The sequence below is a fragment of the Pelodiscus sinensis genome, chromosome 3 (assembly GCF_052426305.1).
Source record: "Pelodiscus sinensis isolate ZL-2025 chromosome 3, ASM5242630v1, whole genome shotgun sequence".
In the NCBI taxonomy this organism is placed as follows: Eukaryota; Metazoa; Chordata; order Testudines; family Trionychidae; genus Pelodiscus; species Pelodiscus sinensis.
The window spans coordinates 72,366,710-72,655,067 of NC_143054.1; the positions used below are offsets into that span (position 1 = coordinate 72,366,710).

General features: G+C 42.2%; 5 protein-coding genes across 8 annotated transcripts; 2 read left to right on the top strand and 3 right to left on the bottom strand.

Moving 5' to 3' along the window:
* Positions 1-5,694: 5,694 nt before the first annotated feature.
* Positions 5,695-43,694, bottom strand: PNISR (PNN interacting serine and arginine rich protein). The gene is made up of 12 exons (XM_006118432.3): positions 43,548-43,694; positions 34,483-34,587; positions 31,962-32,147; positions 28,106-28,329; positions 24,115-24,301; positions 23,755-23,945; positions 21,674-21,808; positions 18,929-19,028; positions 18,196-18,249; positions 16,648-16,818; positions 6,270-7,374; positions 5,695-6,029 (listed from the first exon to the last, which is right to left on the bottom strand). The coding sequence occupies exons 2-12, from the start codon at positions 34,568-34,570 to the stop codon at positions 5,999-6,001; spliced, it is 2,472 nt and encodes an 823-aa protein (XP_006118494.3). The 5' UTR covers positions 34,571-34,587; positions 43,548-43,694; the 3' UTR covers positions 5,695-5,998.
* Positions 43,695-61,872: 18,178 nt separating this feature from the next.
* Positions 61,873-169,316, bottom strand: USP45 (ubiquitin specific peptidase 45). Of its 3 annotated transcripts, none has more exons than XM_075923924.2 (19): positions 169,235-169,316; positions 143,680-143,789; positions 142,481-142,650; positions 137,298-137,401; positions 134,564-134,664; positions 116,122-116,270; positions 114,175-114,270; positions 111,993-112,123; positions 91,411-91,498; positions 89,644-89,718; positions 84,260-84,341; positions 83,118-83,209; positions 79,146-79,202; positions 77,803-77,949; positions 75,085-75,769; positions 69,911-70,008; positions 65,212-65,298; positions 64,204-64,357; positions 61,873-63,377 (listed from the first exon to the last, which is right to left on the bottom strand). In XM_075923924.2, the coding sequence occupies exons 2-19, from the start codon at positions 143,777-143,779 to the stop codon at positions 63,247-63,249; spliced, it is 2,547 nt and encodes an 848-aa protein (XP_075780039.1). In that variant the 5' UTR covers positions 143,780-143,789; positions 169,235-169,316; the 3' UTR covers positions 61,873-63,246. The 3 variants fall into 3 exon arrangements, with proteins under 3 accessions (XP_075780039.1, XP_075780038.1, XP_075780040.1); XM_075923923.2 differs by lacking the exon at positions 169,235-169,316 and adding an exon at positions 165,527-165,704; XM_075923925.2 differs by lacking the exons at positions 89,644-89,718; positions 169,235-169,316 and adding an exon at positions 165,527-165,699.
* A 115-nt stretch (positions 169,317-169,431) lies between these two features.
* Positions 169,432-179,252, top strand: LOC102449040 (thiosulfate sulfurtransferase like domain containing 3). The gene is made up of 4 exons (XM_006118435.5): positions 169,432-169,561; positions 172,991-173,161; positions 173,352-173,511; positions 178,828-179,252. Exons 1-4 carry the CDS (start codon positions 169,456-169,458, stop codon positions 178,892-178,894), a joined length of 504 nt encoding a protein of 167 aa, XP_006118497.3. The 5' UTR covers positions 169,432-169,455; the 3' UTR covers positions 178,895-179,252.
* Positions 179,253-181,703: 2,451 nt separating this feature from the next.
* CCNC (cyclin C) lies at positions 181,704-207,290 on the bottom strand. Of its 2 annotated transcripts, XM_006118436.5 has the most exons (12): positions 207,076-207,290; positions 204,538-204,644; positions 199,890-199,974; positions 199,588-199,657; positions 197,638-197,689; positions 193,870-193,925; positions 192,177-192,212; positions 188,690-188,781; positions 187,257-187,324; positions 186,767-186,846; positions 184,594-184,712; positions 181,704-183,376 (listed from the first exon to the last, which is right to left on the bottom strand). In XM_006118436.5, exons 1-12 carry the CDS (start codon positions 207,105-207,107, stop codon positions 183,322-183,324), a joined length of 852 nt encoding a protein of 283 aa, XP_006118498.1. In that variant the 5' UTR covers positions 207,108-207,290; the 3' UTR covers positions 181,704-183,321. The 2 variants fall into 2 exon arrangements, with proteins under 2 accessions (XP_006118498.1, XP_075780041.1); XM_075923926.2 differs by lacking the exons at positions 199,890-199,974; positions 207,076-207,290.
* A 36,880-nt stretch (positions 207,291-244,170) lies between these two features.
* On the top strand, positions 244,171-250,966 carry PRDM13 (PR/SET domain 13). Its single transcript, XM_006118437.5, has 3 exons — positions 244,171-244,296; positions 244,420-244,540; positions 248,579-250,966. The coding sequence occupies exons 1-3, from the start codon at positions 244,171-244,173 to the stop codon at positions 250,060-250,062; spliced, it is 1,731 nt and encodes a 576-aa protein (XP_006118499.3). The 3' UTR covers positions 250,063-250,966.
* The last annotated feature ends 37,392 nt before the right edge of the window (positions 250,967-288,358 follow it).

Here is a 288,358-nt window from a genome sequence, read left to right on the forward strand (position 1 = left end):
AGAACACGAGGATGATTGGATGTGGTAGTTGCGGTATGTACATGATTCTGGAGGGGGTACCTGAAAGGAGTTTTGTTTGCATCAGTGCTGCCTGATAGAGCTGATGGAAGAAAAGATCTGAGGACTGGAGATGCAGGTGGAAACTCTGGTCGAGTTTAGAAGGGGGTTTGAGCAGATGATGGGGCAAAGGCGTGACGTGGCTGAAGGGGAAAGCTTAGATATGCAGATGGAAGCAGGATCAAGGGCGTCAGAGGGGGGACTGCTGGGCGAAGAAAATGGACAGTGGAAGCATGTGACTCAGAGAACCAGGCAGAGGAAAAGATAGGTCAGTAAAGGAAAAATAGAGCTCAAGAACAGGAATGTGGAGCTGGAGAATGAAGAAGGGGTACAGGAGGTAGATAAGATGGAAGGGTAAGGAAGAAGAGAAGAGCGGCTAGTCCCATAGATAAAAGGGAAGACTTAATGGAGACAACACCAATAATGAGCATTAGGAGGATACAGGATGGGTTAAAGAGGATTACAAGGGAAAACAGGAATAGCAAGGACTTGCAGCCAGAGGAAGCTAGAGAGAGACCAGAGAATTGCACTGTCACTAGGAAAAGGCAGGTCTATGTTATTGGGGATTCCTTATTGAGAAGAATAGATAGGCCTGTAACCAGAGCTGATCCAGATAATAGAAGGGTGTGCTGTCTGCCAGGTGCTAAGATACAAGATGTGGAACTGAGGTTGAAGAAGATTATTAAGGGAGCAGGAAGAAATCCATTGATCATTCTTCATGTAGGAACAAATGATACGGCTAGTTTCTCGTTGGAACGAATTAAGGGAGACTATGCTAGGCTGGAGAGGATGCTCAAGGAAATTGAGGCTCAGGTGATTTTTAGTGGGATTCTGCCTGTTCCTAGAGAAGGGCAACTAAGATGTGACAGGATTATGATGATCAATAGATGGCTTAGGCAGTGGTGCTATAAGGAGGGCTTTGGGATGTATGGTCACTGGGAGGCATTTACGGACAGAGGACTGTTCTCTAGGGATGGACTTCACCTAAGTAGGGAGGGAAATAGACTTCTAGGATGGAGGCTGGCTCAACTGATTAAGAGAGCTTTAAACTAGGAATTTGGGGGAGACGGTTGGGAGATGTTCAGGTAATCTCTACGCCAGATTTTAACACTGAGAGGGAGGAAAACGAAGTAAGAAAGGATATAGCTGGGGGTAGGAGAATGCTTTTTCCGTTAAAGCATTGGTGGAAAAGAGCGTCTAGATTGGCATGGACGCTTTTGCGCAAAAGCACTTTTTGCAGAAAAGCATCTGTGCCAATCTAGACGCGGTTTTGCACAAAAAGCCCCAATCGCCATTTTCGCCACTGGGGCTTTTTTGCGCAAAATGGTTCTCAGCTGCCTACACTGGCCCTCTTGCGCAAAAGCATTTCCGCAAGAGAGCTTTTTCCCTAATGGGAGAGTTGTCGTATTTGCAGAAGAACACTGACAATCTTACATTAGATCATCAGTGTTCTTGCGCAAATACAAAGTGGCCAGTGTAGACAGCTGGCAAGTTTTTCTGCAAAAGCAGTCGCTTTTGTGGACAAACTTGCCAATCTAGATGCAGCTGATGACTTCTTGCGCTAGAAATATGCAAATGAGGAGAAACGGCATTGCGCAAGAGGGGTTTTCGTGCACAAGAGGCAGTGTAGACCGCTCCTTCTGGCGCAAGAGCCTCTTCTGTAAAAATGGCGGCTCATTAGGTATGCAAATGAGGCTCGGCGATTTTCCATGCTTAGCCTCGTTTGCATAGCCTTAGGATACATACTCTGTAATTACACCAGAAATTACAGGCACCTCCTTTGTGAAGTAATCACTAGTGCTTATGTTGTCATTTTTTAAAATTTTTATTTACAAAACTACAATGGTCTGCATTTTCACTTGTGTGTGTGCGCATGCACACGCGCATGTATATGTATATATAAATAAAATGGTCTATTCAGTATTTCTACTTCTGTATGCTATAATTTTAAACAAGACACAGCTGGTAAGTGGCAGCCTGGATCATAAAAGGCCCCTTAGAGATACAGAAGATTATAAAGTAGTATTATTCCAGATGAACAGGAAGTTACTAAAACAGACCAGAACACACTTGCAGACGCTCCATACCTATAAATGTGTAACATTACTAATGTGCTTTGTTTGACTAGATCTGAGGCTATGGCTACACGTGAGTTTTGCCGATGCAAATGAAGTGCGGATAGCATTTTCTCGCGCTTCATTTGCATACTCTTTCATTCCCTTTTTGTGCAAAAACAGGCAGCGTGGCCATGGCCATTTGGTGCAAAAATCCCTTTTTTCCGCAAAATGGCCACGGCCACACTGCCTGTTTTTGCACAAAAAGGGAACGAAAGAGTATGCAAATGAAATGTGAGAAAATGCTAATCTGTGCTTCATTTGAATTGGCTCTTGCAGCAAAACTCATAGGCTACGTCTACACTGGCGGCTTCTTGCACAAAAACTTGCCGGATGTCTACACTGCACATGCATTCTTGTACAAGTAAATTTACAGTCTAGCGTAGGAAAACAGGACTTCTTCCGGAAGAGTTATTCCTCTCCCCACGAGGAGTAAGCCCTCTTGTATAACAGCTCTTGCGCAAGAGGGCAGTGTGAACAGGCAACATTAATTTCTTGCGCAAGAAACCCTTATGGCTAAAATGGCCATCAGAGCTTTCTTGCGCAAGTGTGTCCACACTGTCATGGACGCTCTTGCACAAAAGCACATGCCAATGTAGATGCACTCTTGTGGAAGACTTTTTGCGCAAGAACTCTTCCGCAAAACAGTTCTTGCGCAAGAAACTGCCAGTGTAGACATAGTGTAGCTGTAGCCTCACTGATTCATCCCCCATATCCAGTTTGAGTTTTTAGACTATAGTTTGGATCCCAACTATCTTTCACCCTTCTTTGGTAGTTTGTAAACTGTACTTGTTATTGCACTTAACCTCACATATACACAACTTGGGAGTGTTAGTGATGTTACTATAGCATTCAGTCCTGTATACTTGCCTGAGAAATAATTTTGGGTTTTGTTTGCCCATTTGATTTCTGTATTTCTTACTAACATGCGAACAAAAATATTGTAAGTTGGATCTACCCACAACCAGATGGGGTTTATAGCACAATTAGAAAAGATAAGGATAAGAGTTAAATGTTGATAGTATTGGTGGAAGTTTAATATATGATTGCTTTGACTCCTCTTTCAAGGCAAGATCAAGCGACCACTCAAGAGTGGCAAAGGAGTGGGGGAGGGAGGGGGTGGGGGGGGAAGAGAGAAACACTAAAAAGGCAAAGAACGGATGACTGGCCAAAACACACCCTTACTCCCTATCCTTCCCACGAGATACAAAAGAGGTGGTACCAAAACCCTCAGATTCACAATCCTCCAAAATGGAACATTAACCATAAATTGTAAGGGATGGTGCAGAAGCATGTACTACAGGTATTATTGAGTCTGTCAAGGAAGAGGTGGGGGGAGACATGAAAAAACTAACAGTGTACAAAGCTATGGATATGCTTGCTTGGTTAACCTCAACAAACATCTCATTGCCTGCAGTTTGGACTCTGGTCCTCTGTTTTTTGCCTATAAGACAAGACTCAGGGGTGTCTTGGGAGGATAAGGGGAAGTCCTAACAGAGAGAATACTATTTTTATTAGTAGATAAACGAAGGCTGGGGTGGCATAAATGAACTTGGATTTTAACAAAGCCCCGTAACAAAACTGGTGTTTCCTTTTCCCTACTGCACAAATCTTATTTTAATCTGTGTCTGTTTAGAACAGGCAGAAGCCTGTACTTGTCAGTGAATAGAACAATATCTAAATTTAGAGTTCTCTTTATTTATACAACTCCTTCATTATATACTTACCAACAGAGTTAAGATCACATTTCCTAAATGTATGAAATTATACCTCACATTATACCTAAGTTAGTTACCTGTTCCATTCAAACATAAGAGAACTCTTATAAAACATGATGAAGTTTAACGTATGTGAATGTCAACGTAACAAAATTAACACCAGTGTACTTCTCGTAATAGATGTTCTGAATATGTTAGTTAGCAAATTCTATGGAATTGTTCAATACAGCAGTAGTACACTCTCTTTATTAGCATAGACACTACCGATATCACAGTTGTGTCAAATAATGTAATTTCTATCATAGGATGTGACAAAATTCCAATTGTTAAGAGTATATGAACCTGTCACTTTTTTTTTTAACTGAATAGATAAGATCTGAAAACCAAATTCAGTGCATAATGGAAGCTGTATTTTGCTGACAAACTTCACTGTAGTTCAATGAAGAAAATATATGCATTCCCAAATGTCTAAATTGAGCCACTAACCAACTCTTTATAAAATTTTCACTCAAGAAAACTGACGGTCTACTAATAGTAGATTGTCTATTATTTTATATTCCAACCAGTATTAGTAGTCTATTGCAAATTTTTCTCTTTTGCTTTGATCAATTATTAGTCTATTCTATATATACACACACACAATTTAATTCTTTTGGATTTGTTTTTTACTAGTTATTGATTTATAAAACAGTGACAAACATGCCTTTATTCACTGCTCATTTACTTTTAAGTATATAGTTTTGTGGGCTTTTGTTTTTAACCTTTGTGGACGCACAAGGCAGCATTTACTTCTGCCTCTAATTTATGAATAAAACTTTGGCAAAGATCTTCTGTAACTGAATCCTACTTTTCATTAAATAGGTTACTTCTTTCAGGGAGATGTCTTTGCAAGTCTAGGTTATAATAGTGTATTTTTTCCCTTACAAGAAATTACTCTTACCTATAACATTTTGAAGATTTCAGATTCACGATGAGTATCCCACCACAACTTGAGGGACAGATCTTAAGCCTTTTCCTTAAGACTGTTTCTTTGTAACAAACAGCATAATGGTGGATATTTCTTGTTTTGCTGTCTGGTCCATATCATCAAGTGATTTTTGGTTTTAAGTGAAGGAAATAAAGACACTGTCTTCTATAGATTATGATACTGCTAAAAACCAAGAAATAGGTTGTGATCTAACCTTATACTGAACTGAAGTAGTCACAACTATACTTACAAAATATCTATAGAGCTGGTGTGTATGCATCTGTGTGCACAATAAACTAGTTTGTCTATTCTGTCAGTTTTCTAGTGCATGACGTATGTTTTCAGTATGATGTCCTTATTCAGAAATTCAGTCTTGCTCTTGCAATAACCCAAATTGTCCAGAATATGCTTTTAAACACAAAACAGAAATCACCGATTGAGGAATATAGTTCCAAAGGTGAACATTTGTGACACATGATCAGTTACTTGCACATATTCCTAACTGGGGCTTGGTTGGGTTTAGCGCATCTCATATTACAGAGTGATCCATATTTTATACACACAGCATCTTACTTTATAGTCCAAGATAGAAGAAGCATAAAAATGTAGACATTTTTATCTGAAGATAAAAAAGTAACTAGAAGTCTACTCCTTTTTCTCCACAGCCAACTAATCTTGATGAATTCAGGGGCAACCCCCCCCCACCCCCATTTACATACTTAGACAAACGATACCCATTCAACTTTTTTCAGAGCACTTTTAAAATTTTATACAAAAGCCAGCTACCTTAAAAAAACCATTTTCTATGTTTTAAACACATAAAATTAAGGTTCAAGAATTTTAAACAAAAATGAACTAAAGAGCTTTATTGACATCACAGTACATTCAATAATTTTAAGTACAGCTGAAAGAGAATGGCATGTTTTATATTCTTATTAAGCACTACTATTTTTGAAAAAATGCAATACAAAGAAATCCTATTATGTATTTAACTGAGCAGCATTTGAAAAAAATACACCTATTTACAGTTTAAAAAAGGAATCTGGTTTCACCTACACAGCCACAATGTGCCTCTATAATGAGACAAGCCTTTAAAACTCATGGAATTTTTTAATGTCACATCACTGGTGCCACATCACTCCTCAGCGTTTACGACGAGGAGGGGTGGTGGACCTGAAAAATAAAGAGAAAAGGGAAAAAGTTAATGGGGCAAAGGCACCCCTAAACTAGACATGCTTTTTAGGCTTAACAATTAGCAATTTTAAAAGACTTTCCAAAATTACTTTTGCCCAAGACAATTATAACATACCAAATTTTATTTAAAAAATACTTTTATATGTTGTACACAGGAAGACGAATAGTAAAAATAAAATAAATAAATAAATCAGACAAAATACTTAAAAAGTATACTACCTTGATCGTGACTTAGACTTGTGTTTGCGGCTTGCCTTCTTACCAGACCTTTGAGATTTCTCCATGGATTGTGACCGACTATGCTTTGATTTCTTAGCCTTCTTCTCTTTGCTGCTTCCTGGTGATTCAGAACTGCTCCTTACACTAGAATCAGAGCCTGAATGTTTTTTACTATCTTTGGTAGAACTTTTCTTGCTTTCCTGTCTAGAATCCTGTCTTAAAATTTTAGCAGACATTGAATTGCTGCGAGACAGAGCTCTTTCACTATCTCTTTTTCTCTTTAACCTACTGTCATCATGATTGCCAGACTTACTGTCTTTTTCTTCTTTTCTTTGTTTCTCTTTTCTTTTTTCCTGGTCTCTCTCCCGTTCTCTGTTTTTCTTCCTATCTTTATCTATGCTCCTACTTCGTTCCTTTTTCCTCTCTTGATCTTTACCATCACCCTTATGCTTGTGCCTATTTCCACTAAGACTTCTATGCTGGTCTTCGCTTTTACGCCTATCTCGACTCCTGCTGCGACTAGCACGACTAGCTCGTCTGTCCCTTGAGTGACTACTGCTTCTACGCCTCTCCCAACTTCTTTCCTGGGAAGGACTATGATTTTTCCGTCTCTCCCCTCTTTCCATGCTATTTCTGCTAGATCTCCTCCTTTCTCTTATCTTTTCCCTACTTCTACTTCTCTCTCTCCTGTTTCTATGAGAATAACTTCTACTTCTACTGCGTCTAATTTTATGTGATGGCGATCTACTGTGACTACGTCTTTTCTTCCTTTTTGGAGAGGAAGACTGTGAAGAACTGCGGCTACTACCTGAGCTCGTACTGTATGATGTACTAGACACAGTACTGCTGCTACTACTGCTTCTACTATTGCTGCTATTGGTACTACTACTAGTACTTCTTGACCTACTCCTTCCTGTTCTCTCTTTTTCTTTAGCCTCTTTTTTGGATTCTATATCTAGTGCAGTTTCACCTGGAGATCTTTTCTTTTCATTAAACACATCATCCTCTGTTTCCTTTACTTCCTGTAGTGCTGAATTGCTATTTTGCTCTTTGTTCATGAATTCATTCATCTCTTTAGCAATTCTTTCATTTTGGAGTTTTTCTTCTGGAAAAGCATATGAAAGAAAAAAAACACAAGTAATGCCACATAATGTGATATAGTTACATGGCAAAAGAACAAATGTGCTATCTTTATTTGCTAAGGATCAAATTTCCAGACCATCTGAATTTTATACAACAATTAACTTGCCACACCTCAATACACCACCATCTTAAAGTTTCAAAATGTGTTTTTTTTTTCAGATGAGGCAAAAATCAATTCCCCCCTCCTTCCTTTCCTTGAGATGCTTAATATTATTTAAGATCTCATTTGACATACAGAATTTAGTTCATACACAGAGTTTTCACAATGATAAAAAGTTGCACCAAATGACCTAATTTTTCTCCTAATTTTATGACACGAGAAGAAGTTATTTCTAAAACCTGCTTTCTGATTTTTTTAAAAAGGCAAAACAGGAAATTTTTTTAACCTTTTCTGATCCTATTTTTATTTATATAACTCAAGCATAAATTTTGGCAAGCAATTAATTCATATTTTGTTTATCTTCTAAATGTATTTGAACTTTGTGCATGGGTAAAAAAAATCATAATTTCAAAGCAATATGTATTCCAGGGTGTATCAACTTTTCATTCCACCCTGAGAAATCACACCTCTAGAAAACACTAGAAGAGATTCTGTATCATTCGTTATTCAGTCATTGGGCTTCTTGTTGAGAGTAATTAGCACTGCTATGGAAAGAGAGGGGGCATGAGAGGTTCTAGTACAGTGTTTCTTAAACTTTTTAAGATTGAGGAACACCAAAAAAAAAAATTTTTTAAATGGGGAACACCAACGATATTTTTTGTTGAGCAAAAAACAAAAAAACACAAAACCAAAACAACCCCCAAACTACTGGGCCTGGGAGACGTGGGGTTCAAAATGCGCCATGATCCCCCCCAGGAAGACTGCCCTAATAACAGTCTGGTACATGGAGCTGAAAACTTAGACCCCAAAAAAGTAAGGATAATAATAAACCAACGTGAAATAAGGTCATGTGTCTAGACAAGAGGGAGGATAGAGGAGTGGATACTGGGGCAGGGTGTCAGAGCAAGCTGGGAATGCGGAGTCTTGGCAGGGGGAGGGGAGTGAGGGTGCGGGGTCTGAGCACGAGGGGGGACACTTACTTGGCTTCCTCAGGGAACGGGGAGGCGGGAGGAGAGATCAATCCCATTTCTCCCCCCTGCCCATGCAGCGGGGAACCCAGCACAGCTGCAGCACCAGGCCAGGGTTCCCACTGGCAGGGCAGAGGCAGGGGGAAAGAGTAGAAACCCCAACCATGCCAGCCTGCACACATGGAGGAGGAGGAGGCTGCGAAGCACCGGAGGCCCTGTGTGACAGGGGCCGTCCTGTGGGCTGGGGGGCAGCCACAGCGGGAGCTGTCTATGAGGTCTGCAGGGGATGGGGGAGCAGAATTTTTTCCACTGATGTACTGCGGAACACACTTTAAAAAACGCTGTTCTAGAGGATATATCTCCATTAGAAACAGAACCAAAGACTAATCTATGTAGAGCTGATCCTAAACAACATTTTTTGAAATAAGAGTGTTTACACATGAGGTTAAACAGGAATAACTCCATGTATAGACAAACCTTCCATGTACCATACTGCTGACAGATCACAGTGTGGACTAGAGATGTTAAATTGCATTTAATCCGCTAATCAAGTAATGATGGAAATTCCATCTAACTACTCAACTAGTCAATAAAGGAAGAAACTGAAGAGCCACAGCAGAGTTAGCTCCTGGCCCCAGAAGGTAACTCCACTGCAACTCTGCTTTTTAAATGTATTGAGAACTGCCAGGCTCTTAATACATTTAAAAAGCAAAGGTGCAGTGTCTGGGACTGGGTGCAAGCCGGGAATCAGCTGATTCTCAGCTTGCAACCCGTCCCCTGCTGCACCTCAGAGACAACCCAACCCGTGCCTCCCCACAGAGACACTGCTGGTGGCTCCTGCTCCCCCCCAGATGCTTCTCTGATAGAGGCAGCAGGGAGACGGGGAATGACTAGTAAAGTCACTACTTGATTACCCAATAAACATATGCTTATCAGGTAGTCAATTAGTCACTTACATCCCTAGTGTTGACCCAAATCAAACTGGTTACATGATAGAAAAAGGTTATATATATCCCATTTCTATTTTTCCCAAATTATTCAGGACTTCCATATGATTTATTTTAAAATTAACAGCAATTAAGCAAATACAATAAATAATTAACATGAATTTTAGAAGAGTTTGCAGTGCATTATACACATTTTAAATATATTAAAGGATTATCATACCATCGAAAATTAATTTTAGAGTATTTTTTTCCTCTTCAATATAATTTTTATAAAAATAACAGAACAAGGCACATGGTCGCATTAAATACATACTGTCAAAAATCTCAGCCCGCCCAATAATCTGTAAGTGCTCACCTTTTCAATTCAATTATAATCAACACTGATATACAGCAATTGAACAACAAGATATGTGTTTCAATTGCACGTTGAATGATTAATGGTTGTCTCAAAATTCTACATAAAACTGAATCTGTTCTACCTCACTGAACACAGATTACAGTTGTGATCCAAAAATGTTCTCAACCATGGTAAAGCACGTCTGTTGCAGTAAAGATTTTTTTGCCCATTTATGATAGGAAACATCCATTTACAGCTCTTTCTGGGGATAACAGTCTGGCTCAACAGTTATGCTCAACTCCATTGTTTGCTTGCTGTGACAACTTAAAAGGCAAAAGTGAATACCCTAGAAGAGAAGTGTATTTCTACACCTGAACGTCAATCTATATTTTTAAAGTCTTTGTATATACTTATTTTAAATTCTTTACTTCAAACCCAATTCAGGACATTTGAGGTAGATGGAAGGATGAAGGAAGCACAACTTAACTTCCACTTTGGTAGTCAGTAAATAATGGAATCATCCATTGAAGGGAAAGGAGTCTGAGGGGAACATGTTAAGGATGCAAAATATACTCCTTAAAATAACATAACAAGGGGTATGTCTCCACTGCCATCCTAGTGAACTAGGGTGGCTAACGTAGGCATTCGAACTTGCAAATGACGTCTGTGATTTAAATATACCGGGCTTCATTTGCATGTTCTCGGGCGGGCGCCATTTTTAAATGCCAGTAGTTCGAACTACCTGCCCGCAGCTACACGTGGCACAGACTAGGTAGTTTGAATTAAAGCTTCTATTTTGAACTACCGTTATTCCTCCTGCAAGTGTAGACATACCCAAGTATATTAAGACTAGTATGTCTGCTTAGACTTTCAGATATCTACAAAATCAAGGAATTCAAAAGTTAAATTATACCATAGAACCTTTTCCAAACATTTCCCATATAAGAAGAAATCCCATTTTATTATTTCAACGATGATCTTTGTTCCATCTTCTTAGGCTGCTTCCCCCCCCCCCACAAAAATAAAAATCAAACATCTCTGAAGTCAATAATCTTATTATATAGCTCAGAAATGTGTGTATCTGCCCATGAGTCCATTTCTTCAAGAACTCCTCCAGAATGGTAAGAGCTAGGACCACCAAAAATCATATGCAGCTTCCCCTTATAACATAAATCAAGGTAAGTGTTTGGTTGTGCCAATACAATGGTATATGCTTGGAATCTGATTGTTTCTCATAAAATGGAAAGGGAGAGGATTGGTAGGAGGGAGTTATAATGTAGTGTAGAATGACCACAGGGGAGCAACATGGAGCCAGAGATGGGGATTGAGACAGCTATAACCCCATTGGGCCAGCAGGGGGCAGCTTTGGAGAAAGGAACAGCTATCTACTATATATTTCAGAGAGTTTGTCTGACATGCACCCCTCCCAACTGGCCATGCCCACTGCAGCAGCAATGGACAGGCACTTCTCACTCGGCCCCATCAGGCTCCGGTGAAGATGGCGGAGGTGATCCTCTCTTCCCAGGCACCCTGTATACTGAATAGGGATGTGAAAGCGTAAACGTATACATTGTTAACCGATGAACCTGGGCTCATCAGTTAATATGCATGGGGCAAGTGGGAGCTGGTGTGCGCAGGGAGCTGGCTTTTACTGTTTCAGAGCATAAGGGAGGGGCGGAGGTAGCTCTGTAGAAGCCCCTCCCTGCTGCATGTAAATGTGTAACCGCTGAAAATTTCAGTAGGTACATGTTACCTAAATACACTCATTGTAACATCCCTAATATTGAACTCCTCCCTCATTCCCACTCCAGAACAATGATTTAAAGAAAAAGAAATCTTGTTTCAATTAAGGACCCAAGCAATTCCAGGTAAATCCTCTTGTTAATGTTATAAACATAGGATTTTTCTAGCTAAAGGCTTGAGTCCACAACTTCAGTATTGCCTTTAAGTGGGGAATATTATATGATGAGCAGAAGACTAAGCAAAAACAGTATTTTTTCCATTTAAATATCCTTAATATGAACACAAATAAAAGTAGGGGAAAATAAATTGAAAATCTAGAAAAATAACAGTTTCTAAATAGAATAAATTTAAAAGCCACATAAAACTGAATATGAGATACATAGATGCAATAACTGTTGTGTTCATGTAAGGTAGTGGTCACCAATCCACCGATCGATCAACTGATTGATCCTGGAGATTCTCCCAATTGATCAAAATCTCTGACAAGAAGGCAGACTTGCTGATCAACAGAACTGCACAGCCAACACTATGTATTTAGGTGCTCTTCCCCACCTGTTGCTCTCTCTTGCAGCTGCTCCTGGGTGGCTGGCTACGCACAGTTGAGAAGGAGCACTGTTGCCACAATGTCCACCTGCCCCAGTATCCCATCTCCACAGAGCAGGGAAGAGAAAGAGGTTGGCCTGACTGGCTCAACTCAGAGCACTCCCTGAGTGTGAGATTGTTCGCATTTTTTAAAAGAGACAGTGCCCTTTCTCTGAGATTTCCTCAGCAGCCAGCCATCTCTCTCCCCCTCCCTCCCGCCCCTGTACCTCACCTTTGCAAAGCAGGGGATAGGAGGACTAGAAGCAGCTGTAGTCTGAAGTCTACTCTGAATGGTGAGTGCGAGCTCATAGTGTCTCTCAAACACACACATACAAAATATCTGGATTACACAGTCTCTTTCGCACTCACCTCCCAACACATACTTGTATTGTTGTTACTGCTCTGTAGTTCCTGTGTTGCATATATATTCTCTGTAATTTTAGTCTTTCAAAGTATGTTATTTTAAGTGTGTTGACTGATGTATGCATTTCATTATAGTATTTATTTCTCTTACACTTAAATTTAATTATTTGAGTAGTAAATACTAGCCTAACCTGTCCTGGCTGGAGTAATTATCTATATGCTAACTTTAAATATAAATAAATAAATATATGTTTGTTTGTTTGTTTGTTTCTACTGGTGATGCCCATTAGCCAGGAATGGGGAACTGCCCTCTCCCAAAGCCAGCACCCTATACTCCCTCCTGCACCCTATCAGTTCCTCCTCTCAAAGCAACTATCCCACATCCCTCCCACACTCCTCCCCATACAAAGCCAGCACCCTGAACCCCCTACTGCACCCCAATACTCTGGGCAGCCCCAAACCCTTCCAAAACCCTGCACCCAAATTCCCTCCCAGATCTTGCACCTTCACCCCCTTACATCCAAACTCCTCAGCTCCAAGCCCGCATGCACTCCTGAACCCCAACTTCATGCCCTAGTACAGTAAAAGAAAGTGAGGACAGGAGACAGTGAGTGATGGGGTGGAGAGGAGGAGTGAAGCAGGGCTTAGAGTAAGGGGTGAGACCTTGGGAACGGGGCAGGCTATACCCTGGTTGCCCTTAAATAAGTGATCCTGGGCACAAAGTTTGGAGACCACTGATTGGGACTGCCTTATAAAGAGACCACCTTTTTTTTTGGACCCATAAAAACACAACTCACACACACCAGGAAAAAGGAAGTGCTCCGGAAGAGTTTTTGGATAATTTTAAATTTAAGCTTCACAAAACAACCCACCTTCTTGAATATTCGACAGTGACAAAGGTTCTATGCTTGCTTATGTTTAACTAGAAGTCAAGCAAGATCAACAATTAATACTATATGTCCTACCCTGACAATCAAATAATATTTCAACATTCCTTTGTTTCAAATTTTTTTTTCCCCTCAGGGAGACCTCTTCTCCCTCCTGTGACCACTATACAGAGAATTTTCCTCCTCTGAATGTATATGCACACATTTTAATGGACCTAGAGAAAGGAATGGAAACTAAATATTAGAATATCACGCCCCTGTAGGACTGGCTTATCCAGGAACAGGAGGAAATGGGCCCACTGACTGGGGTAGGGAGAGAAGTGGTACAAAGGAGGCAGTTGTCCTGGGCTCTTAAATTGCCATTGGAGCACTAAGCAGCACACTCCAGGCAGTGCCAAGGGTTGGCTAGGAGAGCAAGAGTGCTACGAGTTGCTGTCCCCAACCCTGGCTCTTCCATTGCACCCCTTCTGGAAGCACAGAGTGATTTCAATGCCACCTTGCCCAAAGGCCTGGCAAGGCTGTAAGCCCCCCCGGGAGGAAATAAATATGCCAGTGGTGACTTTGTTCATGTCATGCCCCCATCAGATCCCAACTGAAGTAATAAATTTACTACAACTAAATGATTGGTAAACATTATTTTTCCAGTAGATCGCACCCTGAAACTTAAGTGAGCCTCTGACCCATGCACATACTCATCACGATAGCTCTCCAATCAGGAAACAGAGATAACCAAAGCAGATTTTCTTGTGCTGTAGCCATCATGTATAAGAGGGGAATTAATATCCAAAGTGAAAAGAGAGGTAAGCCAGTGAGCGCACTACTCAAGGATATCATGTTCTCCGAAGCTAAAGTTGGAGTGACTGAATGTGAAAACAGGCACTGACATCAAGTTATGAAAACACACAAGTAAACATATCTAATTGAATAATCTGATGTCTTGAAATAAACGCCTTAGATACTCTAACTAGGAAATCAAGTATCAGAGGGGTAGCCGTGTTAGTCTGAATCTGCAAAAGCGGCGAGGAGTCCTGTGGCACCTTATAGACTAACTGAAGTGTAGGAGCATAAGCTTTCGTGGGCAAAGACCCACTTCGTCAGATGCATGGAAAATGTTTTCTGCAATGGGGCAAGGAACTTTTGGCTGGTATGAGAACCCAAAAATCCAAAGGAACGTCTTACTATTTGAGTGAACAAGTGTGTGAATGCAGGGGTCTTGCAGAATTCCTTTATTTTGACTTGCTGAATCATGGACAATTGAGTGTCCTAAGTTAGATTGAACTCTTATGTGTGTCACTTTATTCAGATTTAGAATAGAGTGGACCCCAACTGGCTCCTTAGACTACAAGAAACAGTGAATATAGCTCTACATCTGCTTTAAGAAACTGCATATCCTGGGTCTTATTTTATTCAAGGATTGAGCAGTCACAAATCAGTCCAACTTTCAACAGTTTGAAAAACAGTCCCTCTGGCTGGAGGACTGCCTACGGATATTAAATTTAGGTTATTTTAAATAATCAAGTAGTCGACATAATTTTTATCAACTACTCGATAGTGGAAGGCAGCCCCTTCTGAATGGTCCTGGCTCACTTCAGGACCAAACCCCACTATACCTCTGCAATTTAAAAATGCAGTAGAGGCAGGCTGCCTGACTCCTACTGCCTTTTAAATTGCAGAGTCACAGCATGGTTTGGTCCCGGAGTGAGCCAGAATTGAGTGGGGCTGCCAGACCAGCCAATGTCCACGTAGGGTCCCATCTTCCTGCTGGGACCCCTCACAGACAGGGATGCTGCTGGAGCAGCCTCCCCAGCCCCCTCCCACTGCTGCCTCTGATAAAAGGGGGAGAGGGGAGGGAAGAGAGAAGAGACACTGCTGAGGGAAACCAGCTTTTAAGCTGGCTCCTGTTTCCCTCCCTCCCTTGCTGCCTTTGATATTGAGGCGGGGGGGGGAGGGAAGGAAGAGAGAGAGAGAGGTAAAAAGCAAGTAGTCAACTTGACTACCAGATAAGTTTAAGTTTATCCGGTAGTCAACTAATCAACTACTCTCTTACATCCCTAGGACTGTTCAGCTTTTCTTTGGCCTGGTCTATGCTACAGCGGAAGGTCAAATTAAGATACAAATGAGGATAGCTGGAGTCGAAGTATCTTAAATCTCATTTCCTCGCTGTCCACACACAGCAGGAGGGCGACTGGAGTGTTCCCTTACTCCCTGCAAGGAGCAGGAGTACCGGTACTGATGGGAGCATCCTCCAAGTTCAATTTAGTGGGTCTATTTATACCCGCTAAATCAAGCCCCAGAAGATGGATTGCCACAGCATCAATCTTTCACTTAGTGTAGAAGTGCCCTTAGAGACCCAAGTTAAGTCTGTCTGTGGTGTCAAAAGCAGCAAGAACCAAAGGTAAACAAGCAACCTAAAAGTCTAAATATCCACAAAGAAGCATTCTATGGTAATCTAGCACTAATGAAATGAAAGAAAAATTCTGCTAAAATAAATCAGGGAAAGGGGCAAATCCCCCCAAAATCATAGCTTCTATAGCTACCAACTTTTCACCATTTAGAGACAGAACCAGACCGTCCCTTTGAAACAGTGAGTGACATCACAAGCATTTTTTTCCCATGTATTAAGGATCTATGTACAAAATTCTTCATCTGCACAAACTCTTTTCTTCACACACTAGTAAGCTGACATACACCCACTGGCAAAGAGGTTTGCAGAATGGTTCTCAACTTAAGAATACTTTGTAAATCTATACTATTTTAAAGCTCCTTGTGCAAAGCAGTGCTTGTCATTCCCACGTGACGAAAAACCATAAGGCTTCTCTTCTACTTTAAAGAACAGAGTAGAAAAGGTTTCACATAGGTGCTGTACATACGGGTGAATTTTACCCTCTCTCAGGATTAACCTATTAAAGGAATTTACTTTTGAAAATTATCTGTACAGCCCTGCACATACACAATATGTATCCACAGCCAATCTACAAAAATGGCTTGTGGATATCCATGATATGCAGGGTTCTATCCACTGTAATTTATTCTTTTAAAACTGAGAAAATAAACAGCCTATAAAGAATATAAATAATGGATTTTATAAGCATAAAAAAAACCCCAAACCAAACCAGTCTTCGGCAAAGTATTTCACATTTTTTATCAAACCTTTAGAATTGAGGAACATCACTTTTTACACATTTTAGTCTGAATATCTACATGTATATTTCGATATGTCTTCATCTATCTAACCACCCCAGACATATTCTACTAAGATGTAAAAAGTAAGCATGTGTATATTTCAGGAACATATTTAGGTGACTTACCTTCTAACTGTTTTTCTAGTAATAGTTGCTGTTCTCTCTCTTTTCTCCAAAATGCTTCCTGTTTTTGCCTGATTCTGTGTCGTAATTCCTCATCATCAGTATCAGATGATTCAGAGCCTCTATCACTCCTCTCATCTTCACTGTCTCCTGATCCATAACCACCCAGTCCACCTGCGTGCATAAAGCCCAGTCTATCACGAGGAAAGATTAAGCCTTGTTCTTAATATTTCTGTGGGGCAAAGAGGAGAGTACATTGCCCTTCTTTCACTTGCTCTTCTCTGAAGAAGCCACTTATTCTGAGGGAAGTGCCATTGCAGGTTGACTGGAGTATTCAAGGCCCTCATTTCTGTACTGAAGCTTAATATCTGGTTTTACTCCTGGAACAGCTTGTCTCTATTGCTCAGCAAGCAACCACTGTGACCATGGCACTTTTCTCATTGTATGGAAGGGCAAAAAATAAAAAAGCTCCATATGGAGCCAGTAACAATGCCTTCCCATGTAGTAGCAGGCGCACACACAGAACAGTGAAATGCCTGGGACACTTCCCCTGAAGTCATCTCTGCAATGACTTCAGCAGCCTTCCTTCAGTTTCCAGGGCTCAGAATTCATGAATGCCATATCAACTTTTCTACTGAGATTTAGAAAATACTGTACTTTAAAAGGTACAGAGATGGAATAAACATGGACTTCCCTCACTGCTAAAAGACAGATCTGAATATATCGTGGACTGATACAAAGAAACCTTAAACATCTGTCGCAAAGGCATTTTACTCCCCCCCCCATTTGAGGGTCTCAATCTTTATTACAATTAGTTTTAAATGATCTGAATAATTGGGACAGAACATTTCACTTCATGTAAAGGAGTTCAACAAAGTTCAAACGTGTGATAAAATGTCAGTGATCATGTGCTGTTCTATTGCTACTAGATTATGCAAAGATGACAACATTGGGAAAGAGCTTTTCCTATTGCAGGTCAGAGTGCAATTCTACATTTCACATTCTGTACATCTTCAAATTGACAATTGTGGATATGGGAGCTTACATAAGTGTGTAGTTTCTCAATGAAAGCATACATTCTAAACATTTTAATAGTGGTTTTTTTTGCAAACCAGAGCTTTACATTTTTATCAATTATATTGTCAACTGTTACCCAATGCTAACATTGGCTGGATCAAAACAGGAGCAATGCATAAAAATACTCATCTTCCTTCAAAAACATTGTAATTTGATCCTGTTAAAATTAGCTATCAAGTAAACTATCTAGCCAAAAAAATAAGTGTACTTCTGATGTGTTTATCTAGTTTACAAACTTAGATAAAATATTCCGATATGCTACTCATATGATTAGTTCCTTATTCCACAAATTATCCCACTGAGATCTAGGGGATGACTTGTAAAGTAAGGTCCTATCCAACATGAATAAAGGTAGCAGAAAGATCTTTCATTATTGCAGTAATTACAACCTAGATTCAAAACACAATTTCTGGAAATGCAAGACAAGAGTGATCTCCCCCTTAAGCCCCTCTCAAAAATAAGCAACATACTTACCGAGCCCAGTGAGGGAAGCCAGTGCACTGGACTGTGCCAGCTGTTTTGCAGGAGCTTTGTATCACATCAACAACAGGAACAACATGTTAACACAAATAGCCACGATTTCATAGTCATGAGAGTCTATGGTATTGTTAAATCTACTACTATTGCTGTTTTTTGGAGGGAGAGAAGAAACATTAAAAACGTATCATCCATTTAAAACCAGTCCTAGATTTTCTCACCATGTAAGAGTTTCACATTATAAATGTGAGTTAACAGTCACTTGCACACCACAAATCTGTATCATAGATCCGTCTCCAACTTACAAGCATCTGTATATATATTTCAGACACCAGTATTTACATATTCAATTTTATTCATATTATATCAATCACCTTCTGTTGTATATAGAGTAGCTTGTTAACAGTGAAAGAAAATGAGCTACATGAGGATTCATATTTCTCTTTTCATTTCTGATCAACTAAAAGTTTGAGATAAAATGACAGCATAAAGAGATATCTACACTGCAAAAACCATTAACACTAAATAAATGAATGATATGAAAGAAATGGAATAACTGAAGTAACTCACAATACAGTGCACAAGACAACAATATATGATACTGGATTTGAGCTCTAGTAAGTCAGATGCATTATATTTTGATTGATCTTGGGAACAGTTGCTATGGAATAAAATTTTCTAAAAACATGCAAATATTGAATATTCACTGAACAAACTGAAAAGAGCATACCTTTAGTTGCTTTACGATGTACATCTTTGGCTACATAATAAATTTCTTCATTTGTGACATCTAAAAGAATCTCTGTCAGCAGCAGTTTTGTTAAGAACATCTGAAGAAAATAATTTTAAACACTGGAGGTAAAGAATTTGCACCATATTCTACATGCTGTTACACATATGCAAGCCCACTGCTTTGTATGGGTATAAAAAAAATTTTTTGGTTCCTTTATTTTTTCTAGTTAAAAGCAGGACTAGAAATCATGTCCAACTGAAAAAAATCAGAATGGTCTGTACTCTCACACCAACCTATAATCATAAGCAGGGCTCGCCAAGCGTCAACGAGCCCTGCTCGCCAGCTGCACTGAAGCGCACACTTCGCATGCACAGACTGCGCTGCATGACCGCACCGGGCTAAAATCTACTCGCTATGGGTGAGTAGATTGCAGGGTATGAAATCCCATTAATACAAATTGCACAATGACTTTATTTTAATGAAATTAAGTGGATGCACAAGACTTCAAAGGTTTGAGGCATTAACACCAGCACTTCACTTGTATAGGGCTCAGAAAGAGACAGAAAAACCTATACAAGTCACCTGCAAAAGTTTCCTATAGGAGGGTATGTCTAGACTGCATCCCTCTGTCGGCAGAGGGATGCAGAATAAGCAGGTCAACATTGCAAATGAGGCAGGGATTTAAATATCCCACGCCTAATTTGCATAAAAAGGGCCGCCACATTTTGCCAACTCAGCAAAACGTGGCGGCCATTTTTATGCAAATTAGGTGCAGGATATTTAAAACCCTGCCTCATTTGCAATGTCGACCTGCCTAATCTGTATCCCTCTGCTGACAGAGGGATGCAGTCTCGACATACCTGGAGATAGAGACCTTCTAATGGGCATAATGGCCATACTGCATAATTTGCAATTAAAGGCATACGGGGAAACAAGCTCCCACTTCTCATTGTGCAAGGCCACAAGACACTAACTTCAAATAATTAAAACATTTTAATAGAAAAGTTGCTGCTGGTTCTAGGAGCAATCTTGCTATTCTTGCGCTTCAAGAAGCTATATTTTTAGCAAAATTTTCAGAGGGGTTGGAATGCTAGAATAACTTCTAAGTAGGGATGTTAAAATACATATATTTGTGTAAACATGTAACCCCCACCCCACCTAAGTTTCCTGTAAGCTGCACACCTGCTGGGCCTCACAGCTATTTTCTGAGCCCCACTCAGAGGTTCAAAGCTCTAGTAAAGGCAGGGAGCTCAGCTAACCGACAGGGGAAAGGGGTCCTAAAGAGCAGCTAAACAGAGCTAGCTAAGTGCTTGAACTGAAGATCCCAGAGCAGGTAAGCATGAGATAAAAAGAGATTAGGTGGTGGGGGTGGGGTGAGTAAATTATTTAATTGGCTTGGAGGGGTGGAGTCAGAGGGGAGGGGAGTTGGAGAGTCCCATGTGCAAGAAAGGGGAGAGAGAAAGAGGCAGAAGCCTAGCAGTCTCATCAACACTCTTGGGCTCGGAAGGGAGGTAAGAGGCTGACTTCATGGAGTAGGTGGGGGAGATAGTGGGTGGGTGTGTGCTGGCTTAGGGGTGAGGTGTGGATAATTTGTTTAGCTGGGAGTCAGAACAGGATCAGCACAGACTGCTGGTGCCTGCTAATCTGAGAAGCAGGATTTTATCCCAGCCCCCAGTGGGGCTGATGGGAGCATATTGCACAGAGGTAGGTGGGGGAAAGGGAGGGGAATGATGGCATTTGTGCAGTGAGGTGGAGGCTGAGGGCAGTTTGTTTGCGATGTCCTCCAGATTTGCTGCTGGGAAAGCAGGTTGTGTGGTGTGTGGGTGTGTGCCAGGACATTTGCATGATTACATTTCAAACAAAGTTTACATAGGTGTTAATAGCTTAACCGTCCTGCCTCCTGTGGGCCCCCCTCCTCCGATACAGAGGCAGCGGGGGGATATAACCGTGCTGGTTAACCAATAAGCCCAGGCTTATTGGTTGACCGCGTAGATGTGTGCATGTTCACGTCCCTACTTCCAAGAAAGAATGACAGAATTATTTGTGGACGAAGACCACTGAGTTGGACAAAAATACATGAGTATATTGTGTTGCTCTACTGCTTATCAGCTAGCTACCAACTTCACATATATGGTAAGTGCGGCAGCGGGGTGGAGGCAAAAGCCAGCTTCCCAGGAGCATCAGCTCCAATGGATTGCCTGCCCACTGTCCCCAGCCAGCTCTCCTTGAGCACCAGCTTTGCCTGTCCCCATTGCATTGCTACCTCTATTAGAGGCAGCAGTGCAAAGCTGGGAGGGGGGAAAAGGTTGTGTGGGGAGGGGGAAGGTGCTCCATGGGATATTGGCGCAAACTCTATCCATAGCAGGCCTGAGCTTCTGTCTGTGGGGAGCTCAAATCCCTCGCAAACAGGGGCTGCTGCCACCCTATTCTGCTGCCTCTGATACAGCATGGTTGACAGAGGCAGCAGTATTGGGTGGCAGGTGGGAAACGTTGTGTGTGCCAATTTTTAAACTGGCTCCCCTTACGAACTGACTCCACTGATACAGAGGCAGCAGAATAGGGTGGCAGCTCCCCAGGAGCACACTGGCTGCCAACCCCATCCCTGGGGAATATTGAATAGTCATGTAACAGCTAAAGTTTGATGTGGTTACATGAATAGTCCATTACACAATACCTAACATCCTTAATGTATAAACACACACACACACACACACACACACGAGAGAAATGTGGTTTTTGTACCATTTGATACTCCTTTTCTTCTTCTGTCATTTCAGGTTCACTTTGCTCCTCTTGAGGAGCAGGAGAGGGACTCCTACTGACTTTTCCAAGACTTGTAGCTTCTGGGTTTTCAATGTCTTCTTCCTCATCACTATCCTGTAAGAAGAACAATGCATACTGTAGGATAAATTCATAATTAAAACATGACAGTTTCTATTTATGATAATCAACAGAAATTGAAATACAGAATTTCAGAATGAAACAAAACAGCTCTCCAAACAAATAAGTGATACTTAGTCCCACTCTACAAGCCCCTAAAGCCAGCAAGTCAAGCATAAATCAGCAGCTGAAATCTGGTTTGATGATCCTCAGATGGACTATTAAGCAAGTATTTGCAGAGAACAAGCCATGATGGGTTTTTTTCAGTTAGGACATACAAAGTTGTTACTGGAGGCAGGGTGAGGAAATCATGTGAGAGGATGAATGGAGATGCTTTTCCCCCAAGGGAATGCGATTTATTCAGGGTGCATGGATTGGAGGAATCTGACTACAGTCCAGAGAGAGGATTTTTAGTCAACAACTTAAGATACTAGTCAGGCAAGGTAGATGCCCACGGAGAAAAATTTGCAGCTTTCAACTTCTCACCTGACCTCTCTTTGTCCAGAAAGACCACCTCTGCAGTGGTCTGGTCACTGTAGGATAGGTATCCAACATTGTAACTTGTTCAGTAAACATGATCACAAACATAAAGCTACAGCATAAGGTTCCCTAAATTAGTTCATAAGAACATAAGAATGGCCATACTGGGTCAGACCAAAGGTCCATCTAGCCCAGTAGCCTGTCTGCCGACAGCAGCCAATGCCAGGTGCCCCAGAGGGAGTGAACCGAACAAGTAACGATCAAGCTATCTCCACCCTCTGATAAATAGAGGCTAGGGACACACCATTCCCATCCTGGCTAATATCCATTAATGCACTTACCTCCATGAATTTATCTAGCTCTTTTTAAAACCCTGTTATAGTCCTAGCCTTTACAACCTCCTCAAGCAAAGAGTTCCACAGGTTGACTATGCGCTTAGGGTATGTCTCACTTGTACCCTCTTTCGATAGAGAGATGCAAATGAAGACATTGGAAATTGAAAATGAAGCCAGGATTTAAATATCCTGCACTTCATTTGCATATTCATATTATGGCGCTATTTCGAAATAGCGCTCTTCTGAAATAACACACACTGTTAAGACGCGGTTATTTTGAAAGAAAACCCTTCTCTCTAAATAACCGGTAAACCTCATTGAATGAGGAATAAGCGTTATTTCGAGAGAAGGGTTTTCTCTCGAAATAACCGTGTCTTAACAGCATCTGTTATTTCGAAATGGCACCATAACGCGAATATGCAAATGAAGCATGGGATATTTAAATACCGGCTTCATTTTCAATTTCGAATGTCTTCAGTTGCATTCCTCTATTGAAAGAGGGTACAGGTGTAGACACACAAATAAAAGGAAGTTCTTCTTCACAGAGGCTTTTAAACCTGCTGCCCATTAATTTCATTTGGTAGCCCCTAGATCTTATATTATGGTAACAAGTAAATAACTTTTCTTTATTCACTTTCTCCACACCACTCATGATTTTTTATACCTCTATCACATCCCGCCCCTTAGTCTCCTCTTTTCAAACTGAAAGTTCTAATCTCTTTAATCTCACTTCATATGGGACCCGTTCCAAACCCCTAAGCAGTTTGACAAGCATGGTACATTAGTACTCAAATGAGTCCATGTACAAACAGTTTAATTCTTCACCTCAGAGTCTATGCCAATTAACAATTTATGGAAATAGCTAATAAAAGCCAATTTTATCACTGCCTCTTTGCTATTACAAACCAAATAATATTTTTTCCAGGTACACTTATATTTTTTGCCCATTATCTACCAAGGATTTAGAAAGGTCAGGTAAGTGCCTCTGAAGTTTATACAAAACTTAATTTTTAACACAAGTAGCAACCATTGTAGAAAAAAAAACTTTCAGTTTACAAGAAAACAGAAAAATGTTAAGATCTTTCACAAAAATACATATTTTGGTAAAAAGTGAATGTTTCTACTTACAAATTTGCTTTTCTGGGGTAACCGTGGACCATCTCCTTCTTCAGTTTCCTCATTTGCTTTCTTTTCTTTTTTAGACATCTGAGAACGTTGCTGTTCCATTCTCTCTTTCTCCAACTTTTTCTGCTTCTCTCGTTCCATTTTTTCTAGGCCCTCACGAATCCAAGCAGGAAGAGTTCTACGCTTTACAGCATCTGCATGACAGATTTAGTTTTGTGGAAGGAAAAGAATAAAAAAAATGCATCTCTCAATAACAACAATCTTTCTCTAAAATCATAATTACAGATTTCAAGTTTTATAATGAAAATCATGTCTTAAAATATGTTTCGGGGTTTCTTTCATTAAAATTAGGTTAACATGTACCAATCTGTGGAGGCTCCTGCTTCACAGGCATTGCGATAGGTGAACGCTGACGGTCTCTGAACGAAGGTCTTTCCCTTCGATTCTGGGGAGGTGCTGATGGTGCTGGAGGACCTGGTGGCCCTGGTGGTCCTGGCTGCCAATAAGGTGGATGAAATCCACCTTGAGGTGGACCAAAAGCAGCCCCATGCTGAAAGAGTAATGCAGTTCATTTTTCTTCACATTTAATACAATATACTCTAAGCTTATTCCTGGGGTTCCATATAGCATGTATGCATGCACATGCGTGTATTTTGTAAGTGGAACAGAAATCTAAACTAAAATCATGGATTTTTCTCCCTAGCTATGGTCTTTCTATCTGTTTTCTAAATATTTTTATCTAAAATGTCTAAACTTTCATTTTTATTTAAAAAGTGACTTATTTAAGACCAGGTTTTGAAAATAGATTTTAGAATATAAGCCAATAATGAATCTGTGAATGGGCCGCAAACAACTCTCTCTCGGCCATTAAAACTGAAGTCTGATTCCTATCTAGCTGCGATCAATATTACACAAATCCCTACCAACTATCAGTAGAATGCTCAGTTAAAGCTGGGGGCACAAAGTGCAGCCTGATGGCTAAAGCAGCATAAAGAGCCCTCAAGCATGAGCCTGCAATCATCCTTTTCCTACAACTACAATTTGAGGACAAAGGCGAAAAGCTCCAAATTTTTGTTGCTCATTGTTGTACTTCACCTGCAGTCTTCACTCATTTATGAAGGATATTACAAATAAAAATATACATAATGGTTGATAAAAATGACACATACATTATTAGGCAAGTTTGGTACAGCCCTGGCATACAGACCAAGTTGCCATGCAATTCAGAGTTGCAAAGTTGTGGCTCAGATGAGTGAATATATAGTTGGAGCCTAAAAACAGCCATTAGATACATTTCCAAGGACTGTATATAGATATAAGGCTACAAGTATCAAATATTTTCGGATAGGTTAAGTTAAAATTAACTTAGTTCGGATAAGTTAAAATTATTTAAATTACCAATTTTGGCATGATTTAAATGAGCAAACAGGAAACCATGATTAAAATAGATTTTAATCGTGTATTGCATTTGTATTTCTTATTTTCTATTAAAAAGTTGGTTCTCATTGGTTATTAATTAATGTATCTTTACCTGCAAGTACATATATTCTTTATACTAAATTTGGTATTACTCATTGGTAACCACAGGACACACTATATCTCTATACATTTATATAGCTTAACATGGTTTTTAACTGTTTTAATGTTTTATTATGCTTTAAATGGTATATATTATATGAATGACATTTATTTATTAGGTTCATTTGTGTGTGTGATTTCTGTCAAACTATTTGCACGTAAACTAAAATTTAAAATGCACAAAAGCAGCATTTTAATTTTTTATTAGTTAACTTAAACTACTTCAAGTGTGCTAGACACACAAAAAAAGTTAAATGCAAAACATGTTTTGATTAAAACTGATTAAGAAAAGAACTTTATTCTGGCCATCACTAGTGTTAGTAGGCATAAAAACAATAAAAATAAATAAAAACAACAGTTATCTGTAGTTAATAAATTGAACTGATTGTTTCTGGTTATCATGGCCTTCAAGATTTTACAACTACTGGTTGAACCTCTCTAGTTCAGCAATCTCTAATCTGGCAATATCTGTGGTCCAACAGGATTTCAGTTAGCCAGATGTCCAATTATCATAGGTGTGGCAAAGTTTCCTGCGGTCCCATAAAGTTTGTTTACAGCCAACAGTCCTGGCTCTCAATGTTCTATGCTGTTATATAGTTCGAATGTACCCTTAAACGTCTTCCAAGAGCCCAGTAAACAGTGGAAGTGTTGGCAACGCTGCTGGACAATATCGACTTGTGATTTGGAAAATTTTCTGGTTCAGCACCAGTCAGGTCCCAAAGATGCTGACACTAGAGAGGTTCAACGTGTAGCAGGTCCCCATTATTTCACAAAGTTTTTATTCAGACTGGAAGAGGAAAACAAGCTTTTTTATTTTTCGACTGCAATCAAATTTTCAACTTTTGTTAAAACTAGTCATAGAATTATCTGAATAATCCAAAATGAAGAAAACTCTAGTATCTGCTACTGCTATTAAAAGCGGGCACAGTACTTCAATAAACTCTGGTTCCAGGTGCATAGTTAATGATTCCCACCATCTCACTAAATGTGACTTCCTTTAAGACTTTGGAAGAAAACATATACAGATTAATATTTATAAATTATAAACATTACAATAATTCAATTTAAATTAAGACAATTGTATGAAGTCTTAAAACTTGAAATTTAATGTTAAATGTGTTTTTTTTAAAACCAGAAAAATGTTTTAAGTTTAAAATAATGTTTTGTTTCTTTTTAAATCAGTTCTTAGCTACTGCGGTTTATGATATACTTTTGAGCTCATTATCTGATGAAGTGGATTTTACCCATGAAAGCTCATGATACTATATATTTTTTCTTAATCTCTGAAGTGCCAGAGGACTACCCATTTTTTAAGTTACAGACTAACAAGATACCCCTTTAAGATATTCTTTTGATTATTCAAATAACTAGGGGTGCTTCTACACTGTAGGGCTTAACTTGAAATAAGCTATGCAAACTGAGCTACGTCAAGTGTGTATTTTATTTCAAAAAAGCTTATATCGAAACAGGGAGCATCTACCCAGCACTTATTTCAAAACAGAGCACTCTTCTTCCGACTTCCTTTATTCCTTGTACAATGAGGGTTACAGGAGTTGGAGTAAGTCGTCCTCCAGCTTGACAGTACTTTGACACTATTTCGAAATAACTCCTGTATAGACGTGGACTAAATTTATTTCGCAATAGCGCTAGTTATTTTGAAATAGTGTTGCAGTGTAGACATACCCTAAGACATTTAGTATTTCCACTATAATTTTAAATACCATTTGCTGCATCATCTGCTGCAGTGAGGACTTTTAGTACCATTTTTACAGGATTTTGAGTTTTCTATAAAATTTTGAATAGTAACAGCAAACAGAAGACTTCTGTCTTTACCTCACATCTAACAATAGGCTTGCCAATTTTGGTTGGATGTATTCCTGGAGTACTTGGTTGGATTGTCATCATGAGACAATCTTTAACTCCTGGAATCTCCAGACCAATTCTGCAGAGCTGGAAACCCTATCTAACAATGTTGCCTGACATAACCACAATTTAAGAATAGAAAAAGTAGGACAGAAAATAGAAAGAAATTCTTATACCTTTTGTCAGTCTTCCCCACAGATTTCTACTGTCTCTGAATACAAGGTAGATGTTCCAAAAGGTAGTGTGTGCTTAAAATCTATTTTAACAGGTTTGAGCACAACACCATTGAAAATTGGAAAAATAATCTAAAATAAATTATTTGGATAGAGAGTTGGCTAATACAACTCATTATAATATATTTAAAAAATCTATTCTTTACATACACTGCACATATCTGGTCTGCAAGAGTAAAGAAAAAATAGATGTAATCTTAAAAAATATATATAACTGTTTATTCATAGACTCAAAGATGATAGAGATGGAAAATACCAGTTGGATCATCCAGTCTACCTCCCCGCAAATGCAGGACTATATTCTATAGTACATTTTCTAGTATATTTATATATATGATTTTCTGACCTTTATTTAATGCTCTTTTCCTTTACATAACTTTGTCATATTAATGATATACTGGAAAACACTGAATCATTTTAATCTTTCACATAACCGTTTATCATTATTTGTATGGAAAAAATCTTGTTAGCTCAGAACTGAAAATTCTAAAGTCTTCTTTTGTATGTGTACTATATTTTGCATGTTAAAATGTAGCTTAGCTGCTAAGATTTAACAGCTATAAACTTCTTGTTGTTCGTAGAAATGAAGAGTAAGCGTCACTGCTAGATATTCTTAGAGGAACACTTCCACAGAAGGGACTCTGCACGTCAACAATATTAAAGTAACAAATGTGTTTCACCTGATAGTCAAACTGGTTCACTGGCCCCATTGCAAAGTTATCGGGTGGTCCCCCAAAGTTGTGATTGTTCTGGTTAAATATATGCCTGTTGTCAGGGCCAAATTCCCCACTATCCTGACTGTTGCTGTCTTCAGATGGAGGAACAATTTCCATTGGGCCAGGAGCTGGAGGCATCCATTGCTGATCTGGAGGCGGATGTGGAGGTTGGTGAGGCATTCCCCATTCTGTTCAGAATTTAGAATAAAATTCAGTATGACATTAACAATTAGACTTTGGTAGGTTATAAACATTTGTCTCTCTCATAAAGTGCTAAAATGTAAGACTTTCAGCTTTTGTTCAATGAGGAGTCAGAGACGTATAAACTGACATTATAGATGTGATCAAGTTACCCCTCCACCTACTCCTTGATAATAAGCTAGACTCCTGGAGCTCCATCTGTTTTTCACTATTAAGCAGTGATTTCTAATCCTTTAATCATTTTCCTGGTTCTTATTTGAACCTTCTCTAATTCTTAATATCTTTAAAGGTATGAAAACCAGAAATGGTTATATTTCAATAGTGGTTAGAGCCAATACCAAACACAGAAGTAATAAGATTCTTATTTATGCATCCTAAGGAAAGCTGGCCACGGTATTGTACTGCAAGCTCACTTTCAGCTGATTATCCTCCATAACACAAGCCTTTTCAGAGTTTCTGCTTCTAAGGATAGAGTACCCCATCCTGTCACTATGGCCTATATTCTTTGTTCCTAGATGTATGACTTTACATTTGGCTATACAGGTTAAACTTCTAAAATCCTGGACTCTCTGGTCCGGCAACATCCATGGTCTGGTGGAACCACAGACATTGCTGGATCAAAGAGCCCTGGCTGGCCAGGCTCAGGGGTTGGTCTGGTGGTGGGGAGCCCAACCATCTCAGCAGTGGGCTGCTGTGGTGGAAAGCAGAGCTCCTGGCTGGGGCTGGTGGTGGGGACTGCATCCCCACTGGGGCCATAGGTAGCAGAACCAGTGCCAGGGAATGCAGCCCCAGCTGAGCCACCACAGCAAGGAACGCAGCCTGGGTGACCTGCAGCACCCAGGAATGCTGCCCTGGCTGGAGCAGTGCAGCAGGGAGCACAGCTGCGGCCAGGCTGCAGACAGCGGGGCTGGTGGATGAGCAGGGCCGACAGCCAGGATGGGAGCCTTGACCTCCCCTGGTCTGGCAAACTCTGTGGTTTGGGAATACAGGCAGTCCCCAGATTACGTACAAGATAGGAACCGTAGGTTTGTTCTTAAGTTGAATTTGTATGTAAGTCGGAATTGGTGTCCAGATTCAGCAGCAGTTGAAACTGACCAGCAGCGGCTGAATCGGACACGCCTGGGGCAGAGCAGCTGGAGTGCTGCTGGGTTGGTCTGGTAGCACCGACCCTTGGTCAGCCGCTGCTGAAACTGATCAGCGGCTGATTCCAGGAAGCCCGGGGCAGAGCAGCTCTGCCTCGGGCTTCCTGTAGTCAGCCGCTGGTCAGTTTCAGCAGCGGCTGATTTGGGGACGCCTCGGGCAGAGCAGCTGGGGTGCTGCTGGGTTGGTCCAGTAGCGCCGCACCTCGACGCTGTGCGACCAACCCGGCAGCCCCCCAGCTGCTCTACCCCAGGCGTCGGCGAGAAAAGTCTGGTCTGCTGCGGGGGGGGGGGGGGGGGGGGGGGCACACTAGCTGCGCCCCCCCCCCCCAGCAGACCAGGGAGACGCGAAGCGGCTTTTCTCGCTGCGGAGGACGCGGGCGGCAGGACCACGGCGCGTCTCGGCAGTCCCGCCGCCCGCGTCCTTCGCGGCGAGAAAAGCCGCTCCGCGTCTCCCTGGTCTGCTGGGGGAAAGCGTCTCCTACACCGCTGGAGGCGGCGACAGTGAGGGAGGCTCCCTGCACTAGATGCACCCCCCCTCCGGTCGTAACTAGAGGTCCGACTTAAGTCGGACTGACGTAACCCGGGGACTGCCTGTACTCAAGTCCTGAGGGTGCCAAACCAGGGAACTCCTACCTGTACTGAAATGTATATTGCTTGCTTGCATCCAGCTTACCCACTAAGTCAGATTAAGAAGTCAGGTTACTGACAGAACAATTATTTACCATTCCTCCAATCTCAAACCTGATCAGTAATGATTTTATTCCCAAGTCATGGACAAAAATATTAAATTATATAAAAATTCCCTAGTACCCCAATAGTAACATAGACACTCAACAATAATTCAACATTTCTATGTTAAGTTCTTTAAGTTTACTATACAAGAAAGCTATTCGGAACTAGAAAAAAATCCAAAATCTTGAAAACATTATGCGGATTAGTACTGTCCATCTTATAGATGGCAACGAAGAACTTGATACTTGGGATGGAAGAACTAAGATGCTCTTAAGATACCTTTGCACTCTGTGGCTGCTCCGGAGTAGTTTGGACAGCCCTGACAACTGCCCTACTTACTGCCGCTCCCCTGGCTGCCCTGTGAAAAGAACTACTCAGACTCTCTGTAGTCCTGTATACTGCAGCCATGACTCCCCTGGATCTTCTGTGTCCCAGTTCAGGGACTTAGAAAAAGAGGAACAGCTTTGTGGTTTTCACCTTACATACATAAATTCCACCTTTCAAACTACTTTCTATACAACTTTGTGGTACATATGCAAGCTTAACCAGTGATGGTCTATTTAAATAAAGAATTCCACTCAGTTCACATAGGCGCATTTGCCAGCATGCCAATGGAACTTGGGGAAATCACTGTTTTAATCTTTTAAAATAATTTAATGTACATTTGCAGATTTGGGAATTCCCTCCTCCTCTCTTGTAGCTATAAAATCAAATGCAATTGTCAATGGCCCAATAAAACTACCTACAGACTTATAAAATGCATTCTTGCCAAATTTCATATTGCCATGACATTTTACAGATGTGCTAGATCTCTTTTTTAAAAATTAAAAAAGACAATGTTTGTGAAATAATTCTTAGCAGTAAAACAGCAATAATTCTATTTCTGTGCTTAAACTCATGTATTTTTTTTTTTAAATGAAACTTTCAGGACAAAAATTCTCCTTGATAAGAATAAATGTATATGTTTCAACCAAAAATTAAATTTTTGAGCAAATTAAAATTAATTGAAAGTGACCCATTTTATTCTAAAAGTTTGGTTAATCTTAACTATGGGCACTCCATGAGTGGTGCTTATACATGGGTAGGGAAAGACCTTGGGAGAGAGGATAACCTCAAAAAACAATATAGATACAGTAAAAGTATATTTCACAAAGAGCCCTCTGCCCTTTCTGGTCTCCATCCAACCTGTTGTACCTTGAAGGAACATTACAGCAAGTATTCACCAGTCAAGTACTGGACAGAACTTTTTGACAGGTTATGCAACAACTTTGCCCAAAACAGCTATAAAAAAGTTGTAAGAGTGATAATAGATGGCTTCTTCCTCAGAAGCACACTGTGCCCTTAAATGCTCCAGCTCCTACCAACCTGGGAATAAGAAAGGAAACAAGTAATTGAATTCTAGGGAGGAGCTATTACCAAACATCCATTTACCATACTATATTAAAATTCAAAGACAAAACCCAACAAAGACTATTATATACACACACTCTGGCACCTTCGAAAATTTCAGATGATTATATATTGCTGTAAAATCTTAACGGTTGTACACCTTACCATCCTTGAACCAGCTCTGTGTTGAATGTAGACATGTTAGCAAAAGTAAGTGGATAATGTAGTAGGCAGGGTGACATCCACACAGAAAACAGAAACATGGCATAATATAAATAAATGTTCACACACATCAAATTGCCAGATAAAAAACTAAAACATGAGAGGGAGTGGGGAGGAAAAGCAAACAAACAAACCTGGCTGCCACATTCTGTTGAAGTTGGGATCCCCCTGAAAATTACTATGGTTGTTTGGGCCAGGTTCTATTCCAGAAATATCCTGTCCGTTTGGCATCATTCCCTGTTGTTCCACCACATTCTGCTGCCCCGAAGCTTCCCGTTGGGCAATCCATGCCTGAGCTAACGCAGCCCAATCAATCTGGCCTAAAACAAATTCAGAAAACTTCATTTCAGTATTTAAATTTGCAAAATACAGCTCTACTAGTGATAAATATTTTCTCTACATAAAAGAATCACTTGATTTATCTACAACAATTACCTTGAAGAAGACTCATGGCATATACTGGTAATTAAATTTTTATTCCAGATTGTAAATATGTCAATGTGTATATGAATACTGTTGCAATGGAGTGTCTTTACATATATATTATACTATATATCCCGTGTTAGTTTTTCTATCATTACCTGAATGAATGGTAGTTTTACTCTTGTTGAGAGTAAAGAATACAAATTCAGATTTAAGAAGATGTAAACTGCAAATTTTAAACTTCATGAAGTTGAGTTTAAGGAAAATATTGTAGTCTGTGTTAAAGTTATCTTTTATCTTCTTATAATGGTCTTTTGAGTTCCTACTCCTTCCCTCCCCCCCTTTTCTTTATAACTCACATTTTTACCTTGTCTACTCTCCCAATAATGTTTTCTTAATTATTGTTTGTTCTGCTTTGATACCGGACTTGCTTTTTTTTGTTCCACATTTGTTCTCCTACCACCACTCCTTGCATTAAAGGAAGAGACCAGAACAGGAACTAGAAATAACTGAAATCGTGCCACGAAACAGCAGACAATAGATATTAGGTACTTCAAAAAGTCTTCAAAGTTAAAAACTACATATTAATTACTCCTGATTTTTAAGTGATCTATGTTCAGATGCATACAAGTAAGAGCACAGAGCTCCATTTGCTAGTCATCTAGTTTAAAATGAACATTTTCCATTATTCATGTATTTGTTGCCATACACTGTTGTGTTATTCTTATTTCATATATTATTTATGGAGGACATAAGTTTAGCTGTAAGAACCTTTTGCAGCCACATATATTTTGAGCACTTCTGCTTTTCTACAATTCCTATCTGTACCAATTTTTGTCCTGTACAACACTAAAATGAGTTATTTTAATAATTATACAGTGCCTTAAATCTGAAAAGCACTTTATTTTATAGAAACACATGCACAGGAAGGTTCAGGACTTGTTTGTGGTAAAGATTTAAATAGATGCCAGTTCTCCTGGTCCATAGTCCTCCAACCCCACAAGGCTCACTGTGGGCAGGAGGCAGCAGTCCTGCAAGCTGGGGGCTGCTCCAGCTGGGTTGGAGTGGACATCCCCTCCTCCCCGCCAGGATCCTCATTAAGTGCTTAACCAGTTAAACCTAACCATTTAACCGATTAACTAATTAAACGGGATTTTACATCTCTATTTGAGCAGGGACTGTCTTATGTGTTTGAAAAGCATGCTGTATACCATTTGCATTATTGTAACCAAAATAAATATTTGTTTACACAAAACAGCTTTCACTGAAGTGATTTTTAAACACATCTGCATGCACACTTTACCACACAGGCATTTTCAAATGCTAGGTTTCTCATGACTGAGTTTGGCCAAAAGCCAAAGTTTCTGAAAAGAAAGACCAAGAGACTTCAAGAATCACTAAGGTGACAAAAATCAAGAATACAGCAGGCTAACTGTTGGGAATAGACTAGGGGTGGGCAATAAAGTGGCCTTGGGCTGCCCCAGAAGGGGCTGAGCCTCGGGCAGAAGGCATGGGGCCAGGAGACTTCTAGTGCTCCTTCCCGTCATAAATCCTGATTGGCCTGGAGTGGGGAAGCATGTTAACTTCTGCTCCCTCCCACCCACCCTGGTGCCTAGAGAGAATCGCCAGCTGTTTTAAAACAGCTGGCCGTTCCCTCTAGGCACCACAAGGGGAGGAGACCTTGTGCTTTCCCCGCCCCAGGCCAATCAGGGCCTGGGGAACGTGGCAGCTAAAGAGAGCTGCCAGCTAGCAGTTCCCATGGATGCTGCGCACCCATCAGGGGAGAGACTTTGTGTGTTCCCCTGTCCCCAGGTCTCGATTGGCTGGGGGAAGGGGGAGGAGAGAGAGAGAGGATGCGGGAATGGCAGGGTGGCCATAGACTGGATCCACCAGCTTGGTGGGCTGGATCCAGCCTGCAGAGGCCCCTTTGCCCACCTCTGGAACAGACTATAGTCTGTCAATACTATACCAATCCAAGACAAATCAATTCGCTTACTTGTACTGTGCATATTAAACATCAATAGATTAAAAATTAAAAAATAAAAATTCTTATAAGCATCGTTGTGTCTAAGAATCATTATGGTCTATTTGTTCAAAAGAGCATCAGAAATCCCATTTTGAAATAGCTGATATAAGAAAGGAGTAACCAAAATCCTGCTATAATCCAAGGACTAAATTTCAAAAATTAAACTAAACTGTATTTTGACAGCACAAATCTAGTTATTTACTTACTTGGATCTTGCTGATGTTGGAAGGACTGCATCCACTGTTGCTGGTTCAAAGGCCATTGCTGCCAAGGCTGTCCACCTTGATCCCACATCTTTAACTCTATATATTCTACAATTAATAAAAAATTATTTTAGTTTTGAAGTTATACTCATGAAGTTTTACAAACGTGAGCCCACTACACATTGCACAGAGACATTTAATTCTTGTAAAGCTATGCTGACAAAGCAATGCTGGTTTAAGGAGGTTAAGAAGCGAGTAATTGGTAACTGTACTGCCTACATGATTGGTCAATAAGGGAAGGCTCTCTGTGCCAGATTGCACCAGGTCTGGGAGCTACCCCTGCTGTGGCTCTGCAGTTTAAATGTAGTAGCAGCTGAGGGTGCAGGCAGCCCAGCTTCTATATTTGAACTGCAGAGCCACAGAGGGGTAACTCCCAGAGCTGGTGCAAGCCACGGTTCCAAGACTACTGCAGCTCTGTATTTTAAATGTAGTAAGAGCCACCAGGCAGAGCCATGGAGGGGCTAATGCCCAGGGCCAGAACGAGCCAGGAATGAGTAAGTCCTGGTTTGTGCTGGCTATAGGACCACTGAAGCTCTGCCTCCCTTGCCCCCTCCCTCTGTGCACTGCAGAGACGGCACTGGCTCCTGCTTCCCTGCCCCCTTGCTTCCTCTAATAGAGGCAGCAGTGGTGGGGTGGGGAGAAGGGGTGCCAGCTCCCCAGAGCTGGTGATCAGGTTATCAGGCTTTTAAGCCAGTTCCTCCCAGCACTGGCTTCTGCAGCAAGAGGGGGGCAGGTGAAGTCAGCATATGCAGAGAGCCAGCTTAAAAGCTGCCTCCCCATGTGCATGGCTCCTACTACCCCCCTCGCACCTGTGCTGCTGCCTCTCTATCAGAGGAGGCAGATCAGGTGCTTGTGGGGAGCTGGTTTAAAAGCTTGCTCCCCACAGGCACTGGCTCCTGCTTCCAGCCCCGCCTCACTGCCTGTGATACAGTGATAGCAAGATGGGGATGGTGGCAATGCATTTCGTCAACAGGATTAACCAATACGCCCAGGCTTATCAGTTAATCGTGTACACGCGGACATCCATAACAAGGAATGCTGTTATCAAGCGACAAAGAAAGGTTCTGATGCTGAAAGCTGATCTGCACGGACTTTACTGGGGCTCCAGACAGACAACAGATTTTACCCACATAAAGTAACTTGTAGAAGTAGGACCAAAATGCATTGTATTCATGTAATTACATGTAGTACAGGTAAGAGAAAATGCAATTTTGGAAGCTGTGAAACACTGTGCAGGCTTTGAACAAGACCAGATCAATTTTGAGATTATAAAAGGGATTACCAGCATGAATTTATTTTACTACTTAAACCACCTTTTTATTACAATAGGGCTACTCAACACACGGCCCGTGGGTAACATGCGGCCCACAGAATTTGTTTGCGGCCCGCAATGGTCTTCTGTTGATATGCATTTTAGTACAGCCAGTCCCCAAGTTGCAAACGGTCGACTTATGACCGTTTGCATTTATGACCAAAGCTGTCGTAAATGGCGGACCCTGAATTACAAATGCGATCTGCACTTACAAACAGCGTGGTCGCTTGTAACTCTATGGGGTCTCACATATGAACAAACCAAATTATGACTAATTGCTTGGTCCTTAACCAATTCTTAAGTCAGGGAGAGGCGGTAGTTCAATTCCTGGACTGTCATTGCTCATTAAAGTGCTGTCACATGGGTGGAAATTGGGTAAATATTGTATTTTACTAATATCAACAGACCTGACTTAAATGGGGCCTGTGTGTTGTGTAGTCTTGCCTTAATCTTTGTGTTCTTTCACACTGACAGGCACGAAGCTATTTGCATATATATTTGCATGTATATGCAACCACACTTAAGATGTGGCCCTCGGCATGAGCTGTGATTATCATTCTGGCCCCCCGAGCTTACAAAGCTGAGTAGCCTTGTATTACAGGAGTAAAAACAAAAATGTCATAGTTGCAGTAAGATACTGTACCATTCCATGGCACCACTTTAGGACATACTAGACTGCTAATAGCACAAAGACAGTGCACAAGTCAATAGCATCTTGATTAGGGATGTAATATCCCATTTAATTAGTTAACTGGCAAAACTTTACGTTTAACTGGTTAACCAATTAAACAGGGGCGAGCTGGATTGTCCCCCTTGCCAGCGGCAGGGGGCCCGCTCCAGCCCCGTGGAGCCCACTGCAGGCAGGGGGCTGGAGTGCCCCTGCCTGTGGCATGCTGAGCTGGCTGGCATGAGCTGCTCCAGGTGGGCTGGAGCAGCTCCCTGCCTGCAGCAGACCCTGCGGGGCTAGAGCAGCTCCCATAGGTTATCCATAACTTGTATGGTTGAGGGTTACTGGTTAACCATTCACATTCCTTGATCTGTAAATAAGAAGCCACTTCGTTTTTGTGATAACGGAAAGACAGAAAAAGTTACTTGAAGGGTGGATTGATTTAAATCATTGATTTAAATCACTAAAAAAATGATTTAATTCAAGTTTACCACTGATACTCATATTTCTTCAAACAATGGTGCAATTCTGATCACTAAAACATGTTAAACTTACAGCTCAATATAGCATTTTACCACAACTAAGAGGATATACTTCTGTGCGATATTTCTAGAAACTTGATTATTAATTTAGGAAATATTATATAATACTTATTACCTGTGTCAAGCTGCAGATGCAAAAGCAGTACATTAGGAATGGAAAGAACTAAATCATACAAACACTTATATTTAAGATTTAGTTCAATAAAATATTTCACATTTGCAATTGCAGCAGTCTCCTAAGTTGCCGGCTAACAGCTGTCCTTAAAATTTTTAATTTTCAAATTTTATTAACTCAACAAGAAGAGTCCTCAGAACACTAAATGTATGGTGAAACAAAATATAGGACTATGTAGCACTTTAAAGACTAACAAGAGTGCTACATAGTCCTGTATTTTGTTTCAGCTACACCAGACTAACACGGCTACTTTTCTATCACTATTCTAAATGTATGGCGTTCTTAAAACTTTTAATATTCTCTCTCCTATTCTGCACTCCCAGTGTCATTTTGATCAGATCTGAATCCAAGTTACCAAAAAATTAAGACTGACTTAGAGTGCACTTAATTTTGGAATAAGCCCCATAGAAAACAAGTATAGGATGGGGCTCCTTTTGAGAATGATGGGTTATGCTGAAGTGAAATAGAGAACAGATCCTCCACGTGATGTGGTGCTGTAGAAATATACCACTGGGAGACTATGGTCATCAAGCCAGTCTGGCTAGCTACGGGAGGATCACCTCAGTGTAGGAAAGTATTTTGTTACCAAAGATCCAGCATTTTGTAAGACCTGGTAATACTGTGAAGTGACAAGATTTTAAGATTATAGCTAGCAGTTAGTTAATCTGAAGCAAGTTATCTATTTTATCTGAAACAGACAATTAAAATAAACCCAATTCCAAAATTCCATGTGAAGAATATATCTAGAATGTGAAGTTGGGATGTAAAATCCCAATGAACCTAAAAGTAACATTTAACCTGTTAGCTGCTTAAGTTCAAGAATATATTTCCCTTCCAAAGAGAAACAGTGGAACCCCTTTGCGAAGGAAGTAAATAGCTGGAAAATACAGTTCAGTGTACAAAGAGATTCTGGGAGCTTGAAGCTGAACATCTCTCTTGCTGGCTACATTCAAATGTTAAGCAAGACACTTTCCCTCTAATAGAGTGGTACTTCAGTTTGGCATTTAGCAAAGGAGTAACTGGATATTAAAGGTTCAGGAAAGAATTTGAATTTCCTATGTGCCTACCTAGAAATCTGGTGCTGTAAGTAAGGATGCTAGATATAGAGTAATTGAATAGTCATGTAACCGCATGAATTCTCATGAGTTACACGACTATTTGGCTGCCGGTCCTGGGGACTATCAATGTGCTCTGGCCCCATTCCTGGGGAGACCCCTGCCACCATGTGCTGCCAGGGAGGAGCTGGTCTGTGAGGGGAGCCAGTTTAAAAACCAGCTGCCAGCACAGATCAGCTGCCTGTTGCTCCCCTGTCTGAGGGGCAGAGGGAGACTGAGCCTCCCAAAGACAGATCCTGCTGAGGGAGGGTTAGAGCAGTGTTTCTCAACCTTTTTTTATAAAGCACCCCCTTTTTTAAAAAAAAAAAAAAAAACCCCTGTAAGTACCCCCTTTTGAAAAAAATAACTAGTAGCTACAGTTTTCAGAGACACACAATTTTTTTCTACCATCGCAACACATATGTTTGAACAACTTAATTACAGCCAGGCAGATGATGAAAGTTTTGGATATAAAAAGTACAAAAATAATAAAGCGCTGTAAAACTTACAACAAAAATTCAGTTTTCTCCAAATTTCAGTTGTGTTGAAGAACCCCCCCCCCCTTCTCTCAAGTACCCGTAAGGGTACTTGTGCCACTGCTTGAGAAACACTGGGTTAGAGAGCGGAAGATGCTGCTGCAAAGCAGCCTGTTTGTGGCGACCCAGGCTGGCTGCGGACAGAAGCTGGTCTGGCAGCATCCCATACATGGGAAGTGGGAGCTCCCCGAGGACAGAGGCTGCTCCGCCTACCACAGAGCAGCCTCTGTCCACGGAGAACTCAGATCCCCCGTAGACAGGGGATGATGCCGCAAAGCAGCTTCTGCCCTTGGCAGGTCCAAGCTCACTGTGGACAGAGACTGTTCTGTGGGATACATAGCAGCCTCTATGGGAAGTCTGGGCACACGGCAGCCTCCTCCTCACAACTGCCTCTGATGGGGGGTGGAGGCGGGGGGGAGAAGGGCAGGCAGCAGATGCAGCAAGGGGGGAATGTGTCTAGTTGAAAAGATTAACCAATAAGCCAAATACATGTGTACAAGTTGACTATACATTGATACCCGTAGCTGTAAGTGTAATGGCATGTCTAGTGCTTTCCTATGGCTCAATTAACTCAACATCTATGGCAGATTATTGGAGCCAAGCACAACTGGCAAAATTACAGTGGGGACTTACCCACCATACAGCCAGCTCATTAGAGAGGGAAGCACAGAGATTACTTAAAAGACACCTATGTGCATCTCCCCCCAACATAGCAATGTGCTCTCTTCAGCCACAGCCAAAAACAATGGTCACAATATCCTATATAAAATAGTGATAGAAATGTAGCCATGTTAGTCTGGTGTAGCTGAAACAAAAAACAGGACTGTGTAGCACTTTAAAGACTAACAAGATGGTTTAATAGGTGATGAGCTTTCGTGGGCCAGACCCACTTCCTCAGATCAAATAGTGGAAGAAAATTGTCACAACCATATATACCAAAGGATACAATTTTAAAAAAATGATCACAACGAAAAGGATAAATCAAATTTCTGAACAGAAGGGGGATGGAAAGGGAGGGAAGAGGGGGAGGTAAATGTCTGTGAGCTAATGATATTACAGGTGATAATTGGGGAAGCTATCTTTGTAATGGGTAAGATAGAGTCTTTATTCAAATTTGCGTGTAAAGTGTCGAATTTAAGCATGAATGACAGTTCAGAGGATTCTCTTTCAAGTGTAGTCTTAAAAGGCCTTTGAAGCAGGATGCAGGTAATCAAGTAATTGAGACAATGTCCTTTCTGGTTGAAATGGCAAGAAACTGTTTTTTCTTTGTGATCCTGTCTGATATCTGTTTTGTGGGCATTGATCCTTTGGCAAAGTGTCTGAGATGTTTGTCCAATGTACATAGCAGACAGACATTTTCGGCACATGATTGCATAAATTATATTTCTGAATGCGCAGGAATGTGTGTTCTTGATCTTATAACTCACTTGGTTAGGTCCAATAATGGTATCAGCAGAGTGAATATGTGGACAAAGCTGGCAACAGGGTTTGTTGCAAGGGAAGGTACTAGTGTGGTATGTCCTGTGGTTGTTGGTAAGAATCATCTTGAGGTTAGGTAGTTGTCTATAGGAGACTATGGGTCTGTCTCCCAGAGACAGATTATACGGTTAACGATTACATGCAGGCTCCTGGCCGCACTCTGCATCAGCGGGGTGGCAGCTGGCTCCCCAGGAGCACGGCCAAGAGCCGTCATGTGCTTGGAACTGCCTTAAAAGCCAGCTGCTGCCTGGCACTGCTGCCTCTGTCTTAGAGGCAGCAGTGTAGAACAACAGCCTGCTCTACAGGAGCAGGGATGCAGGCGGGAGCCAGTGTGTGCTGGGAGCCAGCTTAAAAGCCGTTTCCTGGTGTGCATTGGCTCCCAGGAAGCCAGCTGCAGCCTCGCGAAGCTGCCTCTGTAACAGAGGGCAAAAAATGGACAACTGCACTGTCTTATATGCATTTTCTGATGTTTGGTGAGATAAAGATGAACACACTCAGGTAATTTCAAGTCACCATAACCTGCCATATTTCTTCACCTGTCTGTGGATTACATAACCTCACAAATCTGTGACTAATGTAACAAACATATCAAAACTCTTCTTAAATTCTTATATAGATGATTACATTGATATATAAACAGCTGCAGGACTGTAAGTTTACACAAGATTTTTTTTAAAAGTTGTGGTAAAAATTCTACTCAATTTAGAAAACATTCAGAAAAAAATTGATGGGTGCACAAAGAAGTGAAAACAAGACATCCCAATTGAGAGAACTGGCACTGGATTTTTCAAGAGATCATCTAACATACTGCATTTCTGAATAGTACGATCAGTCTATTTTTAGACTGTAATATGCTTCCTGAAGAATCTGTTTTCTACCGAAACCAAGCATACTGATGAGGTACACTGCTAGATACATAAGTAATATCTGTGCACCAAAGAAGGGAACTCTTACAATACTTGGCTAGCAAAATAAATGTAAAACCCATCCAAGGCCCAAGGCAAAATGTAACCTGTCAATAGTAACCTTATGAATTCATACCTGATTTGCCAACCCCGGAAGGAGAGAAAGAAACTGGAGGCACCTGCCCCTACAAAATCTTACTTTGCATATGGATGAACCAAATCAAAGGCCTAACCTGCTTGAAACTGGGGGTTTCATTTTAAAGCAAGAACATGTTACATTCCTCCCCATCCTGAGCGGAAGGCTTTTATTGTGTATTTCAGAGAAGACAATTACAAGCATGATAGTAACAGAAGAAATAATACATTAGACACTATGAGGTTACATTTCTCCAAATCAGACAGCTCCCAGTTTTCAGTGGAACAACGGCTACATAATTAAGGACCCAAACCCTCAGTCCTTATTCACAGCAAGCAGTACATCACTAAATCCTTACACATCAGGGTAATTATGTTCCTAGAAATCTGTGTGTATACGAAAATGCACAATATAAACTAAGAATAAACAGGAAAAACAGTATTACATTCCCATAAATGATAAAATTGTCAAGTTGGGGGCCTAAGGGCTGGGTGTGTGGGACTTGGGAGGGATCACGGGGTACCAGTTCTGGGGAGTGCTCACCTCAGGGGATTCCGTGTGTCTGCAGGAGGCAAAGATGTGACCAGGCGGCTCTGCATGTTGCCTCTGCTCATAGACAACACTCCGGGAGGGAGGGGGGCAGCGCATAGAGCCACCCTGGCCACATCTCTGCCAGGAACAGCAGGCATGAGGAGCACTTTCTAGTGCCCCATCTCCTTGCTCTGAGCTCCCTCTATACCCAAAGCCCTCTATCATGAGCATGCTACATAAAAATAGTACACACAACATAAAAGTAATAGGTCACTAAAACAAAACTATGATATGTAAAAAATGGGTGCTACATAAAGATTTACTGTATTCATACACGATGAGAAGTACTGTGGCACCTTATAGACTAACAGATTTATTGGAGCATAAGTTTTCGTGAGCAAACATCCACTTTGTCAGATGCATTTTGACCACGAAAGCTTATGCTCCAATAAAGCTGTTATTCTGTAAGGTGCCACAGGATTTCTCATTGTTTATGCAGATTCAGACTAACACGGCTACTCTTCTGATGCTTGTGTTCACACAAGCAGTCCCGCTCCATGGAACTGCAAGTGTAAGTATTACTCACTCAGCAGGAGTAAAGATTGAAAACTTGAGATCTGATTACAGCATTTAGAAAAGTTACATCTCTGCTGAGCTGTTCAACTAAGTATAGGCATTTTGCAAATTATAATATTGGTAATACTGCTCCTTAGGAGCCATGAATGGAATGATCATCAGAAGTGAAGATGCAACACAATATATATTTCATATTAAGCATTTAAAAGAGTTATCCTGTTAATTTACCAGTTATAGACTCCTAAGGCTGTTACTGAAAAAAACCTCACTCGTAAGTATTCATGCGTTGGTCATTAGCGCACCAAAATAACACTACATCACTGTATCAACAAGTATTACAGCTAGCAGCTGAAGCAGCTCTCTTTAAGCTAAAAAAAGAAGGGTTTGTGTTGTTCCATCAGGCAGACCATGAACCTAGCTCTACTGCTACTCACTGTCTTGCAAGTGAACAAGGCACAGCCCGAGGCAGAACCGTCTCTGCGACCTAAACACAGCACAGCCTGAGTGTATGCAAACCAGTAACCAGGATGGCTCAACTACGGTTCAGAAGCAGCCCTGGACACAAGGGGCAGGTCTCCCACGCCTACAGGCAGAGACATCAACAAAGGGTTTCCCTTCCCGCTTGCATAGCACCGTGTGCCACGCGCTCCAGCCCATTGGGTTCTGCCCAAGTTGACCACTCACGCATGCGCAATACGGGATTATGAGACCCGTCTCCATCAGTATCTTGTATATCCCCCCGCCCACCCTCAGGACAGCAGCGCATGCGCACCGCGAGAAACTGGGGACCACTTTCTCCAGTCACCTCGGTTGTACCCCAGCTCTCTCTCGCAGCGCATGCGCAAGTGCCAACCGCCACGGGGGTGCAAGATGCTTTTCCTCATCGGAACGTAAATCCCCCCCAAGGGCAGAGGGAGCCTCGCGCTAGCCACGAGCTACTCGAACAACCGCGCCGAGCGCCCTGCAGCCCCTCCCCCCTCGGCTCCGCGGGGCGGCGGTGCCGGTCGCTGCAGCCCCCGGTCTCTGCGAGAAGCGCCGCCCGCCCAGTTACTTACATGCGCCCTCTCCTCCCCCCGCCGGTCACAAGCGGAGCTGCGACGTCTCCTTCACCGCCACCACCGCTTCCTCCCCCCTTTACTCCTCGTCTTCACGAACAAGACAACATGGCGCCCGCTGGCTTTCACCCGGTAGTGAAAAGTGCGTCACTGAGCTGACCGCTTCCTGGGCAGGGTGAACGCTCTCGGCCGCCATCTTTAATGTGGGCAACAGACTGGTCGTCGGCAACGCCTTAGCAATCGCCCTCTTTACTAAGGGGAAGGAGGCTTGCAGCCATCTTTAGCAAGGGCAAGCCCCACGCCTAACCCGCCTACCGAGGGTGACTGCACCGCTGTCACGCCTACAACGTAGGGCGGAGAAACCCCTGTGGCTTCGGCAGCGACCGCAAAACGCTGCTGCTGGGCAACGGGAGGTATCTTGAACTGAGCTACAACAGCCGCCCGATCAACTCCTCAGCCTCTCTCCCCTCCCCACTCCATGCTGCTTTCCTACAGCCTCACCTGTGCCCCCTTCCATCTCTGCCACGTGCCGCCCCCTACTCCGTCGCTCCCCCAGCCTCATCACCACACCCCACCCGCTTCATCCAGTCTCCCTCACCGTGACCTGTCACGCTCCTACCTAGCCCCTACACCCCCACACAACGCCTGTCCTCCTCCCTGATCCTCCCACACTTTCTACCCCACTACATGCTGTACCCGCCCCACTCCCACAATCCTCATTCCTTACCCACCTCACCCCGACCTATAGCCGCCCTCGCAGCCATCTCACACCACCCCCTTTCTCATAGACACCCTATACCAGCCCCTATTCCTCACCCACACAACCTGTACCATACAGATCCCTCAACCCTCTCCCCAGGTACACCATCAACATTTACCTTCCTCTTTGTATACATTCCCACCCCAACCCATTTCCCTCCAGGCAGACACACTTTTGTCTCATTCCATACTCCTTGCTGCACACAGACCTCTTGCTACATCCTGTATCCTTCTCTTCACTAAAACACACCTCTGTTCACCATAACTCATCCTCTTACACACACATACATGCAACCTCTACACTTCCTACACCCAGACAACCACAACCTATAGCTTTCCTTACATAGATACTCTTGCCATAAGCCAAAGCTGGTGTCATCTCTGGCCTGTTGAATGATGACGTCGCGTGCTGAGAAAATGTGCACTGATGCCCAAATTGCAGATGTCCTGAATAGGGACCTGCACTGAGAAAGCAGCTGACAATGCCTGCGATCTCATAGAACAAATGATCAGGTTAATTGGAGGTGGAGCACCTGCCTGATCATAATACAAAGAATAAAATTCTCTAAGCAGAGAGAGGAAGGCCTCCAAGCCTATTAGTTAACAATATAAACAGCTGACTAGATCTATAGAATGTCTCAGTCCTTTTTCTGTAGAACACTAGGACCTGCCTCATATCTAATAAGTGAAGACATTGCTCCTCTATTTACATGCGGTTTCAGGCAGAAAACCAAACTGAAAATTGCTTGACTGCAATGGAACTGTGAATCATTTCCAGGAGGAAAGAGATTGCAGGTGTAAGTGCACCTTATCATTTAAAAAAAAAAATCAAGGTACAGTGGTTCTGATGTGAAACATGGAGCTCCAACAGCCTTCTGACTGACGTGATGACCACTGAGGCGGCCATCTTTTAGAAAGATGTGTTAATGAGCATGTTACTAGCAGCTCAAATGGGGAATACATAAGCTTTGATAAGATGAGGTTTAGGTTCCAGGAAGGAATGGGTTCTCTAATCTGAGGGTATAACTGCTAACTCCTTCAGGAAACAGACATCACACAGGAGAAGAGACACCTGGAGTGAAGAATGTGACAGCGAAATTGGGCTCTAGGAAGACCAGATGGAGAACTGCTTCTATTTTGCAAGGTAAGTAACCTTGATAGAGAGCTTCTTACTACCTAACAAAACCAGATCACCTCCTCTCCCAGACTGAGAGCTAAGGTTTGGATGGGGCAACCGACTGTGATCAAGTCTGGATGTAAAGGAAGCAGATGTGGGGCTGCCACCGAAAGAGCAGTGGTGAACTAGCATGGCCTTAGCCATGCTGGAGCTATGAAAATGATTCAGTCCCAGTTGCGCTTGATCTTCATCAGAACCTCATGGACTAGCAGAATAGGGGAAAAGCATAATACAGCTGATTTATCCATGGTAGCAGGAAAGCATCCAAGAGATACCCTGGGCAGTGACTTTGCCATGAACAACACGAGTGGCACTTCCTGTTGATCTGGATAGCAAAGGTGTCTATTAGGGGATTTCTTTAATTGACATGTTTTTGTTACACTATCCCAATTAAATAGTAAAAAAAGTATGGTCTAGAAGGAGTTTTCAGGAACACTTTGTGGACACGTCTTAGGGTCAACTACAGTACCTGAAAAACTGGCCAATTGTATGGCTGTCGTGGCGACAACTACCCGAAGTGTGGAAAACTACTCCAGACTTCAGTAATTATTGATTTCTGAGGTGTTTTACTAATCACTTGTGAACATCTGTTAGTACTCAATACTAAAAGTGCAGTTTTCGATGAGAGCATACTCAGGCTAGGTCTACACTGCAGGCTTCTTGCACAAGAACTTCTTGTGTAAAAAATCTTGCACAAGAGTGCATCCACACTGCCATGTGCTTTTGCACAAGAGCATCCATAGCAGTGTGGATGCTCTCTTCCTCAAGAAAGCTCTGATGGACATTTTAACCATAGGGGGTTCTTGTGCAAGAAATTCATGTTGCCTGTCTACACTGCCTTCTTGTGGAAGAGCTCTTACACAAGAGGGCTTATTCCTCGTGGGGAGAGGAATAACTCTTCCAGAAGAAGCCCTGTTTTCCGATGCTATACTGTAAATTTACTTGCTCAAGAAGATGCGTGCAGTGTAGATAGCCGGCAAGTTTTTGCGCAAGAACAGCTGTTCTTGTGCAAGAAGCATGCAATGTAGACACAGCCATATTGTTTGTTCTAGTCTGTCAGTTGGACAGCTGTGTGTGATTTATTTCCTGCCACCACCTTGACAAGAGTAATCGTTAACGAGAGTTTTGGGTTTAAGAACACCAGTAACAGGCCTGGAAAAGCGACTGTATGAGATGGATGCTGGACTCTACTCTGCCTTTAACTAATTAGTCACCAAGATATGGGCAGACATGTACTTCTCGTTTCCACAAAACCACCTCCACTACCATCATTAATTTGATGAAAACCCACAGAACAGTCTGTAGGCTGAATAGGAGTACCATGGACTGGTTGTGTGCGAAGCTCACAACAAATCTAAGTAACCTTTTGTAGTGCTGGAAAATCTATATGTAAAAATAGATATCCTTTAAATCAAGTGCAGTATACAATCCCCATGATCCAGAGAGGAAATTATGGAAGCCAAGGAAACCATGCAAAACTTTGGCAGGGCATCTAGCTGTGGAAGTGGGGCAGGTCTACAATAGGTTTGAGACTACCCTTGGCTTTTGGAATTAGGAAATAATGGGCGATAGAATCCCTTTCCTCTTAAGTTTTGTGGAACCTCTTCCATAGCTCTTTTGACATTTTGGACCAAAATTTGCTTGTGAATTGCATCTGCAGGATTCCTGATGAGTAATAGGAAGGAAGGGTGTGAAATCGGGATAGAAATATGGGTGTACTCCATTTCCACCATGCTCAGTACCCAACAGTTTGTGATGACACGGGACCAGGCATTGATGACATGGCATATGTATCTGAAAAAGGAAAGGTAACAGGATCTGATATACCTGGGACTGGTATGGTGAGCTCAAGGGGCTATCAAAAGGTCCCATTTGATTACTGAAAGGAAGGGAGAATGTGAGACAGTAAGATAAACTCACAAACATTTATTTAAATAACAAGAAAAACAGCTTGGTGATTTTGTGTCTGTTAGGCATTAAAGCCCAGGACTCCTTTCCCTCACAGATAATGATTAAAATCTCTCTCAGTATATTAGAGTGCATCTGTATCTGTGTCTCTGCAAGTCCATTTGTTCAGGAACTCTTCCTAAACAGTAAGAGGTAGGGCCACCAAATTTGGTATGCAGCTTCCTCTTTTAACTTAAGGCAAGGTCAGGGTTTGGTTGTGCTGGGAGAACCAGAATGTCACAGGAAAAGACTGTTTTCCAATCATGCAAAGGGAGAGGTTGCTGTTTCCAGGGACACAATATGAAAGTGGTGACTGGGGGCAGCACGCCTGTAGGGAAGAATTGTCCTGTTGAGTGGCAGCAGTCAAGGGACCAACAAGGGAGTTACTAGCAGGGCCTGCAAGCACACTGGTAAGTACCACCCCTTACACAAATTATACATGTGCAGTGCAGGACTGCCTTCTGGTTCGAGATTCAAAGCCCCGCCTCCCACGCCCGTCAGGTATACCTTTCAATCAAAGAGGCCCAGCTTCTTTGCCTCTGTTATTGGGAGCAGGTCCTGCACTCTTTGTGGTTGGCCAGATAAACCACCAATATCCTGGGCTGAGAGTGCATAAAAAGGTGCTTGTATCCTTCCTGTGGGACAAAGTACATCTTTCCATACTCTTGAAGGTTGGTAGTATAGTAGATGGGTTTTGCCAAAGCACCTCGGTGGTGTTTTGGATCATCTTAATGAGCGGCAAAGCAACTCTAGAGGAACTTTCCGAGGAAAGTATATCCACCATGGGGTTTTAGTCGACGGTAACCTCCTCTGTGACCATATTGTGGTTCTCGGCTGCTTTTTTGGGGAGGTCCTGGTGGGCTTTGGAGCTTATAGTCAACAGCAATAAGGTAGTGCTCATCACTGCCTAGTCCAGCAAGGAAGATGAGGAAGCCTTAAGAGGGATAGTATCCTTCTGATTCCCTGGTGGTAGAGAAGCTGCTGACACTAGTGTTTGTGGTGGTACACCTGGCGCTTGAGGTCCTGCAGCAATATGTTTAAGTGACTTGGGGTATTCCAGGACAACAGATGTTACAGATGGAGGGCACAGGCAGTAGAGACCACTAAGGCAGATCTGGAAACCTGATCCACCCCAGTTGGTAGGCTCACAGTGTCCACAGGGGCCATTTCACTGGGTCTTGCCATTGGGAAGACCAGGACACCATCGCTACCGAGGGTACTTCCCTTTTACAGTGCCGAGACAGGTTCCAGGCTCTCCAGTGGTATTCACTTCTACTGACATGGATGACTCAGACTCTGTAGAGTATTCAGAGCTGACCAAGGAGGGGGGGATATGGATGGTGCTGGGGAGCAGTACTGAGGCAATGGAGCTGTATCATAGTGGGTTTTGCCATGATGCTGGATGAGAGGCAGTGCCATCATTGGTGCTGGATGTGATGCAGTAGTGTGGTATGCCGTCTACTTTCTATTTTAAGACATTGTAGATTGTGTCTGGTGCCACCTCAATGAGCCAGTCTTCTGCACTTGGGAGTGAGGTCTGTGCTTCTTGTGGCAGTTAGCTCTTATGGCTGGGGTTAAAGCGCATACTATATTAGAAAGAGTTTGTCTTTGGTTTCTCTCATGCTTGAGTCTGGACTTAACACCCTTAAAAATTCTGCACTTCACTTGTGGCCCTCTCCTGTGCACTTTAGACAAGCAGCATAAGAATCCCCTCTAGGCATAGGCTTGCACCACAAGTCACACTGTTTAGTGCTCCAGCAATGGGAAAACTTTAATGGGGGGAACATCCTAAAGTAAATTTATTAACTACAATGAAACTAACTCAAGTGAGAACTATGTATACAGAAAGCTAAAAATGACTTGAAAACAAGAGATCAGTTGTTCTAACAACCATCACTGGCAGTAAGAAGGAACTGAGCAAGCAGTGGATTTGTAGGGACCTACTTGCACCATTATAAAGGCTCCACTCAAGGGGGCTTCACAACTGACCCAACGGGTATCGCTACAGAAAAATCTTCCAACGATCATGCATACGGTGAATGCACACACACCTATTGGAATGGACATGAGCAGTCATTTGAAGAACATTTAATTAGGGAATTAATGTTCCAATGCTGTAATGAGTTCCACACGTGCAATCAAACCCTGTGCCTATATAATTGGAGTGATTAGTTATACAGTTCAGAAACCAGAGTTTAATACAACCGTAAACAATGGGTTTATATATATATTATGAATTCATGTAAAACTCTCTATAAATAAATGTAATCAAAATAAATGCTTTCAAACAGAATGTGCAGTAGTTTTTTAATTTTCTTTTTAACAAATAATATTACTGCAGAACATTTTGTATTACAAACATAATGGAACAAAAATATGAAGCTGCAATAAATGGAAGAAACATTTTTAATTAGAATGTATTATTGTATTTCTGGTCTATTAAAAATACTTATTCCATTGACATTTTATATGTTTTCATCCCAACTGTAAAAATACAGTTATAAGTAGCCTCATTTATAGCATGTACAAAATAAATTCTGCTTAGCTTCTTTTTTGCACAATATTATGCAAAGAAAATAATTTGTCTTACAGACACTATCAATTTAAAAATTACACGGCTTTCTGAATATGGTCTTATCTGTTATTATAACAACTGCCTCTTAACAATACTATGACTGAGAAAAAAAACTAGAGAATTTTTGTTTACTTTGTGTACTTAACAGCACTTTTTGGATAATCAGTTTCCCATAGTCTGCTTGAGTCTTTTTACATAGCAACAGGAAAAAGAAAAAACATTTAAAATGAATGTCAAAATGTCACTACAAAAAAAAATCACAAAAATAGAGGCGGTCAGCTGTGCTAATAAACTACTTACTGATATCTTAGAAACTGTTTAGGTTGTAACTCGATGTTGTAAAACTTTGTACAAATACATGTGTAAGAAGCATGCCAGAAACCAACTACCAGTTGGTGAAAAATGTGTTTCACAGCTACTAGTATATCAACAAAAAGCTGCTTTATCAGGCCATTGCACAACTGTGTATGTTAAATTGTTAAATACCCAAACACCTGTTTTACAATCTATACATATGCAGTAAGTCTCCTCCATCTGCCCTCCCTATCTACCACGCTGGAATGGTGTGATTTCCTCTTCATAAAGAAGATTTTATAAATTCAACAGCTTAGTTTCTGTTGTTAAAACCTCTTTTCAATGTAGACAAAGACTCATTGACCTCTGAAGTATTTCAGTTTGTAGTATTATTTGAATGTAAAGTCTATAGGAGAAGAAAATGATGACTAAAATATACAAGACAACTCAAACTTATGATGACTTTGTTACCCTGAGTGTAATTTTTATGTGAATAAGGGTACACAAAATGGAGTCTGTGAAACTGCCATTTTGTATAAGGGACGTCTTTATCAAGTGTAGCTTTCCGCCAAAAGAGCAGCATTGCACACGATACTCTATGCACTCATCTCAACATCATGTGCACTCGTCATTATAGTACTGCACCCCTCACCAAAGCTGCACTCATCCCTCTAATTCTATGCACACAGCCCTAAATCTTACATTCTGCACGTCAATCCCTTTTCTCGCCTCACGGCCAATAAAAGGCCTGGGCTGAGGAGAGTTTGGGTTCCTTTGGTCCCTCTTGCTCTTTGGGTTCCTTAGGTTCCATACCCTTTTTGTTCCTGTCAGATTGAACATCGTTGGATTAATCGTTTGTGGTAAAGCCTTTTGGTTTTGACTTGTGTGCCACCACGTGTGGAATCATCTCACGTACGGGTTTTTGAGCTACAGTCATTACTTTTGGACTTAGACTTTATCAGCCATCACCACCACCCCACTTCCGTACCGGACAGATTTGTTGACAAGCCATCCATTCCTGTATCCTGGAAGAACCACTACCCAACGATCAAGGATCTTCCGGCAGCCCTCGGCCAGAAGGTGAGGATACTGCGTTGAGGGATCTCCCAGTTGGTCCTCCTTTGAGGCTTAAAATTAGCCAAGAAGCAGTAGGTCACGGGCGCCTATCGCCTGACATTTTGTAACATATCTTTTTGTATTGGGATCTTTTTTTATCTTCTTTATATCTTGGGATAAGGTGGGTTATATTCATTGCTCCTGTTTTTGCTGTTTATATTCTAAAATACATGGTTTGCCCCTAAACTTTGTATTGCCTGATTACTGGATCAGTAGTCCGCCAGTGATAGAGATACGGATTACCAGGCAAGCCTCGCTTTTGATTCAGTGATCAGTTATAACTAGTCAGAGCGATTCTAAATCTATTCTAAATTAACGTTATATCATTCCCTAGGTAACTACTTCCTAAATCATTTTCATACTTGCTAACATTTGAAATCCACAAACAGGGATATTTGAGGAAGAAAAATAGACTTACTCCATTGAAATTCTAGAGGTAACCACTTTTTGTAAAATATAGGGATGTACATTCTAAATTAAGAGTTACTCACCCTGTGCAGTAATGATGGTTCTTCAAGATGTGTCCCCCTGTAGGTGCTCCACTCAGGTCTCGGTGTGTCCTTGTGCTGCTGATCAGAGATTTTTGCCTAGCAGTGCCTTCCCACGCTGTGCATGCACAGTCACCATCTCGCACTGTTTTAGTTTATTAGGTGCACATGCGGCACAAGCCTCCCACTGTTCCTTTTCTACCTGAAGTCTGATGAAGGACTCCAAGTAGAGAGGAGGAAGGGAGGGTAGCGGAGCACCCACAGGAACACATATCTTGAAGAACCATCGTTACTGCACAGGGTAACAACTTCGCCTTTGAGAGGTGTCCCTGTGGGTTCTCCATTCAGGTGACTTAGTAGTAGTACCTGCCATACAGTGAACAGCATTGAAATCATATATGTGAAGAAGCAAGGACTGCATCTTCTAGAATGGTGAAAGATATGGGTCCTTTCTGTAGGGCATAATGTTGTGCAAAAGTATGATAGGAAGACCATGTTGCTGCTCTACAAATGTCCACTAGTGGCACATTATGTAGGAAAACAGTTGATTGGCCATCATGTGTGTAAAGTGTGCCCTAATAATCAGTGGTGGTTCTTTCCACAAAGCTGGTAAGACGTGTATATGCAGTTTTCAATCCACTTGGAAATCCATTGCACAGGGATGGCTGTTCTCTTGTGGGGATCAGACAAAGAGATGAAGAGTCTGTCTGATTTCCTGGTCTCCTTAATTCTAAGTAAAAAGCAAGAGCTAGTCTGGAATCTAGAGTGTGCAACATGAATTCTCTCGGAGAGATGGGAGGTTTAGGAAAGTAAATAGGTAATTATATGGGTTCATTCAGGTGAAAGTCCGATAAAACTTTGGGGAGAAACTTGGGATGAAGCCTGAGCATGACCTTATTCTTAGTAAATAGTAAAGGTAGTATATGGTGGGTGAGCCATGAGGGCTGTGGGTGAAATCATAGCTTTGTCATCAGATGTGCGAAGAGTGAGAGATCAACTGGTTCATTAAAAGCCGTGATAGCAGAGAAATGGATGCGAACTGAGCTGATGGAGAGGCCTGCGTTGCAGAGATCTATCAAGTACTCCAGTACAGTAGGTAGGGGAGTGGCATTTGGTTGTAATTAATGAATCCTACACCACTCCTGAAAGCATTTCCATTTGTGTTGGTAGGTGTATCTTGTGGAGGAACGTCGACTATTTAGTAGGATCTGCTTAACTTTCTCTGAGCAGGTAAATTCTTCATTTTGGAACCATGGAGAAGCCATGCTGTGAATTTCAGGGTTTTGATGTTCAGGTGGTGAGTCTTGTTGGGTTAGCAACTAGGGACTCCTGGGGAGAGGAATTGGTTGAGTTACTGACAGGTGATGTAAGGGAACCAAGCTTGTCTTAGCCTGTAGGGAGAGATCAGAATTACTACAGCACGGTCCAAGTGTATCTTGTTGATTACTCTGGAGTTGATTACTCTGAGTGGGAAAGCATAGAGTAGGGGAGCAGTCCAGTGAATAGTGAAGGCATCTCCCTCCGATCTCTTGCCCTGACTTGCTCGGGAACAGAATCAGTGGCATTTGTGGTTGGTTGCTGTCACAAATAGATAGATCTATGATTGGAAATCCCCATTGTCAGAAAATTGAGAGGAGAACATTGAGACAGAGTTCTCATTTGTGATGTTCAGAGAAGTGTCTACTCATTTTGTCGGCCATGGATTCTGTTGGCCTAGTATGTAGGTGGCAGGTGGGGTTCTTGTGGCACTGGTTCCAAAATATGATTGCCTCTGCACAAAGCTAATGTGATCGCCCCTCCCCCTGTCGATTGATGTAGAAGATAGGTTTGTTGTTCCTGAGTTCCAGAAATGATGCATCAGTTGTGATCACTCCTGATGGGTCTGGACAATGGAAAGGTACACTGACCAGCAGATTGCTTGGAGAGGTCCACTAGTTGAGATTGTAGGACTACTGGTGGGAGTGTACTTTGTGAGGCTGTGTTGGTTGGGAATGTAGATGCTCACAAACCAGGACTGTAGGCAGCTCTTGCGAATAAGATGACGAAGGCTGTGGTTGCCATGTGTCCCAACATTTGAAGACATGTGTGGGCTGTGGTGAAAGGAGTATGTTTGACTCCCCTGATAAGGTCACACAACATTTTGAATAGTTTCAGTGGGAGGTAGGCTTTAGCTGTTACTGTATCTAGGAGTATCTCAATGAATTCTATCTTTTGGGTAGGTTGTAAGGTAGATTTCTGGAGATTTCTAAGGAGGCCCAGTTGGGAGAACCAATCTCTGGTAGTGTTTTTCATGGTTATTGTTTGTTGATGTGTGGGCCCCTTGATTAGGCAGTTGTTGAAGTAGGGAAAAATTCTTGGAAAGTACTCAAGGGGTTGAGACAGACCAAAAGGAAGGACTCAATATTGGTAGTACTCTTGTCTGACCATGAACCTGTGGGCAGGCTATATGGTTATATGAAAATATGCATCTTAAAGGTCGAGGGCTGAGAACCAGTTCTCTTTGTCCTGGTATAATAGTTGCAAGAGTTACCATTCTGAATTTGCTGTTGCGGACAAACTTGTTGAATTCTCTGAGATCTAAAATTGGCCTCCAACTGCCTATTTTCTTGGCAGTTAGTAAATAGTTGGAATAGAACCCTCTTCTTTGATATTCTGTGGGAACTGGTTCTACTGCCCCTAGACTAAGCAACTTTTGTACCTGTGCTTGTAACAGAGGGGTCCCTGAAGAGGGACAGGGAAGGGTTTTAGTTAGGGGTTATAGACATAAAAGGGATTGCGTAGCCCAATTTGATGATCTCAAGAACCCATTTGTCCATAGTAATAAGGACGCATTGATGGTAAAGGGGTCTCAAATGGTGATGGAAAATTGTCTGGGGATGCACTGGATCTTTGGGGTGGCTACTCAGACCCCCAATCAAAACTTCAAATCTACTTTTTGTTTGAAGTGGGTTAAGTATTGGAGTACTGGTTGTGTTGAGCACTCCTATTGGGGACATTGCTTGGCCTGTTGTCATATGGCCTCTGATGTTGCCTGTGATAGTTCAAGTCTCTTGGTCTTTGGTATGGGGCGTATCTGCATCTTTTATCAGTGTATATGCCTAAAGTACACTACTGGGCCTATGACTTTGAGGACTGATCCCCTAGAGCCGTGGTCCCCAACCCAGTGCCCGCGGGCGCCATGGCGCCCACCGGGCTCTTTACATGCGCCCGCGGAGCAATCTGGGCTGGCAGGTGCCAGCCCTGGGCGCATGGCCGGTCCCGGCCCCGGGGGCGCCGCGCGTACCCTTGCCAGCTCCGGCGCCGGCCTTGGCCCCGCCCCTGGGAGCACCACGCGTGCCCTTGCCGGCTCTGGCGCTAGCCTTGGCCCTGCCCCCGGGGGCGCCGCACATGCCCTGGCCCTGGTCCCAGCCTTGGCCCCGCGGCGCTTACGGAGGGAGCGCCGGCCCCGGGCGCACGGCGCTTATGGGGGGGGGGGAGAGACGCCTGCCCCGGGCGCGCGGCACTTGCCAGGGGGCGCCTTCCCCGGACGCGCGGCTATGGGGGTGGCCCAGCCCCGGCCCCCTGGCTATGGGGGGGCCCCGCCCCCGGGCATGCGGCTGGGGGGGCCGCCCCCGGGCAGGCAAGTGTCCCCGCCCCCTGGCGCCCGGCGGGCGAACGGCCACGCCCCCTGGCGCCCACCAACCTGAAAAGGTTGGGGACCACTGCCCTAGAGGTTAGAGGGATTTCGCCCAGAGATTCTTCAGCTTCATTTTGCAGTTTTTTCTCACTCTAGCCGTCATGTTTTGACAGTGCGGGCACTTTTGCGCTACGTGGCTTTCACCTAAGCATTTAATATAGGATACGTGTCTGTTAAACTGACATTAATCACATTTCCCCACATGAATCACATTTCTTGAAGCCAGGAGAGCCTGTCATGTTGAATGAATGTGAGGATTCAAAACTTGGAAAAAACAGAATAGAAAGGGGAAAAAAAACCAGGAATTTAAAATAAAATAAAATAAAGAACTAAGTAAAACTAACTATAAACTGACAAACTATTAACTTATAAACTAACTACACTATTTTTTAATAAATTTCTGTCAGAAAGGAGAGCACTGCTGTGACTCAATCTTCAGCCAAGGATGGTAAATAAGGAACTGAGGGAGGCTCGCACCACACATGCACCTAACACATGAAAACAGTCCAAGACAGTGACTGCATATGTATGGCACGGGAAGGCACTGCTAGGCAAAAATCTCCAATCAGCAGCATTAGGACACACTGAGACCTGAGTGGAGCACCCATGGCGACACCACTCGAAGGAGAAAGGGGTAGTTACTATGCATACACTATCACACTTGTTAACATTCCCATTTGAGCAGAACAGTAAGAACTTTTCACCTGTCCCAAATGCTGGGATTCTTCCACACCATCAATGAGCTGTTCCAAGCATTGCTTAGCATCCATTACTTGCCTCTCTATCTTCTCAGGCCTTTCTGGAAGCCACATTGCCATCCATGAGTAGCAGGACTATAAGTTGAGCACCCTACCAAGGTTCCAGTAGATCAAGAAATTCTGATGGTGACGAGATAAGAAGGCCCTTTCTTGGAGAGGGGTGACTGACAAGGAAATTCCACAGAGTTCAGAGAACAGCAGGCATAACCAAAAATAGGGAGAGGTAAGGAAGGAAAACACTGGTGCCAGAGTGAGATGGAAAGGGGATATCACAAGAAGGGATGGGAAAGAGTAAGATGAGACAGAGAGGATTGTTGCCCATAAAAATGCCATAGAAATCAGGCCTCTGACAACTCCAGATTCAGTATTACCTCTTGTCTCTGCATGAACATAGAATCACAGAATACTAGAACTGGAAGGGACCTCGAGAGGTCATCGAGTCCAGTCCCCTGCCCTCATGGCAGGACCCAGTATTGTCTAGACCATCCCTGATAGACATTTATCTAACCTACTCTTAAATATCTCCAGAGATGAAATTACCTCCTTAGGCAATTTATTCCAGTGTTTAACCACCCAGACAGTTAGGAACTTTTTCCTAATGTCCAACCTAAACCTCCCTTGCTGCAGTTTAAGCCCATTGCTTCTTGTTCTATCCTTAGAGGTCAGGAAGAACAATTTTCCTCCCTCCTCCTTGTGACACCCTTTTAGATACCTGAAAGCTGCTATCATGTCCCCCCTCAATCTTCTCTTTTCCAAACTAAACAAGCCCAATTCTTTCAGTCTTCCTTCACAGGACATGTTCTCGAGATCTTTAATCATTCTCAGGGCTCAACAAATCATGTAATCTACTCGCCCATGGCGAGTAGATTACAAGCTGGCACAGCCGGCGCTGCACGACCTGCGCACGCGAAGCTCGCAGAACTGTGCAGCTGGCGAGCAGGGCTCGCTGCCGCTTGGCGAGCCGTGAACATTTTTTGCTCTTCTTTGGACCTTCTCCAATTTCTCCTCATCTTTCTTGAAAAGTGGTGCCCAGGACTGGACACAACACTCCAACTGAGGCCTAATCAGCGCAAAGTAGAGTGGAAGAATGACTTCTCGTATCTTGCTCACAACATACCTGTTAATGCATCCAAGAATCACGTTTATTTTTTTGCAATAGCATCACACTATCGACTCATATTTAGCTTGTGGTCCACTGTAACCCCTATATCCCTTTCTGCCGTACTCCTTCCTAGACAGTCGCTTCCCATTCTGTATGTGTGAAACTGATTGTTCCTGCCTCAGTGGAGCACTTTGCATTTGTCCTTTTTAAACTTCATCCTATTTACCTCAGACCATTTCTCCAATTTGTCCAGATCATTTTGAATGATGACCCTATCCTCCAGAGCAGTTGCAACCCCTCCCAGCTTGGCATCATGACAACAATAAGGCACAGTTACCATCTATCCTTCAAAGTCTAGTTACATGGGTCCTAGAGGAAGATCCTAATATTTTGGAAAAGAACATAAGTGCTGTAACTAGGCAGGGCCACCCTTGCCAATATGCAAAACAGTCAAGTGGAGCACCACGAAATGTGGGGCACAAAATCGGCCCAAATTTCATGATGCAACTGCGTACTGTGTATGGGGTCTGGGAGCCCCCAGCTCCAGCCCCTTGTCCTCCCTCCAATGGGCTCAGTTCCAGTTTAGCAGTGCCTGCCATGGGCTACACCTAGACCTCGTTCACTAGTGGTGGCTAAAGATGAATGCTCAGATTGTGTATCTACATATCTGCACAGGGACATTTTTAGATGTGATTTTTATACTCTTCAGTCACAAAATAAAATGTTAACATGAATTTTAAATTAAGCTCCTGTAGATTAACATGCTCTGAGTAGATATTACAGTAATGCACAACTGCTTTTGTCAGTAAATTCAGAAACTGACAGTATATACATGTGGAGATTGGCAAATGCCCGTTAAATGGCTTCATTCCCACTTGAATGACTCTAACAATATAAATGTTCTGCTAATAGGTCTGGCAAGCTGAAAGGCTTTTATTCTCCACTTTTAAATCACTAGATTGAAGACTTACCAGGCAGCATCCAGCTGTGGGAATCTGCAGGAAGGGTCAGACTAGGGATAGGAAGAGGCAGACCCAGGAAAGGTAGTGTCTGGGGAGCTAAGGGTGGCAGGTTCTAGCCCCACCCCCGGAGCCAGCAGACTGCTAACCCAGCAGATAAGAGATGACCTGAAGGTGGGGCAGGTTCCACTGTATAAGGGACATCCTGATGGTAGGGTGCCTTCCCTTGCCTCTTATACCTGCCACCCATGGCTACATCCCCTGGCTTGAAGTAATAACTCCAATACATGGTTTCCGCCTTCAGTGCTCCCACGATAAAAATTGTTCCAGCATCACTGGAAAAGTATCTCTACTTTAGAATGCTTAGTCCATGTTGAATCTTTGGGAGTTTTCAAAATGCATCAGTTGCAACCTCATGATACTGCGCAAAGGATAAGGTAGCTAATAAAATTTATTTTTGAGTTGTGAGACATTGAGAGCATTTTCACAGTACCCTAGTATGCAATAGAAAGCCCACAGAATCCTCGGGAAGCTGGAGGAACGTAATAGCTCCCAGACAGTCCAGTTTATCTGAAAAATGCCCTTAGAAAAATGTTTCAAATCATAGCAGATATGGAATACTTTGGGTATGTCTACACTACCCCGCTAGTTCGAACTAGCGGGGTAATGTAGGCATACCACACTTGCAAATGAAGCCCGGGATTTGAATTTCCCGGGCTTCATTTGCATAAGCCGGGCGCCGCCATTTTAAAATCCCGGCTAGTTCGAACCCCGTGCCGCACGGCTACACGCGGCACGGAGTAGCTAGTTCGGATTAGGCTTCCTAATCCGAACTAGCTGTACTCCTCATTCCACAAGGAGTACAGCTAGTTCGGATTAGAAGTTCAAATCCCAGGCTTCATTTGCAAGTGCGGTATGCCTACATTACCCTCCTAGTTCGAATTAGGAGGGTAGTGTAGACATACCCTTTGTCATTAGAACCTTTGAATGCCTATGTAATCGCTCAATTCCTGATGCAGAATACATGTAGCAATGGAACTATTAATCGATTTTTTTTTTATTGTTAAAAGTAAGAAAAGTCTACCATTGGAAAACTATTGCCTTAAGTAATTAAAAAGGTACTGAAGAAGACATAAGGCTTGAAAGTCTGTTACCTGAGGCATCAACGTTTCTTTTTCAGACAAAATAGTTCTCCATATAAAGCTCTATACTAGTGAGGAGCAACCCAGGCTAGTGAATGAGCTACATGTGTGGTCCTCCATCTCAATGGGCCGCAAGATTGTCATAACAAAGATGGTCTCCCGGGAAAGGGTAGTTTTGCTAACTGCACTTGCATACCTAGAATTTGTGCAGTAGCATTCTGTTTGGATTCAGCGGGAGCACGTGGCTCTCACAAAATTTTGCTCACTTCACGTGCCCTTGTTTTAAGTGTCTATCATTTTAGTTATACAGGTTGGACTTTCTTGGTCCGGCACCCTTGGGACCTGAGGAGTCCCGAACCAGGGAATTTGCCAGACCAGGGGAGATCCTGGTAGCTCCCAGCCTGCTACCGGCCCTGCTGCTGCCAGGGTCCCCCTTCATTCCTGGGACCACCAAGCCACCGCCAGCCCCACTTAGAAGCATCCGCCCCACTGCCACTGGGCATTCCCTGGCTCAGATAATGCCAGGGAGTTCCCTGGCTGGGGCTGCCTGACCACCAATGGTCCCAAGGCCAGTGCTGCTTCTGCTGGGGATTCCCCAACCCAGGGCCACCTGGCCCCAGTACTACAGCCAGGGCAGGGGCTCCTCGTTTGCCACCTGGCCTGGCTGACAACAGGGGTTCCCTGGCTGAGGTGGGGGCTTCCCGTTCACTGCCTGGTCCCACTAATGCCAGGGATTCTTTGGCCTCACCTGCACCTGGCTCCACTGATGCTGGCCTAGCCAGGACTCCCCAACTCTGTGTTCCCCCACTCCTGCCTCTGGGGCTCTTTGATTCAGCAGTATCTGTGGCCCTGCTGGACCATGGATGATGCCAGACTGGAAAGTCCTGGATTTGGGAGGTTCAACTTGTACTAGCAGGAAAAAAAATCAATGTGGACAAAAACCAGAAGAATCTGGCACTCCTGTGTGTGGGCAATGGTAAACACAACATCTCCACTGCTATAAACACACTGCAAAGTATGATTCCTGAAGTTTCAAATTAATTTTTGTTCCATACTTGCTGCAGCTTCTGCCACCCACTGTTAGGATATTTTGTATTTTATCTCATGTAACTTTCTCTGCCAATAACAGAACTCCAGCAGTGAGAGTAATAAGCCTCTTAGATAAATGTACTTATTAGCTTCTGTTTTCACATAATTTCACTTTTTTCCATCTTTGTTGCTGATAAGCCTATAATAGCATAAAAGCAAGTAATTGCATGTCTGAGCTTTAATGGACAAGTTTTCCCTCTTCTTCCCTGGCAGCAGAACCCAGCATTTCTATTGCCTTGGGATATAATTTAAGCAGAGCACACAGTGGGTGCAACCTGACTGAAGAGAAGCAGAGGCCAGCTCTGTGAATATTCCATGACCTCATGCAAAGTGATTCTTGGGGCCAAGGCAATCTTTTCTGTTTCAACTTTCAGTCTTAGATCTCACCAAGTAGTAATAGGCTAAAAATCTGGCCAGTTAGCAGCGATTCATGTAGTTATGTAAATTCAGTGGTTCTAAACCTGTAAATTCAGTGGATCATTGGTGTTCTGTGGAGCTATCACAATGGTGGAACTTCTCTGTCAGCATTCAAGTGACATTTCTTGTTTTTTGGGAATCCCATACACATTATGAGTTTCAACCAACTATGTAGAAAGAAGAGAAGGAGGAAAAAAACAAACCCGAACATCTTTCTGCACCCTGTGTGGCTTTATTGAGATTAGGAAAAGAAGTCAAGGATAACCAACATGTTATATAACTACAGCTGCCCCAGGACCTTTTCCCTAGTGTAGACTTATCTAAGCTGATGATAGCTAAACTTAGGGAAGAGGCATTAATTTGAATCTACTCTTGGGAATAAGCCTGTTAGCCAACATGTATTAGCTAACCTTGCCATAACCTCAACTTCTTGGTAACAAAGCCTACAGACCAACTAGCTCCAACCAGCCATTAGCTCTTCTGTGTTGCTATACAGCCCAATGGCTCTAAAACATTTATGCCTGCTTACCTCCTGCCCTCCCATGTTGGAGTTTTGTTAGGTGGATCTACATGGCACTCTGTGCTGCCATGGAACACTATCCTGCAACATGTGGAATATGGAGTCCCCCTATGCAGCCTCTACTCCTTACCTCTGAGCAAGTTAACTATGCTAGCTCTTGCTGCTTTTCAGACATCCCGGTAGGCTGCTTTAACTGCTGTGCAGAAGCTGACATTTATAAAGTACAGAATGCTGTGATGAGGAGGACTGCCAGTTAATTTTTACCATAAAATTACATAGGTCTATTGTTGAAACAATAATAAAAAATAAACACAAAGCTTTTTATTTATCAAATATATTGGCAGTCATGATGAATGGGTTTCAAGATAAACAGAAACTATTTAGGAGTTCAGTATTTCAATAAATTATCAGATTATCTAAAATATCAAAATAACCAGCTCAATTATAAGGCCAAAGACTGACAGAAATTGTCTATTATGGGACAAAAATAATGAAGTTGCCAAGAAAAATAAGTGTTGACATTATGACAGATAGTACAGTTTGTGTACTAGGGGGAAATTCTTCCAGTGGATCTCCTCAACCTCGCCACTGACTTCAAAGGGAGTTGCTTATACCTATTTGAGGGCAGAATTTGTCATCTGCTGTCCAGCTCTCACAAACTGCAAAAATAATCTGTCAACTATTACTTCTGTGAGTATAGTAATCAGCAACAGATGAGCAAATTTGTTTTTAGAATCATTAATAACAGAATTACCCAGTTTGAATAACTTTGTACATATACACAAGCTCACTATATACTGTACATGTGTAATCACAACCAAAATATAGCTGTTTTTTACTAAAATAGCTATTTGTAATTTTCTCTTATTTCAGAATAAATACAATAGCTATATATTAAATCATTAAACTTACAAATGACAGACTTACAGCAAAATTATACCATAGGTAGTACGAGGGTAGGAAATTCCTATAATAAAGCCAATCAGAAAAGGCTCAGAGCAAAGTGTATCAAGCCTACATGGGTTTTTGAGATAATCCAACCTCTAAATATTCTATTTACCATCAGGAAGCATGAACTGGTAGATGCTATGGTTTAAGTTTTCCTAGTAGAACATCAGAAAAGTTACACACACTGTAGCATTAACCAATCAATGTTGTCCAATGTCACCATTCCACTCTAAAAGCAATGTTTTCCAGTTAATAATTCTGGAAATACAACATGATGCAAATTTGTTTGGAAAAATCTTAAGTCAAAATATCAAACTCAGCCATTCATACGATCTTGACTAAATCCCACTGAAGATTAATAATTTTGCATTATAACTGTCCAGGAAATCCAGGCACTTTACATTACCAAAGTAATTTTCATTTTTAACTAGTTTAAAATCATGGTTTTGATCCTGGTTCCGCTGAATTTCACGGGAAAACTCACATTAACTTCAACAGGGCAGAATGTCTGTCTCTCACTGATACAGGGTGTTCAGGAATTTTAATGTTTGGCAAAGTGAACATTTTAAAGCCAGTGGATAATCAGCATGAGTGAAATTCAGGTCAAAGTATGGTGTCTTTTTTACTAAAGGGCAGATTAAGGCACAATATTTACAGGTACTGCAACCACTGCAGCATTTAAATAAGACTAAATACCCATTACCATTTTTCAAGTTAAACAGAAAAACACTATTACACTATTCTTTCATAAAACAACAGATATGCTTGTGAATTTAGTACTCTTGATTCTGGAACCATCTGTACATGGACATCACTAACATACACCCACTGTCCTGCTGATGACCCCACAGCTTCCTTTAAACCTGAAATGCAAATCAAAGAGTTATTATTTATCAGTTTATACCTTTCCTATCAAATTATATAAACGGTGCTTCAAATGAGGTTTAAAAAAAAAAAAGATGCCAGTACTCCAGGGGAAAAGTTGTTGAGCTCTGACTGGAGGTGTCGGTACTGCGTCTGGAGGTAGCGATACTGCGTAGTGGGCAGTACCGTCACAAAAAAAGCACTGGTCACTTGGTTCTCTTTAAAAAAGTTCATGAGCCCATTGGATCCTTATAGTGTTTATAAATGGCTATTAAATAACTGTTGAAATATTCCTTCCAATTTCCGTGTTAGCAGAACCACCAGGGGAAATTTTCAGTCTTCCATGGAACAGCATTTCTTACTTCTCTCAGTACAGCATTTGGTATTTTTAAGTGCAGAAAATGTACCTAGCATAGTATGAGATTCAAAATTAATTGCAATTTTAAAAACACTATAAGGTTCCATTGGGATCCTCTGTTTCTAACCATTTCGGATCTAAGAAGATACAAGAGTCAAGACTCCCAGAGAAGGAAGTAACTTGCTGCAGGCACTAGCTAAGAAGTGAATCTTTAAGAAGGACTTCAGTAAAGATAGGAAGATGTGCTGGTGATCTGGGCATTCCACGGTAGGGAAGGGGATGGCACAGAAATTAGTATTTGTATATTGGGTTTAACAAAACAAAAATTAACAACTTGTGTGGCACTGCAAATTATGAGAATATTCATGGCCAAATTGTTTATATACTCAATATAAATACGACCTGATGAGTTGTAGCAATGATCAATTTTGTTTAGTTACAGAAGGAAAAGGGTTTGTCAGACATACCTTGAACATTTTTATTGATAGTAATATGCTCCAGTAATTTTTTGGAAGCTGTTCTGACTTTCACATATGCTGCATAGTGACCTCCTCGCATTGAGCCATTGTGCTCCACTATTCCATAAAGAGTGTACAGAACTCTTGTTTTATCCGTAACATTCTTATTCACAAAAATCACAGAAAATGAAGATTAATTGCATCATTTTATAGTAGATTTGTACAACAATATATATGTAATACTTTCAAACAGTATAACAATAAAGCAAGCAAACAGCTGACAGGGACTATGGTTTGTTAAGTATATTTTGCAATTCTGAAGTAACTTGAGAAACAAGTGGAGACTATGACATGAGGCTATGTCTACACTGCGGGTTTTTTGCGGAAGAGGAAATGCAAATGGAGTGCTGATTTGTATATCTTGCACTCTCATTTGCATATATCCTTCCGATCCTTTTTGCGGAAGAAGTTTTTGTGATAAAAAGCCCTGTGTAGATTGGGCCATTTGTTGGGGAAAAAAAACCCCTTTCACGCAAGATCCCTTATTCCTCAAAAAAATGAAGTTTACAGGCTCTTTCACAAAAGGTTTTTTTCCAACAAATGGCCCAGTCTTCACAGGGCTTTTTATTGTAAAAACCTCTTCCGCTAAAATTATCTGAAGAAGATATGCAAATGAGCACTCCATTTGCATTTCCTCTTTCGCAAAAAACCCGCAATGTAGATGTAGCCTCAGAGTTCAATAACTAAACCCAGAAGCACTGGTAGCTAGCTCTAATGCTACTGTGCTCATTTTAAAACATGAAGGGAGACAGATCATCCTCAACTGATTTCAAAAGGTGCAATGCCAGTTAACACCAGTTGAAGATCTGATCCTAAGGTATAGCTGGAACACACAATTTGTAATTTTTTTGATGTGAAAATTAGAGTTTAACTTGTATTCATATATACAAAAATTGCACTATTGTAAATGATTCCTTTAAAAGAAAAGCTCTAAAATATATTCTTAATATACTGTACCTTGCAGGAAGCAGAACAAAATGGTGCTAAATCTAAAATTAGTGGGAAATCCACATGTCTATTCACTTTCCGTAGACTCAAACCAGCCTTCAAGAGAAAATAAGAGTATGAAAGAAACATTTTTACATAGCTTCCTAAGTGTATTGCTTCAATATTAGAATAACCTGATAAGACAAAACACAAAATCTGCAATGATTATGGATAAAAACATTTTATATAAATTTGTTTTTCACCTCTTCAACTTTACATACCAAAAAAGCTATACTACAAAAACATTATTTTGGTTTTCTGCATTTCTGCCCCTTTATGATGTGTCCATTCTGTGCAATGGAGGAGACATGGAAAAAGTTGAATATGAATAAATGGTGTGTGTGTACACACACACACACACACACACACACACACACACACACACACACACCAGTAATTCCTCATTTAACACGTGCCCACTTAACATGTTTCCGCAATAGAACGATTTTTTTTTTTTAGGGAACGTTTTTTGAATTACACAACCATCCCCGTAATAACATGATTTCCCCAGCCAGCCCATTGCTGGCGGCTGCGCGGGGCTTCTCCCGCCTCCCTGCAAAGCAGCGGAGGGTTCGCCGCTCGCCGCGCTATTCCCCGGCAACCCCCCCTCACCGGACACAGTGCAGGTCCTGGCTGACCCATCACAGGGGCATACTCCACCCAATCCCCCTCCCCTCTCCTTCTTTTCCCTTCCCTAGAGCCAAACACCTCCCCTCCCTGCTGTAACCCAGTCCCCTTTCTCCCTCAACCTTATTTCCCGGTCCCAACAGACATCACCACTTGAAACGCAGCCCCCACCTTTTCCATTATTTTCAATGGGAAAATTGACCCCGCATAACACATTTTCACTTAACACAATCATTTTCTGAAACATATCTATAGTGTTAAATGAGGAATTACTGTACCATACTGCATATACACACAATGCAACAATTAAGGTTGCACATAAATTTGGCTTTCCTATCTTTTGACTCTTAATTTGGTTGAAATATCAAGAATTATATAAATATTTTAATGTCATTTCATAGTTTTTTAGTTTCAAAAAGTAAAGAGAAACAACTTTGCTTTATATACAACTGTGCCAACTCTCTCTCACATATTAGCCAGTGCAGGCCCAACTCTTTAGAAAGTTCATGTTTAATTATTTTGCCATACTGTCATAATTTTCCCGAAGAATGACATTTTCTCTCTCAGCAACACTTGACCAAAATTTCACCAGACAAAGAAAGGCACTACACTCCTTTGGATCCGGATCTTTAGCCCTGACAAAATTTGAAGATCTGCTGCAACATGTGACAGTGCTAATTCATAAAATAAATGAGCACATAAATAAATAATATTCAAGAAAATTTGTCTGTCTCTGTGTCCATCCATGAGTCAATTTGTTCAAGAACTCTCCTAAACAGTAAGAGTTAGGACTATCAAATTTATTCCTTTTATAACTTAAAGCATGGTAAGGGCTTGGTTGTGCCAGGACAATCGGATGAGCATGGAATGGGATTGTTTCTCACCAAATGGAAAGGGAGGGCTGTGATAGTAAGGACAGCTAGGCCGTGTCCAGACTCAGGGGTTTTTTCGGGAAAAGTAGCCTTTTCCCGAAAAAACTTCCCCTGCGTCCAGACTCAAGCCGCGTTCTTTCGAAATTATTTCGAAAGAACGCGGCTTTTCTTTCGATGGCGGTAAACCTCGTTTCACGAGGAAGAACGCCTTCCTTCGAAAGTTCCTCTTTCGAAGGAAGGCGTTCTTCAATGTAAAGAGACCGTCTTCGAAAGAGAGCACTCGCTGGGTGCTCTCTTTCGAAAAAGCGGATTTTTCTTTCGAAAGATCCGCCTGCAGTCTAGACGCGATCTTTCGAAAGATGCTCTTTCGAAAGATGCTTTCGAAAGAGCATCTTTCGAAAGAAGCCTGCAGTCTAGACATAGCCCTATATACTCCAGAATGACCACAGTGGGGCAGCAAACAAGCACGCCCCGACTGCCCTGACAGCCCCAGAGAGCTGCACAGCAGCTAACAGCCAGGCAGCATGGCTCCTGACACTTTGGGCCAGCCCTAGGGAGCAGCCAGACAATGCAGTCCTGCCACTTTGGGGAGCAGCCAGAGGCCACCCTCACCTCCTACATTGAGCCTCCCCACCCCTTTACCTGACAGGGCAGGGGGTGCAGATACTGGCTGCTCTGCAAGGTGTCTGCCTTACCGCAGACCACTCCCCAGGACCAGGCCAGAGTGGCAGGAGCAATGCTGCCCAGCCGCTGGCTGCTGTGCAGCTTTCTGGGGCTGTCGGAGGAGTGGGGACATGCTTGCTTGCTGCTCCCCTGTGGTCATTCTGGAGTATAACTTTCCCTGACTCCTGAACCCCCACTCCCTGATCAGAGTCCCTGCTCTGAGCCCCCTCCCTCCACATTCCCAACCCTCCCCGATCCCCAAGCCTCTATCCTAAGTCCCCTTCCTAAGGGTCCAAGCAACCCCTGGTAAATGTGCTAATAAATAAAAGCTCACTCTATTTTCCTATAATGGAAAGTGTTATGCAAACTGCCTACAGGGATTACTACCAGCTCCTCTGGCAGCTGAAGTTAGATTGGTGCGGAAAATGCAGTGGAGGATTAATCTCCATAGCAAAATGCATGATGCAAGAGACTAATAATATTGCAGCGGCAACAGAATTCAAACTCTGATATCACAGTCCAGGCAGTTGAATTTAGATCTTACTTGCTGATCTAAATTCTGATTAAAATCAAAGATTTAAATAATTGTTTTTAATTTGGTTTTGGATTTGCACATTTTTAGTTATTTTCCTAAAGAAAAGAAAGTATAAACATAGTATGTCTTTTTTACTAACCAAGAGACTACATGACATCTACATAACTAATCATATAGCATAGCAGACTCTTGATTTCTACATTTTTATGTTAGAAAAAGGTGAATGATGCATTTCTTATTTACTAGAGGATTAGGGTTTTTTTAACTCAGAATCTGTCAATATCTGTTGTGATGGACACTAGAAAAATTAAAAATTCACAAACATTTTGAAATTGTTAAGTAAAACTACTTGAAATTTGTTGAATATATATATAAAGTAAGTTTATCAGAATATATTTTGATTTTAAATCCACTCATTTATTAAACATGGGAATTACTGTCATTAGCTTGTGGAGCCTTAGCATAAGCCTGGGCTCTAGGGGTACGTCTAGACTACATGCCTCTGTCGCCAGAGGCATGTAGATTAGGCTACCAGACATAGGAAAATGAAACGGCGATTTAAATAATCGCCGCTTCATTTAAATTTACATGGCTGCCGCGCTGAGCCGACGAACAGCTGATCAGCTGTTTGTCGGCTCAGCGCGATAGTCTGGATGCGCGGGTGTCGACATCAAAGGTATTTGTCCACCACCCAGGTAAAACTCATCCCAGGAGGCATACCTGGGTGGTCGACAAATACCTTGGCACGGCAGCCATGTAAATTTAAATGAAGCGGCGATTATTTAAATCGCTGCTTCATTTTCCTATGTCTGGTAGCCTAATCTACATGCCTCTGGCGACAGAGGCATGTAGTCTAGACGTACCCTAGGGGTTATCAGGCTCCCCATTGTATAGCAGTGCTGCCACTCTCCATACTACAGAGCACAAAGCCTATAATTCTGAAAGCTCAGGCTCTAGCTACTGAGTCCAAGCCTTACCATGTCAAAGTTTTTAGCTAGGAGCTTGGAAGCTCTTGTTACCCTAGCTCTAGCTGCAGCTTTACTCCTGCATTTGCAGTAGGGTATCTAGAAGCTCTCAGAGTCTGGCTCAAGGACAGTGCTCCCAAGGCTTTCAGGCTCCCTATCACAGAGCTGGGGTAAGTCCTAGCACTGGCTCCCAGGGGCTGTGGTTCTACACTATCCCGTTCATGCGCACTGCCTTGACTGGGCACCCCAGGACTGCCAGAATCCCATGACATCAGGCAATCTGGGACAGTCCACGTGGCAAGGTTGCCCCAGTCCTTGGAAGCCCATTTAGCTGCTCAATGATATTCATCAACAGCAGCAAAACTGACAAGAATGTCAGCTTCACACATTTCCTTTCAGGAGCACTATATGCAACAGTGTTTTGAAAACAACATTGGAGATGGGGGTTTTCTCCATTTCTAAAAGATGTTGGTAAAAATGGTTTTGTTCCAATCTGTAATGAAATCAAATTCCAAAACTCTGAAACTTTCATCTGTGAATCCTGAGTTTTGGCCAGTTCTGCCTCTCCTTCACCCAATTTATATCTTTCACACGTGGGGCTTCCCCAACTTTTCCTACCTGGCTCTTCCTGTGTTCTACAGAAGGAACTGAGATATCTCCCAAATTCATTGAATGAACATTAAAGTATACCCCAAGTGGGGATGTCCTGAATTAATAGATGCAGAAGAATTAGCAGCTAGTACTCAAACCAACAGCCTATGATGCAGGCTGCTGTGTGTCTTCAGTTCAGCTTTCATCAAACATGGCCAGAATAACAGCAGCAGCCAGAAGTTGCTGCAGTTGTACTCTCTTAAATAAGAGAAACCATGAGAAGTCCTACCACAAAAAAAACCCCTTAACATATCCCTGTGTGAAAGCCACTTCTGTACATCTCTGCTAGGTTGAGACAATTTGTTATGACAAGTTCTTTTAATAAGTGAATTTTAAAAGATCTATCTATCTTTTACCTGGTGGAATCTTTTCAGATGGAGAACAAGAATGGCAGGAACGGTAGAAATTAGCAGTTGTTTCCGGGCATTAGTGTATAAGCCTTCAGTTTTCTTTTCTGTACAGCACATAGTGTAAAAATTACAAAACAACTCAACAATTTATAAAGATCAAAGTGATCACAAAGAATAGTTAAAACCACTGAAATGTACATGCATCAACAGAAAAACTAGTTTGTAATTTGTTTTATTTTGTTCAACATGTTTCACTGTTTACATCCAGCAAAAATACTTTTACATCCAGCAAAAATACTCCTACAAGCCCTCATCACATTGGTTAGCACAAGAAGCAGCATTCTCCTCTGTTCTACAGATCAGCAATCAACAGCTCACATACTTCTCAGAAGAGACACTGACAACTAAGTGATAAAATACTTAAGCATGTATACGCTGAGCACTTAATACTGGACTTGGATTTGGTTCTTGTATTCAAGAAATACTGGTGTTGACCAGGCTCTGATTCTACAAAGAGATCAGAATGGTTAGACTCTTACATGCCTGTTCAGCAGGACTCTGGGGGGCACAAAACTAAGTCTATGTTTATAATTTGAGATACTGCTGCACAGAACTGCAGATCCTTTTTGCATCACTACCTAATTAATACCTGTTACAATGTAATTGCTGACTGTTACACTAAAACCGTGGTCCCCAATGCAGTGCCCGCGGGCGCCATGGCGCCCGCCGGGGCATTCGTGGGCGCCTGCCGACAACCTGGGCCAGCCCCGCCCCCAGCGCACGGGAGGCGCCGGCCCCAGGTGCGTGACACGCACCGGCGCTGGGTGCGCGGCGCTCGGGCGGCCCCAGCCACGGGGCACATGCAGGCGCTCGGTGCTCGAGCGGCGCCGGTGCCGGCCCCAGGCGCGTGGCTCGGGCGGCAGCACCAGCCCCGGGCCCACGGCACAAGGCGCTCGGGCGGCCCCAACCCCGGCCCTAGGGCACACACCGGCGCCGGGTGCAAGGGCATCCCAGACCGCTGGTGTGCCCCCGGACGAGCAGCCCCGCCCCTGGGCGCCCGGCGCGTGAGTGGCCCCCACCTCCCGGGCGCCCGGCGCGTGAGTGGCCCCCACCTCCCGGGCGCCCGGGAGCCTCTGAAGGTTGGGGACCACTGCACTAAAATATGCCAAGTTGAGTTTGTATTGCACTCTAACACCTTGTAGTAAAAAACTACACTAACATAAAGTAACATGATGTATTGTTCAAAAGTTTCTTGCTATGTACTACAAACACAGGAGCAAGAACATTCGTTTGAGAGGTCACCAAGTCTAGGCCCTTGTAGGGTTGCCAGGTGTCCGGTTTTCTACTGGATAGTGCGGTATTTGCACCGTCTGTCTGGTAGAAAAATTCAGAAAATACCGGACATGTGCAAAGTCCAGTATTTTGTGAATTTCTGACAGGGCGCCAGAGGGAAGCCTGGCGGGGGCAGGGAAGCGACTGGGAGGCAGAGCACAATTGGCTTTGGGAGCCCTGTGGTCGAGCGCAAAAGCCGGCTGGGGCAGGGCAGGGCAGGGGCCGGGATTCCCAGCCACTCCTCCTCCCTCCCCCCCACCCCCGGGGCTTTTGCACAGGACCAGAGGCTCCCAGCATGGCCCCGCTTCCCAGCTCCTCCCAGACCCTGCACCCCCAATCCCTATAGCTCCTCCTGCACAGCTGTCTCATGTCACAAACCCCTCCCAGACCTTGCACCCCACTCCCCTACCTCCAGTCACAACCCAGGTCCCTGCACTGCCTTCTGCACTCCTTCCCCAAGCCACAATCCCCTCTCTGATCCTGCATTACCTCCTGTACCCCTCCTCCACGTCAGAATCCTCCCTTGCACCTATACTCCCTTCCCGACCCTGCACCCCCTTCTACATTCCAGTCTCCTGCCCTAGTTCACAACTACCTTCCAGATACAACACCCCCCTTCTACAGTCCCACCCCTTATCCCAAGCTCCCTTCTGCACCCAACCTCCATCAGAGACCGCACACCTCCTTCATTAATTTTATGGAAGAGTGCAGCACTTGACTAGTTACCAAATTCTGGGAGTAGCACCCCATCAAAAATTATTGTGCACCCCAGTCTAACCTATTGTTACAAACCTCCAACAAGATAGGTGCCACAACTACTCTTGGAAACCTATTCCGGTGCTTAATTAACCTTATAGGTAAAAAGTTCTTCCTAACATCAAACCTAATTTTCTCTTGTTGCTGATTGAGCATATTATTACCTGTCATTCCTACAAGAAACCTGAGGAACAATAGGTCACAGTCCTTTTTATAAACAGCCCTTTAACATATTTGAAGACTGTTATTAGATGTAGGGATGTAAGTGACTAGTCGCTTCCCCCCACCTCGCTGCCTCCATCAGAGGCAGCAAGGGTGGGAACAGGAGCCAGTGCTGGGGGGAGCCGGCTTAAAAGCCAGTTCCCCCACGCACTGTCTCTGCAGGGGGCAGAGGGAACTGGGCACGAGTTGGGAATCAGCTGATTTCCAGCTGGTGCCTAGTCCCAGATGAGCCTCTGCTTTTTAAGTGTATTAGAGCTGAAAAACTCTTAATCCATTTAAAAGGCAGAGCTGCAGCGGAGTTAGCTCCCGATCAGGGCTGGACGGAGGCATGGGCGAGCCGGGCAGCTGCCCAGGGCGCCAACCCACAGGGGGCGCACAGTGTCCCTTACAGCTGCCATCAGGAGCCGCGCTCCTGGCTCCCGCAGCGCCGGAAAGCAGCGCCCTTGCCCCCACAGCTGCGGGGCCTTGCACGGCCCGGCACATGCGCCAGCAGCGCTGGCCAGGCCGGGCTGGGCAGCGCATGTGCCGTGAGCCCCGGAGGTGGGGCCCGGGCTGCGCGCCAGCGGCCGTGACCTCCGCGCACATGCACCGAGTGTCCCAAGGGGTGGGCCCCAGGCTGCACACCAGCAGCCGTGGCCGGCGCACGCATACGCTGTGCTCCCCGGGGGTGGGCCCGCGCACCGTGGGGAGGGGGGGTCGGGCCTGCGCATGCGCCCTGTCCCCGGGGGTGGCGCCGCATGCCCAGGGCGCCAAAAGGGCTCGGGCCGGCCTGCTCCCATTTAGTTGATTATACAAAATTTAACATCCCTAATCAAGTCCCCTCCAAATCTTCTTTGCTCAAGACTAAATATCCCAGGTTTTTGTTTTGTTTTTTTCATAGAATCATAGAGCTGGAAGAGACCTGAGGAGGTGATGAAGTCCAGCCCCCTGCCCGAGGCAGGACTAATCCCAACTACATCAACCCAGCCAGGGCTTTGTCAAGCTGAGACTTAAAAACCTCTGGGGATGGAGATTCCACCACTTCCCTAGGTAACCCATTCCAGTGCTTCACCACCCTCCTAGTGAAATAGCTTGAGACCATTGTTCTTGTTCTGCCATCCATCACTACTGTGAACAGCCTTTCCTTGTCCTCTTTGAAACCTCCCTTCAGGAAGTTGAAGGCTACTATCAAATCCCCCCTCACTCTGCTCTTCTGCAGACTAAACAAACCCAAATCCCTCAGTCTCGCCTCATAAGTCATGTGCTCCAGCCCCTTAATCATTTTGGTCACCCTCCGCTGGACCCTCTTCAATGCATCCACATCCTTTCCATAGTGGAGGGCCCAGAACTGGACACAACACTCCAGATATGGCCACACCAGAGCCGAATAAAGGGGAATAACCACTACTCTGGATCATCCTAGTGCACCCTAATATGCCATTCACCTTTTTGGCTACAAGGGCACACTGTTGACTCGTATCCAGCTTCTCATCCACTGTAATCCCCAGGTCCTTTTCTGCTGAACTGCTACTTAGACATTTGGTCCCCAGCCTGTAACAATGCTTGGGATTCTTCCGCCCCAAGTACAGGACTCTACACTTGTCCTTGTTGAACCTCATCAGATTTCTTTTGACCCAATCCTCTAATCTGTGCAGGTCACTCTGGACTCTATGGGTATGTCTACACTACCACCCTAGTTCGAACTAGGGTGGTAATGTAGGCAACCGGAGTTGCAAATGAAGCCCGGGATTTGAATTTCCCGGGCTTCATTTGCATATAGCCGGGCGCCGCCATTTTTAAATGTCCGCTAGTGCGGACTCCGTGCCGCGTGGCTACACGCGGCACGCACTAGGTAGTTTGGACTAGGCTTCCTATTCCGAACTACCGTTACTCCTCGTGAAATTCAAACTAGCGGACATTTTAAAATGGTGGTGCCCAGCTATATGCAAATGAAGCCTGGGAAATTCAAATCCCGGGCTTCATTTGCAACTCCGGTTGCCTATATTACCACCCTAGTTCGAACGAGGGTGGTAGTGTAGACATACCCTATCTCTGCCCTCCAGTGTATCTACCTCTCCCCCTAGCTGAGTGTCATCTGCAAACTTGCTGAAGGTGCAATCCATCCAGGTCATTAATAAAGATTTTGAACAAAACCAGTCCTAGAACAGATCCTTGGAGCACTCTGCTAGAAACCGACCGCCAACCTGACATTGAGCCGTTGATCACTACCCGCTGGCCCCGACAGTCTAGCCAGCTTTCTATCCATCTTACAGTCCATTTATCTAATCCATACTCCCTTAGCTTGCTGGCAAAAATATTGTGGGAGACTATATCTAGGCTAATGAGGCTGTCTCACCACCTGCCAGTAGCCTGGAGTGCCTTATATGTTCTGCTGCTATGGTTCACCATCTGACAGGGGGGCTTAAACAATGTATATGGGGAAGGGAGAGCTGAGAGCCCCTGCCCTGTACACGAGGGAAAACACTTTAAGCCAGGGGGTGCTACAGCACCCCAATTCCAGCACCTATGCTTTCCCAACAAACAAACTCCAACAAACAACCCACACAAGCGTTGTGCATTGTACCGCTCTGGTTCAGTGCTCTGACCCCAGCAGCCTTCCTACAACACAACAGTTTCACCCTGAGCCCCAACAGCTTGCAGATGGTAACCAAGGTTAGTGGAGACTACGGTGAAACTTTTCTGTTGTAGCCAGGCTGCTGATGTCACAGCACTGAACCAGAGCTCCACAGCACATAGATTCTCAAGTGCAGGCTTGTACACTGGCTGCTGGTGTCCCAGCAATGAATCAGATGCAGGACAGACACACACACCCCGTGTTAAAAGGGAATTGTTTAAATGAACAACACATGTACACAACATTAGCATATTACCTGTGGTGTGAGTTTTCTTTTGATATTTCTGTTTCCTTTCTGTACAGTTCTCGCATAAAAGCTTGTTGTTCCCCATTAACAGCTCCACAGATGTAAACTGGTAGAGGCAGGACTGCACAGAACATTCTTTAGAGCTAGTTATATAACTCTGAGAAAGGGTCTGAAAAGCATTTTGAGGGTTTTGGGACAAAGGGGACTTTTCCACTGAAAACACTGAATTGTTTGACAAACTGAAAGATGGATCCCCACTGATGGGCTCTTCGCTGTCATTTGCAATAGTGCTAAAGCTGAGTTTGGATATGGCACTCGTGATCACCTCATTATTACTGTCACTTAGTTTGTTGTGTGGCAGTTTAATGTTTACTGGTAAGTGGTTAAGCTCATTGACATGCAAATCAGATGTGTTACTGCATCTACCAGAAACTACTTGCTTGGCAGCACTTTCACCTTCTGAGGCCTCACTGTCTGCATCAACACTACTTTCAGAATGGCTGACTTCCTTTTCACTGCCTTCAGTCTGACTTCCATTTACTGCAGATTCTGTAGTTGTCTTTATGGCCTCCGAATACAAAACTCCAGAACCTTCTACTTCAAGCTTTCTTTTTTCATGCATGATAACTGGACTTCTCTCCTCCTCACCAGAGGAAGTTTTCCTGGCAAGACTTCTTTCATGATTTAACTGATTCTGGAAATTGCAATATTATTATTTAAAAAATGGGCATGGAAGACAAACAGAAAAAATATATTAGTAAATCTCAAGAAAGTCAAATATCACTAAGTAATAGCAAATATAATTTAGGACTTCAAATATAATTCAAAACAAAATAAAACCCAATATTTTGATTTATCTAGCTATACATTTATTATTTATTTATTTATTTATATTTGTATTGTGTTAGTGCCTATGAGCCCCATTCATGGATCAGGACCGCATTATGTTAGGCACTGTACAAACACACAAAATAACAGTCTTCTGCTTTGAAGTGCTTACAATGTTTCATAGACCTTGTACCCTACTTTCTTTAGATAATGTAATCTTGGTGCAGTTTAATAAAGAAAAAACAAAAATTAGAGACACAAAACCATGAACCATCCACAACTTGATTTTTCACTATGAGAAAAAAATGTCTTGCCCTAGAAAGGTTTGTTTAATTTCTACAAGTTGTTAAAAGGAGCAAATTCATTATTGTTAATAATTCCTATGAGAATTCAGGATATTATGCAAACAGAACTCACTAAGTCCTTAATATTATGAAATCTACTTTGTTGAATAAAAGCACTAAGGACTAGTAACCAGTGCTTGGATGTCTTCCTGCTGCAAATGGAGTTTTTCCAAAAGCCCTTGGGGCTCCAGAAATCCTGTGCTAGAGACGGAGAATACAAACAGACTTGCAACTGGCAATTACTTGTTTCAGATACATAGATTCAGTGAAGAAAAGTGATATTTAGCATCACTTAATCAGAAAGACAAAAAGAATACTACTACAAACAATGATGCATACAATGTTTTTTTGTCCAAAAGAAAAAAAAAGATTTCTGAATCCCAGAACAACAAAAATTAGAGATTGAACAGTTTTATTAAGTTATTTTGTCCGCCTCCAGGAAAAACGGAGTTGTTTCCTACAATCTATGAAAAGTTTTGTCTAGCCTAGACTTGGAATAATTTTAAATCAATCTTGTTTTAAAAAAAATATTTTAAGTTGGATTTAAAGTTTTATTCATAATTCACTGACTGAAACTACCTATGGAGTTTTATGTTTCTGTTGATACTCTTAATAATTTGATATAAATTCCACAATTGGTTAAGTCATGTCAGCATTGGTATTTTGACATTCTATTCATCTGCTGGATCTTACATAGAAAGAAGAAGTTTACAAAAAGGATATTGTAAATGCAGAACCTGTATACTAATCTACAGCCTCAGTCACATTATTAGCAATAATACGTACACATCAATTACAGACTTCCATTCAGAGCTCTGAAATTTTTTAAAAGAAAATGCTTTCTTGTGAAGTACAGTAGTACAGAAAACTGAAGGTAGGAAAGAGCTTTAATGTTAATGATAATTTTTTTAGTACTGCTTGTCTGCAGAATGTTGTACCATCATCAAGAAGAACCATGTTAAAGGGTTGAACTGTAATTCCCAGGCCCTTGGGCTACCAGAGGCTGAGTGTAACATGGAAGTTATTTTCTGTCTCCAGGAAAACTGTGTTAGCTGTACTATTTTTGTGGCACACCCTGGCAACTGAGCCACAAAATGGTACTAATTCTGACTTGCCAACTCTTTTTGCCAGGATTACTGTGCCTGTGATTTTAGCCAGAAGCAAACTTGGAGGCTAGCAAGAGAGGGAAGGCCAAAAAACTAAGGTACATGAATTAAAAATTAATCTAGAAAAAAAGATTCCACATTTACAAACAAACCACATATCATCCCAATCACTAATTTTTCATGCACTTACAATAATGTTCTGTATAGCTTTATAAATATGTAATTTACGTATTTAAACTTTAAAACATTAACTTTAAAATATTAACTTTAAAAATTCACACATATATGAATCTAGATGTAAAGATGCACCAGGTCAATTTGAAGTTGATTTTTTTTAAGCTTCCCATTCACTGTGGAGCGTTAAGCATAGAGGAATTCTACTTTATTGCCTGAAATATTCCAACAGGATTGGAATATAAAGTTGGCCAGCAATGCAGTTACATTCTTACCTTATCTTTTGTTAAAGAGTGTCTCTTAGTGATTTTTGTTTGTAGATTATTTGGCACAGTAATAGCAGAGCACTTGAACTGACCAAGATCTGCTTCTTGTACATTTTTACATTTACTTGTCCTTCCTAAAAGCAAAGGTTTTGAGACCTGAGAAATAAAATATTGTGATTTAGGAATTTATATATATGAACTATGGGTTCATGGAGTACAGGAGTATGTATGTATGTATGTATGTATAAAACTAAGCATAAATTTCTTAGTTGTTTGCGCAGTGTTGTAGTTGTGTTAGTCCCATGAGATGAAAGCGCTCTCTTAGTTTCTTAGTTGCTATTTTTGAAAAGTACCAGGCTAAATAAAGCTACACTTATTGGTTAATTAGCCTATGACTTGTGATAGTCAATAGTTTTCTAAATTTACAGAACATAACCCATTCTACAGCTATATCTGAAGGACCAAGTGAGAACCACAAGAGCTGGGAATCAGTGATCTACATCTAGAGATTACACACATACAGGACCTGATTCTTAAGGAAAATGTAGGGACATCCATAGGCCTGCAGATGAAAAAATGGGAACTTTCATTCCCAGGAAAACAGTATCATTAAAGAGGCACTGATTCCACTTGTTCTCAGTAAACCTCAAACACAAGTTAAAACTGTTTTTCTCTTGCAGAACCACTGGGGAAAAGAGGTGGTGAAAAAACTGCCTGTCTTCCTCCCGGAGAGAACTCCCTTGGAAGACCACTGTCCCCACTGATGCAGAAGGGTGAAATTTGTACCAACAGGGATCAAACAAATAAAACTAACAAATGTGTTCCAGCCTCCAACCATCAGTTCCCTTTTTATGTTATTAAATGCTCTCCCCAGAATACATATCTATAGTAGAGGAGCTAGGGAAGATACTTTTAAAAAAATCCAAGACTTTCTTCCAATTAATGAAGTGACCCTATACAGTTATCTCTGTGCTAATCACTGCTTTCAAAGTAATTATCTAAAATAAAAGTTTCTAACTGCCCTGAAATTAGTTTGCATTTAGTCTAATCTACTAATAATCTGTTTGAACATGTATGGGTATATATGGACAAAATATTATTAAATTAAACTTGAAACAACACATATGCCTATTTATGAATTGTTCTCAATGTAGGCTAATTTAATAAGAATACAGATACACTGTACATATTTTATGTATACAAATTACATCGTATCTTGCACACACACACACACCGCCCTCCTCAGCTTATAAATCTAAACAATGTGTATGTATACATTTATAAACACACGTGTAAAAACATACTCCAGCAGAAGCTGTGATTATTTATTAAATATTTGATTTGTCTCTTACCCTCTCCTCTATTATAGGAAGTGAAAGATCAATGAAAGGTTCCTTTACTGTGGAAATCTCGGAGGAAAAGAAAATTAGATACAAAGAACAGTATTAGAGTTCTAGCATGAAGTTTCCATATTACTGTTACAACAGAAAAAAAAAACTATACAAAAGCTAACTGTCAGGTGCAAGATCTTTTAAAATCAGAATGAAGAACCTTTTGCAAACACTGTACTACACATTTAAAGATAACTATAATTTTATTTTGGGTTAGTAAGTATTGGTGAATACTATGTCAAATATTAGTATATTAAAAACACTGGGCAAGGTCATATCTCTGTGAATCTACACAAAGAAGAGAACTTCCCTCCCCACTCAGAGTATCATAAAAACAGCCCTATTGGGTCAGTCCAATGGTCCATCCAACCCAAGTCACTATCTTCTGACAGTGGCTGATGCCAGATGCTGCAGAGGGAATTAATAGAATAGTGCAATCATCAAGTGAACCATATCATTATCCAGTCCTAGAGGCGTAGGGATATCCAGAGCAAGGGGTTGTATCCTTGACCATCCTGGCAAATAGCCAGTGAGGCCAAGTCTACATTAAAAGGGAAGGTCAAATCAAGATACGTAACTCCAGCTATGTTAATTACTTTGATTTGAGTTTTCATGCCCTCCCCACAGCATAGGGCCAAGAGGAGCAAATGCTCCCATCAGCTTCCCTGACTCCTCACAGGATAAGGAATGCCAGCCGCCGATGGGGGTGCCCTCTGAGTTTGATTTAGCATGTCTTTACTAAATCTGCTAAATCAAACTCCGGAAGATGGATTGCAGCAGTACCAATCTTCCCCAGAGTGAAGATAATGGCCTATGTATTTTCTTATCTGCACTGGGTGTAACAATACATGAGAGGGCAGAAGGTAAGAAAGGGAGATGTATCTTGTGTCCATCCCAGAACCCAGGACAAACTGAAAATATAGGGAAACCCTTTATAAGGGAAGTCTCAGAGACAGATGCTAGATGGGGAGTCATTGGCTGCACAAGGAAACAGGTAGTGCGCCATAGGAATCAAGTGACAGCTGATGGAACTATGAGATCTATGCAGATGCTGGAGGACATGTGGTGTTTGTGGATGGATTACCATTTTTTTCCTATAGACAGAGGGTGCAAACCCAGTGGAAAACTGCAGAGTAAACTCTCTGAAGGGAAAACTTTGGAATCTTTTGACCCTATGCAGAAATGTTTGAAGTTTTGCACTGTTAATGAATGTAATTACTAATGCCACCAGATAACTGATAACTGGTGCCCAAGAGCAGCCCCCCCCACCCATGGCCTGCCACTGGGGCCAAGAGTTGGAAGCCAGCCCTGTGTAGGTCTGGGAGTGGAAGTCTTGAAGGTTGGGGAATGTTCCAGCCATGGAGAAGCAGTCCCACAGCAGGTTCCCGCTTTCTTGTCTAACTGGTTAAACCTAACATTTAACTGGTTATCTGAATAATCAGGATTTACATCCTTATTATCAAGTGAGTAAAATGACAGGATTATGCCCAAAATGGGTTAAATTGTCTAATTGGTTCATTAGATAGAGCTATTATATGCATGACACAAGAAATTCATATATGTTTAGAATGGTACCAGTAGTTAAATTAAAGCAAATATATGGAAAAAGTTAACAGGGTGTTTTAAAATACCCTCTTTTATTCCAAAATTATGTGTTGGTTCCTATAAATGATAATAAAAATGTATGGTAGAATTGGAGTTAGATACTATTTACATATGCTGTGTAGTATAATATTAGGATATTAGAGAGAGACAAAATAGTTTAGATAATATATTTTATTGGACTAGCTTCTGTTGGTGAGAGATACAAGATTTCTAGCTACACAGAGCTCTTCTTTAGGCTCTGTGTAGTTCAAAAGCTTTTTTCTATCTCCAACAGAAGCTAGTCCAATAAAAGATATTGCCTCACCCACCTTTGTCTACATAGTAATTTTCTCTCACATTTTCTCTTTATGCCCTCTTCCATGCTACCCTTATGCCTAGAATATTCTGCCTAAGCCTATTTATTATGATCTCTCTCTCAGCACATTCAAATCCCTTCTATAACTGGTTTGCCACCTTGCTTATGAGAAGTTAGGGGAAGGTAAAATAAACAAACAAAAATGCTAAGGTATCTATACAACTCACAAGCTAACTACGTTCTCATATTACTGTCATCCTTGCTATTCCTTTACCCTTTGTATGCTTATGATCCTCATTTGTGGATGTTATGTGAAATTTAGCTAGGAAAACATGTTTATTTGTTTTGTGATGCACCCAGAATATTTCTGGGTGCTAGGAAAATAAAAAAATCAGGATCGGAACTGCTCTAGCCCTACCTGTTTAAATTAAAGTGTGTTTGTTAATAGGCTCATTTTAGGGGGTTGGGAGGATTTCAGCAAGACTTCTGTGGGAGAACGATTTTGCAAGAATCGGTGCTAGACCAAAAAAATAATAAAAATCCCTACCAATGCTGATAAAGGAAAATGAGTTGGAACCCTGTTTTAATGTATTTATATAATCAGCAAAGTCCCGATCCCTTTGAAACTAAGCAAAAATAATGCCATATAAATAACTTTTAATCTTACTAAGCTGTATGCAGATGAAGTTCTTCACTGGTAACAGTGACATATTAAAAATATATTCTGCACAGTACACAAGTGGAAGATTACCAGAAACTGCAAAACTGTGATTAATTATTTGGATTTAAAGGGTTTATTATATTATATGAATATACAGGCAGTCCCCGGGTTACGTACAAGACAGGGACTGTAGGTTTGTTCTTAAGTTGAATTTGTATGTAAGTCAGAACTGGCGTCCAGATTCAGCCGCTGCTGAAACTGACCAGCGGCTGATTCCAGGAAGCCCGGGGCAGAGCAACTCTGCCTCGGGCATCCTGTAGTCAGCCGCTGCTCAGTTTCAGCGGCGGCTGACTTGGGGATGCCTGGGGCAGAGCAGCTGGGGTGCTGCCGGGTTGGTCCAGTAGCGCCGAGGAGCAGCGCTGCGGGACCAACCCGGCAGCGCCCCAGCTGTTCTACCCCAGGCGGCGTCGGCGAGAAAAGCCTGGTCTGCTGGGGTGGGGGGGGGGGGAACGCACTAGCTGCGCCCCCTCCCCCCCCCAGCAGACCAGGGAGATGCGGAGCAGCTTTTCTTGCCCCGGAGGACGCGGGCGGTGGGACCGCGGCGCATCTGGGTGTCCCACCGCTCATGTCCTCCGGGGCGAGAAAAGCCCCATTCGTAACTGCGGATCTGACATAAGTTGGATCTGTGTAACTCTGGGACTGCCTGTAATATGAAATATAATATTGTAAGACAAATATAAATGCAACATTCAATAATTCATGAAAATGTTTCAAAATAATAAACTAAAAATTAATAATTATGTAAATTACTTATTTTTTATGAAATGTTGATCAATACTAAATTACCCCCCAGCTAACTATTAAAAGTATTTCAAGAAGAGACCATTTAAATCAACATCAATTCCATAATCTGATTAAATAGATTTTCCCATTCCCATTAATCAAATCAGCACTTCCCAAAGTGTGGAACATGTCCCAAAGGACTAGCCATGGGGGCAAGAAAAATGGACAAACTAAGATGGGGAGGACTTGAACAATACATAGCAGACTTGTGGGGGCAGGGAGAGTGGAGTTAATTTTCCTAAAGAAAGGCTCAGGCTTTCAAAAATTTGGGAAGTGCTGTTTTAAAGGTATGATCAGTATTTCCAAAACCAATGTAGAATTTGTAACCTGCAGCCCAATATTAGCTAGAAACAAACAAAGCAAAGCAAATATTTTCTAAGTCACATGACTTCTTTGACGAGAGGATAATATTTTAAGGACAAAATAAGTCCTTCTAAATAAGCAACTCCAACAAAATATTTTTACAACTAAACAGTATAACATACAATACAATTCTATTCCACATCAAGCTGAATTCCAAAATACCTACATTTTCACATTCCTCACACATGACTGTGCTAGTCAATTCACCAACAAAGATTCTATCTATGAAGTTCATCTTCACACCCTCTCTTCCAAATGCTGAAAAAACAGATCCAATGCCATTGTATAAGTACAATGTAATTCTTTCTATCAATTATTCTGAACACACAGTATAATGCAGGACTATGTTCACATTATTTTCTTCTAGCACTAATGAAATTAATTCAATAACATATTTAATTTACTGTTAATATTTGTCAATGCTTAGTAAATACAGAAGTCAGTTTCTCTCTGCCCCTCCTCCTTCAATAACAGAATATTGCATTCTTAGAAAGAGCCTTTTAAGAAAGGCTTCCTTTATTTTAATACACAATGCAAGTTATTAATCCTGTTTATATAATATTGTACTGAATTGTATAAGACATTTAGGCAGCAGACCTGCTGGCTGATTTCCTAAATGACAAACAGCTTCTAAAAACCTGTACAGCTCAAATAAAAAAATAAAATCAGTTCAATATATTTCTAATAATTATCAAGCTCAATTTTCTATAGATTTGGCAAGGGTTTTACTTAACATTTTAGAACAGTTAAATACCATTGGAATGTTAATGACACTAATTGCTGACTGTACGCAGAAAGTTAAAGCATTATGTAAATAAAAGGCCCAGGATTAGAAAATATTGGTCTGATTCAAATAATTTATTATTTTCAAAATATTATTCATAAAAGACAATGTCAGACAATTAATGGTAATTTCATCAACAAGGTATCTAAGGTAGTCTCTTTATGAGTCATACAATAGTTGTGTCCATAATGAAAGATCTGAAGATATATGCTAAATACGTTTGTAAAAGTAGAACTACGTTTTACATGACTGTATGACAAGGACTAACAAAAAGAAAGCCTTTTTTTCTAGATACTGGAAACAGATTAATACATAACACTTTGATACTTTACATGTGCACTAGATGGCACTAGAATAACATGTATTAAAAGCCTCATAAACCAACTTCAGTAAAGTAATTTTGAAAATTATATTTTAAAACTTGTACATTTGCTGTTTTTTAAAAACAGCAATTCATTTGGTAAAAAACACTTAAAGAAATAGCTTTAAATAACATGACAATACTGCATTAAAGAATCAAATACCTTTAACTTTTCTTTTTGTTTCCTCATCTGCAGTTTTAGTTGTTGGATTGTTGAATGCTTTTAAGATACCTGCTTGTATACGCTATAAATATAAATAAATATTTAATAAGTGTTTTCAGTGAATGATAAGCACCCTAAACACACTGACAGACCAGCAGAAACAAAAAAAATTAGTTATTTCCAGAAATGTACATAAGTTTACATAACTCTAACTTTAACATATCAAACATTTTTCTCTACAAAAGAGACCAGTTTTAGCTGGAAGTCAACTTATAAATGAATTGTGGATTATGAAGTGAACATAAAGTGATAATGAAGAATTGCTTCATAGTGCAGTGACTGCCTGCAATATAAATTGTGTAAAAGTGGTTAAATATCTTTATAAGCATGTTTCAATCACTCTGTTTAGCATTTCATTTGGATTTACATTTTAGTTGCTAACCAATACATCCCTTAAAAAAATTATAATAACCAGACTAGTCATACTCTGATGTATGACAGAAAATTCCCATTAATCCATATGAGGATTATCTGAATATACTGAACAGAACATTAAAAAAAAAATATTCAGAGGGGTATCTGAGTTAGTCTGTAACAGGGAAAACTAAAAAAAAAACAACAAATAGGCTAGCAGCATCTTAAAGACTAACAAAACATGTAGATGGTATCATGAGCTTTCGTGGGTTGCACCCACAAAAGCTCATGATACTGTTAAAAAAAAGTAGTAGTCTACTACTACAGAGAGAGAGAGAGAGAGAGAGAATATGGGAACCTCTACATTTATAACAGAAAAAGAATTGAGAGGGGGAGGGAAAAAAAACTGCCAGTAGTAGTGCTGGAGCTAGTAAGGAGGTGAGTTTTGCCCATGAAAGCTCATATTATATATATTTTTTGTTAGTCTCTAAGGTGCTACAGGACTACTCGTTTTTTTAAAGTTACAGACTAACACGGCTACCCATCTGGGGCCTGGTCTACACTAGAACCTTACTCCAAAATTAGCCTCCCAAGGTTGATTTTGTAAATGATACATCCACACTACCAAGCCCATTATTCTGACATAAAGGGCCACGGAATTTGAACTCTGTATTCCTGTTTTTCATGAGGAATAACACTATTCCCAAACTTCAAAGTCCAAAATCATGTTAGTGTGGATGCTCCAATGCCACTAATTCAAACTTATTGGCCTCTGGGAGGCCTCCTGCAGCTCCCGAGAGTGCTTCTGAATCTGAGATAGCACATCCACATTAACAGAGTCTGCCTTGGACTACATTCAATTTTCCCCAGTAGTGAGGACACGGAACTTCGAATTTATAAAATCAGGTGCCCAGAAATCGAATTTAGTAAATTCAAAATAATCTCCTAGTGTAGACATGGCTTAAGACTTTTGAACATAGAATATTAAAAGAAAAATCTTTGGAGGAGGCTAACTGCATCTAAATAGCATCCAACAGAATTGTATTACCTGTATCTGCTATAGCTTGCACATAGTTTTGCCCACTTCAACAAAAGTTTAACTGCAGTTACTGTAGTGAGGTCCACTATTACTAAGGCTTCAATATTTCTAGAGAACATACAACTAAGCAATATGCTGTTGCACAGCACAAATAATTGAACTAAACAATATTGTCAAATACGGGACCAGAGTGCATGTTTGGATATATTATTTCCATGTTCCTGTTTTTATTTTCCTCCCTTTTAATAAGCATGTAGTCACAGCCTTCAGTAAACGTGTAATGGGTCTCCCATTCAATAGAGAAAAATAGCAAAGTTCTACTCGATTACTATAGTTGTTAAATGGCACATGAAAGTCAGTGTAGCATTCTAGAAAAGAGCTGTGATCATACAAAACTTTTGCATGTGGTTCACAGTAGGCCTACTGACAAGATAGTGTTAAGTTGTCATGTTCCACTCAAACCATACGTATTGGGAAATGCTATGATGAAATATAGTTTTAGAGACTAGTCATACTTCTACCTTATGAATATGTGGCCAGGCTTGTGAATAAAGTCCAGACACCCTAAGCCCCGCTTTGTTCATCTTAAAGCCAACAGTATACTAAAAGGACTAATCAATACGTAATTCACAAAGTTGAATACCATAAATGGGTTTAGGGCTATAAAGTAACCCCTTTTGTTGGGATTAGTGCGTTGAACCATTTATTTAGGTCAAAGAAAGACACAGTCTTTGAATGGCCAGGGTGCTACAAACAATGGCAGCAGACATTAATCAATTAGCAGCAGGGTTCAGCTACTTCAAACCCTGGTGTGAAACAATCTCCAGCACACACTGCTGGAAACAGCAGACAGTTTTATTGTATAATTTGGATTGTGGTATTGACAGACTTTTATTTTAAAGGTCCACTTTTATAGATTAATGTATTTTCAGAAGGATGAAAAAAAATAAAACCAGGATTCCAAAGAATGCAATATTGTTGCAGTCCAAAATATGACAGGCAAAACCTCAGGCAACGTAGAACTGTTTTATAGGATATAAAAACAAAAGCATTTATGCAGCATTATAGAAGTATTTTAAGACTGCACTCACCTATTTGAAAGTAGTGTGTGTATATATATATATATTTATTTTAAAGGACTAAGTAGCTTTGATTGAAGAAATTAATCAGGATTTGTAAGAGAAGTGTCAATTAGACTGCTCAAGTGAACAGAAGATTTATCACCGGCATACTGAAGTGGTTAGCTGATATTTTATAAGGGCTGCAAGTGGTTAGCTGATATTTTATAAGGGCTGCTATCAAAACTTTAAACTCAAAAGCAAACATTTAAAAGCAGCATGAAAGAGGAAGGTTAGTGGCTATAATCATTTCTAAAGGATTCTGGTGGCAGACATATTGCTGTAGGCTTTCTTCAATCAAAAAACACATGGTAGTGACACTCCATAACAATAGCACGATTAACAGCTGTGGAGTTCCCATGACAGACAATGCTGCTACTGCTTGTATCTGACTGGCACAACTGTCATTGCTCACAAGATTGAATAGATCCACAGATCTGACAGTCTCAGTTTGTCATACCATTTATAGAACCGAAAAAGAAAGGGGAGGGGGAAAAAAAAGCTTTTACTAGTAATGTCCCTTACTGCACAGCCTGAGGTGATAAAGTCACTGTTAATAGAAATGCATCATTATAGCAAAATGGGTTTAATTGCAGTAAAAAGGTGGAACCAATCTTCACTTACCCAATGACAGAAATGGCAGAAATACTGTACACCCTAATTTATAAAGAAAATATTTCTCAGCATGTTCTATTATGCTGATAGCAGTAGCCACCATTACTCTCTAAGGAAACAATAGGACATTAAAAGATACATGCTAAAACCTCATGATACTGCCATGTTCACTGGAGTTTATGCTGTCATTTTTGTTAATCTGTTCATCATGGGAAGAGGGAATGTATCAGACTACTAGTTTAAGTAATCATTCACTCGCTTTTACAGTCAAACCTATATTATCATAAGTTGTGCAGTAAATATGGTTTCAATCATTATACTAAGGATGCAAATCTTTCAGAGAGGCAGCAAGTCAGGGAGGAGGAGCTGGTGCTGTGGGTGGCAGAGATGCCTGGTCCCATTACGCCTCTGCATTCCCTACCCCCAGCAGAGATGGTGCTTGGGGGAACTGGCTTTTAGGCCAGCTCCCCATAGCACTGGGTCTTGCTCCCCGCCCTTGCTGCCTCTCTCTGACCGGAGTGGAGGGGGTGGGGGGGAAGGAATGACAAATCAAGACACTAGTCCTGAGGTCAGGAGCTAATCCCACTGAGGCTCTGTAGTTTTCCCCACTTATCGACTAGTCGATTAGCTGATTAAATGCCATTTAACATCCCTACACTCTACCCCATTAAAGCCAACAGGAGCAGCACAGTAACCATATCATTACAGTATTCTGAAAACTTCCCCTCCCTCCCCAAAAGCAAAAGAAACAAAACAGCAGTTCTTATAGTTTTGCTCAGTACAGGCAGTCCCCGGGTTACGTCAGTCCGACTTAAGTCGGACCCCTAGTTACGAACGGGGGGGGGGGGACCCTGCTAGTGCGGGGTGCCTCCCCCACTGTCGCCGTCTCCGGAGGTGCAGGGGGAGCTTCCCCCCCAGCAGACCAGGGAGACGCGGAGCTAGCGCCCCTCCCCAGCAGACCAGGGAGACGCGGAGCGGTTTTTCTCTCCACGAAGGACGCGGGCAGCAGGACCGCGGGGCGTCTTGGCGGTCGCACCGCCCGCGTCCTCCGCGGCGAGAAAAGCCGCTCCGCGTCTCCCTGGTCTGCTGGGGGGGGCGCAGTTAGTGCGCCCCCCACAGCAGACCAGGCTTTTCTCGACGCGGAGGACGCAGGCGGCGGGACCGCCGAGACGCGCCGCGGTCCCGCCACCCGCGTCCTCCACAGCAAGAAAAGCCGCTCCGCGTCTCTCTGGTCTGCTGGGGGAGGTGCGGCGCTACTGGACCAACCCAGCAGCACCCCAGCTGCTCTGCCCCAGGCGTCCCCAAGTCAGCCGCTGCTGAAACTGACCAGCGGCTGACTACAGGAAGCCCGAGGCAGAGCTGCTTTGCCCCGGGCTTCCTGGAATCAGCCGCTGATCAGTTTCAGCAGCGGCTGACTTGGGGACACCTGGGGCAGAGCAGCTGGGGTGCTGCCGGGTTGGTCCAGTAGCACCGAGGAGCGGCACTGCGGGACCAACCCACCAGCACCCCAGCTGCTCCGCCCCAGGCGTGTCCGATTCAGCTGCTGTTGGTCAGTTTCAACAGTGGCTGAATCTGGACGCCTGGGACAGAGCAGCTGGGGCGCTGCCGGGTTGGTCCCCACAACGCCGCACCTCGGTGCTGTGGGGACCAATCTGGCAGCACCCCAGCTGCTCTATCCCAGATGTCCCCAAGTCAGCTGCTGCTGAAACTGATCAGCGGCTGATTCCAGGAAGCCCGGGGCAAAGCAGCTCTGCCTCGGGCTTCCTGTAGTCAGCCGCTGGTCAGTTTCAGCAGCGGCTGAATCGGGGACACCTGGGGTACAATATGTACCAGTTCCGACTTACCTACAAATTCAATTTAAGAACAAACCTACAGTCCCTATCTTGTATGTAACCTGGGGACTGCCTGTAGGTCATTTTATGACAGTACAATGTCAAGACTGAGAAAAGCTTCTCCATAGTTTACTATTTTTATGATACAACCTATTGTTTACATGGACTAAATTTTCAGCTTTACAACAAGGAGCTTGCTGAGATTCAACTGGGTTTGAGTTACATGCTAGCAATGTATTTCCACAATTCACACTAATCACATTTGCAGCCATATTTGTTTTTCTTCATGTAAACCATTGCTCTTGAGTAGGGCTGGGGATGTAGATCTCAGTATGCAGGCTATCCGGGGAGAGAAGACTACCCTACCACTCTCTCACTGCAGTAACTTGGGATGAGGTGACAAGCATCTCTCCATAGCCTCTGAAGCTCCAGTGGGCACACCTGGGGACGAGGGGGTGCATGACATTAGGAACTTCGATAATATTTTGCTCTATTTTTTTTTTCAAATTGGTTTCAGTGAAGTTTTATAAAACTAATTGCTCTCTAGATGTGGGCAGGTATATGAAGTTTTATCCTGAAGCAGATTTTACCAAATAAGTTAGATGCATGACTTTTACTCTACCACTTCAAAAGTGTATTTAACAGCTACAGATGAATCACTCTCCTAAAATGGTGCTACTGTCACTGTAAAATTATTGCAGCCACCATTTATGATACTCCCATCAACAATCAACTGAAATTTGTATCCGAACAAACAATTAAAACACCAAAATGAAAATGCAATAATCAAACTGCTTTTTTGAAAAACAGTAGAAACAAGCCTAAGTAGTCATTTCATCTACTATATATTTGAGAAAGTATGTCTGTCTTTCTTTCTGAGAACTCCTCCTAAAACAGGGGTGGGCAAAAGGGCCTCTGCGGACCACCAAGCAGGTGGGTCCAGCCCGCAGAGGCCCTACTGCTCCCAGGCCACTCAGGGTCTGGGGGTGGAGGACCTGCATGAAGCTTCCTTCACCCTGCCCCGGCTCTGCAAGGAGTCTTCGACACTTCCAAGTGTCACGTTCTCCTTGCAGGGCGGGAGGAGGCTTCTCACACTCCCCCGCACCCCAGGCCCTGATTGGCCTGGGTGTGGCGGAGTGTGCTAAGCCTCTTCCAGGGGATGGGTGTCTAGTAGAAAGGAGGGAAAAAGAGGCTCCCCAATCCACAGACCAATCATGGTCTGAGGGGTGGGGTAGCCCCACCCCTTCCTGTTTAGGCCCCACCCCTTCCGGGATGGCCCAGGGTACTTCACAAATTTTCTGAAGTGGCCCCTGGGCAAAAATTATTGTCGACCCCTGTCCTAAAAGGTAAAAATTTTAGGACTACCATAAGACTCATAGGACTACCATATCTGGTATACGTTTCCTCTTATCATAACTTAAAGTAACGTAAAAGTTTGGTTGTGCCAGGAAAATGGGATGTACCTGCAATGGGATTGCTTTTCATATAACCATATAGAAAAAAGAATCACCAGGCAGGTGAAAAAGGTTGGCAGGGGTCATACTCCCCCCATCCAGAAGTGCTGCAACCCTCAAGCCTCCCATCCGCCAGGTGCACTGTATGAAAGGCAAGGGATAAGACGGGCTGACTCTTCTCCCCCAGATTCATATGGGGACATTGCTGGCTGTTCCCCTTTGTCAGGGAGTAAGGGGAAAGTGCATAGTTTGATGCATTCCTCACTCTGATTGGGCAGTGCAGGGGAAAGATAAACCTGGATGTGCCCCAGTCGGGTGACATACGCTCCTCCCCCAGCAATGCCCACTGGAGCTGCAGAGGCTATGTAGAGGTGATTCTCACCTGGCCTCAAGTTGCTGCAAGGAGGGCTGGGGTAGTTCTCTCTCCCTATAGCAGCCTGCATACTGAACCCTCATCCCCAGCCCCACTCGAGAGTAATGATTTAAATGAAGCATGCACATTTTCATTTTATTTTCCAAAAAAAACCCCAAAATTAATTGAATTAAAGACTCAAGCAACACTGGGCAAATCTTCTAATTGTGTATATTTTAAACACGAAAAGCTTAAAGCGTGTGAAAAATTGACATCTGATATACAGGTAATTCAAGCTAGCTCACTGCAAATATACCAAGATTTTACCTTTGTTTCTTCTATTCTCATTGCATCCAACAAATAGTGGAGAAGCTCTTGGCTGTCCTGCTGTTGGAACCCTTTAAACCGAGGGGCCCTGCAGAAGAAACAGGAAAGAAGTTCAAAATGACTCAAGTGGCTTCCATTTACGACCTGTGCAGGTGAATGAACCCGTGATGGCGTGACTGATGTGGTTAGGTCCTGTGATGGTGTTGCTGGTGTAGATATGAGGGCAGATATGTTGTGATTTCAACAGATTCCATCCCACCATTAACCTCAGCTGGAACCAGTCTACGCAAGAGATCCAGTTCCTGGACACTACAGGGCGAATAAGTGATGATCACAAAAACACCACCCTATACCGGAAACCTACTGACCACTATGCTTACCTGCATGCCTCCAGCTATCATCCCGGACACACCACATGATCCATTATCTACAGCCAAGCACTAAGGTACAACCACATATGCTCCAACCCCTCAGACAGAGACAAACACCTACAAGCTATTCACCAAGCATTCTTAAAATTACAATACCCACCCGTGGAAGTGAGGAAACAAAGATTGACAGAGCCAGATGTGTACCCAGAAGCCTCCTGCTACAAGTCAGGCCCAACAAAGAAAATAACAGAACACCACTGGCCATCATCTACAGTCTCCAGCTAAAACCACTCCAACGCATCATCAGCGATCTACGACCCATCCTGGACAATGATCCTTCACTCTCACAGACCATGGGAGGCAGACAGCCCACCAACCTGAAGCAAATTCACACCAGCAACCATACACCACACCACAGTAACTCTAACTCAGGAACCCTGCAAGAAACATCAGTGCCAACTCTGCCCACATATCTACACCAGCAACACCATCACAGGACCTAACCACATCAGCCACACCATCACGGGCTCATTCACCTGCACATCTACCAATGTAATATGTGCCATCATGTGCCAGCAATGCCCCTCTGCCACATACATTGGCCTGACTAGACAGTCCCTATGTAAAAGAATAAATGGACACAATTCAGATATCAGGAATGGTAACATACAAAAACCTGTAGGAGAACACTTCAATCTCCCTGCACACACTAGCAGATTTAAAGGTAGCCATCCTGCAACAAAAGAACTTCAAAAACAGACTTCAAAGAGAAACTGCAGAGCTACAATTCATTTGCAAATTTGACACTATCAATTTAGGATTAAACAAATACTGTGAATGGCTAGCCAACTACAAAAGCAGTTTCTCCTCTCTTGGTGTTCACACCTCCACATCAGCTGCTAGAAGCGGGCCACATCCTCCCTGACTGAATTGACCTTGTTATCTCTGGCCTTCCTTTTGATTGGTACTCCTTTCTTTTCATGTACCTGTATATTTATACCTGCCTCTGGAATTTCCACTAAATTCATCTGACGAAGTAGGTCTTTGCCCACAAAAACTTATGCTCCAATAAATCTGTTAAGTCTATAAGGTGCCACAGGACTTCTCAATGTTTATATTAGAAACTAACCTCCCTACCAATACCACATTAAAGTATTTCCCACATTGAACAATAATCTACCACCACAGGTTTCAGAAGAATCACAAAAATTGCAGTCTATTTATACAAAATTCTGTCCCTAAGAATTAGAAATCTGTCAAACAAGGAATCTGCATACTTCAGGAAACATATGTCTGGTGTTGCCCTTTCCCTCTTGCAGTGCCATCATCCTTCTATCTGTCCTCTTTTATGGTGTCTGGCATCAGCAGCAAAAGAAATAAGCCATCTTGGGAGTCAGGGCAAGGACACAGAAGGAACATTGGCAGTTGCTGATTTTTATAGTTATTGTGCAAAACAAATTTTAAAAAATAATCATAAAGGACCACTAGCAAATTTATTACTTTAAAAGCATCAGAAGCAGCACTGTCCATCTCACAAACCCAAATGAGGCAAGATTTGTGTAGACTGGGCCAACAGTTTCTACGAATGACATATTTGTAAGGTATATGGATTGACATCTATTTATAAAACAAATACTAGTCTAAATCATGGCTCTCACCAAAACCTTGTGAGTGTCCTTTTTACTAACAGTCCAACATAATAATCCATACTTCAGTGCAAAGTAAAATAAAGATCTCTATGCATATTTCCATCCTTTGGTGCCAGAATTATAGAATCCTCATTTTGACAGGTATTACAAAATATTTTGTTGTTTCCAAATTTCTTGTAATCTAAATGTGACTATGTTCAAGTATTTATTTATTCTTAACATAATTTTAACTCCACAATATATATGTTTTTAGATAGATGCCATCAACTCTCTCACAATAGCGTATGATCTGAAATTCAACTAAAATCCCGGGCCAATGCATCTAACCTGAGATTAAACTGAAGTTTCTTTGCAAATGTCACCATATGGCAGGTTTTTATTGCACTTTGGGTCTAGCACATGCATAGTTAGCCATGTGCACCCTTCCAGAATGTGGTATGCAGCATAACTGACTGAACAGAGCCCAAGTAATAATTCCATCAAATTAGCTGACTGAATAGGAGAAAAATAAGCCAAATGCCTATTTCTTCCATTGCTCAGTTATTTGTAAAATGAAATCAATGCAAGAAAGAGAAAGAGAGTTTTTATTTTCAGGCTCAGGTTGCATACTCTGGCTAGTCAGTTCATTTACATGTCAAGTGCACAGTAATTTTATTTGTCCAGACACAGTCTTGAGCTGTAAGATAATAAGACTTTTCCTAGCCTTGTAATAGAACTGGTCAGCTTTGCTTGGGAAATATACCAGTAGCCTGTAAAAGGAACACTGAAGGGTGTGAAACATGGGGCCCTGATGCTACAACAAAAACAATAAATAATAACAATGAGCATTAATAGTTGTGCAAATACTCATATTTACAAATATAGTACCACATTTCCATTCTGTGCCCATTTGTCATACTCCATGGAGGTCTTCTATGGTTAACATTCTGAAATTTATTTAATTAACAAGCTATGAAACAAATTCACTTTCAGAAAAACAAGTTAGCCAGAGTACTGCAGGGTTTTGCTACATAGCTGTGACTTTCAGTAATATTGTACATACTTCCCTGTTGTTTTGAAAAACTCAAAATTTGTAAATAAATTCAGCAGATATCTTCCCATAACTGTACATACACAACTCTCCCATGTGGAAAAGAAACGGAGTACTGTATGTGTGAATGGATGAGGACTTTTCCATAGTCAAAAAATTGAGCAAGGCTATAAGTCTTTTTTTATACAGGGTAGTACAATTCACTTAAAATGGGAGACAGATTAGTAATTCAATTCAAGGATAATTGAATATATCTTTTATTATCATTAATGGATGTATAGTATAATTTCCCATTAATTAACAACATATACTATCATAATTAATTTTAATAAAAAATATGGCAAGAGAGTTTCACTTGATGTTCTACGTATCAAATTTTTTGTCTTAATTGGGAATAGACATGTGTGACCAACTAGATATAGTAGTTCTTATTAAGAAGAAATCATTAAGACTCCCTTTGTTTTAGAGTTTATTGTGGTATGGGGGGCATCTAACAGGGCTAGATCAGATTGCATATACATTTGCTTCGCTTTAGATTTCCCCGTATTTTTAAGATCTTCACTTCAGTTAAAATGGATCAACTGAAAAAACTAACAACTATCACATGCTATTACATGGAAGGAAATGAGGATTGAAGTAGATCACTTTTAAAGATGAAATAAAGGAAAACGTTTTTAAAAAGAGAAGGAAGGTTTGGCTAGTTCACTTTGACTGACAAGTGATGTCATTATTAGCACACTGATTAATATATGAACAATTGGGCATCCATGCCTGTAACATGCTGCATGATGCCACAATTAATTCTGAAGCTCTACAGTGCTGTGGAAAAATGCTTAGGAATGGTGGGTCTGCTATTTATGTGGGAAGGAGAGGGACATAAAAAGGTGAACCAGAACAATACAAGATATTTACAGCAAGGTTTCTATCCTTATTAACTAAAATTTGGGAGTAAAAGAATTAATCGAAACTGATTCATAGAAATCTGACAACTAAGAGATATGCTCTCGTCTCCTTGAAAATATGCTGCAAGCAAGATCCTTGGCAAAAGTGGAGGACTCTAAGATGGTTGGTTGAGTTGACCGCTCACAGATGTGTCGACATATGGAAGCCAGTGCCAATGAGCTACAACCTGTTGTACAGTGTCAGCAGTATAATGACAGAACAGGTTGAACTCCTGCTAATGGTCATAAAAAAAAATGAAGGACAACTGTGACAGCCTAACTGTACTTCTAACTTAAGCCTATCATTTCACTGCTGATCTTGGGTTAACCATTTACATTTGTACATCAGCTAAAAAGATGTTTCCAATAAATATCCCTAGCAGTTGAAATGTGACTTTTTTACAATGAAATTATGCAGTACTAGTTAAAAATTTACTCCACAAATACAATTTTTTAAAAGTAATTCAGTTCTTTTAAAGTATAATATCCTTTAAAGGAATTCAACATTAAGGCAGCCTTTCAAAATTAAGCAATACTTTAAAAAGTTAACAACTGTAATAAAATCATCCAATTACATTATACGCAGAGGCAATACATTATCTTGATTAAAAAAAACAGAAGAAAATCTTCTTGACTGTGCCTTCTTTATAATAATGGGAAACTAAAAGAAAAAAAACATTTAAAGACCCTCTCCTCACATGGAAGTGCATCTTTGCTTCTAAATAATTTTTGTTGCCAGTCTCTGTAGCATTTCTATTTCTGCTGTATTTTTTTAAATGTATACTGTGTTGTTGTAGCCATTTCAGTCCAAGCATATTTGAAAGGCAAGAGGGGTGAGGTAATATGTTGTATAATCCCAACTTCTGTTGATAAGAGCCAAGCTCAATGTAAAACAGATAAAATTAATAAATTTGCTTGACACTAAAATCATAGACTGAATAGACACACTGGATTTTCAGTTTATTACAAAAAACAGCCTACGGCAAACCTCACCCAGATGCTTTCCCCACTGCCACCTCTCACTTCCTTTCCCACCTCCTCCCCATGACTGGAGGGGTGTTAACAGGACACTTCACCTTGAACGATTCATTGAAATATGCATTAACTATTTATGCTAAACAGTTCTACCTTCTATTTAGCTGTGACATTCTGAGTAAGTTTCCCAGACCTTAAGAAGATTTGTGTCTCTCATCAACATGAATTGGTTCAATGAAAGATATTACTTCACCCACCTACCCCCTCTAGTATCTTTTTTTGAGACAGATTCTCCAGAACTGAACATGACACTCTAGGTTAGGGCATAGCTATGATTTATATAATCAGCATTGTTTTCTATCCTGTTCTTTATACATCCAAATAAACATTGTTTTGTTTACCACCACTACAGACTAGCGATGTTAAATATTGGTTAATTGAATAGCTGAGTAACTTCATAATTATTATCAGTTAGTCAACTATTCTATAGTCCCTGGGGGTGGGGCCAGCCACCAGTGCACTCCGGCCTCACTCCTGAGGAGCCCCCTGCCACTCTGCGTGGCTGCCTCTGCCTCAGGGTGCCAGATGGGAGCTGGTCTGTGAGGGGAGCCAGTTTAAAAACAAGCTCCCCTCACAGACTGGCTGCCTGTCGCCCTGTTCTGCTGCCTCTGATAAACCATGTCTGGGGGTGGAGTCTGAGCTCCTAAACCCGGTGCAAGCCAGAACTGAGTGGGGCAGCCTGCCCATCCATCTCCTAATACACTTTAAAATGCAGAGGTGCAGCAGGGGTAAGTCCTGGACCCATTGCAAGCCAAGATTGAGCCAGGCTGCTGGCCAGCCTGCTAAATGATTTGCTGCGGGAAGGAGGAGGGCAAGAGGAGGAGAATGCATGTAGTCTATAGCATTAATCTATAAACTTTCATTAACCTATAGGCTTTTGCTTATCGGTTAATCGACTACAGTATTACTTCCCTACTACAGACCAATCAATATTTTCTCCAAGCTGTCCAAAATGATGTACATGTCTTTCTCCTGAGTGATCAGAAGTTAATTAAGAACCCAGGAACATATATGAATACTAAAAATTATTCCTGGCATCGTGCATAACCTTGCACTTACCAGCAATTAACATCATCCATGTTTGTGCTGCCTATGCACCGAGTTTTGCTAGGTTTCTCTGGAGATCCTTACGGTGTTTTTCAGTCTTAGTTTAAAAAATACTGCATTGCCTACTTATTTTTTTGCAGAGATGGAAGGAGCTACACTACACCACAGATTTGGTTTTATGTCAGCAGCACAAAAGGGAAGCCTGATAGGTCCCCTTTTCTCTGCTCCAGTGATGGAGCAATTACATGTATGCATGTCAGAGACTCCCATAAAAATTCTCAGTCTGGAAAGAAGCAATCCCTACAGTCTGATGTTGTTTGTTTTAATGAAGGAAGGTGTACAAAGAAACTTGGGGACTTTTTTTTATTAAAAAAAAGATTTTTTCTCTGATACCTGAAAATACACTCATTGACATTAACCACTGAAGTATTGTAATATTAACTGGGTGCACAAATCTAAGCAAAGTAACTGAAGTTTCTTCTACTGATATAATTATTCAGCCATAACAAATATAGGAAATATTTAGGTCCTCTTAATATATGAACGTTGTGTCAGTCATTAAGTCTCTAGATAAGTCAAAAGACTGCAGTCCTAATATTCAGAATAGTGGAAAACAAACAGAAGGGCCCTGTAGCTATGCACACAATCTGTCCTGGCAAAACGTCTGACAGCTGCAACACTAACAAAATTAACAGTGGATGAATTAGTACCAGACGCTAAACAGTTGCTATGGAAAGAATCATCCATTTCTCTCCCCCACACCCTTCAACTAATTGACCCACCACCACTATTCCCTCCCCCCTCCCCAAATTAACATGATTGTCACTGTTTTATTATAAAATGATTGTGAATTACCTCTTTATGTACTTAATATACATAAAAGGGTGAAGGCGTTCAATATCATATCTAGAACTTTAGGACGGGGCTCACAATTTTGAAAGAGTCATGCCCCAATTTTCTTTTTATCTTCATAAGAACATAAGAATGGCTGTACTGGGTCAGACCAGAGATTCATCTAGCCCAGTACCATGTCTGCCAACAGTGGCCATCACCAAGTGCCCCAGAGGAGGTGGACCGAAGACAATGATCAAGTGATTTGTCTCCTGCCATCCATCTCCAGCTTCTGACAAACAGAGGCCAGGAACACCATTCCTACCCCTTGGCTAATAGCCTTTTATGGACCTAACCTCCATGAAATTATCTAGCTTCTCTTTAAACTCTGTTATAGTTCTAGCCTTCACAGCCTCCTCTGGCAAGGAGTTCCACAGGTTGACTATGCGCTGTGTGAAGAACTTTCACTTATTAGTTTTAAACCTGCTACCCATTAATTTCATTTGGTGTCCTCTAGTCCTTATATTATGGGAACTAATGAATAACTTTTCTTTATTCACCCTCTCCACACCACTCATGATTTTATATACCTCTATCATATCCCCCCTCAGTCTCCTCTTTTTCAAACTGAAAATTCCCAGTCGCTTTAGCCTCTCTTCATATGGGACCTGTTCCAAACCACTAATCATTTTAGTTTCCCTTTTCTGAACCTTTTCCAAGGCCAAAATATCTTTTTTGAGGTGAGGAGACCACATCTGTGTACAGTATTCAAGATGTGGGCGTACCATAGTTTTATACAGGGGCAGTAAGATATTCTGTGTCTTATTTTCTATCCCTTTCTTAATAATTCCTGACATTCTGTTTGCCTTTTTGACTGCCGCAGCACACGGTGTGGACGTTTTCAGAGAACTATCCACAATAACGCCAAGATTTCTTTCTTGATTTGTCGTACCCAAATTAGCCCCCATCATACTATATGTATAGATGGGGTTATTTTTTCCAACGTGCATTACTTTACACGTATCCACATTAAACTTCATTTGCCATTTTGTTGTCCAATCACTTAGTTTTGTGAGATCTTTTTGAAGTTCTTCACAGTCTGCTTCTGTCTTGACTATCTTGAACAGTTTAGTATCATCCGCAAACTCTACTCTCTCACTGCTTGCCCCTTTCTCTAGATCATTTATGAATAAGTTGAATAGGATTGGTCCTACGACTGACCCTTGGGGGACACCATTAGTTACCCCTCTCCATTCTGAAAATTTACCATTTATTCCTACCCTTTGTTTCCTGTCTTTTAACCAGTTCTCAATCCATGAAAGGACCTTCCCTCTTATCCCATGACAATGTAATTTACACAAGAGCATTTGGTGAGGGACTTTGTCAAATGCTTTCTGAACTTTTATAAGTATATTATATCTACTGGATTCCCCTTGTCCGCATGTTTGTTAACCCCTTCAAAGAACTCTAATAGATTAGTAAGATATGATTTCCTTTTACAGAAACCATGTTAACTTTTGTCCAAAAAATTATATTCTTCTACGTGCCTAACAATTTTATTCTTAACTATTGTTTCAACTAATTTGCCCGGTACCGACATTAGACTTACCGGTGTGTAATTGCCAGGATCACTTCTAGAGCCCTTTTTAAATATTGGTGTCACGTGAGTTATCTTCCAGTCAGTTGGTACAGAAGCCGATTTAAAGGATAGATTACAAACCACAGTTAACAGTTCTGCAATTTCCCATCTGAGTTCTTTTAGAACCCTTGGGTGAATGCCATACGGTCTTGGTGATTTGTTAATGTTAAGTTTTTCTATTTGTTCCAAAACCTCCTCTAATGACACTTCAATCCGGGACAGTTCCTCAGATTCATTACCCACAAAGGATGGTGCAGGTTTGGGAATCTCCCCAACTATCTTCAGTCAACTAATTTGCACCTACCCTGAAGGTTCCTTTCACTCTTTGCTTCCTGGATGAAATTTAGTTTTTATTTAATAGTCAGAGCTTCTTGATAAATGGTACCAGCTCTTTGTTTCACCTCTCTTCATGTCACATATTTCCACCCTGACCTTGCGTTCCTGACTCTTCTCCTCCTCAGCTCTTCCCTTATTTTCCTTCTTTCCCCCATAGCCTCATGAATCCTCTTTCACTAAACACTTTTAGCTATACATAGCAGCAAGAGTTCAGAACTGTTATCTTCAAACAGGTAAGGTATCTAGTACTGTATTTGAGTATTTAAACTGGCACTTGGCTTAGCACTTAAACAAGTATTTGAGTGCCGCACAACCATATGAACACAAAAAAAGCAAAAATTAGCATTCATATTTGAAAACTGAGCCTCTAGTACCAAACTCCAGAGGGGCTACTAGCATCAGTTGTTTAATTATAACGATGTCTATCTTACACTAATAGTGTGACTAAGTCTATGTCTCCACTTGCCATGTCGGAGATTGATCTTTTGGCGTTTGATTTAGTGGGTCTAGTTAAGACCTATTAAATTGAACGCTGAGAGAAATACTGGTCGGTGCTGGTATTTATTAGAGGACAGAATGTTCTCTAGCCAAAAAAATTGAACACGTGTAATACTCCTTCCCAGCAGGTAGATGCAAACATATGAAGAATAAGGAAAATGTATCACAAGTTGCAGAGAACGTCAGTATTTCATTCACTCAGACTTTCATCATGCAATCCACAAGAAACTAGTCAAGAGAAATCCAGTTAGGATAATCTCTGAATTCATAGCATACTTCTTTTGTTGAAAATCTATTACTAGGCCAACAAATTGTGGACTGAGGGGCAGAAGAAATCACATTTAAAAATCTTTAACACATACAATATGATGGGGACTAATTTAGCTATAACTACTCAAGAGAGAAATCTTGGAGTCACAGTGAATAGTTCTCTGATAACAGCCACTCCGTGTGCAGCGGCAGTCAAAAAAGCCAACAGAATGTTAGGAATCATTAAAAAAAGGGATAGAGAATAAAAGAGAGAATATCTTATTGCCTTTACATAAATCCATGATACGCCCACATCCTGAATACTGTGTACAGATGCGGTTGCCTTATCTCAAAAAAGATATATTGGCATTGGAGAAGATTCAGAAAAGGGCAACAAAAATGATTAGGGGTTTGGCACAAGTCCCATATGAAGAGAGATTAAAAAGACTGAGACTTTTCAACTTAGGAAAGAGACCAATAGGCGATATGACAGAGGTCTATAAAATCATGATTGACACAGAAAAAGTGAATAGAAAAAAATATTTACTTTTTCTCATAATATAAGAACTAGAGGTCACCACATGAAATTAATAGGTAGCAGGTTTAAAACAGACAAAAGGAGATTTTTCTTCACACAACACAGTTGGCCTGTGGAATTTCTTGCCAGAGGAGGTTGTGAAGACTAGGACTTTAACAGTTTTCAAGAAAAAAATAGATAAATTCATGGAGGTTAGGTCTATCAATGGTTATTAGACAGGATGGGTAGAAATAGTGTCCCTAAGCCTGTGTATGTCAGAGGCTACCAATGGATGACAGGAGAGGGATCACATGATGATTACCTGTTCTGTTCACTCCCTCTGGAACATCTGGCATCAAGTTGAACCTCCTAAACCCAGGAATCGCCAGGGAACCCTGAACTAGCAGCGGGTATCGGGAATCCTCAGCCGGGAACCTCGGTAGCAGTGGGGCCAGCAGGAAGCCCCAGCACAACTGGGAACCCCAGCAGAGAGGGCCTGGCACTGACTGGGGAGAATCCCAGGGGAGGCTGACTGTGAGAGCCCTGGCATGGGACCAGGAGTGCAGAGTGGAGGGAAGCCCAGGCTCCGGGGATGTCCACAGCCCCTGACCTCCTCTGGTCTGGCAAACTGTGGTTCGGGACAACTCAGGTCCTGAGGGTGCCAGACCAGGGACGTACAACCTGTACTTCAAATTCAACAAGCTTTTTTCCCCACAAATTAAAGATGAGTAGATCTACTCTTGTTTCTAATTTGCTGTCACTGGGGGAAAATTAAAAAATAAAGTAAATCTCTCAATTCATTTTTGTAATTCATACATAACAGAGTATGTCAGATTGTGTGTTTTCAGCAAAAATTATTTTGTGGATGATGCCATTTAAATGTTGAAGAATGGCTGATTACATACTTTCTTATAAATGAGGCAAAACTATGTAAAAGCAAAAAAACCTACATTTTTGTTTATTCAGACTATTTTAAAATTATTTCAGGTAGCACTGTCCATAAATTTACAACACATCTTCACAGTAAAATTAGTTTCAATTACAGCTGCTTCTTCTGTTCTACTACCCTGATAGTATTTCAGAGCACTAGCCAATTAATTCTAGTGTGAAATACTGTTACCATGCTCCAAATAAAGCAAGCTGAATTCTAGTTTACGAGTCATTCTCTAGCCAGGCAATCATTATATATATATATATATATATATATATATATATATATATATATATATATATATAGTAGCCCAGTGTCTGTGAGTCTCCAACGCTGACGTACACAGCCCTGTCCCCTGGCCGTGTAAGTCACTGCCCTGCCCCTCCTCCCCCGCGGCGGCCTGGCTGAGTGCACAACACTCAGCCGAGCCACCACGGAGGGAGGGAAGGGAGCGGGGCCATGTACGTCACTGCCCCCCCTTCCTCTCCCACTGTGGCGCTCATCTGAGTGCGGCGCCCCTCAGCCGGGCCACTGGGGGAGCCAGCAGTGCAAGAGACCGTTTGGGCTTCCCCGCGGTGGGAGGGGAAGGAAGGGGCGGGGCGGTGATGTACACGGCCCCACCCCCTGGCTGTGTACGTCAGTGCCCCGCCGCCCTCCCTCCGTGGCGGCTCGGCTGAGTGTGGCGCACTCAGCCGAGCGCCACGGCAGGAGGGGAAGGAGAAGGGGAGAGATGGAGGGGAGAGAGAGAGAGAGAGAGAGAGAGAGAGAGAGGAGGAGGAGGAGGAGGAGGAGGGGGAGAAGAGAAAGAAAGATGGAGAGAGAGGCAGGAGGCAGAGGAGAGCTGAGAGAGAGGGGGAGGAAGGAGGAGGAGAGAGAGAGAGACAGAGCGAGAGTCTTCAGGAGAGAAGACCTGAAAATCCCATCTTATGATGGGCTAACTGGCTAGTCTGATTTAGAATGGACTAGTAGATCACTAATTAGCTTTGGCAAATCACTACTGCTGTTATTTCTAATGTTTTAAACAAGCCTATCAACATTTGATGTAGAGACATATCTTTTGACATTAAAAATAAAATGTATGGTCTTAATAAAAATCTGGTATTTACTTCTTTATAGATTTTGCTAACAGACTCAGAACAATTTTTGTAGGTTAACTTTTTTTTTTTATTAAAAGTAACCGTTGAGCCCAAAAAGTGTATAATTAAAAATTATCTTACAGATAATATATGTTTAGTAATATCAGGGCTTTCCTTTTAATTTGTTGGAAGTCTATAGTAAGAATTTTGGAGGACCACATTTTGTGAGGATGTCACACAAAATTATCAAACTTGCTTGTTATTGGCAACTCTACCTCCAGCCAACCGAGGCAAAGGGAATGGTGTTAACAGTCTTAATGGAAACCTACACTAAGAGAAAGCTTAGCTTCTTCTTCATCTCAGTTATGTGGTAAGGGAGAGGTTAAGCTCTAACAACAACTATTTCCATTCAGACTTTCTCTTGACATGGACCTCCAGCAGAGGGGAAGTATGGACTGGTTAGTCTTCATATTTCAAAATTTAAAAAAACAAAAAAGGAGGACTTCTTCAAGAAAGCTTGAAGACCCATTTATAAAAGAGTTTTAATAAGCTAAACAAAATGTGGGATATTGTCCTCAATTTCTCTTTAAACTATACAATATATAAAAAACTTAAGGGCTCTTTGATGTATTGTACAGTTTTATTAAATGTCATTAATATTAGCAATTCCTGAAATATAGGTGACTAAAAATGTTCTAAATTCCCAACAGTAAGCATGGTAGTGATCTTTTCAGACAGAATAAGCTAGTTCTAGTTTTAGTAAGAGCTGCACAAAAATTAAGATATAATTAGTACCTCAAACATAATTTCTCTTTTAAAAAAATTAACCGGAACTATTTCTCAGCCTATACATTAAATGGATTTTTTAAAAACTAAGTCAAAAGAGTGCAAAAAAATGTGGCCATTTGGAGCCAGTATCATCTATTGGCAAAGCAATTTGGGTTTTCGGGGGGGGGGGAGAGGCGCTTTGGAGCCTGAGTAACATGGGCTTATGTTCTAAAGAAAGCATATTCCAGTTTTGAACCAAAGGATCATCCTACACTTATCTCTAATGATATTTCTATATTGGGCTCAAAGGAGGGCAGCTTTACCACCAAAAGAATAGCCAGTAGGGCTTGGGCTCCACCATTTTGCTTGTCGCCCAACTACATAGCCTCCTGCCCCAAACCATTTGTTCCCTTGTCCACAGTGCCAGGGCGGGAGTGGGGAGGGAGGAAAGGAGACAAAGCACCTGGCAGCAATGGGGGAGAAAAGGCCCCACTGGATAGGATTCCCTAAGCCCTCCTCACCCCCCAACCTTCACTCTTGCACTCTCCAACCTTGCATTTATTACTGCACCTGCCACACTGCCAGCCCCCTTCCCTGAAGGACCCGGGTAACACTGAGTAACTCTTCTAGTTACTTGGTAATTTGTATTGCTAGCTATAGAAAGTTGCCATATAATCAAGAAAGAATTTCCCAGTTAACTATTGGTGAGATCAAAGAGTCAGCCTAAAACTAGACCTATGACAATAATCTCTACTAAACAAACAGTAGTCGGGTTATTAAAACCAAAAGATTTTATTGTTCAGATTTTATTGATATTATTTGATGTATATGTGATATACAAAAAGTACTACTCCTCCTGGTGGTCAACCCCAGTTTTAAATGGGTTTCTAACTAAAGAATTTGAAGAGGGGATTGAACTGTTGTTGTAATACAAGTTTCAACAAGGATAATAGCTTACTCTATTAAACAACTTCTGAGGTTATTAATTGGTCTTAAATAGGAATACTATGTTCTTTTATCATAGCGATGCATTAAACTTAATGATAATGCCTGAGAGAGACTTATTCTATGCAGAATACTTTTGTTCAAGAGCAGAAACTAAGAAATATGCCAAATATTATATATTATATAATCAATTTACTTCATCTAAATCAAAGGAAAAACTTTTTTAGTTGGAGAATATGTTCCAATTTATCCAGAATTTAACCTGTGGCCCAGACACAAGTAGTACAACATAGTTGAGGAGATGAGCCTCTATTGTTCCAATTCCTTTTTCATAAGATGCCTATTTTACAGCTTATGGAGAATATGCAGCAACATGGGATTTTCACTGGGCAGGGTGATCACAGTCACATTACAGCACTCTACAATTTTTATGTGGATGCTTATAAAGAAGTAAACTGATGTTATTGTTCCAGTGCTACCCTGAGAAGGTAGTTTATAAAAATGCCAGAATGGAAAACTCTGTGTCTGTACTAAATAGAAAAAAAATGGAACCATTTAAATAAAATAAAGATTATTTTTTCTAGATTCCAGACTTAAAAACTCATGTCATCCTGTTTTCAATCTGGCTCATGCACAGCCATCAGTAAAAAAAAATTCTGCAAGCCAAATGCTGCTCTCTGTTATACCTGTTCAGCCATCTGTTGATTTCAGTGGGGTTGCACAAGTGTAACTGAAAACATAATTTCCTGCTAACAGGGGCTTGGCTGACAATTCTAGTACTGATGCATGAACCACAAAAGAACTAGAATATCTCTCAGAGTTGCATTTATTCTACAGGGCAATGAGGTAAACAGTAATGATAAGATTTTATTTTATATATATATATAAAATCAGGGCTTGACAAATGGCAGCGAAATCTACTCTCTAGCCTCGCACTGCGCATGCGCAAGACCCGCATTGCGCATGCGCGCACCGCTGGTGAACGGGGTGACCAGCTGAAATCTACTCACCACGGACAAGTAGATTCACTGATTTGTCGAGCCCCATATATAATATATATCATAATATCTAATATTATATATTAGATATCATATAATTGAATTAGGACAATATCATCTGTGAAAAGGAGCATCTGAAGAACCTTGCCATCAATCAGAAATCCGTCTTTCGCTTCAATCATCCACACAATGTCTTCCAGGACACTGGCAAAGAACATAGATGAACAAACGTCCCCCTGCTTTATGTCTTGCTTAACTTCAATGATCAAGGGATCATCAAAAAGCGTGATTTCCGTAGTTACGTCCATCATGGAATCTTGTATGAGTCTAACACACAGGAGGAACACCCTGCGAATGGAGAACACTTAAAACTACATTTTGTTCCACTGAGTAAAAGGTTTTTTTTAAAGTCAATGAACAACAAATATAGTGGGATCTTCTACTCTCTACGAAAGCCTGCCTGCTCCCTTCCTTCTCAGGTTTTCCTTGAGGGCACCCTCAATACGGGCATAGATCGTTCTCATAAAGACCTTATAAATTTGAGAAAGCAGACAGATGGGTCGATAGTTGCAAATGTCTTTTCAGTCGCCTTTTTCAGCAGAAGAATAGTTCGCGATCTCTCCAATCATTCGGAATTCTCCCCACTTTGATGTATCTTGAAAAGCTCTCGCTAAGTGCTTTTTAAAGTGTATCACCTCCTGCATGAATTTCTTCTATGTATATTTGCTCTAAACCTTCCGCTTTTTCCAAACTTCGTCTTCTGAAGGACCACTGCCACTTCTTTGTAGAGCACATCAGGTTTGAGAGTGATGGAGCCCAGTCACGATGACTCCACAATTGTTACTCAAGAAAAAAGCTCCTTTTTGCAGATGACAATGTCCTAAATGCTTCAAAACCTGCAACACTGCAAACCCTCCTCAATGATGTCGGTAAGAACGTGAAGGAGATTGGCCTGACCATCCACACTGGAAAAACAAAGCAGATGAAAAATACATTCTTCAGAGTCATGGAGTTGGATGGACAGACTGTTGAGCTGGTAGGTCAATATGTATATCTTGGACAAGCACTGCAGATGGATAATGAGTTGGGCCCGAAGTTGAACAGGAGTAGGTGGTCGGGCTAGATGGCCTTTTGGAGTCTGTGCAGTGCTTTTGTACATTCCAAACTTTCCACCACTGCAAAAAACCATCTCTTTAACATCAGTATCCTCCCAGTAATTCTCTATGGCTGCACAACAGGCAACATGATGCTTATAGAAGAATTAAAGCTGCAAATCATCCAAAGAGCAATAGAAAGACACATGTTGGGTATAAGTAGGGTACAGCATATTACTATTGAAGCAGTGTCAATGATATCATCCAAGTTATGTATGAAAAGGAGATGGGCTGGCCCTATAGCAAGACTGAGACACAACAGATGGACAGCACGTATATTTCATTGGTAACCACGAGACATAAAAAAGAACAAGAGGAAGGCGTTGGGTGGATTCTTTATGGAAGATTAATGGAAGGACATGGACTAGAACTGCACAAAACAGGACAGCGTGTAAAAACTGTGATCTGAATCGGTGCCACGACTATTCACATTGATGAAATCACAGATCTTTCAAGTAAGTAATTGAATTAGTTGTATAACCACATGAAATCTTAGTGGTTACACAATTATTTGATAGTCCACTGGGGTGGAGTCAACATGCACTGTGGCCCCACTCCCTAGGAGCCCTCTGCTAGCCCATGCTGCTGCCTCTGTATCAGAGGCAGCAGTGCTGGGTGGCAGGTGGGAGCTGGTCCATAAGGGTAACTAGTTTAAAAAACATCTCCCCACATAGACCAGCTGTTTGTCACCCCGTGCTGTTGCCTCTGATACAGATGCAGCAGTGCAGAGTGGCAGCAGCCCCTGTACGTGGTGGGGAGGGTCCGAGCTCCTTGTGGACAGAGGCTAGTAGAGGCAGCAACATTGGAAAAGCGGGTGGCACCGCAGAGCTGGTGCTGGGGAGAACCAGATTTTAAGCTGGCTCCCCCTCAGCACTGGCTTCTGTCTCCCCCCACCGGTAGGATGCAGCAAGAGGAGGGCAGGCAAGTCCACAGACCCAGCACATGCATGGAACCTGTTTGAAAGCAATACAATTTGTATCGAGTACGTGATTAGTCGATAAGCTGCAACTCTGCAGTTTAAATGTACTAGGATCAGTGCGTGGTGACAGCCCGGCTCCTACTACATTTAAACTGCAGAACTGGAGCAGGGGTAGGTCCAGGACCCGGTGTGATCTGAGACAGCAGTCTTGGCTCGTGCCGGGTCTCGGACTGCTGCAGATCTATTTTTTAAATGTAGTAAGAGCCTTATCCTTCCTACCTTACAGTCCTGGACCTGGCTCGTGCTGGGTCCTCCGTGGTGGCTCTGTGTTTTAAATGTAGTAAGTGGCTCTTACTACCTATAAAAAGCAGAGCCGTAGCAGTCCAGGAGTCGTTGCGAGCCAGGACTGCTGAGTCCAGGCTAACGTCGGGTTCCCAGCTGAGACCCCTACACCTCCTCCAAGCGCCATGGAAACAGTACCTGCGGGAACCGACTTTTAAGCCAACTCCCCCTAGCTTGGGCTCCTGCTCCCCCCCCCGGCCTTTCCTGTCTTAGATACAGAGGCATAAAGGGCAGAAGTGAGTAGTCGAGTAGAGAAACGACTACCTGATAAGCCTAAGAACATCAGAACAGCTATACTGGGTCAGACCAACGGTCCATCTAGCCCAGTATCCTGTCTGCTGAAAATGGCCAATGCCAGATACCCCAGAGGGAGGGAACACAACAGGTAATCCTCATGTGATCCCTCTCCTGTCACCCATATCCAGACAAATATAGGCTAGGGACACCATTCCTACCCATCCTGGCTAATAGCCATTGATCTATCCATGAATCTATCTAGCTCTTTTTTGAACCCTGTTAAAATTCTAGCCTTTACCTTCTGGCAAGGAGTTTCAGAGGTTGACTGTGTGCACTGAGTAAGAAAAACTTCCTTTTGTTTGTTCTAAACCTAAGTTTATCAGGTAGTCGACTACACAAGTAGTCACTTGCATTCCTACAGTGAACCTGCCTGAGGGTCCTACAGAATGGCAGAGCAATGGCGACCCAGTGTATCATGGTGGGCTGGATCTGAATGTTTGGCAAGCTCAATCCCTGCTATATGCACAAAAGATTTTTACTCAAATCTAATAAATATGCATTTGATATTTAAATCTACAGTAAAAACATAAAATGAAAATCAAATACAATAAAAAGTACACCAGGTATATCCAAACCTTTGAGAGTGAAATAATGCAGGGCTGCATACCTGAATAGGTCAATCCCACTTCAGTTCGAATGCTACTTATGTCTCTACAGAATACTAGAAGTTCATAGTGAAATGAGCCATTCATCATGGTCACGTATGAGTCACTACCAAAAGTTTTTTGTTTCTTTTTTTAGTTCACAACTATTTCAAGCCAGTACAGGCAGTCCCCGGGTTACGTACAAGATAGGGACTGTAGGTTTGTTCTTAAGTTGAATCTGTATGTAAGTTGGAACTGGCGTCCAGATTCAGCCGCTGCTGAAACTGACCGCCAGTTCTGACTTACATACAGATTCAACTTAAGAACCCCAAGCGTCCCCAAGTCAGCTGCTGCTGAAACTGATCAGCGGCTGATTCCAGGAAGCCTGGGGCAGAGCAACTCTGCCTCGGCCTTCCTGTAGTCAGCGCTGGTCAGTTTCAGCAGCGGCTGACTTGGGGACGCCTGGAGCAGAGCAGCTGGGGTGCTGCTGGGTTGCTCCAGTAGCACCGCTCCTCGCTCCTTGGCGCTACTGGACCAACCCAGCAGCACCCCAGCTGCTCTGCCCCAGGCGTCCTGATTCAGCCACTGCTGAAACTGACCAGCAGCGGCTGAATCAGGACCTGGGGCAGAGCAGCTGGGGTGCTGCTGGGTTGGTCCAGTAGTGCCCAGAGCGGCGCTGCAGGACCAATTGGCAGCGCAGCTGCTCTGCCCCAGGGTCCACAACAAAAGCCTGGTCTGCTGGGGGGGGAGAGCACACTAGCTGCGCCCCCCCCCCCCCCAGCAGACCAGGGACACGGGGAGCAGAGCCGCAGCGACAGCGGGGTGCTGCGCCTCTGAGGCTTTGCTCTGGCAAAGTCTCAGAGGCGCGGGACCCCGCCGCAGCTGCGGCTTCAGTCCCGGTGCCCCTGGTCTGCTGAGGACCGTCTCCAGCAGACCACAGGCACCGGGCGCGAAGCCGCAGCAGCGGCGGGTTCCCGCGCTTCTGAGGCTTTGCTCTGGCAAAGCCTCAGAAGCGCGGGAACCCGCCGCTGCTGCAGCTTCAGTCCCGGTGTCCCTGGTCTGCTCGAGACGGTCTCCAGCAGACCAGGGGCACCGGGAGCAGCTTACGAATGGGGCTCTCTCGCCCCGGAGCTCGCAGGCAGCAATCCGCCACCTCGACCTCCGGGGCGAGAAAGCCCCGTTCGTAAGTGCGGATCCGACGCAAGTTGGATCCGCGTAAGTCGGGGACTGCCTGTACTAGTTTTGGATCAATGTAAAAGCTTTGATATGAAGAATTCTCAGGATTCTTATTTTATTTTTTGGTGTACTGTGCAAACAAGAACTGTAGAGGGCTCATTATAGCTTGTTACTACGATAAATATGTTCCCACATAAAGGCATTGGAGTGCTGTACAATAATTTCACAGCAAATACAACTCCCACATTAAAACACTCGATGCTTTTTTAAAATGCAGTTTGCAACTGTATTGTATTACACTGCTTTTTCATTACTTTTAGATATGTTTACTTACATATTTAAATATATTTAACAATTTTAAATTATTTGATTCAGTTAGCACTTTCACAGATGTTTAGAAAAAATTATTTTTTCTGTGTTACAATTAAGCTCACCTATAAAGCAAGACTGTGAATATTTTCCACCCTAAGAAACATGCATTTCTTTAGGGCTTGCAAGTTCTTTTTAATCTGGAGCCATATGCCATCTCTCAATAGTGCTTCCAGTCCTTGCTTGCTAGGCCCTTTTAATTTTGGATCAAAGCCAAAACAAAACAGTGTAGCACAGGATTCAAATTTAAAAGTTTAACACTTTAAAAAACCACATACATACATTTGACACAGGATATCCTCTATCCATGTATTTTATTCTTAATATATTCCCTTCCCAGTAGCCTGAAATTTTTTTATTCTTGGCTTCTACCCACCACCTCTTCTTTAAAAGCCAAAATACTGACTGTATAATTTGGATAAATGCCCACAAAAGGAGATATGCAAGTTATGCACAAGTATTGTGAGTTTTAACATCAAAGATGGAAAGTAATTGTTGAGAGTGGTCAAAAGCAGTGTAACTTGTATACATGTGATTAAATTAAATAAAGAGAAATTATGCTTAGTATCAGAAAAATCTCCAAAGCATAAAATATATTAGAGTATAAAATAAACAAAGGCAGACAGGCAGATGCAACTCCTACTGGCTTCAATATGACTGATACTACCATCACCTGAGTTATTTAAAACCAAGTGGACAATATGCTACTGCAATAAAAGCAAGAAGTAGTGACATAGCATATCCTGAAATATTAATAACATCAGATTATGGGATTAGATTTTAGTTTGACCCATGTTAATCAATGAATTAATGTTTTTTAATACTGGAGATTGTTCCTTTTGTAATTTTTATTAAAAACAAAACTTCTGACTGCACTTACTTTTGACAGAGCTGGCTGAAAAGAACTTTGGGAGAAAGTGGGCCTTTGCCAGCTTCTCTCATACTGTGAAGGAATGAGAACATGGCTGATGTCAATGGTCCAGGGCTTGAGAGATTCACCACCAAAGGATCCTTTGAAATAAAGTTGAATCAAGCATCAGTAACATAAATATTTACTGATATAACTGATGCACAATACTTATTTTGTAATTAATACATTTACATTAAAGATAAACTTTTTAAGCCTTATTAACTTTTGGCCCAACTATGGTCAAATCACATATACCCTGTATGAGTCTGATAAAGTCTCTAAATATCTTCTAGTTAATTCTTATACACTACTAAGCAGCTTATAATTTATAACATATTCAAAAATTTAGTTTATCCCGAATGAATCATAGTCAAAGAAAAATCCCTTATACCTACCTTTGTTTCTGAAAATGAATATGTTCAGAATCAAGCAATTTTTCATACTTGCATATAAATTGTTGGAGTGGGGTGGGAAGTTTAGTATTATATGTTCCACTATGCGATAATGAACTTCTGAGCATGATTTTCACATTTAGGTATATTCTGCATTAAACATTCAGAAGGTTTAGATCTGTCCCGTTTTACTTTTTCTCTTTTATCTCAATTGCATGCACATGTTGGGTTTATGATGTTGGAATAATCCTGCCTGGTACTCTAGAACCTCAAGCATTGTCAGCACAGCATCTATAGACATATCTTGTTCCTTTCATCCAAGACTAGTTTTCCAGATTCAAAACTTTAGTTTTGGAAACCACAGCAACATGAAGATACAAGTGAATAATATAGCTAAATTCTTATTTCTCTTCCCTGGGTTTTGTACATGTCCGAGCTGTAGATTTTTGTTAGACATCATATTTTGTAGTTTGTATTTTTCCCTCACCCTGAGTCTCCTATCTGTAAAGCAATAACAATTAAGAAGGGAGGGAAGTAATCTAAAATTATATGATCCACCAAACAATACTGTAACATAGATGGATTAATTATTTGTAGCAACACAATTAACTGCATCTTTCCTATAGAATTAACAGTGAACACCTTTATGTTAGTCTTCTGGGACATTAGAGTTGGCTATAACAGGGCCTGTTTTTGCTGAAACTAGTTGTCAAGCATACGAGTCTTCTAGCCTTAATCCCATCTATACTGGGTCATCTCCTTGAGTTCTCCTTCTCCATTCTAGTCTGTCTTGAAGAAATTCCTCAGAATCTCCACAGATATTAAAATCCATTTGTATGACACACATACATCTAGTTGAAGTCTTCCAAAGCTTCTTTGATCCTCCATTTGGAAGCTTTAACACCTGGATTCTTACACATTCTTCCAACCTTCTTTTCACCTGCTGAAACCATCTAAAGCTGGATTACCTCTGCTTTCCTATAATCACCAACACATTCCCTAAAATGTTTGTTCCACGCAAACATACTATATAAATCCATGGTACACAAAGACTTTGAATAACACATGCAGTTCTGATTGTCCCATCTTAAAAAAAAATTATAACTGAAAAGTAGAGAGAAACCAGTAAGAAAAATTATTAAAGGTATGGAACATCTTTCATATGAGGAAAAATTAAAGACTATGACTTTTTAATGGGTCTAGAAAATCACGAATGGCACTGAAAAAGTGGACAAGATATTATTTATTCTTTCATGTAACACCAGAATGAAAAATCTCAACTCAATGAGTTAATGGGCAGGTTTAAAACAAACAAAAGCAAAACTTCTTCACACAATACACAGTGAACGCGTGGAACGCGTTTGCCTTTGGATGTTGTGAAAGCCAAAAGTATAACACAGTTAAAAAAGAAATTAGATAAATTCACAGAGGGCAGGACCATCAATGGTTATTAGCCAAGATGATCAGGAATGCAACCTCACACTCCAAGAATCCCAAACATGAGACACCTTTTAGTTCAGCAGAATGTTAGATGGTTATCGCACTTCCTCTTTCAATGTGGTTTTATATTAACTCTACAAAAGAAGTGAGGTAATATGTATTGTAGATTAACCGAGAACAAGGAGACGAAAGAAACTGTAGGCTAAGGGTTTGAGCATCATTAACTACTCTCAGTCTGCTTTATCTTTTAGACATTATTTAGATTTGGGTTTCTCCCATTGCACATTTCACACAAGCTGAACCTCTTACTACACACCTACCAATTGTGAATCTTCAGCTTGACTGATTTTTAGCTTTATTCCCTTTTCCTTCATCTCATACATTAGTTCATTTAACATGTGAGTCTGTGCCAGATTCTTAAAAAGAGAAAACAAAAGTTAGACACACTGATTTCTTAACTAGACCATAACTTCTTCAGGCATAATTTTTAACTGTTGACATGTACAAAAGTATATTTAATGGAAAGATTTCAATTCAGTAAACATTGAAATCTTTCCATTAAATATACTTTTGTACATGTATATTAAATATACTACCCAAGAAAGAAGTATCCCTTAAAGGAAATAGATTTCATAGTTATAAAAGGTATAAGTCAATGTTGGTAAGTCTCCACATAAAAAAAAAAGAAGCAGTTGGAAATGTAATAACACGGTCTCTTTGACTAGTTTGCTTATTATTTTCATTGTAGAACAAATCACTTCTTTTTAATTTTGAGCTTTCCTAAGGCCTGATCTACACTTTAAAATGAGGTCAACATAGGTACATTGGTCAGTGGAATGGAAAATCCATACCACTGACCAACATAACTATGCCAACCTAACTCCCACTATAGACACAGCTATGTTGAAGGAAGAATGCTTTGGTTGATATACAGTAAAACTCCGATGGTCGGCACTCCTGATGATCCGGCACCATCAGGAACCCGGAAGTGCTCCAGACCATTGGAGCTGCTCTGCCCCCAGCTTCCCCAATTCAGCCGCTGCTAAAACTGACCAGCGGCTGAATCGGGGAAGCCGGGGGAAAAGCAGCTGGAGTGCTGCCGGGTAGATCCCGTAGCGCTGCCCCTCGGGGCTGCGGGACCCAACCTGGCAGCACCCCAGCTGTCCCCGATTCAGCCGCTTCTGAAACTGACCAGCGGCTGACTCCAGGAAGCCCAAGGCAGAGCTGCTCTGCCTGGGCTTCCTGGAATCAGCCCCTGTTCAGTTTCAGCAGCAGCTGACTTGGGTATACCTAGGACAGAGCAGCTGGGGTGCTGCCGAGTTGGTCTCGCCGAACCAAGGGTCGGCGCTACCTGACCAATCTGGCAGCACTCCAGCTGCTCTGCTGCAGGCGTTCCCGATTCAGCCGCTGCTGAAACTGACCAGCAGCCGCTGAATCAGGGACGCCTGGGGCAGAGCTGGACTATCGGAAGGGGGGGCTATGAGGAGTTTGGGGTGGCATCCCCCCCACTCCAGACCCGACATAGCCCCCCCCTTCCGATAGTCCAGCATATTTGATAATCCGGCACCCCCTGGGTCCTAAAGGTGCCGGATTATCAGAAGTTTACTGTAACTACTGTCTGTAAGAAGCAGTGTTCTTAAACTGATGGGAAAACCCCTTCCATATGTATTGATAACTTAGAAGCACTTACTCTCCCTTTCTCAGTGCCTCTGAGTTACACATAGATATAAGCTGCATCTATAGTAGGGATGTAATAGAGTAGTTGGTTAACTGATAAGCAAAAGCTTATTGGTCAGTGCTATAAAATACATGGATTTCCCCTCTCCTCCCCTTGCCAGTAAATTTTTTAGCAGGCTGGCCAGCAGCCCAGCTCATTCCTTGCTTGTGCCAAGTCTAGGACAAGTTCAGTGCATTGCTTGTAATTACCCAATACAGAACTGCAAAGATCACACACTGAATTGCAAATGTATACATCTACAATGTACACACAAACCTGATGTGTAACACTGGACATTTTCTTCTGTCTCATTCATTTGTAAAGCATTGTTAATACAGGGTCTGTTACTGAGGAAGATTTTTTTTAGGGGGAGGGGAAGCAAGGAAGGAGGAGGAAAAGGCGGAGAAAAAGTTAGCAATAATTACAGTATTTGACATTTCATTCAAGTCATAACGTACAAAAATGAGTTATAAAAGTTCACATTTGTAATGATTAAATATTTCTAAAACTGCTATCAACAAGGGAATCTGATGTCATTTTAGCACCTTACCTGCATGACAGCATTAAAAAAACATGTATTTCCTAAATTATTTATTCCCTTAACTGGAATTGATGAGCCATTTGCATAACTTTTTCCTTTCAATATTTCACTTCCTTCATTATTTTCTTCACAAAGTCGTGTAATTTTTGATGGTGAACCTAGAATTAAAACTACAGATTAATATTAACAGTGACCAAAAGAAATTTATCATTCAGATATTTAGCATGAAATACTGATTCTCTTCCCCAAAAGTGATACCCATTTGCTTGACTGAATAGATAGATATACAGTTATTAGAGAAAACACAAGAAATGGTTGCCAACAAGCTTGTTTCTATACAAAATTTAGTTACAGTATCAAGTTTTAAATTAAGTTCATCTTATATAGAATATTTTATTCAATTGCTGAGGTGTCTACTTAACAAAAACAACAATTTAACACTGTACAAATTATGAGCTTATTAAGGAACTGATACAGGTCCTAATCAGGAAAATATTTACACGTGTGGTTCACATAAAGAAGTAGTAGTTCCATTCACTTTGTGCAGGGTTGGAGAACCTGTAGCCCCCGGTTTGCCTGGGGCTTAGCTCCCCCGCCCCCAGCACTGGGGAGCCTACACTACGACACCAGCCCCATTCCCCTGCTGCCCTACCTCAGGGCTGGAGTACAGAAAATCTACTAGGCTAAGCCCCCTAGCCCTAGGTGTGGTAGAGGAATGGGGGGGTATGTCTTTCTGCTTCTCAGTTGGGGGCCACATCAGCAAGGGATTTTTTTTTTTAAACTTCTCACTTGTGTGAGGCCCCCAACTGATTTTTCTGTGGGTCAGCAGCCCCCAATCCAATAAAGGTTCTCCGCTTCTGCTTTAGCACTTGACTGAAGCTAGCATGTGCTTTTAAGTGTTTGCAAAAATGAGATCTTATTTTTATCATTTTTTCCCCAGTTCACTCCTTCCATTGATTTATTGATTTATTGCAATGCATAACACATAAAACCTCTGCTACTGCAGGTACTTTTGACTTCCTTTGAAATAACAATACATACAACAAAAAACAGTAAATCCCCAAGACAAACCCTACCATCAACACAATTCAATGGGTGATACCTTTCCCACCAAACTACAGGCAGTCCCCGGGTTACGTACAAGATAGGGACTGTAGGTTTGTTCTTAAGTTGAATTTGTATGTAAGTCGGAACTGGTATATATTGTAGGGGAAACTCTAGCCAAACATTTCTCCAGAGCTCAGTTTTATTCTCCCACACCTCACTTCCCTCAGTCCTTTATTCTCAAGCTGAGGTGTCTGCTGAGAAAAGCCGCTCCGCGTCTCCCCGGTCTGCTGCGGGGGGAGGCACTAGCTTTGCGTCTCCCTGGTCTGCTGGGGGGGGGGGCGCAGCTAGTACGGGGTTGCCTCACCCCGTTTGTAAGTAGGGATCCGATGTCAGTCAGATCCATGTAACCCGGGGACTGCCTGTACTATACATCTTTAAACAAAAAAAACAAAAAACAAAAGAGAGAAAAAAATGTCTCCCACTTATCCCACAAGGCTCCATGCATAAAGATGGGTTTTGAAGCATGCCGATTTAGTTACTAAGACCAGTGAAGACTTCAGATTTATGTGCATTATACACATACTAGAAAGGCTAGGAAGTAGTTATTCCTTTTCTTTTTATGCTATTGAAGGGAGGTATGCAAAAGCTCCCACCTGAGTAAAATGCATCTCTCTCAATTAGTGTACAAGTCGAGTTGAACAAAGTACAACCCATTCAACAGCTGTATATGAACTTTCATCTGTTTTCCCAGATGATACATTTACGTCTCCCATCCCTTATTGTTGGCACAAGATCTGTTAAGCTACACCCAGCTGCATAAGATAGTGCTACTTGTTTAAATTTAACAAAAAACAGATTTAATAAGCCATAATAGAATGTGCTACCAGTAATGGTCTTGTATTTTCCTATTGGCCTTCTTACTTAAATAGACAAGGGGCAATGAAGTTAGGCAGCCATTAACTTGTAGCCTAGAGGTAATGTAAAGACTTGAGGTACACTATTTAGCCTAGAATTCTACTAGCAACTTTCATATTGTCATGATGGCTCTACTAAACATGAGCATTACTGACATCTACAGTATTATAAGTATTGATTAACAATGCATGTCAATGTAAACGAGTTATGGAGTTAATGGATGCCAAGTGCTGTGATGCTGCAATCTACATCTTGACATACGAATTCATATATTTGTTCTAATGAGTTACACACTGAAGTCTCATTAAAGTATTCTTGAGAAATAACTAACAGATCCATTTATGTTAATGAAATGCTCATGCCAAAAGGTTATTTTATGTATACTCCTAGGTACATTCTTGCTGAGACTATAGAAAAATATAATTAAATGTAGAAATAAAAGTAGATGCAATTTAAAAATATCTATTGTGGCTGACAAGCCTCTGATGCAATTTGCATGCACTCTGTAAGCCTACCAAGGCGCAATTATTTTTCAAGTTATGTATCAGTTTGTCAGAAATGCAGTTGAAGGCACTTGCCACTTAATTTTAAGAAATGCTCTCAATGATGCAGTCTATGTTGCGTACAAATATTCTCTGTACCACTGGTGTGGAAACTGAAGGCAATATAAGGACACAGAAACAGAGTAATTTATCTTTAAAAGTATACAAAATACTTTGAACACAGCAAATGACAAATAGCTCAGGAGCCCTTCTTAACTGAAACAGTCTCTCACAAACTAGGATACATGAAATAATACCCTTTCATTGACTTGCTTACAAAGTGCATGCTACAGTGTCCTGCAAGAATACCATCCGCAGAAAATTCCTAAGGCAAGAAAACATATTTGGAGATTGTCATCCTCCCAATCTGAAGGTAGCATTCTGCATTGGAAAATAAATAAAAATCACTGGGTTTCTCTCCTCCCCCACAAATGATTCTGTATGTGGAGAAAATTGACGGTTAAACCAAAAAAAAAAAAAAAGCCAAAATTGTGTAAATAATTTGTGTATTGGTATACCACAGTTGTTGCATTTATCCATCGGCATTCAAAAACATCTGGGACAGCATCTTAAAGTAAACAATGTGCACAAGGCCATCTGGACAAAACTGCAGGCAAAAATTAAAGCATAAGCATATGGAAAAGCAGATTTTTCTCTTCCCTTTAGCAGTACAGGATGACAAATGTCAAACCTAGATCTGTCTACGCTTCACTGTGCTATGCTTTGCAGCACCACCTGGCTCTCCTTGCACAGCCACCAAATATGGATAGCACTGCCACAGCAGACCATATCTGCAGGGCAAACTCAATAAAAGCATTTCACTTCATGGTTAAATGGCAGCTTCACACAAGTACTAAGGTTCTATTTGCTAAGTCTCACATGTAAATAATTTTACAACAAAAGATGACCAATTTTGTTATTAGACCTGAATGCTCATGTAATCACAAAACACTGTATACCAGAATTATGTATCTGACTGTTATATTAGCAAGATAAAACTCAGAAAGATAAAAAACCCCACAACTAAATAAATAAAAGCGGTGTATATTTTATTAGTGATTCCTCGAAGCCTTCTTTAACCCACAGAGATTTCAAATGTTGCCTTTCCCCCCCATCTTTAATAGATTTTCCCAAATGACATGTTCTAAGAAGATTAGGTATTTTTGTCTGAAAAAAGTCTAAACAGACACAGCTGTAAACTGGTTTCAATACAGACATTATTGCTTAACAAATGCTTATAAGTTATTGTACAAAATGAACATTTAAATATCTACAGGACCTCCAAGTACGGTCTTTATCAATTTCTTATTGGAAAGCTCCAAGTCAGGTGCTGCCTATGGCAGTTGGGCCATAGGCAGGTAAGGCTATATGTAGTTGGTTGACATGCACCGAGCTGGTCAGCTAGCCTCCAGCCAATTTAATAAATGAGAGTGGTAATAATTGCAATGACAGGTTTTTTTAACAGTTCTATAGACTTAAGTTGCAGGGCATTACTGAAAAATAGCCCAAGGCTAAAAACAAGCTAGAACCTAATCTATAAAAAAAATTTAACAGTGCTTGTGTATAAAAAATATTTTATAGCTTCTTTTTGATTCATCATGTCACATATTCAAATATTTTGTCATTCCTCTTTTAGGAATGGAATGTGATGCTTCAAATCAATACAGACTCAAAGGTTCTATATGAAAGTTACATTCTTTTATCAAAGCAGCTATATGCCACTATAAATATATGCCAGTAGAAAAATCATGGAGGAGATCATCAAGGAATCCATTTTGAAGCACTTGGAAGAGAGGAAAGTGATCAGGAATAGTCAACATGGATTCAAGAAGGACAAGTCGTGCCTGACCAATCTGATTAGCTATCATGAGGTAACTGGCTCTGTGGATATGGGAAAGTCAGTGGATGTGATATACCTTGACTTTAGCAAAACTTTTAATATGGTCTCCCACAATATTCTTGCCAGCAAGTTAAGGGAGTATGGATTGGATAAACGGACTGTAAAATGGACAGAAAGCTGGCTAGACTGTCGGGCCCAGTGGGTAGTGATCAATGACTCAATGTAAGGTTGGTGGTTGGTTTCTAGCGGAGTGCCCCAAGGATCGGTTCTTGGACTGGTTTTGTTCAACATCTTTATTAATAACTTGGATGAGGGGATGGATTGCACCCTCAGCAAGTTTGCAGATGACACTAAGCTAGGGGAAGAGGTAGATATGCTGGAGGGCAAGGATAGGGTCCAGAGTGACCTGGACAGATTAGAGGACTGGGCCAAAAGAAATCTGATGAGGTTCAACAAAGACAAGCGTAGAGTCCTGCACTTGGGACAGAAGAATCCAAGCATTGCTACAGGGTGGGAACTGAATAGTTAAGTAGCAGTTCAGCAGAAAAGGACCTGGGGATTACAGTGGATGAGAAGCTGGATATGAGTCAACAGTGCATTAGGAGGAGCATTGCCAGCAGATCCAGAGAAGTGATTAGTCCCCTTTATTTGGCTCTGGTGAGGCCACATCTGGAATATTGTGTCCAGTTCTTGGTCCCCCACTATAGAAAGGACGCATTGGAGAGGGTCCAGTGGAGGGTGACCAAAATGATTAGGGGGCTGAAGCACATGACCTATGAGGAGAGACTGAGACATTTGGGTTTATTTAGTCTGCAGAAAAGCAGAGTGAGTGGGGATTTGATAGCAGCCTTCAACTTCCTGAAGAGAAGTTCCAAAAAGGATGGAGAAAGGCTGTTCACAGTAGCGACAGATGGCAGAACAAGGAGCAACGGTCTCAAGTTACCGTGGGAGAGGTCTAGGTTAGATATTAGGAAAAACTATTTCACTAGGAGGGTGGTGAAGCACTGGAATGGGTTATTCTAGGGAGGTGGTGGAATTTCCATCCCTAGCTGTTTTTAAGTCTTGGCTTGACAAAGCCCTGGCTGGGTTGATTTAGTTGGGATTGGTCCTGCCTCGGGCAGGGGGCTTGACTTGATGGCCTCCTGCGGTCTCTTCCAGCTCTATGATTCACAGCTTCAAGGTTTAAAAGAAAACAATTCTTCCTATGGTTGCCAGGTGTCTGGTTTTCACCTGGACAATTTAATATTTTGGCCTTCCATCCAGTGTTTAAAAACAAAACAAAACAAACAAACACCACAACCAGAGAATACCAGACATGTAAAATGTCTGGTATTTTCTGTTTTTCTTGGATGGAAGGCATGCAGTGTCTGAGAGGGCGGGGGGCGGAGGGGAGGGAGGAGAGAGAGCAAGGTAATTTAAAGGCGCAGTGACCTCTCTTCCCCCCTCTTTTTTTTTTTTTTGGCTCAACCAATTTTTCCCTGCCTGTTAGCTTCACAAAAACTCCCAAACAGCAATCTGGCAATCCTAATTCTTCCCTCTATAAAACCAAACCAAATCCCAAAAAGCAAAATTACAGAGGAGTTCTGATAAAGAGAAGCTTTACGTAAAACTATTCATACTAATTTTCAAATGAATGTAAACAGTTTAAAAATTAGTGATGGCATAGTAAGGTTTTTAAAACAGAATAAATGTAATACATTTACATAGGACTCAACTTCACAAAAAAAATTGCAATGAGCAGCAAGTAGCAATTGTAGTTGGGCCAAAAGTTTTTACTTACTGGGACTATTAAACACTACAGGTTGAACCCTTGGGACCTAACAAGTACTGAACAAGAGAATTGACCGAATCACAGGAGGTCAATATTGGCTAGCAGAATTACTAATGCTTCCATTGCTCTTAGCTCTAATTTACCCCTAAATGTCTTCTAAATAGCACAGAACACTGAAGGTCAGGACTGGTGGCTATATACCAACTTTATGGGACCATGGGAAACTTGGCCATAGCCATGAGAAGTGCATATTTTGCTAATTAAAATCATGCCAGACCATGGATATTTCTGGACCAGAGAGTTTCAACTTGTACTGCAATACAAATAATGAAAGCTCCAGTATTTTTCATATAGTTACTACAAAACAGTGCTTACAAACAGAGTTTCTCTTTGAAGACAGGTATCCTAGCACAGTTATCCCCATCTTGCTGCCAATTCCCTGGCTTTAGTGCCATGATTCATAATAACGGGCATCATAGGGTATATCTACACGGCATTCCTCTTTCAAGAGAGGAATACAAATGTGGCTGAGCAAAATTGCAAATGAAGCACAGATTTGAATTTCCCGCGCTTTATTTGCATAATGGCATCCAGGCACTTTTTCAAAATACCCTATTTCAAAAGAAAAAACGCAGTCTAGATGGGGTTATTTAAAAAAAAAAAAAACCTTCTTTTGAAAATAACCCTTACTCCTTAAAAAATGAGGTTTAAGGGTTATTTTGAAATAAGGGTTTTTCCTTTCAAAATAGGGTATTTTGAAAAAGCACCCAAATGCCATTATGCAAATGAAGCATGGGAAAATCAAATTTGCGCTTCATTGGCAATTTCGCTTGGCTGCATTTGCATTCCTCCCTCAAAAGAAGTATGCAGTGTAGACATACCTTATAGTGCAGTCCATTTGAACAAAATGAGCTTAATTGGGATAGCTCCTATGGAATTGATTTAGTTTAACAATATTGAAGTGTAATGACTGTTACGTACTCTGGGCAAAATTATCATACATTTGGCTTAATGGGAACACATTTAGCTAATATCAATTAAATTGTATTTAGCCAGGTGGTAAAATATGTATGAAATTCTAACTTCATATATTTAAAGGTAAAAAGTTATGAAGCACTTTTCATAAATTCACATTAAGAAAAAATTAAAACAAAAGTGAAGAATTTTTTTCTTTTATACAGTATATTATGTGTAGCATATAAAGTATTTTCAGATCTTTTGAAAAAGCCAAAGAAGGTCTTGTCTCTTAAATGGGACAACAGTTTTAGGGCAATGTTACGGGGAAGTTACTTAAGGATTTAGTGTGTTAAGGAAAGTGTTTCAGCATTAAAAGTGATTTGGAAATGGATGTAAAAAGTATTTGTATATTAAAATAAGCAAAAAAGAACAAAGTAAGATGCAGAGTTTGAGGTTTTCTTATACTTCGTTTTTGATTTTTGTTTTACATTAGGAATGTCAGGTCTCATTTATTCCACATCTGAAGTGTGAGTCTCCCACCCATTTGTCATACTGTTTGTGGGATCTACTGCAGTCTTAGAACTTGGCCCCACTAACTGGTGAATACTGCTGCCAATAAGAACTATAAATGTGCAGCACCTTGAAGAAACTGACTCTTAGGAAGGGTAGGAGAAAAGATAGAGTTGACCAGCTAACTTATTACAGATTGGACCTCCCTTGTCTAGCACTCTCAGGAGACTGACCCATCCCAAATGTAGAGATTTGTCGGACCAGAGGAGGTCCCTCCCAACATGGCTTCTGCTATCCCGATGCCCCTGGCTAGGGCTCCAGCCTGCCCCTGCTACTGCCTGCCCTGCTGTGGCTGCTGCTGGGGTCGAAACTCCATAGCTGTGGAGAGAGCTCCACGGCCAGGGATAGAGTTCCACTGTGGGAGACGGAGCTCTGCCACTGCCGGAGTTCTGTGGCCACTGCTGCTAGAGCTCTACAGCTAGGGCCAGAGTTCCATGGCTGCTGCTGCCAGGCCCCTACTACCGCCTGGCTACAGGGCCAGAGTTTCCTGCTGCACCGCCCGCCCCTCCATATCCTGCCCCCCTGGCTTCCGACAGTCTCTGTGCTCCCCTGACACTCCTGCCTTGCAGCCCGACCTCCTTATACCTGGCCTTTGTGGTCCAAGAACATCCATGGTCCAAGACACTCCCAGTTAAGGAAGGTACAACCTGTAATGCTTACGAATAAAGGGCCTGATCCTGAAATGTTTCCACTTGCAGAACACTCACTGAAGTCAGTAAGAGTTGGGAAGGGCTTAAGGACCAAGCCCAAACTAACTAAAACTTGTAACTCATAAAAACTGGAGATTTTAGGTTTAGTTTCTCTTTACAGTTCATTGTAACAGTTACCAGGTTCGCAGTAAGTCCTGTTAGTTAAAACTCAATTCAGATTATGCACTGGGTTAAAAATTACCAGTGTAAAGGCTAAAGAAAAATGCAACTCTGTAGTACTGGCATGCACAAAAAACTCCAAAGCCTTATTGTAGGTTTTATATCAATTTATTTTGATTGTATTTCATATATGTGCAGTGTGTACATGCTTCAGAAATATTTTTACTGAAACAGAAATGTACCTGGAGATACAGATGGTATGCAAACAAAAACATAAATGATAATCAATTTTTCTTTCAGATGGGAGATTAAGCATCTTTGTTTATTTTTTCAATGCAACTTTAAAAAAAATTAAAAATGAGAGTTCCACGAATATGCACCCTTATTCCAAGGTCAAGCCTTTTCTATTGAGTATCTCTCTGGTACTTCAGCTGAAGGCCTTCATGGAAAAAGCGAGGTTAATAGAGTTCCTTTCTTTTTTAGTAAATTCTCATCATGCTGCATTATGAAATGCTACTAAATTGCCTAGCACTCCTTTTATTTTTTTAAAAAGAACTAAAACTAGTTTTCTCAATATTGTACAATCGTGAAAACCTAACCCTCAGAAAAAAGAAACTGCTCTCTTCTTAAATGGCTGCTAATTTTATGTTTTAAAAGCCTAATTTTTTCTTTCAGTGCTAAAATAATGACAGGATTAGAGAACACAAACTGCAGTTTTATTTCTATGGAGCTGCCAGAATGTAATAAGCTGAAAATTATATCTGTTTTTTTTTCCACATTGTGCAGATATTCAATCACTAATTTTGAGTCTCTACATTCTGACTGTTTATACTTTTGTTCACTACTAAATATATGAGGAGGAAAGTAGGAGGGAGAGCGAGAATCAAAATAATTTGAGTGAGACAAATTATTTTGTTAGGAAAAAAAAAATCTCATTTCACCCCCCAAAAAGTAATCTGTTTTCTTAATGCACAGTGACGAAAGGTCCATATTTGTCAAACTGAGTATCAGGCCAATAATAGAGGTACTTTTTTTGGAAGTGTATCCCTCTTATTTTGGTAAGGGACACATTAAATATCGGTGTCAACAACATGGCCATATGTGTATCCAAGTGTTCATGGTAAAAATTTTGAGGTCTGTGGTAATTTTTCAAAAAAATGAATGACAGTGACATAACTCTCCCCCCTCCCAACTGTACATCACTAAGTACAGTAATTTTGTTAAGTGCGTGTCATGCAACATGGTGGTATCAAGCCTTGTTTAGTATTATTTCGCTTGTTAATTTTGTTTCTAAACATAAGGGCTTGTCTACACAACTATAAAGTATAGCACACTAGGAGAGTGGGATTTATAAAGTGCTCTGACTGCCCTTTGTAGATCCTGCTGGCTTGCTCTAAAAGATACCTAGTTCATGTTAATATTTATGCACCCTAGAGTATGCCAGAAAGATCTAATCGGGCAATTACAGTGTAACAGATTAGACAAGTTTACAAACTAGCCCTCTCTAGCATGCTCTGCCAGAGCCATGTAAGCAACCCCTAAATCAAGGGTAGCTGAATTTACTGACCCTCTGAATACCGCATCCGATATTCTTCAGAAGTTCAAGTGCTGTAACCCAGCATTGCAGTTTATTTAGAATGTGACCCATGGGCTGACACCCCAATCCTTCCTCCATGAGGTTAAAGCCCAAAGACTCTTTCCTGAAGAGCAGAAGCCACTAGCCCCATCACTCTGCCACAGGGCGAAGCCCCATCCTTCCTCCCTATCTAGTAGCTGGAGAATGGGGGAAGCGGGAAGGAATGTGAGGAGCTTTGTGAGCTGCATTTTAACTATAAAAGAGCTGCATGTGGCTCACCAGTGGCAGTTTAGCTGCACTTGCTCTAAAATAAATACAATCGGTAAATCTAGCTTCTTAAATTTTGAGTTATATGTACAGGCAGTCCCCGGGTTACGTACAAGATAGGGACTGTAGGTTTGTTCTTAAGTTGAATTTGTAAGTAAGTCGGAAAAGGTACATATTGTAGGGGAAACTCTAGCCAAACATTTCTCCAGAGTTCAGTTTTATTCTTCCACACCTCACTCCCCTCAGTCCTTTATTCTCAAGCTGAGGTGTCTGCTGAGAAAAGCTGCTCTGCATCTCCCTGGTCTACTGGGGGGGGGGGGCGCGCTAGCTTCATGTCTCCCTAGTCTGCTGGGGGGAAGCAGCTAGTGCGGGGTTGCCTCACCCCGTTTGTAAGTAGGGATCCAATGTAAGTCGGATCCATGTAACCCAGGGACTGCCTGTATTACAAATCAGTTAAAAACTAAAATTTTTAATTCCATGTAAAACATGGTCAACTCAGATATCCACCCACAAAAGTACAGTAGGGGTAATCATGCTCAATACTTATTTTCCCCAATGCAATTTCACTCAAATTACATGTCCCAGAAACTTATTACTCTCCTAGCTACTACAGAAACTGTACTGTATCAACTATTTTTATGAAAATATAAATCAAGTTCGCAGCATTCACCTATTGTCAGCTGAGCAGAACAGCTGAACTTTAACAGCAAAAACCAATTCCACAACTTGGCCTCCCCATCAGGAGTTGTGACTTCAAAGTCTGAGAACTAATACTAGCTCTGCTGCTTTCTTTTCAAGAACCACTCTAGGAAGTCATCTGCAACAGATTTAACTTACACTTTTTAAAGATCAATCTTCAAACATTTCTCTCTCTGCACTTCTATTAGGGCAAATATACAATAAATAATTTCCAAGACTGCAAAATAATTTATTCCCCCCCCAAAAACTATCAGACACTTAATCAATAACATCTCAGCATGGTTCCTGTGTACTACATGTGCATTATGGTCCTGTGAAGCTCACAAGTGTGCCCTCCTGACAATACTGCACCTGCCTTCCTGTGAAAACCATCATGGCCTGCTAACCTCTTCTACAAAACAAATTTCTGGGTGGTACTCCCTAGAAAGCAGTCTTGCTTTATTCTTCCATCTTGTGCCCAACATGACCTCTTAACCAAACAGACTTTTAAAAAAAATAAAGACATTGCTGGGTACAGCAAACCATAGGATCAGATGTGAAAACCACACAGCTGCAAGCATTCTTTTGGGAACCCAGCATTGGAGTTCATCTCAATCGCTTAATGTAATTACAAAAGTCAGTCATGTAGTAGTAATGTAATTTGCACATTTCTGCAGCTGAAGTGAAGTTCGGTCTTCATGAGAGACTGACTAATAAGCAGGGGTCCTGCTGCCACACTATTCCACCACATTAGTACCAAATGACAAGCATTTTGCTTTTGTTTATTCTCCAAGATGAATTAATTAGGAAATCTATATAATCCACCCTCTCTTGCCAGTTTTAAAATGTTTTACTTTATCTTGAATGGATTCTTGATTATCAAAAATTTGATAAATGTAATAGCCAACATCTAATATTCATGTGAAAACTATATTTATACAGAAACTTCCACATAATATTTGTATGTTATGAAGTGTCATGGCAATCAATTGTCAGATTGTACATTTTATTACAGATGCCACACTTTCTGCAATGAAACATAATTAGCAACTTTCCCACTTCAATATGCTTACCTCACAAACAGGAGGAAATGGAAGAGTAAGGTCAGAAAAATACACCAAAGTACAAGATTTATCATAAAATATTTAATAGCAATGTTGTTGAAAGCAAGTATTACAAGTTGGTAGATGATACTTTCAAATTTATCATTTAAAAAAATCACTTAAGATTTTTCTTAACCTCATTACCTGATCATTGCAAAAATCAAAGTCTTCTTTAGCATATTAAATATCAAAAAAGAAACATCCACAGAACTATGAAAAAAAAGGATTTATAAATAAAATTAAGAATTATGCTGAAAATTACTATTAAATAATGTTCTCAAGAAGACAAGAAAATTCAAAGTTAATATATTTAATTCAGACCATTGAATTTTATCCCCTTTTCTGCTTGTACCACATGAGTTAAGTTTGGATCTCAGTCAAGATTTTTAGTATGATGTCTGTTTTTTTCTACTATTCAAGATCTAATAAAGGCTCAAGTTAAATCCTTTCTTAAAAATTAAATTATTTTAATGGAAAAAACAAATTGTTTTACCTTTGAATTTAATAATCATTTTCTGAAGAACAATTGCTACAAATAAATTTACTGAGCTAGAACAAGACAATCAACCTTATTCAGAAGTGTGCCTCTCTCACACACACGAGTGATTTATCAACAGGTCAACAATACCCAGACATTTCTGGCAGCTGTACCAATTCACCAGACTTCATCTGTACCAGCCAGAATCCTCTCCTCTTCCTCTGTAGCCTATTACCTCTTCTTCTTCTTCTTGCTTCTTTAGTAATAAAGATACAATCTCTCTAAGCTCAGTTTTTTTAAATGTTGTGGGCACTGGCCTTGATCTGAGCCACTTAAACATGGGATTGAATACTTTGTTGAATAAGGGTCAGAAACCAGTCTTCTGCATTGAGCCCTCTGGTTCTTTAAGCTCCAAATCCTCCTAAAACTGAAATGTAGTTGGCTTTAAGCATGTGAATAATTGCATTGAAACCAATGAGATTACTCACATATTCATACCTTCTAAGTGAGTGTTTGTAGGATTAAGCCTAATTTTGCACTCACAATTACATGGCCATAGAGAACTGGCAGGTTGAGTGGTGGTGGGTTAGCATATAGTCCTCTCCCCCAGAAAAATGTTAGTGGCAATGTTAAAAAAAGGAAAAATTGAGTTTGGAACAGAAACTAGTTTCTCACTTTAATAGTGGGCAAATTTAGTTCTGGTATTAAATTACTCACTAAAGCAACAGTCAACAGCTATTATTTTATTATGTTTTAATTCTAGCCCCACCCCTCAAATAATTATGTGTGGCCTTGAATTAAGCTAGGGGAACTCAACATCTAGCAACATACTAGCCAATGTAAGGACGACATTTACTGCAGCACCAATTATACTGTACATAAGCTAGAATGAAAGAGACGGTGGCAACACCACATTGAGGGTCACCAAAAAAAGCTAGAGCTTAGCTCATCACTGATTTAAACTTCCATTCTGTATGATTCAATATCTTATGATGTTACTTAATTCAGAAAATGTCTCCACAAACATGTTCATGTCAGCAAACCTTAAGAGTTTTCTGGTATCTCACTTTTAATGTCTGCATTCTTAGACAATGTTAAGATTTTCCAACTCCTGGATTAAATAAATAGGGCATACTCCATGTGCTTATACAAACACAAATAAAATTCCTTTGCATGAGCATTGGGCTGACCATAACTGGACAATGACTAAGAGTGTCATAGTTGGCCAGTAATTTTTGGTATCCAATTTTCGGAAAGTGATGAGTCAAAGCAAGACACCTTAAAGGCATCTCAAATTGGGCAAACAAAATGTGAGGCATCCAAAAATCATTATGCATGTTTGAAAATGTTAGCCAACATTTTTTTTTTTAAACTAAGCTTTTATTAAACACATCTAAATATTTTCCATTAGAATATCTGAAACAATTACCAGCGTATTTAAGTGGCTGGAAACTAAATATTACACACAGCATTTTACTAGTGCATGAGACTCTGCAATTAAAAATAGACCTCAAAGGAAAATGAAATTGTATATTGTATATTGTATTATATGTTAAAATATAACTTAATGGCCTTCTATGATGAGATAAGTGGCTGTGTAGATATGTGAAAAGCAGTGGACATGATACACCTTAACTTTAGAAAAGCTTTTAATACAGTCTCCCACAGTAGTCTTCCCAGCAAGTTAAAGTAGTATGGCTTAGATCAGGAGCTCCCAACCTTTCTTGCACACCAGCATTCAAAAACTGTTGACAGACCAGCACTAAAACATTTGCACATATATTATGGTAATTGCCTTATTTGCATATTCACGTATTCATTATGGTAATTTTAGTCAACGGTATATCAGGCAATTCAAGGGAGGACGACATGATTAACAAGAATTTGAAAACTGCTGCACACACACATTTTTAAAAAAGAAATAGTTGCTAATACTTGTTAAAGAGTATTCTCCAGTCAAATCTTTTGTCTCAATTGCTTCAGGATTAGTTAAGAGGTCTGACAGTGCTGACATTCTGTACATTCATATTTTTCTGTGCACTTACTTAATAATGAAAAATAATAATGTGTGTATATCTGCTGGCAGGGAGCATCTGGTGGCCAGGGGAGGCTTTCATGGAGGAGGGAGGAAGGAGAACAGGTTTGCAGGGGTAGCCGCTCTCCACGTGGCACTTGGACCCCACCGGCCAAGGCAGCCGCTCCCCAGTTGGCCCTGCTGGCCCAGCCATGTAGCAGCCACCAGAGCTAAGGACAGCTTCACTGCAGTCCTGGCTCCTGTATGGGTAAGTGTGTGGGAAGGGAATTCCCCAGGGAACCCCCCAGTGGGCAGGGCTAAATAACAGTTTGGGGCGTAATCTGGCAATGTGCCATGGCTCAGCAGAGGGGTTTGCAGACTGGCAGCTGGGAATCGCTGGCTTACATGAATGGACTATCAGGTGGATAGAAAGCTTACTAGATCATCAGATCCAAAGGATAGTGATTCAAGGTTCGATGTCTATTGGCAGCTGGTATCAAGAGGTGTGTCCCATAAATCATATTTGCCATAGGTGGCATAGCTGATTTTGAGTGGCAAAACTCAGTCCCCACAGTCCCCATGGCAAGAACTCAGTCCCCACGCTCCTCTCCTACACAACAGGGAGCTCGCGCTGCCCTAGAGCTTTACAGCCGGCATGCAGCTATGAGGCTGCAGCACCAGCTCTGGTGGGCAGGCAGGGAGGCTGAAGATTTAGGGTTGTGAGAGTGGTAGCCTGGAGGAGGTGGGGATGGGACTCTGCACCCCTGCCCTCCTCCAAGCAGAAAAACAGCACCCCAGAGCAAGCCCCTTTACTCCCCGTGGCTGACGCGCCCCAGCCTGGCTCAGGGGCGCCGCCGAGTGTCCAGGCGCTGTGCCTAACCCACCGGGGAGTCTCCGATATCTGCAGAGTCAGCTTGGATGAAGGGAAGAAAATACCTCCAATAGTTAAAAATAAAGGGGAGACAAGAGAAAGAAGAGTGAAGGGAAGAAAACAAACCAGGGTCCTCCTTCTCTCCCAGGCTCCTTAAGAGTGCCAGGTAAATAAACATAACCTCACACTGACACACAATCAAACCAGAGTCTGGCAGATGCAGATCCAATGGGGAGCAGAATCCAGACAAACTCCAGCTGTATCTCCCTCTGCTCTGCTTTGATCCTTTGCTGGGGAGAGAGGGAGAGGTAGAAGTGGAGGGTGGTTGTTCACAAAGAAATTCCAAATATCTCCTGAACTCCTAGTCTTCCCAAACTGGCTGCCAACTGGGGCCAACCAGAAAGTCTCCTCCCGCTAAGGAGGCACTGGCTGAAACCCCAGGAAGGAACCAGGGGAAGTAAAGGAAGGGGGCTGAGACTCAGCTGGGTGGAATAGGGAAAATTGGTAGCTCTTCTCCAGCTCTGGGGGGGGGGGGGGGTATTGTAATTCATTCAATTCAGGAAGGGCTTTTTATATATATAAAACCACAGCAGCTTTCAGTGGCTCCCCTAGCTGCTGAAATTGGATCCCCAGCCTGAAGTTGCCCAGACACACTGAATCACCTCTGCCTCACTAGCCTAAGGGGCAGAGAGGGGTGCATGTGACAAGCGAGGAATAGCAACAACACATGTACCCTGCATAGTGGTTTGCAGTTCAGCCTTGCTGGTCTCCCCTCCCACCCTCATCTCCCTTTCCCCAGCCAACCTGTTAGATCTTTCTGGTTTCTGAAGTTTCCTGGAGCCATGTGGGCTTGTGGCTGGGATGGGGGGGCTGCTGGCCCACAGGTTGAAATCCAGACCTCATAAATAGTAATGTAAATTTGGTGGCTTACGTTAAATGAATCAAATTGCATCAGATACAAAAGAGTCCATATCACAGAGAATGCACCACACAACCACTTTTTTGACAGTCTTAGGAGAAAGACATTTAATTTTTGTCCTATGAAAACTGAAATCGGGTAAGATCTTACTGTATTTATTAATGAAGCTGCTAAAATGTAACTAGGACTATTATTTACTTTAAAAAGTATCAATGGCAGACAGATCCGTAAATAGAAGTGAATAAGTTAAACCTTAGCACACCACTTCTTAAAGGCTGCTGATCCCTTCGTTAGAGAGTATGGATAGAGTCCAGACCAAGACAAATTGGAGGACTGGGCTAAAAGAAATCTGATGAAGGTCAACAAGGACAAGTGCAGAGTCCTGTAGTCAGGATGGAAGAATCCCATGCAAGCTACAGACTCAGGACCAATTGGCTAAGCAGCAGTTCTATAGAAAAGAGCCTGGGGATTACAGTAGAAAAGAAGCTGGATTTGAGTCAGTAGCATGCCCTTGTTGCCAAGAAAGTTAACAGCATATTGGGCTGCATTAGTAGGAGCACTGCCAGCAGATTGAAAGAAGTGATTATTCCCCTCTATTCAGCACTGGTGCAGCCATATCTGGAGTATTGCATCTAGTTTTGGGCCCTCCTCACCTCTACAAAGAGGATGTGGACAGACTGGAGAGAGTCCAGAGGAGTGCAGTGAAAATAATTAGGGGACTGGGGAACATGACATTTGAGGAGAGGCTGAGGAGACTGGTCTTATTTAGTCTGGAGAAGAGAAGAATGAGGAGGGATTTTATAGGAGCCTTCAACTACTTGAAGGGAGGTTCCAAAGAGGATGGAGTCCAGCTATTTTCAGTGGTGCCAGATGACAGAAAGAGAAGCAATGGTCTCAAGTCGCAGTGGAGGTCTAGACTGGATATTAGGAAAAAATATTCCACAAGAAGGATGGTGAAACATGGAATGGGTTGCCTAGGCAGCTGACAGAATCTTCATCCTTAGAGGTTGAAGACCCTGAAAGTCCTGGATAGAATGATTTAGTTGGGGTTGTTCTTGCTTTGAGCTGGGGGTTGGACTAAATGACCTCCTGAGGTCTCCACCAACTCTAATCTTCCATGGTTTTCATTGTCCAAAATTAGAGAAATGCATATCTTAAAAAACAGCATAATGAGGAGCTATATTTTTAAAATGTAATACAAAAAACACTGTAACAGAGGCAAGAAAAATAGATTTTAAATAGAACTTAATTGGAAAGGGTCTCTGTCACCGGAAAATAATTTCATTTAAACTAACAAGCACTATGTACATGTACTGAGGGGCACATAAAGACCTACCCGTAAAGCTATGTAATTCTGATTCTGTCCTTAAACAGCAGATATAACTATTCTCTTCTGGGAATAAAAGTATTTTCCATGTCCCACCACCTCCAGCTAAGTTTAAGTAGTGTGAAATCATCGCAATCCCAGTAAATGTTTGTGTCTGAAATGCTGCAGCAAGACTTGTGTCAGTGTTTATATCATCTACCCCAATCTTCAAAAGTGCATATTTGAGCAGCAAATATACCTAATTAACTGCAATATATAGGTACAATGAGAAAGACACATCAATTGATGCTTTATTTGGCTGCCCTCACTAAAACTTACTATTACACATACTAACTTGTACAAGTAATTTCAATAAAGTCAAGTGATTTGAAAGCATTATGTCCAGCAATAAATTTAAAATAAATTTAAAATAACTGCTGTGCATGTCATCAATGAAACAGTTTGTATATGTGAATGCAAATGAAATAATGAATGTTTTATCATCATGTATTTGCATTTTCTCTTGGAACCAAAGCAAGGTTTTTTCATCTACCATAAACTGACTTAAAACATACAGATGCTAACAATGATCTTTTGGGAGACTCAAGCAGCCCAAATGTTATTTCTAGTACTACAAACGAAAGCAATGCTTCTGGAATAAACATTTGTATCTACACTATTTGTAGTTTTTCAATTGTATTATTAATACAATCCAAAAATTGACATGTCATTTCTAGAAAGAGAGCTATGTAATCTGAGCATTAATTAAAATTATTACTGTAACTTACTTGGTTCGATCCTAGTAACATGTTTCTGAAGAAAGTCAACTATCTGAGCCAAAACCTTCTTGTTGCAGTGTGTTGACAGCTCTTCATCACATTCATAACACCTAAGCAATGCACAAAATTTAAACAGAGAGAAATATACTGGAATTGAAGATATCTGGGTTCACTTCCCAGATATGACAGATTTCCTATGTGCTTGGGCAAATCACCTACGGCTAGATCCACAAAGAGATTTAAGCACTAATTCTCAGCTTTAGGCACCACAGGTTGAAACTTTTGACCAGGATTCTCTGTTCCATGGAGCACTCAAGGGACACTCCTCGAAGACACAGTCTCTTCTGGGACAGTGTCTCTTCCGAGAGGTCTCTGAGGAATGGGACCGCAACTATTTACATGTGATGTAATAAACTGCGATTTAATGGTGAAGAAAAAAGTTTTTTAAACAATAGAGAAAGAACACCTAAGCTATGCTAATAACACTGTTAATTAGCTATGAAACTTAACTAATAAACAAGGTAAGATGAGGGCAACTGCTCTGCTGCGACCAAAGCCGGCAGCAGTCAGAAAGGCGCTAAGGAGACGGTTGGCTGCGCATGTGGGATAGCCATTTCAAATGTCGTATGATGGTTTTACACGTGCACAGCCGACTGGGGCACTGCTGTCAAAAGTCTCCAACAAGAGGTGCAGCGGTGCTGGTGCACCTAAAGGTGGAGCACTCACAGGGACACTCCTTGAAGAAGTAGGGGAACCCCAGGCACACATAAGGGGTCACTCCACCTAAGCAAGATAGGCAGAGGAATGCTTTATCTTCTCCCAATTAATGAACAGTGGTGGAACTTAGGTGTGGGATCCTTAGAGAGAAACAGCTCAATATTCTGATGTGAATCTCTCAGTCTCTTTTTTTATTCAAATGGAACAGAATCAACAAATGAATAATTATATGTGAATTAGGCACATAATAAATAAATCATGCAAATAAATATTCAGGTTTTTACATTTTTACAAACAATATATATGTAACAGGGCTTTGCTGTATACCTATAGTATGCATAAAAGTTAATTTTGCAAAAGAAGAATTAAGAAAATAGAAAAACTGGGTCCACGCTTCCATTTAGCTTGCTTTTCCTTCTAAACTTTAAAAATAAAACAAATAATTTTGAGTTGCCTTGACCTTCTTCAAATTCTACAACAGTAAATTACTTATTCTAAACTTTATTACTAGAAGCTTTATATTTAAACTAAGGGTAGAAAAAGTGTACCTGATCTTTTATTTGAAAAGACTATATCCATAAAACTTAGGTTAGAATTTTTCATTTTTTCCATTATATGAACCAAAAATACTCTATCACATGATTTTCCTCTCCCTTTCATCTGTGGCCACATAACATACATGGGCACCCAAAGCAATTACTTATGCAGACAATTTATATTATGAAATAAATTAAAAGAAACCAAAACTTAATTTTATCTTTTTTTTACAGAGCAGATATTTATAATAAAAAAATAATATAAAGTGAGCACTTTACACTTTGCATTCTGCATTGTAATTGAAATCAATGTATTTGAAAATGTAGAAAAAAATCAATATTTATAATTCATTTAAATTGATGTTCTATTATTTTAACAGTGCAATGAAAACTGTGATTAATCACAACTTTAAGTTAATTTGTTTTGAGTTAATTGCTTGAGTTAACTGTGATTGACAGCTCTAGTTGAAACATTAGTGGACCCAAGTTAGAGCTATTCTGTGCTGAAGATGTGTGTAGAGGACGCAGGGAAAAATGGGCACTACAGGGTACATCTACACTACACAACTATTTTGAAATAAGCTATTCAGGAATAGCTTATTTCGAAATAGCACGTCTACACTGCAGGGAAACCTCAAAATTAGTTCAAGGCAAGCTTCCTTAATGTAGATGTGCTATCTCAATTTAGACTCCCAGGCGGCACTACGGAGAAATAACTTAGAATGGCTCTAGTTAAGGATGTTAAGGACTAGTCGACTATCCGATAAGCAAAAGTCCCCTCCTCTCCCGCTTGCTTCCTCTAACAAACAGAGGCAGCAAAGGAGGGGAAGAAGGGGTACTTCAAAGCGACAGGATGCACAGTTCAGTCGGGGATCAGCTATGCGGCACTGCTGCTTTGAAACCCCAAGGCAGTGTTTCAAAGAGGCAGCCACAGCACAGCTGATCCCCAGTTCAGCTTTGCGGTGCTGCCCCTTTAAAACGCCGAAGAGGCATTCAACAGGACAGCGCCATAGAGCCCGGGGTCAGCTGGGGACTCCCCAGCTGATCCCGGGCTCCATGGCACTGACCCTTTGAAATGCCGAGGCGGTGTTTCAAAGGGGCAACCGCTGCACAGCTGATTCTTGGCTCTTGTACATTTCAAAGCACGCGTGCCCTCATGCAGCCTGGAGTCAGAGGGACTTCCTTCTGGCTCTGGGCTACATGTGGAGTTCCGCATTCCTCCTTTGAAATGCAGAAGAGTCCCAGCAGGGGCTTTTGTACATTTCAAAGGAGGAATGTGGACGTGCCTATCATTAGTCGAGTAGTTGCTGGAAATTCCATCGACTACTTGACTAGTCAATTAACCGCAATTTAACATCCTCAGCCCTGGTGATAGACTATTTTGAAATAGCAGCTTCTCACTTGTGCGTGGGCCCTGACTCACTTTTCTAGGTGTCAGTGGCTCCCGACCCCAAAAAAGGTACCCCACCCTTGCTATACACCAGTCTTACCATATGATCCATGTCCTGAGATTGATTACAATGCAATGAGGTTCTGTATGAGCAGACTGGAAATGTTTCAGAGAATGCTGACCTTCTGAGTTTTGACTACAACCCTGAAAATGAGATAATTAAAGTTATACATATTATGTGTATTTCAACAAATCACTACAATATTGTACTTTACAAAGCAAAAAATAAGGATCATTTTCTTGAGAAAGAGGTAAACAAAAAAAAACTATAACTCCAAAAGTTGCATTCTTATCAATTCACCTTACTAGTGCTTGCACACAGGAATGGAGTTTGTATGCTAGAGAATTTTCTGCAGGAGAGGGTTAATTTTTTCCTTAGGAAAAGTTATTAAAGCATTCATGTGAAATGTGTGTGCGCGCGCGCGCACACACACACATGCACACAAATGGAATTTCATGAGTAAGAGGGGTTTTTTTTATTTAAAGAACACTGTCAACTTCAAATCTAGTAATTAAAAAGAATTAATCGTTTTGAGAACTATACCAACCTTAAAAATGTTAACAGTGTTACAACCGTATTTTCCTATATTTAGAGAATCTCCCCTGTTGCTGCATGAGAGTTATACTGGCAATAGGAGTAAATGAATACCAAAGTGACAACAAAGAAAACAGTGAAGCTGACTACATAAAGAGCACTGTCCAAATGCATAAAATAAACAAAGGAAATACAGAGAAAATTATTTTTCTTTAATCTTTCAATTATAATGATTTTAGGCATTACTTAGAACAACAGTAAATCTAGATAGAAGTGTGATTTTTTTTAAGAAGGTACAATATCTATCAATATCCACAAGTTACCAGCAATATTTACACAGGTTGAACCTCTCTTGTCCAGCACTTTCTGGTCCAGCAACATCCACGATCCAACATGATTTTAGTTAGCCAATGTTCACTTACCATGGGTGTGGCCAAGTTTTCTGTGATCCCATAAAGTTTATTTATAACACCTGGCTCTCAGTGTGTTGGGTCTAGTGTGGACCTGGCTTCAGTGTTAAATCCTGAGGCTTCACTTTTACATACCTGCTATTCTTGGAATTGCAAGGTTGGGGCTACTTCAGCACCAATTTTTCACAATTTCTAACTCTTTGTCTTGCCTAAATGTACAAGGCCAGGTCTGCACTACAGACTTATATGAGATGTTGGAAAAATCCACTCCCTTGAGCAACACTGATATACTGACCTAACACCTGGTGTGGACAGTGTGATATCCATGGGAAAGCTTCTCACATTGACCAAGCTACCACCTTTCACGGACGTAAATTAACTATGTTGGTGGGAGAAACTCTCCCATCACAACAGGAACATCTTCACTGAAGCACCACAGCTGTGCCAATGAACGCAGCCAGACAGGAACCCCCACCCCCCCATAGCATCCATCTTGCTTGCCCCTCAGATTCCTGGAGAACACAGGGCACACAGAGCACAAAAATCAGCATAGTCTTTGAAGCCTTGACAGGAGGCCCGGATATGCTAGCTCACAGTGACCCTGGACAACTGTAAGCAGAGATATGAGGGTGATCGAGCTAATCGCTGACCAAGAGGCTGCAGAGGAGTGCCCTTGACTGAAACCCATATTGATACGATCACACCTGTCCGCGAAGGGGGGGGGGGGGGAGAAATCTCCCGCCCAGTAAAGAATGTCCAGTACTCACAATTTAGTTCTCTCTCTTACAAAAGTGTAAATTACTTGAAACTCCCTTGTAAGAACTGGCGTTACAAAGACGGACCAGCACAATTTGGCATCTTAGATAAGAAAGAGGATACGGGCCCCTATGGGTATAAAAGATGGGCCCAGCAGCACACTTACTCTGAGTGTCAATCTACCATTTATCTGCTGGTCGGGTTAGGTGATTGGCCTCCCGAGGTTCCATGGGGACGCCCACCTCATATTCGTCTTTCCTAGGAATTGAGGGACCGGCCCTGGCCTGATATGCTGGAGTCGAGAGGCACAGAAGGTGGTAAAAATTGTACCTGGATGTGTCCTTTGTCTTAAGTGTACACAGACTTAGAGCTCTTTAAAGATTAAGCTGTCACTTGGTACCATTATTTCTATTTTCTATCTTTATTTTCTTTGTAACCATTTTTTTTAAGATCTATATTGGCTAGCAGTTAAGAAATAGAGCAATAGCCATTGTAACCATATGATTTATAAGCTTCTTTAATAAACCTGTAACTGTTTAAGCTTTAACCTGACTCCTTCAGTTGCTGTAATAGAACCAAGCACAATTTAAAAGAACTCCAGCCGGTCATAGGGAGCAGACGCAGGCAGAGCTGGGTATTTGGATCGTGTTGCCTCCAGGGGACAGATCCATGGGGCACCTGTCAGCCTTCCCTAGGCTGCCCGCTGCGAAGGGATCTCAATCCTAGCAGTTGAAGACTCGGGTGTATAACACACACGCACATACAAACACATACCACGCACTGCCCTGACCATCGGCTGACAATGAAGCATGTTTGGTGTAGACTTGCCCTGAACCTCACTTAACTAGGCAACAGCATTCTTAATGCCATCTGCTACCACTTGCATTCTTTGTATCCAGCGCCAGTCACAGTATTTGCATATTTCCTGCCCACCTTGATTGGCAGTAATTACAAGTTTGTGTCCAACAGTTGGCCTTCTAGTGTATCCCTAAGGTAGTTTCATTATCACACATTAATAGTTCTTGACAAACTATTCATACCAATTTGCATTGCTTATTTTCTGTTTCAGGAAAGAAATCAATTTCTTCACACCTCATGGCTCATAATACAAAAGTGAGCAGAGAAACTGAGTCCTACATTCCTTTTCAAAAAATAATATTGAATGTTTGCCCTCTCACTGACTGTAAGGCCAGAAAGAACCATATTGATCAAATAGCCCCACTTCCAATCTAATACAGACTACAGGTCTTTTATGTATTATTTCCCATTTAGACAACAGCATATATCTTTCAGAAAACAAAAATTTTCTTGACTTAAAATTATCATAATTGAGAATCCACCATAGCTAATAGTAAGGTATTTCCGTAGTTAATCGCAGTCACTGTTAAAAATGTATACCTCATTACCAATCAAATTTTTCTACTTTCCCTCCTTCAACCCTTTTTTCTCGAGCAGGTAACGAAGGGACTTAACCTAAGAACATAAGAACAGCCATAGTGGGTCAGACTAAAGATCCATCTAGCCCAGTATCCTGATTTCCAACAGTAGCCAATGCCAGGTGCTCCACGGGGAATGAACAGGTAATCATCAAGTGATCTCACCCTATCACCCATTCCCAGATTCTGGCACAGAGGCCAAGGGCACCATTCCTATCTGCCCTGGTTAACAGCCATTGATGGACCTATCCTACATGAATTTATCTAATTCTTTTTTGAGGCCTGTTAAAGTCCACATCTTCATAACATCCTCTGGCAAGGAGTTCCGTGGGTTGACTGTGTGTTGTGTGAAGAAATATTTCCTTGTTTGTTTTAAATCTGCTACCTATTAATTTAATTTGGTGACCCTTAGTTCTTGTGTTATGGGAACAAGTAAATAATTTTTCTTTATTTACTTTCTCCACACTGGATCTAGGATGTGGGAGAGCTGAAGCTGGAGCCACTCCTGTGAAAGAACCTCACTCCCATCCCTCAAGCAACTCAAGTTAACAACCTAAGCACTTTTCACACTGGCGCTATGTAGGGGGGAGATGCTCTCATATCAGCATAGTGTGTCTTCACTATACATGCTGCAGTTACACCAATGTAAGACTTCTAGTATAGATTTACCCATAGTCTACATAGAAAACAATAAGGGATTCCTCCATAAACAAGGAGGACACATGAGAAAAGCATTTATTAAATCTACATTTTGGATTAGATGTGTCATCCTTCAGGGAGGGCAATTTCTGGCACAGAAGAGGCAACACAAGGGGCAGAAAGGGGAGAAAAAAAAATCACTCACACACTCCCCAGCACACACACAGTCGGAAAATTCATAGATTCCAATGCCAGAAAGAACCAGTTTGACCACCTATAGGACAAAAAATGTTGCCAAAATAATTTCTAGAGCTTGCATATTAAAAAAACATCCAATATTGATTTTAAAGTTGTCCTTGATAGAGAATTCATTTAGATTGCCAAATAGTAAATGGCTCCAATGGTTAATTACTCTTCCTGTTAAAAATTAGTCAATTACCAGTCTGCAAGTCAAGAGATCAGAGGGAATTTTGAACTGTGTCTCTAGTGTCTAAAAAGAACAGTGGATGTATCAGTAGAAAGGCTGCATGTCCACCTCAATGCATAGATTTATAAGAACATAAGAACGGCCATACTGGGTCAGACCAAAGGTCCATCTAGCCCAGTAGCCTGTCTGCCGACAGTGGCCAGCACCAAGTGCCCCAGAGAGGGTGGACCGAAGACAATGATCAGCGAATTGTCTCCTGCCATCCTTCCCCAGCCTCTGACAAACAGAGACCAGGGACACCACTTCTTGCATGGAAAGTTTGTATAGCTTGAAGAAGAATCAAACCATCCCCAAAAATCAAACCTTTCCAGAGGGTTGCAAACTCTAGTTCAGTGGTCTCCAACCTTTTTAAGCACAAGATCACTTTCTGAATTTAAGTCAGTCCAGGATCTAGCTCAAACTCAAATACTTCTGCCCCGCGCCTTATCTGAGGCCCTGCCCTCTTCACTCTGTGAAGATGGGGTACAGGAGAGGGGAACAGAGTGACATAAGTGCTCCCCCGCCTCTGTCTCCCCCATCCTGCACAACAAGCAAGAGGCTCCTAGGGAGAGGCTCCGAGGCTGTGGGAAGGAGCAGCAGGGCAGTGAGTGGAGGGGGCAGCTGAATTGCCAGCACTTGATAGCCTTCTAGCCAAACCTGTCAGGATCACCTGTTAGAGGCTCCAAGATCTACTGGTAGATCCTGATCTACTGGTTGGTGACCAATGCTCTAGTGCATTGCAGAGGCTTATCCCAAAAGCAGGGATCAAGAAAAATGAGAAGTTGTAAGTCCATGACCCAGATACCACAAAGGGATTTGAAAGCACAGTCCCCTCCCCCTTGGGGCAGAATCTCTTTACTTCTGCTCAGAATTCCACTAAAGTCAGAGAGAATCCATGCAGAAGTAAGATCTGCACTTGCAATTCTTTTAGAGAATGAGGGACTATATTTGTCTGCAAATTTATAGTACAAATTTATTTACCTGAGAGCCACATTTGAGGCACAGCCATATGTCAGAAGAAATTACTGGGTCACCATCCTTTATTCTCCTCTCTTTTAAACATTCTGAACATATTGACCAAACATTCTGAGCTACTACCCTTTTCACATGGTGCACATCCACTGCTTGGCTTACATGTTGGCAGGTTAAACCTATAGAGTAAGAGACACTCAGTCAGCCACAAAATTAAAAAGAATACAGTTATGAAAGAGAAAATGTTCACTTTTTTAACAAAAGCCATATTCAGTTTTATAAGTACCTTTACAAGCATTCAAGCCCCCCCCCTTTTTTTTTTTTTTTTTTTTTTTTTAAGTGCAGTGGTATCACATTCCATTCCATTCCATTCCATTCCATTCCATTCCATTCCATGCTGGCACGCGTTACTATAAAAATGTGCTTAATACTTGGGAGATCCAGCGAGCTTGCACACCATACTTATTCAAAATACAACTCTAGGGCTTTCAGACATAGTACTTCTTTCCAGAGCTCTGCTCTGGCACACAAGAGGATACAGAAATTACTTTGAAGGTAATTACCAAAACTGATAGATCCAAATTGTAGCCTATGCTCAACTTATTTAATGAAATTTTCTAATTGCAAAATATATTAGTTGTCTCCTACAAACATAAATTATGTCCTACAAAGCAGCTATCTAGAGTTACAATAGTGTCCATTTTTTAATTCATCAGAAGGATTTTATTTCCAGTTTCTTTAAGTACTATTTTTCTTATCAAACACCCAAAATACTACAAGCCAACAATCCAAGATAAACCAAAAACAAAAATTACTAAACATTCATTTTCTTAAATATTGTCAACAGTGTTAACATTACTTAAATCCATTTGTGAATGTGTGTTCAATCTACCTACATTGAAAACTTTTCCTACCCTTAAGAAAGGCCTTCCCCTGTTTCAACCACATCCCCACTATCCTTACACCTAAAATGTTAATATGGCCAAACTATCCTCCTGTTCATTAATTTGTGCACCAATTCCCTGAGTACAATGTAATGACAATTCAACATGCCAAAGTTATTTGATTGTAAGCATCTATGTTGCTGCATTCAACCAACATGCAATTGATGGTTCCCACATGTGACTTCTGCTTTGTTGACTAATGAAAACCATATGGGCACTATTTTTCCCTCACTCTGATTGCCAAATGTCACAGAATTTATTTACCTGCAATATCATCTGAAGAGTCTTCATCCTGAGGCCTATTAGGCCTTTTGTTTTTCTTGTTTTTTTCAGGGTTAGCCCTCAATGGATCTTTCACCCGCATCTGTTACCGCCTGTGAAAGGAACGGGAAAATACACATTACTTCACCTCCTATATATTTAATCAAATATAAGGATATACATCTCAAAGCATGGAAATAGAAAAATCAAGAATTCAGAAAAAACATAGTCCATAAATGACATATTTTATACAGATACATTTTCATCCACTTTCTCTATTTTGTAGTGAGGAGAATACACTGAACAATGTCGCTGAATAAGCTAATGCAACATGTAGAAACAAGAGATGGTTTCAATTTGTGAAATCAGCTATGTTGTACCACATATCCACCAATTTAGCTGGTAACGGTCACATATTTTTAGTCATATAGCGTGACAAGATATTATAGAGCATCCATCCTAATTTACCTAAGCTGTTCTGCTAAAGTGCGAAATATTTCCTTTTTCGAACACCAAATTGCTTATTTTGCACTCTTTATAAAAACAGTACAATTTTTATAGCCCATCTATTCCTTACTTTAAAATCAGAGTAAGACTAAATGGATTTGATCAGATAGAATAATTTTCCCATGAAGCATAATGGTGGTACAGAATAACATAAGAATGGCCATACTGGGTCAGACCAAAGGTCCATCTAGCCCAGTATCCTGTCTCCTGAAAGTGGCCAATGCCAGATGCCCCAGAGATAGTGAACAGAACAGGTGATCCCTCTCCTGTCATCCATTTCCAGTCCCTGACAAACTGAGACTAAGAATACCATTCCTACCTATTCTGGTTAATAAGTACTGATGGACCTAACCTCCATGAATTAATCTCATTTTTTTTTGAACCCTGTTAAAGTCCTGGTCTGCATGTAGACAACAGAGTTTTAAAATGTTTTATTTAATGTGCTTAACGGGTAGTGTGAGAATAAATGTTAAACAACTATAACTTTGCCAGCTGCCCTTCTCTGGTTAGTCTTGTATGCCATTGGTAAAGATACATCAAGCAGACTGCTTGTGTCTGTATATGATGTCAATGTAGAAAGAGATCAGAGGGTTCCTTGTGATTCGGCATGATAACACTGGTGCTCTTAGGAGTAGTTAGAATACACATTGTATTATAAAGAAAATATGATGAATAATTAAAAGTTTGTACTAACAGAAGCTTTGTATTAAAAGTAGATTGATACTTTTTGTATAGACAATTGTATCCCTTTTCCCATGTGACAATTACGTAGTTCCTGGGGACAGGGAGTGAATGAGTGTGAAATATGAGTGTTTGGAAAAAGATAACTTGAAGGCTCAGCAGTTTTAGAGTTCAGATGGTTGAGGAAGGGGGAGAAGCCACCATAAAACTCAGAGGCACCAAGGTATCATCAACTGGGCCCAGCAGAAGACAAACCAATGCAAGACATATAGCTGGAGCAAGCACTCCTTTTAGATAAACATTGGAAGGAGACACCAACATACTGATGTCAGATGACAAAAAAACTCCTCCCAGATAAACAGATGTTAAACAGAACTGATGCAGCAAAATGTATTGATTTGAATAGGAGAAAAGTCCTATAAAAGATGGGATGTCTTGTATGAATGTTGCGTGAATGTATGGACAGATGACCAGGTGGCTGTGTTGCAGATGTCTTGAAGAGGAACGCTGCTAAGGAAGGTAGTTGTGGAAGACATCGCTCTGGTGGAATGAGCTGTGATGGTTTCAGGTAAGTCTTTGTCATATAATGTATAACATGTTCGAATACAGGAGGTGATCCATTTCGAAATCCTCTGAGATGAAACTGCTTGTCCTTTGGATCGTACAGCGTAGGACAAGAACAGCCTAGGGGAGATTCACCAGGGTCTGGTTAGGTCCACATAAAACGCCAGTGTTCTATGGACATCAAGAGTGTACCATGTGGCCTGAACTGGATCAGCATGCAATTTAGGAAAAGAGTCAGGTAAGCGTATGGGTTCGTTGATGTGGAAGGGAGAAGGGACTTTGGGGAGGAACTTCGGGTAGGGTCGGAGTATCACTCTGTCCTTTGTGAACACTGTGTATGGGGGTTCAGCCATCAAGGCGGCAAGTTCACTCCCCTCCTACTGGAGATTATCATGACCAGAAAGGACACCTTCATGGAAAGGTGAAACCAAGAGCAGGTGGCTAGAGGCTCAAACGGTGGGTTTATCAGGCTTTTTAGAACGTGGTTTAGATCCCAGACAGGGACCGGGGGGCGGACGGGTGGGAATGTTTTGCAGGCCCTTAAGGAACCATTTTGTTATTGGATTAGCGAGAAAGGAAACCCAATCAGTGGGATGATGAAAAGCTGCTATGGCAGGAGCGTGGACCTTGATGGTGCTAAGAGCGAGACCTGACTGTTTCAAGGATAATAAGTAGTCCAACAAAACAGGGAGGGGGGCGGACTCCGGATGTGTTTTGTGCACGAACGATTAAACCAGTGAGAAAATCTATTCCATTTATATAGGTATGTTTTCCTGGTGAATTGTCTTCTACTGTTGATCAGTATCTCTTTCACCGGCTCTGAACAGGTATTTTCGGCATCCTGGAGCCATGAAGGAGCCAGGCGTTGAGATGAAGCTTGTGGAGTTCTGGATGGAGAGTCCTCCTGTAATTCTGTGACAGGAGGTCGTGATGGAGTGGGAAGGGATACGGGTCCATCATTGCCGTCTTGTGAAAGAAAGGATACTACATCGGTCTAGGCCACACCGGTGCCACTAGTATGACCCGAGCTTGGTCTGTGCTGATCTTGTTGAGGACTTTGTGTAGGAGGAAAAAGGGAGGAAAGGCATAGAGGAGAGGAGCGTCCGACCTGATGGAAAAGGCATCTCCGGGGGAGCATTTCCCTAAGGCTGCTCTGGAACAGTAGAGGTGGCACTTCCTGTTGTTTTTCGTGGCAAAGAGGTCTATGTCTGGTTGGCCTTACTGATCGAGTATTGGAGCGAGAGCGTGCCTGTCCATCTCCCATTCATGTTGATTGTGGAATGTACAGCTAAGGGCATCTGCTGTGACGCTGGGTACTCCCCAGAGGTAAGAAGCTATTGGAGTGACCTGATGTGCCAGGCACCAGTTCCATAATTTGATGGCTTCCGTGCAAAGGGATGGAGACCATGCACCCCCCTGCCGGTTAATGTAGTACATGCAGGTGGTGTTGTCTGTCATGATGGTCATGGACTTGTGAGCTATGTACAGTTTGAAGTATTGTCATGCATATCTAACTGCTCGTAATTCGAGGAGATTGATAGGAAAGGTTTGTTCCATGAAGGACCATTTGCCTTGGGCTGGGATGTTCCCTAAATGGGTTCCCCAACCTGTAAGTGAGGCATCTGTCATAACTGAGCGTGGGGGGAGGACACTGGAATGGTATGCCATCTAGTATGTTTTGAGGAATTGTCCACCAATGAAGGGAATTGAGGATGGTGGTGGAATAGACACTATTTTGGAGAGTTGGTCCATGGAAGGCTTGTAAGTTGTGGCCAATCATGACTGCAGGCTCCTCATGTGGAGTCTGGCCAACTTAATGACATACATCATAGAGGCCACATGTCCAAGAATTTTGAGGCATTCACGTACCATCATGGTGGGAGCTGACTGTGAATTCACAAGAAGGTCGCGAATGGTGTTGAATCTGTGTTCAGGCAGAGTAGCTTTTGCTGCTACCGTGTCAATGAAGGCCCTTATAAACTACAATTTTTAGGTTGGAAGTAGTGTAGTTTTTGTATGGTTTATATGAAAGCCCAGGTTGACCAGAAGGTGCATAGTGGTGTCAGTCATGCCTTTGGTTTCCTGAAGGAACGACCCTTTTATGAAGCAGTCGTCCAAATTTGGGAATATCATGACCCCGTGACGCCGAAGTGAGGCCATTACGACCACCAGAGTTTCAGAAAACACCCTTGGGGGCAGTTGAGAGGCCAAAGGGGAGCACTCGGTACCGGTAATGTTGGGTGCCCACCGTAAACCGTAAAAAAGTCTGTGAGCAGGATGGACCGTGATGTGGAAGTAGGCATCCTGGAGGTAGAGAGTCAAAAGCCAGTCCCCTTGACCCAATGCAGGGATGATTGATGCTAAGGTCACCATTTTGAAATGGTGGTAGGCAATGTACTTTTTGAGTCTCCTCAAATCCAATATAGGTCACCATCCTCCACTTTTTTTCTGGGCTGGGAAGTAAGTTGAATAGAAACCTTGACCTTGGAATTCTGGTGGCACTTGTTCTATGGCACCCAGTTGTAGAAGGTGCGAAACCTCTTGTTGGAAAAGGTTTTCGTGAGATGGGTCCCTGAAGAGGGACGAGGTGGGGGGGTGGATAGGAAGCAAGTAAGTGAAAGGGATGGCATAACCATATTGGATCAGTTCCAGGACCCATTTGTCTGATGTGATTTGGGTCCATCGATGGAAAAAGGCCCGGAGAGGGTGGCTGAATTGAGAAAGACTGAGCGCAAGTGTTGGTGGAGCGGCTTTCTGGCTCTCAACATATTTTTCAAATCTATTGGTTGGTTGCAGGTGGGTGGGTTGCGGAGGACAGTTGTTGGTGTTGTTGTTGGGGTCTGTGACATTGGGGTCTTTGTTTCTGACGGAAGTCATATCTGGTCTGTTGTCTGAAGGGCTCCCTGGGCCTCTGGTAAGTCAAGTACCATGTTCTTTTAAAGGGGAGAGTGTACATTCCCAGGGTCCTAAGGGTGGTATGGGAGTCCTTCATAGAATGTAACACATCATCTATCTTGGCTGTGATGAGGTTGGTCTTGTCGAAGAATAAGTCTTCGACTTTCAGCTGTAAATCTCTCGGGACTCCAGATGCCACAAGATCCTTCAGAGTACAATTACAGATGCTGTAATACGAGCCGCGGTGTCTGCTACGTCCATCGCGAACTGCAGGGCAGTATGGGAGATGGTGTGACCCTCCTGCATGATAATGAGTAAAGTTGGTCTCTTGTGTTCTGGAAGGTGTTGAACCAGATCTTGCAGTTTGGAGTAGTTGGCATGGTCATAGTCTGCTAACATCGCCATATAATTCGCCGCTCTAAGAAGCGAGGTGGCAGGAGAGTAGACCTTGCAGCCTATGATGTCGACTCTTTTGTGTTCTCTGTCCTGTGGAGTGGTCCTGAGGTAAGGCTGTCTTCCCTTATGTCGAACAGAGTCCACAACTGAAGAGTTTGGAGGGTGATGAGTGAAAAGGAAGTCCATGTCTTTAGGGGCAATAAAGTATTTGCAGTCAGCCCTTTTGTTTGTCAGGGTAATGGATGCAGGAGTTTGCCAGATGTTATCCACAGGGTCCATAATAGCCTCGTCCATGGGGATTGCTGTTCTGGAAGTAGTGGGAGGCTGTAGTGTGCATAAGTCAATATTGCTTTACTTGTACCTCCTGAAGGTCTTGCTCCTGTGCCAAGGCTACTCTTTTGAAAAGCTCTTGGAATTTTCTTCCGTCGTCACCAGATGATGGCGCTTCAGCTGTGACTGCCTCATCGGGAGATGATGAGGAATTGTGTAAGGGAGACCTATCTTCCCCTTCTGAGAGTCCTGTATTTCGGAATGAGCTGGACAATCTGGCTCAGTCACTGAAGTAGTGCTAGGAAGCGAGGCCGGTGGTGATCTAGACATGGTAGAAGGGGCATGATGGTGGCTCTTCTTAGGACGTGGCTCCCATGGCTGCCACTGAGTGGTGTATGGTGGTGGCGGGTAGGCATACTGTTGTGCATACCATGGTGGTGGAGGAGGAGGGTGGTATGCGTATTGTACTGAACCAGGTTGCCAAGAGGGAGGTCTATGGGCTGGACTGGAGTGTTGGGAAGAAAACCTACTCCTTGATTCCATGCCCACCTCGCTGGGAGACCGAGAAACATTGGATGACCTGCGGGACCACGCCGACTTTATAGAATAGGGGTTTCCAACCTTTTTCGGTCCCCGTACTCCCTTAGCTTTTAGTAAGCCTTCCCGTACCCCCCTACTCAATATGAAAGGAAATAAATTCTAGAATCCACAACTTTTTCACTAACACTACTACTTTTGGAATATTTCAATTAGGATAATCTAGTTATTTACCAAATATTCCGCGTACCGCCTTGACAAGCTTCTCGTACCCCCTGAGGGTATGCATACCCCAGGTTAGGAGCCCCTAGTATAGAAGAACCCAGTGAAATCGGTGCTGTTGGCATGTGGCTTCGCACAGGGGATCGGTAATGCTCTCGTCCTTCCATCGGTGCCGAGTGATCAGGCGGAGGCATGTCAGTGCGGGGCTTTTTCGGCCCGGATACCAGTGCCGTTTTGGTACGGTGCTTTGGTGTCAAGCGGTCCTTATGTTGGCCTACTGGTGCGGCTGGTGCCGTAAGTGTATCTGGTGCTGTAGTTGTAGGCAGTGCCGATGGTCTCTGTTTCAGCTCCGAGTGGGTTCTGCTGTGCGGTGCCAATGTCTTGGATGGTACCGTACCAGATGTGCCGGGCCTATCCTCGGTGCTGACCCGTGCAGCAGTCTGTGCCGAGGATAGCGAATGGGCTGGGGAAAGGCTCGTTTTTGAAGCCGCCGAGGTTGAAGTGGGTAGAGGGACGAGCTTTATCCATAATCTTATTCTGGGAGGCCGGTTTTGGAGCCGCAGCCAAGTCCTCTGACAATGGTCGAAGGGACTTCTCGTAGAGGAGTGTCTTCAGCCTATTAGCGCAATCACAGCGCACTCTTGCCGTGAGTTTAGAACAGTGGGGGCACTTCTGTGTCTGATGTGACTCCCCCAGACACTTTATGCACTTCAAGTGCCCGTCAGAAACTAGCATAGCATCATGGCATGTCTCGCACCTCTTAAAGCCGGGGGAACTGGGCATGAGGCACTGTGGAAAAGCAGCAAGCTGCAACGAAAAACTTTTTTTTTTTTCCAAACTTTTGACTGGGCTGGAGAATGGGGTTGAAAGAACTTGGATGATAAGGTAACTGTAGGTATTAACTGGGTATTTATCTATTTTTTTTTCACAGTAGTCGAAGAGAAAAGAGAGGCTCCATCTGCTGCCGAGGACGGTAGAGAAGGAACTGAGAAGCAGCGCTGTGCACACACCTAACGGATTCCAACGACACAAGGGGGCGCTACAGCACGTGCGCGGCACGGTGGAAACTGCTAGAAAAGTGTCCGGTTGCCAGTGCAAGGACACACCAGCACCCAGAGTGGAGCACCCACAAGGACCATTGAAGGAGAAACCACTTAGCCCAACTTTGTGAGCATGCTGACTCCACACACACACAAACAGCTACTAGACAGACACACTCCTGCATGGAGCAGGAAAGAAGTGATGGATATTCCTGGCCTATTGTGAGAACAGATCACGCAAGCCCAGCTAAGGAACAGCAGAAGAAATACAGACATCTGTGTTCAGATTATACAGAGGATACGGAGATGGGCATGACACAGATGAGCAGCCATGCCCTGTAAAAGCAGAGGAATATCAGCAGGCATATCAGAAGGTAAGGGATGCCAACATCAAATTTAGGGCTGTCCTGCAGTCCCACTGTGTCTTCAGTTAACTGTATCCCATATTTTACATGGATTCCAGAAGTATCCAACACACAACTCTGGATATATTCCAACAGTCTGACATGGAGACCACTTCAAGGTACATCAAGGAGAAGCAAACCACATGATAAGCTGGGAGTTATCTGAAAATTTGCTCCAGTCAAGCCTAGGGATGTTAGATATCGATTAATTTAATAATTGTGTAACCACATCCACATTTAGTCCCCGGGGGGCAGGGCTGGCAGCTCCCAACCCCATTCTTGGAGAGCCCCCTGCCATCCCACACTGCTACCTCTGTATCAGATGCAGTAGCAGCCCCTGTCCACTGGGGGCCCAAGCTCCCCACAGAGGCTGTGCCAGTATCCCATGCAGCAGTCTCTGTCTATGGCAAGCCCAAGTCTGCAGCAGCCTCCCCTGCTCCCCAACCCATGCTGCTGCCTCTGTGGGAGGCAGCAAGGGGGAGCAGGTGACTCCTCCTGCATATCAGCTCCCACAGGTGCCTTCCCCACCCTGTGTGTACCTGCGCCTGCCTGCTCCTCTCGTCCTCCGCACTGCTGCGTCTATCAGAGGCAGCAGCATAGGGCAGGGAGGCGGCTCCACAGGATCTGGTGCTCATGGGGAGCTAACTTAAAAGCTGGCTTCCTACGAGCACCAGTACCCCCTCCCCTCCCCCCAGCCCCTGATACAGAAGCAGCAAGGGGGGAGAGCATGTAGTTAATAGTTTTAACTGATAAGCCCAGGATAATCACTTAATTGTTGGCTACACTTTGACATTCCTAGTCAAACCAGTCCCTCCTGGGATGTGCACATGAGCCGAATGATAAACAGTAATTGAGCTCACATAAGTGTATATATCCATTATTTCTCTGATAAGCATTTTTAATCTATTAATTGCTCAAAACTTCTTCCTACCCCCACTTCCCTACTCTTTTCTTATTTGTCCCTATTTAAGAATGGTGCCCATCCTATCATCCTGTTTACAGAACAAGGGCATTGATACTTTATTTGCTCACTTTGCTTGCAAATCATTGGAAAATAATTTAAAAAAAATTAGTACAGCAGTCTGAATTAGATAGTCTCTGGTCAACACTTAAAAATTCATGACACTCAGGGCAATCATCGTAGTTACATTGGCCTCGCATCCAGCACAGATGTGATTATGTCAATGGAAGAATTCATGAAGTTACTCTGCAATCTCTCTCCTGATTATTTATGGAGATGGTGACTTGTTCCTTCCCCCACAACACTGCAATGAGCTCTGCTGATATCATCACAGTGAACTGGCTTGTAACATATGGGGCTAAGCAAACAGCTTCAGAATGTCAGTAGCAGCTAGATTCTTCGTATCCTTGGTCACACTCAGGAATGAGCCATCAGCTAAAATCATCACTGTTGGGCAAAATATTGTTAATATTTTACCACACTTTCCCTATACTCCTACCTATGGATATGTGGTGTCTAAACCTTCCATGAAGTAAACCAGGGGTCGGCAACCTTTCAGAAATGGTGTGCCAAGATTGAACTTAATCACGGATCTGTGTGCCAGGTGGGGGGGAGGAGAGGGCAGGCTGGGTACCGTGATCATATTTTCTGAATCAGCTGCTTCTAGGGAGAACAGTTTAATTTAAAATATTAAACAGATTACATGTTTTAACTTTCTCATGTTAGTTTATCAAATTTCATTTACACAAAATAAAATATTATGTCCAATACAAAAGGTTTCAATGTTTTCTTTATTTATGACAGGGGTGGGGAAAATTTTTTGGATTGGGGGTCAATGACCCACAGAAAAATCAGTTGGAGACCACACAAATGAGAAACAAAAAAACTCGTCCAAAAACCCCCAACCCTCACTGATAGGGCCCCCAACTGAGATAACTCACTCCTCTGGTGCTCCAGCCTCACAGGGTGAGGGGAAGGGACAGGGAGGACTGAGGTTCAGGGTTTCCCATAAGCCAGATTTACTTTTCTGGGGTGTTGGAGTTAGTAGATTTTATGGGACAGGGACAAAAATGAGAAGTTCAGTGTGTGAGACAGAGCTGCTAACCAGTGGGATAGGGAGGGGGTGCAGGATCTGGAAGGGAGGTGGGGTGGAGAGGTCTGAGTAAGGAATAGGATGCAGAAGCAGCCTGGGAGTAGGGCGTCTGGCCAGGTGGAGGGAGCAGGAGCAATGCAGGGTGCAGTGTGTGGCCAGGAGGGAGGATGCAGGAGCAATGCAGGGTGCAGCGTGTGGCCAGGAGGGAGGATGCAGGAGCAAAGGAGGACATCGGAACAAGCTGCAAGTGCGGGGCCGTGGCAGGGGGAAGGGAGTGAGTGAGGGAATTGGAGCGTGGGAGTTTCATAGAATCATAGAATAATAGGACTGGAAGGGACCTCGAGAGGTCATCGAGTCCAGCCCCCCGCCCTCAAGGCAGGATCAAGCTCCGTCTACACCATCCCTGACAGATGTCTATCTAACCTGTTCTTAAATATCTCCAGAGAGGGAGATTCCACCACCTCCCTTGGCAATTTATTCCAATATTTGACCACCCTGACAGTTAGGAATTTTTTCCTAATGTCCAATCTAAACCTCCCCTGCTGCACTTTAAGCCCATTACTCCTTGTCCTGTCCTCAGAAACCAAGAGGAACAAATTTTCGCCTTCCTCCTTGTGACACCCTTTTAGATATTTGAAAACCGCTATCATGTCCCCCCTTAATCTTCTTTTTTCCAAACTAAACAAGCCCAGTTCATGAAGCCTGGCTTCATAGGTCATGTTCTCTAAAACCTTTAATCATTCTTGTCGCTCTTCTCTGTACCCTTTCCAATTTCTCCACATCTTTCTTGAAATGTGGTGCCCAGAACTGGACACAGTACTCCAGCTGAGGCCTAACTAGTGCAGAGTAGAGCGGCAGAATGACTTCACGAGTTTTGCTTACAACACACCTGTTGATACAACCCAGAATCATATTTGCTTTTTTTGCAACAGCATCACACTGTTGACTCATATTCAACTTGTGGTCCACTATGACCCCTAGATCCCTTTCCGCCATGCTCCTTCCTAGACAGTCGCTTCCCATCTTGTATGTATGGAACTGATTGTTCCTTCCTAAGTGGAGCACTTTGCATTTCTCTTTATTAAACCTCATCCTGTTTACCTCTGACCATTTCTCTAACTTGCTAAGGTCATTTTGAATTTGGGCTGGAGGAGAATGCTTTCTTGACTTTGTGCCCCCTTGCAGCAACTGCCACAGCCATGAGGCCCCGGGCTGGCCCCAGAGTAGTCACTGCCACTATCACATGATCTGAGAGAAATCACAGAAAAGTGCTCAAAGATCTCAGGTCCTGAGAAACTTTGCATGAGAGAGCAAAAGGTGGAACGTGAGAGACTGGGAAAAGCCAGAGCTAGAGCCAGGATGTTGCTGAACCTTCTTCAGGGGCCGATACTTCTCAGGGCATGTACAGGGGTGTCCAGGCCAACACTCCAAGGTTCTGGGGTTTCCGCTGCCCTGCATTTTTATGAACCCCACACAGGAAAGCAGCTCCCTTGCGAAGGGTGCACCATGAGGAAGAGGCACCAGCACCACTCATGCACCTGGTACATGGGTCCAGTCGGGGGCGGGAGAGTGAGGGGAACTCAGCTCCGCAGGCCTGAGGGTTGGCACTGCACAGGGGAGGCAAGGCATGAGAGCCAGGACTACAAGGCCTGGGTCCTCCTCAGCCTAGCAACACTATGACCCCGGCTGGGCAGTGGCTGCCCACAGGCGACATCCAGACTCCAGGTACAGCGGGGAGAGGGGAGGCAAGCCCAGGCTGGGGGCAGGGTGTAGCCACTAAGAGGGGGGAGCTCAGGGATCAGAGCATGAAGCAGACTCTCCCACCGCGCTGACTGGGGATGACAAGCCAGACTACCCAAGCCTGCATCGTGGCTGCTTTGGCCGGGCCTGGGCCGTTGCTGTGCCCCCACCATGTGACCCATGCCAGAGTGAAGGGGAGTGGGCCAACAAGAGTATTCAGGGTCAGAAACACTTCCAGAGCGGCTGTGGATGAGCAGTAGCTCATGGGGATTTTGTGGCTGTGGAGGAGCAGTAGCTCATGGGGATTATGTGCTGCAGTCCCAGCCACCACTTCTCACTGCAGCAAACATGATGCCAGGGAAGAGGGACGGCTACAGCGGATGCCTGGGGGAGGAGGGGCGGGCCTGAGCTCCCGCCACGTGCCAGTGAAAAATTGGCTCAGGTGCCACTTATGACACACGTGCCGTGGATTGTCAACCCCTGCAGTAAACCCTCTCCCTCTCTCTTAGGCTTTGCTCACCATGGCTTGAGCTGCACAGCAGTTCTGTAACAAGGCACTCTAAAGCTAAAGTGACATGTGGTATTTCTTATTCAAGGTATTTGTGGGAATAATGTAAGAGAATTTTGAGACCTCATTCTTTCCCTTTCTATTGTAATTATAAATTTACTACTGCATCTGTCTGTTTTGATCAGTAGCCTCTGATGTGCTGATCTTGAGAGGTGTGCTCTTCATGCCAGCTGACTGTCTGACCCTACTCAGATGAAGAAAGAAATGGATAAGGAAGGAAACCATCTGTGATCCTCCAGTTATCCACAGCTGCTGACTGTCAACAAAGGCTTTGAAGAGGCCAAATGTCCAAGACAGGAAGAAAGAGAGGATTTGACCTAGAAGGAGAAACAGGAGTGAGAGGCGTATTGGAAAATCTACCAGGTCACAAAGGATTTACTCAGAAAAACTCACGTTATACAGCAACATCAAGCTACATGCACGAAGACCCTGGACACAGTAGTCCTTCCAACTTAGAAAACTCTATGGTCACTGCTCCTTATACCTCCCACCTCTGCCCCCCGATAGCAGGTGGCAGCACAGTGTGACTCTCTTAACCCTACTACTTCGCATCAGGGGAAAGCAAGAACCATAACCACACCTACACTGATCAGAGAAAACTACAGAAACAGACACAAAACAATGCAGTATTTGTAATATGACTGAAACTGTCACGTTTTAATACATAAACAAAAATGTTTATAATTTAAAATCCTATGTAAAGCATGGGTCACTCCTCTTGCAATGTTGCTAAAATGTTTTTATCTTGAATATTTGCACCTTAGCTTTGTTTCCCATTTCTGGGGACATAAAAGTTATATTTTTGGATACTCAGAGTAAATTTATTATTTACACCAAGTCAATTGTCCCATTACATAAGTCAAATGGGAGTCAATATGCACCCAATTTAATGGGAGTCAGTAATACACCCACAGAAGTGTACACAAAGAGGCACACTATTTCTTAAAAGCATCACACAACACTACTCTAGTTAACTTCTTTTTTTAAGGCCTCCCTCAGCTGTATAACTTCACATGAGGCTCTTCTAGTAGCCCTTATGTTGCTGTTCAAATTCAGGGGACAATCAGTCTACATTACACTTCACCCTATTGGTAACCTTTCCCCCTTTGCCTCACAGATATCATGCAAGAGACAACATGCAGTTACAATGATGGGGATGTTTGCCTCACTGAGATCCAATCTCATGAGCAACCCATGCCAACATCCCTTCAACCTATCAAAAGTAAATTCAACAGTCATTCTAAACCTGCTGAAGTTGCAGCTGAATCTCTCTTGGGTGCTGCCACAGTGGTGATTGTAAAGCTTCATGATCCAAGGGAGTAAAGGGAAGGATGGATCTTCCAGAATCACCACTAGCTCTTCAACATTACCAATGGGAAGAATGTCCCCATTTTGAGTTTTTGGAAATGATAGGTTCTTAAAAGATGAGAGCATTATGCTCCTTCCCTGACAAGCCAACAAGTGTATCAGTGAAGTGTCCCAGTGATCAAATGATATTTGCATAAGCATGGATCAAAAACAAAGTATCCCTTTGTTTTTATGTGTTCAGTGGCAAGATGGCCTGGTGCCAGAATAGGGATATGCATGCTGTCTACCTCACTGCTGCAAATCCATCCACTATTTCCTGAATATTGTCAAGAATCAGAGTTCTGTGCAGCACTTAATAACAGTCCCCATTGTGGATTTTCCAACTCCAAACTGATTGCTCACTGACTGATAGCAACCCCATGTTGCAAGTTTCCAGAGCATGGTTGTCACTCACTTCTCCACTGTTAATCAGGTGCTCCTGCCCTGGAAATCTGGAGCAAGTTTGGAACACAGGCCCAGAAATGTGTTCTTTTGTATCTGGATGTTCTGCAGCCAACCGTCATTACCCAACCTGCATTAGAATGCTAACCCAACAGTCAGTGCTCATTTCTTAGGTCCATAAATGAGGATTCACCATGTGAAAATGCTTCAAGAATCTAGCATCAACCTAGCATTTTTATTCACCGTGTCCATCAGTATCCAGTTGTGGTGGCTGAACATCTCCTCTACTTCCTCCTCACAATCCCAGTAGAAGTACTCTAAGGCTATGTCTACACAGCAACATTAATTTGAAATAACTAGCTTTATTTCAAAATAACTCAGTCTGCGTCTACACAGCCAGCAGTTATTCCAACATAATGTCAAAATACTATCTAGTTGGAAGACTTCTTACTCATCTCCTGCAACCGTCATTTTATGAGTAGTAAGGGAAGTCAGAGGAAGTGTGCTTATTTCAAAACAAGTGGGCTACGTCTACACTGGCCCCTTTTCCAAAAGGGGCATGCTAATTTTCAACTTCAGGATAGGGAAATCCGCGGGGGATTTAAATATCCCCCGCGGGATTTAAATAAATATGTCCACCGCTTTTTTCCGGCTTGGGGAAAAGCCAGAAAAAGCATCTAGACTGGCCCGATCCTCCGGAATAAAGCCCTATTCCGGAGGATCTCTTATTCCTACTTGAAAGGAAGGAATAAGAGATCCTCCGGAATAGGGCTTTATTCCGGAGGATCGGGCCAGTCTAGACGCTTTTTTCCGGCTTTTCCCCAAGCCGGAAAAAAAGCGGCAGACATCTTTATTTAAATCCCGCGGGGGATATTTAAATCCCCCGCGGATTTCCCTATCCTGAAGTTGAAAATTAGCATGCCCCTTTTGGAAAAGGGGCCAGTGTAGACGTAGCCATGTTGTGTAGACAGCACCAAAACTTGAAATAAGCTATTTTGAAATAAGCTACACAATTAACATAGGGCTTAACGTGAAATAAGCTATTGTGTAGACAAGTCCTAAGAGCTTGTCTAAACTAACAATGCTACAGTGGCACTTCAGAATAGACACTACCTACATCAACAGAAGGGCTCCACCTCCCCAAGTGGCTGTAACTAGGTTGATGGAAGAATTCTTCCAAACAATCTAATGCTACATAGGAACTTGGGTCAATTCACCCAAACCCCAGAGCAGCATAGATTTTTCACACCCCAGTGTTGTAGCTACGCTGACCTAATTGTCTAATACAAACCAGGCCTTCGTTCTCCAAATACAAGAAAATTGCATGCACTATCAATGGTTGCTAGAACTGCAGTGAGCTCCTCAGGCTCCAGACTTCTGTAAGAGAGTGGATAAAGGCTGAAAAGCAGAGTACAAGACTGTGGGTATTTTAAAAACTGTATAAAAATCATAAAATAGAACAGCACTACGGGCAAGGCTCTGTGTTATGTCTTGATTTCACAGAGGGTGTGAAAATCTTGAAAATGCCCCCAAGGATGACCTTTTAAATATTACTTTAGCTTTTGATCTTTCAGAAATTACCATAATTTACAGTGCTGCATGCATGCGGAAGAATGGAGGTCTATGTTCAAGTGTAGTAAATTTCAAGGAAAGAATTAATTTCATCAGAAAACTTTATCAATGAGCAGGCACAGAATGTTCTTCCACACAGACATGGGCACAGCACACCACTCTGACAGAAATCCTTCCATACTTGAAATTGACTAAGGCTGATGGGGAAATTCAATACACTGCCATTTACCTTCTAAAAAGCTGAGATGTAACATCAGACCTCTGTATAAGATGGAAAAAGTGGCATTTTAGGAACCTGCCCCCTAGTTCCAAGAAATCCCTTAGCAAACTGTAGGTTTCCCACAAAGCAGTGAGAAAACATACTGCAAGTAAGGTTGCCAACTTTCTAATTCCAGAAAACCGAATACCCTTGTCCTGCCTTCTGCCCTGCCCACCTCCCCACTCACTCAATCCCCTCCTCTCTCCATCGCTTTCTCTCTCCCACCCCTCCTCAAGTGCTCATTTTCACTGCAAGACCCAAGCGGGCACATTTATTGTTTGGACAAATGTATTATGACAATGTATTATGGCTGCGGCCCCACAGGCCAGGAACAATCATAACACCACCAACTGAACAAACACTGCTGACTGGACTTGGTAGAATAGCTGTTTGACCAGGTGTTCGGGACCAAAACAGGACACATGGTCACCCTATCTGCAAGGCATTGCACAAGATGGAGATGGAGATGCAACAAATCCTAGGATACTGTACCTACTTGTATTGACGGAAAACCACAGCATCAACATAAGCAGCCAAGCACACATGTGCCCAAGCAATATACAAAAGTCAGCAGTTGTACTCCATCATGTTATACTGACCAAATTCTGTAAATAAATATAGTCTGAGAGGCCTACAGATGTCCTTTCTTCCCCCACCATGTTTCATGCCCTCCCCAAGGTGACTGCACCTACTCTTTGAAAAATACTGTAACACATAACGGATCAGTTTACCCAATACTAAATGCCATAAGCTTTCTTACATAGTAGATTAAGAATTCTCCATAATTACAGCTCTGGTCCAGCCTACACATGAGTAACATTAAGAATGTGAGCAGTGCCACTGAACTGACAGAAGTACATAAAGTTGCTCACAGTATGTTTGCGGGATCTGGATCGAAGAATGTGTGTCTGTGATAGCCATGACTGTGATAAAACATGTTTTATGTCACCCCCACATAAGAAATCAGGGGGCCTGTTTCACAACAACATTATGTTTATTTCCCTAAGGATTCTTCCATTGATCTATTTCCTCTATGAGATGCATATCTAATAAAGCAGTAGAAAAACCTCTTCAATTGCGGCAATAAATGTCTATGCTTCAGAGTGTAACTACACTGCTTGCAGTGTAGACACAGCCCAAGACCAGAAAACCTCTAAATAAAGAGTTTTACCCATGGAAGATGAGATTGTGAGATGCAGTTGAGAAGCTTTATGCATTAGATAATATTTAGCAAGGGATTAATTTCCTGCACATACACTCGTATATTTTTAACTGATTTGGAGAGAGGAAAGGCCTTCTCTGGATACCACAGAAATTTCAGATAATATAATCTGGGCAGGTGGGGAAGAAATTATTTTAAATAAAGGAACTCAATAATCACTTCCGGATCAGCCAGAATAGAGCTATAACACAGGGGGCTCGTCTACACTGGCCCCTTTTCCGGAAGGGGCATGTAAATTTCATCTATCGTAGTAGGGAAATCCGCGGGGGATTTAAATATCCCCCGCGGCATTTAAATAAAAATGTCCGCCGCTTTTTTCCGGCTTTTAAAAAAGCCGGAAAAGAGCGTCTACACTGGCCCCGATCCTCCGGAAAAAGCGCCTTTTGAAGTAGGAATAAGAGCCTCTGGAAAAGTGCGCTTTTTCCGGAGGATCGGGGCCAGTGTAGACGCTCTTTTCCGGCTTTTTTAAAAGCCGGAAAAAAGCGGCGGACATTTTTATTTAAATGCCGCGGGGGATATTTAAATCCCCCGCGGATTTCCCTACTACGATAGGTGAAATTTACATGCCCCTTCCGGAAAAGGGGCCAGTGTAGACGTAGCCTGTTTGCTTCCATACTGGAAGTTACGTTCTTCAAATACCTATGTATTTACAAGATAGAATATCATTTGCTAGTTAATGAGACAGACCCAGGAAAAGGAGTTTGTTGGCAATTTTCTCCTAGCTATGTTTAGACTAGAAAAATAGGTGGTATTTTAAAATATATTAGAACAAGTTTTAATCAACACATTTTAAAACACTGCCTAGCTTAGAAAGAAATTTAACACAATTGTGATCAACTTTAGGGTGGAGCCTCGGTGTCTTTCTGCTGGAAAGTGGATCATTTGCTCTCATCTAAAACTAGCACACCTAGGCAACAGAGCAATCCCACAACACAGCTAACTCCAATAGGAGAATGCATGTTCTTTTGAGAGTCCATCAATCACCCTATAATTCCATAGACATATAGGTAAAAACAATGGTCTAGCGTTTTGCTTATAAAAAAACATATTAAAAGAGAAATAGAACAGAAACTGAAGTGTAGCTAAGTGATTATACAGACAGCCCAAAACAATATTTTGGAGAAGTGTAAACTTTTCCATTTCTTTCATTTGGGGATTAACTGTGGGTTTAGCTAAATCCACACTGCCACTTTACTGAGCTGCAAATTTCTGACTCAGAGGTGTGACACACACACACAGAGCTAGTTACAGCGCTGCAAGTCGCCAGTGTAAACCAGCTCAACGCTGTTAGCTACTCTCCTCGTAGACATGGCTTACATCGAGCACTGGGAGAGCTTGCATTCCTGCTGTGGCCACCCCTTCACTTTGGCCACCCCTTCACTTTAAAGTGCTGCCTTAGCCTACACTTGCAACTGATCAACACAAATTTTCATCATTCATAGGTGCTTATACTCCTTCCACCTGAATTACAAAAATTTTGAGGTAGCAAGGACAAAGCAGAAGCTCCTCTTAGGCAAAAGTGCCAACAAACAGCATTCACACAAGCCAACTTTTAGCAACAGGGTTGTGTTGACACAGCCTTGTTGCTAAAAGCTGTGTACCAAAGACACAGCTTGTGAAACCAATATTGTTAACTATTTCACTACTGGAGAGGCAGGATGAGTGAGGTAGTATCTTTTACTGGACCTGCCTCTTACCCACACAGAGTTCTTCTTTAGACCTGGGAAAGGTACTTTGGGCATCACAGCTATATGCAAGGTTCAAAAGACTGTTCATCATAAGTAGTTAACATATATTCTAAGAGACCAAAGGTAAAATGGCCCATTAACATCTCTGCAGTCACAGGACCACTAATCTCCTCCCAATAACACACCTTTAAAGATCCATGAATTCTACAATTGCCTATCTTCACACGAGGTGTACCTCATTTTCAGTGCACTAAATGCCCTAATTACAACTATGTGGGTGAAGTCAGACAATCACTGCACTCTTCAATGAACTTACAGGAAAATGTTAAAAAAAAAATTACCTGTGGGTGAACACTTTCCATAAAGTAATCTCATGTCTGACCTATGGTCTAATAAAATATATTACCTCACCCACCTCACCTCTTTAATATTCTGAGACCGACATAGCCACAATGCACTGCACATTTCACTATTATGCATTTTTAGGAGGTACGTATTATGCATTTATTCCAAACTGATTTCTTGCTCTCCTCAAACACCATAAGCACCAGCTGCTTCTTATCCAGCTGCCAAAATCTTCAATGGCTAGTTTTACATTATCAATACAAAAATCATTCCATGACTTTGAAAATATGGAGGCAGGACTGTGGAGAGAAACTGAATATTACAACAAGTAAAATAGGGCTGCTGTACTAATTAAATGAAGCTGCTGAAGAACTTCCAGAACCAGGTTGCCACAGAAACCATAAGACCTTGCCACAGAATTTAGGTGCAGCTTGGCTCAGAGTACATGGAGCCTTCATTATAATGCATTGAGAGGCCAAGATGTTCTGTAGCTGTGTTTTGAGAAGCTCTTATGAATTTCCTCAAATCTGGCAAAATACAAAAGGAATATATTCCTGAGGGCTGGTGGTTACAAATTAAAACATCCTCTGTAAATACTGAAGAACTGTTGCATGTTCTGATGTAAGCCCTAACTAGAAATGTTTGGATGAATTTTCATAGTTACCTGTGGCATTTTGGCTGGTTCATTGCTGATCAAATGTTCTCCAATCAGAGCAAGAATAGCATTCATCACAGTCAGCAACTGGACAAGGTCATCAATCAGTAGCTCAGGAATTTCACTACAGTGACAGCCATGAAAGCCTTTTGAGCAAACAAGTACTCATTGCCTGCTAGAGCAATAAAAAGGACCAGAACTACTGACTGGTAGTGGCAGCAACACTTCTTTCATTGGAGACTGTCATTTGAAATTCTAGTAGTGTCATATCCTTGATCTTATGGCTCAAAGGCACATCACACACCATGACTCGAGCTTATAGTCAACTACTGACATTACATTACAGTCGTAGAAGGGTGACTGTACCCTGGATGAGAAGTTAAACAGAAGTGAGGCAGCTGTGTCTGTATCTCTCTCATAGCTTTCCACATAATAGTTAAAGATCCTATTGCACTTCTCACTTTCATCCCTCACTTTCTGCCCATTCTGGGAGTTTGCAACTTATCTGACTTTCCTGAGATTCCTCACCCTGTCCTTTATTTTACGATTTCTTATATTTCACAGAAATCAGATTCATCTGCCCAGTGACAGTATTCACATACAATTTTAACTGAAATATACTCTACCAAAAGTTGCCAAAATCTTATTACAGAGTGTACACAAATATTTTTAGACTAATGGCTAGGGTCCTTTATGTCAGAATCAAACTGACACTATTGTCAACAAACAGTTTCACAAAGTAGAATAGTAAAGTAAAATAACCTACCTCCCACTCACCCCCCAAAAAAGAAAGAGAAAACAAGTTTAAAGGGTAAACCTAGTTTTCTGGATGAGTTTTGGGTCTAACTTGGATTTTGCTAGAATAGTCATTGAACATATAAAGCCTTGAGATAACACGGTAAGAACTGTGGTTGTGGAATTACTATACTGTGACCCACAAGAGGTCACATTTCAAGCTGAAGGACTCACAACCAGAAACACGAGTGCTAACATCTTCTATGACATTAGCTTACTGTGTTGCCCTGAGCAAGTCATTCAGCTAACTACTGGCTTCCTGTTTGTAGAGAGAATATTTACCTTCCTAACAAGAACTAGTTAATGATAGTAATGGAATTAGAAATGTGAAGTGCTATGAAAAGTCTATGTATCAGCTATTTCTCAGAATGTCAAATAGATGCTGAGACCATAAGATTACATCCCATTTGCTTTTTTTTTTTTTAAACCAAGAATGCCCCAATTTGTTTTTATGACACATGTCAATCCCAGATCAAGGACAACTTGTTCTGCTTTAGACATTACCAGCAAAGCCCATGAGACAGATGCTAATACTGTCACAGAACTCAAGAGGAAACAAAATATACAGAATATCAGTTTTGCAATATTTCCTGAAGAAATCTGGCAAAATATTTACAAATCAAGTAAATTACAAAGTAACTTCAAAAGGCATGTTGTACATCTACCCTAGCACAGTTGTACCTCCATTTTAAGAGCTACAAAACAATTTATTTTTAAAGGACTGCATTTCCATAGCTTGTGAAATTATATAATTGTAGAAAAGCTGAGCAAAGCAATGGATACAGTTGAAACTGCTCACCATATTAGTCAAATTCATTTGCACACAATTATTTTAGAAAGCTGTCTATATGTTATATGAAATCTCATGAATTATTTTCCATCAGTCTGGTTTAGAGTTAACTGCAAAATAAAGTGGTACTGCTGTATTAGAAGGAGAAACCCTTATGAATTTCCTCAAATCTGGCAATCTTGCTATAAAACCTGGGACCAAAATTAAAACAACTTTTACTGTAATACAGCATATAGCAGAGCCCTTGTGATTCTAATATACTAAGTATCAAGCTAATTAGCTGTCTCTTCTTTGGATTTTCCTCCAAACACCACACATCAGCTCTCAATTACGAGATAAAATATTAACGCATTCCAGGAATGTGTGTGAAGAGATTTAAACAGGCTACAGGAGGCATATCGCACTCTAACCCTGAATTACACCTGAATGTGCGCGCTACAAATGAGCTGCTGTAGCGTTTCCAGTGCAGCCATTCACTGGAGAAACCCAGCCCAGTTTGGTAGCCAGGGAAGCTGACAGCAGCGCAAGTGACATTCCTATGAACTACGCCTAATGGGCTCCCTCCACGCCAACCAGCGCGTGTGGACAAGTGCCTAGGCCACAAATGACACCCCTGGCACTGCCCCCGGCCTGCCCAGGCACGGGGAGGGGAACGCCCCGCCCTCTAGCTCCAAGCTTGCGCAGCAAGGGCCGAGCGACCCCCTCCCCCCCAAGTCAAGGGGGCTGCCCCAGCTGCGAAGTGAGCGGACACCTGGGCCCAGCAGAAGGAGAGAAGGGGGGGGGTAATGGCGCCTGGGGACTAGCAGCGGCCTGGGCGAACCAGGCCGCTGTGGGCGCCGAGAAAGACACAGCCCCAGCGCCGGGCCCGGGACTCCCGCCCCGCAGCCCCTTACTCACGGGCAGCTCCCCGACACTCAGGCGGCGGCGGCGGCAGGCGGAAGAAGCTGGGCCTCAGCCAGGGCAGCGCCTCCCCGTCCCGCCCCCGGCGGCGCCGCTCACACACACACCCCGCGCACATACACACGCACACCCGGGCCGGGCGCGTCCCGGCGCCAGCCGTCGTGCGCGGGAGAAGCTTGTACCGGCCCAGAGGCAAGCCCAGTGCAGGGGAGGACAAAGCACCCTGGCCTGGGCGCGAGCCAGCGCAGGACCCTACGCCACATATTAACCTATCCCTGAACCGCACCGAAGCCCTGGGCCTTTTTAAATTTCCAGAACCTGGGACAATTGCTCTCTTTGCACCCCAGGCCTGTATCTGGGGTCCGCTCTTCAGGTTAGGGCTTTTGTCTTTGTATATATTTATACAGGGTTTAGCACAGTTCTCACTGGAGCCTTTAAGTACCAGTGTATCTGAAATATTATTGCATAATGATAACAATAAGCACAAAGTGGGGTTTTTTGTAGGGGGTTACTCTAGGAATGTAAGTGACTATCAGATAAGCTTATGGAATAGTTGACTCCACTAGTCGCTTCCCTGGCCCTTGCTGCCTCTCAGAGAAGCAGCAAGGGAGGGAGCTGGTGCTGGGGGAACAGACCCCAGCACTGTCTCCAAGGGGAAGGGTATGGGGGTAGCAGGGAACTGGTGGTGCTTCACCTTTGAAATGTAGCAAAAGCCCTGGGGGGGAGGGGCTTTTGTACATTTCAAAAGCAGGGCACGTGGGGCCAGTGGGGCACTGCTTGAGTCCCCCCGCTGACCCTGTGCACCCAGGGTGCTTCTGACTTTGAAATGTAGCAAGTGCTAACAGGGTTCTTGCTACATTTCAAAGGCGGAGGTGCCCTTATCGACTAATTGAATAGTCGATGCAAATTGCATTGACTATTAAAGTAGTTGATTAATCTAAATTGAACATCCGACTCTCCCACTGAGTCTAGCTGTTGCTTCATCTCCTCTGACTCTCTCCATTAAGCTCTTTGGAAATCAGTCCTATTTCTATAGTGCTTTGTTCATATATGGTCTTATCATTACCTGTAAACTGAAGACAATAAATGACCCAGTCAGAATGCTATATTTCATATGTATATGCATTTCATATCACAACTACTCTCTCATATTATTTTAAAGGTCTGGATGCTATCAGCTTGGAATTTTACACTGTTTGGGTTGTTCTACTAACAGTATTTCAAAAGAGGAATTATAGAAATATGTTATTCCTACCCATATGTTAAAACTAAAAATCACAGAAAACTGCAACCAATTTTGGGATTTTTATTCCTTACCTCTAAAAGACAAATTTGCAAATGATTGCTGAAAAGAATGCCATATGGAAAGGCTAGCAGAAGGCCAACTAGTGAACCAGTTATATGTGCCAGTTTCAATTTGTCACACTTCTTATTTCTGGGAAATGTTTTATCCTTGTTTTGAACAAGAAAACTCTCGTTAGGAACAAGTTAAGAATACATTCTTCAAAATACATCTTTTGTGAATGGAAAAGAAGCATTATGCCTCTATTTGCATAACTCAATATAGGAAGGGGAAAAGACAAACACTCATAAAATTATATTAAATTATTTTAAAGAATTAGTCATTTTAGCAATAATCTAACACTAAAATTCTCCAATAACAACATCATGGGTTACAAAAATCATATTGAAATATCTTGCAGCTACAGGTGCATCAAAATAATCTTTTTCTTAACATGAGTAATTATAAAAAATGTTGGTTATATAAGTCCCAGTCCTGCAAAGATTCTCCCACACACATAAGTTTACACACCAGTTCTCCCATGCATAAAGTTAAGTATATGCATAAGGACTTCCCATTGAAGAATTTGGACCTCAGCTATAAAACATTGGTTTAAAACAGCCATTGTTCGGACTGCTACTCTCTTCCCTTTCCCCAAATGGTAGTCTTATCTTTAAAGTGAATCCCTTGTATACAATTCAGATAAAAAACAAACTTAAAATATTATTATTAGAGTATAACAAGCAGTAGACACATAAATGATGTTATTTCTACCTGAGGAACATACAGTCAAATTAATGGACAGAGATGTCAGGCATAAATAGTACATTATGAACCGTGAAACACCAGGAGCTAGATTCTGCCTTCAGTTACACCAAGGAAATCCCACTGCCATATGTAGTTGTAAATTTTCAGGGAAAGCTTTTCTGAGGGCTGGGTTTGCTGCTTTTGCACAAAATCTTGCCAGTCTAGATGCAGCCTAAGTGCTTTGTTCTCACCATAAAAGCAAAACGATACTCTGGTTTTAAAAAAGCTGGCAGATTTCACTCTGGTTTTAAGAAGGCTAACTAGCAGGCTATAAAAATAGCAGAGTGGACATAGCAGGGTCGTGGCTTGGGTTAGTCACCCATCCCCTAGCCTTCCCAACCCCAGGTCTGAGCACAGATGACTAGAATGAGCCTATGTTGCAATGTTCACAATACTATATTAAGCAGGCTAGCTCAAGCTGAACCAGTATGTGTCTGTCTACCTGACTTGGGAGGCACTCTCCCAGTTTCAGTGTAAACATATCCAAAATTGCTTTGGCTGTATGCTCAAGAACCTTGCCCCAATCTTGCAATCAGATTTGTACAGAATAGTGACTTACATTTGAGCTGTCTTAAATAAGTGGTTTTAGTCATTTGGGGGAGGGGAGTGGTATACATTTTCCTTGTGAAAACTGATACACTTCTGAAATAGTGTAAAAGCACCTAGATAACATAGTAATGAGAGCTTTGAAAATACTTTTGCTATTATATTATTTTGTTATATAGAGGTATAAGGCTTATAAGTTAAGTGGAAGGCTGGCATTTTTGTGTGGTCATTTAAGGTTGAAATTTGACCCCGTGAGGATCACACACAACTTGAATTTGAGCAGCCGCCTCCTCCCCCAAAGATAAAAAATAAAGCAGATTTTTAAAACGTGACAGTTTAAAGCCAATTTCATGAATTGTGGGGGGTCTGACTCATGGATTTTGAACCTCTGAAGACCCACTGAGCCAATGTAGAGTTCACTGTAGAATAGAGGTCTGTTTCTTGACTCCTAGTCCATACTGTGGGGCTACGTCTATATTGGCAAGATTTTGCGCAAATACTCTTTAACGCAAGAGTTTTTGCGTTAGAGTATTTGAGTAAGAGAGCGTCTACACTGGCATGTGCCTTTGCGCAAGAGATGTGCATTTGCGCAAAAGCATCTGTGCCAGTGTAGAAGCTATCTTGCGCAAGAAAGCTCTGATGGCCATTTTAGCCATCAGGCTTTCTTGCGCAAGAAATTAACATTGCCTGTCTACACTGGCCTCTTGTGCAAGAAGGCTTATCCCTGAGCAGGAGCACCAGAGTATTTGCACAAGAAGCACTGATTTTATACATTAGAATGTCAGTGTTCTTGCACAAGTACTCCCGGCCAGTGTAGACAGGTGGCAAGATTTTGCTAGAAGGGAGCTGTGCCCATAATGATTCCGGTGGAATCACCAGCCTGTGCCTCTGTGGAAGTCCCAAGCTTAGAGTGATCTTTTTTCCCTGGACTAGCCAAAGGGTAACACGAAAACATGCACTTGTCAGCTTGAGTCTCCCGAATTCCACATCATGTTTCAAATGTTGGGACTTCATCAAGAGGGTTTTTTTCTAAGTAGAAAAATCAAATACTTTTGTGGGCATTAGCTTACTTGTCCATTTCGTGGGAAGCTCCGGCTACCAGCCCTCACCTTCCAGGCTCCATCACTCCGCCTCGCGGCTGGACCGGGGCGCAGCCCAGGTGTCACGCGCGCAAGCACTTTAAAGAGCGTGGCTCAGAGAAACAGGTCAAGAGCCCCGCCTAGAGGGCGGCCTGGCGGCGAAACAGAGACGTAGGCAGATGCCGCTAGGGGCGGTACTCGGTGGAAGCGCAATGGCCGTGTGGGGTTCCCGGGGGCTGAGCTGCCCCGCCCGGCTTCTACTCGGTGTCCCGCGGGCGGCCGCGGGCTGGAGCAGCGGCCTCCGTCCGCGGCAGTCTGGTGAGTAGTCTCCGTGCCACCGGTGAGGCTGTCCCGCTGGGAAGAGAGCCGAGTGAGTTTCCGAGCCGTTTTTAGCAAAACGCCCAGGCTCATGCGACCCGAGGCCGTTGGATCACATCTGCTGATTCTGCCCTTGCTTGGTATTACAAGCCCATGGATTGTTATCCGTGAAGCTGTAGGTCCCAGGTTATTAGAGAGCCAGGGGGGATAAGGTGATAGGGTAGCACAGGTGCTGGAACTAGGGGTATAGGGACTGCTGCAGCACCAATTGACTTGAAGTGTTTCCCATCATATGCCGAGATTGCAGTTTGGTTCAGTGGTTCTCAAAGCCCCACACTACAAATTGTCCTCAGTAGGGTAGCGCTTCAAGATTTAAGAACACCAGCCTTGTGAACTGACTGGTGAACCACAGACTTACTCTGGAACCGGAAGTATGTGACGAAGCAGCAAGAGAGACACCCTCTAGTAAATACAGTACTTTTTGTTAAATGTAAACTATTTTTCAAAGACTAGGCAATAAAAGGAAATTACTGCTGTGCTTATTTCATTTAAATTAAGATGATTAAAAGCACTGTTTTCCTTCAAGTGAAGTTCCAAAGCCTATTAAGTTAATATTTAGTTGTAAATGTCTGAATCACCATCCTCTGGCCCACGAAAGCTCATCATCTAATAAACCATCTTGTTAGTCTTTAAAGTGCTACATTGTCCTGCATTTTGCTTCATCCTGTTTGCTGAGTTAGGAACATTCCCTTCTCCTGAGAATAGGACCACACAAGGTCTAAGCAATGAAGACTGACAGAGATAGTCCATATTTGGCTTCCAGTCTGCCTAATAGTTATCAGATGGTTTTGAGTAAATTTCAAATATTTTAATGTGCTTTTATTTATTTTTATTTTCTCTGGAGTCTGGACTTTGACTATACCGGGACCAAGAAATTTGGACCTTAACTAAAAATAGACTACATTGATTCTAGGATGACTGTAAAAACAGACAAGTGATATCTGGAAAGTTGAAAGAATTTCTCTTTAGAAATGAAAGTGACTTTTAATTACTGTTAAATTTTATGTGACTACTTCTCTAATTTAAAATGACTGTGGCACAGATTTTTAAAGCTATTTAGGTGTGCTAAATTGACTGTTAATGGATTGTTTGGGTCCTAAATGATTAAAATGCTTTTGAAATTACATAGCATTCCAATGTCTACCTGATGTAGGAGTCTGAGTTCAGCAATGCCAAAATACCTTAATTTAAGTATCTAAACTCATTATATAAAATGTTAATTTCAGAAAACTAGTCCCATAGTTTATTAGCACTCCCAGGAGATATGCTGTCACACCTTCAAAATGTACTCCAGCAAAACACACACAGACAAGATGTAAAAGAGTAGTCAAGTCGACTACAGGCAGTCCCCGGGTTACGTGGATCCAACTTTTATGTCGGATCCCTACTTACGAACGGGGTGAGGGAACCCTGAACTAGCTGCGCCCCCCTCCCCCACCAGCAGACTGCTGAGATGTGCCGCGGCGGTCCCGCTGCCCGTGTCCTCCGCGGCGAGAAGAGCCGCTACGCGTCTCCCTGGCAGCAGACCAGGGAGACGCGGAGCAAAGCCGCGGAGGACGCGGGCGGCGGGACCGCGGCGTGTCTGGGCGGTCCCGCTGCCCGCATCCTCCGCGGTGAGAAAAGCCGCTCTGCGTTTCCCTGGTCTGCTGGGGGGGGGGGGGGCGCGCAGCTAGTGCGTGCCCCCGCCCAGCAGACCAGGCTTTTCTCGCTGACGCCTGGGGTAGAGCAGCTGGGGGGCTGCCGGGTTGGTCCCATAGCGCCAAGGTGCGGCGCTACTGGACCAACCCAGCATCACCCTAGCTGCTCTGCACCAGGCATCCCCAAGTCAGCCGCTGTTGAAACTGATCAGCGGCTGATTCCAGGAAGCCCGGGGCACAGCAGCTCTGCCTCTGGCTTCCTGTAGTCAGCCGCTGGTCAGTTTCAGCAGCGGCTGACTTGGGAACACCTGGGGCAGAGCAGCTGGGGTGCTGCCGGGTTGGTCCAGTAGCACCGAGGAGCAGCGCTGCGGGACCAACCCAGCAGCACCCCAGCTGCTCTGCCCCAGGCGTGTCCGATTCAGCTGCTGCTGGTCAGTTTCAACAGCGACTGAATCTGGATGCCAGTTCCAACTTACATACAAATTCAACTTAAGAACAAACCTACAGTCCCTATCTTGTACATAACCCGGGGACTGCCTGTACTCATGTCCCCTCACTCTGCTGACTCTCTAGCAGAAGCAGTAAGGGGAGGGGACGCAGGAGCCAGATTAAAAGCTGGTTACCTCCAGCACCATCTCCATGGTGCCTCTTGCCCCTTGCCCTGCTGCTTCTATCAAAGGCAGCAGCGCAGGGGAGGCTGCTTCAGCAGCAGCCCCTGTCTGCAGGATGGGAGGTGCTCCAGCGGGGAGCTAGGAGCCCCCCTAAACCATGGACAGGAGTTGCTGAGGCAAAGCAGCCCATCTTTGGTCCACCACACCACTGGGACCCCCGTGGGCAGGGGTGCTGAACTTGGTGCAAGCACGGCTCAATCCTGGTTCACGCCAGGTCCAGGAGCTATGTCCTCGCAGCCCTGCAGTTTATATGTAGAAGAAGTCAGGCTGCCTGCATGCCTGGCGCTTACAACATTTAAATTGCAGTAGTGGTAGCTCCTTTTTAGTATCTTCCCTTATCAACTACACGATTACTCAAATACCTGCCTCTTAACATACACACACATGCACAAAATAAATATCTTTTTAGGCCTTTTTCTTGTACATCAAATGTCTTACTTTATTACCATCCTCATGTTCGTAAAACAATTAAGTGGAATGGGTCTATGACCAGCTAGTGGGAAACCAAGAATATAAAAAAAATTATAAATCAACATTCATTTTGAAGTGCCAAAGAGTGTATTTAACCCTTTCCTCCTAAGAGTTTTATTACAACTCAAATGAACCTGAGAGACAACACAATCATTAACATATTAGCAGAAAACACAGCCTGCATTTTTGTGGTTTAAGACTATACCTGTGTTGACAGTAGGTTTTCCTCATTTTCAAGCTGCAAAAATAAACCATTTGGTTGTAAGTATTAATCAGATATGTAGTAAAACCCAGTTATTTGAGCTATCTCACAATATCTTTTAAAATCCACTTAAGGAAGAAATATAAACATACATGTAGGCTTAATTTCTAATCGGGGGAAGCACTGACTAGGATAACCATAATGACAGTGGAATAACTCAGGCTCACTTAAATATCTGTAAACTTGCCAATTATTGATTTACCATGCTAAATTCCTCCAAACTGGAGCATCTTGCATTTTTTTAGCATGATTAATAGTTTTCCCAAGATTTCTGGAAACTACATGATTTTTCGCTTCTTGTGGGATAACAGTCTTTTTCTTTTCCTAGGTCTGAGAACTGTAAATGTGATCTCACGTAATCTTGGCACTGCTGCTGATTACAGTGTTTCCTATAAAGAACTCAGAGGCTTGCTAAAATCACAAACCACTCATATTGATGTTCGAGAGAAGTGGGAAATTGAACAGTTGGGAAAAATTCCTGGATCCATCAACATACCATGTAAGTTATACGTATCACTGCATAGCAACAAGATCAGAAGTCGTAAGCCTAAACTTGCAAACAAACCTTGGTGACTAACAAAAACAAGTTGTGATACTTACGGAAAAGTCTTCTGGAAAACTAGTGTAAATCTTCACAAATAAATCTCCTTTATGAATTACACATCCAGTTTTTGCATCTATTCTTGCAGTGGGTGAGGTTGTTGAAGCTCTACAGATGAACTCAAAAGACTTTAAAAGACGGTATAATCAAGATATGCCTACTAAATCTGACCATCTAGTCTTTTCCTGCATGGCAGGTGTGCGAAGCAAGAAGGCATTGGATATTGCTATGTCTTTGGGCTTCAGCAGGTAAGCAGTTGAAGTACTGTCTGGGTAAGTTCCTGCATGGACAACAGGATTAATGGGAAAATACACTTTCTGCAAATTGGGGCCCTTCCCTGGTGGTCTTAGGGTACATTAAAGAGGCTGAAAAGACATGAAATCTCCCATTCTGTACTGCTATTTCTATCTTCATATTAGCTGCGTACATATTCCCTCAGGAAGGGATGCTCAGATAAAATTTCTGGATGCCATAAATCACTGCCGCTGGGAGCAGCTTGTCATGGATCCCACAAGGGAAGAGGCAGTCTCTTATTTAAGTGGTGTGCAGAGGAAAATAGAGCTGAACTGCTTGGTAATAATGAGCATTATGTAATTAAACTTAACGTCATTGTATGGGGGGAAATGCCATAGAAACCCATCACAGTAGCACTTAACTTCAAAAGGGGGAACTACACAAAAATGAGGATGCTAAACAGAAATTAGAGGAAACAGTTACACTGATGAAATGCCTGAAAACTGCGTGGAAGGTAAACACCATAATGTACACTCAAACTAAATAAACAGTAAGAGAACAAACACATTCTGAACAGCAGAGTAAGAGGCAATTACAGGTAAAAAGTCATCTAAAAATTGGAAGTAAGATCCTAGTGAGGAAAATAAGAGCATAAACTCTAGCAAATCAAGTGTAAAAGTATAACTAGATAGGCCAAGAAAAAACTGGAAGATCAAGTACATCACAGGCAAAGGAGCACTTTAGAAAGACAAAGCTGTTGCAGACAAATTAAATGAATTATTTTCATCGCTAGCTATGGATTGGGGTAGGGTGGAGACAGAGGTATTTGTGGTTTGCATAGTTTTTGTTTTGAGAAATCTGAGGAACTGCCGCAGATTGAGGCTTCAGAGGAGGTTTTGGAACAAACTGATAAACATTAAGGGTGCGTCTACACTGCACTGTTATTTCTGCAGTGATAACTAGCGTTATTTTTAAATGAGTGTTTACACAGCCATTCTGAAATAACTTTGAAATAATGGATGGCTTATTCCAAAATCTGTAAATCTCATTCTACAAGGAATAACGCCTAATCTGAAATAGCTATTTCAAAATAAGGTGTGTGTAGACACTCCACTGCTCCTATTTCGAAATAGAATTGCCTTGGTGAGGGGTTAAGTTATTCCTCCTCAGTGCCACCTGTGGCTCTAAATCAAGATAGCACATCTACATTAAGGAACCCTACCCAGGCTAATTTTGAGGCTTCCCTGCAGTGTAGACTTACTATTTTGGAGTAAGTATTCCAGAATAGTTTATTTTGAAATAAGCGTGCAGTGTAGACACGTGCCCATAGTCACCAGGATCAGATGGTATTTAAGACTTCTGAAAGAACTCAAATATGAAATTGCAGACTACAAACCATTGTTAATAGTTATATCACTTAAATAAGCCTCTGGCCTAGACAATTGAAGGCTGGCTAATAAAACAAGTTTTTTAAAAAAGTTCTAGAATGATCCTACCAATTATAGGCCAGTAAACCTGCCTTCAGTACCAGGCAAACTGGTTGAAACTAGTCAACAGAAGAATCAGCCATAAACACAATTTGTTGGGGAAGAGTCAACATGACTTTTGTAAAAGATAATCATGCATCATCGGGAGGTGCAAACAAACATGATGCTGTCAGCGTAGTGTACTCTGACTTTCAGAAAGCCTTTGACATGGCTTCTCAGAAAAGACTTAAGCAGTCATGAGGTAAGAAGGAAGGTCCTCTCATAGGGTACGTCTAGACTACATGCCTCTGTCGTCAGAGGCATGTAGATTAGGCTACCAGGCATAGGAAAATGAAGCGGCGATTTAAATAATCGCCGCTTCATTTAAATGTACATGGCTGCCACGCTGAGCCGATCAGCTGTTTGTCAGCTCAGCGCAGTAGTCTGGACGCGCGGGTGTCTACATCAAAGGCATTTGTCGACCATCCAGGTATGCCTCCTGGGATGAGGTTTACCTGGGTAGTCGACAAATGCCTTTGATGTCAACACCCGCGCGTCCAGACTACCGCGCTGAGCTGACAAACAGCTGATCGGCTCAGCGCGGCAGCCATGTAAATTTAAATGAAGCGGCAATTATTTAAATTGCCGCTTCATTTTCCTATGCCTGGTAGCCTAATCTACATGCCTCTGGCGACAGAGGCATGTAGTCTAGACGTACCCATAGATCTCTAATTGGTTAAAAGATAGGAAACGAAAGGTAGGAATAAACAGGCAGCTTTTACAATGGAAAGATAAATAGCTCTGTCTGCCCCATTTTCCATACTTACAAAAATCTTGAATAGCAGAGGTCTCTGTTGATTTGGGGGGGAGGAGGGAAGGGAAAGGAATGAGACAGTGAGGTGGCACAATCTGTAGATGAGCTGTAGATGTAACTTTCTAAATCCAAAACTCATTGCAAGAGTTAAAGTGATCTCAATAGATGGCCTGACAAAATTCAGTGTTAAGAAGTGACAAAGTAGTGTACACTGAGGGGAGGGGGGGAATCCTAACTACACAAACTATTGGGGTCTGAATTAGATGTTACCTCTCTCTAAAGAGTTCTTGGAGTCTTTGCAGATAGTTCTCTGATAACATCTGCTGAGTGCATTGGCAGGCAAAACTAACCATGTCTCTTTCCTAATGATTCCTAACAATCAAAATACCATGTCTAGATGTGAATCTATGGTACACTCATATCTTGAATACTGCATGCATTTCTGATTATTTCATTTCCAAAAAGAAACATTAGAATTCGAGAAGGTGCAAAAAAGGGCAACGAAAAGTTCCATACATATGATCAGCTTTCATACAAAGAGAAATTAAAAAGACTAGGACTGGTCAGTTTAGAAAAGGGACTACTAATGGGAGATGTGGGTGTGGAGAAAGTGAGTATGGAAATATTTTACTCCTTCACAAAACATCAAATTCAGAAAACCAGATGAAATTCAGAGGTGGCAGGTAGGAAGTACTACTAGTTCATGGAACATACAGTCAAGCTGTGGAACTCATGGCCATGAGATGTTTTGAAAGCCAAAAGTATAACTATTTTAAAAGGATAAGTTAATGGACGATAGTTCCATCAATCACTATTAACCAGATGCTTAGGGATGCAACCCTATACTCAGGGTGCCTCTACCCCCTCCAACTGCCAGAAGCATTTGGCACAAGCCATGGTTAGAGACCGGATTCTGGGCTAGATGGACCAGTAGTAGTTACAGCTACTTCTGTGCTATAACTCTCCTGCTCAGGTGGAAAATGCACCCTCCTGAGCACAGCAAGTTACAGTGCTGTAAAGCACCAGTGTAAAAAGACTCATTGTTAGCTACTCCTCTCGTGGAGGTGGTTTATGTACAGTGCTGGCAGAACTGTCCCTGCGCTGGAGCCATGACCAACTCTGCTGCACACTGCCACAGTTACACTCTATGCTTAGTGTAAACAAAGCCTCTAGTATGGCTATTGTCATCTTAAGGGTCCAGATGAAGATTCAAGAATAAAAACAGAGTAATTAGTGTCTAAACCATAGCTATTTTTAATTATGGCTATCTAAAAATGGTACTCTGCAGATCTTCTCCCAGTGTGTATTCAGAGACATCTCTGTTCAATCAGTAACCAGATCTCTTCCCCCCCCCACCCCCCCCAGCTCTGCAAACTAGAATAGCTCTGGGATACTGAGCTGAACTTATATATTAGCAAAACTGTTGGCTAAGTGGCAATTGCAATACTATCTGTTCAACCCTATTGTCTTCAATCTATGCCCTCAATTATATAGTCCTTTGCCAGTTTTCTCAGGTGTATGGTAATTAAGGGCATAACATGACTGCACAGGTATAAAATGAAAGTAGCTCTTAGTTACGGAATTCTTATGACTTTCATGCTCCAGACTGCATTTGAACAGCTGACAGTCTAAGCTCTAGTAAATTGAGCAAATACTTACATAGAAATTGTTCATACCAAAGTGGGACTCCCCAACTTCAGTCTTATACTCCTGAGTAGAACCAAACTAAGCCATCCATAATTCCATTTTCGTTGACTTTTTCATGTCTTGAAATACCAGTTTCATATTGCTTTACTAAGAAGTTTTTGTTTCTTCCTTTTTTTAAAAAAATGGTTGTTTTTGTAAATTTAAATAAAAATCCTTGGTTAATGTCCAGACAGTTCATTTTAAAGTGTCATTCTGGCCCTAAATGTGCCACTGCTCCTTTATGGTATCTAAGTACCACAGCATTTGGGATAGCTGTGGGGAACCAGAAAGTTAGAGCCTTTACTTTTTCCTCACCTACATGAATATAGTGAATAATCTCCTTGTTGGTAATACTTTTAATTTGACATCCATTTAAAAAACATAACTGGTTCCTAGTTCTCCATTGGGTAGCATGTTTTCCATACACACTTATTTGACAGCAGTGATGGATTTTTAAAAGACTCTAACTAGTGCAATTGTGAGGCCAGAATGGCTTTACCTTTGTAATTGTTTGAAATGTTAGCACTGGATTATCTATGCATTCAAGAGGTTATTTTATGCATCCCTTTAGAGACTGTATAGATCAGACATGAATGAATCTCTGGAAGAGCGGTTAGGACAGATTGATATCACTTAAAACTTCTGAAGTAAAGTGGATCTACTATTAAACATCTTCTTGTTCAAATTTTATTAAACATTGGGGCTGCATCTAGACTGGCATGATTTTTCTGCAAACGCTTTTAATGGAAAAGAGCGTCTAGATTGGCACGGATGCTTTTGCGCAAAAGCACTTTTTGCAGAAAAGTGTCCGTGCCAATCTAGACGCGGTTTTGTGCAAGAAAGCCCCGATCGCCATTTTTGCCATCGGGGCTTTTTTGCGCAAAACAGTTTTTACCTGTCTGCACTGGCCCTCTTGCGCAAAAGCATTTGTGCAAGAGGGCTTATCCCTGAGCAGGAGCATCATAGTATTTGCGCAAGAACACTGACAATCTTACATGAGATCGTCAGTGTTCTCGCGCAAATTCAAGCGGCCAGTGTAGACAGCTGGCAAGTCTTTTTTTCCCCTCCCCCCCAATACAATATGCATGGACTGTGCCACCACTTGTTTGATCCTTACTTAGTCCCCCATGATATTTCAGTTAGTGATCTTGCTATTCATTTTCTCTAAGTGAAATAAGCCATACAACCACTGCATTTTGTTCTGGTTTTGCAATAGTGAACACACTGTCACTTACTATTGTAAAATCTTATGACAAGAAACTAAACTGTTTAATTTTAAAGAGTCAACTAGACTTCATACTCTTCTCACAAGTTTATCTATACTAGCATCTCTAAAACATTAACCGTCTTCTGTATACTTTCAGAGTTCAGCACTATGCTGGTGGCTTCGAGGAGTGGGCAAAATATGAACTGCCAGAGGGAAAAAAATGACAATTTTTGGAATATTAACCTTATTATAGTGTCCTGAAATCTTCAGGTGGCTAGTAATATTAGTATGAAATAAAATTAACAATGGAGAATGTAGTGTAAATGGGAATATTTATTTAAATACTAAACTTAATACACTGTTAAATGTAGCTGATTATTCTGAATTTTAAATTGTGATTTGAACATTCTATTTGTGTAGTCTTCAATGCTCACTTTCCCTTGATCACATGTTAAAATTACTATGGAACTATTCCATAAATAAAAAATGTCTCTACTGTAAAAACTGAACATACAATACAATAGTGATATACTTCAAAAATGTACAGCAGGGGATCATGATTAAACATATTAAGAAACTTAACTATGTCAAGCAATTTTTATATATTCCTCTTAATATCTAGAAATGTCAGACTTTTAATTGGGTTGGAATGATACTTCAGAGCCAACTGACACTAATCAGCATATAGCAGCTGTTCTTAACCTGTCTGTTCTGTCAGAGCAAATACAAAGGGGAAAAAGCAGATCCTGCAAACACAAAGGTGACTCTAAAATTTTACAGCAAAATACGAGTCTGGCTACAGAAGCTATGCATAAGGTTATGCATTCGTATTTCAAGACAGTATAGTAACATTTCTTTAAGGCACATTTCGAGGTTTCAGGCAGAAAACTCCAATCTCAAAGATTGTGAAATAAGACTTCAGGTGTATGATATGACAGTTTAGATGTGATAATTTAGAGTAGGATTCTTCAGAATGCAAGGGAAGTAGAACTCTCTAGATTTACAGAGCAGTTATTAGCAATCTCTGTTTCAAGTACATTTACTTTTTTTATAGTGAATCCCTAATGGGGCACTGTAGTCACAAAATTGACTCAAGTTACACACATTGCCTTTTCTTGTTCTTCATACTACTGCAAAGTGACTTCCAAGGCAATGAAGAAATTGGAATATGAATGTCATTATGCAACATTTTCCCTGTCAAGCGGTTCTGTTGTGCATAGATTTTATAATTTGTTGCAAGTTAATCACTGACTACTCACTATAGCATTCCCCTGTAACTTTCCACAGGCATATAGGAAGAAATGTGGATTTCCCCCCCCCCTCCTTTTAGAGATGTCTCATGGTATGCAATCCCAAAAGGCCTGACTCTCTAAAGCACTAAGCCAACCATCCCCTTCTTTTTAAAAGAAGATAGCCCTATGGAAGGGCACTTTTCAACAGTAGAAGTCTTTTTCCTCCCCAGCCAACTTGTTTGACAGATTCTTGATCTGCTGATAAGGGCACACCGAAGTCCTTTCTCTCAGGCTTTTATTGAGGGTTATAGGAAGCTTTCTTAATGTAGATGTGCAATTGGTGGTGTTAATTTATATCTATCTTAAATGGTTGAACAAATAAGTGGGGATGGGCACTCTACATCTTTTAATGAAGATTTTTGACTCCCTACTAACCCCCAGAAATGATTATATCACCTCCTTAGGAAACCCATTCCAGTGCTTCACTACCCCCCTAGTGAAACAGTTTTTCATAATATCCAACCAAGACCTCCCCCACTGTCATGTGAGACCATTGCTCCTTGTTTGTCATCCATCACTACTGAGAACAGCCTCTCATCAGGAAATTGAAGGCTGCTATCAAATCCCTCCTCACACTTCTCTTCTGCAGAATAAATAAGCGCAAATCCCTCAGCTTCTCTTCCTAGGTCATGTGCTCCAGCACTCTAATCATTTTGGTTGCCCTCCGTTGGACCCTCTCCAATGCATCTACATCCTTTCGGAGAGGGGGGAGGTAGAATTGGAGGCAGTACTCCAGATGTGCCAAATAAAGGGGAATAATAACTTCTCTAGATTTGCTGGCAATGCTCCTCCTAATGCACCCTAATATGCCATTAGCCTTCTTGGCTACAAGGACACACTGTTGACGCATTCAGTTTCTCATCCACTATAATCCCCACATCCTTTTCTGCTGAACTGATACTTAGCCAGTTGATTCCCAGGGTGTAACAATGCTTGGGATTCTTCCTACCCAAGTGCAGGACTATGCACTGGTCCTTGTTGAACCTCGTCAGATTTCTTTTGGTCCAATCCTCCAACTTGTCTAGGTCACATGGCATCCTATCCCTACTCTCCAATGTATCTACCTCTTCCCCATAGCTTAGTGTCCTCTGCAAACTAGCTGAGGGCGCAATCCGTCCCCTTATCTGGGATATTAATAAAGATGTTAAACAAAACAGGTCCTAAAACCGATCCTTGGGGGCACTCCACTTGAAACTAACCGTCAACCAGACATTGAGCCATTGATCACTACCCGTTGGGCCCGACAATCTAGCCAGCTTTCTATCCCACCTTACAGTCCATTTATCCAATTCATACTTAATTCGCTGGCAAGAATAACGTGGGGGACCTTATCAAAAGCTTTCCTAAAGTCAAGGTATGTCACATCCACCAACTTCCCCATGTCCATAGAGCCAGTTACCTCATCATAGAAGCTAATCAGATTAGGCAGGCATGACTTGCCCTTGGTGAATCCGTGTTGACTATTCCTGATAACTTTCCCCTTTTCCAAGTGCTTCAAAATAGCTCTTTAGAGCTACATGGAAAAAACATTTTGGACACTACAATCGTGAACATATAGTTATATGCAGAAGCAAGAAGTTCTGAAAACAAATAGTTCACTTTCTAGGTTAAAATGCTGTAAAACTGTAGATTTTTGCAAATACTTAGCACAGCTGCTCCTACTGAGGATGACAAGAATATTACTTGAATAAAGCTTTAGTTCAGAAATCATCAGTGTTTTAAGAACTACACATAATCACTGTTAGTTTGCATTGATTTATTCCTACCCATCATGTCCACATTACAAACAGTACAGTGTTTAGCTTCCAGGGACTAAACCAACAAGCCAATTTCCAAGAGTAGAAGGATAAGGTGTCTACCAACAAAAGTAGTGTATGATAAGGCTAAAATGCCTGTTTTCACTCACTGTAAAATGGGTGTTAGTTATTTTTATAAAACATTTAATACAAATTATTAAGTGCAAATGGGCTCATTGATTGCATACAAAACCACCTTTGGTTGCACTTCATTGAATTAGAAGTCCAGTAGAGGACTGCAAAAAATGTTAGTTGGTTTTTAAATGGTCAAGTTTTAGAATTAACCAGTTTCATCTGGCCATGTTTTTCAAGCACTTGTTTTCTATAGTTTAAACCTATGTAATGTGTTACTATGCTTTGGAGAAAATTTATATTGTATTAAAAAAGCTATTGGACATCAGTTTCTATCCAACTTTTATTTGTGGTACAATCAGCATTTTTAGTTGTGAATTAAACAGTACATGAAGAGGGAAAACCTTAATCTTTAGGGCTGAACCCTGACTTGAACAGGAGTTCTGCATGACTAAGGAATGCAGGCTACAGCCCATGGCTTTAAAGAAACTAATTTTGTCCAAAAAGTCATTAACAAAGAATCCTATCATTGCAATAATTATTAAAAGCTATTCTTAAAGTAACATTTTAAAACAGCCAGAATGAAGCTTGTTCCTTTCAGTAAAATTCTACATAAACTCAAATTCACAACAATGAAGGCAGACTAACAGTGTATACCTTTTGTAAGCCCCCTCCCCCACGCCCCAAAAACCTACAATAAAAAAAGTTAGTTGATTCTAAACCATTTGAGGATTGCACAGTATAGTACTTGAAATAATTTATAAACTTTTAAATATTCCTAATATTTAAAATGGCGAAGAAAACTTTTTTTCCCAAATGCCCATTTTATATTGCACTTTTCTGGTAAGCGTGGCTACTACGTTTTGTGGAAAAATATCCAAGCTACGTGTACTGAGTAAAACAGCATCGCTTGAGTCCAGAAGAGGAACTTCTTCCCTGCACTGTTTCCATTGAAATTAGCAACATTTTTACAGGTTTTTACAGCCTTTGTTTCTGAAAGACTGTGAGGGGTTTTCATATTAGTCCTTAGCTATAAACAAATGGAAAGATCAATTAAAAGATGTATACACTATCCTCCTTCAGTAACAAATAACGATAAAGACACAGGGCCATTAATATTGTTACATTTTACAGGCTTCACTACTGTACTTTTAAAAAATCTTCACTTTAATGGCAACCTATGTTTTTCTTAAAGCAAACAAAACAGTATTCAGCTATCAACATTGAAGTGCATGTGTGAATCTTTTGCAGCTCTGTTCAAAACTTTTGAATTCCTTACATTGAGAATCTTGCCAATGCAGTTGTTCCAGTGTTAAAGGGGTTGATGCAGTTTTAAAGAAAAAGCTTTCAATATGCTTGATAGAAACAAGCCATTTATTCTTCAAGTTCTAGGTCAAAGACATTATTGAAATCTTTGGTCCATTTCATGAACACAATTAAGATCCCAGTATGTCTTGATCCAAAGTGGTCCATAAAGTTCTTTGGAATGTCTTAAGACTGGTTGTAGCTGGAGTTCTGACTTCCATTTGGACCCTGTTCTCCTTCACTGTTTGGAGGGAGAGACACATATTTCAGATAATAAATTCATTATTTACATTGCTAGCCTTCAAGAAAGGAAGAACTAACATTGCAATATAAGACCAAGTACTAAAAGCCCCTTGAATATTTAGACACAAAATTCATAGCATTTTTTGCCTGTCCCAGCTCTGCAATAAAACCCCCACTATTTTGATAACTGTGTATATATAAAATAATTCAACTAGAAAACATACAAAACAATGTATTTGTAGGATCTAATTTTTAAAACTGGATACATAAAAAACTGTCCAACTGCGCACCCAGTTTACCTCTGCAGATACCAGATTTAAGCTCATATATTTGCATCTTGTGATTTGTCTGTAACTTGACAATCTGTACATAACAGTACCTACCAGAGCAAATTTTGCATAAAATTGTACAGGCACAGTTCTGAGCAGTCAGGCCTTTCTAGTTACCTAACATTCCTAGTCACTGTATTGAGTAATAGAATACTCAAGTAACTACATTAATTCTTATCAGTTGCTCAACTATTCTATAGTTCTCGGGAGCGGGGCCAGCAGCCAGTGCTCTCCCTCCCAGAGAGCTCCCTGCCACCCAGGGCCTCTGTATTAGAGGCAGTAGCGTGGGGTGCCAAGTGGGAGCCAGTCCATGAGGGGAGCCAGTTTAAAAACCATCTCCCTGTGCAAACCAGCTGCCTGCCACCCCGCACTGCTGCCTCTGATACAGAGGCAGTAGTGCAGGGTGGCAGCAGCCCCTGTCTGCAGGTGGTCCGAGCTCCCTGTGGATAAAGGCTGCTCTGATGTCACGGGAGGCAGAGCAGCCTCTGTTTGCGAGGAGCTCAGAACGCCCCCCACCCCGCCCCGCACGAGTAGGGACTGCTTCATGGCAGCCTCCCCTGTCCCATCCTTCCCTGCACTGCTGCCTCTGATAAAGGCAGCAGCATGGGGGTCTGGTGGCATTGCAAGCTGGTGCTGGAGGAACTGGCTTTTAAGCCAGCTCCCCCCAGCTCCTGCTCCCCCACTTTGCTGCCTCTGTTTCATAGCTGCCTCTGTTTCTTCTTCATAGCTCCCAAACCAGTGGACAGGAAGGAATCTATCATGGAAAGTTCTTCACTGTAAATATATTTACTATGCCCAATGAAATGTTCTCTTGTGTTTAAAAGGAAGTTTCTGGTTTAAAATTTTTACAGTATACAATATGACATGAGAAAAAAATGCACAGTACCTGTTTGGGGGTGGTTTCGGTTTAGGCATCTTACTAAGAATAGTAGCCATTTCTTTCCTCTCATCAAAGTTCTTCCACTGTTCATACAGTTTTAGAATGACCCTGATTATTTCCAAAATCTAATTAGAAATATTTGAGATCAGATACTATAATGGTTCTGTGTTCATCACTACCCACAAAAACGTGTAACCCAACCAACCAAAATGTAAGTATAGCGTTTTCTCTATATCAGGGTGGCCTTCACATTATTCTCAACAATTTAGCAATCTTTATTATTTCCCCAGACAGCTGAGAGCATCTTGTTCTAGCTCAGGAGTTCTAAAGCTTTTTCTGATGGTAAATTACGTCATAAGACTGGTCAGGGATGGTCTAAGTTAATTTAGTCCTGCCTTAGTACAGGTAGCTAGACTTGATGTCTCAAGTTCCCTTTCAGCACTGCATTTCTAACAAAGTATTTCTTGAGCACTTCGCCTCTTACTCAGAATTACACAAACCACTTTGTTCCCATCAAAAACTGAATTTGCAACTAGTTACATGGAACAATAATATAAAGAACATAGTTTTAGTTTCTATTAAGTCTATATAGCAGTTGTTAACCAGGCCATGCAATAGCATATAACTAGCAAATGGTGGTCCCTGGATCACCCAGCAAGTGTTCTTCACATCACAGGTGCTCCGTGTACTATGGTTTGAAATCCACTGGTCTTAGTACCCTAGAGAAGGGGAGGGGCTGAACAGCACACAACTATTTTGTCCTGTGAACTTCTACAGTCTCAGAGCGGCTCTTTTGTTTTGCCAAAGCACCATCTACCAACTTTATCTTTTCACCTCTCTATTTTTGAATCTCTCTAGTCTGGAACACTCTCTAATCTAGGCCTGGTTGTTGCTGAACCAGAAAGTTTGCCAATGAGTGGGGTCAATATTGTCTAGCAGCATTACCAATGCTTCTACTGCTTACTGGACTCCCAGAATACATTCAGGGGTAAATTAGAGCTAAACTACAGCGCAGGACACAGAACTGGTGGCTGTAAGCAAACTTTATGGGCTGCACCCATAAGTGAACATCCAACTAATTAAAATCATGCTAGACTACATGGATGTTGTCGGACCAAATAGTGCCAGATTAGACAGGTTCAACCTCTTCTATAATTTATTCTTTTTACTCATACCACTTATTTTTTGCTTTGTAGCTTTCTTAGCTCTGCCCCCTCTTCCTACTAACCTGTACAGATATGACTTTTCTAGTGCAGAATTTTTTTCTAAGAAAGGATTGCATGTGGTGTACGGCTCTCACATTGGCAGTCACTGACTTAAAATACTTGATAGTAAAACAAGCACACAAGAAAAGCCCGAGTTCAGATAAAGCATTGAGCACCATGAAAGCAATATATCTCTCTGAAATCAGAGTCACAGTTGGCTAAGTGGTATGGATGTGAACTGTTACGCCTAGATTGCTATTAGTATCAGAAATGGAAAGCCTAAACACACAAATATATTCAAGAGCAGGAGTAACTTAAGTCACTACATAGTACAACCCATTGATAGAGTAGTTTTCCCCTTGTATTTCCTGTCATGTTCAACTCATTTTACTTTGCACATATATGAACAACACTCTGAAATGTGCTGGGTAGTCAAACCCAAAAGTGTAATTCATAAGCATGAGCTTTAGTGCTTTGATGGATTGGGGTCATAGTGTTATCCAGAAAGATTCTAATGCACATTGCACACAGCAAAACTACACCACAAATATATTTAAAATGAGAATAGCAAGTAAGCTATTAATACTGTAGAAAGAATTAGGCAGAACTGCCCACACTGGAGTTCGGCCAGAATGCTCTTAGGTTAACACTTTCATTTTGTGAAAAATGCTATGAGCTATTTAGTGGCCCCAAGTAAACAAGACCTCAGTTTTATGTTTCATCTGAAAGATGACAATTCCAGCAGCACTCTGTGCTTTAGCACTGGCTCTAATGACAGAGTGCTATATACCAAATCATCAAGTCCTCTTCCTGAAATACTTGGGTTTTTTTTTAGAAATCTCCCCTCTAATTCCTGACCAGGTTTAACAGTACAGAGTGTACATCATGTAACAACAGTAGAGATTTAAGTGACAAGCCTGCAAAATATCAATTTATATTATTAATTATATCTCATATCAAGTAAGAAAAAATACCTTCTCCATATCAACAGACAACTCAGCAAACCACTGCCTTGCATCCTTCTGCTGGACAACACAGGCCACATGTAGGCAAGCTGCAAAGTAAAATAAACAGAGGAACATGTCTACTGACCAAAGATTCATTTATTATAAAAAATAAAAGAGGTTTGTAATTGAAAAATATCAATTTTCAGAATGGTTTCTACTATTGTTTCTTTCTTTGTAGCTCTGAATGTCTCCCTTGAGTACTATCCATTCTACAACACTTCCACATCATAGTTGTGGGGATTTAAGCTCTGAATCAAGCTTTCAAGTTTCTTGTAAGATTTTCAAGCCACATGGCAGTACTGTCAGTAACATCTGAAGTGATAACTGAAGAAGATGGTGAAGATAAACAAATCAACATTCTTTAGAACAGTGCATTTGCTAAGAAATGTCCATTCATGGAACACTATGCAAGATGAAACCATTCAGATACAGTACAGCAGTTGAACTTTTTACCTACCTAGGGCAATCATGAAGGGAGGGTACAGTAGACAAAGATCAGTTCTATATGTATCATTCACTATCCTCCTGTGCAAACAAAAATAGTAGACAAATGCCCTGTTTACTTTTATTCCCATTTTACTTCAGAAATTACCATCTGTTTTTATTTTAAATTTAGGGGGATTTTTTTTAAACATTAAGACAGTCAGAAATGAAGGTGTAAAATCATTAATATCTGCATCGATGTACACACACTTCTTCTCTTGAATCTTTTGATTTTTTCCCAGTGACTTTAGTGATGGTTTGCTTCTAAGAATTCTACTTGGAAGAGTATTTTGTTTTCTAATAAAATATTGCTTTGCAAAGTACTTTGAAGATACATTTTAAAATTTTCAACACCAAGCAATCTTCACAGCTCTCCTGTGAAGTATTTTTATCCCCATTACAAGGAAAAGCAAACAAAGGCAAAAAGGGATAGTAGCTTGTTCAAAGCTACAGAGGGAGACCTTGTCTGAGTTTAAGTGATAAATCAGGAGTTCCTGGCTTCTAATAGACAGTTGAGAGAGGCATAGGTTACATTTTTTATTGCATATTTTTATTTTGTTTTAAATGTTTTAATTAAAAAAAATCTTTAAACTAAACAGTGGCTTTCAAACTGGGGTATGTGAGCTCTTGTCGGGGTATGCAAGAAAAATCATGTAACAGTGAACACAGCATTTTATTAAGTACTGAAGTTTTCAAACTATGGGGACACGGAGGAAAAATTGGGGAGCAGGAGGTGAGTGGCAACACCAGGCATTTTGGGTCAGACCCCACATGGCTGAGCTTAAGGAAGGGTGCAGCACCCATGACTCACTTCAGCAGGCCATCCAGCCTGTCTTGGTTGAGGGGGAGTGCAACAAATTGATCCCCGCCTTTGAGTTACCACTTTTGGTTGTGTTCCCTCCAACCCAGACAGGCTTGGAGGCCTGCTGAAGAGAGGCAGTACAGGTGGCGCTCCCTCCCAAAGCTCCACCATTCAGGGCTGGTCCAGGCTGCCTGGTGTCTCTACTTGCCCCTCTGAATGTTCTTCTACACCGCTGTTGGAGTGAAACCCCTGCCCCAGTCTGAAATCATATAAAAGCGAATACTCAATGGAGGGCAGAAATCTGGAAGGGCGCATGATGATGACCTGCCAAACCTCCATCAATACTAACTGTCTCAGGTGGGGACACTTGGTAGATTGCATTATTTGGAAAGGGGTATGCAGCCTAAAAAGTTTGAAAATCACTGATCTATTAGTTACACCATTGTCAACCCCTGTGTAGACACATTTACATCAATAAACTGCTGCAACTTTATGTGTAGAAATGGCCAAATCAATTCGTACTTGACAATTTCTGAAGGGTTTTTTCCCCCAAGTCAACTTTCCTACTGAAAGGATGCAGTAGTATTAACCTTTGTCTTCATTACCATGCGAGGGGTAGTAGCATGTCTTCTTGGCCCATATCTTGCACATATTGGAGCAAAGGTCTATAAGGATGATACACTATCAAACAGCAATCCTAGATACAAGTTTTAAAAAAATCAAATTATAATTATTATAGAAAATACACTGTCATGGGTTTGCATTATAAACACTGATTTAACAATCTATTTTTTATTTTTCCATTCAATTTAATATATTTTAGTATAATAGAACCCTAATTCTGGGATAATGAGGGAACCAAAATATACACTGATTGACAGACTGTCAATGTCCCATCCTTTCTTTTTCCCTTAAAGAGGCAAAGTGTCACATCTGCAGCACACTGAAACCTCAATTGTCTACAAACCCATAATTCCCAACTGAAAATTCAGAACACTGCCAGAAAACAGTCTGTCACTAAATAATACTATATATGAGAAACTTGCCAAAATAATTGACACTGGTTTAAAAAGTCTACACAGCTCTAATTTTTTTCCTTATTCTTAAAGTTAGAGTGTACAAGAAAGAATAAAAAAAAAAATCAATCCTCATCTTCCAACAATACCTAGTTAGCAGTATGCAACAATAGAGGGCTGCGTCAGTGAATATGTGCTACACACAAAGCAGAAATCAAAAATTAGCTATACAGTGATTCAGGGGCAAATGTTATTTGTCACAAAAAGTAAATAAAGTCAGTTGCAATTGATGTCTAATTAATTATCAAGATCAGAAACTGTTCCTAAGCATAGCACAGGACAATAACATTCAAAACACCTCTTTCTCAACAAAAGAAATATTACTCCTGTTACAAATATACAGAAAGCCATACACAGCAAATTTAGGACATTTCATTGCTGCAATAACTTCAAGCATGTTGTTCTTCCAGATCTATAAAAATTAACGCAGGTTTCATATCTTTATCATGCATTTATAAGGTATAATCATCTGAAGTGTGATCTAGTTATCTGACCTGACTCCCTGTGCAACATTAAGATAATCCCAACAATAATCCTAACAAAAAGAGTCAGGGTAGCTAAATGTTAGCATGATGCTCAAAAGACGTACACACTAAATAATTTAGTATTTGGGCAACTCAAAGAACTGCAAACTTGTATTTGGTGCATTTACTGAATACAGCAGTGGTGACATTACAAACATACAACACAATTACATATTTTATATCTAATGTTCAAACAACATTAGGTTGCAGTGTTAAGCATTCAAAAGTTAGGAAACATCAGGTTTTCAGATCCCTTTGTTACCTTAATTTGGTCTTCTTTGAATAATGCTCTAGTCTATATACAGTTACATGATTGAATGCTATTTAATCGTGACTGTACTGTTCCACAGGACTCTAGCCTCACTGAGTACAGAAAATAAATGAAGTTCAGGGAATGAGGCAGTACTGAATATTTATTTTTATCTTCATTGTCAATGTCTGGCCCCATCTTAACAGGATACAACCCAACTTCTTCAACAAACACAGAATTATTAATTTCCTTGTGGTATTTTCTAGAGCACTAGCCATCCTAATGTCTGAATGCTTCACAAATATTAATTTATCTTTAAATTTTCACTGTAAGAATTTGAATGTCGATGTTTAGTTATTTTGGCAATCTGCCAAAGTTAACTGAAAGGAAAATGGCAACTTTAAAAAATGTGTGTCAGACAAACCTGAGCAGAATTTCATAATACAAAAGAGACATTGCTATCTCTGACCCTAGCGTCATCAACCTGTCAAATATCAGAGTCCTTCTACACACAACGGAGGTATACGAGTTTTTAAAAAATGATCATTAGAACCCTATAGAGTATGTCTACACTACAGCATTATTTCTAATAGCTAATTTCAAAATAACACGTCTACACACAAAATGCATTTCGAAATAGCATTTGGCTATTTCGAAATAGCGTGCCCATACTGAATCGCATTTAAGGCTGGCTGGAACCAGGTCCGGCAGGATATCAGATCAGGAGTTACTTTGTGTGGCTGCTGCCTGAGGCTATCTGAGGCCTGTGCTTAAAGGGACCCCCCTGGACATCCAGTTCTCAGCTTTCCCTGCTTGTTTGCCTACCTCGATGAGGGACAGCAAAGCATTTTGTCTCTGCGTGCTCTGGTTGCCCTCACTTGGGACACCACAGCACTCTGCAACATGGAGCCAGAGCTGTCTCTGGGCATGCTGGTGCTTCTCGTGGACATGTTGCTACGAGCCTGGCTGCACTTTCTGCAGGCTGCCATCCGGGAGGTCCATCAGGGGGGAGAGCTGTCAGAATCCAGGAGGCCCTGCAGGAGAGCTTCCATCCTGAGGAGCACTAAGAGCATCCCTGGTCTACCCCACTGGGGGCTTGTGCCTCATTCCTCCCTCACGTCCTTCCACTTACCCCTTCCTAACCCCCCTTCCTGATGTAAAATAAAATACTTGTATTTTCATGAACACAAACTCTCTTTATTTAACAAAACTGGGGGGGGGGGGAGGGATGAAACTCTGGTGAGAATGGGGAAAGGAGGCAGGAAACCTGGGAGGAGGGACCTGGAAGGGGGAAGCAAGGGGAAGAACGGGGAGGAGAAGCTCAAGGTTGGAAGTCTCGCCGGACCAACTTGATTTTCATGCAAACAGGCTCCTGGGTTTGCATGTGGCCTTTGGTGGCCAGGCTGGCAGCTATCCTGCCATAGACAGCCGCGTTCCTCCATCTAGTGCAGAGATCATGGATGTCGGGGGCATCCCCCCCAAACCTGAATAAGGTCCATGATCTCCACCCTGGATCAGGAAGGCACCCACCTTCTCCGGGCCCTGGCAGGCTCCTGGGAGCTGGCAGACTGCTCCTGGGGAATGGTGGAAGGCTGGCTGCCAGAGGCTTGCTGGCTCATGTTTTGGGGCCACTGGGTCAAGGGCAGTGACTGCTGGCTCTGGGCTGGCAGGTTTGGAGCTGGCACAGGCACTGTGGCCAGAGTCAACCCCTTTAAGGGCTCCAGTAGGGGGAGGGAGAGGAGTGTTCTTGGTTGAGGCTGGAGTGGACACCAGGGCACCCTGGGAAGGCCGAAGGCCCCCTATTTCGAAATAAGTGTCTACACAGCACTTATTTCGACATAGCTATTTTGAATTTGGCATTATTCCTCGTAGAATGAGGTTTACCAAATTCAAAATAAGCGCTCCACTATTTTGAATTAACTTCGAAATAGCGGTTTGGCTGTGTAGACGCTAGTAAAGTTATTTCGAAATAACGGCTGTTATTTTGAAATAACTTTGCTGTGTAGACATACCCATACTGTGCGAAGTAGTAGGCAACCTAAATACACAGGGCCACTAACCTCCCTATATTCAAAAACAAAACAAAAACACAAGTTATTGAGAAAAAGAAGACAATAAGAACTTCACAATGAAATTCAGGTTGAAAAAACAAACAGCAGTTCCAAACATATATTTAATATGCGCAGAATCCAGAATAGTCTTGCTAGGTAAAAATACATGAATGTAATAGAAAGACACCTACCATTAATTCTAAAAGATAGAATTCACATTCTAATATCTGCAAAGAATTAAAAATATAATTAAGCAACAATTTTCTCTTAACAGGAAAGAATATGTTAATCAGTAGCCAGACTAATATTTTTTTCATATATGCATTCCCATATACTATGAATTCACAAGAAACCCCAATCATTCCCTAGCAGTTTTACCATTGCAAAATTTCTTTTGTAGAAACACTACAAACCAATTAAGAAATATCTCAACAAAAAACATTTATTGCACTAGTCAACTATCATCATTTTAATACCCACTCCATTTCTAAGGACAGTTTCTTTTCTGTCACTGCTTTGCGTGTAAGTATTTTCATGTAACCACTGTATATGTGTGTTCTGTAATCTATTTAATCTATTCTGTAATCTATTTAAGTACTTAGGCTGCTTTGTTCACGTGGGGCTGGATCTTGCAAACTGCTGAATGCCCCCAACTTTATTTAAATTTCAAATAAAATTGAAGGCTCTTTGTGCCTTAGTAGGTTTAGTTTAGCTACTGTTACCGCAAAGACTGAAATGAAATGGAAAAAATATCTGGCATATTGACAAAGATGAATAGGATATTAGAGTATAAAATGTTACTAAAATATTCTGTGAAATTATAGTCATCAAGACATCTCATATTCAAGACTCGGGATGAAGTTTCCTGTGGTGTTGGTTCCACAATTTTATAACTTATGCTACATCTAGGTGTGGTTACATGGAACTGATACCATAACAGATAACTGAATGTTGACTCAACAACAACCAGAAGAGCAGTTCTATTCACTATTATACTTTTATGTAGCTTTAATCCTAAAATAGTAGCACAGTATTGCCCCACATATCTAGATCAAGATCTAAAGCAGAGTTAATATATATAACATTGGGCTCACCAAACTGAGTGATTGGGCAACAAAATGGCAAATAAAATTTAGGCACTTCTTCACTCTAAAAGGACATACTTTTATTACAGATTAAAAAACTCTTAACATGAGCCAACTGTTCCGATGTGTAGTAGGCCTGATAATTATCCCAGGAATTAGAATTACTTTGATCTACCTTGTAGCAGTGTACTTTGTAACCAACAATAAAATATAAGATATCAAACAAAGTTTCTCTCGCACTGATGAATAATTACTGCTATTTTATTTTGACCCACTTTGTTTCTCTATTCCCTTTATAATATTTCTGTCTGCTAATTTAAGGAAAGTAAGTGATACAAAAATAACAATTTCATCAAGAAACAGCAAAAATGGATGTGGTTATCCAAAGATGGTTTTCCTACAACCAATCCAAAGTTAATTGTGGAACTATATTATTTAGGAATTATTTAGCAAAGAATAGGATATTTCCATGGAAAACCTGAAAAAATTGTTTCCAAAGAATTGTTTAGTTAAAATTTCTCTCAGTTGAACCCTAACTTGAGATTTAATTGCCTCTAACTTGAGATTTAAACCCTAACTTGAGATTTAAATACGATACACTGTACTATTTTGTATCAAACAGTTACAATGTTGTAGCCATATGAATTAAACAAAAAAGGCAAAGGAACTAAATATTTATGCAGAGCCAGTATGGTGAAGTCTGGTCACTACATTGTTGCTACAGAGCTGTTCCACCTGTAAAAAATATATAGTTTATTCCTGCTCACACATGCTATGTATTTATTTGAGTTATACTTACATGATTCATCCTATAAGGAAACTCCTTTGGAAAGGCATACGAAAACCTAGTTTTCACTGCAGTAAAAAACACAAAAACAAAAAAAAGATCAATCTATTAAAAATTATATAATTGTATCATATTCTTTACCTATTGCTATTATTTAAAGAACCGCAAATCCTCTTATTTGGTCATTAATCATCTGCTGCTATAGATAAAGAACAATCCTTTTTGGAAGAGAATTAACTCGATTGTAAAACTCAGTTATTTAATTCCTGAAAGGTGAAGTTTCATTTCAATACAGACAGACAGCTCTGTCAGATCATGCATTTTAAAGCTATTTTGAAGATCCTACTCTTAACACAATGGACATTTAACATTTTCTGATCAGACAGTATTCCCTGTCATAAAGAACCAGAATAATTTACAGCCTGATTCTGTTAAGTCTCTATAGCATTAGTGGGTGGAGGGTCTAGCCCTCTGAACAACTAAAGGATTGAATCTGAAGTTTTAAAGTACAGGCAGTCCCTGGGTTACGTGGATCCAACTTATGTCGGATCCCTACTTAAGAACGGGGTGCTGCGCCCCCCTCCCCAGCAGACCGCTGAGATGCATTGCAGCGGTCCCACCGCCCGCGTCCTCCACGGCGAGAAAAGCCGCTCCGCGTCTCCCTGGTCTGCTAGTGCGCCCCCCTCCGCCCCCAGCAGACCAGGCTTTTCTCACCGCTGGTCAGTTTCAGCAGCGGCTGACTTGGGGACACCTGGGGCAGAGCAGCTGGGGTGCTGCCAGGTTGGTCCAGTAGCGCCGAGGAGCAGTGCTGCGGGACCAACCCAGCAGCACCCCAGCTGCTCTGCCCCAGGTGTCCCCAAGAGCAGCTGGGGTGCTGCCGGGTTGGTCCTGCCGCGCCAAGGGTCGGCGCTACCAGACCAACCCAGCAGCACTCCAGCTGCTCTGCCCCAGGCGTGTCCGATTCAGCCGCTGCTGGTCAGTTTCAACAGCGGCTGAATCTGGACGCCTGGGACAGAGCAGCTGGGGCGCTGCCGGGTTGATCCCCGCAGCGCCGTACCTCGGCACTGCGGGGACCAACCTGGCAGCACCCCAGCTGCTCTACCCCAGGTGTCCCCAAGTCAGTTGCTGCTGAAACAGATCAGCGGCTGATTCCAGGAAGCCCGGGGCAAAGCAGCTCTGCCTCGGGCTTCCTGTAATCAGCCGCTGGTCAGTTTCATCAGCGGCTGAATCGGGGACACCTGGGGTACAATATGTACCAGTTCCGACTTACATACAAATTCAACTTAAGAACAAACCTACAGTTCCTATCTTGTACGTAACCCGGGGACTGCCTGTATGTATGCACATGTGCTTCCATATGAATTCTGTCTATGTGATCATGCCAAGAGATGGAAATTTTAGTTATTTCAAATTAAAAGGGAATTTTTTAGTTGGTTGATAGATTAAAAAGAATAATGACCTGCTCACTGATTACGTGAATTATTTATTCAGCATACTACTATAACTTCATTTACTTGTTTTTTTTTACACCAGAAACAATATACAAACTAATGTAAACAATATAATTCTATAATAATTATAAAAACAAAACCTTGTGTATACCACTACATCCCAGAAAAACAGCATTAAAAGTGTTGGAAAGATATAACCTGACCAAGGCAAGTTTTAAACCCAAGTTGCAGGTCAGTTATACCCATCAGTGAATGGTCCTTTCATCATGGCTCTTTAATTGATTCTGAAGTAGGACAGAAAACGTCCTATTGGCAAAAGAATCCCAATATTTGGGAAGTGTTGTGGGGAAAAGATTTTATTTCCAAAGAATGCTGGAACGAGCTCCCTATTGAGCTGTTCCTCACCTTCAGGGGTATTGTAAAGAGCTTGCTAAAGATCAATTTAAGGTGCTTTCTACCCAAGTGGAAGTGTATATTACCTCTTCAGTGTCTCTAGCCACTGCATAAAGTGCAAAAGACCAAAATGCCTCAACCAACTTACAGATCTTCCTTTTTGTTAGTTGCCTTTTATGAATCTCCTACTTCTACCACTCATCCCTTCCCTCCTCTCCAAAATTCTCCACCAACCAGCTGAACCTGTGTTGCTGAAGAAGTTCTGCTAACAGAGGCACAAGCAGATGACAAAGATGAAGTTGAAGAAAACGTCACCTGTGCATTGTCATCAATATGTGCTCTCAAGTGCAGTGGAGTATTCCGTTTTTAAAGCACTGAAGAGGACATTTCTCTACAGGATTCTGATGTAGGGGGATTTTTAAAAAAGCAAGATTCCTACAGACTAACATCAAATTTAGATTCCTGTATCTTTATCAAATACAGGTCTGCTTTCTTCATTGCTGTACAAACGTACCACACAAATCTGCCTTTTTGTTAAGATTTTAATGTAAAATGGCAAGTCTACTACTAACCGCAGTACCAATGTATTTTTAATCACAGAATTCTATATACATATTTTCAATTAAAGTATGTCAGTCTTTAGAAGTTTATATCATATGCAACCTTAGTCTTTTTCCAAATATCAAAATTTAGGATTCCATGAACTTTAAGATTCCAACCTGAAGATCTTTTATTTTTAAAACTAAAACTATATTATGGATGCCACTCTAGGTCAGCAATAACCTGTCCTCTAGAGTTGCTTGGGGTAGGACTGAGAAGCATTTCAGCTCCTGGTGGTGGAATTGTCCCAGGGCCAACCTAATGGAGTAATACACTGCACATGCAAGCTACAAATGCAGCCAATCACCTGCCCTCTCATGCTGTAAGTGAGGGTTTAAGTGCATTGACCTATATTTTAAAGAGCAATGCAGTGAGAAATTGTCAGCTGAGAGCAGCTGGACCTCATGGGCTGGATCATGGAATTCATCTACATAAGTCATTAGTTTAAGGACCTCAGTAAATGAGAGGAAGTTATAGGAGAGAATGGAAGAGAAGAATGAGGGAAATAATTTTAAGTGTTTTCTCTAACCAAATATTATCTTTATGAAAATTGAGTATCTTTTTGCTTTACCTATGAAAATGAATTATAATCTATAATAATGTGTTTGCAATGACTAATTTTCTTAACAAAAAGTATTTTAAAAATAAGTAAAAAGTATGGAGGTTTATCAAGAATCTCAAACAGAGAAATAGGTCTATGAAAGGGAATCACGAAAAAAGGACAAATAAAGCTCAACTCATCTGATTTACACCTTTGTTTGAACTGAAACATAGAGCTGATTTTCAGGGCTTCTTTATTAGGATAATCATCATGGCACCTTATTTTTGGCTGTGATTTGCCTGATATGTTCCTACTAGAACTCATACCATTGTAAAATAATACATAAGAAAGACCTTTTCTTCCATATTCATCCTTAAAACAGGTGTCTTTTCTCATAAAAACATAGATGGTTAGAGTCCACAGATACAAAATTTTGTATTCACATCCGTATTTGTATCCACAAAAATGAGCAGTGGATATCCACATCTCTGGATGTGGATTCCCACTGATATCCACAAATTTGCAGGGTTCTAGATGCAAAATTTGTATCTACATCCAGAAAAGTGAGCCCTGGATAACCACATCCACATCCGCTTTATATCTGCAGAAGTCCAGAGATAAAGCAGATGTCCGTAGATTTGCAGGGCTCTTCAGATTATATACAAGTTGTCCTTATGGAGCAAGGTTAAAAATCCCTCATGATTTAATAAGAAACCATTTATTTACTAAGTGAACATCTCTACCTTGAGAAGAGACTACTTAACATACTATAACAAATACATCATTTACACTTACATACAGAAGTAGCAGCAGAAATCAACCTTGTGTTTGAGACCACACCAAATTCCTGAGCAAAGAGTAGTAAATGAGGTGATCAAGTTAGTATTGAACTTGCTGAAATGTCATCTGATCACAGTTCTTAATCAGTTTAAAAGCACTAGGTTTTGCTCTCTTGTTTCTTTTTTACATTGTATTTTAACTAAAATATTTTCTTCACTATTCAATTTCTCATTCTGATTGAAATAAGTTAATTATTTAAGTAAAAATATATCAAGACAGAAATTACTTTTCTTTTAATAATTACTCCACTGTTCTCATTAAAACAGAAATAGTAACAAACACTTAATGCTCAGAAATGTCAGATTCACATTTCCAGATTTATTTATAGTACCCATACAGAATAAGTAGTCACACTGCAAGATCAAACATCCCACTACCAATACATTATAACCTTGTTTGAGGGGAAACCCTATTCTAGAAAGCCATTGTTAATGTTGCTAGGGTAGCTCAATATCCAATACTGCTGGAAATATTAATAGAGAAGACAAGGCATTATTTACATAAGGTAATTTTATAGAACAATTCCTGCCAGTGCTAACACCAGTTCAGCTGTCCTTTTAACACTAGTGGGAGACCTATTACAGACAAGCCTTTGCTGGCATCCAGTGTTTTCCATAGTGTGTAAATTAAAACTATGTATCTGTTATTTCTATCTGATATTTTCAGCAGATAATATTAACACAGTGATAAAAAGAAAATGAACATACACCAAATGCTGCCAGAGCTTAATCTATACAAAGACTTCCACTAGTGATAACCATGGTTCAGGTGAACCAGCTGTAACGTCAGCAGATTTTGTGTGTGAGAAAATTCCCTTGTATGGATACATTAAAGTTTTCAAATAACAGGTATGTTTTCTGGAAATGTGGACACTTAACAAGGAATGACCTGAGACCCTTTTATTTCACAAAGGGCTATGAACAGCCTCCAGATGATAAAAAAAAAATCTCAGGCATTGCTTACCCTGGCCATGCTCACGTCAGGGAACTTCAGCTAGGAAGACTAGTATCTCCTTACTAATATCCTTTACCATCCAACTATATACACTCTTTTTTCAAAATAAACAGCTGAGCTACTGAAATTTTAAAAAGTAAGTGTGGTAAATTTTGGAGATCCCTTCCCATTTACAGTAAAAATCACAGGCGAATTTCAGTTATATTTGAAAACTAGAGGAAACATTTAACCAGTTTCTATACATAAAAGACAAAACTGAACAACAGAAAAATGGAAATTTGACAGAACAGCACAATTTTAGATTTATAAATAACTACAGGCAGTCCCCGGGTTACATGGATCTGACTTACATCGGATCCCTACTTACAAACGGGGTGAGGCAACCCCGCACTAGCTGCTTCCCCCCAGTAGACCAGGAAGACGCAAAGCTAGCACCCTCCCCCCCCAGCAGACCAGGGAGACGCGGAGCGGCTTTTCTCAGCAGACACCTCAGCTTGAGAATAAAGGACTGAGGGAAGTGAGGTGTGGGAGAATAAAACTGAGCTCTGGAGAAATGTTTGGCTAGAGTTTCCCCTACAATATGTACCAGTTCCGACTTACATACAAATTCAACTTAAGAACAAACCTACAGTCCCTATCTTGTACGTAACCCGGGGACTGCCTGTACATTAAAATATCATCTAAACATTCTATTAAAGGTTTTCAAGATCCTTTAGGGTTGAGAAAACAGGCCAGAAACTCAGGACACATTGTAAGTTTGAAATAATATTTTTTAGCAACTGTCACTGGGCCTTTTCTCTCTGATGCTAAAGCGATAGGAAAATCCATATACAAATAGAAGTTTGAACCCCCAAATCATGGAAACAACAAAAAATATCTTAAGAACCCTAAATGTTTCATCTCCCTTATATATTATATACTTTTACATTAGAAAATGATAATACTTCATACCTCTACTTTGGATGCCAAAAACACGCACGTAGGAGCCATTAATACTGGATCTATACTTTTTAGGGAATATCTGAAATGTTATAACAAAATTATATAGTGTTTTACTTTCACATATTAATCTATCAAGAACACCACACTTTCTTTGGAAAAGTAAAAAGTAAAAACTTTAAATTAACATCGACATAAACATTTTACACTATTCACAAACAAAAATTGTATTTTTATTTTATTATTGCATTTTAATAGGCTATCAAAATCTACCTAACAAATTATTCTTGTACCATCATAGTAAATAGTCCTACCTGGCATAGAATCTCTTGAAGTAGACTGTAGCAGTGGCAATAACTTGTTGTCTTAATTTAAGATGCTCACCTAAAGCCTGGATGACTTAAAAAAAATGAATATTTAAGTTGCATTTTTAATATGATTTAGTACCATTTATTGGGGCACTCTATGTGGGCCCAAAGGAAAAAACTGGGTTCAAAGGGTTCTCAAGCATCAATTGGCACCCTAGGTTAGTGAGTGGGCCACATGAGTGGCCCCCTTTCATCTCAGTGGGCCACAAGATTGTTATAACCAAGACGGTCTCACAGGATAAGGTAGTTTTGCTAATTGCATACCTAGAATTTGCAGGGTGTGCCGACTGAATTACAGGTAGTCCCCGAGTTACGTCAGTCTGCCTTAAGTCGGACCCCTAGTTACGAACGGGGGGGGGGTCCCCGCTAGTGTGGGGTGCCTCCCCCACTGTCGCCGCCTCTGGCGGCGCGGGAGGTGCGGGAGGCGCTTCCCCCCAGTAGACCAGGGAGACGCGGAGCTAGCGCCCCCCCCCAGCAGACCAGGGAGACGCAGAGCGGCTTTTCTTGCTGCGGAGGACGTGGGCGGCGGGACCGCCGAGACGCGCCGCGATCCCGCCGCCCGCGTCCTCCTTGGCAAGGAAAGCTGCTCCGCGTCTCCCTGGTCTGCTGGGGTGGGGGGGGGGGGGGTGGCGCAGCTAGTGCAGCCAACGCCTGGGGTAGAGCAGCTGGGGGGCTGCCGGGTTGGTCCCACAGTGCCGAGGTGCGCTCTGCCCCAGGCTTCCTGGAATCAGCCGCTGATTAGTTTCAGCAGCGGCTGACTTGGGGACACCTGGAGTAGAGCAGCTGGGGTGCTGCTGGGTTGGTCCCTGCAGCCCCGAGGTGCGGCACTGCGGGGACCTACCCAGCAGCGCCCCAGCTGCTCTGTCCCAGGCGTCCAGATTCAGCCGCTGTTGAAACTGATCAGCGGCTGATTCCAGGAAGCCCGGGGCAGAGCAGCTCTGCCTCGGGCTTCCTGTAGTCAGCCACTGATCAGTTTCAGCAGCGGCTGACTTGGGAACACCTGGGGCAGAGCAGCTAGGGTGCTGCCGGGTTGGTCCAGTAGCGCTGAGGAGCAGCGCTGCAGGACCAACACAGCAGCACCCCAGCTGCTCTGCCCCAGGTGTGTCCAATTCAGCTGCTGCTGGTCAGTTTCAACAGCGGCTGAATCTGGACGCCAGTTCTGACTTACATACAAATTCAACTTAAGAACAAACCTACGGTCCCTATCTTGTACGTAACCCAGGGACTGCCTGTATAGCAGCATATTGATTGGACACAGAGGGAGTACACAGCTCTTATTGTCAATGTTGCACATAATCAGCAAGCTCCTCACTTTACGTGCTCTTGCTTTATGTGTATTTCACTATATTAATACTTCTAGGAAAAATCTACGTGGATGGAAATGAGCAGAATCTGGCAACCCTGCACATGGGCAACAGTAAACAAAATATCTTACAGGCCACACATAGGACACCCAATGGGCTGGATGCAGCCCACAGGCTACAGGTTGCTCACTACTCTTCTGAAGTGTTATCAGACAGCCCTCATTTTCAATTCAGAGGCTTGGCTCCAAAGAGACCATGTTTCAGTAGGCTATTCTGATAACAGAGGATGAATGCTGCAGTCTGTGATATATGTGGACTGAACCTTTTCTTAAAGGTGAGGATGACAATTTGGTGCATTATATACAAATTATGCATGTCCCTTGGGAAGGTGACCACATACTACATAGCCCTCCACTGGGCAAAACTATGGGTGTCCCACAGTCTAAAAATTAACTATTTTAAATTAAAACCCATTACTTTTAAATACATTTCAAATTGAATAAAGCTGCCAAAATTAACACGGTCACTGGATTTGGCAGAGGCAGCAGGTGTTGGAGAAGTGACATATTTAGTCTAGGGAAAGGGGGTGGGAGACCAGAGGAAGCAGTCAGCTGCTCCATCGCAAAGTGTTCTCTGCCAGTTGGCCAAGAAGCAGCCCTGGTGTCAGCTGTGCAGGTAACTCATTTGGCCTCCCAAGCACAGGAGAGGTGCCAAGCACATTAGATGCATAAACCTGGGATACAGAACAGAGGTGGGATTTGAGAATGAAACATTACATTTTGCTACATGCTATTTCTCCTGCACTTCCCTCTCTGCTGTTAGTTCGAGCATGGCAATGCCCTATCAGTATCATGTCTTTTATACAGAGGTCTCAAGTTATGTCATTTAGTTCACACATAATATTGTTTAAATATGTACAGCAAAAAATAAACAATTCTTACACTGTATGGGAAGGATGTTACCACCTGTAATTATCTAGTTAGCTCATACACCATTGTGAACTGTCTCCCACAGACAACAAAAGCTCTTCACCCCAAATTCCAGGGCACAAACATCTCCCAACTGAGAACATGAAGGTTTTCGGGGCACAGCTGGCTGGAGCTGGGATAAACTTAAGGGAAACTCACTCTTCATAGCCTGTTCCCTGGCCACACACATTTTTTCTTCTGGAAAATCTATGTTTTGTGTTATGGTGAGGATTATGTTTATTCAAAGTCCCTGTTTCTAACTTCTGATGTCCTCACCCCATCAGAGAGGCACAGCTAAGGCAAGGCTGCCAATAGCAGCAAGGCTCATAAATAAGCAATGCTGCCAGAAAAGGGGCCAAGCTGCAACATGAAATATCTCTGCATGAACACCTGAATGTGTACAAGCTTCCCAATGAATCTTGGGACATTGACACAATTATAGTATTGTTTCCCCATGATCTGACTATAGGCTGTTGTCCTCCCACTGAGGATGATTTATAAGAAAAAAATCCACGTAGTAAGCCACATAGAACTTTCTAAATTTATTTTCCCCTCCCGTAGGGATTTTCTGCAAGGCCAAGAGTGGGCAAATACTGGCCCACAGCTGGATCCAGTCTGCCAGACTTAGCGATGGTGGCCCACCAGGAGCTATGTTTACCTGTACGGCTGCAGGAACCAGTGGTCACAGCTCCTGTTGGACTCAGATCACTGTTCCTGGCCAACAGGAGCTGCGGGAAGCGTTGTCCCATTCCACACAGCTTTTCATTGCTTCCATTGATTGGGAGAGGCAATATGTGGCCAACAGGAGCTGTGACCACCATTACTTGCAGGCAGGCAAGTAAATAGAGTGGAGAGAGCCCACCAGGAGCTAAACCTGGCAAGCCACCCCTGTCTTATCCACCCCTAAGAGGAGAGAGAGCTATCAAGTGAAATTTAGAAAAGTTAACTGATAAGCACCTAAAGAAATATTTCAAATGAAATATGAAATTGAATATTTCAAATGAAGTATATTAAAGAACATTTTAAGTTGTTTTTCTCCAATATTTTTTTTTAAACTACGACTAAGTGCTTTCACAACCATTTCAAAAACCTGATTTTAAAATGAAAACATATCTGTTTAAAGTTCACATATTCTTCTTGACAGCTTGTAACCCAAACATCAGAGCTTCTGTGCCAATGCATAAACACCAGAAAAGGAAACTAATCTACCACAAGGGGACCATATACTCTAGTTAGTTAACATCCACATTCCCACATATGAGAGTGATTACAAACATCCCTCCTTGGACAATGGTCATAGCTGATTTTATTTTTTTTTAAACTGACTTAAGTATGTAACAAAGTGACTTTGTCAGTTAAAACTGACAATTCTGCTGTGTGTTTTTAATGTTTTTGTCCAAGAGAAGTGAAGTACTAAAGGCAAATCAAGGAAAAAAGTTAGATTTTTAAAATATTTCATACATCTAAAGTAATCTGAGTAACATAAATAAGGAAATATGTGACTGTTAATCTATCAGTGTCCTTTTAAATCTTGTTGCATTATAAAATCAGAATATTATTTTACTTTGTCCTCAAGGAATTTTAGGATAAACAATCCACTAGATATACACGAGTATTCACTAATTATTTGTGATGGGGGGGAGGAGAGGAGAAACAATCTGAGAGCCAGGGCTCCAACACTGCTATTGTCAGTCTCATAACAGAAACCCAAAACAGCTGTTTTGAGTCTGAGACTCATTGCTAAGTTTTTTTTGGGGGGGGGTTCCCCTACAGAATGGATATACCCTAAATCTCTTAATATGATATGTAGGCATTACAGTATAATGCTGATTACAGCAACAGCTACATTACTCAGGTTTTTAAAGATATCTCATTGCTCCCACACATCTATTCATGTGCTTACACAAGACTATTTATGTGTTTAGTTAGGTCCAGAATGTTTATCATCTTGCAGGATCAAGTCCTAAATAATTCCACTTCTTAAGTCTCTACATAGAAATTTCCTTTTTTTTTTTTTTTTGCCCTTCCTATCTTTACAGAAACATCTTGAAAATAAGAAGGAAGCCTATTAAAATTTCATACGATAACTAAGAAATACATGTATAGCTAGTTTATCTTTAAAACCCTTTGTACAACAAAGAGGACAGCTAATCTGGATAATATTTAAAAGACGGTTACTTTAAGTTACATGTTAAATATGTGGAGAGAATGTATATAAATGTTAATGAGAAAATTATTTATTCTAACCAACTGAAATATGGATTCAGACATGGGTAAATACAGTGTGGGTTAAACAGCAGAGTCAAAGATAAAAATGATTACCATTAGTAAAGAAAATCTGCAATTTCCAATATTCTTCTTCTGTCAGAAATTTCAAGTCCTTTTGGCGTTCCTTCAACAGATCTTGCTTATCCAAAATCCATTGTAAACTGGAGAGGGAAAGCAATTTAAAAAAAACTATGCCCAAACATTATGCAATGTCTTCAACTCCATTAGACTGCAGATTACATTTGTGGGAAACCAAGTTGATAGTGTCCCTTTAATCAAGTCTTGCAATAAGAGAGTCATGCTTGTGAAATAAATTTTCATTAGGGTCATTACAGTCAGCTTTGGGGGAAAAAACAAAAAGTAAGAGGATTTATTTTAATTTTGTTGCTGAAAACTTTATACAACTGATAAACTATCACTTATTTATGTTTTATTCTATATTTTTCAAATATGAGTTTTTAAAATTCTGTATACTCAGAACTGGACTGCTCTGCAGTCTTCATTCTTGTATAATAATGAAATATGGTAACACTTCATTCTTGACTACTTTATGTACAGGGCTCGCCAAGCGGCAGCAAGTCCCACTCGCCAGCTGCGTGGTTTTGTGCTGTTCTGCGTTCTGCGCATGTGCAGATCGCTTTGCACATGTGCAGATCGCTCCGCGCTGGCTCTTCTGGGTTGTAATCTACTCGCCACGGGCAAGTAGATTACATTATTTGTCGAGCCCTGTTTATGTATTTAGTTTAACTTTTGATTTCTCTCTCTCTCTTCTTGGTTCAGTTTATTATTAGACACGGAGTATTTATACAGCCATTCCTTGAGCATTTGCGACTTTTCTGCTGCACTCCCAATATACAACTGCTTAAAAGTGTTAATAAGATGGGATGCTACAATTAGCTTTTTTAATCAGTTTCCAACATTATTACTCAGATGCTTCATACAAATATTTACACATGTACTTCATTTGTGAGAGTCTAATTCTGAGATGGGTAATAATTTTGATGGGGGGCACTCCAAGATTTTTGTAAGTGGTCAAGGACTGTACTTTTCTATGGAGGAGATGCAGAGCCTGAGATGGAGGTTGGGTGCAGAAGGGAGCTCAGTGTAGGGGATTGGGGTGCAGGAGAGAGTGAGGAGTCTGAGAAGGAGTTTGAGTGAAGAAGGGGGTTGTGATCTGGGGCAGTGTATTGGAGTGCAGTATCCAGGAGGGGGTATTTGCACAAGAATAGATTTTGACCTGGGGAAGGGGCATAGAAGGGGATGCAGAGTCTGGGAGAGAGTTGTGACCTGGGATGGAGAGGTGCAGAAAGTTTATGTGGTGATCTGGGGCAGGGAGCTGGGGAGTGGGAGATAGTGGGGTGCCAGAGGCAGACTCCAGCCGGTAGACACTTACCTTAGGTGGCTCCCGGCCAGCGGCCCAACAGGGATGCCTGCCACAGCCCCAGGCTGCTCAAAACAGCCTCCATGTACTGCTCTGTACCATGCACTCCACGTGGGGAGTAGAGACTTTGCACTCTGCTCCTGTCGCAGGCCAATCATCGCAGTTCCCATTATCTAGAACTAGCCAATGGGAGCTGATGATTTGCATGAAGGCAGGGGCAACATGCAAAGTCTTCCCCCGTCAGAGGTGGGCAGCACCTAAAGTAATTTTGAGCAGCCTTGGGCTACGTATAAATCTAGAAAGTTCACCTATGTATACCTACATTGGAGTGAGATGGAAAATTAGGCATTTATTGGTAAATAATTGTTGTGCATTTGAGCATCTCCATTTATTATAATCAGGGTAGCCAAGTGAGTAACGAACAAAATAGAAGAGAAAGGAAATAGCTAAACTGCAGTTGTCATGAAAATTGCTACTAAGCCAAAAAAACGTATTAGCTGTTTTAAATATGTAGACATAAATATACTCTAACTCCTAAAGTAAATAAGATAGGTTTTTATTTTATTATTTATAAATATTTGCATTTAAGTCATTTTAATTAACAATAAATTATCAATTATAACTCCCTATGGATCCTATTTTAAATGGTCATATCCCTGTTTTTGCCAAAAGACATTCCTCTCCCATCACACTATTCTTCCTTCTGTCACAAGTTTTAGTGTCACACTCTGGATTTCCTTCTCAATTGCTTGGAGAAATTTTTTTTTTCATTTTGTTTTGTCTGTTAAAAAACCCACATTCTCTGGCTCACAATTTGGATGTGCCAAAACCGTGGAGAGGGGAGAAACAGTCATTTCTATTAGGATTCATAAATTATTGTCATTGTCCACTCCTCCAACCCCACTTTACAGCTTTCCACGTTAGTTTAATAAGTTTTCTATGGCCTTCGCTTTAAAACAAATAATGCAGTGGAAACGGGAGGAGGGGGAGAATCCGAAGCGAACTTGAATTGCACGAGCAATTCACCGGGTTAAAGAGCGCCTGGATGGGTGTAAAAGCCCGGGCCACCCGGCCGTGGTCTCCACAGCCCCTAGCCCAGCTGGCTGGCCAGTGGCCACCCCGACAGCCGGGCACCGCCTCCGCCCGGCCCCGCACCCCTCCTGCCGCAGCAGGCGCCCCAGGGCAGCCCCGCGCCGCCAGGGGCCACTCACTAGTGCGAGCTCTGCCAGAAGTTCCCTGCCATGGAGAGGGGCGCGGAGGCGGCTGCTCTGTGTCACGCTACCGAGGACCCCGCCGCTCAGCCCGGCAGCAGGAGGAGGAAGGAGGCGGCGGCGGGAGCCCGGCGGTGTCCTGGCTCCGCCGACCGGCGGCGCACACTGCCGAGCGCGCCAGTTCCCGCGCAGGCGGGTTCCGCCTGGAAACAACCCCGCCGCCGCCGCCGGGCCAGGCAGAGTCACCGGCAGGAGGGAGGCGGCGGGGACGGCTGAAGAGCGCGGGGGAGGGACAGAAATTCAGCGGAGCCCTGGTGCACACCGCGTGCTGGCCGGGCTCGGGGGGCTGCGGGGCGCTGCAGGCTGGGGCTGCACCTTGCACCGGCTGCTTCTGCTTTCTCTCTGCTGCACCTTGTATCCTTCCCCCGATTTCTAAGAGCAGACGGGCTAAGGCAAAGATTCCCTGCAGCCACCTGAATGGAGTGGTAGGACTGGAAGGGGCCTCCAGAGGTCATCTCATCCCGGCACTCATGGCAGGACTACGGATTATAGATCAATCCTTGGCAGCTCTTAGTCTACTAGCGGTTAAAAATCTCCAGTGCTGGAGACAGATACCTCAACCTCCCTGGATAATTTGTTCCAGTGCTTAACCGAACTGAACATAAGTTTTTCCTAATGCCCAACCTCAACCACTCTCGGTGCAAATTCAGCCCATTGCTTTTTGTTCTGTCCTTAAAGGTTAAGGAGAACATTTTCCCCCTCCCGTCTCCTTGTAACAGCCTTTAATGCACTTTCAGGCATACGTTCACTTTCTAATTGCACTCAGGTTACTATCTGTAAACCAGGCTCTATATATATATATATATATATATAGCAAGCAAGGGCTTGTGTTTTGTTGCAAATTCTATTTCTTTTCTTACATCATCATCCATTCCTCCCACTCTAGTTGCCTCTTTAGCCCACCTGTTGTAGCCATCGGATACCTAATGTCTGACAGGACAGGAATTATGCAGTGTTATTGTAGCCCTCAAGCGTTTGAAACACATAGAGCTGTGCTTCAGGATGGGAACTGCCTTTTTCCCCCCAGCTTCAGGTGGTAGCCGAGTTAGTCTATACCAGATTATTAGTTGTTTTTTCTCCCCTCCCCCCCAATTTGCCTACATAGTGCCTTGCTTAATGGGACAAGCAACAATAAAAGTAGACACGGTGTTTAACTTTCAGGATTGTGATGCATATAGCTCATTATAGGTACTATTACAAACAAATAAGAATAATAATTAGCTTTCTAGCTAGCATCCAGTATCAAGATATCGTGACAGTGATCCATAGATGTCAGAAGTGGCTTTTTTCTTTCAGCTTCACTAAGTGGCACACATTACAAACCATACAAAATACTGATTGAAAAAATTGTTTTCTTTACAAGCAACTCACATATCTAGCCACATGGGTCTAATTTCACGTTCAGGGCCATAATTTCCAGATTACATCCAAGAAAATTTGTGGTGATCAGTTCTGGTTTGAGTAAATTTGATATAAGTAAATTGGGAGGGGTTGGGTTTTTTGGCAGATTTTGTTTGTTTGGAAGGGTGTCAAATTGTTGTTGATTGTGAACCTAAGATAATACTGTAACAATTATTACAGGTATTTTCATATATCATTCTAATTTTGGTTATATGCAAGAAGTATTAATTTGTCTACAAAGTGGCTGACTGCTATTTTGTACTGTTGTTAACACCAAAAAAAATCAATTCTTTAAATTTTACCTAAAAGTAGTACCATAAACATTAAAGTTTATGGTGCATCATCTACATATACAATAAAACTATTTCACCACAGCATGTACCTTTCAGGAAGTTGATTTTCTGTCATATCACGTTGTTATTTTTATTATTTTATGTGTTACCATAAGATCTAGCAACTGTCATCATGGATCAGGACCCCATTGTGTTAGGTGCAGTACAAAAACAGAACAGAAAGAAGCCCCAAAAACTTTACAATCAAATTATAAGACAATATGCTAGGATATACACTTTTAAAACACAAAATAGTACATGGTAGACATTATACCTCAAAAGAAAAATCAAGTAAATCAAATTTTAAAGATAGATTAGATTAGATAGTGTGGGTTTTGTGTAAGAAATCAAAGGTGGATAATAGATAATAAGCAGGAAAACTTTTCCAGGGTACTAACAAAATTAAGGGGGCAGGTTTTGACTCAAGCTATGGCTCTTTAAATTAATTGAGTGGTAAAAAGTGGCCACTAAACTGCTCTTAGCAGGCATCTGATTATTTCACCACCATAGCTGGCTAACCACTACTCCCTCCTGGTTCCCTAACAATGGGGATGTAAAATCCTGTTTAATTGGTTAAACAGGTAAATGCACTGCTGCCATTGTTTTAACTGTTTAACTAATTAAAGGGAGTGTGGTCAGAGGGGCTCTAGTCCTTCTGAAGTGTCCCTTCCCCCGACTGACTGGGCTCAGGCTAGAACAACCCCTGCCACAGGCAAGGGTCCTCCAGCCTAGCTGCTTCCTGCCCCCATATGTGGGCTGCTGCTGAGATTTCCGGCCACCATGTGGGTGTCCCTGCTGTAACGCCTGCCCCCCCCCCCACATGGGGGGGGAGGCTCGACAGGGCTGAAGCAGCCCTCTGCCCATGGCTGGGCTACAAGCAGGGGGACTGCTCCTGGGTACAGATTAACCGTTATCTGATAAGCATCCACCATAAGATAATGGTTTAACCAACTATCTGTTAACATCCCTAGTGTGGACATGCTGGATCCTTTCTAGAGAGTGCTGCTCTTCAGAGATCTCAGACCTACAAACCCTTGGGAGCCATTAAAAGCCAGTGGCAATTACAGTCTTGGGAGCCCTGGAAATTAAGCAAGCTCAATGCTAAGTCTTTTGCACTTTCTTTCTACTCAGCTGCTTTGAACAGAGCTCTGGTGCAGCTAAATGTCTAGTCAGTATGTACAATAATGGGATAGGTTTGGAAGGCAGCATTATAATTTACTGCAAAAGAAATATAAAACAAATGGCATTATGCTGTGTCTGTACCTTGAACTTCTCAAGAAAGCAGCAAATAGCACAGAATGCAGAAAAATAAGTGCTGTGTTAAAGCACTTGAAGTAGAAAACAGCACCTGATGAAGAAATGTGAGAGTATTACCCATCGCATATTGATTTACTTATTTTGTTTAATTGATTGCAGTATAATTCTTGTTAAGAAACTGAGTGATACTCAAAGTCAAATGAGAGACTGTTCCCCCATGTCTGTATTATTTTTTTTTGGTTGTTTAGGACTTGATTATTTGCCCTTCCATGGCCAATCTTATCAGGCTCTACATCCATTTCTCCAAGTAAATGCACAGCAGTTATCACTCTGGTGTCTGATTGTCTACTGCACAGGTAATGTTTCCGTTATAACTGGTTCATAGTCATCAATGCCTCTGTTAACCCATGATCCTCCTTTGCAAAGAGATTCTGTAAAAATGGCAGGGCCGTAACAAAGGCGAGGCAAGTGAGGCACTTGCCTCAGGCGCATAGCTGAGAGGGAGCAGAAAAGACAGCTACTATGCTGTCTTCACTCGTGCCTCGTGCCACATCAGCACCCCTGCCCTGTGAAAGGAAGGTGTTGAGGCCTACTCAGAATATGTCAAATGAGCACCAGTTTAATTGTAAGTGTAAAGGAAAGGCAGCATTGTGAGATATAGGAGTTGTAAGATGAAAAAACCAAAATTTGATTGGATGACCAACAGTAACCCCGCTTTTAGGGAAGTCGTAACTCAGACTGCAATATGCAACAAAGTGCTAATTACCCCAAATGGAGCAGACGAAAGTTTTGAAAGGGCAGAATGAGACAACAAAAATCTAACGTCAGCAATTGTCAGGCGAGTGGAGGAATACTGAAATACCGAAACAGGGTATATAAGGTTGGACGGAACAGACCAAGAGTGAATGAGTTGCGAATCCAAAAAAGCTAGGTCTGATCAACCAGGGCTCCCTTCCGGGTGCTGAATCTCGCTGCCGCACATAAGCTCCAAAAGAGGAACAACACCAATAAGTTGCAACGAAAAAATCCAAAAAAGGAAAGACATAATGAAAAGAATATCTCCTGAATCTAAACAATGCTTCTATCTTTCTTTACGTGAGTATTATATATTTAACTCCATAAATTGTTTAAAGGTAAATCTGGTATATCTGTAGGAGGAGTTATTATTTCTTGTTTTTTAACTATGCTGTTTTTCTACTTTTTATTTGTATATTACACTGTCTTAAAAGAATCAAAGATAGTGAATTGACTTAAATGGAAAATTAATTATAAAGTAAATAGAAAAATAAAAATATTTGTTTGACCCTAAAAAGAAATATTCCCCTGTCTGTGGTTTCAAATCCTTTAAAGAACCAAACCTGGTTACCGAAACGCCCATGCCAAGGACGGTTTTGCCTCAGGCACCAAACTAGCTAGTTGCAACTCTGAAAAATGGCATTGTCGTGGTCTATATTTATTGTCTCTCAATAACTCCCAGATTCTGGGACTTTTCTTAGTTATACTAAGGATCTTGAATGCTGCTCTGGCAATTAAAAAGGGTATTTTAAAAGTATAGACACAACCTGTGATGAATGGAAGAGGTAACACATTTTCTGGACATTCCAGTCATTCAGTTAGGTAATATATTTTCGCAGTAGTGGTTAACTCTTTAAACCTAAACCTAATTGACTTGTGGGCAAGGTTTAAAACCGTAGACCGTATGTCTTAGAGAGTCCCCAGGCATGCTAGGGAAGCAGGAAGTAAGTTGTCAGGAAGCCAGGAGAGCCAATGGAAAGAAATTATGTGCTTTTGAAATGAAAGCAGTGACCTTCCTGTTCTTGTTGTGTGACTCGAGAAGAGCCTGGAATACAGGAATTAAGCCAGGAAACCAAGCATGGCGAATTCAGTAACATCCTAAGGAAGGACTAAATCTTGGAACTACAGTTATGTGAGTAGAACAGAGAATATTTAGTTAGATGCGATCAGGTTATTTTCTTTAATTTTGAGTTTGTTGGACTGCTCTGTGCTTAGCACATATAACTACCCCTTTACTGTAACTTCTCAAACTGAATTCCAGGGAAGCAATTATCTGTGTTTTAATCCCCCCTTTTGTTGTTGTTGTTCAGTTGCTCTGTAACACCTAGCAATCGAATAATGTTTCAGAAACTGTGTTTTCCTTTTTTTCTTCTTCTTCTTTTCTTTCTTGTATAGATTGAAACTCCCAAATCCGGGACTCTCTGGTCTGGCAACATCTGTTGTCTGGAAGGAAGGACCATGGATGTTGCTGGACAAGAGAGCCCTGGAGGCAAGGAGCATGAACAACTGGGAGTCCCATGGGTGCTGGAGAGCCCCAGCTGGGCTGGCAGGAACTGGTCCCGTGGTGGGTAGGGAGTCCATCCCTGGGGACCCCTAGACTGGGAAGCCCCCGTGGCAGCTAAAAGGAATCCCCAGTCCTGGCTGGAAACCACAGTTGCAGTGGGGCTAGCACCAGACAGGAGGAATTCCCAGCCCTGGCTGGGGACCCAGGCAGCAGCTGAGCCATCAGTGGGTGCAGGAAATCCTCAGCTGAAAACCCCATTGGAAGCAGAGCCAGCAGCAGCCAGGGGGATCCTCAGTGGAAGTGGGCCAGTGGCGGCCAGAAGGGGAATCCCCAGTGGGAGCAGGGCCAATGTAAGCCAGAAGGAATCCCAGGCTTAATCTGGAACCTCAGTGGCAGTGGGGCTGGCAAGAAGCCCCGGGCCTGGCCAGGAACCCCGGCAGAGAGGGTCTGCTGGTAGCTGGGGAGAATCCCAGACTGAAGAGGCTGACCCTGGGAGCCCCGCCATGGGGCCAGCAGTGAGGAGGGAAGCCCAGGATCCACAGACACACAGGCTACGTCTACACTGGCCCCTTTTCTGGAAGGGGCATGTAAATTTCACTAGTCGTCGTAGGGAAATCCGCGGGGGATTTAAATATCCCCCGCGGCATTTAAATAAAAATGTCCGCCGCTTTTTTCCGGCTTTTAAAAAAGCCGGAAAAGAGCGTCTAGACTGGCCCCGATCCTCCGGAAAAAGTGCCCTTTTCCGGAGGCTCTTATTCTTACTTTGAGAGCCTCCGGAAAAGGGCACTTTTTCCGGAGGATCGGGGCCAGTCTAGACGCTCTTTTCCGGCTTTTTTAAAAGCCGGAAAAAAGCGGCGGACATTTTTATTTAAATGCCGCGGGGGATATTTAAATCCCCCGCGGATTTCCCTACGACGACTAGTGAAATTTACATGCCCCTTCCGGAAAAGGGGCCAATGTAGACGTAGCCACACAGCCCATAGAAGAGCCTTGACCTCCCCTTGACTCCATTGTTTGGGACCACTCAGGTCCCAAGGAAGCCAGACCAGGGAGGTCCAACCTGTAACTAATAAAAATGACAATGGAAGAAGCCTATCCCCACCTGATGAACTTTCCTATGGACTGTTCTAGCTAGAATAGAGGTAATAGCCTTGCTATGACTCATCAGAGCTTGCAAGGGCATGTAACCAGTTTGTGACACTGAACAATTTGTGCCTGTACTTTTCCACAGATTATTTGGGGCTTTGCTTGGAGCAATGAGTTTCCATCCATGTGGTAGAAGCTATAAAAATCCCTGGAAACATCTCTATTTTACCTCTCTCCTGCTCTGGTCTCTGACCAATGGGAGCATTCTAAGCAAATGGCTGCAGATCTTCTGACTTACACTAGCCGTTTATGCTATCACTGCTTCAAACCTGATGCCAAAAATCTCCAATTCTTATTATGTTGTATTCTTTCAATTAATTTTAACTCTCACCTCTTTCTTTTGTCTTATAAATAAATCTTCAGATGAGCATTTCTCAAACTGGGGTCTGGGGACCCCTGTAGGTCTGCAAGCAGTACTCCAGGGTGCAGGAAATCCTGATAGTTTGTTGAGAGATCATGGAAGAGAGAAAAAGTGTGTGTGGGGGGGTGAGGGGGAATAATATTCTAAGTGGATACTTGGCTGACCTGTACTGGATAAAATATAACATCTGAAGAATAATAGCTATTGAGAAACTTCTATAGTAAAGAACGGTGTGGGGTGGTAATGCACAGGTGGATCCTGTTTCAGTGCCTTGTGCAAAAATTGACAAACATTTGTATCCGTTTCTCTTTCCATCTTATATGTGATACCAATCATTGCTTCCTTGAATGCTTTTCTCCCATCCCTGAGACATATTAAGGGAATATGCTTTCCTCTGAAAGTTTCTCTCATTGGCCACTATTGAAGCATCTATAGGACCCTAACAAGTTCACTGGTCAATTTTACAGTCATAGGATTTTTAAAATCCTAAATGTAATTATTTCAGCTATTTAAATCTGAAATTTCACAGTGTTTGTAATTGTAGAGGTCCTGACTCAAGGGGGGGGGGGGTAGGGTCATAAGGTTATTGCAGGAGGAGTTGCAGTTCTGCTAGCCTTTCCACACTGCTGCTGGTGGCAGCACTGCTTTCAGAGCTGGACTGCTAAGCTGGATTGTAGGGACTGCTGGCCAGGAGCCCAGCTATGAAGCAACAGCAGTGCAGAAGTTGTGGTATGGTATTGCCACCCTTTTTCACTGCTGCCTACAGAGCTCAGCCCTCAGTAAGCAGCCACCACTCTCTGGCTGCCCTGCTCTACAGGCAGTAGTGCAGAAGTAAGGGTGTCAGGCCATGGTATTACCACCTTTCTGCACTGCTGCTGGAGGGGGCACTGACTTTAGAGCTGGGCACATGGCCAATAGCTGCCAATCTCTGGCTGACCAGATCTAAAGGCAGAGTAGAAGTAAGGATGCCAGTACCCTGACCTACCTAAAATAGCCTTCTGACCCCCTGCAACTCCCCTTTGGGTCAGCACCACCAGTCTGAGAAATGCTGATCTCACACCATGAAATCTCTATAGTATAGGGTAAAAGCACACAAAAGACCAGATTTCATGATCCCTGAATTTGGTAGGGCCTAAACATAGCTGAACAGATGGACTTTTACTCTGTTCTGGTACTGCATATCCTATATTCTTAAAAGAACAATGGTCTATCCAAAATATCCTTATTTGTATATTAATAACAATTTTAGAATATTAAAACATACCTATTGGATATGGGCCAAAGAATTTGACCAACCGAAGACTGAAGTTTAATCAGTTATTGTAGTTTGATATATATGTCCTTCTAACAAGCTTTAAGGGAGCAAGTAACAGCACATTTTATTTTCTCTAACATTCAATCTAGTGCTTGTAGCAACAGCAAAGCACAACGTGTGGCATGATAAGTGTCATGTAATAAAAGCTATTTTGTATTTAAATTGTTTAATTAAACATGAGGGTACATGCAGCCCCTTGCATAGTATGTGTGAGCTCCTGCATGGATTCTTGTAAGTCCCCCCTCCCCCCCGTCTCCTTTTATTGAAATGGAGAAATTGGTGATACAAATAACTGCGGGGGGCGGGGAGACTTAAAAATCCATAGGCTAAACAGTAGCCACGGCTGTAATTCAGCTATTAGGAATGCTTCCTGTGCTTCTTCCTCTCTCCTCCAGGACACATCCCTGTGAGTGTTTACCTTGGCATTACAATTTGCTCGGCTTCAGTGCTCGAGCGGCCTGCCTACAGAGCAGCTGTTTTTAAAGGGCATCCCTTTCTCACAGGGCCCCGCGCGTTCCGCACCAGGCAGAGCGGAGGTAAGAGACGCGTTCAGGGCCTCGGGCTCGCCCGCTTTGTCTCCCAGCTCTCGGGCTGGCCCTGCCCCTTTAGCTCAGCAAGAGAGAAGGTGGTTGCTGCCGAGCCCTTCCTTTCTCTTTCGGGGATCGGGCTGCCGGGTGGGATTTTGCCAGGGAGGAGCGAAAGGTGAGTCCGCCTGATGCTCGGCCCGGGCCAGACGGTTCCCGAGCTGCGGGCGCTGTAACCCGGGAATGCCACTAAGTGCATGCTCGGCTAGTGCCAACCAGCTTCCCGTGCCTGCGACTCGCTCTCCGGCCAGCCCTCCGCACGCCCACCTTGGTGCCCAGCCCCCTCTGTCCTGGGATCCTTGGATGCGTCCGCCTCTCGTGTCCCCCGGGATCACTCCTCCAGCCCTCTGCACAGCACCCCGCGGCGCCCGTAGCCCGGCCCGGGTCTCCTCCCATGGCTAGAGATCGCACAGCTCGGCAGCGGCTGGTGTCGAGCCTCTCGCTCCGGCGCCCTGAACAAGCGGAGGGACCAGCCAGGCCAGGTAAAGGCGAAGGCGCAAGGGGTGGGGAGAGGCGTGGCCACGGCTGGCCCAACAGCTGCGAGCGGCCGCCCAGCTCTCGACTGGCACCAGCTGCCGCTGGCAAAGCGGTCTGCAGCGTTGGACTGCATGGGAGGCTAGGGAGCGCTCCCGCTCAAAGGCGGCTTCGCTCCTGCAGTCCCTGCCTCCCCTGGCAAGATTAGAAATGTTTCCCACGCATTAGAGCAGATTGCTTGCTGGGGAGAGAGTAGGGGGGTGTCAAATTAGACCCGTCCCTTTAACCTGGCCAGTCTCTCTAAGCCGTTCTTCCGAGCCATCGCTAGATCTTGCGCTATAGATCCAGGTGCTGCTGCACCTTCAGCGTAAGGTCAGGAATGAAAGGGTGCAAATGATCGGAGCGGTTACATGGAGGTTTGCTCCGCAGGCTGGGCACTTCAGAACTGTGCGCTTGCTCTCCTCTCCCCTCCCCTCCGGATCAAAGAGCTGTAGCCGAAAGACATTGTGACGTTCTCTGTAGACACGCGGTTTAGCATCTAGCGAAACCGAAGAGCGTTGTTCCTTATGTACCCCCGGACTAAATGCCCTCACTGAGCATTCAAGGGTGAAAAGGGCAATGAAATAATTGCAGAGATTCTTTCTAATTCGTTTGTTGGCTAATTAAGCCTTTTATATGGGGAGGTGAAACAAAATCAGCTGGGCCTATTCCTGATGGATTCCTTGGGATTTCTTCATTCCCCTGAGGTCCGAAATGGAGGTGTCAATATTTACCTCTCCTTTTTAAAATGTTTTAAATCGACTTTCGGGACACATAAACTGAACTATTTTACATAACAATGACTTCGATTAAGGTAAAAAAAGGTCTTAAAAGAGCGACTGCAACAATCTTTGGGTCTCAAACTCATGGACATTAGGATAATTACACAAATACAACGGGACTTGCTTCGCTATCCTATTAAGATTTCACACGCCCCCAAGACAGGAGTTTGAAGCCTCTAGCTCTCCTCTAATGAGAAGAGTACGGAATGAAATAGCAGCGCAGTGTGCCTGTAGGATTTCCCTGCCTGTCCGCAGAGTATATTTATAATAAGGAAAGAAAAACACTGGCTTATCTGAATCTTTTATGTAGCGGCCAAATAACCCGCTTACACGGTATCACACTCTGGTATTGTTGACTGGTTCATGTAAGCATTCCTCAGAGGTGTGTATATTTGAGATTTATTTTACTCTTATTGTACGGAAATTGATTTATATTCCAGAAGTGCCTTAGCTTTGGAATGCAATCCATACAGCTGGGAAGCTGCTGTACAGTATGCCATTGTATCTGCAATAAAAGTGATCTCTTTGCTAGTTTCCCAATCCATTCCGACCGCCTCTAGAGCCTTTAAAAAGAAAGATGGTAACATGGTCTGTCCTAGGGCTCTGATCTCTAATTTACAATTAGCAAGCTTGTATTATATTTTATGATTATGGAAAAAACATTCTGTACGCTTGTTGGTTCGGTATGTATTAAGACATTAATACTATCGATTTTTGTTTGAGCACAATTAACTCGTTTCAATGCGTTTTCTGTTCCCTTTTTAAAGCGCTGTGGGTGCGCGAGTGTATAATTTGGAGGAATAATTAAATGCATAACTTTACTCAACTCAGACTGGCGCTCACAATATCCCACCTTGCTGAGGCTATGGCCCAATCTTGAAGTAATTGGACCCGATCTTACATTCATGGAAGTTTCATGGCAAAACTCCCATCGTCTTTAATGGGGACAGAATTGTACTACTTGTTCAAGGAGGAGGGGGTGAGAATTCATGTTAGGAACATCTGAGCCCCCATCCGCATTCCCAAAAGGTAACACACAAATTTGGTATGTAAGGGCTGTGGAGCTGGGCCATTCTCTCACCAGCCTTAGATGTGAGGATCATAGAATCATAGGACTGGAAGGGACCTCGAGAGGTCATCGAGTCCAGCCCCCCGCCCTCAAGGCAGGACCAAGCCTTGGATGGGGGTTAAGTGCTCATAGATGTTTGAGCGGAAAAAAGTATTCAAATGTGTGTTGATGTTTAGCTGGTAAGGAAAATTTCCTTTTCAGTATATAGTAAAAAAGGGGACTGGAGAAGGTTATTCTCAGATCCTAGAAGGGGAAACTGCCACATATAACTTGTAAAACCAAAGCTGTTTCCTTTCTATTCTGTTACGAAACCTATTGCTTCATGAACGTATGCAATTTGGGGGCGGGGGTCTAGTTCCTTCCCATGAACTGTTAATAAAGTTAATGGGGGTTACCAGAGTCAGTAACAGCAGTGTCATGTCCTTCTAGGAGAGTGGTAGATTAAATAGCAATTAGATAGGAGAGTGCCTTCTATATCCAAGACCCCTTTCTGGGAACTTGATAGCTAGGTTCAACTGGCTCTAAAAGTGGCTCTAAACTGGTGGAGTATAAATCCACTAATTGAGGGTTTAGGAGGGGCAGCTAAGTTAGTCTGTAACTGAAAAAACTTAAAAACCAACAAATAGGCCTATTTGTTGTTTTTTGTTTTTGTTTTTAGATTTTTAACTACTTGAGAAACTGTCTTGCAGACCTCTATCAGGAGTAGCTATTTAAGCCTAATTTCTCTCTCCCACTGAAGTCAATAGAAGTTGTGGCGTTGACTTCAGTGGGAGCAGGCTGGATTTCCATAAGTGAAATAATTGCTGGCCTCTCGAACAGGGAAGGTGAGGGGTGCAGGACTCTTGTCACTCAGAGCGTCTTCGCTTGGCCCCAGACACTGCACATCTCCATTCCGCACACCCCCGCTTTCCTGCTCCAAGGTGTGCGTGAGGTTGCTGGGTGAGGCGTCAGTATGTTCCGCCACAGGAACCAGGTGCTGGTACTTGCTCACCAGAAGTGCGGAGCCAAGCCGGCCCATGTATCAGGCTGCCACAGCAGCTCCAAGACAGCATCCTCCTGCTTTGGGACCTTCTGCGCCCTGGGATGAGAGACTCTTTGCAGAACCCGGTGGAAAGGTTCCGGGCCCACACAGAGCTGATGCTGCCATCTTTGATCATTAAAGGGGGAAAAAAACCCAAACCCAACACCTTAGCTTTTGCTTAGTCACCAATGCACCGTGTTTCTCGAGCAACTCTTGAGAATACAGAAGGCTGACAAATGCCACTCTTCTCTCGGGCTCTCTGAGGCTCTGCACGTATCTGGCGCGGCGCTGCAAAGTAGAACGCCATCTGAAGGGCTTGCGGGGGAGAGATGGGGGCAGGCTTGAGTGTTTCAGGGTTGGTGAGCTCTGCTGTATAGCTGTGCCGCGCTCGCTCTCCGCAGCATACTGAGGGTCCTGCAATGGGCCGGAGCGCTCCGCGGGGATCTTCCCCAGCCGGAAGCCAAGAGTTCCTGAGCACCGGGAAGAGCGAGAAACGCCAGCTGATCCGTGACAGCCTGGCCAAGTAGAGCTCAGAGACCCGGACCCAGCTCGGGGATACTACAGGCTTGCAGCCCGGTTTCAATCACAGGGAGCACGAGAAAGCTGGCTGCTTGGGCACGTTATAGGGCGGAGAAGTACAATATCCGTCTGCTGCTGGACTCCCCAACCCGCCTTGCCACAGGGCTCCTACGAAGGGAGAAAGGGGCAAGCGAGGAGCCGGGTTGCGTGGGGGCAAGAAGTGGGAGGGGCGATGGCACTGGAGACTCTGGGTTTGGGAGCGGGCTGTGCGCGGGGCGAGTGGGATGCTGGTTCTCGCAGCTCCCGTGGGCTGTATCGTGGCGGGAGCCAGAGAGTTTAGACCGACTCCCCAAGGCAGGGGAGGATGCCCTGACTGATTCCTTCTTTGCTTCTAGGTAAGAAACTCAGTGTAAGGAAGCAAACCGCTGAAGCCCGAGCTGAATCTCCGAGGGGGCAAAGAGCGCAGTGTGGAGAGCTTCTCGCCTGCTGTAGCAGAACACACTAGCTCGCCACGGCCACGGGGGCACCACAGCAGGCTGCACCTTCCCCCAGCTGTCAGTATCCACCTGTTGGCTGCTCTTCCTGCCCATGGATTGTGCGCCATTCGGAGCAGGGCGTGTTCTGTGTCTGTACAGCATCCAGCGCACAGGGGGTCACAAGTCATAGTAACACACATCATACCAAACAGTAATAACCGGGACACGGGTGCCCCACACCCCGTAGGACAGCACGACAGCCAGGACATATGATGGGGTCTCATTTTGTTACAGCTGCTCAAGAGAGAGATCTTGGAGTCATTGTGGATAGTTCTCTGAAAACATCCACTCAGTGTCAGCGGTGGTCAAAAAAGCAAAAGCAAACAGAACGATAGCTAGCTTTTAAAAAAGTAAGGCAGAACGTCTTATTGCTTCTATATAAATCCACAGTACACCCACATCTTGAATACTGTGTACAGATGTGGACACCTCATCTCGAAAAAGATATATGGGTATTGGAAAAGGTTCAGAGAAGGACAAGAAAAATGTTTAGGGGTTTGAAACGGGTCCTATATGAAGAGATATTTTAAAAAATGGGACATTTCACCTTAGAAAAGAGGAAACTAAGGAGGGAATATGACAGAGGTCTATAAAATCATGACTGGTGTGAAAAAAAGTGAATAAGGAAAAGAGATGTATTTGTTCCCATAATATAAGAACTAGGGATCACCAAATGAAATTAATAGGTAGCGAGTTTAAAATAAACAAAAGGAAGTTGTTCTTCTTGAAGCGCACAGTCAACCGGTGGAACTCCTTGCCTGATGATGTTGTGAAGACTAGGACTTTAACGGGGTTAAAAAAGGAGCTAGATAAATTCATGAAGGTTAGGTCCATCAATGGCTATTAGCCAGAATGGATAGGGAGCCTGTCCTTAGCATCTGGAAATGGATAACCGGGGAAGGATCACGTGAGGATTACCTGTTGTGTTCACTCCCTCTGGGGCATCTGGCATTGGCCACTGTTGGCAGGCAGGATACTGGGCTGGATGGACCTTTGCTCTGACCCAGTATGACCGTTCATATGTTTTCATGCTGAATATGCTATCCACACCAGTGTGTCCCATCCTCACACAAACGTGTCACAATGGTGCCACACCCATAGTAGTGCACCACAGAATGCCATAGGGTAAAATGCACCGGAAAATGTACCCTATCATCGCTCATCAGAACTTCCTCACACAGTGCTATAAGGTGAAACACCACACGACCGCAGGCTAATGGATAGCTGCAGGTGAAGATGCAGCACACACAGGGCCACACAGAAAGCCATTCCTCCCATAGACACAGGACCCTACCGTGCTCTTTGCACTAGCCTGACTGTGTCATCATCATAGGAGAGAAAGTGGGGCCCACCACTCATCCTTCAGGATGACACAAGCCAGGAATCGCACCATTACTTTCCCCGCGGCTTGTGGATTCATCAGTCCTAGAAAAGCCTAGGAGCAAGCTAAGAAAGCTGGGGCCGACCTGAGGCGATCCATAAAGAAGGCCAATGATGGTACCTTTGAAGGGAAAAAGAAAGCAGAGAGAGACACGGAAGCTTTTAGCCCGGTAGGTCTGGGTTTATAATTAAGCAAAGCTTATGCGGTTGTATGGAACCCAAACTTATCTCCCGCATTGACCCGATCGTGCACTGAAACAATACCCCGATTTGGGATCATGCTCATCCTGATATTCGTGCGACCCGAAGCCAGGGGACAAAAAATGACAAAGGGGTGGAGGAAGAGAGAGATTTATGAAGATTATTTCTTCTGTTCAGCCATTCTGTCACAGGCGTTTTATTTCAGAGTGTGCTGAGAAATCAGATGAAACCATTCTATACCCACGGAGTAGAGTTTGAAAAGCTAGTAGTGGTGTTAAATGAGAAATACTTGGCTAGATCTTTGTTTTATATGTGTGCCTCTTTATGTATTTATTTAATTGAAGGATGGGGATGCTGCCACTTCAACTCTCATCTCCCTGGAGAAACAGCTGGGTAATCTGGAGGCTGAAATTGCGTTCCTGCAGAGAGTACACAGTGAGGTTAGCTGTAGAATTTTTCATGTCGATTTGTTTTAAACATCACTTTCCAGTGTTTCTGTTCTGGAAGCTCTACAGAAGTCGCGTATTATTTACCATGTACTCTATGTGTGTTTCTGTCAGAATAAGAAACTGAAGATTTGATGAAACAGATCTACAGTGCTTCAGCGCGTGTTGATGTCTCCTGCTCAGTCTTAGACCTGGCTCCTGCTCTGAGGGACATTCAGATGGAGTCTGAAGGAATTGCAGCCAAGAACCTGCAGGTAAAATTATACTTCATCGGATCTGCAAAATGAGATTATCTGTCAGCCTTTGCTGATAAAAAGGCCTTGTTCACGACAAACATGTTTAATATATTTAGTATGCCATTTCTAGAAACAAACATCCACAACCCAGACAGATATCTTCATAAGAGAAATATTTCTCCAACTGCATTTGCCACGAAATGCATATATTTTGGAGAGAGACAATGGCTGTACATTGCAAGATTGAGTTAAAAATTACAAATACTTTTTGTTACAATGTTTTGCTTATTGCTTTACACTTATCTCCATACAATACTTTGCAATATTCTTATTGCTTTAAATATATTTATGTATTAATAAAATCACGGAAACATTTATGTATTTTATTTCATATCTGACTATAAACATCCGTGTTTGTCATATTCTGTTTAATATCCCCTGAGGAAATACACTTGTGGTACAAAACCATATTTCTTGACTTTAATCAACCTTCCACAAAACATGCCAGGAATGTGAGACATTTCAGGGAAGAAGAAATAGGAAACTGCAAAAGAAGTGGAAGTAGATTTGAAAAGCCCTTCCAGCTTATGTTATGTCACTTTTAATGTAACCCTTTGTTCTGATTTCACTAAGTTAGGTAATGTGACAGTCGTCTGATATATTTTCCAGTAATGGTGGTCTTTTAGGCTATATTTGCAAGGAGGGAGGTAGGCTGGAGGAGTGGTGACTCTATATATGACCCCATGTCAAACCGGTAGAAAGCATACACGAATAATATTTTATATAACTTCTGCTACTTATTAATTTCCATATCTGAAATCAACCGCTTCCGCTGTCCTGAAGAAATGATTGACGGGGTTAAAGGACGATTAGTTTGCAATACAACGTGTTTCATTTGGAAGAAAGTGACACTTCTAAAGACATATATGTCAAGGTACTATATGTTCCTTGAGCTTTCCTTGGCAAAACCCACTTCTTCAGATGAGGTGATCTTGAACGATCAGTTGCTAGTGAAGTTCACACTTTAACTTCCAGCATAACAACAAATACTAAGAAAAGTGTCAGAAACCAAGATGTTATTACAAATCATTATCTTACAGATCACTAGACCCCTTTGACAGATATGATCTGGTTCAAAGTCCAAATCTCTTCCCTAATCCACATTTAAAATCAGTCTATCTGCAAACCTGAGATACAATACATTTATCATGTCAAAGGATTTTCAGGTCTGGGCCCGGTGGCTCTTGCACTTTATTTACCTCACTTCCACGTGCTCCCAGTAAAACTCTTGCAACAGAAAGAAATGCAATACCGAATTTCAAGTCAATACATTTCCTTTTGATTTCCTTATATTCTGGCCAGAGAGGAATAAATTCAATTTCCTCGAGGTTTAGATACACTTGTAATAAATGCACGTTTGATACAAAGAGGGTGTACCCAATTCTAGCACAGAATATGGGGGATGCAGACACGCAGGATTCAGTGCAGGACAAAGTGAGTAGGTGTTTACATTGGCCTTAACTTCTTAGTTGTAGGAGAGATTCATTTTGAAGAGTATTTTATTGCAGTATGATGCAGCTTTACTCAAACTGACATCTGTGGTGGCAGTGGAAACTTTTCTCGTTTCTGTCCAAAACCATGTCAGTTCTTGGGATTCTTATAGAGGTAAAAGACATGATTACAGGACTCAAAGCAATTCCATGGGAAATTTTGCCCCTGGTTTCAATGAAGCCAGAATTTCATGGCAGGAGTGAACAGATCGGTAACGTGGCATTTCACTTTTTTGGTCCTACAGGCTATGGATATGGAATCTGAGGCGCCTGAGATCAGAAACGCAACATTGGGATTCAGATCAAGGACACTCAAAAGAAATACACCCACCGAAGCGTAGTTCACAGGTAAACTACATCTATTAGGTGTTTATTTTTCTTCTTTGCAAACACTGAGTTAACCCAAAAGATAAATTAGGCCAATGTAAAGCTATCCTGATTTTTAATTATTAGGAGACATCTTTTGGAGTAGGCTTAAATACACGTCTAGACTTAAATACACGTCTTCTGACTGCCTTATAGATCCTTGAAAAGCAGGAACCTGGCACACTTCTCTTTCCTGACTTACCTTTGCTAGTATTTTCTGCAATTAGCAAGAATTCTTTACACAGTAACCTTTGTAGGCATATTAACACCTTCGATCGGCTTTAGAATAATGACACGATTGGGATACGAAGAGACGAAAGAATTGTGTGTTGATCATTTCAGGACAAACGCGGCAAGAGGAACTGAAAACAGTGAAGGAGAAAGTTATCCTCCATCTGTGTCAATAGCAACGTGTCATGAACGCGAAAGAAATGGCTTTGGACGTTGCGATCGCCACATATAAATTATGGTGCTGATGAAAAAGCAGATTTGCGCCAGTTTCACACGCGATCCTCGTTGTGTGCTTTCTTTAGCTTTCGGGGACTCTCCTTCATTCCACAGTCACTCTCAATGCTACGGTGCTTTTTGGCTGATTGGAGGCGAGGAGAGCAGACTGGAGGACTCTCTGAGTGGGATCCATCTGATGGGCGGGATGGCAGGCCATGATAAACCTGTGCTTATCAGGTAAAGGAGTCATTTCCTTCGGGATAAGGACCGATAGAAAAACATGACAAACATGCCTGGGAATTTTAACCTCCCCCCCCCCAAAACAAAACAAAAAACCAATCAACCAGTCCTTGAGATTCACAGGATGGAGGAAATCGGGTGTAATTATTGGGCATCAGACTACTTCAGTATAGTATTTTCTCTCATAAGCCTAAATGATTGTTCGAGGTACTGATGTAACGTGCCCCGTCAAAAAGGCTTGCACTGTTTGTATTTAAAAGTATTTCTGACTCTGTGCGGCCAGCTAACTTTTCAACGTTTCTAATGCCCTGGCACAGTCTGGGTCATGTCTGCGATTTGCACGGGGGTTATTACTGCTTCATTAGTGCCTTTGAATTTTCATTACTTTTGCCAACCATTTTTCATTCTTTACCAGTATTTTTCCCTTAAAACAGTTGAGACAGTCAAAGCCTAAATCTCGGAAGACACCCGAAAGAGGATGCTAAAGATGACAGGTGCTGTTGCTGCCGTCAGCTAGGAAGAATATACCAGGGTGATAATTGGCTTGGGATAAAGAAACGAGAGTCAAAATGTCACACACTTCAATCTTTCTAACCTTTGCGCCTTTAGTCAAACAGCATTTCCAAACTAGGCATGACTTTTAAACCTGGTTTGTCTCTTTTATTAAATTAAATACAATTATGAGCATGTATTTTTGCCTGAGTTGGTACTCTTTTCTTCTGCTCTGTTTAATGATTATCTAAATCAAAGCATTGTTCATTATTTCACAAAGGTATTTGTTACCCTTTGAAAGGCTTGACAGTTGTTATAACATTTTGCATCTCTGAAACATTTGCTAGTAACCTTTTTTCCAAGAAATGTCATGGGGTAAAGTCTAACCTTTATAAGAGATTTCCATCCCGAAAAATCACTATCGTTACTGAAGATAAATGAATAGGAAACAGAGAAGGATGCTAATTAATTAGATCTTACATAGATTACGCTTGAAGAAAATTTTTACAAAAGAAGACCTGGCTTTGCCGGAATAATTTTAATTCCTGTCTATTAAAAAATGATTCAGGTCTAAATTAGAAACTCACATTTTCTGAGCAAGGTCCTATTATTTATGTATTTCTGATCTATGTCACTACACACACTCACAAGTATTAATTAAGAAAGAAAGAATGATTTTGGCTCAGCTCTTTGAAATGTAATGGAATGTATTAAGAAACTTTCATCCTAACATCCCACCAAACTTGAAACATGTTTGTCAAACACAAACTGTAGCTGAATCGAAAGCCTCTTTTCAATTCCATTTCTAAAAGGTTCACTTAGGGGGCATTACAATGTATTCCAGAGAAAATAAATTTATCTGTTTTTAAAAAAATGCGCAGTTACAGCTCAAGACTGATCAGAATTCTGTCTCCCTTTCTTACAAAAGCGACCTGCTAGTTCTGCGCAAAGCATATTTGAGTGTTGCATGTCAGTAAAGCCTATTCGTGCTGTGGCGTGTTATTTGTTTAGTGCCAACAGATTCAGCGATGAGAATGTGCCCTTATTTCTTTATTGAACTAGTCATCTTCCCTTATCAGGAAGGAAATAAATGCTGCTTTCCCCAGTCATCAGAAGTAGGAACACGATATTAATCACAGGATGATTTTTTTCTGCGTCCAGCACCCCTCGTTATATTAGCCCAAGTTTTATAATGCTCCTGATTCTGGATGCCTCAACTGTTCAGACAACTTCCCTCCTCTTCCACCTTTTGGATCATGAGCTCCATGTGGAGCTCAAAGATGTATCGTTTTGTCTTAAAGAGGAGCACATGGAATAAAGAGGGGCAATGTGCAGGTTCGTTGTAGTGCACTCTCTCAGTTTGAAGAGTATGCTCCCTGACGCCAGAGTTACCCACAAATTTCACAGGGCCACTGAAGGTTAACTCCATCAATGGTGTTATGGTCAATATGGTCCGGAGGTAATCTCGCGCTCCAGGTATCTCTAAACCAGTTGGAAAACAAGGCATGGGATCACTCAGACTTGTCCTGTGTTGCTCGACCTCTCAAGCATGTGGCACGGGTCATTGTCAGACACAGGATACTGAGCTAGATGAACTATTGATCCGACCCATAAGGGCTCAGTTCTTATGGTTCTTATTCACACCAGCAGGACAATTGCTTACAGTGCAAACGCATAAACTCTCACGAGTTGCCACGGCAGCCTGGACAGCTGAAATCAAAGCAATCCGAATTTCTTCCACTATTTGAACTGAGGAAGTGGGTCTGGCCCACGAAAGCTCATCATCTAATAAACCATCTTGTTAGTCTTTAAAGTGCTACATTGTCCTGCATTTTGCTTCAGCTACCCCAGACTAACACAGCTACATTTCTATCACAATCCGAATAGTTTGCATCAACAGCAGCATGCCACAAAGGAGTTTTGCTTGCTTCAGTTGTGTGTTGGGGCTATTCATAAGTGAGTGTCTGTAATTTTGATACTTATGTGAAATGAGGGCCACATAGACCAAAACTTGATACGACCACGGGCATAATCCTACATAATGACAGCTTCAGGTGTTTTGTGATGAAAATGCAGATATTATTTTGCTGGGAAGTCATCTCATGAGACAGATTTTTGTATAATTTTCAGCACATCATAAATATTTGGCCTTCTATATAAGGCAAAAAAAAAGTGGAAAATCCGGACACATAGTATAGCTCCAACCGAGATGCAAAGTTAAGATCTTGATGATCTTTTTAGAAATAAGGGCATTCACGATCTATAGCGTCATATGTACTTGCTATGTATCAAGAGCATGGGTGAAAACAACACGACATGGTCCGCAAACGGGAGCTCGATGCTTAGAAGTGTTGGTTTTTTAATAGCTTTCTGAAGTCGTGTGTGTGTTTGTGTCTGTAATATGTCACATTTCTTTTGAAGGCGTGGTCTGAACATTTAATAATACAGTATAAAGTTCATATCTGCGGACTTTTTTTTCATTTTGAAGGCAATACTATGTGTTAGTGGATCCAAATTTGCAAATTTGTATTCTGTAATCTGTGAATATCTTCTACCTAGATGAGTGAGTAGTCCCCTTCAGCCATTAGTACTGCTCCGGTGAATAATGGCTATTGGCAGTCTTTCGTAAATTGGGTCACGCTAGGTGCTTTACACAAATAGCTTGATTTCTTCCTCCATTCTACTGGCAAGACTTGGGGAAACACAGCTTTTAAATAAAACTTTAGTAATTCTTCATGGGAATAAATAACAATGGACAGGAAGACAGCCTTACTCTAAAATCGAGGATTATCAAGCACCAATTTAAAACAAGAATTGGCTGGCATCAAATCTTTTTACATGCAGGTATTTCACTGGCAAAACAACAACAACAACAAAGAGAGACAGAGAGAAGATAGATTAAAAGATTACGTGGCAGAATCATCCAACTAGCAAAAGGGTCTTTCTTTCAAGTTAGGCTATTTCCAGAGAGCGTGAAGGAGAGTGTGTGTGTGAGAGAGAGACAGAGGCCGAAACTTTTGTGTTAAAGGATCGCCTCTGTTTCGAATACACATTTTAATACTACGATTCAGAGATGCGAAAAGGACAGCGCTTCAGCCGCAATTTTAAAGTATTTTATTTAGGATTTTTTAAAATAGCACAATAATGAAAAAGGGGCAAGAACGTGTATATTAAAACTAAATAAATTGCACACACAAAAAGACTCCTGACAGATAACACCTTCATTACCACCAACCGTTACCATCAATAGATTTCTTAGTTTGAAAAATATGACAAGAATGAAGGAAAGGGGCATTATACGTCCACCTCATGGACTTTAAACAGACATGAAAACAGACTTACCCGCAGAGCTATACTCTAGAGCTAAAGTGGGTTTAAGCTTTGGTCGTTCTATGTACCCATTTGGTTTCCTGTCTCGGGTATTTCTATTTTATTAAAAAGAAGTCAAATCACAACCAAAGGAGAAACCTTCAGTTTGTCAATTTCATTAATTAGAGAGCTGCATATACTAGACAAATACGCTGCTTCTTCCCGCCCTCCGACTATTTCACCATGAGGAAATGTTTACCAGAGTGTGATGAACAGTTTCTGATAGCTGGGTTTTTGCTAAACTTCCATTTGTCCTTGCTGATAGTCATGTCTTGCAAAACAGAACATGATTAAACCCTTTACAGCACTATACGTTCTCATTAAAAATCCAGCCCTTTCTTCGTCTTACTGGCAAAACCTATCTCTTTCCCCATTTAGATCATTACCAGCCAGCCAGTCAGCCCTGTCTTGCTCTCTGGTGCCGCTACAGAAAGAAATCTTCCTTCCAGCAGCTCCCTGTCTCTCTCTCTCTCTCAGTTGCTGAATTCAATGGGAATCTAAGGGGTGAAATCATACTCTGTCCCCAGCACAGCATTTAAATGCACATTTATTTGTAGTAAGGACATTGATAGAATGGGATCCAGGATATTTGGGTTACATTCCTTAGGCTCTGACATTGGTCACTTAGGCAAGTCATGTCCCTGCCTCGTGCCTCAGTTTCGCCATTTGTAAAACTGAGATTATTCTACTTGCTTTGTAAAGTGCTTTGACTGAATGAATACACTATATATGAGGTAGGCGCGTTATTATTGTATTATTAATGGTATTATTGAATATCTAACAATCATATTTTGTACTACTATGCTATTCAGGACGAAGGGTCATCAGAAAATTAAGTGTTTCCTATTACAGCTACAATTATTCAGAAAACAGAACATTTATTCTAAAAGATATGACAACACCTTATAAACTCTCAAGAGAAAAGAATTACCCTGTGCATAAAGGATTTAAGCTAAACATTGCAGAGGGTTGTGTGAGTGAGAAGTTTGACAAAAAGTGCGCTCTTCCGTTATGTATTTTAGCTAGATGCTTCGTTCTACACTTGTATTCTCCCTGGATCAGATTCAACAACAAGCTTGAAAATGTTAAATGCTCCGGTCTTTTCAGGGAAGTAGTCTAAACAGAATCAGCGAAAACATTCGTATTAGAAGAGTCCTCGCATGCAGTCTTTATATAGGAAAACAAGTCGTTTTATCCGTCTCAAAGCTTCAGATCATCTCGCTTAGGTAATACAACATATTACAATCCATAAGAATATTATAAATGAGTTAAAATAGAGAATACACCTCTAAAATGTATTTCAAGGGAATAGGAAGACGTTATAAAGCAAATGTTTCAATGGACACAGAAAGGTTAGCACATATTTCCTAGCACATTTGTGAAACATCGCAGTTAATCTAATCCCAGTGTGCCTAAATTATGGTTTTGAATAACACATGTACACGTTTCAGTTAAGCTAGTTTGTGCTGAAAATGAAAGATGCCCTTAGTGCCCTCTTTTTTACCGCACCACTAATTGCTCCGTCTCTCTTTTCCCACACTATACTGAGAGTCGGGGGAGGAGGGGTTAAACTATTGTTTTTTTCCCGATTAAACTCTTTTCATAATTTCAGAGTTCATAACTTTAAGCAAAAGGGCCCCTGAGACAAACAGAAACAAAGAAAGATCAAAGGCCTTTACTATTCACTCCACAATTAGACCCCTGATGAAGTCAACAGGAATTTGTTTATTGAGTGAGGAATGATAAATAGTGCCATTCATATCTATTGTTTAGAATAAACTTATTAATTAGGATGTAATTTCTGAAGAGAAAATAAACCTTTCTTTTGCTGCCTACCCCCCTCATGCTCTGTACTTCACTGGCATACATCAGCAGCAATATATCCAACTTGCTGTTTTATACCAGTGATCAGTTACATAATGGAGCAATGTTTCTAAGAATAGATTCTCATCTCTGATTACAAACCTTATTTGTGTCAATCGTTCATGACTGCATAAAACTTATATAGGACAATATTGAAGAGATAAAATGGAAACAACCAATTTGTAATACAAGGAGTGCGGCTCTTTGGTGAATCTGAAAAGTTTATTAGTTCCAAATCACTCCCATTTGCCTGCACTTTCCAATGTTCTAATCTCTCCAGCTCACTGTGGGGTTTGGCTCGGTCAGTTTAGAGTGTCCTAGCTATTTCCCCTATGTCTGGGTCATTCAGAGATTTAGTCATAGATTAATCTAAAACTCAGAAAAGACGAGTTTGCCCAGAGTGTAGAAAGAGAAGAGGAGACATCAGAGTATAAATCCCTAAGGACAGAAATAAAGTGGTAGAGAGAGAAGTGCAGTCAGAAGTCAGAAAAGAACCAGGAAAGGTAATGAATGGCTTTTGGGACAGGTTAACATAAAGGAATGAGTATCAAAGATAAGGGTGGAGAAGAAGCCTTGAGGTATGCGCTACAAATGGTCACTGGTAACTGACGAGAAAAAGTTCATGGACGTGGAAGGAGCAAACCCCAGATTTTAGGGAGCAAAGCAAAAGTTTGGGGCAAGGTGTTCAAGGCAGTGTGAATAGGCTTATGTTCAAAATTAGAAAGCACGGGAGAGGAATGGGTATTAGAAAGAAGTTTGGAGGCGGATGAGGGCAGAGGAGAGGGCATACAGGGAAGATTGAGAGCAATGAGGTAAGGTGAGGCAAGGAAAGTCAGGAATGGGGAGGGCGAAGGTCAAGCAAAAGATACTAGCATCAAAGAGCATCATCTTCTCATTAAAAGTCTCATCAAGAAGCCGAGCAGAGAGGAAGGGTTGTAAAATGGCAGGCAACTGGACAGAAGAGGGAGAAGAGGCCACGTGAGGATTGAGGGAGAAGAAATCAGGGAGCTTCGCAAGCTAGTAAGCGTGTGACTGGAACGTGTACTTCGAATGAAGGAAGTCCACAAGTTCTAGCTCTGGCAGTTTCTGAGACACGTTCACCTGAAACATGCTGGCTGAGAAAATGTGCAAACCGCTTAGGAAATGCCAACGGGTTATAAAAGCTCTAGTGCCAATTTTTCTCTCCCGCAAAGACGAAACCCACATTTAAAAATTACAGTTCTTGCTACAAGCCACAATCAACACTAGTCCCAGGGTTTTAAAAGTTGCAGCTACTACAGTCAGGATTCGTCTCTTCCAGTGACCGGACACCTGCCAGGCGCAAGTCTATTACTGCACTCCGCTGCTGAAAATTACTCTGCTGTGACATGTTTTTGAATAAGGCAAATATTTTCAACAGGACTCCCGAGGGTTCTTTACTGGCAGTTGGATCCGGGGACTTCAGCGGAACGGGAGGCTCCGCAGAGACCCCGGCTGTGCGCTACTCTGAGCTAAAGCTTCCTGAAATCACCATAGGATCACCATTGATTCCCAGGGGCTTTCCAGGGTAGGGCACTGTAGATAAATATATTTCCCTGGTTCTGTATCGTTCATTCAATGACCGAACCAGAGCATTTTTGACGGAATTATGTCACACACCGCTGTTTTTGTTTGGACTATAAAGAGCTATCTGTTAGTCTGAACACCATCATCTCTAATATTACACCTGATGAAATGCAAGGTATTCGGGTCTGACTCGAAAGGTTCGTTGCAGGCTTTCAAAGGCAGGAATCGGCCCCTTATTGCCATATTCCAGCTAAACTCTTTCCATCCTGCTATGTGTGGGCCACCCCTTGCACTACAGAAATAATATAGGATCACCCACACATATTTCAAAGCAAGGAACACGTGGGGGAATACTTTGCCCCTGATTCCCGTGCAGAGTCTCCATGGTGTGAACAGGAATTGCCCACAATCTGGCCCAACATGTGTGTCTGGAACAATGTTAGCAGTCCCTGAGCTCGGGGGGGCACATCTTCCAGGGAACGTTATAATTATATCTCATGGGACAAATTCATCCTTTGGCGTTGCACTGGGGATGAATGGGGCTCGTTAGAGCCTGGATTTTTCATCTGAGACTAATTGACCCTGAAGAAAAACGTGAGTGGCCAGACAGCGTTCTATCGCTCATATGTCAGAGGATACTGGAATTCGCCTACCGTGTCATCACAGCTCAGCTAGAATTTATATTCCTCAGATTTGACTCTGGACAGGAAAGAGAACAGGGTACAATAGAAACAGCGTGGAGTATGATAATTATGTCCATTTTTATTCCCAAACTGCCCCTCCCCACAAACTCGGGTCCAGCTCATCTGGCAGAGGACATCTAAATATTACTGCGTGGTTTATTTATGGACAGTGAGCCCATAAGGTTCCCATTCCCATTGTGTCTGCTTGGTTTGAGGTTTCCAAACAGATCCCAGAAATGTTTGGCCAATAACGCAGAGACACATCCTACATTGTGTAAACAGTGTCATGAGATCTTTAATACCCACACCGAAAAGTCAGGGGTACATTGTCAGAAGAGTGCATGTCAAGATGCCCATTCAACAAGTGTGAACCATGAACGCGCAAAGCATCATACTAATGAGTCCTGGCGTATATATATGCATATTATCCTGTTAAATATATGTGTGCTTTTGGATCAATAAACCTCCAGTATAACTTGAAGCCAATCTATCAGGAAAATTAAAAGGAAATCACACCAAAGAAAGATTATTGAATTACAGACAAACGAGCTGTCAAAAGATTCCAAAAATCACCAAAATCCCAGTTATATCACGAAGAGGAGGAGGCTCTGCACATAAAGGCTCCTTGATTTTATGAAATCTCTTCTTGTTGTGATTGTTTACATAACCCCTTGCCTGGCAACCCCACTCTCCAGTTTTGGGATAGCTGGCGTTGGTGTTTTAAACAAATGTATGAGCCTCCCTGATATTTCTTCGCCATGAGAAGGTTTTTTCGGCCTAATGATACAGCATTAGCAAATCCTGTAAAACTGGCACTCAAGTCAATGAGTGAGTAAAGAAGAAAGGCCTGTAGGAATTGGCCGTAGGTTTGTATCTTACTTTTCATTACTCATAAAAATGCAGGCCTTTTAAGTGGAGAATTATTTGTGCACTTTTAAAATAACTTTTTTTAACAGCCCTACTTGGTGACATAGCTTGCTAGCTAGAAGCCATCTGATTTTTAACACTTGTCTGTGTTCGTTGGCATATAGTTTGGATACTGTGGGGTTTAAAGAACATAACTATGGATATACGGGTTTGGTCGGTGGGACTGAATAATTATTGACTATTAATATTAATATCTCCGTCAGTCGCTGTATAAATTACTCTGCACAATCTAGTTTTAGTAGTGTACGAGAAAATAATAAGAGGTTTAATGGCTGTTCCTTCACCTCGTTGCCTAACTTTTACTTTGTCTTTTCCTTAAGCCGTGTGATCCACCTGTGTGTGCATTACCCTCCGCAGCAAACCCATCTCTGCAGCAGCGCCCCGTCTGGGGTGAACAGCATGTCACTCCGCGAGTGGGAGAGAGACGCAGAGATTTAAGAATAAGGCACACCGGCAAGGGAAGTCCTGAATTTTTCAGAGCTGAAGTCTAGGACTCCGGTCCCCTCACTCCAGTTTTGCCCGTGGGAGAGAATTGGACGCTTTGTGTTGCAGCATACAGCAAACTTATTTAATTCTTGGTCTGCTTTTTTTCCTGAGTTTGAATCATACACACCTTAGAAAGAATGAGGGTGGTGGTTTTTAAAGGTTCCATACTATTCCGGTACAAACTGCACAGCTCTGCAAGCTGGTTAGGACAAGGACGGCTGATACACCAAGACCCATGTCCCGAGCAAGCGAGCAAACACGTGATCGTGAACGAACACACGGTAGGACCCCAGCCTTTCCCCACCGATTAGCAAATCTCCCAGTTATTTAAATGCGAGCGGAATCAGGTCCTGACCTATAATCTCTTCAGACCCAACATGAAGCCATGGGGACCCAGAAGAGAGCAAATGAGACCATTCACAACCGGCTGTGCAGCCTTGTTCTCTGCAATGAGATACAGAGTATCAGCTCCGAGCTTCTGAAATAGCAAGATTCCATATTCCAGACATTCTGTTCGGGATGCGTCCCTTGAGCCCAGCCTATAACCTCATTACGCTTCGTGGCAGCCTTTGCACCAAAAGACGTGAGATGATTCCCGGCTCTCAAACTCATTATCCACGGTTTGTGAGCCAGTAAAAGTCATGTAAAATATGTGTCGCCTTTTCTGTCCCGGCGCTGGTGTTGGGGTGAGGCTGAGAGATACTTCTGTGCTGTGAATCAACTCGCGGTCACATACTGTACATTCCTTATATATATGCCACAGCAAAATAGTCTATTTTCTTAGTTTAAAAATAAAGGTAACATATGGCCCACAGGTAATTGACAAAAAAAATCTGTGCTGAATATGGCATACAGAGTTTGCTGGTTTGAAACATAGGAATCCTGTGGAAGGTAAAAAAAGGAGATTCTTCTATTTTATATATTATTTTCCTCTAGTGACTCAGGGACGCACGGATAAATCGTCTGAGCCTTCCTTAAAGCTGCTCTCATTTCCATCAGCTGTAAAATGTCAGATCCTGCTCATCCTCAAGTCAAACAAAGGCATAACTGCCATTGATTTCATTGGGAGCAAATGAAAACCATCACGAGTGACCAACGGGTTATTTAGTTTTAGAACTTTACATCGGCAATACCGCACAAGTGTATTCTATGTAGTTAAAGACGAGCAGGATCCAGAGACACCCCCTCCCTATCCGTGCAGAACTGATCCCATCATGCAGCTGTTGCGTGAGTAAAACTTCCATCTATGTAAATGGGAATCTCGACAGTAGAAGGAATGCAGGATCGGGCCTTTTTGTGTCCCAGATTTTTGCTGCTTTAGTGTATTATTGACCAGGATTTAGCCCATAGAGGGTAAATCAGAGCGGTAGGCTAAACCATCGATCCACGGTAAGATTCAAGCAATCGACTGACAACCTAAAGTTTTGAGTCTAACAGGGGGTCTGTGTAAGTAAAGAGCCTGTGCTGCTATTTGGTATTTTTCACCCTGTTGATTTTAAGCCTTATTCATCCTGTAAGTCTCAGGGGGTCCTTTTGCTTAAAAGTTATGAAAAGAGTTAAATCGGAAACTGTATAGTTTCATCCCCTAATCTCAGAATAGGATGGGGAAAGAGAGGCGGAGCAATAAGTGGTGGGATAAGAAAGGGGGGCACGAAAAACATCTTTCATTCTCAGCATAAACTAGCCCCAAAGAGCCATCCAATAGAAGAGTTGAACTTGATTTCATTATGAAATGTAGGGAAAATATTTACACAAACACTACAGGGCCTCTCTGATTTCTTCCTCTCTTGGATCACCATTCACAACCCCCTTTGGTCTGCATGGGGTTCTGTTGACACAAGGAAGTTTGGTGTTGCTTGTGAGTGTGTGGCGGAAGGTCACCATCAATGAAGGAAGAAGTAAATAGTCTGACATCTCTGTTTACAGTAACAAATGGACAGCATCTAGTACCAGAAGAGTTGGCGTTCTTTCTGCCCTCCCTTTTCAGTTGCCAGGCCAATGGGAGAGTACCATTTCCAGGAGCTCGTAACAGGCTTTTCAATCCCTCATATGGCATTAGCAGCAAATCCTTTATGTCTGATAGGGCCTGATCCAAAGCCCAGTGAAATCAGTGAAAGCCTTCCTTTCACTTTAATAGGCACCGAATCAGGCCCGTGATGTTTGCAGTATCTATTTCTAAGGCATTTCTCATTATACTTTCCAAAGAACTCATCTTTGTAGTCCTTTCGGTGTTCATTTTAACCTTTATCGCTCCACCGCCGGAAGATCCACCTCGCGTGTATTGTTCCTCCTTGATTTCCCGCTACTATAAAAAGCTTTCGCTACAGGCTTTTTAGGAGGCTCCTCCATAAGTTGAATGTTGAGGATTTTATATTTTTGGTAGGATTGAACAAACAAGCGTCCTTGGGCGTTGGATGAGAGAGAGCGAGCAATAGGGTTTTGTGTGTGTATGTTGTTTTTGTTTTCCCCGAACACGAAATAATCCGTAGGTTTCTCCGAGCAGGATTCCCATTAAACTGCTCCGATCGCCACTCCATCAGAGCCCAATTATGTCATTGCAGCTTTCTCTCTAATCATCTTTTCTCAGGAGCTGTCAGGAACATTTGCTGTGCTGGCAGTTCCACCGAGAGACATTAGCCCGGTCATTTTCTGTGTCTCTTTTATTTCCTCAGTTTCTCTCCGAAATCTTTATAAATCTCCTTTCTAGGAGGAGTGTCCAAGCGGGTGGAAGTCTGAATACAATGAAACCTGAGAATTTCTGTCACTCTCTGCATATGGTCCTAAGTGCTTTAATCCCAATTAGGGGCGGCTGACACACGGTCCTATTCATTCCAATCAGCTCTTGAATACATTTGCCTAGAAATGAACTTCACAAATAGAGTCTCTCCTAAATGTGCCCAACAGCAAGGAAAATCGAATTGAGACAAGAGCTCATTCTAAGGCGACCGAGGGAGAAAAGGTATGAATTTATAAGATACACCGAAACATTGCAATTCAGCAACAAGTTTACTGACTTTTATTTGTACCATGTCAACCGAAAGAACCAAGAAATAAGTTGGGAGCTGGGGGGAGGAAGGGGGGCGGGAATGAGAGGGGAAAGAAACAGGTTAAAAGGCAACTTTAGACGGACTTTGAATACCTTATGTGGCAACTGCAAGCATCGCTTCCAGCTGAAACTAGCTTTTAAAACAAAATCACACTGGAATTTTTCCCTTGCACCCGTCGTATTTTAACCCGATCTCGAACGAAGCTTGCTTGTCTCTAAGAATAGGAATTCCAAATTGAGATCATGTCATCTGCTGGGGTTCCCATAGAACCTTAATTACTATTCAAAAGCTGCTTTAATATCCCACCCGCATCTTGTCTGCACAGCACAGCTGGTTAGGAGCCTCTAGCTTATACTCCAGTTGTCCCACTCTGCCAATCGGCTTGGCGTGGGTAATGATATTAACAAACCATTATGATTACAATTATTATTGTACAAATAAACCAAGACCGAAGAAATATGCTTAAAACTGCGTGGGTATTCCAGCGCCGAAGACGTTTTAAGTTAAAAGAGATGATTTATGAAAGGAAAACAAAAAAACCTCCTGATGTGCTTTAAATGCACATTCGGCCTTATGACGTGGAAAAGAACTCGCATGTAGTACAGAGTGCCGCGATGTACGCATAGCACGCGGTGTGTGTGTTGAGTGTGGCCAAGGACCGTGGCACCGCACCAAGGATGTTCAATCTGAAATGTTACAGCTGATCATTTCGCATGTGCAAGGCTAGTCGATCGTAGAGCGGTTGCTTTTCCCCCCTTTTTTTTAGGATAAAACTAAACAGGCCCAATCGGAGGCCCGGCTGATTCATTTTACTGCGAGAATATTAGCTCCTGAAAGAAGGGGCAGCATTTTGTTAAAGCATCCACTGTGTTTCTCTGCAACATAATGAAGCTGGCCCTGTATACAGGCATTCATGCTGGCTTGAATGTAATGTTGAACCTTCTCTGTGCCGGAGCAGTTTGATGATTTGAATGGAGCTCCCTGGTGGGACATTGCTCTCTGCAACTGTGCCTCTTTGGATGACTGTTGTTCCTTAACATTCATGCTTCATTATGGGGCAACCTGTTAAATCAAAAAGAACACTGTGCCAAAGGGTTCCGCCGGGGCACTGGCAGTTCAGCGGTGGGCATAAATAAGGGCTGCCTACTAAAATATCTTTCATGAAATCTCTGGGCAAAAGTTATTTCCCTTTAATGGTGTTTCGAGCAGCCCGGCTTAAGTATATAAAAAACGAGAGTGGAACGTTTTGATTGAGTCTAAACATTGTCTTTGAATAAAGCTGAAACCATGTAATTAATGTGTCTTTTTAATAAGGGACAATACGGTCGTTCAAGCTATTTAATTTCATTTAATTTTCCATCCCATTTGCTCCAAAGGCTGCTTTTACTTTTAGCACCCGGCCTTTCATGCTGCATCTTGCTCCAGTGGGCACATTAGATCGGTTTCACCCTTCCTTTTTAGGGAAGGAAAAATAAAAGAAAATGTGGTTCCTTTCCTCTTTTGTGGACAATTTATTTCACTTGGGGAACTTCAACTTTGAGCCACAGGACAGAATAAAAATTGGAGAACTGGTGTGAATGCTTCCAGAGCAGGGCTTTTCTTTTCTGAGTGGATGGGAACCAGTCACAATTGGCTATATTAATAAATAACTTTCCTCACAGTCGGCCTTTACATGGTCCTATTGATAAAATTGTTCGCGTGTCGTTCACGCTTTGTGACTCATTAAGGAGGGGATGGAGCAGCTCCCGAAATGGAGCGGTAGGGTACCTTGGCTTCCTTAAAAGCTCGCTCTCTATCTCTGCAGCTCTTGCAATTTAAACTGGGTGTCATCCTAAAGTCGCCAGGCCAGAGGTTATAGGGACATGTTCATGGCTTAAATTTATTGCCCTCAACTTCTTGTTTATCCTTCCCCCCCCATTCATGCTGCTGATCAAAGGGGTCATCTCAGTTTTTTCCACCCCTGCTGCAGTCCAAACCAAATCCTATTCTCAGAATGTTCCCTACAATTACACCATGGAGAAGAATGATCGATAATCATTAATGTTGCAAGAGACGTAGTTTACATTTGTTTCTGCTTGCCTAGTGCGCGCGCAAATGTATCATTATTGAAAATGTATCCATGACCTACATTGATTTAGTGCAGGGGAACAATTTGGGAGTAGAGAAGGCATTTTGCCACAGCTATTTTTGGGGGCTTTAATTTAGGCCGGGGTTCTTCAAGAGTTATTTAAATAGGGGCAGATCCTGATCACATTCAAATCAGCCACAAAAGTACACTGCTGCCACACGCTAACCCGTGCTTGTGTCTCTGTGACAGAGCCATTTCCCAAAACTAAAGCAGGCAAGAAAGGATTTAACTCCACGTCCTAACCCTGATGCTAGACAGCAGCCACTGACCCACTACGATGTTTAAACTGAGGGAATGTTTAAAGTTTATGAATTTAAGCGAATATACAAATACATTTAAATGCCTTACATGTAATAGCTTCCTAACATTAAATTAAACATCAACTGGATATTGCAGTGAACAGAAATGGGCTTGATGAAATTAATTATCTGCATAATCAACTGCTATGCTAAGATTTGCGTTAAGTCGGAAGACAGGGCCTGCCGTAATTGGTACCATAGGATCCTTGTGTTGAAATGTGTCTTCACATATACTTAGGCTGAATTAACCCATATCATTAAGATTTAACAATTATGAAGCTCATTTAAAATCACCTTGTTTTCTAAAGAGCATTTCCGCTTATCCCATTTCACGTCATACTTTCAGAGAAAGATGCGTCATCTCACCACTGGTATTTATTATAATGACGAGTGCTGCTGTAAATAAAAATAAACTGTATGATTAAAAACCATATAATTAAATATTGAGATATACCTGCTACAAGATATGATGCTTGGATAATTGCCTGTCTACCATTTACCCAGTTTCATATTTCCCATATTTCATATTTCCTATACAGAATAGACGTTTCAGTTCTTTACAGTCTTTTGTGCACATCTGGGTCTTTTGTGTGTGTCCAATTAGTAGATTAGGAGATATTCCCGTTCCAAAATTGTGTTATTCAGTCCCTACCGAACTCTTGTAAGAGCTTTTATACGCACCAACTAAATTGTAAAGACCAGTGTTTCATATTTGTCTAATAAAAATAAACTCACTTTTACCAAAATAGCGCTGATAATTCGAATTATGGCTTGTGTATGAAGCATATTGTTCTAGCTTAAATTACATTCATTTATTTTTTTAAAAGTATTTTCGGTGCGGACAATTTTGTATATGAAAATATAACCTGCAGAGGTATGAATTTAGAAGGGGTCCAATATTATCTAGAATTCTGCGGTGTCTGAATCCATCTTTTTGAGTTTCTCTAATAACACGAATTAAACAATTCCCACAGTGTTCACAAATGCAAACATTTGTGATTTAAAAGGGCAAACAATGGTTCATATTTTGTGCCATTCATCTAAGAAGAAAGTAAAAGTTAAGGAGCAGAGCTGTTATAAATAGGTTACTGGCCTGAAACCAATCCACTGAAATGGTAATATGGTCGGTTTTTTTTTTAAAGTGTAGGTATTTTCTGGTGTTTTCCCATCAAGTACCTGCCCAATTTCTGTATGGCACACGCCAGGAATCAATAGAAGTTAACAAGTCCTCAAAACATTCCCCATCTCTTTGTTTAATCTCCTTTACAATAAAGCCAAGGGAAGAGAATTAAAAATCTTTGAAGTATATTAAACCTCAAAAGAATCAGCCAAGTAGACTTAAAATAGTCACTTATTTTCCAAAACTGGTTTGTCTAGGAACAATAAAAGGAAGTAAAATTTATGGAGAAATTATACAGTGGATTTGTCACTTAAAATATCGTAACTGTCTAGGGGACAATACCCCATGCTGAGGATTAATGGTCCCTCCAGACCTTTGATTCACCAGCGCCTTTTCTTTGCCCTTGACAAATTGGATTTTTAGGAATGGGAAGGTCGCCTGGACCATTGTTTGCTAGCCATTCAAAGTCCCTGATTATGCAGGGGGGTTAGGGAAAGGCTCCACGTGACTCTCTTGGATGGAACTCTGCAGCTGCTGTAAGAGCTAAACTCTCTCACCAAACTCTGCGCCCTAGAGCACCAGCGTGCCAAGGGGTACCCCTCCTGTTCCAATTGAAAAGCCGGCGTGCACACACCGCCGCGTCACTCTGCAGGCGGAGATAAGCCTGTCTTCATCCTGCTCGCTTGCTGTCTCTGTCACTCCATCCCCGTTAAGTGCTTTGGGTTCCTGATCGCTTATACCCAGAGGCAGCGATGCAAACAAGCAGGGCTCCGGCCATCAGCGTGAATGCGGAAAGTTGCATCCCAGCCGGACTGCGTCTGGGTCCTGTGCCGGGTGTCTTCAAATTGGGCAAGTACCTGTCAGACCGCAGGGAGCCAGGACCTAGAAAAAAGGTATTTCCTTTGGTGTCTCCTGCACTGCTGGACCTTGTTTGACAATTAACTCAGGGGGACCTGCACTTAGGAAAGAGGCTGCCTTCTCCTCGGTTGATCCTGCCTAGTTTTAGCACAAGCCAGAGTACCAGGAAAGAAAGAGAAGCGTTTCATAAAGAGTGACCCAAGATTCTTTGTTACGGCTTGGAAATTGAGTGTATAGAAAACCTATCCAGCCTTCCTGCCCAGCGTTTGCCTGGTTGGGTAGTGTTACAGCAGGCTGGTCTTGTTAACAGGAAGGTGAAAGGGCTGTGACGGTTTTTTCAGACAAGAGGAGATGTCCCTGCCCTTGAGATCTTCATTAAGCCAAGGAGAAGAGGGATGGTAGAGGGGCACTTTTCAGAGTGTGTGACTGCAGAGAGCCTGTTTTGACGTTTCCTGGGCACACGAGTGGCGTGCCCCTGGTTTTAGGTGCGAGGGCGTTTCGCTAGTTTTCAGGTTCATGGCGCTGGCTTAGCTTTCAGATGCTGATGCTCTGAGGCTTTGATAACTTGTTGGTGATTTGTTCCCTCCTTTCTCACCTTTGGTCTTTCTGAACCGCATTCACCGACCTTTTAAGAGAAATCGTCCCGGGATTTGTCTCAATGTCGCTGATAGATCTATCTATCTATCTATCTATTTATCTATCTATCTATCTATCTATTTTGTGTTTATGCAAGGGGCTCACAGATCCAACGTCGGCTAAAGCGATTGCTTTTTTTATTGTGGTTTTTAAAAATAGTCTTCTCTTTGAGCGGGATCGAAATCTGAGTTTCGGTATCCATTTGCACGTTTTCGAGCTGAATGCAGGCTGATAGGAGAATGAGGCAGGTTGATAAACATTCTAGGGGCTAAGTCATTTTCAGGTGCAGTCTAAGCCCCGGTTGCTTGGATTAAGCCAAGGCGCAGAGTTAAGGGAGGTCTTCCATGTTGCAGCTATTGAAAACAAATCCTTGGCTTAGACCTCAAATGCATGTACAATTGAGAAATGTATTGAAACTAACCCTGCCGAGTGCAATTGATGGATCCGACTGACTCTACAACTCCCTTACGTCTGGCATGCGGAAAATATGTCAGGCTTTCAGCATCAGACCCTACAAAGTTTTATGATATAAAACCAGGAGGACAGTTTTATGATATAAAACTCGTATAACCAAAAGGGGTTTAATGGAGATGAACTGGTTACCCCCAGCAAATTCTGCTAGAGAGTCTTTTCAACTTGCTGGTATTGCAAATGGGTCTATGGATGCGATAGCCACAAGGCAAACACTCTACCCCCCGCCCTCCCTTCCCGTGCACAGGTTGGTCATAAGTTCCGCTCGGATTTTTAATGCCCTTTAATTGTTTTTAAACGCTCTGCCAGCCCATTCAAATTTATTTCTCATCTGGCTCCATTGGTTTCTCTCTTTAGACTGCTTTGTTCGAGTGACTTTTATTACATGGTCATTCAGAGAGCTGGCACTTCATTTTCTCTTTGTATGGGCAAGCAGCTTATGAAGTATGAGGCCACAGAGACTTTGTAGCTCAGCTTAATTCTCTCTCTTCTCTTCCCCTTTCTTTTGACAAGTCGCATATTTTACACTTGCTCCACTCCAGGCTTAAGGCACGAAACCACAGTCATTCCCAACTGGAATGTAAAATATCACGGGCGCATTTTACATTTAGCTTAAACTTTTAAACTAACCACACCTGCAGCCTTTGAACAAGATACGTTCTAGTAAAGGAAGTCCAATGAGAGAAGTTCTTACGCGGAATTGTTCTCACAATAAGGCAGAGTTACAGCTTTCGGAGCTAGGCAATGGAAGGAACCTTTTATCCTTCCAATGAATATACTCACTCCAGGGGCAGTCTCCTTTATCTCAATGCAGGGTAGTCGCAGAGTAACACACTTCTCAACATGAGTAAAGATGGCAAAATATAGCTCTTACAAACTAGGTGTTTCTTTCTCCTTTCGCTACTATGATTTCCTGCTATTCCCAAACACTTGTTCGGCCTTGATCTATTGACTGTATAAGCCAGCGATTCCCTGGATGGGAAGATGAGGCAAGGGTTGCTAGTGAGGAGAACGTTTAGGCTTAATTTATAAGGGGTTTGTGTTTGTGTTTTGTCTCGCTTGGATCATGAGTGGAAATGACAGTGGCTGATGCCTGTATTCTAGGTACGGATGGTGAGAGGGGAATTAGTGGATGAAGCCGGGGGCTCAGCTCTGGAGTGGATAGGGTTAATCCGGGCTGCCAGAAACACACAAGAACAGACACTGGAAGCTATTGCAGATCTACCAGGAGGACAGGTATCTCTCTCTCTCTAGATTGCGCGCAACTTTCTGGCTGAATGTTCTCTAGCAGTGATCGGCTGCGTCACGGGGGCACTGATGGGTTGTTTTTTGTTTTTGTTTTTACTCTCTTCCGAATAGATTTTCTACAGAACGCTTAGAGATGTCCAGCCAGGGGAGGAGCTGACCGTGTGGTATTCAAACTCTTTGGCTCAATGGTTTGACATCCCAATCACTGCTACTCCGACACACGACGAGAAAGGTACAGCAACTTGGACTTCATTATTCTGTTCAGTAGTTACTGAGTAGAAGTTAATTCAACTCCCAGGTACCCTTTCTAAAAGAGCTTCGCGACGATTTCCCAATAGCCAAAGTTATTGTTTTCAGATCAACATTATAATTAGCATCCACGTTGTGATATAAAGTTGAGGTTAGGAAACCTAAATACAATTTGTGCTTGCAGGAAAAACCTTAAAAAACCCCATACCAGTTGCAGAGATTGCTACTCGGCCACCATTTTCGAGTCATCTGTTCCTTCTGCTTATTTTGTAAAGTTTTTTTTAAAGAAGTGGAACCAGCAAATTGACAATACATCAGGATTCAGCTAACTATATTTTCAACATTGACACTATTTTATAAGTTTTCTAGGAAAAATGGGGTGTACATAAAACAATAAATCTCTATTTTTAAAATACAGTATTTACCTCACTATGTTTTCAAACATTATTTTCACCTTTTCCCTTTGGCCACGGCATCAGACTCCATTTTAAAGTTAAAATATGGGACAATTTCCAGCTACTCCTCAGATTCATTTAGTCATTTTAAAAGGGTCCGTGGTCAGTTTATGCAAATTAGGAAGTACTAAGTAAAATTATGTGATAGTTACATTCAGTTTATTTATGTACGTTAGGAAATTAGCATCTCACATGCATCAATCTTGGACAAATTATTTTAATCTGCAATTTGCTGTTAGGTGGAGCTGTAGTTTAAACATAAACGATATTTTAAAATTATTAACGCGGTAGTATCTGAAAGGGGGAAAACGCATGTTTCGAAATATGACACAGCAAACATATTTCAGTGTCTAAATGGTTTCCCGTGAATTTGATAGCTAGCATATTTCCATGTGCTGTTTCCCATGCACAGGCATTTTGCAGCAGACATGGGGTTTCAATAGATGAAGAAATTGTATTCTAACAGCAGTTGCATTGTGTATTTCATACAAATCTCTGCAAAACCAGTGAAAACGTAGGCAACAGACAGAAGCCCGTTTTGAAAATTGCTTTTGGTGATGGCCTACTTAGTCACTCTGCTTAGAGCATAACTATAGTCATTGCTGCTCTGAAATTTTGCTGCATAGATTAGGTTGAATGAAGAACCTGATAATAGAATAGACTTGTTCAAAGACAAAATGAGCAGCGCACAGGATGATACGATTCCTACTGATCAGAAGCCCTATACAACACTATCCACACACTTCTTGCTTCAGTGCCTTTTAATTTTATGAGTAAAGGCTTGATCCTGCAGGAGGCTGATCCCCCCCAGAGTATGTTCATGACTTGGAGGACCCGGCACTCAAGACTGAACTTAGAACAGGGCTTGCCTATTATTTAATACATTTAGAGTTACTATTAAAATAACACCTAACATTGCTAGTCTATGTCACTGTACAGGGAGTGAAATCATTTCCCACTAAAGCCAACAGAGCTATCGGTAAGAGAAAGGCCTTCAGAATTTGGCCCCTTGTAACAAAACCCAGGAGCGGGAGAAGACCTGCATAGAAAGTGAAATGAGGCTAAGTACTCTGTACTAAGTACTCTGCTGCCCATACTCACAGCGAATATTACCTTACTTAAGTAAGCCACTAATTTCAATGGGAGTACTGTACTACAGCACTGTTCTTTCATAGAAAGGACCACAGAATTTGGTCCACTGTACTAGCACTGTAATAGCACTAACTTCATATGCCCTTTCTAATCCACTGTAAATATAGAAGATATGAAACATACACATTCTGAAGATCAGCATTTCCCAACTTCCAGCGTGAAGTCTGAGACTAATCGTTACAGTCTGAGGGCATAATAAATAGTACAAGGCGAAAGAGTAATTATTATTACTTTTGCAGGGGTGCTGGAACAATTTGTATAGTAAGGGTGAGCAACTGAACCAAACTGTAAATCCTGTATCTAATGGAGAGCCACGGGGTGCTGCAGCACACCCCACACCCCGATTTCCAGAACCTACGTACTTTTTTATAGCATTTTGAAAAATGCAAGAAGAAACCTCTAGATGTTGCTGCTCACAGATTTTAAGTAGATTGATGTAACGTTATAAACAAGGATCTTTCTAAATAGATCAGTGCTTGGGAAGAGCTGGGAGGAGGAGGGAAGTAATCTGTTTATATTCAGGATACATTTGCATTTGGAACAAAGCTTGGTTGGTATTGCACATACTTTGTAAAGAACATAAAAACCTACGCACTTCTTTGAAATGAGTCAAAAAGCAAAAGTTTCTAAATCAAATGCATTAGGCTTGGAGGGTCTGTGGAGGTTTCTAAACTTCGAGCCGTTCCGTTTTAAAAACTAGTTTACCTGTCTCTCAATGCACAGTAATAGGATTATTGAAATGGTTCAGACACACTGCAATTGAGCAATTAAGGCCTCGGCAGAGTCAGACACACTCCTCCTTCTTCCCCTCCTCCCTAGCTCAGCCCAACAGTGCGAAAAAACACACAACGCCCGATTTAAGATTCCAGCATAGATTCATAAAGACCACTCACTTCAAGGCAAACTAGTGAGAGCTATGCATGACAGAAACTACATAATACTTAACAGAAGAGAAAATACGCAACCCATGTTTTGTTCTGTGCTTTCATTATTCACTGTGCATGAAAGTGTTCCAAAAAGGAATGGGAGCTGGGGTGGAAAGACTTTTATTTTATCCTGAATGATACTGAATGAATGAGCTGACACTGGTTGATTCCTGAATTAAAAGTCATTTTAAAAGGCTGTTTAGTGTGCTAATTCCATGTGAACTTATTCATTAACAACCCAGCCATTCTGCGCTGCTTTTGCACTCTCTTCTGTGCTTGGCTGCAAGTTAATGTATCATTTTAACACACTTTGGAACTAGGTGACATTTCTAAAAAGGCCAGATTTATAGTCTCTGGTATTTATTTACTCTGCTTTTAAGGTTGTGGGATTTCGCACCTCTTGATGTTTGTAAACAATATTTTAATCTTGGAAATATGTACTATTTTACTTTCTCAGTTTCACAACTTTGCCTGCTTAGTGTATTCTCTATAAAGTTAGGGCTGGCCAGTAATGTACAGCCTGCAAGTACATTACTATTATGATTTTTAAATGTTTCAAATTTATAATGTGTATATTTTGAATGCTGATAAGTAGGAGGGGCTAGTCTACATTTAAAAAAAACCCTCCTGCAGAGAATATATTTAAATGTCAGGGTTGAAAAAAAACCAGGCCAGGCTTTATTTTACTCCTCAGTTGGAAGGTCCCTAAAAAGCAGAAGAGAAAGAAAAGTCTAAATTTAAAGAAACATGAAGTCATAATACAAACAAGGCCATTTCGGTTTGTTCCGCTTCAGGGAAGCCTAAATGTTTAGGGATGGGGCACAAAGGGCATTGTCCTCTGAAAAGGAATGATTACATATGGCCCTATACATATACGAGATTGTCTCGCCGGGTAACGAGGAGCTCACGATCATTAGATTGGCCTTTGTGCAGTTTAGTCCACTCCTCGACATACGCTACCTATTCTGAGAACGTCAACAGATGGGCCCCGCGACAGACGATTTAAGGCAACAGCTGCTCTCGTTTCCCCAAGCCCAGTTTAGCTCAGTCCAGACTCAGTTCAGTCTACCACCGCCCAGCCAGCTCTACTCAGCCCAGGCCAGCTCCGCTCCTAAGCCAAGAGGCTTTATTTGGGCCCAGCCTGAAAACACAAACCAGATAGTTGTGGTACTCCAGTCCTTCCAGGCGCTGGCGTGTGGATCTAAGACCGGATCCAAACCACTGCGGTCAGCCGAAAGCCTCCCGCTGGGTTATGGATCAGGCCTTTACTGTGCGACTTGGGGGAAAGGAAAGGTAGTGACGAATGAAAGGGGACAGCGTTACTTCCCATTGCCCCTGTCCGTCCCCCAATGGCAGCCCACGGCCTGTCTAACGCATGGGTCCATCGAGGGCCACTTTGCGGCGGTAGGAGGGCCTGTCTGTAGCTGACTCGCGAGCCGGGTGTGCCGCTACTGTCTGTCTAACGGCGGGATCCGCTTGTCTTCCTAGGGGAGGAGCGCTACATCTGCTGGTACTGCTGGAGGACGTTCAAATACCCCAACAGCCTCAAAGCCCACGTCCACTTCCACTGCGGCTTGAGCAGCGGCCGCGGCTTCCTGCCCCCCCACGACCATGCCCGCTCCTCCGACCTCTTCCACCTGTCCCCGAAGGCGGCGGCGGCGGGCGAGCTCCCGGGCGCGCCTCCGCTGAGGACCCACGGCCTGCAGCAGGCTCACTGCGGGGCCCGGGAGGGCATCAAGCGGGAATCCGCCGCCTCCCCGCCCCTGGGCAAGCTGGGCCCGGCCCGCAGGCCGGTGGGCAAGGAGGAGCAGGAGAGAGCCTTGGACATGAGCCTGGGCTCGGGGCGCAGCCACGGGCCCTTCCTCGGCCTGGTGGGGAGCTCGGCGGGGAGCAACGGGCTGAGCTTCTACCCGGGGGGCAGATCGGCCTTCAGGCCGGCCGGCCTCGCCAAGGCGGCCCACGCGGAGGAGGGCAAAGCCGGCGGGCTGGGCTTCAGCAAGGCCTTGGCGGGCAGCAAGGCCGGGCGCGCCGAGGCGCTGGCGGGCGGCCCCCAGCCCAAGTGTGGCGAGGGGCCCCCGCCCGCGCTGCCCTGCGCCGGCGGCCTGCGGGCCTTCCCCTTGCTCTCGCACTTCGAGGAGACCTCGGCTTTCAAGCACGTGGAGCGGGGGCTGCCGCCCAGCCGCTACCCGCCGCTGCCCGCCGGCGCCGGCCTGCACTTGGAGCGCTTCTCGCTGCCGCCCTTGGAGGGGCTGAAGGCGGCCTACCCCGGGGAGTGCAACCTGCCGCTCGTGCCCGTCACCCTCTACAACGGCGAGCTGCTCTACAGCGCCCCCTACTACCCGCTCAAGCTGCACTTCGGCAACCTGCTCAAGTACCCCGACTCCGTGGCCTACTTCAACGGGCCGCCGGCGGGGCTGCACCCGGCCGAGCTGGGCTCCCTGGCCAGCATAGACCGCGAGCTGGCCCTGCACACGCAGCAGCTCTCCGAGATCGCGGCCGAGAAGAGCCGCGGCCGCCTGGAGAGCCTGCAGCCCGCCGCCGGCCAGCCCGGGGGCAAGCCCAAGACCGGCCACCTCTGCCTGTACTGCGGCAAGCTCTACTCGCGCAAGTACGGCCTCAAGATCCACATGCGGACTCACACCGGCTACAAGCCGCTCAAGTGCAAGGTCTGCCTGCGGCCCTTCGGCGACCCCAGCAACCTGAACAAGCACATCCGCCTGCACGCCGAGGGCAACACCCCCTACCGCTGCGAGTTCTGCGGCAAGGTGCTGGTTCGGCGCCGGGACCTGGAGCGCCACGTCAAGTCCAGGCACCCGGGGCAGAGCCTCCACAAGGCGGCCGAGGACAAACGGGAGCCCGGCTACCAGCTCCAGGAGCCGGAGCAAAAGACTGACAACGAGAGCGACGTGGACGTTTGCTTCACGGATGACCCGAGCGACCAGGACACCAGCGGCAGGAGCAATGATCAGTAATCCGGCGCCCGGGCTGCCAGTGCGGGTTGTCCCAGCGCAAACCCGCTTCTGCTTCGAAACACGCCAGCGGGTTTTGCCCTGTGGGGGTAATCATAGGGGTACTGTATTTCCGGGGCTGGGAAACAAACCCTCGCGGGCCGGGAAAGAGCTGTGTGCTTGTTTTCAGTCATGCACTGTCACTCCGCTCAGTCCTCTTGTAAGGCACTCCTGAACTGCCAAAGCATCAGCCTGCAGGGGGGTTCATACTAGTCAGCACGAGTTCACACGCAACAAGCACCGCTCTCTTAGGCGCCAATGTTTTAGCCGCCATCTATTTTGTATTGCTCCTTTGTGTCGAGGAAATTGTGCCTTTTGGAAACAATTCTTTTCTATGTAATTTTCCTGCCACTTGTTCCAGCATTCCAGGTTCTAGGTATGGACAGTAGTCACAATTCTGCAGGCAAGTCTGGCCTCTGTACACTTTATTTCCACTTCCGATTTGCTTACTCGTGTCTAAAAAGAACAAACAAAAACGCACTGCAGTACTGAATAGGATCCTATAGGATGATAACAGGTATACAATTTGATCAAGTTGCAATTATTTATAACAGAAAAATATTTGAATAGCAAATGTAAAATAAATATTGAAAGCATGAATCTAAAAGCACGCACTATATAATTTTAAAGAAAATACACTGTTTGGTAGACTACAAATGTGGTGTATGTTTGTTTTATAATGAATGATGTACAGTGGACACAGTATTTTGGTATTGGTTCCAGTTTGTCATGCGATTTAAAAAAAAATAAAGTTGCTGACAAACTACTGTTTGTCTAGTTGTTCACTTAGATGACTTCGATAAGTTTTGGGTTCTCGAAAATACCACTTTTAACTATCTAACAGTAATCAAAGGGCTGATGCATAGTTCATTGAAGTCAGAAGGAACCTGTCAATTATCTTCAAAAGGACTTTAGATTAAGTCCTAAACTAATTGGACTCGGAATATTTTGCCACTAGCGAGTCTTTTCAACTCTAAAGAATGTATTTTAATGATTATATTGTAACAAAAATCAACTGGTTATTCCAGATAGTCAAGATTGTCTTTAAATCACTTTTCTGAACAAGGCCCAGTGCAGACACACACATAACATTGTCCAGATGTTCCATAAAAATTTCCTATATCTGCAAGCATTCACATTTATAATCATTGCTGATATGTGTTTTACATGGACTATAATAGAACATGACCTTTTTCTATTCTTTTGCATCAAGAAATAAAATACATCAAAATTAAAATCTCTGCAGAACAACGGTGAACATACCTACCACTCCAAGAAACACAGTTACCTGCGGTCAGATTTTTCCTTTTCTATTCCCACTGGTGCGAAGTCAGTCAAACAAGCAGCTCTACTGAAACCAATAGCATACCTTGGCTGAGCAACTGCTCACCCATTCCGTTTAAGGTGTTAACAATGTAGCTCACAATGCCACTCTATCCTCCTTGTACTTTTCCCTCCCCCCAGTCTTGGGAGAATGGAGAAATTGAATCCTGTTCTGCATTCCTTTTGCATCTCAAACTCTCCATCGATTTTAATATTATGGTTTTCTAGTTACATAGGAAGGAAGGGGCTTTAGACTCCAGTTGGAGCCCGATCCTACAACCCTTACAGAGATGAATAAGCTTTAGTTCCTCGCATAGCCCTATCGATCTGGTTAGGCAGAAGTGAGTATTACTCCTCAGGGAGCAGGATCAAACACAATGTCAGTACAAATGGAATCCAGTATAACGGAAGATTCCAAAGTAATTGCCTAAAGCATTTACTTAACACTGCCTCGAACAACATAACTGATTAATCAGTATATGCAATATTTATACGTTAGTACAAAGCTGACCCTCTTTTTTACTTAGTACAAGTGTAACCACTATGACAGGGATAAGAAAAAAGAAATAAAATCCGTAACTGACTTTAAAGGATTGTATTTACATTCAAAATTGCCGGTAAATAATTGATCGATTACGAGCTAGGGCATGCTGCAGAACGCGGGCTGTTTCGCACAGTGTGTGCTAACCAATCACTTGCTTTGAGTTCGATCCTGCTCCCACTATCTGTCCCATGGAAACGAGGGGGATCAGGACCCTGATAGTTCAACCGATGAGACTTCTGCCACGAACTTCAGTGGGAGCAGGCTCTGGATTTAAAACGGGTACTTATTGCAGCTGGTGTTTGTGCCCGTTTTAATTCCTTTTCAAAAGAACGAAATCTGTCACTGAGATCCTGCAGGCGAGCGATAGGATCGTGGCAACTTCCTTACTGCCATTTCACTGAGGTCATAACTCCTGCAGCAGAGCTGGTATGATCCCAACAGCTGTGTACGAGGCACTCACGCTGCCCAGAGGCATTTGGAAGCACATCATGCTGCCCGGTTCCCCTTAGCACGTATTGAAAGGAACAATTATTAAAATTTCCCAGCAGCCTTGTTTGTATGTGGGTACTGGCCATCATCGCAAGGAGCTCTAGCATGGTGAAGGGCGCAGTCGGGAACCCTGGTCTTTGTCATATTGAACACGATTATATCAGTAAAGTCTGCGCATAAAAACCAACCAACCAACCAAACCAACTACTGAACAAAACGCCAAATTGTAATGCTTTCATTACATTTCCTTCAAATCTCAATAGGCGAGTCAACATTATAGTATAGACTAAGGATCTGTACACTAATAGATTTTAAATCAGCGTCATCTTTGAATTACGAAGGCAACTCCTCCAACCACTAAAGGGGAGCGGAACCCCTCAGTTATCAAATCTTCAATATTTCAATTATTTTTATTTTTCCGAAATCATAAATTAGTTAAGTCCGATGATGGAAACCTGAGTGAAATAGAATAACTTTTGTGCTTAGATCCTTATGTCATATGGCATTTGTCAATGCTTTCTGGATTGCGTTATTATCTGATAAAGGAGGTTTCTAGTTGGAATATGTACCTTTGGATACCAGTTAAATAAATCTTAACAAAAAAGTAAATCACCTTACGACATATTTTTTAACTCTCAGGACAGAATTTGCAATACTAGCAAAGCCAGAAGTGTCTCTAACTGGTCTGTAATGAGCAGAAGGGCAGAAAAGACGAGCATTAGTTAAACAAAACGGGTCGGCTTACAGGTCTTTCCAGAAAGAGTTTTAAACGGGTTATAGTTCCCAGACGGAATGCTTGGTTTCATTTGGTCTCCCCTGTGTACACTTTCTCGTCCCCTTCATTTTGAAAAGCTGTTACCTGATTATTTTAGCCTTCCCCTACCGACCCACGCCAGTTCCTCCAAGTGTTAATGCGTGTGGCACAGGCATTTCTGAGATCCCCTTATAACCAGGTTGCAGAGAAAAAGGTGAGATTCCCAGACAAAGGCGGCCCGTGGGAGGAGCGAAAGATTCTAACAGACATTTCATTTGTGTACATTTGGCTCGTCAGCATAATATGTGCGCTGCCTGACTCAGTAGCTTCCTCTGCTCTGATTCCGCAGACAGTTATATCTGCGAGAAGAAGGACTGAAGTCAATGTATGTGTCTTTCATGCATGCCTATCCTGCGGCAGTGCAGCTCCTGTACACAACTATTTTGCTGGAAATGTAATTTCTGATAAGTCAGCTTTATTAATGCGATGCAAACTACAAATAACCAGACATCGCTTTGACAGCCAGGAGCAGGGACCCTGATTGGTTCCCAAGACGCCTTATGAGAGAGAGTCAGTCAATCGAGGACAAAGGGAATATTCTCCTCAACTCTCAGGAAAGTCAGGATTGGAAGTCTGGACTTCAACGCTGGGGCGTGATTCTGTCGTGAGAGCAGGGGAGGGTCTGGACTTGATGACCTCTGGAGCTCCCTTCCAGTTCTATGATTGGGTGTGTGCAAGTACAAATGCAATGGAGGCGAATCCGGATTTAAAGGGAGCAGCAGCAGCATTTTTTAGGTTGGGGTTCACCATGGGCTTAGCTTTCTCTTTGCCAGATGCACGGAGATTGAGCTCTGAGCCCCAGGCTCCCTTATGTCTCTGTGCCTGGTTTGCAATTATCTAATTGGTTGGGAAAGTCCCTGGAATGGCTGGCTGAATGGGTGGCCTGTGATGTCTGTGGTTACAGAGGGGAGGTGACTGATTGTAATCAGACAGACACAATTTTTTCCACACGTGTCCCCTGCCTCATTCAGTGCAGAAGATGTTTTGGGGTTTCTGTGCCTTTTGCTCCTCTAATCACAAAAAGTGGGTTGTGCCCACAAAAGTGCATGATACCATCTATTTTTTTTTTGTTATTTGCTAAAGTTCTGCAGGACAACTTATTTTTTATTTTATTATTTTTTTTGCAGAGGATGTATAGCACAAGGGGCCCAGTGAAGTGCAACCCTATTTTTGTCATTTCCTACCCTTTGTGTGCTTGAGTGCCCTAGTCTGATTTACACAGATGCTTAACAACAACTTGCTGGGCTGGGGTATATCTCTCTGTGTTTTTTCACAGTCCTGAGTCTGAAGGTCACAGCACAATAAAATGGCAATGTCCTCCTGCCACTTCCCTGCAAGGCTGAAGCACAGAATATCTTCTAGCCTGTCTCTGCCCCCCCCCCCCCCGCCCAAGGCTTTCCTTTGCATTTGTGTGTGGCCCTCTACTGATGTTTCTGTGTTGGTGGCCCCTGAACCAAAAGTTTCCTCATCCTTGATTTAATGTAAAACACAGATAAAAAAATGTCTAGCCCCTTCCATGGGGAGATCTCGAAAAACTTCACAAGGTACTATCATCATCACAGGATAGATGGGACAACAGGTGCAAGGACATACTCCAGCCAGAAACAGAAGACAGGAACCTTGGACCCTGCTTCCTCGTTACTGGACCATGCTGTTGCTAGCAGCCTGGTTCTGCTGCCTCTGTAGTCCACTTGGCTCTTGGAACCGCTTTCCTGTGGTGTTGAAGAGACCTCCTGACTTCTTCTGGGGCTGGAGTCAGGCAGGATGAGGGAATGAGCCTGTCTTGGCCTCCATGCAGGAGCCTCAGTTCCAGTACCCTGTGCTATAGTGCAAAGCTGTCTTTGCACTGTGAGCATACCCAGGAGTTCACCTGCAGAGCATGACAGCCCAGAAAAAGCCAAGCCCCTTTAAGAGCCCCAGTGGCACCTTCTGGTGCATGAATCAGCTAGTGCAGTTTGTGAGGTGGGATGGGAACAGGCAGCTCCAGGACTTGGCACAGGCTGATCACACAGTGCAGCTAAGTAGGAAGGTACCATGAGCAGTGAGCCCCACCACTGTAACTGGAACTCTGAGTGTAGCAAGTAGTATGGTGTAAAATTCCATTGACTGAGTCCCCACAGGTTGCTGTTGGGTGGTCATCAAATCCCCTGCTGGGGAGGCAGGAGAGAAGGGGCATGAAAGCACTGGCACTCTGTTCCTTCCCACTTTAAAGAATCTGCAATTCTTCAGGCAAGAGTCCATCTAGACTAAAGATTTGTGGTCTGGAAAGGGCAAACCTCTGTTCTTAGGCCTTGCCTACAAAATAGTCAATTTTAATACTGTAATAACACTGGCCTTCCATGTCCACACTACCCTCCTTCTGCTGATGGTGCATGTCCTCACTAGGAACACTAGCAGAAACTTAAGGGAGACAGTGTAGGAGGCTGACAGTCAAAGTTGTCAGCTGTATGTGGGGCTCACAGTTGGAACCTTCTCACCCTGGGACTGACAGCATGGGTGGGTGTGGGGCTCCAGCTGCGAGCCCTGCTGGGGACTGTCAGCCAGCAGGCAATGTATGTCAATGAAATGTCTACATAGAACTGCTTAACCCTAACTACATTAACCTAAGCACTGCATCTCTTGTGGAGGCAGAGTTATTAGATCAGCATAGTGGGCATCTTAAAAAAGCAAATAGAACGTTAGGAATTATTTTAAAAGGGATAAAGACTAAGACAGAGAACATCTTATTGCCTCTCTATAAACCCATGGTACTCCCATATTTTGAATACTATGTACAGATGTAGTTGCCTCATCTCAAAAAAGATACCTTGACATTGGAAAAGGTTCAACAAAAGAGCAACAAAAATGATTTGGAATGGATGAAGAGAGATTAAAAAACCGGTGACTTTTCCAATTAGAAAAGAGGAGACTGGGAGGGGAGGGGGAAGGAGGAGATATAATAGAGGTCTATAAAATCATGGTTGTTGTGGAAAAGGTGAATAAGAAAACATTATTTACTTGTTCCCATAATTTAAGAACTATGGGTCACCAAATGAAATTAATAAGCAGCAGGTTTAAAACAAACAAAAGGAAGTGTTTCTTCATGCAGAGCACAGTAAGCCTGTGGAACTCCTTGCCAGAGGAGGTTGTGAAGACCTGGACTTAAACAGGATTAAAAAAAGAACCAGATAAATTCATGGAGGTTAGGTCCATCAACAGCTATTAGCCAGGATGGGTAGGAATGGTGTCCCTAGCCTCTGTTTGTCAGAGGCAGGAAATGGATGACAGGAGAGGGATCATGTGATCTGTTCTGTTCATTCCCTCTGGGGCATCTGGGATTGGCCACTGTTGGCAGACAGGATATTGGGCTACATGAACCTTTGGTCTGACCAAGTATGGCCATTCTTATCTTCTTACATTGGTGGGAGCAATATTATAGTGTAGATGCTTTCAAAGATAGGTAGACATAAGCTTCCCTGTATTGACCTAAGTCTGTAGTGTAGACCAGTCTTCAGTGTCACACCACAGAGGTGCAAGCACCTTAAGAAATAAAGTATCAGTGACCTACAGAATTGCTTGAAACCTGTAGCTTCACCAACATGGCCACGAAGAACTTGGGCCATGGTGTAAGACAGGGCCCCCAGTCCTCTAAGTAAGTGGTCGTGTCTGGTGAATTTCAACTCTTATGTTATTTGTTAGGCATCACTGGTAGCTCTTCCTGCTCCCACTGAGGCTTCTTCTAGATCTTTCATTGATTTCACTGGAAGCAAATCTGGGCTCCAAATGATACAGACTTGAGTAGTTGCTAATGAGTCAGACACAAAACTGTTCCTTTCAAATCTTTCCCTTCCTATGTTCGTACATCTTTCATTCTTCTAGTGCAAAAGCAGAAGAATGGTCTGGTGGCTACAGTGGGTGACTAGTAATCAGGAGAGTGGTGTTCTATTTCCAAATTTGACACTTACTTTCTTTGGTGTACAGTAAATAATTGACAAAGTTTCCCCATCTATAATCTGGAGAAAAGAATATTTAATGACTCTTACAAAGAGCTTTGAGATCTTTGGATGAAAGACACTGTCACATGGAAAATACTATTACTTTGCATGTACATAGGGATAATAGAGGCATCAAGACTCAGAGCTGAATTATTGCTTTTAAAGGTGGTTCAGTGGGACATTTGTCTGCTAAAGGACTAGGTTTGTACAGATGACCAAGTTTTCGCATTATTTCCCCTGTGGAGAGGACTAAATATGGTTTTTTTTTTTGGAGAGTGGTGGAGCAGGGGGAAAGAATATAGAATACTGAAGAATGAAACAAGAGTTGTAGCTTATATCCAAAGTGTCCCCTACTTCTCGCCTATTAGAAACCAATGGTAGAAGCTACTTGTTTTATGTACTGGGATGGCTCTTATCTAGTGATCTGAAGTGGTCTGAAACTTTATTTCCCCCTGGAAATTTTTGCGTTTTCTGTTGAAAACATTGGATTTTCAGACACAAACGTTTTCAATGAAAATACGTGTTTTGTCAAAACCCCAGTTTTCCATCGAACAACAGTTGTGATGGATTTTTTTATCTGCTCTAGTATTGGCCCTGTTTTAGAAACAGCTTAAAAAGTCTATTTGGTACATTGTAGGAGAGTATTAGTCAGTGCTGGAAAAACATGTCTCCTGGATCAGATATAGTCCTACACAATTCTATGGTGAAATCTGTGACCACTCTTCGGTATGGAACTAAGCTGCCCACCAGGCCCACCAACGGGAGGGTGAAAAAGGGCAATTGCTCCTGGGTCTGGCAATTCTGAAAGGACTGGGGTTCCTGGCCTCTGCTGCAGCAACAACAGTGTCTGAAGCCCCAGGTTTTTTTTAGAAGCATCATGGAGTGTGGGGAGGCACACTCCAAAGCCCCGTGCCACTTAGGGCTAGCAGGGGAGAGAGGGAGGACAGTGGGCCATCCAGAGCTCACTAGGGGTTGTGTCCCAGCCTCTTTCCTTCTTCCCAAGGTTCCACCTCATCCAGAAGAATGGAGCTACCCTTCACCGTAGCCCAAAGGCCCAGTGATCCTGTCAGCTCCCCTGCTTCACAGCCTCCATTTTGTAACATTGCAGGTTGTCCTGTAGCATCCCTCGGTTACACCTGCATATGGGGAAGCCACATGGTCCAATGGCTAAGTTACACGGACAGACCTCAGGGAGTTGAGGCCTATTTTCTGCTCTCTTACTATAGACTTGCTGCATGATGTTGAGCAAGTCACTGGAGTTCCTAATTTTAGATAACCAAATAAGTGGAAAATAAGATTGTTCAATAATAAGATTTTCCAAGCATGTTGAAATCTGCAGCTGACACAGTAAGACTGTGATTAGATAAGAGCAAAGTTTTCTATCTAATGCTATTCACCTTTGGGAAAAGTTGCTAATGCAGTGCTCAGCTGGGCAAATTTTGGTCATATTTGGGACAGGGATTCAGGTCTCCAGACCCACGCAAAAGATATAGAGACATATATTTGTGTTAAAGATTTTAAATATTTTTTTCTAAAGTTGTACTTTAAATCTATCCCACATGTACAAATATTGCAATGATTATTAGTAAAATGTTCAGCAGAGACTTGAAAACCATTACCAGTACGAAAATGTGGATATCTTTAAATATCTATTTGTCAGACAATAGTGCTGTGATGTGGTAAAGTAACACAATTTACAGTCTAGATTCACAAAGGTCTCTGAATAAAAGTTGAAAATATCTGAATGTTGATATATTCTTAGTAAAAGTCACTTTACATGTAAGGATGATATAAAATAAGGTCACTTTATTGACAAACTTTATTTTAAGCAAAACATTAAAAAATTCTGATGGATTGGGCAGAAAGCCTTGGGTCGAAACTTTGTATGTGACAGACGATATGGACAAGAAAGAATCCAGCAGCAGTTACTTTAGGTCAGGAAATGGAGAAGGTCAAAGATTCTTTTTGTTTTTCCTTTAAAACTGGCAGAAAGAATAATTTTAAGGATGAACAGTTGCTTCCTGAATTATCACCTGAAGGTAAACAGGAACATGTCAAGGTCAGGTTCAGGCTTGCTTGAGTTCACTGGACCATATCAGATAAAATCTAGGAGCAACAAGATGCTTTCAGGTATGTTAAAGTCAATCCAATAAGAAATGGTTCCTAGTAGCATGTCGGGTTTTATAAACTTGCCCTGTATAAGAAACAGGAGAAAGAAAACCCTTAGCAACTGAAAGACATAGCAAGGAAATATTTTACTGGGTTTAGTCTGCTATGTTAAATCTAGTATTTTTAAATATGTAGGTTATAATGAATATTTTAAACACTCTTTAAGACAATTTTGATTTATTGTAATATTTCAATGATACATTTTGGAGCTTATTATCTTGTTCCAAAGTTACTTTCCCCTAAAAAGTTACCAAAAACAGCTTGTATTTATTCTCATGTATAGTTGCCTCTGGGTAATGTCATGTGATACTGATTAATTTTGGAGTCTGTTTAGTTCTATGGAAATAAAGTAGTAGTGATTTGCAAAAAGCAAAGCCAATGAGGTCACCAATGAATTTGAGTGTCTGGAGTGTGTTAACAAGTCATTAATAACCTTTCAAGTAATGGCACTACTGTCATCCTAGTGCAAATGTATAAGCAAGCATCTTAGAAAAATATAATATTTAGGGAGGCTATTCTGAAAAGAAATTTATATTTTACACTTGTAATACATTTTTGCAGATTGTGAAGCCCTGCTTGTGATTCAGATGGTTTATCACGTTACTCTGGATGAAGGAATTGGCATCATAGAGCAGTTCTGCCTTTAGGACACTTGGGGGGAATGCCCCACCCAAAAATTATAGTCAATTAATACAATCTTTTATCTCAGTTGTGTACTGTATGTCATTTACTTGCAAGAACTTTGACCTTACTGCTTTCCAGTGCTGCACCCTTGTAAAAGGCTTAAAGGAAAATGCAAAGAGCAGGTGTTCAGAGACAGCATTTGCATGCCACTGGTCATACTGGTAGCCACAGCAAAGGGCTAAAGAGCATTTTCAGAAATGTCCTTAATGAGCACACGTGCAGTTTTTAAGCAGCTATGTCTACACTCTTTGGCTATGTCTAGACTGGCATGATTTCCCGCAAATTCTTTTAACGGAAAAGTTTTCAGTTAAAAGCATTTGCAGAAAAGAGTGTCTAGATTGGCACGGACATTTTTCCGCAAAAGCACTTTTTGCAGAAAAGTGATCGTGCCAATCTAGATGTGCTTTTGCGAAAAAAGCCCCGATTGCCATTTTTGTGATCGGGGCTTTTTTGCACAAAACAAATCTGAGCTGTCTACACTGGCCCTTTTGTGCAAAAGCTTTTAACTGAAAATGGGAGCAGCATAGTATTTCCGCAGCATAGTATTTCCGCAAGAAGCACTGATTTCTTACATGAGATCGTCAGTGTTCTTGCGGAAATTCAAGCGGCCAGTGTAGACAGCTGGCAAGTTTTTCCGCAAAAGCAGCTGCTTTTGCAGAAAAACTTGCCAGTCTAGACACAGCCTTAGTGCCAGATACAATCTTTGCCATGACATCATTTGGAGTTGGGTTCTGGATTGAAGTCACTATTGGCTCATAATGATAACTTCCTTCCAACCAAGAGCTCTTCAGGAAATCTGTACCAGCTTGGCTCAGCCTCCATATCACAAAGGTGAATACATTTAAATTAAATACAATGTAAAATTGAAATTGGCATTTTTAGCATGGTGCTGGAGGCAGCCATCTTGCTGGAAATCAACCCTTTCGGACATTGGGAGGGTCAGAATCTAACCATAACTAATTACCAGCTTATTTTAATACTGCTTTTACTGTCAGAAGAAACAAAGTTAAATGTATTAAATGCTTCATCATAGTTGTTCAGTCATTGCTGTCATGCTGTCTGCAGTGGCTCATGACCATGAGTGCCAACTTTAGGACAGACTGTCAAGAAACAGGACAGAGACCCCAAACTGGCTGCATGTTCTATAATTCAATGTCACCAACCCAGAAACAAAGGTGAACTCCTGATGCAGTATAACAGTCTTATCATGGAGTCACAGGTAGGCCCCTTGGGCATTATAGCTTATCTTGCCCCCAGGCGAGTTAGAATTAGTGATAATTGATTGCTATACACCAAAGATCACAAAATATTTAGGTGACTCCTGGTCCCAAGAGACCAGTTTCCCCGCCCCAGGTCAACTTGTATCTTAGATCTCATATAAAAACCAATGCATTTAGCCAATCCTATAGTAAACTATCCTAGGCTGTGTCCAGACTCAGGGGTTTTTTCGAAAAAAGTAGCCTTTTTTCGAAAAAACTTCACCTGCATCTAGACTGCAGCCGCGTTCTTTCGAAATTAAATCGAAAGAACGCGGCTTTTATTTCGACGGCGGTAAACCTCATTTCACGAGGAAGAACGCCTTCTTTCGAAAGTGCTTCTTTCGAAAGAAGGCGTTCTTGAATGTAAATAGGGCTTCTTCGAAAGAGAGCATCCAGACTCACTGCGTGCTTTCTTTTGAAAAAGCGGCTTGCTCTTTCGAAAGTTCCACATGCAGTCTAGACGCTCTCTTTCGAAAGAGGTTCTTTCGAAAGTATCTTTCGAAAGAGCCTCTTTCGAAAGAGGCTTGCAGTCTAGACATAGCCCTAAGGATTTATTAGCTAATACAAGAAACAAGGACATTATTACAAGATAAAAGCAGGGAAGGATATACACTTATGAGTTACAGTCTGTGGTTTTAAAAGGTGATGTAGTTGTAGCAATCTGTCAGTTCTGAATGATTGTTAGGGCTAATCCATACTGACCCTGGGGATCTCTGATTCTGTTTTGTACTTCTGGCCTCAGCAAGAGAGAGGAAACATTTCCATGTATCTTTATTTCCTTCTTGCAGAATTCAACCTGATGGGACGAGCCCTTTTGCACATAGCCTCTTCATGGTATAAGGGGACAATTAACAAAGAATTTGCATTGTGATGTTCCACAATAGCTCATTTGGTTTTGATGGATGTTGTTGAGGGGAAGGAGATGATACATCCTGCCTAAATTCACCATTTCAGGCCAAACATTTTTTAAGTTATAAAGCAAAAACTTGAATATTACCTTACAGTATGTGATAAAGATGTCATAGGTGAGATTAATGTATGCAGCAACTTACAAAGCATTTCATAAAGGCTAAACAGATTATTACAAGTTCAATGTATATCTTAACCATACTAACACACAGGTGAAACAGACTGATTTCCAGCAATGAATTTGTCAGTGCTTGGCTGAGGCCTGAAGCTATGGCAAGATCTGGCACCTGGTTTGCACGTAGCATAAATTATAAAGCAAGTCTGAACCCACTTAGAGTCTGGCTTAGATATCAGTCTTTTCCTTAGGACTTGTGTACTGCTAGAGTTAAAGAAATAACTTTTCATCAAGATGGACTCTTCCAATAGCAAGCCCCAAAATACCAATTGTAATTATATATATGTTTTAAATGGCATTTCCTCGTATATTCTTTATGACAAGTGCTTTCTACTTTCTTAAACTGCATAGCTGAACAATATGGATGTAGTTTGCCTTTAAAATAGTTTCTTGCTTATTTTTCTAGCAAGCATTCCCAGACTGTGGAGTATGGATTTGCAAGTTTGCCAGTACTGATATTTGTAGCCAGGGGTTAATTGCGAGTATAAAGCTCTTCAAGGCTTTTAGTTTCATTTCACAGTCCAACTAGTTCTTATGAAAAAAGACCCATTTAAAAAAATAGCCATCATGTTTCTCTATTTAATAGGGTATTAGTATAATATAGAATGAGCATCCTTACAATACCTATAACATAATTTCTTGTGATTTGGTTAAATTGAATGAAATCCCTTATTACACATTTAACAGATTATGCATGTCTATCAATTGTTAATATTAAAATAATGGGATGGGGGAGGCTGGTTTATTGCAGGTGAATGTAAGTTGAGTATTGAATAAAAGGTAGCCATATATCTAAGTATCTTTACTAGGTACACTATTGGTGCATTAGTGATAGAAATGTAGCAGTGTTAGTCTGGTGTAGCTGAAGGAAAATACAGGACTATGTAGCACTTTAAAGACTAACAAGATGGTTTATTAGGTGATGAGCTTTCGTGGGCCAGACCCACTTCCTCAGATCAAATAGTGGAAGAAAATAGTCACAACCATATATACCAAAGGATACAATTAAAAGAAAGGAACACGCATGAAAAGGACAAATCAAATTAGTTTGCTAAAACTTTTTCTTTTTGCTTAGAACAGACTTCCTTAACCTCCCCTGAATGTCCCCAACATACCTCCATTGTCAACTAGTTACATCACTGTGTTGCCCAAGTGATCAATTTTGGCTGGTGTTGGGATACAAATCGGTGGAATGCTGAGATAATGATAAGTTATCTTTATTGTATGAGTAAAGAGCAGCAGAAGTATACCCACAGTCAGAACAAGCTAAGTTTCTCCCTCATTTGAAATGCCAGATGCCAGTGAGAGAGGGTGTGAAGGGGACAGCTAGGTGGTCTGTCTATGAATCACAAATACTATTTGACCTGCCTTCTCCAATGTTTAAAGACAGAGCTGATTCAGCTCCATAGAAAGTGGTGTTTTTTTATAAAAGTGACCGCTTTAGAGCTGAAATGCTTAGACCTGCTCAGAGATAGTATTTTTGTGGAAGACAGAGCCCAGCCTGCAATAGCAGTGAGGTTCCCTCACTGAGAGTTGAAATCTCTGAGAGCTGGAACCTGGCTGACTGGCAGAGGTCACAGTGGCAGGTGGCAGCAGAAGATGATGGTTCAGGGCCATTGGGAACAGTGGTGGAGTGAACAACAGTGGGCAGAGTGAGTAGTGAGTGAGAACAAGCAAAATGCCCTCCCAACAGGAAGGGGAACTTATGTGAAAGCACCTCTGGATTCTGAGTCTCTAGTAACGAAGGACAAGAGTAAAGCTACGTCTAGATAACAGGCTTCTTTTGGAAGAAACTTTTTTCAGAAGAGATCTTCCAAAAAAACTTCTTCCAAAAGAGAGCATCCATACTGCAAAAGTGCATTGGAAAAGCGATCTGCTTTTTCAAAAGAAAGCATCCACACTGAATGGACGCTCTCTCTCATGTAAGTTGTGATTGTTATGGATGGAATAGCCACCAGAGCACCTGTGCTTTTTCCTCTTTCCTATTCTTCGGAAATAATTCCCTCTTCCCATCCATTCATGCCTTTTTGTAAAAGAGCTCTTTCGCAAAAAGGTTTCTTCCTTGTAGAATAAGGATTACCAATGCCAGAAAAACCCCTCTGTTCTTTCAATTTACTTGTGGAAGAATGCAATTGCAGTGTAGATGTTCCTCAAATTTTGTTGGAAAAATGGCCGTTTTCCCGACAAAACTCTGTGGAATAGAAATACCCTAAGTGAGGTGTGGACGGAAAAGTGAGGGGCATTTTACAGGAACTATGGACTATGTTTGTTGGACTATGTTTTTGTGACCTTACTCCAGAATGCTAAGCTTGTAACTGGGAAATTTATAAGTGAATTTTGATAAAGCGTGGATAGTAAATGATAGTCCTCAATTAGCAGGATTTCATGGAACAGTTGTTGCTTTTCAAAGTAGTTCAATTAACAGCAGTGTTTTTAAATTAAAATGTTGTCTGAAAGTTAAAAAAATGATTTTTTAAAATAGAAATGAGTCTTACTGTTTAAGATTCACAATGTGAAAAAGGAACGAGAAACATTTTTTACCTTTAAAATGCCTTCCAGTTTTATGCTGCAGATGATGCTAGATTGTGAATATCTGCCAATTTTATTCTATTTATATGTTAAAGAATGTGATCTGAGAAATGGCATGTACAATATACACAGTATGTAGCAAAGTCATCTTTTAAAACATATATATTCTGGTACATTTTTTACATTGTATGAATCCTTTTTTGACATTTTTTCTACATTCTAGATTAAACCTCTGAATTTCTTGGAAGGAGTCAATCATGCATGATTGTCTGATGTAGCTTAGGTCATTTCACATATGGGATCACAGATCTAGTGGAGTACCCTCAGTCCACCTAATTGGATCCAATGAGCTTTAAACCTCTAGAATCTGAACTGAAGCCAGGCACTGCTCCAATTTTGGGTCCCAAAGCACACACTTGGAGCAGGCCATTTGTTTAGCACCTAGTCCTGAGAACAGAGACCTGTCTAGCCTGTTATCACTGGTGACCCCTCACACTTCCACATGTTTAAACAAACCCTCTGAACTACAGCTGTTGGTGTTCTGGGCTCACAATTTAAACTTTAAGCGAATGAGACAGATGCAACACATACAGCTGACCAGAGGCGGATGAGAGTTTTACGGGGCCCAGGGTGCGGGGCCTATTGAAGCGCGGGGCCTGGGGCAGCACAATTTCGTGCATGCGCCACAGCCGACAGGTAGTATCATAGAATCATAGAATTGAAAGAGACCTCAGAAGGTCATGAAGTCCAGCTTCAATGCGCGGGGCCTATTGAAGCGTGGGGCCCGGGGCAGCCGCCCCACTCGCCCTGCCCTATATCTGCCGCTGCAGCTGACCTAAAGCACCATTGCTCTTTGCTGAATAGCACCAGAAATGCGTATGGCTGTACAAAAGAAACCCTCCCTTTGATTCAAAACTCTGGTCATCTGAAGAAGCGGGCTGTGCCCACGAAAGCTCATACCATCTACATGTTTTATTAGTCTATAAAGTGCTACCAGACCATTGGTTGTTTTTTTCACACCAGAGCAGTTTGAGCTGAGATCAAAGCCTCCAGGGCTTCCGCTGTAGCACATGGCTTGTCTTTTGAGACATGGAGCTTCTTCCTCCCCGGGTCAGCTTGTTTTGACTTTAGTTGGTCTTGCAGCTAAATCCCACCTGCCCATCTCTTCATCTCTCTCTGGCTCAAACCTTCTGCTTTGGGTCTGCAAGTCCTTTGATTTAAAAGTCCCAATACCAATTTGTTTCTTTGTCCTGCTACAAGTTAGTTTCCCTTTTTCAAAGCCCAGTCCCTGACAGACAAAGCTAAGCAAGTATCTTCATCCAGTTCCAGCCTGCCTCATTAGCATACCTATTGACCAGTCAGTGTACGGTTGTTAAGGTTAACTGTTCTCTATTTTATCTAGTCTGGGAGAGACATGCGGTCACAGAATTTACTCACTATTGGGCATCTCCTTGTGGCCACAGCTAGGGATTAGCTACATTCAGGTCTGCTGCCCCTCTTCTGAGGATCGTTTAAACGGTGTCCCTCCTTTTTCTCTAGAACATGCATAACTTCCTCTTTGTGACTCAGGGTGCACTTTCTTTGATACCCCAGAAAGGAGATCATGCCACAAAGGCCCTCTGGGTCAGCTGCGTGCATGCCATTCCCCATAGTCTTCTTCTCTGATGTCAGATCTTATGACACTATTCTGCATTCCAGTTCAGGAACCCTATCTCTAGCAACGCCCATCTGCTTACTCCCAGGCTCTGTTGCTATTTCATTGGACTTCTTTCTACTTCTCTCTTTGACTTCTTACTAGACTCTGTAACCCCAAACATACCTTTTTTCTTGCAGAGAGTGACTGCAGACTACTTCCCTTGCAGTCTTTTCTTTCCTACATTTTATGGCACAGCAACCTGTGAGGCTATGACAACCACTTACCACAGTTTTCGCTTAACCAAAATTCTATATTCTCTCACTCAGTCCTAATTTCCTCCCAGAAAATCTTAAGCAAACATTGCTGTTGTTCAGCTAACTTTGCCAAATATTCCTATAGAAATACTGCATTTCTCATTGTCTCTGTTAGTTTTTTATGATCTGGGTAAATAGCTCTTGGATCCCTTTATTTTTTATTGGCCCCTTCACATGGCAGTGGCAACTATGAGGTCCAACTCAGGAAAGTGTTCATGATGTGGCATGGGCCCTTCTTTCCCTTGCCAGTCTCTGTGCTCCTTTCTCTTGGTGAGAGAGGCTGCTGCTGCTGCTGCTGCTTCATGAGCGACTGCAGATTACTTCCCTTACAGCCTTCTTTTTGTCCTCAGCTTGCTGACTTCATACAAGCTCAGCCTCCTCAGCTGCTTTTCATCATCAATCAATGCTTGTCACTCAAGCCTAAGTCTCCTCCTAGGGGTAGCCTACCAGGCTAATTGGCATAATTTAACCTACTCTGCCTTGTGTGAGGCAGACACTCCATCACATATGTTTATAGGCTTTTCAGCAATGGTGGATACAAGTAAACAAAGAGACATTCCACAATATTGTAGTTTTCATAAGAACAACTTCACAATATCAACCAGATTTTATAATTTGTACAGAGTCTCCAAATGTTCACATATGGTTTCCTAACATGGTTTTATCATTGTCTTATTTTCACATTAGAATAAAAAGAAATTAGACTTTAGACATCTCTAGTTATTACATACATCTGTGCTCTGACACTATTAGAATTGTAGGCTTTGAAGCCCAAAGAAGACAGGTGCCCCACACCTATTGATATAAAATGGGCGCTAGGTGACTAACTCTAACCCTGCCTCAACAGTTTAGTTTCCTGAGGACTAACTTGATTTGATCTAACTGAATTTGTTGACTCAGTGGAGGAGTCTCTTGATAAGTCTGATTTCCTGTATTATACAGGAGGTCAGACTAGTTATCTAATGATCCCTTCTGGCCATAAACTCAATGAAATGATGACATTCCCTTGGGCTCTTTTGAAAATCCCAATGGCTTGAAAAATAGGTTTGTATGCTGCTTGATATCAGGTCTTGATTCTGATTCTTCATTAGGATCAACCATCTTGGACTCTGTAGAGAGACTTCTGTCAGAATAGGAGGATGTGGATTAGGAAGCGGTCTGAAGGGATTTAATTTGTCCTTCCTGTCCAAGTCCCATGGAAAAAATGGTAGTTAATGCATTTTTTCCATGTCTTTCTTTGTGCTGAGGAAACGTGTCTTAATGTTTCTGGAACAAGCTGCTGGCTAGACATTCAATGGGGAAAAAAGTCTAGGACATTTTAGCAAGGATATTCTCAGAATTTTCAACCCATCTGGCATCTTCTGGGAAGAGAGTTGATTAAGGCTACTGGTCGATATGATTTTTTTGTCTGTGTGAGAACAAATTACTATATTTGTGACTTAATAGAGTTACAATTAGTGAGGTTCTATTGAAGAGAGATTGGGATAGATTTTTCTAATTATAAAGCAAATGTCTTAAAAGAGGACTATTTTCTAAAGCAGCTGAAGAATATTTAATCACTAAAGAACAGTCAACATCAGCCTTTCCAGGTGTTAATGCAATTGTTCAGAAGAGAGGACTCAGTCAAAGCAATGACATAAGTGTTCAATGACTCCATATATTAGAAAACAATATGAAAATACCTCCAAGGTTAAGACCATCCGAATCATCCTCTCAATAAGACAATGAAAATGTCACCCAAACTCACTTTATACTAAGGCTATTGTATATTATTCCACAAAAACAAATGGTTACAGACAAACCTGTGCTCTTTTAGACTTCCACGTAAAGTTCAAGTTCCTGGTTTTCTCTTTCAAGGCCAGGGACAAATTGTCTCATCTCTCTTCACATCTTCTACTTCATTCCTTGCCTGCTTTACTCTGGCCAAGCTGCCTTGCTCACTCTCCCCCTTTTCCTACTTCCCTTTGCTGTTCTATTCAGGTTCTTATGCATACCACCGGAGTATCTGAGAACAAAGCTATGGGTATGTCGAACAGTCGTTAGTTCGACACTACAAAGTGTCGACACTACACAGTTAATTCGAACCAACAGTCGTTAGTTCGAATGAACTTTCATAGGTGCTACACAGGCAAACCGCTAGTTCGAACTTAATTCGAACTAGCGGAGCGCTTACTTCGAACTAGGTAAACCTCATTTTACGAGCACTAACGCCTAGTTCAAATTAAGTAGTTCGAATTAAGGGCTGTGCAGCCACTTAATTTGAACTAGTGGGAGGCTAGCCCTTCCCAGCTTGCCCTGGTGGCCACTCTGGGCACCACCAGGGAAACTCGTCTGCCCCCCTCCCAGCCCAGGAGCCCTTAAAGGGGCACGGTCTGGCTACGGTGCCCGTGCCAGGTGCAAGCCTGCCAGCACCCAGCCAGCAGACCCTGCGCCTGGCATGGCTCGAGCCAGCCACCTGCTGCCACCCAGCCCTCCGCCTCTTCCCGGGACCAGGCTGGCGGCTCCCAGGAGCCTGCCCGGGGCTGCAAGAGGTGGGCGCCCACCTGGTCTAGTGTGGAGATCGTGGACCTCATCCAGGTTTGGGGGGATGCCTCCAACATCCACGACCTGCGCAGTAGGCACAGGAAAGTGCCGTCTAGGACAGGATAGCTGCCAGCCTGGCCACCCAGGAGCAGGTTTGCATGAAAATCAAGGTGCTCCAGTAAGACCCTCGATCCTGAGCCCTGAGCTTAGAACATAAGAACATAAGAATGGCCTTACTGGGTCAGACCAAAGGTCCATTTAGCCCAGTAGCCTGTCTGCTGACAACGGCCCACACTAGGTACCCTGGAGGGGATGGATCGAAGACAATGACCAAGCCATTTGTCTCGTGCAATCCATCTCCAGCCTTCCTCAAACAGAGGCCAGGGACACCATTTCTACCCCTTGGCTAATACCACTCCAGGGACCCAACCTCCATGACTTTATCTAACGTCTCTTTAAACTCTGTTCTAGTTCTAGCCTTCACAGCCTCCTGCAGCAAGGAGTTCCACAGGTTGAATATTTGCTTTGTGAAGAAGAACTTTCTGTTATTAGTTTGAAGCTGCTACCCATTCATTTCATTTGGTGTCCTCTAGTCCTTCTATTATCGGAACTAACGAAGAACTTTTCTTTATGCACCCTCTCCAACCCACTCATGCTTTTATAGACCTCTATCATATCCCCCCTCAGTCTCCTCTTTTCTAAGATGAAAAATCCCAGTCTCTTTAGCCTCTCTTCATATGGGACCTGTTCCAAACCCCTGATTATTGTAATTGCCCTTTTCTGAACCCTTTCCAAGGCCAAAATATCTTTTCTGGGGTGAGGAGATCACATCGGTACACAGTACTGAGATATGGCGTACCATAGTTTTATACTTCCCCTCCTCCTTCTTCCCCTGGCTTCCCCCTTCCCGCTGCCTCTTCCCAGGTTTCCTCCTCCCCTCTCCCACGCTCTCTCTTCCCCTCTCCCACCTCCTTTTCCCAGTCTCCCCCAGTTTTGTTAAATAAAGAGAGTTTCTATTTTTGAACACACAAGTCCTTTATTTTGTACATCAAGAAGGGGGGCTAGGGAGGGGTAAGTGGAAGGAGGTGAGGGAGGAATGGGGTATGAGCTCCCGATGGGGAGGACTGGGGTGGCTCTGCGGGCTCCTCAGATTGGAAACTCTCCTGCAGCCCCGCGATTGACCCCCCCGGATGGCAGCCTGCGGCAAGTGCAGCCGGGCTGATGGCCGAGTGCTGTGATATGTCGAGTGTGAGCACTCAGGGCACTCCAAGCCAGGACTGCTTTGCTGTCCCTCATCGAGGTAGACAAGCAAGTGGGAAACCCTGAGAAATGTCTGTCCGGGGTGGAGGTTGGGTCCCTTTAAGCACAGCCCTCAGCTAGCCTGAGACAGCAGCTCCATGTTCTAAGTCCTAATCTTATGCCCTGCCAGCACTGGTTCCGGCCATCCTTAACCTCAGTTCAGGGTCCACTCAATGTGGACATGCTAGTTCGAATTAGCATTTTGCTAATTCGAACTAGTTTTTAGGTCTAGATGCACTAGTTCGAATTAGCTTAGTTCGAAGTAACTAATTCGAATTAAGTTAGTTCGAATTAGTGCTGTAGTGTAGACATACCCTATGTGACTGACATTCATTATGCATTGTTTGTTCTCTCATCTCTCATTTTATTTTGGTAGGGTTTTTCTTTTGTGTGAATATTTTTTTTTTATTTGGCAGGACACAAATCCTTGATTAAAAAGATGTATGGGACCCGATTCTCCTCTTGCACTGAAGAGTTCTATCTTTGAAGTCAATGGAATGATTCTGCGGTAAAACCAAATGTGAGAGAAGTATCAGTCAGAAAAATGTTTCATGTGCTGTGCATGAAGTTATATTGAACAATATAAGTGTTGATATTGTAAGGAACTAGCTAATATAGGTAAAATGATCCTTTACTGGTAGAGCAAGCCCAGGAGTATATTGCTGAGTATGCTCCATGTTGCTAATATGTAACATTCTTTCATCTGAACTTTCAGCTAGGGCTTTGGGCTTGTGGTGCAGGAGTATTTGAATTCTGTCACCATGAAATCACAAGTGGATACAGCATACTTGAGAAGGGGGAGGCATGGAGCAGCATTTACACCGCACTCCCTATCAATACATGGCTTAGACTGGGGAATCTAGTGATCCAATCAGTAGATCAAATTAAGTGATGAATCCTGGCAACGTGCCACCTGAGGCTTGTTGCACATACACCAAAAGGATGGGTGAATAAAAAGGTAGTGTGTTACTCTCTATAGTTAAGTGTTGAAGAGAAAAGATCCATTAACAACAAGCGTGAATTTGGGAAGACAGTGTAGGACCAATAAACTGTTCTCTAAGTACAGTTAAAATAAAATAAAAAGATTTGCTTTCCTGAGATGTTTTTCCTTTTAATATTGTTATGAACTATGTGAAACCTTGTGATAGGTGGAATTAAAACCTAGTTCAAACTGATATGTGAACAAGTCCCCCCATAATCCATTTAGTAAGAAATAGTTAAAAGACCATACCTAAAACAAGAGTGTGCCCAGAAAGTAGCACCTGGCAGGCTGAGGGTTCAAATGGTATTTTGAGCAGATGTACGCGTAACAGAACACACAGGAAATGAGGACAGGCAAAAACGGAGGGAGAAGCAGAGGCACAAGATAGGCCAGTTTAGCAATAGCCTGTGAGCACAATGTGCCCCTGGAAAAATTTAGAGAGCGAGTGAGCTTTTGGGTGTGTTGGTTAAAGAGGTTTGGGGCTGTTAACCAATAAACTTATTGGCTATGTCTACACTGGTGGCTTCTTGCGCAAGAACATCTTGCGCAAGAGTTCTTGTGCAAGAAGTCTTGCCCAAGAAAACGTCCACACTGCCATGTGCGAACTGTGCTTTTGCACAAGAGTTCCCATGGCAGTGTGGATGCTCTCATGTGCAAGAAAGCTCTGATGGCTGTTTTAGCCATAGGGCTTTCTTGCGCAAGAAATCCCTGCCGAACGTCCACACTGCCCTCTTGCGCAAGAGCTCCTGTGCAAGAGGGCTTACACCCGATTAAAAAGAGTGTAGCTCTTGTGCAAGGGGCCCTCTCTTACCACGCCGTACTGTAAATTTCCTTGTGCAAGAGCAGGTGGGCAGTGTGGATGCTCTGCAGATTCTTGTGCAAGAACGGCCGTACTTGTGCAAGAAGCCACGAGTGTAGACATAGCCATTTTGTTTATGGTCCTTTCTGCATTCAGATATAGGAACTTGTATGTTCATTGTAAATAAACAAAACTACACCGAAAAAATACCTGTCACCAATTTTGACTCCCAGCTGGAACAAACTATTATACTTTGAATTTTTGGCTAGCTGCACAGGCCAAAAGGAGTACCCCCTTTTTGTTTGGAAAAAAATGTGACTGCATAGAGATTGAGAGAGCTTGGTACATGGATTCTTCTGCCTGACTGTGCAACTCAAGGAAACAAAGAGTTTATTGATTGTATTATGATGGCACCCAACACCAAGGTTTCCAACCAATGAAAGCTGAGAGGATTTTGCTGGAGGGTGGGGACAGTGCATGAAGACTCCCCCCTCCTTCTCCCAAGGCCTTTGTATCTGGCTGTTCAAGGTCAGCTACCAGCCACTTCCACTTCCACTCCAATGGTAGCTTTCCCTTCCTTCTCCCTGCCCTTTGCCTCATGGATACTATGCAATAGTAGGCAATGCCAGAGTACTTTCATTCTACCAAAGGCACATTCACCTGACATTCTGTACCTTCTGAGATGGTAGTTGAATCTTTCCTTGGTACTGGTGAGGGGGCCAGTACAGGTTCATGAGTCAGGGGAGCAAGAGCTAGACTGGGTCCCTCAGGATCACTGCTATTTCATGATAAGCAATGGTAATCTACTAGTCCTGGAAAGAATGTTCCTGCTTGCATCTTTCTGAATGCAAATCTCATTCTGGCATCTTTGCACTGGAGAGCTGGCATGAGCTCAGCACAGAGATCCAGGAATGTGGTCTTTTGCATCCAAAAATTCTGCATCCACTGCTTGTAGGTTGGGTCTTTATGGCTCTGCCCTGGTCCTCAGCAAGGCAGCTCTATTGGAGCCACACTACCAAAGGCTCCACTGAATGTTGATGTACATCAGGGGTCTCCAAACTACGGCCCGCGGGCCGGATGCGGCCCGCGAGGCCCTCTCATCCGGCCCGTGGAGACCTTTTTGTCTGGCCCCGCCTTCTTCCGCGTGCCGGTGTGACGAGGCGACCCCCGCCCGTCCCTGGGGCGCCGCCGAACGGGCCCTTCTTGCTGTGTGGGGGGGACCCTGTCAGGGGTGTGCGGCGTGTACTCACGCCGCGCCGGGGCAGGAGAAGCGGGCCGCTCCGCTGACAAGCGGCCGCGCGGCGGCAAACGGCGCAGGGGGCGGGGGTTAGCACGGGCGGCGTTCCCCCGCCCAGACTGACAGGGCAGCCGGCCAATCAGGGGGCAGGATGGGCGGTGGTGGTAACGCCCGCCCGGCGACGTGCGGGGGAACGTGAACCCCGGCGGGAACTTTAAAAAGGTGACCCCTTCCGCCCGGGGGGGGGGGAAGGAGTGAGCGGTGGCAAGCAGGAGGGGAGGACAGCGTGCAGAGGAAGGGGAGAGCAGGGGGAAAAGCCCCCCCCCCCTTCCGGGAGAAACGGATTCGCAGGCGAATATTCTGAAGAGGAAACATTAAAAGCAACAATCTCTCTACCATAAGTGGATATATTTGCACACTATATTCAGGTAAGTTTAACTTAAGAAATCATAAGAATTTTTAAAAATTGTTTTGGGTCAAGTTCAAAATAGGACTGGTGGGTTTTTACCAGTTTTTGCCCAAGGAAGACTTTCCTAATGTCAAAACTTTTGCATCAAGGTACCTTTCAATCTTTGGAACAACATACCTGTGTGAACAAACATTTTCAAGAATGAAATATGTGAAGAACAATTTGAGAACAAAGTTGTCCGATGATAATCTCAGGTCACTGTTGATGTTAGGGACAACAAATCTAAAGCCAGAAATGTCTGCTATTTTGGCATCCAGGAAACAATTTCACCATTCACACTAATACAGGTGTTCATGTGTAGTGTATCAATGTGTTATTAAATAATAACTGAATAAAATAATATTAAATAAATAATTAAAAATAACATCCATGTTTTGATTGTTTTTTATTTGGACCTCAAGTGTGTAGTCGGCCCCCGAACTGCTGTTTGACAGTTAATGCGGCCCTCGGGCTGAAAAGTTTGGAGACCCCTGATGTACATGATGAGCATCCTGCAGTGTTATCCAAGTCTACCAGCTCCTTGTCCCCTTCCTACCCTGGATAAGGGCTTATAGGGCTTGGGGATGCAGGATATGGTATCTGATCACGCCCCATTCTACAGGAGGAAGAGGGAAATATATACAGGGGACCACTTCAGACATGGACACAATCAAAAGGACATGAGTCTAGCTTTTGTTTTGCTGAAAAACAGATGGCTCCTAATTTTTAACCTTACTGTGAGCCTATACCTCACATTAATAGAAACATATTTTTGTTTTAAATGAATTATTTCCTACCATTCCTTCCTTCAGCTTTCAAGTATTATTTTTCCTGTGAATTTCAATTACCTAGGTGCTGCTTATGCAAAACTGTCTCTGGGAATATGGTTCAAGGCTGTAACTAGTTGAATCAAGTGTCTTATGGCAAATAGCAGGTACTGCATATAGCCCCTACCAGCTGTAGAAGACTGGTAAGCACTCCAACAGGAAAACAAAGACATGCAAATAAGGTGGACTCTGCAATCAAACTAAGAGGAAATGATATTCACTTGTAAATGAATTTTGTGTTTGATGTGAACACAAATAAAAGTGGCCTATTGAGGGACCTCTGAGATTCAGACAAGTTTATAAACACATCTTTTGGACCAACAAATGTTTATGACAGTCAGTATGTGTCGCTTGCTTCAGTCAAGATTCCAGGATCTTTGTGTATTGATTTTTTTATTCACACCAACAGATCGAAAGTGCACAGGTCAAAAAATCACTTCTCATCACAGACAAACAATGGTAAATATTTTAGAAGGCAACAATATTTCCATTTAATTTGAGTAAATTAAGAGTTTTATTTATTTAAATAGTTTTCAGCAGTTTTCATGATCATAAAGCAATAGGATTTGAATATTCTTGAAGTGCTGTAGGAAACTGAAATACACTCAGTTTGTACACTGGGCCGAATGGAATAGTTAAAGATAAGGTACAGCCTCCTATAAAAGATATTCTAATAGCTACATCTAATTACAGTAAAGAATAAGTTAATAAACACAACAAAAAAGCATAATTAACTAGCAGCTAAGGAACAGCCACTTTAATGGGCTGATGTAAGTTAGGACATAGGAAATGCATCTAATAAATGGAGTGAATGGGAGATCAGCAGTTATCAAATTGTCAGGTAAATTCTGTGTCCTAAAAATTATTTAATCATAATGAAATAATTGTTTAAAAAAGCAGAACTTGCTTTGATAATCTGATTTCCAAGGCACTCTGGTGGTGATTACATTTCATCTCTTTGCTTCCCAGCTGAAAATCCAATCTGTAGCTTACTTTCCCACTGAAAGAGAAAGTCGCATCATTCAACTGCTGGGATTTTTTTCTTTCCCCCAGTCCACATGCGTGACGGAACCTTCAGTGTGGAGAAAAGGGGGAAAAATGAGATGGGTTAATGTGCCTCTAGCAAAATTGTTCCTTATTCTGAATCTCATTAAGGCCATTTTGTCGAGCTAAAATCTGTCCTGGAGAGATAGGGGGCAGAGTCTGAGAATGGGTAGGCTGGGAGTCAAAACTTGAGATTCAATTCATTCTTCTTTTTTAATTTGCTGAGGTTTACATGAAACTGTGTTATTTTCCCCACAACTATTTTGTGGTTACTGAAACCAGAGGCAGTGCCTATTTTCATAGTTCCTATAGAATCCGAAACTGGTGAGTGGGTGGTGGTGGTGATTCTTGCTAGGGACTATAACAACTGTGAAGGGCTCAGGTGGCCTGCAGCTACTAGGATCTTACATGTTTGTTTCTATTCAATGAGGGAGAAGAGAAGGGACTAAATCTTCATATACATATTTCTGGAACTCTCTTCGGGTATGTCTACACTACAGCGCTAATTCGAACTAACTTAATTCGAATTAGTTAATTCGAACTAAGCTAATTCGAACTAGTGCATCGAGACTAAAAAATTAGTTCGAATTAGCGTTTTGCTAATTCGAACTAGCATGTCCACACTGAGTGGACCCTGAACTGAGGTTAAGGATGGCTGGAAGCAATGCCGGCAGGGCATCAGATTAGGACTTAGAGTGTGGAGCTGCTGCCTCAGGCTAGCCGAGGGCTGTGCTTAAAGGGACCTGACCCCCACCCCGGACTGACAGTTCTCAGGGGTTCCCCGCTTGCAAAGCAGTCCTGGCTTGGAGTGCCCTGAGTGCCCACACTTGGCACATCACAGCACTCGGCCATCAGCCTGGCTGCACTTGCCGCAGGCTGCCATCCGGGGGGAGGGGGTGTCAATGAAGGGGCTTCAGGAGAGCTTCCACCCCCAGAAGCCTGCACAGCCAGCCCAGTCCTCCCCATCGGGGGCTCATACCCCATTCCTCCCTCACCTCCTTCCACTTACCCCTCCCTAGCCCCCCTTCCTGATGTACAAAATAAAGGACACATGTGTTCAAAAATAGAAACTCTCTTTATTGAACAAAACTGGGGGAGACTGGGAAAAGGAGGTGGGAGAGGGGAAGAGAGAGGGTGGGAGGTGGAGGGCAACTAAAATGATGAGGGGTTTGGAACAGGTCCCATATGAAGAGAGGCTAAAGAGACTGGGACTTTTCAGCTTAGAAAAGAGGAGACTGAGGGGGGATATGATAGAGGTCTATAAAAGCATGAGTGGTGTGGAGAGGGTGCATAAAGAAAAGTTATTAATTAGTTCCCATAATAGAAGGTCTAGAGGACACCAAATGAAATGAATGGGTAGCAGGCTTCAAACTAATAACTGAAAGTTCTTCTTCACAAAGCAAATAGTCAACCTGTGGAACTCCTTGCTGCAGGAGGCTGTGAAGGCTAGAACTAGAACAGAGTTTAAAGAGAAGTTAGATAAAATCATGGAGGTTGGGTCCATGGAGTGCTATTAGCCAGGGGGTAAAAATGGTGTCCCTGGCCTCTGTTTGTGGAAGGCTGGAGATGGATGGCACGAGACAAATGGCTTGGTCATTGTCTTCGGTCCATCCCCTCCAGGGTCCCTAGTGTTGGCCGCTGTTGACAGATAGGCTACTGGGCTGGATGGACCTTTGGTTTGACCCAGTACGGCCATTCTAAGCTCAGGGCTCAGGGTCAGGGGTCTCAGTGGACCACTTTGATTTTCATGCACACCTGTTCCTAGGTGGCCAGGCTGGCAGCTATCCTGCCCTAGACGGCCTCTTTCCTGTGCCTAGTGCAGAGGTCATGGATGAGGTCCACGACCTCCACATTAGACCAGGCGGGCGCCCGCCTCTTGCGGACCCGGGCAGGCTCCCGGGAGCCGCCAGCCTGGTCCCGGGAAGAGGCGGAGGGCTGGATGGCAGCGGGTGGCTGGCTCAAGCCGTGCCAGGTGCAGGGTCTGCTGGCTGGGTGCTGGCAGGCTTGCACCTGGCACAGGCACCGTAGCCAGCCCATGCCTCTTTAAGGGCTCCGGGGCCGGGAGGAGGGCAGACGAGTTTCCCTGGTGGTGCCCAGAGTCGCCTCTAGGGAAAGCTGGGGAGGGCTAGCCTCCCACTAGTTCGAATTAAGTGGCTACACAGCCCTTAATTCGAACTAGCTAATTCGAACTAGGCGTTAGTCCTCGTAAAATGAGGTTTACCTAGTTCGAATTAAGCGCTCCGCTAGTTCGAATTAAGTTCGAACTAGCGGAGCGCTAGTGTAGCACCTATCAAAGTTAATTCAAACTAACGTCTGTTAGTTTGAATTAACTTTGTAGTGTAGACATACCCTTCATAATGTTACACTGGGTACAGATTCTTGTATGCACTAGTGACTAGTTCCATCTGTCTCTTCCTAAACTCATCTCTAGCTCTTGGGCAGCTGACTAAAACAGAGCCACGTGACCAGGCTGTCTCCTGTTGTTCAGGAAACCCTCCTTGAAGGATGGTGTTCCCCAAGGCAAGGAAAAGGCTTATGCGTCCTGAGGAACCATCACTTTTTTAGTGGATCTGAGAGCAGTGAGTGAGATGGCGTGCATCCACTTATCTCCCAGTCCTTCTAGTTCCTCCACATGTGAAACCCAATTCCATCCTCTTCAACTCCTATATATCCTCAAACATTTGGTAACATTTTCAGTCCCTTCAGACAAGATCAGGTGGCTATTGAAGGACTACACCCTGGCAATTGGGTACAGTTGAAGGGCAAGTTGCATAAATCATCTGAAAAAAAAAAGCCATATCCTCTCCTCACCTTCAAGAAGAATCCCTGCTCTGAAAATGGCACCTCCCATGCCTCTCTTAAATGGATAGAACATTCAACTCTGCAGGTATCCTGGGCATGAAAAGGGCAAGGCAGTGAGAAGAGAAGGAGAAGGAGGAGCGGCCGGATGTGCCAGCATGAGTGAGTTATGGTTTATACAAACTTGGATGTTTTCATGAGAGGGAAGGATGAAAATCTGAGTGAGTGGGGGCTGTGTTTTGTTGATTTCAAAGACAGGGGTTAGGGTTATGTCTACAGTCCTCTTCTGGAGGTAAGAGCTCTTAATCAGTGAAGAAGAGGCTCATTAGATGAATGGGTAATAAGGAACAGGATAGATTGATATGACCTTTTTGAGGAGAGCTGAGTGGAGATTGGTTATTAAAGTGCCTCTCTGTTTATACTTGCCTATTGTCCTGGTTTGGCCAGCTGTGACGGGATAGCAACATTCCACAGGAACTGAGAAGCATATGAGAAGTTGGATTTGCCACTACTGATGAGAGCTATGCTGGTAATGAGTACGTTCAGGCCTTGCCAACATGGGCGCCATTTATAGGGTCTGGGGGGAAAAGTAGCCTCCCCTCCCAAGTTTGAACTCCTGGATTTCATACTTTAGGTCTGCTTAAAGCTGCATGCCCTGCTTCAGAGGCAGTTCTTAAATGCAACAGAGTTTGAACTGCTTGCTGCTATGCCTTTGGGGCAGGGAGTTCATTTATAAACAGGGAGGCAGAGTGATTAAAAATAACAAAAGGCTGGACAGTCAAGTAATTGAAGGATCATTAGATCATCATGAAAACATTGCCAGGTACTTAAAAGAGAGAGGTGAAAAAGAATAGGAATGAGTGTTGTGCTGCTGGGATTTGAATTTAAATCACTGCTGTTACTTAAAAAAACAATAAGTGGTCCTATAGCAACTTAGAGACTAACAAAAATTGCTCTTAAACTTGTACATATTCTTGAAAAAGGGTTGAATACTGACCTATTCAAATCTGACTGCAAATAGGCACAAAGGGATCTCACAAAACTGGGTGATTGGGCAACACAAGGGCAGATGGAATTCAGTGTTGATAAGTAATTCACGTCGAAAAATAAAATCCCAACTATACATACAAAAATGATGAGATCTAAAACAGCTGTTACCACTCAAGAAAGAGATCTTGGAATACTTTTGGATAGTTCCTTGAAAACATCTGTTCAATGAGCAGTGGCAGTCTAAAAAGCTAGCAGAATATTGGGAATCATTAGGAAAGGAGTAGATAAGAACATAAGAATGACCATGCTGGGTCAGACCAAAGGTCCATCTAGCCCAGTGTAGAGGGAATGAACAGAACAGGGAATCATCAAGTGATCCCTCTCCTGTTATCCATTTCCAGCATCTGACAAACAGAGGCTAGGGATACCATACCAACCAATCCTGGCTAATAGCCATTGATGGGATAACATCCATGAATTTATCTAGTTCTTTAAAAAATCCTGTTAAAGTCCTGCTTGTGAAGATAACATCCTTTGGCAAGATAATAAGACAAAAAATACCATACTGTCTCTATGTAGAGTCATTTTATGCTCACTTCTTGAATATTGTATGAAGATTTGGTCACTCCATCAAAAAAAAAGATATATTGGATTTGGAAAAGGTACAGAAAGGACAACAGAAATAATTAGGGTAAAGAACAGTTTCCATATGAGGAGAAGTATGGAAGGAGGTATTAACAAGAATGGTACTTTTCAGCGTGGAAAAGAAATGACTAAAGGGTGGGGGGATATGTTAGATGTCTAGAAAATCATGAACAGTGTGGAAAAATAGAATAAGGAAATGTTATTTATTCATTCACTAACATAACACAAGAAATTGACCCAATTAAATGTATAGGCAGCAGATTTAAAATAAACAAAATAAATTATGTATTTTTTTCACAGTCAACTTGTGGAACTCTTTGTCAGAAAAGCCCAAACAATAATAGGGTTCCAATAAGAACAAAATAAGTTCAATGAGCATAGGTCCATCTATGGCTACTAGCGAGGATGGGGAGCAATGGTGGCCCTAGCTGCTGTTTGCTAGAAGCTGGGAATGGGCAACAGGGGATGGATCATGATGATTGCCTCTTTTCTTCATTCCTTCTGAAGCATCTGGCATTGGCCACTGTTGGAAGACAAGATACTGGGATAGAAGGACCTTTGGTCTGACCCATTATGGCCATTCTGATATTCTTATATAGAGCTGAAATGTATCTGCCCCTTGCTGTAATGCACTAGACCCCCTACCCTTCCAGAACTGAGACGGAGCCCAGGGTGTCTCTCTCGCCACAGAGTTAGTAACAAAGTAAGAATATATATTAAAATTGTAAGGCTAGCCAGTGTCCCTTAAGTGACTTGCCACAAGATGTCAGAATATGGTAGTGTTAGAGCTGAGTGGGTCTAATATTCATTTAATTTTCTTTTTTATATAGGAATTAGATATGGTGTTTCTGTCAGCTAACTGCTAAGTTGTCTTCCAGAAAAAAGTTGCATTTTCCACTAGGGATGTAGGCGACTAGTTGACTATCAGATAAGCATAAGTTTATCGGATAGTTGACTAGTCTCTCGACTAGTAACCCTCCCCCCCTTCAGAGGCAGCAAGGGGGGGAAGGTTACTAGTCGAGACTAGTCAACTATCTGATAAACTTATGCTTATCTGATAGTCAACTAGTCTATCAGAGGCAGCAAGGTGGTGGAGCAGGAGCCGGTGTGGGAAAGCTGGCTTAAAAGAGAGGGCAGGAGATAGTGGGGATCAGGCATGAGCTGGGAATCAGCTGTCCTGGCTCACGCTGGGTCCCCCCCACTGCACTTCTGTTTTTTAAATCTATTAAGAACTTGCTGGCTCTTAATACTTTTAAAAGGCAGAGCCACAAGGGGGTTAGCGGCTCCCCCTCTTATTGACTAATCGACTAGTCAATGGAAATTCCATCAACTAGTCAATTAGTTGACTAAACTAAATTTAACATCCCTATTTTCCAGTACGTTGGTAGCCCCAGGATAGAGATGATACATATGGAGGAGAGGGCAGATGGGGTTGGTTTCTGCTCTCCCCATTTGGTGCTTGGCTCATACTGAGCATGCTCAGTTACACTGCTGAAGCCTCTGTCCTCACTCTACCCCCCCATCATGGCATGCACAGGTCGCCCCCGCCCACCAAAATCTGAAATAGTGATTTTCCAATCACCAATAGTGAGGAATCTCCCCACTCCCTGAATGGGGAAGTGTAAAGACAAAGGACCAGATACACTGAAGCTGCTACACAGAGGAGCAATCTCTCAGTCTTTCCTGAATTAGTAAGGTCCCCATGTCCTAAGGATGAGCCATATTCAAACATGTGGAAGGAGAGCCGGTAGTGAAGCTTCTCTAACTCTGTATTCTAGACGTTTGTTTCCTTGGGAATCCAGAATCATTGCTTTAAAGAAAAGGCTTTTCCCCCTTCCCATCTTCCTTTGTAAGTATAATTTATAGTGTTGGATCTATCAGCATTTCAGTATTGCAAATTTGAATTCAGATTGTACTAGCTGTCATGAATAACATCACATTTCTCTTAATGATGTGCTGATGATGTCAAGTTCTGGGAAAGAGCAACAGCAGCAGCTGGGAGCTGTTTCTGTTATTTCAGGATTTTTTCCTGATGTTTGGATTCTTTATTCCTGTGCTTGTAGCATGCTGCTAGAAGTCAGTCATCAGTGGAAGTTTTCTGCAGAGATGGGAGGGAACCTGAAGAAAATGGAGAGCTTGAAATAAATGTGTTGGAGAGAATAGGACTAATTTCTTTTTTTACAAGTAAAAAGACAGAGATTGATCCTTTCTTGCCATTGAAGAAAGTTCAGTTTTTAGTTTTCAAGAAATAATGAATTCCCCCCTCTTGTTTCACACTGAACAACTAGTTCTAATATGGAATTTTCAGTATTTTCATCTTTATGGTAATTTCAGAAGCAGTAGCTCATTTGTTCTTAATAATGTTGCTGAAAAATACCAGTAATTATATAATGGCTGCAGAAATCACATTTTAAGCAAATGAAGAGAGAAATGATTTTTTTTGATTGTAACTCTCCAATTTATATGTAATTACTAACTATAAAAGAACCTTCCTGGTATGCATAATGACCACCTTTTGTCCTTGCATGAAAAGTCGAGGTGTTTTCATTCAAGGTTTTGTTCTCTTCAGCTTATTTCTGGCTGGTTGGGGAGATAGAGGCAGCTGTTTTTATGACATGTCTCTCAGCCCTTCTCCAGACTATTGAACATGTGAGTTTGAAAACCAGCTGGGTGTATTCTTAGTCTGTCAAACCCAGTCCATAGAAACAAGAATTCTGGGCAAGCCAGTGGAAACCTGCCAATATTAAAAAAAAAAAAAGTGGTCCTTGATCATTGTAAAAAAAAGTCTTAACAATAAATGGCAATTTTTAATTATTTGCAACTTCTCTGAGAAGTATGATGAATAATACAAGAGGCAACATATAAATAAGAACACGTTATTTTTTTCTCAGTATATTTGGCTTTATTGGCAATTTCCTGCTATAGCTACACAATAAATTATAAAAGAAAAAATATATACATTCTCCTCTCTTGTGGGCTCAGGTGGCTTATATGATTGCCTCAATGCTACAAGATTAGGTATAATAGGAATGATTTTTTTTTTCTTTTCAATGAGAAGATAAAGTTTACATTGTCTGAGTTCTATAGTTTGATGCTGTCTTTCTAATGGAAATATGTCAGATCACTGACAAGTCAGGAAGATGACTTTGGCAGATGCATTATGGCTGGACTTGGCAGAAGCTTTGCTCAGAATAGGAAGGCTATATAGGAGACGATTACTGTAAATTAGGTGCTAAGTGCGAAAGGAATCTATGACAGAGAGCTCCACTCAACAATATGGCACATCCATTCTGGGGACTAGCTCATGAAGTTGACACCCCTTTCCATAGCTGCACTCCATCTTCTTCATCTCTCTGGGTCGGCGGCCCCCTCTCACTCAATGAACTGCCTCTGCCTCTTCAGGACTCAGCCCTTTGACCAGAAACAAAAGACAGGACTATGTAGCACTATAAAGACTAACAAGATGGTTTATTAGGTGATGAGCTTTTGTGGGCCAGACCCACTTCCTAATAAACCATCTTGTTAGTCTTTATAGTTCTACATAGTCCTGTTTTTTGTTTCAGCTACACCAGACTAACACGGCTACATTTCTATCCCTTTGACCAGGTCACTATACACATTTTCCCCTTCCTGGGTGGCAAAGTCCTTCTTTGCCAGCAGTCCTAGGCAGTCTTCCTATTCACTGCTTCATAGTGCCACATCATTGATGGCTGGTGGGGGAATCTGGGTCCACGCATTACACCGTTCCAGCTCTGTGACCATCTAGCCAGCAGTCAAGCTTCATTCCTATATAGACCTTACTGCCTTTCCCTGAGCCACATCCTACCTTCCTGGCTTCCGCTTCTCTAGGCGTGCTAGCACAAATGCACCTCCCTTCTCCTGGGAATTACTGCAAGCTTTCCTAGCAGCCCCCTGCTGCTGCCAATTTCCCGCTTTTCTTGCCCTAACCCAGCTCATTCCTTCTCTGCTGGCCTCCTAGCCACCTGATTCTCCTCAGTGGAGACTTGTGAGATTAATTAGACACAGAGGTGAAAGTAAAGCGCATATGCCCAGGTGCACAGCTCCAACAAGAGCTAGTTAAACTGCAGCAAAAGCTAGCAGGGAGCTATTTAAAGAGTTGGCAGGGACTCGGGTTGAAATAGGACAGTACTAAGAAATTTAAGAAATTTTAAGCTACTCTCACTGCTGATTAGACCTTTCCTCTGCTTGCATTAACCCTTTCCTGAAAAGTGTGGGGGTAAATACCCCAATCACAGCATGCATAAGGATTGTAGCCAGTGGAGCAGAAAGGAAAGGTTTGAGAATAGTTTGGATATATAGGAACATGGTGCAAGAATTTCAAAGGGTTTGTCTACACTGCAATAAAATTCTAGTGGCACCGAGCCTCAGAGCCTGGGTCAATTGACTTGGGCTTGCACGACTTGGGCTGTGACCTGAGAGACTAAAAATTGGAGTGTAAACATTTGGGGTCAGCTGGATTCTGGCTCTGAGATATTTTCTTCTCATGGGCTCGAGCCTGAGCATGAACATCTGTCACTGCAATATTTGTGCCTCAGCTCAATCTCCACCATCTTGAGTCAGTTGACCTGAGCCCACCATGGCTGTGCCACAGGCCTTTTATTGCACTGTAGACGTACCTTAATGAACATGAATAACAGGTGTAAGAGCAGCCCCTGGAGTCAATGGATACAGAACTCCTCATGTCACGAGAGTTTTTTAAACATGATTGATATGTGATAGTGCTAAGGAAATAAGAAGCTGTCTGTTATGTGTATTCCTGTGTATTACAGCTTTAACATGCAAGGTCAGAAGTGAACTTAATCTTTGGTGCAAAAAAGGCACCCAACTCCCTTTGTAAGGACTGGCTACAGAACTTTATTATTAATTATTATGATTATAGAGGCAATGTTGAAAGTGTAGTTAAGGTTTCCTAACTTTTTCTATCATTGTCTTGGATTCAGTTGTTTATGATACTCATCACCATCATCATCAACAACCATGGGCTCAACACTTTTTGGTGTCCGATGCCTCCCTCACTATTTCCTTCCATCTTTCCTTGTCCAGTGTGGAGTGGCTTAGTTTCTGTAGACTAGCTCTGCACCAATCTACTATATCATCTACCCATTCTCTGTGGGGCCTGCCTTTCCTATTTGGACATCCATTATGCTGAATACCAGGGTCTTAACTTTTCGCTCGTTGTTCATTCTGCAGATATGCCTGAAAAGCTGTAACTTCCGTTGTATAACCTTCTGCAGTAGGTTCTCTTTTGGCTGTATCTTCCTATATAATTCCTCATTGGTGACCTTCTGCATCCATCCTATTCTCAAGATCTTTCTATAACGACTCCTCTCAAACGCCAATATCCTTCTCTTCGATTCTTTTTTTTATCACCCATGTCTCACATCTGTACAACATGCTGCTAAATACACACATTTTCAAGATGCTCAGCTTTGTTCCTAAGTTAATCGCTTTATGATATGACTAAAACTTAATAACTTGGGCTGAAATTTTCCAGACTTGTATCTTTGCTTCATGCTGAATTATTATTATTATTATTATTATTATTATTATTTTTTAGCAAAAACAACATAGTCATTTAGAAGACTGATGGTAGGGGGAACAGGTAATTTTGCTAATTTTAATTTTTACCACCACTTTTTAGAACTTCATCCCTCCATTCTTTGGCTTAGGAACTATAAATTTGTGATGGAGGCAGTCTTGGGGTTTGGTTAGTTCCTTTCGCTGTTTCCATGAAACTCTTCTTAGATTTGGCTTCAGAAAGGCTAAGAAAACCCCCATTTGAACATACACAGTAGGATTGTATAGAGACTTGCTGTTAAAGTCTCATTCCATCTGCAGTGAACATGCTGCAGACTCCACAGAATTTGGATTTCAGATATGACACAGTAGCAGCATTCCTTTGGCCAAGGAGAGTGCTAACCTGGCAGCAAAAAGGTGATTGCAATTTCTAGTCTTAGTTCTCTCTATGTAAACTTAATTCACCCCTTCTCCATGCATTATGAAAACCTTTAAATATATGATTTTTTATTGCACACAGTATCTCTGCTTCATTTACCACACAGGCTCATCTGTGAATGAGGTCAAGATGACCAAGGATAATCTTCAGTGCTTAAGGTACTAAATCTGGATCCAAGAGAGCTATGTTCTGTTCTTCACTTAACCACAGACTTCTGCTGTTGTGGTAGTCAAGGCTATTATAGGTTTCTACGGTGGGGACAAATTAAGGTTGTATGGATAAGGTTAATTCTGGCATTTTGAGTGAATGACTTTGCAACCTTAACATTTTTAATGTCGTTCTTGGCACATGTTTATTTATTTGCATGTTTTATGTATCCCTTTATTCATTTGCCCAAAGTGTTTTAAGTACTATCCAAACAGATAAAATGACACAGACTCTATCTTGGACCACAGCCTGAAAGAGAAAAAAATGGGCAAATTTTAAGGAAAAGTAATAAATTAAGAAACTGGACAAATAGAGTGGCAAGGGTGATGACTGGTATTTATATAGGTATTTTCACATTTTAAATTCTCCTTTGCAGTGCAAATTATTTTCAATTAATTTCCTTTCTACCAATTATTATTTGAATTATTTCTTGTAGGGATCAATTTAATCTTGTAAGGAAAGGACTATTGGAACACATTGATATGATTTATTATCGTAAATAGGGCATTCCATGTAATAGGTGGTATATGGAGTATAGAAATGCACCAGTTTCTGGCAGTCACTTCCAGGAGAGCTTTTTCATAAAACTTCCTTCCAGGAGAAAGTCACATTAAACAGTCTTCCAGGATACTGCTTTTTTCATTAAACTTTGCCTTTTACAAACCAGTAGTTAAACCAAAAATTCTCAGTCCAGATACAGTCCAGGAAAATTTTAAGAGCAAAATGTCTTGGCATATCAGATACTACATCAGGAAACAATAAATCCTTACCAGTTATACTTTAGCTTTAGTTAAGTACCTCTGAGAAAATGAGCCTGAAGTGATCAACAACTTTTACAGGATTGGCAATTTATCCGTAACAATAGCATAGACATTTTAGACTTTGATTAAATAGGATTTTGTCCCCTTCCAAAAGAACCACATTGATTACCTTGATAAATGACATAAATTAAATATTTGAAGTAATTGTGTTTTGGTGCCCCTGAACCTGTAAGACCAAAATCACTAAGCTACTTAAAAAATGCATTGACTTTACTCCAAAATTCAGTGTAAATCAATTGTCTCTAGCCCTTTGTTGTTGAGAAATAGCAATGCTTTAGAAGACTGAGTTACAGCAATCACATTGTACTGGATTTAGACTCAGAGGGTATTTATGCCAACATACATTACATATCTCGGGCTCTCTCAAGAGAAGCTGCCAACTGTTTTCACTAAGTAGAGCCAGATGTGTTGTGCCATTGTGATGTTTTAACTCTATGAATTGATCAAAGGCCTTTTTTCATTTCATGGAGATCCTTTTATAGCTGTTAATCTCAATCTTTTTTACGACTTTGGATGAGCTTGATTTAGATTCCAGGGGTGGAGGGATAGTGCTGTAGCCCACTGAAGCATGCACTTCTTTTCTACACTAGAAAGATTGTAGCTGATGTATAAGCACATCATGCAAATTGTGGCAAGTTGTGTCTGATATGAGCTTCATATTTTGGTAGGAAAACACCATGTTTTCTGCTTGGAGAAGTTAGATGAGTGAGAACAAGGGCAAAAAAAAAAAAAAAAAAAATAGACAAAATAATTCAAGCATCTCCACATAAATTGTGTGCATCTCTGTTTTTTCTAATCTATTTAATAAGACTCCCAGCACCATAAGAACTGAGCACGGACCAA

Excerpts from the sequence above, each read along its gene's own strand:
- LOC102449040 (XM_006118435.5), top strand. The coding sequence starts at position 169,456 with ATGGCCGTGTGGGGTTCCCGGGGGCTGAGCTGCCCCGCCCGGCTTCTA. Across the intron at positions 169,562-172,990 it reads CCTCCGTCCGCGGCAGTCTG|GTCTGAGAACTGTAAATGTG; the intron begins GTGAGTAGTCTC and ends TTCTTTTCCTAG. Across the intron at positions 173,162-173,351 it reads TGGATCCATCAACATACCAT|TGGGTGAGGTTGTTGAAGCT; the intron begins GTAAGTTATACG and ends CTATTCTTGCAG.
- CCNC (XM_006118436.5), bottom strand. The coding sequence starts at position 207,107 with ATGGCAGGGAACTTCTGGCAGAGCTCGCACTA. Across the intron at positions 204,645-207,075 it reads TTCTGGCAGAGCTCGCACTA|TTTACAATGGATTTTGGATA; the intron begins GTGAGTGGCCCC and ends TTCCCTCTCCAG. Across the intron at positions 187,325-188,689 it reads ATGCTACTACCCCTCGCATG|GAGGATAGTGAATGATACAT; the intron begins GTAATGAAGACA and ends TTGTTTGCACAG.
- USP45 (XM_075923924.2), bottom strand. The coding sequence starts at position 143,779 with ATGCGGGTGAAAGATCCATTGAGGGCTAACCCTGAAAAAAACAAGAAA. Across the intron at positions 83,210-84,259 it reads AACAAAAAGAAAAGTTAAAG|CATTTGGAAGAGAGGGTGTG; the intron begins GTATTTGATTCT and ends CTGTTTTTTCAG. Across the intron at positions 64,358-65,211 it reads TTTGTTCTGCTTCCTGCAAG|AATGTTACGGATAAAACAAG; the intron begins GTACAGTATATT and ends TTTGTGAATAAG.
- PNISR (XM_006118432.3), bottom strand. The coding sequence starts at position 34,570 with ATGTGGGATCAAGGTGGACAGCCTTGGCAGCAATGGCCTTTGAACCAG. Across the intron at positions 23,946-24,114 it reads GCAGGAGCCTCCACAGATTG|ATGCTGTAAAGCGTAGAACT; the intron begins GTACATGTTAAC and ends TCTGTCATGCAG. Across the intron at positions 16,819-18,195 it reads GGCTTCCCTCACTGGGCTCG|GTGGACTGGGTGGTTATGGA; the intron begins GTAAGTATGTTG and ends TTATGCACGCAG.
- PRDM13 (XM_006118437.5), top strand. The coding sequence starts at position 244,171 with ATGGTGAGAGGGGAATTAGTGGATGAAGCCGGGGGCTCAGCTCTGGAG. Across the intron at positions 244,297-244,419 it reads CAGATCTACCAGGAGGACAG|ATTTTCTACAGAACGCTTAG; the intron begins GTATCTCTCTCT and ends TCTTCCGAATAG. Across the intron at positions 244,541-248,578 it reads TCCGACACACGACGAGAAAG|GGGAGGAGCGCTACATCTGC; the intron begins GTACAGCAACTT and ends TTGTCTTCCTAG.